The sequence below is a fragment of the Macrotis lagotis genome, chromosome X (genome assembly GCF_037893015.1).
Source record: "Macrotis lagotis isolate mMagLag1 chromosome X, bilby.v1.9.chrom.fasta, whole genome shotgun sequence".
NCBI classification, from domain to species: domain Eukaryota; kingdom Metazoa; phylum Chordata; class Mammalia; order Peramelemorphia; family Peramelidae; genus Macrotis; species Macrotis lagotis.
The window spans coordinates 693,050,845-693,336,960 of record NC_133666.1 but is presented as its reverse complement, the minus strand read 5'-3'; the positions used below and the strand labels follow the sequence as shown (position 1 = coordinate 693,336,960).

Below are 286,116 nucleotides of genomic sequence, written 5' to 3'. Positions count from 1 at the left end.
GTTGTCTTCTCTTTGGACTGTAAGCTACCTGGGAGTAGGGAACACATGTGTCGCCTTTCTTTTTTGTCCCCAGTGCTTGGGGACAAATTAAATGTTTATTGACTGGCTAAACTGGAACTCTTATTTGGTCCAAATGCTCTGTTTACATAATTGGGAATTAAGTTAAAAAGTCACTCGAGGAGCGGCTAGGTGGCGTTGGGGTGTAGTGAATAAAGCACCGGCCTTGGAGTCAGGAGTACCTGGGTTCAAATCCGGTCTCAGACACTTAATAATTCCCTAGCTGTGTGGCCTTGGGCAAGCCACTTAACCCCACTGCCTTGCAAAAAACTAAAAAATAAAAGTATGGAATATTACAATAACATAAGAAACAAAAGAAAGGAGGAATCCATAGAAATACACCAAGACTTCTAAGAATTGATGCATTCTCAAGTCAATAAAACTTCAATAAAGCAAATGGAACCAAAAGTTGAGTCATTACAATGACCAATTATGGCTCCAGGAGAAGAAATAAGAAAGCATTACCAAAATTTCAGTTGAGGGCACTACAGTACAAAGAGTACTGGGCTTGGGCTCAGGAAGACCAGAATTCAAATCCAGTCTCAGTCACTTATGAGTTGTGTGACTCTGGATAAGTCACTTCACCTCTGCCTCAGTTTCCCATTTGTAAAATGGGGAAAATAACAGTCCCTAAGCCCCCCCCCCGGGTTTCTATGTGAAGAAATATGGGTAATAATTTGAGTATGTTTGTAATTATAATATTTGTAATCATCTTTCAAATGAATCTTTGTAATTATGTGTGCAAAGCATTTTGTAAACCTTAAAGTACTATGTGAATGGTAGCTATCATTGTTATTAGTATTAGAGAAGTGAGGAATGGTGGGTGTGGCGCACGTCATACACTGGCAGACCAGATTACAGGGTTGGCTGATTTTGTTTCACGCTTTCTCTGTGACATGGAAGAGTTCATTTGGGGTGAAGACTAGTGGCGTTTCCAGAAATGGTAGTGATGTAAAGACAAAAGGTCTCCATGAAATGCATTAATGCAATTGTTTAAAAAAAGAAATCAGAAAAGTCTCCCAGAAGATAGTCCAGGAAATGGGATGCGGCCCCTGGGCGGGATTTGGGGTTTCCCCCAGGAGGAATCTCCACTCCTTCTTCCTTAAATGTGCGTCAGGGCTGTTCTTCAATCCTGGGAGAGTCTTGGGCTGGGTCCAGGGCTGAGCTCACCTGTCTAGATCACGTGATCAGGGCTTTGCTTCTCTGGTTCTAGGCGATCCTTCCATCCCTCTCCTGTAGCCACCATCAAAGAAGCTCTGCACTGACTTCAGGCTTTGTCCCCCCTCAGTCATGGCAAAAATTCATGTCTTTTTTTTTTTTTTGATATACTGAAAACAGCTTTTATTTTTTTTTATGTTTTTTCAATTTATGAAATAAAACCTTTCCATGACACAATACAATAAAGACGATTGCACACAAAACTGCAAATCTACTATTCACTTGATATTCCTTTCAAATATATAACAAAATTAACATGTAATTTTCTTTTTTCTTTATTTCTACTTCCCTTCTCCTACCCTAAAGATTTCTACAAATAGATAGATAGATAGATAGATATGTACTTATATTTAGATATAAAAATGTTTATTCTATACATTGATTTATCCAGTTCTTTCTCTGGATGCAGATTCTGTCTTCCTTCATGTCCTTTACAGTTAATTTCGGCATTTGTAATAGTCAAAATAAGTTATTCACTCAAAATCATTTTTAAGGGTTTTTTTTTTTTAGATTTTTTTGCAAGGCAGTGGGGCTAAGTGGCTTGCCCAAGGTCACACAGCTAGGTCATTATTAAGTGTTTGAGGCTGGATTTGAACTCAGGTCCTCCTGACTCCAGGGCCAGTGCTCTAACCATTGTGCTACCTTAGCACAAGCTTGCAGATTAAGAGTTGAAGGGCCTTCAGCTGCCTTGCAGGGCAACAGTCTCCTCTTATAGAAGAGGAAACTGAAGCCTACGGGGGTCATGGGATCATAGGTGTAGAAATGGAAGGGACCTTGGAGACTCTCTACCCACCCCCTCCTCATTTCACAAGAGGGAGAAACTGAGGCCCAGAAATTAGAAGTACCTTACACAAAGTCACACAGGTAGTAGTGGCAGGGTCAGAATTTGAACCCAGAACCAGCCCTCCTTCCATTGCCCCATGCTGCCTCTCAAGCCCTTTCTTGAGAGCAGATTTGAGGAGAATGGGAAGGAAAAGGGAAAGGATCTGAAGGGCTGTCCAAGGTGGAGGGAGGACCTTCTGCTTGACCCCTGAGAGCAGAACTAGGAGCAGTGAAGAGGAAATGAGAGAAGCCAGCTTGGATTTATTATAAGAAGAAAAATAAATATTTACCCCTCTGCCCCCCCAAGGGTTAATTCAAAGAGAAATGGGCTTCCTATGGAAAGAGTGAGTTCCCTATCTCTAGTCAGGGACCAGGGGATAGCAAGGGCAGGGGCTATGGAGGGGATTCTTTTTTGGATCTGAACGAGTGGACCATCTAGGGAAGCTGAATCATGGGACTGTCATCCCAAAATGTCAGTGTGGGAAAGAAACTCAGTCACCCACCCATCTCAGTAAGGGGCCTGGGGCTCTCATGTCGTGCTTCTGGGAAGTGAGGAGGGGGCTTCCACCGGAGGAGGCTCTCTTTAGAGGTCTGGACCGGGACATCTTCTGTGTGCTTGCATCTCCACCCACCCCAGGGTGTTTAAAGATGGGTGAGGAGGAAGACTTCAAACTCGCTCCCTAACCTGGAAGTGTGGAAAGGGGGGGAACTCACCCTGCTGCTCTGCCCCTTGGGCTTTGCACCCCTTTTCCATTTCTATCAGTATTCCTAGAGTCCTCTCTCCTCTCCAAAACAGTTCTGGGTTGAACTGTGAGTTCACAAAAAAAACAGTCCTACATAGAATCTAGGGGTTCCCTGAGTGCTGGGGCCAGATGAATGGTTCATTTATTGGTGGTATCTTACTAGCCTAAGGAGAGAATTCAGACGCCATCTCATATACCCCCTTCATTTTACAAATGGGGAAACAGAGGTCCAGAAAAATACAGGAATTGCCCAAGATCACAAAGGCAGCGCCATGGGTGGGATTCCCATCCACATCCTCGTCTCTGGGTAGCTAAGAACAGGTCCAGAGTCAACAATGGGTGAGTCAGACTCTTCCCCCCACCACCACCCCATTTGGTGTAACACTTTCCTTCTCAGCCCAGTCAACTACTGGACTCAGAGCATCTATCTAGGCTGCTGGCTGGCTGCTCCCGGAGCCTTCCGGGGAGCCCTCCCCAGAGCCCCTGGGAATCCTGGAGGGAACTGTACCAGAAAGCCGGGGCCCCTGGATAAAGAGGAAGCCAGGAAGCCGACCTCCTGCTGCTGCTGCAGCTGCCGCCACTGCTGCCACTCCGCGCCCAGTCTCCCCAGCTGCTCCCCATAATCCCAGATCGCCCAGAGATCTAAGGGAGACCCAACTGGGAAGGCAGAGCCAAGGGCCTGCCTGCAGCATTCCCTGCTTCCACACAGATGAGAGGAGCGTCTCCTGACCCCTCTCTGTCTCTTGGAACAAAGCCATCTGAGCATCTCTACATGTATGACACGTCAGGACAGTTACATGGGTGAGAGCTTGGTCACCTTTGCAGGACCAAGTGGGAGAGAGTGTCTAGAACTTGTGGTTGTAGGTCTTGTGTGGTGTTGGTTTGTGTAACTGTGTTGAATTGCAATTGTGTTGTTTTGTGTAATTGTATGGTCTTGTGCGATTGTGTTATTTTATATGATTTGTTGTCTTGTGTGATCTTGTGTGATTGTATTGTTTTGTGTAATTGTGTTGTTTTGTGTAATTATGTTGATTGTGCTTGTGTTGTTTTGTATAATTGTGTGGTTTGTGCAATTGTGTTGTTTTTATATATTTGTTGCCTTGTGTGATCTTGTGTGATTGTGTTGTTTTGTATAATTGTGTGGTCTTGTTCGATTGTGTTGTTTTATATGATTTGTTGTCTGGTGAGATCTTGTGTGATTGTGTTGCATTGTGGGTCTTGTGTAGTTGTTTTTGTGATTATGTGTCTTGTATGTTTGCTTGGTATTGTGTATCTTGTGTGATGTGCATGTATATTGAGCATCTTGTGACATAGGTAAGTTTAGAGTCTACACCCCAAGTGTTCACACAGACTACCTGTGTCTGACCTGGGTGGTGTATTCCAAGCTCCAATCGAACACGCTGTCATTTGTCTCAAACAGAGTGGTGTCATTTTGGTCTTCTTTGATAATGAAGGACAAGAACCAATCTTGTGTGATTGTGTTGTCTTATGTAATAGTGGAATTTTGTCTTTTGTGATTGAGTCTTGTGATATTGTATGGTTGTGCCATTTTGTGTGCTTGTGTGTCTTGTATAATTGTATGATCTTGTGTGATTGGGTGTGTTGTGCTGTGTGTCTAGTGTGAATGTGTGGTCCTTTGTGACTGTGTGATTGTGTTGTTTTATATGATTTATCTTGTATGAGTGTGTAATTTGGTCTTATGTGATTGTGATATTTTGTGTAATTGTGTTGTATTGTGTGCCTTGTTTTGTTTCTGGCATCATGTGTGATGGTTTTGCATTGTGCCTCTTGCGTAATTGTGTGTTCTTGTGTGATTGTGTTGTCTCACAAGAGCATCACAGGCGACAGAGTCCTAGACACAACTAGAAGTGTCCCCAGTGGGCATCTAAGCAACTCCTTTGTTTTACAATGGGGGAAACGCAGGTCCAGGGAGAATAAGAAAGTTGACCCAGGCCCCAGAGGTGGTCAGTAGCAGAGCCAAGATTTGAGCCAGCAGACCTTCCAGGTCCTCTGGGTGTTTGTGGGTGGTTGGGTGGGAGACAGAACCCCTGTGTTCTGCCCTGCTAGAATGTAAGGCCTACACATATGTGCTGGCACTCTGCATGGACATATGTAAGACTATTTGCTACATGTGTTCATTTTACACGTGGTACTGGCTCCCTGTGGGTGGGAGGGATGGGTGTGCCCACATGCAGGCACGTTTGGCATATGAATTCAATAAGATTTATGCTGGCATCTGGCCTTTGGTACTCACTAGCCAGGGGACTCTGGGCAAGTCATTTCACGTCCTTCCAGCTCACTTTCCTACTCCACATAAGGAGGGGGCTGGGCTCCGTGGCCTCTAAGCTCCCTGCCAATTCTCAGCCCTGGATCCGACTTTCCCAATATGACTTTTGCTCCCTCCTCACTGCCTTTCCCACCTTCCCATCACTACCCACAATAAGGCGAGTGATAAGGAGGGTCAGGAGGAAGGATGGTGTCTAATAGAGCCCTTTATCTCCCCTGCCCGACGGCCCTTGGTCCTGCAGAGGAAGTTGGTAGTTACTCATAAACTTCCTGGCTTAGGAGAAGTCCACTGGCCAAGGCTTCCTTGATGCCACACAGGAGAATCCACACCGACTCAGGAAGGAAGGACCCTCAGGCACCCACCCTAACTATGCTGCCAGCTCACTGGGTGGGTGTCATGGGGGAGCCTCATGGTAAAAAGATCTGATGGAGTCAGAGACCGAGAACTGGGGAGAGCTTGAAAGAGAACCCCCAAATGAAGGGCCCCTTCTGGCACTAATGCTATGATCCCAATTTTACAAAGGAATAGTTACTCTTCTAGGTCTGCCATTCCGAAATTTGGCCTCACCAGGTAGGGAGGTGGGGAATGACTTGTATTAACAGGGCCCTGGGAGCTAGTCAGTACAGTTGACAAGGGGGCAGGTGAATTGGAAATGGGAATGAGGAAAGAAAAGGAAGGAAGGAAGGAAGGAAGGAAGGAAGGAAGGAAGGAAGGAAGGAAGGAAGGAAGGAAGGAAGGAAGGAAGGAAGGAAGGAAGGAAGGAAGGAAAAAGAGTTGGGAAGATAAGGGAGTGGTAGATCCAAGTGAGATCTGAGTGGGAGAGTTGTTAACTAATGGGAAAGTCTCAGGAAGTCACAGGACCATAGATTCAGAGCTAGAAGGAATCCTAGAGACCATCAAGTCCAACCCCCATTTCACAGGTGAGGAAATTGAGGTTCAGTCAGATGAAATCACTTGCCCAGAAATATATAGATAGTAAATTGGAGAATCAGGATTTGAATCCAGGTCCTTGGACACCAGAATCAGTGCTCCTTGCACTGCATCACACATCTCCCCTCCCAGTGATCATCAAGAACATTTGCAGCTGTTGACCTCATGACAGAGGGTGATTTCCCATTCCAGCTTTTTCTATGCCTAAATCCAAAATTGCAAACATTCCAAATTCCATGTCACATGGAAATCAGTTTAAAGAACTGAGGAGGGTTAACCTGGAGAAGGAAAAAAGTCTCAGCATTAACATTTTAGGTGCCTCTTTCAAGTGCATGAAGGCCAGTCTAATAAAAGAGAGAATAGCCTGGCCAGGCTTGTGAAAGAGATTAGACTTGGGGCGGCTAGGTGGCACAGTGGATAAAGCACAGGCCTTGGAGTCAGGAGGACCAGAGTTCAAAAACGACCTCAGACACTTAGTCATTACCTGTGTGACCTTGGGCAAGTCACTTAACCCCACTGCCTTGGCAAAAAAAAAGAACATCAGTCAAAACATTTCTGCATCTGAGTCAAGCTGAAAAATGAATTGATGCTGTAGTTACAGGGGTGGGGTGGGGAATGAGGGATGTGACGGCTGCAGCAACTGAGAGTCCTGTGCCCAGTCTACAATTTCAGGTTGTTCTTAAGAGTCAAATAAAGTCAGCTAGATGGCACAGTGGAAAGAGCACTGGCCTTGGAGTCAGGAGGATGGGATTTCAAATCCAGTCTCAGAAACTTGATACTCGCTGTGGGACCTTGGGCAAGTCACTTAACCCTGATTACCTCACATTCAAGGCTATCTCCAGTTGTCCTGATTCCTATATGGGCACTGGACCCAGATGATTGTGGAGGAGAAAGTGAGGCCAGGGACCTAGCCCAACCCCTCCTCACTCAAATCCAAGTCATGTGCTTGTCAATGGCATCACCACCCTGATGTCATGGTCTTCTTCAAGGACAAAGGACAAACATCATCATCAAGAGTCAGATGGTCCTCCAGTATCTTTGACAAGAAAACTCCAAATAGGTCCACGAGGAATAGGATGTGACTGAAATGACTGAACTAATAAGTGTCTGAGGCTGGATTTGAACACAAGTCTTCCTGACTCGAAGCCCACTGCTCTATCCACTGAGCCACCTTTATTTAATCTTAGACACATGGGATTAGAATCATAGATATACTCTTCTATGATTTCCACAACTGTAGTGTTCTATGATTTTTATCGTTTTATGTTTCTGTGACTATTTGACCCTAGAAGGCCAAAGAGAAAGAGAGTCAACTCAGTAGATGCAGAGAACGATTATTCAGAACTCCCATCTTCCCTGAGGGGCAGCTAAATGGTGGGGCATAGTGGATAGTACTGAGCTTGGAATCTTAATAGCAGTGTAACCCCGGGCAAGGCCCTCAATCTTATTTGCCTCAGTTTCCTCATCTGTAAAATGAACTGGAGAAGGCGATGGCAAACACTTCTTTTTGCCAAGAAAACCCCACATGGAGTCACAAAGGGTGGGACATGACTAAATAACTACCTTTCTGATCTGAGATTACCTTCTGTATGTAGCTAATTCTTTATGTGCTGTCTCCTCCATTAGACTACCAGCTCCTTGAGGGCAGGGATTGTCTTTTGTCTTTCTTTATAAGCCCGTCGCTTCACACAGTGCCTGGTTCATAGTAGGTATTTAAGAACTATTTATTGACTTGGCTTGACCAAACAGGAGATGAAGACTTTGGACCCTGCTGTTAGGAACACTAACAAGAGCTGAGGAAAGCTGAGGAGAGAGAGGTGTCAGAGGCAAAGCCAAGGTAAGCGAAAGGAGGAGACATGGAGAAATTGATGGTTAGCTCTTTGGCAGCCCCAAATATAGGCCACCGCAGATCCTGGAATTATGGAGGGCACCCACCAGGTAGCAAATGGAGCCTGTGTGGTTCTTGAGAATTCTGAAGGGTGAATGAGAGTCTTTTACCTAGACAATAACAAAGCATGCAGCTTTAAAGATGGAAGAAGCAGGAAAAAAAAATCTCATTTCCTGAGGGAAAGGGCCTTATTGTAACACCCTAAGAGATGGTCTCACAATTACCCTTGAGCTATTGGGAACCAAAAAACAAAAACAAAATGAGTGCCCCATCCTGGGGTCAAGCTAGAATAACAGATTCTCTTAAGAAACTTGAGGCTTCCTTTGACTCTACTAACCAAAATAACTTTGGATCCCAGACAGACTCAAGAGTTGACAAGGGGAATGGGAGATCTAGGCTGCCTTGCTCAAATTACTAAGTAGTGACCAGTTACTCAGTGGCAGGAAATACCAACAAGGTTCATTCTCAACTGGGGTTGGGAGGTAAGAGATGGAAATTTGAAATGTTAAAAATGGTTTGTTGAGTAGGTCAATAGGAAAGAGATGTTGAGTCTAATGCTTCCATAGGATGGCCTTATCGAAATAGGAACATAGCTATCATCCCCTATCCCCCAGCATTTCTTTTCCACAGGTTAAACCTCTCTAGCTACATCCAAGATTCTTCCCCATGTGAGTCACCCTCCTCTGGATTACCTGTTGGATTACCAATGGCCTTCTTAAAATATGGCACCCAGAATGGCACCCAGTGCCCCAGTTGCAATCTTATAAAGCATTCCTGAAAGCTTGGCCTCTTGTCAGGGAGCCCAAAGTCCCCAGAGTTTTGGTGGGGCTACTTCCAAGTTAGAGACTGACGGATTCCAATAAGAGAAAGAATTTCTTATTCATTGGAGATGTTCTACAATGAAGTGGTCAGTCCTGTTCTCTGCTGGGGAATGTGGTGAGATACAAAGAAAGGCAAAAGTCTCTGCTTCCAAGGAATGCAGAATATACGGCATGGAGAGTGCACTGGCCTTGGAGTTAGAAGATCAGGAGTTCCAATTTAACTTCACCCACTTGATGCTTACTAGCTACGTGACCTTGGGCAAGTCACTTAACCCTGATTGCCTTGCATCCAGGGCCATCTCCAATCCTCCTGATCTGTGTCTAACCTCTGGACCCAGATGGCTCTGGAGGAGAAAGTGAGGCTGGTGACTTAGCACTGCCCCCCTCATTCAAATCCAATTCATGTGCTTGTCATGGCATCACCTCCCTGATGTCATGGTCTTCTTCAAGAAGGAAGGACAAACATCAGGATGCCAAGAAGTCTGCACATATGCAGTGGGTACATAAATATGAACATATAATGTAAAATACATATTATACAATGATATATCTATGTAAACATGCATGTGTGTAATATGTTGTGCAAACAATTGTGTACAGACCCAATGTTATCTATACATGTAAATTTATTCACTTCCATCCTGCACCTATCTGGAATACACATAGATGTTAATACATAGAATATATTATGGCAAGAAACTGATGTCAGAGGGAAGGGGTGACCAATGGGAAACTGTCCTTCAGGATAGGTCTCCTGCAGAAGATGGGATTGCAGCTGAGGCTTGAAGGAAGCCTGAAGGTGGAGAGAAAGAAGAAGAGACTTTGAGACACAAGAGACAGAAAGTGAAATGGGAAAGTAGTCAGGGAGGGAATGCCTTGTGCCAGTAATAGCCCAGAGAGCAGCATCACCCACCCACCAGGGATACACAGGGGAATGAAGTGGGTGTAAGAAGGTTGGAGAGGTAGGGATGGGGCCAAGTGGTGAAGGCTTGGAAAAATCAAACAGAGGGAGTGATCCTGGGGTGACATGGAGTCATTGAAGTTTATTAAGGGGGGTGACCTGGTCAGATCTATGTTTTAGGATGATAGAAGATGCATTAGAGAAGTAATAAACTCCCTATTGCTAAAATGATCAAAGTTGAATGACTTTCCAGGGATCTGGCAAAGGGGAAGGAACTTGGTCTCCTTGACCTCTGCAGTTCCTTCCATTACTATCACTCTCTGATATTATGCTAATGTGGGTCTAAGATTATACTCTCCTATGATTTCCACAACAGAAGTGTTTATTATTTTATCATTTTATATTTCTGTGACTCTATTCTCTACAATTCTAATCCCATGCGTCTAAGAATTAAATAAAGGTTGCCCAGTGGATAGAGCACTGGACGTCGAGTCAGGAAGACTTGTGTTCAGATCCAGCCTCAGACACTTATTAGTTCAGTCATTTCAGTCACTTCCTGCTCCTCAGGGACCTATTTGGAGTTTTCTTGTTAAAGATACTGGAGAGGTTTGCCTTTTCCTTCTCCAGTTTATTTTGCAGATGAAGAAACTAAGGCAAACACAGTGACTTGCCCAGTTAAATGTCTGAGGGTCTGGCACTCTGTGAGCACCTAGCTCCCTTCACCTCAGTTTCCTCAACCGTAAAATGGGAATAAAACAGCCCCTCCCTGTGAGGATAAAATGAGAAAATCTTGGCCGAGTGCATCACAAATTCTAAAGTGCCTTTTAAATGTTCCTTATTGTGATGATGATGATTGTATTATTCTTTGATTTTAGAATTCCATGATTCTAAGATTAATTGTTCAAAGAACCTATCCAGGTGCTTGTATCTAGAGTGCCAGCCCAGGGCTCCGCATTGGGAGTCAGTCTCTAAATGTGAATCACTCAACTGATGGGGGGGGGGGGGGAGGAGAATGGAAGGGACTAGAACAGAGTTGGGGCACTTGAACACAATTGGGCCCCTATTCACCAGATGTTCTCCCACGAAGCCCTCCCAGGGGCTGAGAACTCTCTGACCTAGACAGGGGTGAGATACTTCCTAAAGGATGGGGTCAAGGAGATTAACCATTGGCCATGGGACTGGGCTGGTTCCAGGTGGAATTCAAAAATTAACCTGGACTCCCTTGTTTTTCCTATTTAATTTTTACCAGTTATAACTCTTTCCCAGCACTGCCTTCCTCTTTAGCCCTAGGTGAGATTTCCCACCAAGTCCATCCTCTGGCTCCCTCCCTCCTTCTCTTAATAAATTTTACCTTTTCTTCAAGGATTTGGACCAAGTCAAATAGCACTTCCTCTTACAGGTGGTCTTCCCAGCCCACAAGGAGCCTCCATTTTCTGATTTGCAGATGTCAGAGCTGCTGCGAGGCAGGGGGTAAGGGGGTGAAAGATGCTGCAGTCCAACCCCTCAGTTGACAGCTGACCATAGTGAGACCAGGAGTAAAACTGACTATCTACCTAGGGAGTGGTAGAGCTCTTATAGCCTAAATATACCTTCATCTAGAGAAAGACAGGGAGGGAGGGAGGGGGAGGAAGGAAAGGGAAGGGAAGGAAGGAAGGGAGGGAGGGAGGGAGGGAGGGAAGGAAGGAAGGAAGGAAGGAAGGAAGGAAGGAGGGAAGGAAGGAAGGAAGGAAGGAAGGAAGGAAGGAAGGAAGGAAGGAAGGAAGGAAGGAAGGAAGGAAGGGAGGGAGGGAGGGAGGGAGGGAGGGAGGGAGGAAGGGAGGAAGGAAGGGAGGGAGGAAGGAAGAAAGGAAGGAGGGAGGAGGTGTAAACTTCTTGAGAGCAGGGAATGCTTTGCTTATTAGTTTGCACCCCCCAAGCTTAGCTCCGTGATTGGAACAAATGAGTGATCTAGTCAATGCTGGCAATGGCTTAATTGATTGTTTCTGCAAACCTCTAAGATGCACTGTAATTCATCTTCTATGGGTTCCAACCCTAAGGCATCACGGACCAGCTCATTGGCACATCCCCAATAGACTGTGATCATTTGAGATTGGGTCCAGATCCAGTCCTTCTGGCTCCAGGTTCTCTCCAATCTCATCCCCTGAGGAGAGCAGAAGTCCAAGGGGAGAAGCTGGAGCCTCCCCCAAAGACCACAGGCAGTGAGAGAGGGCTCAGCAGCAGCAGCTTCTAGGAACTAGGTGTTCTAACCTAGATACGACCTTGTCCTTGGCTTCCCCATGGGGCGATTAGCTTTGAGCAGATGTAGATCTTGTTTGAGAGAGTAGCTTTGCCTTTGCAGTGGCTCATTGGAATGAGGCCCCCCCGAGAATTCTCTTCCTTCAAGATGTCTCCTGTCTGAAGCCTTTCCTGGTCCCTCCACTGTGAGGGTCCTGCCCCAAATCGCCTTGGGTTTAGTTTGCTCATATCTTGATTACGTCAGAGATGTACATTAAGAATAAGATTGTGAATTAATTTCTTTCTCGGGGGCAGGGATTGTTTCTATTTTTCTCTGTATTCCCAATGCCTACCAAAGCAGGGGTACTACTGTTGTCGCTGCTTGGCTTCTGTTCTCAAAGAAGACTGGGAGATGGGGGGTGATACCATGACATGCATGTGAATTGGATATGGGGGGGGCTGTGCTACTAAATCACCAGCCTCTTTCTTCTCCAGGGGGTCCACTGGTCAGATATGCATCAGGATGACCAGAGATGGCCCTGAATGTGAGGCAATCAGAGTCACGTGACTTACCCAAGGTCACACAACTAGTAAGAGTCTGAGGTCACATTTGAACTCAGGTCCTCCTGACTCCAGGGCCAGTGCTCTATCCACTGCACCATCTAATTGTTCCTTAATAAATGTTCATTGAATGAATAAATTCTGAGGACAGCTATCCATGAATTTGAGGCAAAGTCCCTGGAATATCATAGGTGCTAGTTAAGAGGCATCTAGGTAGATAGAGCCTTAGACTGGAGTCAGGAAGATCTGAGTTCAAATCCTACCTCAGACTCTTGCTAGCTGTGTAAACCTGGGCAAGTCATTTCATCTCTGTTTGTCTCAGTTTCCTCAATTATAAAAAGGGGTTGATAACACTTACCTCAAAAGTGCAGATCAAATGAGAGAACAGTGGGGAGGGGGGTTAAGTGCATACCTTATTCCCTTCCCCTTCCCCTTCCCCTTCCCATATTGATTCGCTGAGACTGTGAGAGGCCATGGGGTATATCCAAAAAGCCTTCAATTTGAGTATCAGATCCAGACCTAAGAAGTTTTTCTAAATCTGCTCTGCAGGTAGCCCAGGTGGAGTATTACATTCAGTTCTGGGCGGCACATTTTAGGAAGGCCAAGGAGAAACTTCGGGCTTTATAGAGGACAGAGGAATCAAGATGGCAAAGAGCCTTCAGTCAAAGGCCTAGGAGGAAATGAGTATTCCCCTTGGACTCTGAAAATCATGGCCTTAAGGCCCATTTCTGAAATGCATCAAACCAGAGAGTCCTGGGAAAGTCACTTTGCATCCCTGGGCCTCCTCTTCTGTAAGATGAGTGGGTGGGATAAGATGGCTAATGAGCCTATGACTTGGGGTGCTTATCCTGGAGAAAAGAGGACAAAATTCAAGCAGAATCCCAATAGCCAAACTCAAGAGGGCTCTCCTGTGGGAAAGGAACTAGGTTCTATTTGACCCCAGGAGGGAGAACCTCCTGGGAGTTGCCAAGAGGCAGATTTAGGCTTGAGGTTCTTCAGCAGTGGGATGGGCTGCCAGACAAGGCAATGAGTTTCCCATCAGTCTTCAAGCACAGTCTGGATGGCCACTGGTCAGGGCTGTTGCATTCCCTTTCAGGTGTGGGTCACTTTTTCATTGATCTATGGCCTTGGTCTTCATTCCTCTGGGTTGAGTTTCCTCATCTTTAAAATAGGAATGATATCTGTAATCAAGTCATTAGTCGAAAAGTGTCAGCCATGTATCTGTCACCATGCTGAGAGTCAGTCATACAAAGAAAGACACAAAGAGGGATTATAAATAAATACAGGAGACAACATAGAAAATAACCAGATGTATTTAAGATATATGTTGAGTAGATGGAAAGTAACGTCATTGGGAAGGCAACTGGGAAATGGCTATCTTGTTGACTATCTGCACAAGAGCTGGGCAGTCAACACTGCTGAAAGTCCTTTCCAGTCTTCCAGGAATTGTACTCTGCTGGCCAGAGCCTCAAAGAGCTCAGGTCACCTTGTCCAGGGGACAAGGAAGGAGTACAGATCAGAACTTTTACAGAGAACCATTTCTATGTCTGTGTGTATGACATGGAAGAGTTACAAAGCAGAAAGTATACTGGACTTTGGATTTGTTTCAGGAGAGACTTGGGTTCAACATTTTCTTTCTGTGTGACCCTGGGCAAGTCACTTCAGTGCTCTGAGCCTCAGTTTCCCCTTGTGTCAAATGGGGTTGGGGTTGGGGTTGAGAATACCTGTAATCGGGTTCTTGTGAGACTCCACTGGAATAATGATTGTAAGGTGTTTTGCAAACTTAAAAGTGCTATGGAAATGTCCAGGATGTATCATTATCATCAACATCATCATCATTAATATTATTTAATACCACGTTATTAATGTTTGCAAAGCACTTTTATCATGGCATCATAGAGTAATAGGTCCAAAAATTAGGAGGGATCTCAGAGTTCATTTAATCCAACTCCTTCATTTTACAAATGGAGGAACTGAGACTCAAGGAGGTGACTTGCCCAAAATCATACTTATAGACATTCTTCCATTTGAACTTCACAGAAATCTTAGTATATACAACAAGTATTGCTATCATCATCATCATCATCATCCCCATTTTACAAAGGAGGAAGGTAAAGACAATGGCTTGCTTAAGGCCACATAGCTTGTGTCTGAGGCTAAATTTGAACTGGGGTATCTCCTGACTGAAATCTCAATACTCTAACCACCACACCCTTGGATTATCTATATTCGTGTGCTGTGAAGGTATGTCTATCTGTTCACACAGAAGTATGCGCAGGCATAAGCAGATCTGCACCACTGGTTTGTCTGTGAACCCAAATGGAGTCTACTGTGTGCTCTCCCCAGCCTGTCCTCCAAGAAGCCCCAACCTGAGCTATCCCAGATGCCCAGAGATCTCGGACCTGGGGGATCCTTCATACAGGATTACTCCCTGGCAACTCTCCATTCTTCCAAGGGGGAGGTGGGGCGATGATTCCAGATAACAGGGCACAGAGAGTCCAGGGCCACTGAGACACTCTCTATTCACATGATTTTATGGTTATAGTATTAATGCTTGGCTCTGGGCCATCCTTGCTCTATAAACAGAGAAGAAAAAGGGAGGAGGGGGAGAGTAGAGGGTGGGCAAGGAGGATGGAATAAGGACCCACTTCCCCTGCAGCAAGCAAAGCTAGTTGGCGAAAAGATGTTTGGAACCAGGGGGTTAGGAAAAGGCTTAGCAAGCTCCTTGGAGTTAAGACACTGTCTCCAAAGGGTCATCTTGTAAAACATTAAGCCATCACACACCCACTAACCCATTAACATTGATTACTTTACCTGCCCATAGGGTGGTTTGAAGGGAGGGGTATGGGAGCTGTAGTATGGGGAGAGGAGGGGACCAATAAGAGGGGAAGTGGGGAGAAAGGCCAAAGGCCAATTTTTATAAATCTTACAATCTGGAAGAGGCTTGGAGATCATCTGGGCCAACCTCCATTACCATGTCACAAAGGAGGAAACTGAGGCCTAGTGGGGGGGGAAGATAAGTGACAAAGTCAAGACTAGAATACAGTTCTCTAGAGAACCCCCACTCCAACCCACTTTGGCTTCAGTTTTCCAACACTCATCATTCAATGACCTGGCTTCCTTCAAGTCCCAGCTAAAATCCTACTTTCTCTAGGAAACCTTTCTCAATTTCCCCTTAATTCTAGTGCCTTCTTATGTCAATTATCCCCAATTTAACCTGTTCATGAAGCTTGTTTGCATGTTGTTAAACTAACCCAAAGTCACACAGCTGTCTGAAGCTGGATTCAAACCACTGTCCTCCTGACTCCAAGGCCAGTGCTCTATTCACCATGCCCCCTAGCTGGCCTCACATCCAGGGCCATCTTTAGTCATCCTAATCCATATCTGGCCACTGGACCCAAATGGCTCCAGAGGAGGAAATGAGGCTTGGTGACTTAGTCCAGCCTCCCCTCACTCAAATCCAATTCATATGCTTGTCCCTGATGTCAGGTCTCCTTCAAGAATGAAAGATAAACATCAACATGCTGTTAGGCTGGAAGCTCTTTAAGAACAGTGACTGAATACAGCAGGCATTTAATAAATGTTGATTGACAGACTATTCAAGTAAGCCATGGTTAGATCTTATCTCCTACTAGCTGGTCAGCTCCATGAGGGCAGGGAGTGAGTCTTTTCTGCATTTTAAGTAGAAGTCTCTAGAAAACCTTGAGCTCTAAGCCAAGGAACACTTCATTCTAAGTCAAATGTTCTCACCTAAGAGCAGCCTTCCACCCACAGTGCTGGTGGGACCTTGGTAAGACACAAATGTCATTTGATCTGGCTCTCTCTGCCACACTACACCACACGCATTATCATTTAGTGTTGTTATCTGTATTGATTTAAACTCAGCAGTTCATCTAAACTTTGATTCCCCCCTCAGCACCAAGGACAGAGCTTAACCCTTAATCAGTATTAATGGCAAAGGGTGTGACTACTGAATCAGTAATTGCTATTATCATTATTTTTTGGACTACACCTCCAGTTTCTAAAATGTTTGGAATTTCTGGTGAAGAAAGTCCCTCTTCTAAGGCAAATCTGCTGCTCTTCAGCTACAGTTCTAGAGCTGTAGGCCGGTATGGATATGTCCGAGAGAGGACTGGAACCCAGAATGCTCCCCACTGGTCCCCCCACTCTGTTGTAGTTGTAAGCAACACTAATAATCCTACCAGACTGCTATGCAATTCTCTAAGGTTTGCAAAATGATTTCTATGATGGAGAACACAGAGGAAGGGGGTAGTGGAGCAGGACAGAGCAGCTCAGCACCACCCCAACTTCCCTCCAGCTCCAAGTTGGAAAAAGGGTTTCTCTATCTTCTGTGGTGTCATAGACCCCTCTGCAGTCTGGAGAAGCAGATGGATTCATCATGTCCCAAGTTGTTAAATGCAGAACATGAAATATGGAGGATTACAAAGAAAATCAGTTCGGTTAAAATAGAGCTATCAAAATATTTAAAAACAAGTCACATGTTAAGGACAGTTAGTGAAGCAGAAAAAGGATTGGACTTGGAGAGAGAAGTCCTGGCTCTGCTGCTTGCTGAGTTGTGTGACCATGGCAAGTTCTTTCCTTCTCTGGGCTTCATTTTCCTCCTCAATGAGCCCAGGTTCCCTTAATCCTCACCTCCAAGGACTTCTTCGCTTGGCAGAACCAGTCACTTCTCTCAAAGCCCCATAGATACCTGTTTACTAAGCATACCTATGCCTTCAGCCTCCCTTTGCTCTAGTGTTTAAAGAAAGATAACCCTGGGGTGGCTAGGTGGCACAATGGATGGAGCACCGGCCCTGGAGTTCAAATCCGGCCTCAGACACATAATAATTCCCTAGCTGTGTAGCCTTGGGCAAGCCACTTGACACCATTTGCCTTGCAAAAAAAAAACCTTAAGAAAAGATAACACCTCTGAGCCTCAGTTTCTCCTCTATAACCTAAGAGAGGAAGCCTAGATGGTTCCTTATGCCCCTCTTAGCTCTAAATCCTATAGGCTTTGATCTGATATGGAGAATACAGTAAGCACCCTACTATGTACTGTGCCAGAATGAAACAGTCCTTGCCTCAAAGAACTTATAATCTACTAAGAGACACATTCACACCATGGAAGAGCAGGTCAAACAATAGAAGGCTACATAGAGAACCCAAAATTAAATAGGTCTTGTCCTCAAAGGCTTACAGTCTAATGGGAGATAACATGAGTTCACCATCAGAGAGCAAGTCAAATAATGGACGGAATATCTGTGGGAAGCTACAACATCCATGGGACTATGGGGATCCAGAAGGGCCTCTAGAACTCTCATTTCACAGATAAGAAAACTGAGATCCAGAGAAGGGAAGAAGATTGCTCAGAGATGTACAGGTGATAATCAGCAATGGTGGGATCCTTGGACTTCCACGTCTGTGCTCCTTCCCCCACCTGGATCACACTTGATCTGCCTACCAGTCTTGCAGTCTACCCCACTGCTACCCCACTGCTCACTTCCCGAAGCATACCCATCGCCTACCGGAGGCAGTCTGCTGACCGTGCCTTACCAAGAATCTCCTCACTCCCAACTGGCCTGTGATCAGCCCCCAATTCCCAATCCCACACAGAACTGGAGGAGGTCAGTCTTCACCACTGAACCAGATCAGAAGGTCAGAGCGTCCCTCCCTGCTTTAGGAAGTCTACCTACCCTTGCCCACAAAGCACCAGGTTCCAGAGGATCCAAGACAAGCAGAGAAACAACTTGGGGGGTGGGGGAGAGGAAGAGAAGTAAAGAGAAGCTCAGCCTGATTGGCAAGGAAGGACAAGATCAAAAATGTCCAGATAATAGAACAATAGGAAATCTCTTAGTGATAAGAGGTTGAGGGTCAATTCACAACTGAAAGGCTGTGGAAACTAGGCAAAGAAAAGTGAGGTCCTGGCTAGGGACCTCAGAGCCCATCAACTTCAACCCTCCCATTCTCCAAAGGAGGAAACTGAGGGGACTAGCCCCAGGTACATAGGTAGTAGAGTTGAGGCTCCAACCTAAAACCAGCATGAATTTTCCTGAACCTCTGTCTCACCTCTAGGTGCTTCTCCAACTTTCTCCATGAGAAAAGAGGAACAAAGCAGAAGGTGAAGGTGAAATCATAGCAAGGTCTAGTATCTAAATGAAGATCTCAGAGACCTTTGGGATCATAGTTATGCTTAGAAAAGGAAAGTGATTCCCCCAGGGTCAAAGGACCATAAATATTAAGTGTGGGCAGCACCCAGTCTTTATCATTGTCATCATTGACATCCACAAGGACATTCTTTTGTTGTTGATGTCGTTAGAATGAATCACCAATCTCAGGGAGAATAGAGGTTCTTGGGTCCCAGGGTCTGATCCCAGAACTGATGGAAGCATGAAAGCTTTAACCACCTCCATTTCTCCCCACCTGATGAACCTCTACTCCCAGGGGTTCACCACTGGATTCAACCATGACTGGTTTAGCTTCCTGCAGTTCTGTGCTCCCATCTTAGGTCTGAGTCTCCCCAATACTACAAATTACAAGGGTGCACTCACTACCTTGACCAGCCAACCCTGCCATTTTACAGATGAGGAGACTGAACTCCAGAGAGAAAAGGCATTACTTGCCCAACATCCCACAGTCAGTGGCAAACTAAGGGTTTCCCCTTACAGACTGAATAATCTTTCCACGACATCATGAGGTCTATCCATGGCTTTATTTTCAAATGAGGAAAATAGAGCTTCATGATCTGCCTTCTTGCACAAGTTGTTCCCAAATCTAAAATGTTCTCTCTCCTCACCTCCATTTTAAAGACTTTCTAACTTCCTTCAATTCTCAGCTCAGCTGTTGTCTTCTACACATGACCCTTCCTTATTCCCTCCTTCCCTCCTCCCCCCATCCCCCCCACCCCAGGCCAGGGTTAAAAACCACCACCACCCCATCCCTCACAAAGTATTTTGTCTCTTATGTACACATATAAATTTATTCTATACTTATATTTGACATTGGACCTGGGATTTCAACAGTGTGAAGACCTCCCCTGAGGAACTTTCTCTACAAATGAGATTGTATCCTTCACCAGTCAATGAGCAATTAAGTATTTAATTAAGCATTCCAACACTGTGCTAAAAACTTAGGCTATGAGAAAAGAGTCTCTGCCCTCAAAGAACTCACAATCTAATGGGGTAAACATCATGACTGTGACAAATGTAAGAGATACATACAATACAAATGGAAGGTAAGCTCAGAGGAAAAGCTCTTGGTGTAAGGGCAGAAGGTAGGAGAGAAGCTGGGAAGCCAAGAGGGAAAGCATGCTAAACATTGGCAACAAACAAGAAAAAGGCATAGATTGGTGGGAATACAAGGAGGCCAGGGTCACTGAACCATAGTTTATGTCGATGGGAGCCAAACATAAAAAAATGCTGGAAAGGGGAAAAGGTGTCTGGCTAGGGAAAGAGTTAGAAATGGCAGATAGGATTTTATATTTGGACTTGGAGATAACTGGGAGCCACTGGAATTTATTAAATAGGAGTGAAATGGTCAGACCTGCATTTTGGAAAAACCACTTTTGTCTTCTGAAATGATTCAACTCAGGAATGGGATGATAAATAGATAGACAGAGAGGTGGACAGGTGTACAGATAGGTGGATAGACAGACAGATAGGTAGAAGGATAGAAAGAAAGATAGAAAGCAAAAAAGGAAAGAAGGAAGGAAGGAAGGAAGGAAGGAAGGAAGGGAGGAAGGAAGGAAGGAAGGAAGGAAGGAAGGAAGGAAGGAAGGAAGGAAGGAAGGAAGATGGATGGCTGAATGGTTGGATGGATGGATGGATGGATGGATGGATGGATGGATGGATGGACAGATGGCTGAAGAGAGACAGAGAGAGAGAGAGAGAGAGAGAGAGAGAGAGAGAGAGAGAGGAGAATGAGTGAGTCAAAATCATCCTGCTTCATTAGCCTCATACATTTCTCAAGTGAAAAAACATACTAATTGTTCACTAGGTGGGGACAAAGCCTGGGCACCCCAGAATATCTGTTTAGATTGGCTAAAGACAGTGGTGGCTTTTCTGCCCTAATGACTGTTTGAAGTATACAAAAAGATATATTGAAAGGTAGTTTATTATATCATGCGTTTAATACTCAAATAAGAACAAGTAAAGGGGTTCACAAAACTCGATTCTGTTATATTACTCACAGTAAACAAACTTATCCTTATGACCACAGTAGCCAATGTTGGACCATATGCAGAACCAAAACTCATTCTACCTATTCTAACTCTTTTTTCCTTCTACTTCCATGGCTTCTGAAATGGGCAACTGGATGAACCCTGAAATTTTTATTTCTATTGATTCATTGTGTCCCAGCTTCCTATTGGGTTTCACCATTCAAGAAATACCAGCACACTCATAATATCTTGGGGGAATTTTGAGTGTAACACAAAATGGAAACAAATGACAGCTTGTCACCCCCATTTGTTTGGCACTTTTTCTCTTTATGTATATATTTTTTTTACTGAAGTAACAAAAATGAGGGAATTAAAATGTAATATTTCATCAAAGGTATAATGAGTTTTAAGAAATGAATAAATATTACAAGTAGAGTTCCATCGATTTTTTTCACCTGTGGATGGAAAATGAACATTACTATGGGCACTTAGAAAATGCTGTTGTGCAGATGAACATTAAAAACTAGTAAGGAAGGGGCGGCTAGGTGGTGCAGTGGATAAAGCACCAGCCCTGGAGTCAGGAGGACCTGAGTTCAAATCTGGCCTCAGACACTTAATAATTACCTAGCTGTGTGGCCTTGAGCAAGCCACTTAACCCCATTTGCCTTGTAAAAAAATCTAAAAAAAAAAAAAAAGCTAGTAAGGAATAGTAAGGAATATAAATTTGTGATTTCCCCTTTGGGCAGCTGCCCAGGTACCCACCTTAGAGAGAACCCTGATTACTAGTGCCATTTTAATATTTGGTTCATCACACTCAACATAAAATTAGATATCGGTTCTGCTGAAATGGTGTAAATTGGGTGGAATCCCACCACTGGCTGAGGATTTGATTCACCTTTTAGTGACCATTTAGCCGGTAAAAAAATTTCTAATCAGACCCCTGAAAAGAAGCCCCTCCAATGAGAAGAGTGTCTTGGCCTTAGTCTCCACCTCTTCCCTTCCCCCTCCTCCTTGACCAGAGGAGCTTGGCATTCATGGTCTCTCCCTATTTGATCTTGTGAGCCTTAAGGTTTGGGATCTTCTGATAGGTCTCCTAGCACTGACAACAGGAGTTGAGGACAAACTGGACAAGATGAAAAAGAAATATCTAGAAAGCATCCAGAAGAAAAATGAGCCCCCACCTGGGCGAGCATCTTGAAGATTCTGACCAAAGGCTTCCAGGATTGGTGTCACCCCCCTTGCCACATGGGCTTTCTCAAGTTTGAGTCCACTTTTCCCTGGACTCTGCATGTACTGGTGGAAGGGTGTGTCACAGACTTTGGAGGGATGTTTGTATCAATTGCTGTTCAGATTTATCCTATCTTGGTACTCGCCCTTTTCTAAAAGCTTTCTGGCTGATTAATTGATATTACTTTTTTTATATTTAGTTTTTAGTTTTTTGCAAGGCAATGGGGTTAAGTGGCTTGCCCAAGGCCACACAGCTAGATAATTATGAAGTGTCTGAGGCCGCATTTGAACTCAGGTCCTCCTGACTCCAGGGCCGGTGCTCTATCCACTGCACCACCTAGCCGCCCCCAATAATTGATATTACTAATTGATTATCATGGCCATATACCCAAGCCTTCACTCCTAGAAGAGATGCTCTGAGAATTCCAGGGACCTGACTTGTCAATACATGTGGGAGCTGAGATAAAGACTCCAAGGTTTGCTAGATAGAGAGATAGGTATGCATAATGGTCTGCCAGTTAATGTTTAACGACCAGCTCTCCAGGAGGGAAAAATGTGTATGTGACACATTCTTGGATTTTAATCTGCATTATTAACACTTTCTCATCACTTTGTAAGTCAAGATGGTCAGGAAAAAAAATAATAAATCATGTCCAGATTTTTAGTGTTAGCTGATTTCTGAGATGTAACAGTTCACTCTGAATTTAACTATTAACTCTCATGGCAATACATCATGCTCAGAGAGAGGTATCAAAGTAACTTCAAGAGAGAGAGTAAACCAAGAGGGGACAATCCGGAAAAGTAGCCCACGCTTGATAGGAAAAAAGCGAGAGACCGTGTGCCAACTCTGCCATTCTAGGAACCTGGGATCACCATCCCCACTCCCAAAGCTTGCCCAGGTAGTTTCTAAATCACAGGTCTGACCATGTCACCAGTTCCAGTGATGGCTCAATGGATAGAGTGCTGGACCTGGAATCAGAAAGATCTGTGCTTGAATCCTATCTCACACTTTTAGAAGCTCTGTAACCTTGGAAAGTCACATTTCTGTTCACCTCAGTTTCCTCTTGTGTAAAATGAGTACAAAAATGATAATAATAATAATAATATCAATCTCGCAGGGTTGTTGTGAGGAGAGGCTTGGATCTAGGAGATGCCAGCTGTCTCCAAACTGGCCACTGCACTGACCTCTTCAGACCTCACATTTCCCTAGAACATCTGTGGCCTGAGCCATGGCCCATTTCCCATTGGCCACCTGGTGAGCACCTGAGTTGAATCAGTGAAGGACAGAGTCCAGTTGGAAGCTATCCCAATGGCCTTGGAGGCTGGCTAGAAGGAAGAAACAAGAAAAGTAAAAGACAATACGTGGGGCGGCTAGGTGGTGCAGTGGACAGAACACCGGCCCTGGAGTCAGGAGGACCTGAGATCAAATCCAGTCTCAGACACTTAATAATGACCTAGCTGTGTGACCCTGAGCAAGCCACTTAACCCCATTGCCTTGCCAAAAAAAAAAAAAAAGACAATATCTGCCCTCAAAGAGATGACATTCTAATGAGGGAAGACAACACACCCAAAAGGGAAGTGGAAAGGTGAGGTAAATGAGGCTAAGGCTAGCACAGAGGCAGATTTTAAAGCTACCTCCACATAAATTCAGGGAGCATCAGCCTTGACTCCCATCAGTCTCCCCAATACTTCCAGACAGGAGCTCCTCGTCCACTCACACAGCAGCTGTCTTGGGACAGAGAAAATAGAGATCCCAGTTGACTCTTCTTGGAGAACTAGCAGCAGCATCTTGAGGACAGAGTTCTCTTGATGGTGGTATTGTCTTAAGCGGGCCCGCCCCTCAAAGACGCAGTCACTTCTGCGCCATGAGTTGGGTCTGGCATAGTCTAGATACAAAGTGAATTTTTCCGCATCTAATACTGCCCCTCAACCTCCTTTGGGAAACTCCTCAACTTTTTAAAATGTGTATAGTAGAAATATGAGGAACCAATGATAACTGGGTGCTGGGTGATGTCACACAAAACAAAGGCCAGACACAGCTTTCTGGTAGTTTAACAAATGAAAAATCATTTGGGAAGAATTTACATGAGGGATACAAAGCAAAAAGCTGAGACAGCCCCCGCTCTCAAGGAGCTTACAGTCTAATTGGGGAGACAGAATATGGAGGAAGGTTCTGCATCAGGGTGGGTAGAAAGTCAACAAGTCTTTTGGGGTTTTTTTAAAGAGTTCTTAGTTCTTAATTTATTTTTTTTCTTTTTTGCAAGGCAATGGGGTTAAGTGACTTGCCCAAGGTCACACAGTTAAGTAATTATGAACTGACTGAAGCCAGATTTGAACTCAGGTACTAACTCCAGGGCCAGTGTCAACAAGTCTTTATCAACTAACTAATCATATAAAATCTGGAAATATAAATATAAACAGAAAGAAAGATAGTTCCTGCCCTCAAAGAATTTATGTTCTAATGGGGGAAGACAATTCTTGAAGGGAATGAGTTAGGAAGGAATAAAGGAAGGCTGGCCTGGGCATTTTCTCAAAATGGAGGAAGTCATCAATAGGAAGAAGAGGCCAAAGGGCCTAAAGGATCTTCCAGGAAAGGTCATTTTCTCCAATGAGGACTTGATCTCAGGCATTGTGAGAACTTGGGGGTCTGTGCACAGAGACATATTCCCCAAAAGGATCAAGGACTCATATGGACTCCTTGACTATTGTCTTCATCCCCTCATTTTACAAGAGAAGATGCTAAGACCCAGTGAAGGCCTTCAGAGAAGGAAAGGTCTTTCCAATGCCCTTGGATGATACCACCCAAGTCACTGAGTCCATCTAGCCAAGATGTTGAAGACAAGAAGACCAGGGTTCAAATCCAGCCTCAGACACTTAATAATGCCCTAGCTGTGTGGCCTTGGGCAAGCCACTTAACCCCATTGCCTTGAGGAAAAAAAACGTAAAAAAAAAGACCAGGGTTCAAATCCCATCTCAGACACTTCCTGGCTGTGTGAACCCTCTGCGTTTTGAGATGCTCATCTGTGAAATGAGGGAGTTCGTGTCAGTGACCTCTAAGGTCCCTTCCACAGGTGAAGGGACACAGAAGTTTACACGTAGCAGCCCCCGCTCTCCCCTGGACACACTAGCCCTCCAGCTTCGCCCAAGGGCCATGATGAGGTCTTGTTACAGCACATCACTAGGTGGCAGCAACAGTCAGGGAAATGCTGGCCAAGCGCACTCGCAATCGCCTGCTCTGCCCCCAGATTCTAACAGACCTGTAGACATCTGTCCAAGACTGGACAGCAGGGAGAGCGCAGGAGACCAGGGTTTGAGTCCTGCTCTGCCACTGCGTGGCCCTGGGCAAGGCCCTCCTCTCTGGGGCTCCGTTTCCCTCTGTGAAATGATGGGAGGGCCTGAGGTCGCCAGATCTAGCTCCTAGGAACACTTGTACCCTAATCCCTAGTCCCTCAGAAAGCACTTGTAGTTAAATAAACATTAATTAGACATCTGCTGTATGCTAGGAGTGCAACAGAGTGCTCTAGAAATGTGAAATGTCAGGGGCGGCTAGGTGGCGCAGGGGATAGAGCACTGGCCCTGGAGTCAGGAGGACCTGGGCTCAAATCCAACCTTACCTAGCCGTGTGGCCTTGGGCAAGCCGCTTAACCCCACTGCCTTGAAAAATCTAAAAAAAAAAAAGTGAAATGTCATCATTCCCTGGAAGGTGGATATTGGGGGTTGGGGACAAGGACTGCAGAATTGGTTCTGCCAGAAGAGAGTGTGGGGAGTGTTGGATTCAGGTCTAGGAGACACATTTTTCAGTTCTAGGTGACACATTTTTTTAGATTTCAGGTGACACATTTCAGGAAGGACACAAGCTGGAGAGTATCCAAGGAGGACAAGCCAGGATGGTAAAGAGCCATGTGAGGATCCATGAGGGGGGCTGGTGAAGGCGAGTCAGGAGGAGACTTAGGAGACTGATTGATAATGTTTGCCCTTTGTTCTCCAAGAAGACCTTTATATCAGGAAAGTGATCATCACGTGTACAAGAATTGGATTTGAGTGGGGGCTGGACTAAGTCCCCAGTCTCACTTTCTCCTCCGGAGCCATCTGGGTCCAATGGCCAGATAGGGGTCAGGACCCGGATGGAAGGTGGCTCTATTGAGCATTTGAAAGACTGTCACATTTGGGAGGGGGTTGCTGGGCAGAGAGCAGAATCAGAAACACCGATAGGGGGGATTGGGGGGAAACATTAGAAAGGAGCAAGTTCAGATCTGATGCCAGAGTCCTGACCAAGAGATTCCAAGTGCAATGGACTCCCAACAGGAATGACCTTCCTATGCCTAGAGCTCACCTTGTCAGATGGGTCAGTAACTCACGACCAGGCTGGAAGGAGATGGCTCTGGGAGGTCCTTTGGTTCAGTGATTAGGGGGCCACAGCTTCTCCTAGACAGGAGCCTTGGGGCTGCACAGACGAGAGGGAGATGAGGGCAGAACTCTCTTCCCAAGAGAGCGAATCCTGGTTCTACCACTTTCCTTTGGAACTTTGAGAATGACACAGAGAAAAGGATCTGGGTTTGGTGATCAGAGGACCTGGGTCCAAACAAGCCCTGTGACTTTGGGCAATTCATTTACTCTCCCCAGGCCTCAGTTTCCTCATGGCTTCTGAGGTCCTTTCCCATTCTAGAGCCAGAATCCTATGATCATTCTCTGAGGAATTCTCTGGACATATATGCCCAGGTCTAGATTCAAGTCCTGCCTCTGCCTGATAACAACTGACATTATTTTTTAACATTTCACAGAGCATCCTTTTACCTGAGACTCAGCCCACCTTGTGGGGCAAGTGCTATAGGGATCTTCATTTTACAGATGAAGAAACTGAGGCTCAGCAGAGGGAGCTTCAACACTGGATATTTCCTAGACCAGCTAACATCATAGGTCTGGACCCTCCAAGTCTCAGACTCGCTGAAGCTCTCCAGCCCCTTCCAGATTCATCTTCCTCCACCAGAGCAGAAAATACCTTCTGCTGGGGTTCTTCCCTCCTCCCAACTAGCTCTCTGAGGGATGAGAAGGCTGCAGGTGTGGTCTGGGAGGGGACCTCTGCCCCTCGGCCCTCCTGGGAAAGGAAAGGCTCAGAATGACTAGAAAGTCTCTACCCCCTACCTAGGAGACACCTTGAAATAGAGAACAGAGAATTTCAAAGCTGGGAGCATCTTAGAACAGGGGATGTCAGAACTGGGAGGGACCTCAGAACAGACAATGTCAGAGGTGGGTGAGAGGCCTTAGGACAAGGGATGTCAGCTGAAAGGGGGCTTTAAAAAGAGAATGTTAGAATTAGGAGTGGACCAGGGCAGTAGGTGGCACAGTGGGTAGAGTACCGGCCCTGGAGTCAGGAGGACCTGAGTTCAGATCTAAACTGTGTGACCTTGGGCAAGTCACTTTACCCTATTGCCTTAAATAAAAAATTCAAAAACAAAAAGAAATTTTAAAACATAAGAATTAGGAGAGAACCTGGAACTGAGAGAGCTGAGAGAGGCCTTAGAACAGGGACTGTCAAAGCTGGGAGGGATCCTAGAACGGAGAACACAAAATGCCAGAGCAAAAGGGAACCTTAGCAGCACATTGCGTTGGCACTGTGACTGTCCAGGTAAAATGTCCTCCTTTCTGCAGGTGAGACCCTCCTTTCCCTCCAGGGCTGGCACACTTGTGGAAGGTCACATGGAGCCTCCTGGGAGGCTCTGCAGGCTAGGCGAGCCAGGTGCCCGTATGAGGGAAGGTGAAGAGAGGCCCGGGGTCTCCAGCCCTCCCCCAGCCCTGGCACTGTCTGCTCTACCACTGGCTTTCCCTTGGTCTCTGGATTGTTTTCCTTCCTTAGCATTCTGTCTCCACTCCCACATCTGCTAAAGATTATGCATTTGTGTGGGTCCCAGCACCCTAAAGAAGTGCTTCCATGGAGCGTTGCCATGGTAATGATGTGATGTCACTGCCCTGAGAGGTATTGCCTTGACAACCAGTGATGTCACTTCATAGGAGCTGGTTGCCAGGGTAACCACCTCAGTGGATAGGGGGATGGCCAAGGAGGCGAAGAGGAATGGAGGTGGGGGTGGGAGAGACAGATGGGGGGGAAGAGAAAAGGAAAGCGTAGGGGGGCAAAACGAGACAAGGGGGGGCTGGGGAGAGGCTGAGGAAGAGACCGGCTGCCTCTGATTTATTGGGGTGGGTGTTTCCTCCACTGCCACCCCCTCTTTCCCTGGACTCCTGGGGCTTTTACCCCAACCTTCCTGACTAGGTTTCAAACCACCAGAACAAAACAAGGGAAATATTTGTTTCCTGCTGCAGTGGATTAATGATGGGAAAGAGAGTTTGAGGGGGGAAGGGCTAGAGTAGCCCCCCCAGGATGCAGGCATTCCTGCCTGACCTGGAAATGTACCTCCACACAAACCTGCCAAATGGCATCTTCCCTCCATTCAAGGGTGCCTCAAATTCCACCATTAGCAATCACCCATTTCAGAGTCCAAATTCAAAATGCAAACACCCTGGAAAAGATGATGCATGGAGTCCTCACTCCACTGGCATGCGCTGCTACCACTCTGCCCTGGAGACAACTCCTAGCCTGCCCACCTCTATTAACTGAAGGGGCAGCAGGCATAATGCCCAGAGGCATTCCACATTCTCTCCTGTCCTCTAGGCTCTCTGCTTCATCATCATGAGGTCCTTTCAGCCCTAACGCCGACGCCACCTCCTTTCTGACTTCTTGCTTTTGTTTCGGGGTCCCCTTCTCTCCCCCTCACACAGCCACCATCCTTTCCCCCATCACTTCTTCCCCATAGTGCTTCGACGAGTCCCCTGCCTCGTCTCTCCTCACTGCAATGCACCCCCCACTCAACAGCCCCAACTGATCCTATCTTCTCTCTATAACCTTCCATGCCTCCCTTATACCTCCAGATCTGAAAATCCTTTCTTTGGAATCCAAAGTCTGTCACCTCCTCTCTTACACTATAGTGATGCTGGCTTACCTGGCCGCTTGTCAAAGGCTGACTCTCTAGTCCTGGAGAATCTCCCACCTGGTCTCCCTCCCTCCCTGCAAGACTCTGCCCAGATCACTGCCCCTCCCCTCCTCTGACCCTGTACATGGCTGGCGGGGACAGCCAGGTGCTGTCCCCAAGAGAGTGGGGGCCCCTTGAGGGCAGGCAGGACTCCAGTGTGGCCATTTTTTTGGATCCCCAGGATTTAATACAGAGAAATAGTTTTTAAAGTTTGTCAAATAATTGACCATTCCCAGCCCTGACCTCCCCTGTTCTAAGACCCCTCCTGCTCTGACATCCCCTGTTCTAAGACCCCTCCTGCTCTGACATCCCCTGTTCTAAGACCCCTCCCAGCCCTGCCATCCCCTGTTCTAAGACCCCTCCCAGCCCTGACATCCCCTGTTCTAAGACCCCTCCTGCTCTGCCATCCCCTGTTCTAAGACCCCTCCCAGCTCTGACATCCCCTGTTCTAAGACCCCTCCCAGCCCTGACATCCCCTGTTCTAAGACCCCTCCTGCTCTGACATCCCCTGTTCTAAGACCCCTCCTGCTCTGACATCCCCTGTTCTAAGACCCCTCCCAGCCCTGACATCCCCTGTTCTAAGACCCCTCCTGCTCTGACAACATGTTCTAAGACCCTGCCTGACATCCCCTGTTCTAAGACCCCTCCTGCTCTGACATCCCCTGTTCTAAGACCCCTCCCAGCCCTGACATCCCCTCTAAGACCCCTCCTGCTCTGACATCCCCTGTTCTAAGACCCCTCCCAGCCCTGCTCCCCTGAAGACCCCTCCTGCTCTGACATCCCCTGTTCTAAGACCCCTCCCAGCCCTGACCTCCCCTGTTCTAAGACCCCTCCTGCTCTGACCTCCCCTGTTCTAAGACCCCTCCTGCTCTGACATCCCCTGTTCTAAGACCCCTCCCAGCCCTGACATCCCCTGTTCTAAGACCCCTCCCAGCCCTGACATCCCCTGTTCTAAGACCCCTCCCAGCCCTGACATCCCCTGTTCTAAGACCCCTCCTGCTCTGACCTCCCCTGTTCTAAGACCCCTCCTGCTCTGCCATCCCCTGTTCTAAGACCCCTCCCAGCCCTGACATCCCCTGTTCTAAGACCCCTCCCAGCCCTGACATCCCCTGTTCTAAGACCCCTCCCAGCCCTGACATCCCCTGTTCTAAGACCCCTCCCAGCCCTGCCATCCCCTGTTCTAAGACCCCTCCTGCTCTGACATCCCCTGTTCTAAGACCCCTCCCAGCCCTGACATCCCCTGTTCTAAGACCCCTCCCAGCCCTGACATCCCCTGTTCTAAGACCCCTCCCAGCCCTGACATCCCCTGTTCTAAGACCCCTCCCAGCCCTGCCATCCCCTGTTCTAAGACCCCTCCTGCTCTGACATCCCCTGTTCTAAGACCCCTCCTGCTCTGACCCCTTGTTCTCTCCCCTGTTCTAAGACCCCTCCTGCTCTGCCATCCCCTGTTCTAAGACCCCTCCCAGCCCTGACATCCCCTGTTCTAAGACCCCTCCCAGCCCTGACATCCCCTGTTCTAAGACCCCTCCTGCTCTGACCTCCCCTGTTCTAAGACCCCTCCTGCTCTGCCATCCCCTGTTCTAAGACCCCTCCCAGCCCTGACATCCCCTGTTCTAAGACCCCTCCCAGCCCTGACATCCCCTGTTCTAAGACCCCTCCCAGCCCTGACATCCCCTGTTCTAAGACCCCTCCCAGCCCTGACATCCCCTGTTCTAAGACCCCTCCCAGCCCTGACATCCCCTGTTCTAAGACCCCTCCCAGCCCTGACATCCCCTGTTCTAAGACCCCTCCTGCTCTGACATCCCCTGTTCTAAGACCCCTCCCAGCCCTGACATCCCCTGTTCTAAAAACTATCTTCTTGATATTTGCCTTTTTATAGATTCAAAGGAATTTGCCACAGAAAAAAACTAAGAAACTGTTTTGTGACCAAATGATCGAAATGTGAGGATGGACAAGGGACTCTGACAAGCTGACAAATTTAGCTCAGAAGTAGGCCATGCTGACACCCTCACCCCCACTCCAAAATTATTTCTGTATTTACTGGCAGCAAGGTCACCCACACATCGTGGCTACACCCTTTTATTAAAGTACAGGAAGAACGTGCTCTCTCTCCTTTCTTTCTCTCTGTTTCTCTCTCCCTCACTGGAAAAGGTGGTAAGACCCTCAGGATAGGAACTTCCCCTACTTGCTGTACCCATCAGGCCTCTGGTATTCCCTGCCCACTATTGAAGGCCATTCTATAATCTCATTTCTATATTTCAAATGAAGCTCTGTCCACCTGCTAAGAGAGAAGGGAAGCCAGGCAGGAGGGCAGGGGCTCCAGCATGGGGGCTGGCAGCTCGGCTGGCTAGCGGAGCCTGGGTCACTTTGATCTCCTAGATTCCTAGAGCTCAATGACCAGTCTGGTATTGTGAAGAAAGGGGAGCAACCGGTCCAAGGTCACCCAGGTAACCGATGGCAGATCCTGGACTTGTGATCCATTCATGTTCCTACCACTAAGCCGAGCAGCTAGGGTGCACAAGGGAGAGCCCTGGAGTCAGGAGGACCTGAGTTCAAATCTAACCTCAGACACTAGCTAAGTGACCCTGGGCAAGTCACTTCACCCTGACTGCCTCCCACCCAGGGCCATCTCCACTCATCCTGATTCATATCTGGCCCCCGGACCCAGATGGCTCTGGAGGAGAAAGTGAGGCTGGGGACTCTTCACTCCTCATTCAGATCCAATTCATGTGCTTGTCATGGCATCCCCTCCCTGATGTTTTCTTCAAAAAGGAAAGACAAACATCATCGTCGTTGTCTTGGAAACACAGACAATACAGATATGAAGACCAGAGGGAAGAGGGAATCATCTCATCTTTGGGTTGGGAGCCGAACCGTCAGGGTTTTTCTAAAGTGACTGCAAATTGACATTTTAAAATAAAGAAATGAAATCAGGAGTTCAGTACAGACTCTTCAAAGCCCCTTTCAGCTCATCCCCTAGCAAGTCCCTTCATGTCTGTGACTCAGTTTCCCTCTGTCATCTGAAGGGGGTAGATGATCCAATGAGATATTCTTTGTAAAAAGCACTTACCCTAGTGCTATAAATGCTCATTCCCTCTATCATTTCTGGTTATTCTATGTCTCAGATGGGGTCATGACACCAGTAGATCCAGTTCCAATAGCTATTGTGGTAACATAAATTCATAACATACAAGAAAATGGCATTATCTTCCAAGAATGACCTGGATCCCACTGGAGAGTCTCAGATGCTGGGAGAGAGATCTCTGACGATTGCATGTTGAGGCTTCCATGTCTTCCTCCAGGGCTCCCAAATGAGAAAGTGTTGGTCCAGTATTAGCCCAGAGCTTGATATAGGAACTTACTCCCTCCCCTTCCCAACTTCCAGGCAGCAACATGAAAAACTGGGGCTTAGATAGTTGGACTTGCTCAAGGTTACACTGGTTCTGCCAGAGGCTAGGTTCAAATTCCTCCAAAATTAAGGTTTTTGTGCTCCTTTCTCTCTCTCCTCTATGAACAAACAACAAGTCTAATCTTTTCCTTGGTTTTCAGTCCCTGGTCTAATATCATCCCGTCCAAAAAAGACAGGAAAAGGTAGAAGGAAAATTATATTCAAAATAACCACAGACTATATAAAATATTTGGGAGTCTATTTACCAAGATAAACACAAGAACTATATGAATGTGACTATAAAAGTCTTTCCAGAAATACCAACCTAAATGGAGAAATACTACTTAATTGTTCATGGACAGGTTCTGCCAATGAAATAAAAATAACAATACTACTCAAGTTAATTTAATTATTCAGTTTGCCATGCCAACATCTCACCTGGCTGTCCTATTTCTCAATTCTCCTTTGCCTCGCTTTCTACAGTTCTTCATCCTCTTCCTCATCCATTCTGCTCTACACCTGCTTCTCCTCTCTCTACATTTTCTCTCTTTGAAATCAGTAATCAAACAATTCCTGATAGCTCCCAGATTTCTGGGCTCCAGCTCTGTATCTCCAACCATACACAGGTCCTCTCCATCTGGATAATCTAGGGGCACCTGAAAGCCAACACATTCTAAATAGAAGCATTCTATTTGGACCTGTCCATGAACAACTAAGTAGGATTTCTCCATTTATTTAGGTTGATATTTCTGTAAAGACTTTTATAGTCACTTCTTTCTCCCTCTTCCTTTTGACTTCACTCTCCTTCGACAAACACATCTATAAGCAGGGAGGTTAGGGGTTCTCTAAGGTTCCCTCCACAAGATATCTATGATTTGGATTCCCTCTATCACCTAGACTTGAAACTTCAGTGTCTGACTTTCCTTTCCCCACTTTCTATCAGTTAGGAAGTCCTATTGACTCTACCCCAATAATCTCTCATATATGTTTCTTCAAAATAAATTATTCCAATCAATAATCAAAGTTTAGACATCACCATCATGTCACCATCATTTCCAAAAAAAATCTTTCCTCTTCCCCTACCTAATGAGGCATTCCAAGTGGCAGAGAATTAAAAAGGAGGAAACAGTTATGCAAAACTAATCAATCTATCAGTCCAGCTCCCAGTATATGGAGTTCCACACCCATGGTCCCCCACCTCTGCAAAGAAGGGAGGTGCCCTCCATTGGTTATCTCTGCTCCAGGGAAGGGTTTGGTCCTTATCACCCGAAGGCAGTCAGTAACTTCTGGGGCTTGTTGGCTTTGGGGTTACTTTTCTTTCCTTCCACTTGTATTGTTCTTGTCTATATTGTCTCCTGTGTCTTACTTTGTTTTGCAAGAGTTCATAGACTTTTGTCATGTTGTTCCGAATTCTTCATATTTGTTGTTTCTTAGAGAACAATAATATCCCATTTCTGCATCCCCCTTTCTGCTCCCGCTGCTGCTACCCTGCCACCAGCCCAAGGCCCTCCATGAATTATTGTCCTAACCTCTGAACCCGTCTCCCAACCTCTGCTCGCTCCCCTTCTAATCCACCCTAGATACAAACTGATGGCTAACTTTGCCCATGCCTAGATCTGATGGTCACCCCCTGGTCAAGTGGCCTACTGAGGAAAGGTCAAAAACTCTTTGGTCTGGCATTCAAGGTACTCCAAAATCTTAGCCAGTTATAAGCTAGACATTGTGCTAAGTCCTGAAAATATAAAAGCACAAATAATTTTTAAAAAAGGGCATGCCCTGCCCTCAAAGAGCTTCTGATCTAATGAGGGACATGAGAGAGAGGCAGAGAGAGATAGAGAGACAGAGACAGGCAGAAAGAAAGGGAGAGAGAGAGACAGAGAAAGAGGAGAGAGATAGCAAGACAGAGACAGAGAGATAGCAAGAGAGACACAGACAGACACACAAGACAGAGAGAGACAGAGAGACAGAGAGGAGAGACAGAAGCAGAGAGATAGCACACTATCTACAGGATAAAGGGGAAATATTTAAAATAGGGAAGGGTCAGAATTAAGGGGATGTTGGGGAACGCTTCTTAGAGAAGGTGGGATTTTAGTTGGGACTTAAAGGAAGCCAGGGAGGTTAGGAGGTGGAGTTAGGCAGGTATAGAGGACAGCCCTGGAGGACGCAGGGAGCTCCAGACCTGCATCTCCAATGGCATAGGAGACAAAAGGGAAGAAGAGACTAGGAAGATTGTTGCAGGGGTGGAAGGACCAAGGGAGGGTTTTTTTAGGATGAGACATGGACATGTTTGTAGGTAGTAAAGAATGAGCCAGGGAGAGGGAGAGGCTGAAAATAAGTGAGAGTGGGGATGACAGGGAAAGGCAATGTGTTTGAGAGGGTGGCATGGGGTGACTTGAACAGGTAGCGGGGTTCACCTTGATAAAGGAGTAAACCATCATGTGAGGCGGGGGAAGGATGAGAGAGGGGTGGAAGGAATGTGTGTTGTAAATGAGGAAGACAGAAGAGGAAGCTCATGACAAATGACCTCCATTTTTCCTGTAAAATATGAGGTTCTCAGTTTAAAAGAATTGGGAGAGAAATCTGGCAACACCTTACCTTTTCACTAGCACTGAAAATAGTAATATATAATCATAGCTAATAATTAAATGGCAGTACCAATGTTAAACATTTTATAAATATCTCATTTGTTCCTCACCACAATCCTGGGAGATAGGTGCTGCCCCCATTTTTCAGATGAAGAAATGGAAGCAGAGTTTAAGTGGTTTGTCCCCCTCCCATCACACAAGACAGAATTTGAACTCGGGTCTTTCTATCTTCAGGCTCAGTACTTTATCCACTGCCTCACTATATGTAATTTATGTTCCTCTCTGGTCCCTTTTATGCTCCCCCATCTCCACTTCCCCTTCCATTGCTTTTTCTCAGCTTGGGAAACTCCCCTCTCTTCCCATTTAATTCACACCCATCCTTTGAAGGTCACCTCCTCCATGGAGCCTTCTCTGATTTTTTCTCGTTGGACCTTAGATTAGAGCTGGAAAGGGCCTTTGAGGTTATTAAGTCCACCTTTTCTCCATAGATGAGGAAACTGGGGCCAATGACTCTCCAGGGCAGCAAAGAGAGGAAGTCTAAGGCAGGATTTGAACTCAGATCTTCCTGCCTTCAAACACATGTAGTATCAGTTGTGTATATACCAAACATGTACAACTTTAAACTAGAGGCTCCTAAACAGATTTTCCTGAAAACTTGGACTTCTCTGGGTAGCCAGACAAGCAATGGATAGAGCACCAAGCCTGGGGACAGGAAGACTCCCCTTCCTGAGTTCAAATCCAGCCTCAGCCACTTCCTAGCTGTGTAACCTGGACAAGTCACTTCAGTTTCCTAATCTAAAAAAAAAAAATGATCTTTAGAATGGCCAGGGGTGGCTAGGTGGTGCAGTGAATAGAGCACTGGCCCTGGAGTCAGGAGTCCTGAGTTCAAATCCAGCCTCAGACACTTAGTAGTTACCTAGCTGTGTGGCCTTGGGCAAGTCACTTAACCCCATTGCCTTGCAAAAAAAACTAAAAAAAAACCTAAAAAAAAAATTTTTTTTTTAAGGAAATGGCCACTCTAGTACCACTCTAATATCTTTTCCAAGAAGACCACGGTCATAAGTCAGACATGGTTGAAATCACTGAACAAAATGGACTTCTCTAGGACAAAGTCTGGGGCCCTGGACATGGGCAGAGCTGGAAGCAAGGTTAATTCTACCAGACTTGGGATTTAATAAGCGTGGGGACCTTCTGAGGGAGCCGCCTTTCCCAGGAGGATGAGATGCTGTTTGGCACCTCATCTGAGTCAGAATTTCATCACCTGTCCTCCTGCCTCCAAAGCCTGACTTAACCACTCTACTCCCAACATCTTAATCACCTAATTAAATTAAAATATAAGGTCACATGTTGTAGCAGAATTGTCTAGACCAGGCATCTGGGTTTAAGTTTAGTCTCTAATAACTGAGTTGTGTGACCCTGGGCAAGTTGGCACCTCTTATTTCCCAGTCTGTAGGTTGAATTTCGAAGGGGCCAATTTTGAAGGGGTCCTTAATCACAAAACCCCATGCTAACGAGGCCACAAGTACAGACCTTATCTTTATGGAATAGATTGTCCATTATCAAAAAGATACCCATTTGGGGCATAAATTCATGCTTTTTTCTTTTTTCTCCCCTAATCTGAAAGGTCTCCTTGGAATTCCTATCCATTAGTTGAAGTTCTCTGAAGGCACACGAAACAAATTAACTTTTTCTTGAAAAGTATTAAAGCCTATCAACCTATCCTCTCTCTGTTCTTCTCTTTAAAAAATGTGCTTTTCTCTGGTCTGCACTTTTCCCTGCTTCTTCAACCCATTCCTAGCTTATCTTCCAAACCCCTCACCATCCTGGATCCCTTAGTCTGAAGAAGACTCTGGCTTCTCCAATTCCAATCTAAAATGTGCCCAAGACTGGACAGGGTGCTCCAGATGGGATGACTCAACAATCCACTTGACTGCTGCTGGCTGAACCAAATACACACTAGCTTATATAAGGGAAGCTATATTTGAAACGACCAACTCATGTACCTCTTGGGTTGAATTTGGGGTGGGGGTGGGTTCGAAGTGTTTTTAAATAAAGAGACAGCATAGGGAAGTGGAAAACACTGAAATTCTGGCTCTGCCACTTACTAGCTGCTACCTTGGCAAGGCACTGCACCTCAGCTTCAGTTTCCCCAACTGTAAAATGTACCAAACAACTGACTTCTATGGTTCCCTTTTTTTCTTTAGTTTTTGCAAGGCAATGGTGTTAAGTGACTTGCCCAAGGGCACACAGCTAGGTCATTATTAAGTGTCTGAGGCTGCATTTGAACTCAGGTACTCCTGACTCCAGGGCCGATACTCTATCCACTGTGCCACCTAGTCGCCCCTATGGTTCCCTTTTGATCTAAACATTTGATTCAAAAAGATTATATACATATGAAATGCTCTGCAAGCCTTAAAGAACTCTATGTAAGCCCTTATTATCTCATGACTTGATTATTAATCCCTTTCTATATCTTCTCCCAAGAAAATGAACATGAAACCTAGAACTTTAGTGCAAAAAACAAACAAAAACCTAATCACACAAATGATGGATACAAGTATTATCATGTATTTCCTATGTTGGGAAGGTTTCTTTTCAATCATGTCTTATTTGGCCTCCCTGCCCCAACCCCACTGCTCCTAGTTTTGTCCTTGGGGGCCAAGCAGACCAAGGCTCATTCCTCTTTGCATAACTTATTATAATAATTACATCCCTTTCCCTCTCAGAGCTCCAATCTCCTCTTCAGGCAATAGATCTTCAATTCCTTCAATTGAGTCTCATTCCAGATGCCCCTTCACATTTATTTAACCCTTCTTAGGCGTTCTCCAAAGTGCATTACCAGAACTGGTCACAAAACTCCATGTGTGCTCCGATGGAGGAGAGTATCAGAGGACCACTGCCCTCTTGGTTCTGGCCACTAGGCCTCTCTCTATGTGTTTGTGTTAGCTTTCTTGGCCAAATGGAGGTTCCTTGTTTGACCTGTGTTGATCCCAAAGTTCACTGTAATTTTTTGTCGATACACTACTAGCCAGCCATGCCTCTGTCACCTTGTATTTGTTGGGGTTTTTTGCTTTTTTTAGGTTTTTTCAAGGCAAATGGGGTTAAGTTGGCTTGCCCAAGGCCACACAGCTAGGTAATTATTGTCTGAGACCGGATTTGAACCCAGGTACTCCTGACTCCAGGGCCAGCGCTCTATCCACTACACCACCTAGCTGCCCCCACCTTGTATTTGTGAAGTTGATTTTAAGCCCAAGAGTAACTTTACATCTATTCCTATGCAATCTCATCTTAACTCAGTGTCAAGATCTTGAATTGTTATTCACGGAGTTTGCCTGTCCTTGCCAGGCTGAGTCACTGGCAGATTTGTCAACCATGCCAACTAGAACTTTATCCAAGTCATTGAATTAAAGAGTAAGCCAGAGAAACCAAGCACACCCCACCTGGAACCTTCTGTCGTTTGTCTAGCCGAATAATTCAAATGGCCATACCAAACCATATTTAATTCTAGGCACTATGTAATGTTGCAGTTATCCAAGAGCTGAACTGAGTAGAGACAAAAGGTTGGTGAAAGGCTGAGATCTATATCATGAGAACATCTGAAATAATCTAAGTATTATTTTAGACGGGTGGTACAGTGGAGAGTGATGGCTCTGGAATCAGGAAGACCTAAGTTCAAATTCCCTCTCCATACATTTTTGCTTAATTTTTAACTATTTAAGGCAATGGGACCAAGGTCACACAAGAGTCTGAGGTCACATTTGAACTCAGGTCCTCCTGTCTCCAGGGCCAGCACTCTACCCACTGTGCTACCTAGCTGCCCCCAAGTTCAAATTCAACCTCAGATAGACACTAGCTGTGTGACCCTAGACAAGTCACTTTACCCTGTTTACCTGTTTCTTCCTCTGTAACATGAACTCGAGGTTTTTAAATTTTTTTTAAATCAATGAAAATCCAGTGTCTTGCCAAGAAAACCCAAAATGAGGTCATGACTTAACAGCCACATTTTAGAGGGACATAAAGGAGTTCATACAAGTGATCAGGATAGTGAAGGGTCTCAAGATGGGAGCTTATCAGGGACATAACAGTCTCCAAGTATTTTAGTTGGTCCCATATGAAAGGAAATTTTAGACTGTTTCTGCCTGGCCAAAAGGATTGTACTAAGTATAATGGAAGAAGTAGCTAAGGAGATAGACAGGGTCAACACCTGGGAAAACTTGTTAATAATCAGTTGCCCAAAAGGACATCACTGGAGGTCTTTGAACAAAGCCTAGATGGATAAACAAACACTTGCTGTGTTGCAGAGGTGACATGCTGTGACCTGGGAGAGGTTGGGCCTAGAAAGGCACTCTACCTAGAACCTTCTAAGGTGATTCAGTCATGAGACTTTTTTGCAAAGAATCCACAGGCATCTATACCAAACTAGATTCAGTTCTAAGTTGAAGAGATGGGGAGCACAACCATTGTGCTTCATTAGTCAGCCATTCCTTAAAAATTTATCTAACTTCTAAACTGATGGGTACCACTCTACAAAACAGATTTTAAGTACAAATTTTCTCCAGTCTTAATGAATTTATTGAGAATCCAAAGTATAAAGACTACAGGCAGAATCTATTATCAAAGAGATATGAGGAGGTAGAGTGGATAATCATGGACTCTACTGAAATAATCATGAAAAACCAGGGCAGAAATGTGCAACTATAATTCCAAGGGACTGCAATGAAACAGGCTAATCTGCCCAAGGGATGATGGACTCATTGAGACAGACAGTGAAGATTGAGGCCCTGGGAAGAGAATGAGGCAAGGATAGTCAATGTAAGAATGTTTTGCTTGTCTACATTTGTAACAGGTATTTTTTTTTCTTTCTCAATGGAAGGAAGATGAATTTTCATGGATTTTTTTTTAAGTTAGTCAATTAGACCTCCCATGATGAATTTGTGGAAAAACCCAGGCAAGGGTAATGAGCATTCCTGAGGGGAATAACCACATTGACAAGATCTGAGGTCCTTTAGAAGGGGTAGAATTGTGGTAACTCATTTCATTTTGCCTTCAAGGAACCATTGCCATGGGAATTTTCTCCAATACAGTTTACAACTTTTGATTTGGGGGTGCAATGGAGTTAAAGGGCTTGGGAGTCAGAAGAGACCTGGGCTTGTTTAGGAGTCCAAAAGCCCTCTCAGCCTGCTTCTCCATCTGCAAATTGGGTACACACCAACACACACCTTTGGATTGTTATGAGGCTCAATAAGATATAAAATGTTGTGCAAACCTTAACTATCTCAATTGCTATAATTATGATCCATGGTGATTTATATTAAAGACATATAATTATAGTCTTTGAGAGCTATTGTGGGCAAAGAATTGTGTGGTGATGTAGCAACCCGATTTAAGAAAGTTGATTTCATTGAGGACCCCTTCAAATTTCTAATTAGCATCAATCAATTTGATATGATTCTATGTATATTGGGTCCCAAGGCTGTGAACTGCAGATGGTAAGATAACTCGAGCAAATTATAGGGAGCTAGTTAGAGACCCTCCACCCCTGTTTTTCTTTGTCTTGGTGACCAAGTCCCATGTGGTAGAGGTGACCCAACTACATGGAAAGTCCCAACTTATTTTTTATAACTCCGGACCAAGCAATTGAGCATCTTATGTTCACCTAATCTGGATGTGCCACCTCTTGCCTAACCTAAAGAGTGGCAGATTCATTTTATGACTATCTTTGACCACATAGTCAAAATGTCCCATGTTTCACTCTAGCTATGAGCCCCTGCTAATGTTATTTTTGGTCCTCAAGAGCAAGGTCTGTCAACCAATGATATTCTGTATTTCACCATACCTCTTTTGCATATTTGGAGATCAAACCCTATTAAAATAAGGTCCCACAAGATGGAACATCTTAGATCATGAGGAATATCTGGGGTCCATGGACCCTTTAATAAAGTACCACTGGTTCACAGCTCTACCTTAGTCTCTTTTATTGTAGGTGGGATAATTTTAATCCCCAGAGACTAAATCACAAAACATAATACGTGGGAATACAGGGTGTTCTAAAAGTCTTAGTGCAGTTCTAAGCTTATTAAATTTTTAATAAGCTTAATAATTCAACAGGCTTATTAAAGCTTAAAGTTGTACAAGACTTTTGGGGACTCTCACCATAAATCTCTCCTACCAGGGAATAAAAAAAATAGCATTAATCCTAATGAAAAGAAAGCTCACTCCTGGATCTGGGATAAGATGTCAAAAGGGTTGGCAGGGTAACAGTACTTTTAGAACTTAAACATGAATTTCTGCCTTTTATCAAGATGAAGGCATAATCTGTCTAACCTTAGAGAGACCCCAAAAGTCAATTCAAATCCAAAACAGAGGGTGTGTATGTTGTTTGAATGTGATTAAATCAGCTTCAGACTTGTACTGGCTGTCAGATGGGAATGTTGATCCATAATGAGAAAGGACAACAGAGAAGTTTGTGGCCACAGGGGGCAGAGGCCAGAAAAGAGAGGAGGAACAAGGGCTGAAGGGTAGTGAAGCACATCTCACTGGGAGCAGCAGTTTTGCATCTTCTCCATGGGTGACTTGGGTTGTCCCTTTCCAAAGACTGGCCTCGGTTTCCTCAAAAGGAGGCCGGGTTTACTCCCTAAAGATCCTGACCATTTAAATCCCTTTATCTTGTATTTATCCATTCATTCACCCACCCCTGGCAGTTCAATCCCAGGAAAACTTCCAAGAGCAAATGTAAAGTGAATACACCTCAATCCAGGGGCTGCCTTACTACTGGACACTCGGGGGACAAGAATAGCTGACCTTCGCCCGGTGTGCTGAGGCTGGCAAGCACTGCCCCTCCTAGATAAACAAGGACCTGCCCAGGGTCCCAGTACTAATGAGGGTCCGAGGCAGGAGCCAACCCCAAGTCCTACCCTATGGTCTTCTCCCATGGGGTGGGGGCAGGAAAGAAGGAATCGAGACTCACAGGGAGTGCTAATATCCCCAAAGCAGCATTTATTTTATCCACTGAATTCCAAAACATTTATTTTAGAAGTCTGGTGTTTCACAATCATCCACCTTGATTGACATGGGCTAACACATGGCACTCGCTGTCAGAATACACAAGGACAACGGCCAAAGAGTTACCAAAAAAAAAAATATATAATAATAATAATAATAATAATAATAAATCCATGATTCTTGAACAATCGCAACCAAAAAAAAGTTACAAGTATCAAAACTTTTAGAGGCATTGCATTGAAAACAAGGTTTGTGCACATAATTTAAAGAGGCAAAAACAAGGCATTACTGAAACCTCACATTGGCGACAGTTGGCGTCAGCTGATGGAGAGGGTCGGCTTGTCTCTTCGGGCATCAGCTTCCGGTACCTGTTTCCCGTTGGCGGAGAGACAGTGGCAGGGGGTGGAGGGATGGGGGGGTGAACGTATTCCGCATGCAGGTAACGTACTGCTCAACAAAACACTATTAGCTCAGCTGAAATGGGAAAACTGTTAAAATCCATGTAGACCAAGTCTCCTTCTGATCTCTTCCTTCCTTCCTTCCTTCCTTCCTTCCTTTTTTCCTTCCTTCACTGGGATTCATAGCTCAACGGGCACACATCTGGTCGAGCAAGAGCCTCAGGGTGCACAAGCTGAGAAGCAAGGGCACTCCAGGGGGCTCTAACCATCCATTCATCCAGCAATGCTCATGAAGCCTTGACCGGGGCTGCTTCCTGATTCAAGGGAGGGAGGGCGGCTTTGAGTAGCCGTGCGGACAATACAGATATGTTTAGCACTAGATATCGAGGGACCGTGTCGAGGGACGTGTCGAGGACGACGACGGGGACGGTTCAGGGCTGGGGGAGGGCGTGGGCCGGGGGGCCGGGGCTGCTCTCAGTTGTTGCCTTCTCCTGCCTCCTCGTCCTGTTGGTCGCTCGTCCAGAGGGTCAGGTTGTCTCGCAGCAGCTGCATGATCAGCGTGGAGTCCTTATAGGAATCCTCGTTTAGCGTGTCCAGCTCGGCGATGGCGTCATCAAAGGCCTGCTTGGCCAGGAGGCAGGCCTGCTCAGGGGCATTCTGGATCTCGTAATAGAAGACGGAGAAATTAAGGGCCAGCCCCAGCCGGATCGGGTGGGTGGGCTGCATGTGCTCCTTGCTGATCTCAAAGGCCTCCTTGTAGGCAGCTTCAGAGGACTCCACAACGCTGCTCTTCTTCTCCCCCGCAGCCACCTCTGCCAAGTAGCGGTAGTAGTCGCCCTTCATCTTCAGGTAGAAGACCTTGCTCTCATACTGGAAGTCGTTGCAGTTCTTGATGAGGAACTTGTCAAGCAGCGCCAGCACATCGTTGCAGACGGTCTCCAGCTCCTTCTCAATCTTCTCACGGTAGGCCTTCACCTTCTCCAGCTTCTTCTCATTCCCGTCAGCCATGGTCTTCTGCTCAATGCTGCTGATGACCCGCCAGGAAGACCGCCTAGCACCGACCACATTCTTGTAGGCCACAGAGAGGAGGTTTCGGTCTTCGTTGGAGAGGGGCTCATTGAGCTCAGTTACCTGCAAAAACCCACAAAGATTCACATTAGTTAAGTCCATCGTGAGTAAGTTTAGTTGGGTCTTGAAAGTGGCCCCTCCTTTCAAGCCTGGGTACAGGGAGGAAAAAGGAAAGAAGGATCAGCCACCAGTGCACCACAACCCAAGGATGGGATGAGAGAACCCAAGAGTCTGGCAAGCATCTAAATCCAACTCCACTTTACAAAGGGGGAAACTGAGGCTAGGGGAGATTTAAATGTAGCAGCTGGGTCTTCTCCCTGCTACTTCCTAATATCCAAATTGCTTTCAGCAAATAAAAAAAAATTCAGTCATGCTTGGACATGTTTTGCCAGAATCTGGTTCTCATATATTGCTTTGGGATTTAACAGAATCATCCTTCAGATACAATCTAAAAGATATAAAATAATGCCTAATAATTTAATATTAAACACAAGTACTTTTCCCCTTTAAATGAAATAGAAGCTTCCTGACAGAAATCCCAGCTCTCTTTGGGCTAGCCAGGCTGGATGAATAAGCAGGACCATTGAGGTCTGCTCCACTTCTGTCACAAGAAAGACCCCCATTCTCAGCAGCTGCAGCAGCATGGCACTACAGCGGAGCCCATCCACCCTCTGGAATCACACAGAAGGATGCAGGTGACTCCAAGAGGCCTTCCCACAGAGCCAGCTGCCGCCAACCCGAGGCCAGCAGCTGTCCCTACAGAGAGGTCCGAGCAGAGAAGAAAAGCAGGTTCAATTCAGCAGGCCAAACCAGGCCAAGTGGAAAAGAACTAAAATAAGAAGAGTTTAAGACAACTGAAATGTGGTTGACCCTTAGCTTTCCAAGTGCCCCAAACAGATCTGAAGTACCTTTTTAAGTTAAGGACAAAAAACAAACTCATGTTCCTACAGGGCAGTTCAGAGAAAAAGCTCTGGGAGCTGTAGTAGACTGCAAACTCAATGAATCAAGAGTGTGACCTAGGAGAGGTACAGTGCCCAAGAGCAGCTAGACAGCCCACTGGACAGAGTCAGGAGGACCGGAGTTCAACTCCGGCCTCAGATACTTACTAGCTATGTGACCCTGGGCAAGTCACTTAACCCTGTTTATCTCAGTTCCCTCATCTGTCAAAGGAGCTAGAGAAGTCAAATGTCAATCCACTTCGGTATCTTTACCAAGGAAACCCCAAATGGGGTCACAAAGAATGGGGACAAGGCTGAAACGACTCAAAGCAGGGGGATGGTCTCCCTCCTCCTTAGATCCCTGCCCCTAGGACTGTGTATTCTGTTCCAGAAACCTTATTTTTGGAAGGGCTAATATGAAAGATTGACAAATGAAGCCAGAGTCAAAAGATATGAGCAAACAATTTATGAAGTAAGAAATGAATACAAACTTAGTTTTGAAGAATAGGCTAAAACTCACTAAAAGAGAACTACAAATCAATTTATTCATTCAATCTTACTTTAATTAAGATCTTAATTGCTGGGTGGACTGAACAAAAGACAACCTAGAAATTCCACCTTACAGCTGTAGGGTTTAAAAATCTAAAATAAACCCCTCCTTCAAACAATCCAATTAATCTGGGCAGGAAGGCAGAGCTGCAGATCAGTACTAACATCGGGGGAGGCTTCAGATGCACAAAAACATCTGCAGCCCTATCACTTCTTCAGCAATGGCCACATCCAACAAGTGGACACAGGGCACATAAAACGACATCAAGGTGAAGTGGAAAGAAATCAGCTGAGCCCAAACTCTATACACACTGCGTAAAGCTAACACTCGGAGGAAAAGAAAGAAAACCAGGTCCCAGGTAGAATTCCACAGGCTGGAATGGGGTCACTGAACATCATCTTCCACCTGATTTGTACCTTTTTGCTTGTTAATTTGCTTTGGTTCTACCTTGTTAAAGGCTAACATATATGTGGCAGAGCCTGCCCTCAAACCTCGGCCTCTGCTAGAGCTTTAGGATCTGTAACAAACCCCTTCCCAAAATTCCAAGAGAGAAAGATGCTTCCCTAATGTCCTCTTTTTCAAAATTCTTCATGTACTTCTTGGAAACCAAGACTCATTTCACTAGACCACTCATTCATCTGCAAGGAGTCAATTACCTAAGGCTCAACACGTCAAAAACTGGATCTCTGGCCTGCCTCCAAAACCATCCTCATCCCCACCTCCCAAGACCATTACCTGCACCTGCGCTTAACTGATGACAAAGGTTCCTCTTCTTCCCTCTACTCACTCCACTTCTCTGCCTCACAACCCACAGCCACCACACCCAGAGTCCATTGCCTGGTCTCCTCTCCTTGCTACCCCAGCCTCCTCCCTGATTCACCTGGGTTCTCCTGACAGCATCTGTAGGATTCTTCCATTTGGATCACCTTCCAACCATGAGGAGGTCCTGACTCCCCAAGATAACCTATTTCATTTTTGGAAAGCTCTAATTGTTACCTAAGAGTAATGATTATCTAACAATAACTTCCTCTAAACTGAAATCTGCCTTTTGTAACTTTTCATCCAATCCCTTTTCCACAGCAGCTGTCCTAAAGACACCACTTTTATCAAGTCACTCCTGCTAAGACAGTATCTACAGTATTCTTCAGCATAAAAGTTCAAGGCTCTTCACCTACTCACCTGAAGGCCCTCCCTTGTTCAATATATGAACAACTCACCACCTCTGTGATTTTACATTTCCTCATTATTGCCCTTTTATAAAGGCTTCTCATGAACAGGGAAGTTATTGCTGCAAAGAAGCTGCAACCTTTGCCCTTATCAGAAGTATCCCTTTCTTTCACCTCAGTTTTCTCCATCTACAAAAATGAAGGGGCTAGACTAGAAGGTTGGTCCTTACCTCCCCCCTTCCAGGTCTAAATCTCTGCTCCCACTCCTTCCCAGTTGGTTCCCCAACCTCCATCACATCAGGTGAAAAGAAGTTCTGGAGTTGAGTCTTAAGCCAGAGACAGGAAAAGACAAGGATGGGAGAGGGAATGGCCTAGAGAAAGAAGGTGGAATGTATAAAGTTTGGGCAATGATAAGCCTGGAGAGATTGGGGTGAGACAGACCAGGGACAAGTGAACAGCTTCAAGGCCAAACACACCTCTAATCCTGAAGGCACGGGGGTGGGCAGTAGTTTCTCATGTAAGGGAATACAATACATGCACATGGATTTAAAGAACAGTGACTGGGCCACTGTGTGGATGATGGCCTAGCAAGGGGAGAAGTTGAAGACCAACCAGGAGGTTATGGAAAATGATTCAAGAAGTCCTTCCTTATGTTGAGCCCGAGTCTCCTTGTCTGCCCTTTGCAGCCTCGAGGAATAAATCAAATCAACTCCCCTTTAGGATTTTAGAACACTTTTATTGACACCCTTCTTTTTCCATCTCCTTTATTTCCCAAAGAATCCCACCCAACCAGCAAGGTATCTTTGGTAACCAAAAAAATCAGCAAGTCTGATGATGTATTCCACATCTCCAGCCCCTAACTTTCCAATGAAAACTCGGGGGCTCTTTCCTTGTCTCTTCTGCACCAGCTCTGGGGCCTGCATCTCAAGTTGGGGGGGGGGGGGAAATCCAGTGACTGCTTACTCTATACTACAGTAATTCCCATCAGCCTTCCCAACCTCATGTTCAACATGTAGTGTGATATTCCATTAGAACAATCACATAGAATTTATGTGGCATCTACTTGGCTCCCCATTCTCTGGCCCCCAAAATGGGGCCGCTCTGAAAACTCTGGTGACTGGGGCGGGGGGGGGGGTCTTTCTGCCTCTGACCTCCATGGGAACTCTGTGCCACCAAGGCAAGGACCTCTTAACCACCTTCTTAGAATAATTCCAAACTCTTTTCTAGACTGCCTAGAGGGCTGCTCTAGAGCTCCTCAGCCAGGTGGAGGAGGGTGTTTCTTCTGTGATCTGAGGAAGTTTCTTAGCTAAAATCCCTGACTTAGTTTACTTTCATTAGTGCAGTCAGTTGGCCATTTTCAGATCCTGACCATGGACCCTATTCCCTAAACCCATTCTTTTTGTTTTTCCTTAGGTTTTTTTGGCAAGACAATGTAGTTAAGTGGCTTGCCCAAGGCCACACAGCCAGGCAATTATTAAGTGTCTTGAGTGTGGATTTGAACTCAGGGACTCCTGACTCCAGGTCCAGTGTTCTATCCACTGCGCCACCTAGCCACCCCTCTAAACCCATTCTTTCCTCTGTATTAACAATCCCATCTCTTTCCACTTGACCTCACCTCAGTTCTGATCCCCTTTCAGTCTACCAATGCCTTTCCAAAATGGAGCCCCCCAGAACTCACCACAACGGCCCAGGTGTGATCTGGCCTGGTTATGTGCTGCTGCCTTTTAAACAACTGTCTTATGGGTCTTTTTTTTTTACTGAAATTTCATATTACCAGAAGATGAGACTTCAGTCCTCCCTAGAAACACTGCTCCCTGCTTTGTTAATTCCATCAATTCCCATTTCTACAAATCTGATTTTTAAAAAGCCAGGAATCCAAGGATCTTTCTTCAGGTCATCTATTAACAGAGGAAAGAACAATGGAAATGGCAATTCCCAGGAACCACTTGTTTCCCCTGTCAAGTATGGTGCACCCTCAATTCTGGTCACTCACCCTCTCCTCCACAAGTTGTGGTGACACTGCTCTCTTCATTCTCCTTCCACCCAGATGATCTTCCCTTCCCGAGATGTTCTATTGTCTCTCAGGGGTCTGGGGGGGATAGCACCTGGCCATGTCATCAGTTGCCATAGTCAACGGTTGATCATAGCTGATGATTCTCAGATCTATCTTTCCCCCAACCTGCCATCTGCCTCCTGGTCATCCAAGTGGACATCTTGTAGACATCATTAAATAGAGGCCTGTCTTCAACAGGGGCCTCCACACCCGCTCCTCACTCTCTTCTGGGCTCTCCCCAAGGCACCAATGGCCTTTCCCCAGTCTTCCTCCTGCACCACTGCAGAGCTGTGACCCTCAGATTTACTTGGGCAGCCCTAACTTCTCTTCTGATACAGCTTCCTGCCTTGAATCTCTTAACTGTCTCCTGGAATTGTGGAATGCTCATCCTTCATTCTCGAAGCAAACCATCAGGGAGGTGATGCCATGAGAAGCACATGAATGGAGGGGGGTGCTAAGTCACCAGTCTCCCTTTCTCCTCTGGGTCCAATGGCCTGATATGAATCAGGATGACTGTAGATGGCCCTAGATGCAGGGTTAAGTGACTTGCCCAAGGTCACACAGATAGCAACAATCAAGTGACTGACGTCACATTTGAATTCAGGTCCTCCTGACTCCAAGGTCAGTGCTCTATCCACTGCACCACCTAGCATTGTGTTCCCTTGTTAAATTCCCTGACACTGGGGAGGGCCCCACCACCAACCAGGTTACCCAGCCTCAATTCTGAACTGGCTTCAAACCTCGCTTCAGGTGCACATCTCTCCTCCTCACCCCACCACCTGCACTGCTGCCTTAGCAGCAGAGGGTCTGCCTGCCTCCATTCCCCACTCAGTCACCAGTGATCCTCCTAAGGCTCCCTATTGCCTCACTCCCTACTGCCTCCTCCCTGCTTCTAACCACACTATCTTCCTGGCATATCGCATCTCCCAACCTCTCTGCCTTTTTATCCTCCAAGACTCTTTTCACATCCCACCTTCTGCAGCCATCCCTGAAGGAGAATCCCCCTACCTAGCAAGCAGTCCTCCAACCTTTGCTTAAGAGACCCTCCAAGGAAAGGGAAAATGACCTGGAAAGATGGAATCAGGTCTAATGGTTGGAAAATGAACTTAGACTGGACTGAACTCGGCTTCCCTGAGACCAAGTGGAGGGAGCCCAACCCCTCCACCATAACAGCCCCTCAAGTGCTTACAGACTAAGGCCATAGCCTGTCCTTCTCCCCAAGGCTTCTTCTCATCCCCAGTTCCTTCAGTCATATAAACAATAAAAGTGGACATCAAGGATTCCATTTAAAATGTCCAGTGGAAGGAAAGTCAGAGAGGCGGTCCAGAGGATCTTTCCGCTGATTCTCCAGGCATGGATGGTGTCTCCACTGGGCCTCAGTTTCCTCATCCATAAAATAAGAACACTAATGTTCTAGTAACTTCAAGTCCCTCCTTGTTCCCTTCCCACACCAACATTCCAGGAGTCCAATCATTCATTGGCTCTATTTGTTTTGAATTGATATGAGATTTGTTAAGGGAGGAGACAGAAGGCCACTGGCTAATAAGAAATGTGGGCTTTATCTGGATCCATTTCAACAAACATTGATTCATCATCCACCATGGGAAGGGAGCGTCCTGTACTGGGGGTGAACAAGGGGAGAGACACCAGGGGAGACACCACAGGTCCTATGGGCCTCCTGACTCAATCCAGTAGGGAGATATATGGCACATCCATCCACCTAGGGGGAACTTCCTGAGCTTTACAGGCCCTTCCTTATCAGCCTGCCCATCCCTGCTCCCAAGGCCAAGGGCTAACTGGGCGATGTCTACAACAGTGACCTCTTCAAAAGAAAAGTCAAGTTACCTGAGGAGTACTGGTGGTTACAGAATAATCAACTGGGAGTTTGCCAGTCACACAATCCTGCTCCCATCAGCTGTTAACAAAGCTGGAGGTTGGGCCAGGAAGTAGCAACTGAATGCCCTCACACACACCCCCAGGGAAATGTGGCCTCTGGATTAAGGTTCTGGACCAGTTTCAGATGTTTTGTTACTCTGTCTAAACTGGACATTAAAGACTGTGGGACCTAAGACCCAACCTTAGGCAATGCACCAGGGCCATCTGGAAACTGCAGCCCTCGGTCCTGGGGACCCTCCAGGCTTGGACACCATGGGCCAGGAAGAGCCCAATTTCTGACATTCTAAGAAGGGTGGGTCCTGGGGGCAGCTCAGTGGATAGAGTACAGGCCCTGGAGTCAGGAGGATCCGAGTTCAAATCTGACCTCAGTCACTTGACTGTTACTAGCTGTGTAACCTTGGGCAAGTCACTTAACTCCAGTACCTTGCCAAAAAAAAAAAAAAAAGGGTGGGTGCCCTTGTGCCCCAGCAGCAGCCTCTCCATAATTCAGGTCTGACTTAAATGAGAGCACTGGGCTCTCATGGAGCCAGAACTAGGCCAGATATAAGAAAAACAGCATTTAATCACCCTACTCTGCCCAAAAGAACTGGGGCAATTTCAGCCTAACCCTCAGCACCCAAGCTTCCTTCCTCCTCCAGAACAGATGATGGCCCAGAGGGTCCAAGAGTCCTGAGAAGGCCAACGAGGTAGCGGAGGTCCAGGAAGTGCTCTTGGTCAGTCAGTAACATGAATTTCTCAATCACTGACTATAGCACAGCACTGAGGGGTGTCCATTGGGGAGGTCACAACTTGCTAGCTATATGAACCTGAGCCAGTCATATCCCCTTTTGGCAGAATAGTAGGAATGATAATCCTCTTGAAGATCAGAGAATAGAAAACTGACCACCCCATAGAAACAAGGCAGCTTTCATGCAGGCATTTAGCAGGGCAGCCTGTGGGTTCTCAGTGGCTGGAGCCAAGTCATTCTGACCATATTTCTATGAGCAACTTCTGGCCTACCAAGAAGTGTGGTCACTTGGGGCAACTGATATTTCCCCCATAAAACTCAGGGCTGCCTACCAGGTGGACAACCAGAACCACCCCACCCCACCCCAATAGAGATTTCGGGATCCTCCCTGTAGACCATCTGCATGGTGAGAGGCAACAGCTCTCCAACTTTCTGGTCTCAACATCAACCCTTCACAATTAAGGTCCACAAAGAGCTTTTATATCAAAATTTACTGACTTAGAAGCTCAAATGTCTTTCTATTTGACATATTCAGACCTCACAGACTCCCTGAAAGGGTCTTAGGGACCCCAGAGCACACTTTTGAGAATGCCAGTGGAATGGAAAGGAAGAGGGAGAGAGAGAGGCATCTGGGTTTGGCAGACCTGGTCTGAATCCTGTCCCTGCTACTCGGGACCTGGGTGGACCTTGGTTGACAATCCTAGAACACTCTTAACTTTTGTCCTCACCAACAGATTGGTAAAGAGGCCTTCCATGAGCCCAACACAGGCCACAGACTGAGGAAGACACAAGCTCTCCCTGGATGTGTGAGGGGGTCTCTATGTGGAAAGAGGAAGGGGCTCTGGGCATCTTGAGCTCAGTGTACTGGCAAGTCAGCCAAGTTTCTCCCTGCTGAAGCTGGGTACCACCTCCCCCCAAGAAGGGAAGGGCAAGTCCCACAGGATCCCTCTCTCTGGGGATGTGACCCATTTTGTACAACTCTATACTTCAGTCTCTTTGTGGCCTCTCCCATTAGATAGAAAACTCCTGGAGAGCTAGAGGCATTTCTTTTTTATTTATTTAAGGCAATGGTGCTAAGTGACTTGCCCAAGGCCACACAACTAGGCAATTATTAAGTGTCCGAGGCTGCATTTGAACTCAGGTCCTCCTGACTCCAGGACACGTGGGCTCCACTGGGCCACCCAGCTATCCCCTGAGCTAGGGATATTTCTTTCTGAGTATCTGAATCTGCTGAAGCCAGCTGGGAGCAGGTACAGGATGCTGGCTGACTGATGGATGTCTGGGGCTACCATCTCTGCCAGAGCTAGTCTGACAGACCCCTGCCCCATCCCTCTCATTTCAAAGATGAGAAAACTGAGGCCCAAAGGAAAGACTCGACCGAGATCACTACAAGGAGTTAGGATTTATCAATTCTTGCCTAGATATGAATACAATCTATTAAGGCCTCACTTGCCAGGGTCCCCACTTTTATAATCCAGTCTTCTCTAGCATTCATTGCCCTTCAGGCCAGACTCATTGCACATGACTCCCATCCCCACATTCCAGAGTGGCTGCTCTTCAACTCCCCCTTCTCCAGGCCCCTGCCATGCCCTCCACCTTGGGGGCCTTTCCTGAACTCTCAGCCCTCTCTCCTTTCAAACCAACCTCAGAAATGGCTAGGCACTCACTATTGCTCCTCCCACCCAACAGAAGGAAAGCATGCTGTTGGCAGGAAACTGTTCATTGTTGTCTCTGCAGGATTCCAAGACCAGGGGCATTCTGCCTCTGGAGAGTTACTCTGCCCTCCAGAGCTTTCCCGTGGAATAAGACTCTTCTAAAGGTTAGTGGCATCCCCAGTCGCCCACTACCCCTGATTCTCCTGGCAGTCTCAGAAACAATGTCAGGTTCTAGGCATGGATGAGTGCCAGCACCCATTCTGCTGCAGGGAGTGAAAGCAGGCAAAGCCCCCAATGGGAGTTGAGTTAAGCAAGGATGGTACCTGACTGTACTGGAACAAAGTCGTGCTCCAAGAAAAGTGGACTTTGAAGAGAGAAGTATGGGAAGACTTCTCTCCACTGATGCAAAGTGAAAAAAGTGAACCAGTGAACCAGTGAACCAGGAAACAAGAGAAACAGCTTCACCAATGAAACCCCCCCCACCCCTCCCTACAGACTTGATCCAGAGACCCCTAAACTGGCTGACACAGAAGTCTAGGAGTGGTAGAAGAAAGGATAATGTAGGCGCTGAAAAAACAGGGGATACCAATAAAAAATTTTTAAAATACATTTTAAAGAATTAAAAAAAGTTTTTAAGGACTAAAGAGGCAGATCCAATCTAGTCCTGTCAGGTCAGAAATGTCCAATAGAACAACCTCTGATCACCTCCATAGACAGTCACCTAGCTTTTGCCAACAGCAAGCTAGAGGTGATCCAAAGTGCTACTGTGCCATGTTTACACATCTATGTCAAAGACAATCAGGTTATAAAACAGTGTATACTACAATATCTAACTTGAATCTGGCCTCACAATTCTTAACAAGGAGCATGGAATAGGATGGTTACCTAACCACTGATGAGCTCTCACCAAAGGCTGACTATTGTCCTAGCGAGTGGATTAAGCAGTGTCTTTACTTTGAGCATAGATCCAAGCCTACCCAAGGCTGGAGTCAAGAAGACCTGGGTTCAAATCCTGCCTCAGATGGTGACTATAGGCAAGCCATTCAACCTGTCTCAGTTTCCTCATCTGTAAAAATGTGAATAGCAGACCTTCTTCCCCAGGGATGTCACAAGAATCAAATGAGATGACATTGCAAAGCAAATCTAAACACAGCTTACAATTATTCTAAATCAGGAGTCAAAAGGGCAAAGGCAGTTTTGAGTACTCTTAAGTATAGGTAATTTCCTCAAGGTGGGGAGGAAGGAAGGAATTTCTACAACAGAGGGAAGAGCAGAAAGCAGAGATAAAGCCAGAGCCTGTGGCCCCAGCACCCCTTCCCATTTCAACTTGGGCAGCTCAGGAGAAAGGAAAAAAGAGCCAGCTCAGATCTCCTCCTGAGATACCCTGATGAAGACGCAATCCCGACTCTCCTTCAGGGCCGGCCGGCAGGAAGCTAGGCGCCCTGGCAGCTTTTCATGCAGAACGTCGCGGGGACATGGCTCCAGCCTGGCTCCGGCCTGTCAGGAGTCAAGATCGTGGCTTCAGTTGGCCCAGACAATGCTCCCTCTCCCCATGTCCACCGCTTGCTTCATCGGCCACTCCCATGATCTGTCTCCAGCTGCTGGGCCAAGAGACAAGGGGTCTCTTCCTCTCTGGCTGCTTCTTCCTCAAGTTGCTTCCCATTTCTTGGTCAGAAGACCTCAACAGCTTCATCAGCACATGTGGAACCTACTGGACCCAATGGTACTAACAGACAGCTTGAAACATTGCCTCCATGAAATTCTGTCTGGGTTTTATCATTTCCACAGATGGATACCTATTTCTCAATTCTAATTTAAAATGATCAATCTTGGACAATGGGACCCCTCTTGGTTAATTAGCCTTAACTTGATTATAGAGACCTGCTCCCTCTTGCACTTTTAATCTTTAACTTCTCCCCTAACAGTCCAGTTTTCTAGAATACAACCACCTTGGATTTCCCAGAGCACTTTTCAGAAGGGCAGCCCTACTGTATCCTCAGGACTCGGGGGAGGCCAGTAGGAAAAACTATCTACATTTTCACAGTTCCAAGAGGCTTAAATTGCCAATCCAAAGTCACACCCTAGTATGAGTGAGTTGATACTGGAAGCCAGGACATCAGCCTCCCAAGTCCAAGGCTCTCACCTCTTCTGATTCCCAGTCAGAGGGTCAACCACAACACACCCCACCTCATCCCCACAGTCCAAGGTTGGAGAAAGCACATACTATCAGACTTAAAATCTCTTCATTTCACAGATGAATAAAATGGGGCACAGTGGCTTTCCTGAGGGCCTGCCACTCCATCTGGCACTCTTTCATTGAACTGAACCACCCTGTGTCTGGTGAACATAAAATAAGCCTAGACCTAAGTTAAGATTAGAGAAAAGGGCTCAAGGCTGTCCCTTCTCCAAACCCAAAGGAACATTTTTTGCTACCTGATACCATGGGTGAAAGGAAACGTCTGGACCCCGACACCTCAAAATGTACCCTCATTTAAATAAAGCATCCCTCAGGACCAACCTCATCTCTCTGGTCATATTGACTCCCAACTGAGAAACAAAACAAAGAAATCAAGTCAGAAGCCACAAATCTGAGGATGTCCTCCACACCAGCTGCATGTGTTGGTTGTGGCTGGTGTTCAGTCCTGTCTGACTCTGCACCAGGTTTGGGGTTTTCTTGGCAAATGCACTGTGGGAGTTTGCCATATCCTTCTCCAGCTCATTCGACAGAGAAGAAAACTGAGGTAAACCCAGCAAAGTGACTTGTCCAGGATCACACAGCTAGTGTCTGCGGTCGGAATTGAACTCAGGCCCAAAACTCTACACACTACTCCACCTCACTTCCCTTATTGCATGTAGTGTTTTGGATAAAGGAGCAAGGTCTTTTATAAATAGCGCAATAATTTTATTTTGTTTTTTTCAAGGCAATGGGGTTAAGTGACTCGCCCAAGACCACACAGCTAGATAAGTGTTGAGTGTCTGAGGTTGGATTTGAAGGCAGGCTCTCCTGACTCCAGGGCCGTGCTCTATCCACTGTGCCACTGTGCCACCGTGCCACCGAGCACTGCCCCCCCATAATTTGACCAAGAAAAAAACTGAAATAACTTAGGCTATAGAAATGGAAGAATATTAAATCAACTGAAGGAAGAGAATCACCCGGAGCAGTTCCAGTTTGAATACCTAGAATAACTAGTTCCCTCCCCCTCCCCCAAGATCAATCACTAGGGAAGACTATTCCCAGGGCAGTGACAGGCCCAGTGATTAGTCTGCAAGAAGCTAAATTAAGGCCTCCTCACCAAACTGCTGAGACCTCATCTTCCTCTAAGTGGGCCCCTCCCAAACAGCAGCCTCAACGGTCCAGAGCCCCGAATCAGGAGCCCCCCAATGTCTGCCATGTGCTCAGGAGAACCAAACAAGCTGCGGCCCCTTTCACAAAGGCAGGGTGGGGCTGCTTGGGGGTTCCGATGCTGCCTCTGGGTGACCTTGGCCTGTGTGAACCAAGGGTGTCGGTTTGGCGATCTTTCAGGCCCCCGTCACCCCTTCTCTGGGGATCCTTCCGTTCGCGGCCTTCCGAGCTCGCGGGGTCCTCGCCCCTCTGCCCCCCACCTCAATGCACCCCACGGCTTTGCGCCGGGGCTGGGGGAGCCAGGGACCTCCCCGAAGGCCCCCCTGGACGCCCCAGGGTCTGTGAGGTCCCAGGCCAGGGCTAACCAGTGACCCCAGGGGGGCCCTCACCAGCCCCCAAAGCCCACCTGGCCTGGCCCCGCCCCGGGCCCCGAAAGGGGGGCCCACGTGAAGGTGGCCCCGAGCTGGGCCGGGGGCTGGGGGGCTCCGGGCCACAAAGACAAAAGCTGGGGAGCTCCTGCCCCTCCCCCGCACGGGCAGGGCCGGCTACTGAGGGTCCCCGCCAAGATGGGGGCAGGGGGCTCCTTAACAAAGGGGGGCCCCAAAGGGGCTCCCGGAAGGTGGGGGGCCTGCGGGCCGGAAGGGAGGGGGCGCCGCTCCTGTCGCACCTACTCGGGGGAGAAGAAATGATGAAGAAACGGGGGGGGGGGGGCCCGGGCCCGGGGCCCAGGAGCCGGTCAGCCGGGGGTCCGGCCGCAGGGGGGCATCAAGGGCGCTGCCAAGGTCACCCATGGGGGGCCGGGGAGGGCCCCGAGCCCGGCCAGGGCGTGGCCCCGGGCCGCTGACACATCACTTTTCCCCGTTTCCCGGGAGGATGCCCGGGGGGGGGGCTCCCGGGGACCCCTCCCCACAGCCCCCAGGCCAGGGCCGCCGGGCGGGGCTGCGGCGCTCGGGCGCCCCCGGGGCGCGGGTCTGGGGGCGGGGCGGGCCGGGGTCGGGGGCCCGGGCCAGGCGGCGGCGCGCTCCCGCGCTCCCGCGCTCCGCGGCCGCGCACGCGCACTCACCGCCTTCATGGCGGAGGCCATGTCGTCGTAGCGCTCCGCCTGCTCGGCCAGCCGCGCGCGCTGCAGCAGCTGCTCCCGGTCCCCCATGCCGCCGCCTGCTCGGGCCGCTGCTCCGCCGCCGGGCTCCTCGTCAGCCCGGGCCGGGCTGCGCTGGGTCTGGCTGGGCCACGTGCGCCCGCGCTCGGGCCGCGCCGCTGCTCCGCTGCCGCCGCCGCCGAAGCCCAGGCTGAGGCTGAGGCTGAGGCTGAGGCGCCGGGAGGGCGGGGGAGGGGCGGGGAGGGGGCGGAGGGGGCGGCTCCCGGGGGGCGCGGGCGGGAGGCGGCGGGAGCGCCCTGCGCCTGCGCGGCGCGGGCCACGCCCCCGGGCCCGCCCCGCGGGGCTCTTTGCCGGTGACGTCACCCGCTAAAAATAGCGCCTCCGCGCTCTCCCTTTTCCCCGCCCGGCCGGAGCCGGGCCCGGCGCATGCGCCCTGGCCGTGGTGCAGTTCGGTGCCGCAAAGGTGGAGGTGGGAGCCCGGAGCAGGGGCGGGGCCTGCGGGGCGGGGGGGGCGGGGAGGGGGCGGGGCGGGAGCCGCCCGGCCCTGCGGCGCCACACGGGGCTCTCTGGGGCGCGCCCGCGCGTGGGGGTGGGGAAGAGCCCGGGGGGGGGGGGGGGGGGGGGGGGGCCCAGGACCGGGAGCCGCCCCAGAGACCCCCGCTGCCAGCCCTGTTCTGTGCCCCCCACACTGCCAGCCCTGCTCTGTACCTCCCGCGCTGCCAGCCCTGTTCTGTGCCCCCCACACTGCCAGCCCCTGTTCTGTGTCCCCCACGCTGCCACCCCAGTCTGTGCCCCCCACGCTGCCAGCCCCAGTCTGTGCCCCCCATGCTGCCACCCCAGTCTATGCCCCCACGCTGCCACCCCAGTCTGTGCCCCCCACGCTGCCTGCCCCAGTCTGTGCCCCCCACACTGCCAGCCCCTGTTCTGTGTCCCCCACGCTGCCATCCCAGTCTGTGCCCCCCACGCTGCCAGCCCCAGTCTGTGCCCCCCGCGCTGCCAGCCCCAGTCTGTGCCCCCCACACTGCCAGCCCCAGTCTGTGCCCCCCACACTGCCAGCCCTGTTCTGTGCCCCCATGCTGCCAGCCCTGTTCTGTGCCCCCCACGCTGCCAGTCCCAGTCTGTGCCCCCCACGCTGCCAGCCCCAGTCTGTGCCCCCCACGCTGCCTGCCCCAGTCTGTGCCCCCTACACTGCCAGCCCTGTTCTGTGCCCCCATGCTGCCACCCCAGTCTATGCCCCCATGCTGCCACCCCAGTCTGTGCCCCCCACGCTGCCACCCCAGTCTGTGCCCCCCACACTGCCAGCCCTGTTCTGTGCCCCCATGCTGCCACCCCAGTCTGTGCCCCCCGCGCTGCCACCCCAGTCTGTGCCCCCCGCGCTGCCAGCCCCAGTCTGTGCCCCCACGCTGCCAGCCCTGCTCAGTACCTCCCGCGCTGCCAGCCCTGTTCTGTGCCCCCCACACTGCCAGCCCCTGTTCTGTGTCCCCCATGCTGCCACCCCAGTCTGTGCCCCCCACGCTGCCACCCCAGTCTGTGCCCCCCACACTGCCAGCCCTGTTCTGTGCCCCCATGCTGCCACCCCAGTCTATGCCCCCACGCTGCCACCCCAGTCTGTGCCCCCCACGCTGCCAGCCCCTGTTCTGTGCCCCCCACGCTGCCATCCCAGTCTGTGCCCCCCACGCTGCCAGCCCCAGTCTGTGCCCCCCACGCTGCCAGCCCCAGTCTGTGCCCCCCGCGCTGCCACCCCAGTCTGTGCCCCCCACGCTGCCAGCCCCAGTCTGTGCCCCCCGCGCTGCCAGCCCCAGTCTGTGCCCCCCACACTGCCAGCCCTGTTCTGTGCCCCCATGCTGCCAGCCCTGTTCTGTGCCCCCACACTGCCAGCCCCAGTCTGTGCCCCCCCACGCTGCCTGCCCCAGTCTGTGCCCCCTACACTGCCAGCCCCAGTCTGTGCCCCCCACGCTGTCAGCCCAGTCTGTGCCCCCCACGCTGCCAGCCCTAGTCTGTGCCCCCCATGCTGCCTGCCCCAGTCTGTGCCCCCCACGCTGCCAGCCCCTGTTCTGTGCCCCCCACGCTGCCAGCCCCAGTCTGTGCCCCCACGCTGCCAGCCCCTGTTCTGTGGCCCCCACACTGCCAGCCCCAGTCTGTGCCCCCACGCTGCCAGCCCCTGTTCTGTGGCCCCACACTGCCAGCCCCATTCTGTGCCCCCCATGCTGCCAGCCCCAGTCTGTGCCCCCCACGCTGCCAGCCCCTGTTCTGTGGCCCCACGCTGCCAGCCCCAGTCTGTGCCCCCCATGCTGCCAGCCCCTGTTCTGTGCCCCCCACGCTGCCAGCCCCAGTCTGTGCCCCCCATGCTGCCAGCCCCAGTCTGTGCCCCCCACGCTGCCAGCCCCAGTCTGTGCCCCACGCTGCCTGCCCCAGTCTGTGCCCCCATGCTGCCACCCCAGTCTTTGCCCCCCATGCTGCCTGCCCCTGTTCTGTGCCCCCACGCTGCCACCCCAGTCTGTGCCCCCCACGCTGCCTGCCCCAGTCTGTGGCCCCCATGCTGCCAGCCCCAGTCTGTGCCCCCACACTGCCTGCCCCAGTCTGTGCCCCCATGCTGCCAGCCCCTCTTCTGTGCCCCCACACTGCCACCCCAGTCTGTGCCCCCATGCTGCCAGCCCCAGTCTGTGCCCCCATGCTGCCAGCCCCAGTCTGTGCCCCCCACACTGCCTGCCCCTGTTCTGTGCCCCCACGCTGCCACCCCAGCCTGTGCCCCCACACTGCCTGCCCCAGTCTGTGCCCCCATGCTGCCAGCCCCAGTATGTGCCCCCATACTGCCAGCCCCAGTCTGTGCCCCCCCATGCTGCCAGCCCCTGTTCTGTGCCCCCCACGCTGCCTGCCCCTGTTCTGTGCCCCCCCCACACTGCCCCCCCAGTCTGTGCCCCCCCCACGCTGCCAGCCCCTGTTCCACAGCCCCCCCCCAGCTCAGGCAGTCCCCTGTGAGGGCTCTCTACCTGCAGACTCAGGATGCCTGAGGTTCCCCTTTTCTCCACAGAGCACCTTCTGAGGGAGCATTCCCCAGGATGACTCCCTAGAGAAGCCCCAGGTGCCTGCCCTGGGTGGGGGGGGCAGGCTTCTCAGGACCCAGATCACCAATCTGGGTAATAAAAGAATGGCCAACGCCAAGGGCCCAAGGACTGGACTTCTCCAGAGGGGCAGGGCAGACCCAGGGGCTCTTGGGCTCACCTCCTCCAAAGACTGGTGAATCAATGAGGAAACTAAGAAACAAGGGGGCTCCCCAGAGATCCTCCCGCGTGGGGGATGGTGCTGTGGACAGAGCATTGGGAGGTGGCTAGACTTGGGGTCAGGTCCTGCTTCACTCGCTCACTCCCAGCCCCCCCCCCATCTCTGCAGCTAGGGCAGTAACCCAGGGGGAAGGAGAAGAGGGCCAGGGCCTGGGCGAGGTCAGCATCGAGAAGAGAAGGGGTGAGGTTGAGGATCCCAGAGACTACAGTCATCAAAAGCACCTCCAGAACCACACCGGCAGCTCCATTCCTAAACGACTCTCATCACAACTGTCCTGGGGAAGAAGCGTGGGAAGCAGCAGGTTCTTTGGGTTCAAATCCCAGCTCTGCCTCTTGGGTGGCCTCTGTGAGCCTCAGTTTCCTCAGCTGTCTCTGGGACCCCTCCCAGCTCCCTCCATCAGCTAGCCCAAGAAGCTGAGCTAGAATAGTGGTCCTCTAGGCCCCACTTTACAGATGTGTTGAGGAGGGAACAGCCTGGTTCAATAACCTCTACTCTGTTTCCTTTTCTGGGTCTCACCTAGGGTGGGGAGGTCAAGGCTCCCCAGTAGCTCTCCTCTTGGGACTGAGTCCCCGTTTGATTCTATCCTCCAAGGTCTCACTTCCCCAGCACAGTGGACAGAATTGATCTCAGAGCCACCCCCCAACACACACACACACACTCCATCCCCCTTGCCATGGCTCACTGGCTCTTTGAGCATGCTCCCTCCTCACCTCTCAGGGCTTCAGTTTCCTCCAGAATCCAAGCAAGCCTATGTTCATCAATACAGAACATGTAGTAATCAGCCAGAGTAAGCATTTATGAAGGGTCTAGAAGACAGGGACAAAAAGGAAAGTCTCTGCCTCAAAGAAGAATCCATATTCTGTGGAAGGAATAAGGGGGGGAGGCTCTCTGTACCCAAAACAGAAATACCAGAAGCTTGAAGCAGTGAGGGTGGGATTCATGTAGAAGATGGAGCTTGAGCTGAAGTTTAGCCTCATGGATGAAAGAGAACCAAGAAACCATCCAGTCCAAGGTCCTCATTTTACAGATGAGGAAACTGAGGCACAGAGGTCGCATTACTAAGAAAGATTTGCACTCAGTTATGCACCCTTCCTCTTGAAGGCCCCTTGGAAAACATTCTAAGAAGAGAGGAAAGGGAACAGTCATATATGAGGTGCCCATTTGATTGTGTGAGGAGTTAGATGCTATAAAACTGAACAGGTAAGTGAAGGCTAAATGGTGAGCTGCTCTCAGTGACAAAAAGAGAAGTTTACATTTGCTTCTAGAGACAATTAGGCAATAAACTGGAGTTATTGATTAGCCATATAAAGGGTCCATGGAGACACTGGAGGGCCCAGTTCTCCCACTCAAAAAAAAACCCCTTCTTTTTCCTGTGCCTCAGTTTCCCCATTGTCAGAATGACCTACCTCCATCCAGCCTTACCTATGTTGGAGGCTTCATCTAGACAAATGTGCTGTGATAGCTTTGGGCGCCATTAAACCTGATTAACAGTGGGAGGTAAGCCCCCTGAGGGCAGGACTGGTTTTTACTTTGTATCTCCTTCCTGGCCTTATTGTCTCCCCCATCCAAACCCAGTCCACATAGGGGCTTGCCCAGAACAGAGGCCTAATCTAGCTTTGTTGGGTTGGATGCCAGGATCTTGGGACCCTTGCCATTGCCTATAAAGGGCGAATATGCCAATGCTTGCAGCACCAATGTCACAGCGCTGCTGGGAGGAGACGGCTGGCTATGGGAATGAAAGTTATTCTTAAGCCACTGATGTCATGGGCCTCGGCAGCTGGGACTGATGGCCTCCCACCAGGGCGGGCCTGGGGGTAAGGGAGGCATCTCAGCTGCTCCCTGACCCCACTCTATCCCTCTCAAACTCTCCCTCATTGCACCTTCTCAACCATTCATTCATTAATTTTCACCCTGCCCCAGCTGTCCCCTACAGGCTGTCCCCTTCAACTGGAGTCTGATGGGGGGGGGGGGGGGGGAAGAGGTGTTCAGGAGAAGGAGGCCTGACCCAGGCAAAAGGACCCCTGGCTTCTAATCCTAGCTCTGTCCCTGATCAGCTGTGGGGCCTTGAACAAATGTCTTTCTTCTCTGGACCTGTTTCTCTCCATAATAAGGAGACCCTGTACCCCCATCCCTGCCAGTTCAGATCATCTGTGGTTCTAGGAATGAGAGGACATATGGAACATACTTCCCAAACTTCAATGTGCTATTAGGAATAGTAGCTGGTATTAGCTATTAAGGGATTGCCAGAAATAGACATCCTCGATCCAACATGGATGAGCTTGAGCCTTGCTGCTCAATCCTCCCCAGTCATCCCTTCCGGAGGCCCCTGGACCCTCAGCGAGAGTCATCACTGTCTCCCCGTCTCCCTCCCCCAGGTTAAGTCTCTTTGTTCTACTCCACCAAGGGAGGTGATAGCGGAGCCACCTAATGATTAGAGAGCTCTGGATCCTGAGTCAGGAAAACCTGAGTTGAATTCTGCCTCTCAACCCCTCTCTAGCTGTAGGAATTGACCTCAGTTTCCCTCATTTGTAAAATAGCTTGAATCCAGTAAAATATGTCAAATGTTTGGCAAATCTTAAAGCATCATAAAGAGAGATTATTATCAGAGAGGTAGGGTGGAATGGTAGAAAGAACGTTGGTTCTGGAAATCAGAAGACCCAGTCTTCTCCTCCTCCTCCTCATCCTCCTCCTCCTCCTCCTCATCTCACATTTAGTGCTTTGAAATGAACAAGACTCTACTTCCCTCATCTTCTTAGCTGTCCATGAGCCCTGTGGGACCTTGGCCACGTCCTTTCCCCTTGCTGGACCACTGAGGTCCTTCCTTTCCAATTCTCAAATAGAAGCTCACCATACTAGTTTCACTTATATTTTTTTTCCTTCTGGCTTTTCTTTTTCCGATTCTCCTTTCACAATATGATTAATGTGGAATTATGTTTCACATGATTGCATGTGAATCACTTCTATCAGGCTGCTTGGAGATGGAGGGAAGGAGAAAAATTTGGAACTCAAAATCTTATAATGAATGTTGATGGAACCAATGTAAACACTAACAGCCTGCCTTCTGTGGGGGTGGAGGAGGGAAGCAAGAATGGGGGAAAATTGTAAAACTCATGATAAATCAAATCTTTCTTATAAAAAAAAGAATGTTGAAAATTATCTTTACATATAAGTGGAAAAAACAAAATACTATTTATTATTATTAATAATTATTATGAATAGCTATTATCTTTACCTATAATTGGGAAAGCAAAATACTATTAATAATAATTATTAATAGCTATTATCTTTCCATTTAATTGAAAAAAACAAAATACTATTAATAATTTTTATTAATAACTTAATTATCCTTACATATAATTGGAAAAAACCAAAAAATCTATTAAGAAGGAGAAAAACAAACCACATAATAGGAAATTCTTTAAAAATAAATGCAGTGATAGATTTTGCTGGGAAATAAAATAAAATATATGCTCTCATTGATTGTTCTCGGTGCTTCCTATGAAGTGGATAGGAATGGACAAGGCCATCCCAATTTCATAGCTGGGAAACTGAATCTCAGAGTGGTTGGGTATCTGGCCTCAGATTGCCCAGTAAACAAGAGAGATTTGAACTCAGTACCTCCTTCCCCATTCCTTGGCTCTAGCTGATGCCCATGGATTCCATGACCCCCCAACTTTACAAATTTCCCCCCAAGTTAAGAAATAGCCTCAGAAACCAACAAAAAAAAATGAAGACTCTGGTGGTCACCTCTAAGAGCTTGCTTCCTCACTCTTTGAACTTCTTAATAGAGTAGAAATATCAAAGCCCAATAAATCCACAATTCTGGTGGGTCCTTGAACCCAAATAATGGGGACTCACAGCTCACTGAGCAGGGCCACTGATTGAGAGCTGGAAGGGACCTCAGAGACGCTCTGGTTCAATCAACCTCCTCATTTTGTAGGTGACAAAATGGTAAGTTATGGCTCACCCAAAATTCACAAGTAATAAAAGACAGACAAAATTCAAGGGGTGGGATTCCAAGCTCTGCCTCGGAAAGCTCATCCATCAAGACTGTGCTTTCCTCATCTGCTTAGCTGTCCATGAAACCAAGATCAGAGCCATCAAATGGGGCATGATTTTCATGCTGCTCTTAGTCCAGGGTCCTGCTGCCAACCTGCCACCATAGGCCTCCTTCCAACAAGCCAGCACAACAGCCCAGACCCTCAGCTTATGGCTCTGAGTAGGGATTGCCCCCCCCCAAAAGCCAGGCTGCCAAGCCCAACATGAAAAAGAATCTCTCGATTATTCTCCTGGCCCAAGACTTCTGGTTGGCATGGTTACGGCTCTGGAGAAGGACATTCCAGTCTCTCTGCCCGCCCACCTCGTGGTGATTGGTGAGTAGAATTGGATTTTTTTCTTCTAGGGCAGGAGGGCCTTTGGTGATGGAGGATCTCCCACCACCATCCTGCCTCTTACCTGGGGCTGGGGAGCAGGATGGTGTCTGCTGTCTTTCAGAACCAGCAAGGCATTTAGGGGGTTTCATAACCAGCTCCCGCTCCTGATCCCTATCTCCAGCTCCCAGGCCTGGCCACATCCAGCCTTCCTCTGACCCTTCTCTCCCCTCTGGTTTCCACAGAGCCCCTGATGCTGGGGAGGGTCTGAGGACCAGACCACTCTGACCACTGACTGTGGCTTTATAGCTAGCTAAGTGACTCCATGGGTTCCAAAGATCCAAGTGTGAACTGTACCTCAGACCCTTCCTAGCTGTGTAACCCTATTTATTCTCCATCTAACTCAATTTTCTCCTCTGTAGAATGATGAGCCGACCTCCCAGCAAAATGAGGACAAAATGAGATAAGATTTGTCAAGCAATTCATCTTCCTTCAAGGATATACAGATGGTAGCTGGTGACATTATAGGGTCACCGGAAGGAGCAGCTGGAAGGGACCTCAGAGGCTATGGAAGCCAACCCCCTGTTTGGCAGAGGATGAGACAGGTCCAGAGCAGGGCAGGGACTGGCCCAAGGTCACACAGCCCTATCCTAGAAGAGCCTCCCCTCCCCACTTTCTATCTAGCCCAGGCTCCACTCGGGGCTATCATCACACAGAGCCCTTGGGGCCAGCTTAGAGTCAGGTGGGCCCCACTTGGAAGCCTTCATTCCCCCTGCCCAACCCTCAGGTTCAGGCTTTGTAGTCTGCCCTTAGAACTTTCTCTGGCTTCTCTAGAACAAAATACCCAAATAGGGAAGGCCTCCTGCTCACCTGCTCTTAATGCCTTAATGAGTCCTAAGGGGCTGTGTGATTGGGAGCTGGGGAGATGCTGCCAGCTGCTACTCTCTTAGCTCTAAGATCATCCCTAAGGCCCTTCCAGCACTGACATTTTGTGTTCCCAGACCCCTCCCAGGCCTGCCATCCCCTGTTCCAAGGCCCTGCCCAACTCTGACCTCCCCTGTTCTGAGACCCCTCCTGCCTCTGACAGTCTGGTTCTTCTTCCATTCCCACGAGGCTCTGCAACCACGTGCTTCCCCAGGCCACCAAGGGGGCCCTGACCCCACCAGGCTCTACCCCAGCTGCCCAAATCTCTGCCACCTCCCAAAGTGCCAGGCACAGGATATTTCCACACATTTTCATGCTCAAAGCTGCCAGTCTTGAGGGAGCTGTTCAGATGGCAGAGCTTGGCGAGAGGCACAGAGGGAGGCCGTGGACTGGCAGGACTGGCGTCTGGGGGAGCATCCTGGCCCAGGGTACATGAGGAGGCTGCGTCTGCACAAGAGACACTCTTGCCAAAGACGGGAGGTGAGAGCTTCTCTGTCTGGGGGAGGGAAAAGGAACAAGGAGGGACATTGAGAAGAGCCAGACTCTCCAGGGTGACATACTAGACTGGCCTAGAGTTCTACCCTTTGGCTGAAGACTGAGGCAGAAAGACCCAGGACACCAGGTCTGACAGATCCCAGGATGTCTAGACTTGAACCCAGAGCCCTAGAGTCTGTGCCACAGGCTGACAAAGATGGGCAGATTCCTCACACAATCAATCCATATTTATTAAGCACCTGCTGGGTACCAGACACTGTGCTAAGCCTAGGGACACAAACAGAGACAAAAGCCAGTCCCTGCCCTCGAGCAGCTTCCAATCTAATGGGGGAGACCACAAAAATCCCATCTCCCACCTCCGAGCCTTTGCATCAGCCTTCAGCCCCTCCTACCGGATGCCTTTCCTGATAGCACCCCCTCTCCCCTCACTTTCCCAGAGAAGCAGCAAGGCAGTATGGAAAGCTGGCTGGGTTTGAGATGGGGAAAGAAGTCCAGCCTTGGAGTTAGAAAGCTACTGTTGTTCAGACCCTTCCTCTTCAACCCTCTGGACCCTATTTGGGGTTTTCTTGCCAGAGATCCTGCAGTGGTTTGCCATGTCCTTCTCCAGCTCATTTTACAGATGGGGAAACTGAGGCAAGCAGGGTGACGTGACTTGCCCAGAGTCACCCAGCTAGGAAGTGTCTGAGATCAGATTTTTTTTAGGTTTTTGCAAGGCAAATGGGGTTAAGTGACTTGCCCAAGGCCACACAGCTAAGCTAGGTAATTAGTAAGTATCTGAGGCCGGATTTGAACTTAGGTCCTCCTGACTCCAGGGCTGGTGCTCTATCCACTGTGCCACCTTGTTGCCCCTCACTGGTTCCTTTTTGATTGTATATCTCTATCATAGCCATAGTGTCTGACACACAGTAGGTGTGTCAGTAGGTGCTTAATAACTGTCTGATTGATGATTGATTGACTGTCAGAGCTGAAACAACTTTAATTAGTCAATCATTCAATTATTTTTATTAAATGCCTACCTTGTCTGAGACAGTCTGCTTAGTTCTGGAGATAGAAAGAGGACAGCCAGAGCACCAGTCCTGAAGTCCTCACTAGCCGGGTGACCTTGGGCAAGTCACTTCACCCAGATGGCCTCACATCCTGTCATCCTGATTGATATCTGGCCCCTGGACCCAGATGATTCTGGAGGAGAAAGTGAGGCTGGGGACTTAGCACAGCCCCTCTCACTCCGGTCCAATTCATGTGATGTCATGGCATCACCTCCCTGATGTCACAGTCTTCTTTGAGAATGAAGGACAAACATCACCATCAGAGATAGAAAGCTAAAATCTTTTCCTACCAATAAAGATCTCAGTCTATGGAAATGTCAGAGCTGAGAGGGGCCTTAGAACAAGGGAGGTCAGAGCTGGGAGGGGCCATAGAGCAGGGGGTGTCAGGGCTGGAAATTCTCACTGGTCATCTAGTACCATCCTCTCATTTTGCTGGAAAGGAAATTGAGATCCAGAGGTCAGTGGAGAGAAGACTCACTATGGGTCAGGAGACCTGAATTCAAGCCCCCACCCCAATAATTAATTTCATGGATGACTTTGAGCAAATCCTCTTCTCTCTCTTTGCCTCAGTTTACTCTTCTGTCAAGTGGGCACAATGTCCCTGTCCCTGATGCCCTCTCTGGGAATTAATCTGACTGTGTACTTGAGAAACCATGTGGCCCTGCCCAGATGCCGGGGCAATGATGCCCAGCTGGTGTGTGGGGTCCATAGAGACTAGATAGAAATCTAGGGAAGAAGGATTTGATTTCCTGCTGGGTCACAGATGAGAAGCCCTCTGCAGCCCCTTCCCCCTGGGCACAGCAGGCCTCCCCTGGCTGCCTCTGGGCAGGCTCCCCTGAGCCTCCCAGTGAAGAGCAGGAGGGATGTGGGCCCCACCAAGCACTCAGCCCGGTGTGGATGGGCACTGCTGGCATCAGATCAGATCATTTTGACAGCAAGTTAATGACCTTGCAAAGTGACCCCCAGCTTTCCCCAGGCAGACTGCCCTGGGCTGGACCATTAATATTTAATATTAGCTTCCTTCTGGGAAGAGTCTTTGAAGGGAGAATGTCAGAGCTGTCCGGCCCAGCCCTCTCATTTTTTTTAAAAAAAATTATTTATTTATTTTGAATTTTACAATTTTTCCCCTAATCTTGCTTCCCTCCCCCCCACCCCACCCCCATAAAGCAGTCTGCTAGTCTTTCCATTGTTTCCATGGTATACATTGATCTAAGTTGAATGTGATGAGAGAGAAATCATATCCTTAAGGTAGAAAAATGAAATATAAGAGATAGAAAAATTACATAATTAGATAAGAGTTTTTCCCCCTAAATTGAAGGTAATAGTCCTTGGTCTTTGTTCAAACTCCATGATTCTTTCTCTGGATACAGATGGGATTCTCCATTGCAGACAGACCCAAATTGTCCCTGATTGTTGCACTGATGGAATAAGCAAATCCATCAAGGTTGCTCATCACCCCCATGTTGCTGTTGGGGTGTACAATGTTGTTCTGGTTCTGCTCATCTCACTCAGCATCAGTCCATGCAAATCCCTCCAGGCTTCCCTGAATTCCCCTCCCTCCTGGTTTCTAATAGAACAATAGTGTTCCATGACATGCATATATGACAGTTTGCTAAGCCATTCCCCAACTGAAGGACATTCACTTAATTTCCAATTCTTTGCCACCACAAACAGGGCTGCTATGAATATTTTTGTACAGGTGATGATTTTCCAGCCCTCTCATTTTATAGAGGAGGAAACTGAGGTCTGAACAGCAGTGACTTACCCAAGGTCATCCAGCAGTTTAGTAGAGAACAAGGACTATAAAACTCAGGTCAAAGAATAATGACAGAGCTGTTAAGGGATGCCATAGTGGATAGAACTGGAGTCAGAAAGACCTGAGTTCAAATCCTGCCCCAGCCACTTATTAACTGGGTGACCTGGACAAGTCATTTCAACCTGTTGTCCTCAGTTTCCTCATCTGTCAAATGAGCTAGGGAAGGAAGTGGCCCACCACTGCAGTATCTTTGCAAAGAAAACCCCAAGTGGGGTCCCAAAGAGTCAGAAATGACTGAAATGACTGAAGAACAAAGAAATCTCTCAAAGGTCCTAAAGCCCAATGGCCTCATTTGAGAGATGAGGAGACTGAGGTCCAGAGAGTGTATGGATTAAAGTTTAATGTGGAAATGGGAATCCTGAGTTCAGATCCCAGCCCTGTTAATTATATATGTACCTTGAGAAGCCACTTAATCTCTAAATGTCTCAGTTTCCTCATCTGGAAAATAAATATACTTTAAATAAATGATCTTCTCTGAGGTAGTTAGGTGACACAGAGAATAAAGCCCTAGGCCAGAAGTCAGGAAGACCTGGTTCAAATCTAGTCTCAGATACTAGCTGGGAAACTCTGGGCAACCACTTCACTTTTGCTCGCCTCACTTTCCCCAAGTGTAAAACAGGGATGATAATAGTAGCCCCGAGCTCCCAGATTGCTGTGAGATTCACATGATTGGGTAGGGCCTGGTGCCTAGTGGGCTACCTTTCATCATCCTCCTCATCACCAACCTTCTCCTCATCATTATTATTCTAGGGTTTCTTTTGGTTCTGAAATGCCATTCCAATTCACTGACTGGAAGTGGAAAGAATTGGCAGGAAGCAGAGCCGTGATCCAGACGGGCACAGCCTGGCAACCAAAGGCAGAGAGTTTGGAGTTGGAGCCAAGTTGGATGGAGAGTCAAGCAAGGATGTTCAAGGGAGGAAGGGAAAAGGGGAGGAACAGCGAGGGACAAACAGAAGGAAAGTGATTTCAGCAGAGGCATTGAATTGGGATGGACTGGAGGGAAAAGGAAGGGCCAAGCTCCTTCCATCCCTTCATCTCCTGCTTTTCTCTACCCACATTTGCTGCTTCAGTCACACGAACACGGTCTTGGCCTTCTCCAGGTCTTGGTTCATGCTCTTCTCTCTCATACTAGAACTCAATAAATACTTAGGTTGGGGGTTTGGGGAAAGGAGGGAGTTTGGAGGTAATTAGAGTTAAGTGACTTGCCCAGAGTCACACAGCTAGTAGCTGAGGTTGAATTTAGTTAGGATTTTTTTTTTTTAGTTTTTGCAAGGCAAATGGGGTTAAGTGACTTGCCCAAGGCCACACAGCTAGGTCATTATTAAGTGTCTGAGGCCGGATTTGAACCCAGGTACTCGTGACTCCAGGGCCGGTGCTCTATCCAACTGCTCCACCTAGCCGCCCCTTGAGGTTGAATTTGAACTCAGGTCCTCCTGACTCCAGGGTTGGTACTTTATCCTCTTGACCCTCTAGCTGCCCCTCAATAATTGTTGACTTGACTTTGCTCCCTGCCATGCCCTCTTCTCTTTGCCCCATTCACCTCTGATGGTTGCTTGCCAAAAAAGACTTTTATAAAAGGAGAACTCACACAGGGCAAGAGCTCCCAGAAGAAGCAACATAGGGACACCCTGAAGGTCTCCCTTAAGAACTTTGGAATTGATAATGCAGCATGAGAGACACTGGCACAGGACTGCCCAGCATGGTGTGCCCTCATCAGAAAGGAGGAAAAGAAAGAAGGAAAGAAAAAGAAAGAGGAAGGAAGGAAGGAAGGAAGGAAGGAAGGAAGGAAGGAAGGAAGGAAGGGAGGGAGGGAGGGAGGGAGGGAGGGAGGGAGGGAGGGAGGGGGAGGGAGGAAGGAAGGAAGGAAGGAAGGAAGGAAGGAAGGAAGGAAGGAAGGAAGGAAGGGAGGAAGGGAGGGAGGGAGGAAGGGAGGGAGGGAGGGAGGGAGGGAGGGGGAGGAAGGAAGGAAGGAAGGAAGGAAGGAAGGAAGGAAGGAAGGAAGGAAGGAAGGAAGGAAGGAAGGAAGGAAGGGAGGGAGGGAGGGAGGGGGAGGGAGGAAGGAAGGAGGGAGAGAGGAAGGGAGGGAGGAAAGGAGGAAGGGAGGGAGGAAGGAAGGGAGCAGGGAGGGAGGAAGGAGGGAGGGAAGGAGGGAAGGAATGAAGGAAGAAAATAGCTCAAAGAAAACATGAGATACCTAAGTTTAGAGTAGCCACCCCAGGTGTTCACATGGACAATTTGTTCCTGAGCTCGTTTTGGTGTGACCAGCCACAGTTGGATTCACTGTCATTTGTCTCAAACATAGTGATGTCATTTTGGTCCTTTTTGATGATGAAGAACAAGAACCACCCAACCAATTACCCCCAATCCAAAATCTATGCCTTCCTCTGCATCTCCCCTCCAAAAATACATGTTTTTTTCAAGGATGGGGACTGGTTTGACTTTGTCTTTCTAACCCTGGCTTATTGTCTATAACAAAAAGGCCCTTTCTAGGTCCATCTCACATCCAGGAAATCTTTGAGACTTTGATCCCTGTCCTTGCCCTCCTTGTCTTGACACAGTCAGAATTAGAGAATCACTGATGGGAAGAATCACAGAGTCCAGATTCATTTATATTCTTAGAATGATATGATCACAGACACTTGAAATCTCAGGTGTGGGACCTTTGAAGTATAGAATCATTTGCTTAGCATCAGAGGACTAAGAACGTACACTCTTAGAAACTCATGACTCTGAGTCTCCAAGACTCCATAGTTGTAGAATGATGAACCCTTAAGCAATTGAGGAAACTGAATACAGTGGCTCAGTGCAGCAAACATTTCTGAGTATGTGTGCAGAGGACAGTGCTAGGTTAAGGGAGAAAAAAGGGCTGGAAAGAGTAGAGATGCTGTTTGAGGACAAGTGGGAGGCTCTGGGGAAGTTTAGACTGGAGAAAAGACTGAAGGGAACCCCAAAGAGAGACTTCAAGGGGGTGAAGGGCTGTCTGAGAGAAGAGGGATTGAGCTGCTCCAGGAGCCTGTCCAGGAGTACTGAGTGATGGTTGCAGAGGGGGGACAGCAGAGAACACCCCCCCCACTACTATGAGGGATGTCCCACAGTGCCTGGGCTCCCTCTGGAGGGGGGTGGACTCCCCTTCTTGGAGGGTATCAAGCAGAGGCTTGTAGGGGGGCTGTACTACAGACTCCCTTTCAGATGTGATTTGGCCTAGCTGACCGGTGAAGACCCTTCCAAATCCAAGGTGCTGGGATGATCTCCTTGGAGCCTCAGCTGTTTGGTAAAATAATATGCGGATAATGTCAGTCTTCCCATTCCACAGATGCTAAGTCTCGGAGACATTCAGGGGACTTGTCACAGATGTAAGCATCAATGAGATACAATAGAAAGAAGCCTTTTGCTTCTGAGACTCAAATTTCACCTCTTGGCCCTGTTTGGTAACCCATAGAAAGTCCCTTGACTCGATTTCTTCATGGAATGGTCAGACCAGTCAGACTCTAATGGGACCCCTAGCTCTATGGTTCAGTAAATCTGGATCTTGCAGCCTTCGCCCCATTCTACCACATTGCCTCTCAGAAGTTTCTGTGTTCTGGAACAATCAGTGGCTGACAGCTGCCTACCTAGTAGGTAGATGGGTAGTTGCATAGATGATAAATTGGTTAGGTATGTAGATAGGTAGGTGGGTAGAGAGGTAGATAGATAGATAGATGATTGATAGATAGATAGATAGATAGATAGATAGATAGATAGATAGATAGATAGGTAGATAGACAGACTTCTTGGTCTGACACTCCAGGTTCTCTGCCATCTGACCAAGCCTTCCTTGCCAGGCCTAGGTGTCTTCTTGCCTTCCTCTCAAGCTTATTCTCAGCTCTCCACTAAGTCATCTTCAGTTGGAAGCCCCCTCTTTGCCTAGAATACACTCCCACCCATTTCATCTCTCTTTAAGCGCTTTCCTCCTTCAGAGCCACCTCTGATTACACACCTTCTGTGATTCAGCTTCTTATTCATAGAATCCCAACTCCAGTGATGAAAGGACCCTCCCATTCCTTCTCATCCAAATCCCTTTTTTTCAGATTAAAAAAACTAAGGGCAAATGACTTGTCCAAGATCACATCACTAAGTGGCAGAGTCAGAATTCAAATTCTACATCTAGACCCTGCCCCTGCTGCTTCTTTCTGCAATGACCCACAGAGCCTATTCAATAGTCTCAGGTCAGTTAGGAAATGGGCCACTGGTTGAATGTCCCAGAAAACCCCACTGTTCTCTGTTCTTCTGTTTGAGCTTCTCTGTGCGCCCTATCATTTTCCAACTTGGAGTGATCACTCAAGAAGTATTGATTAAGCCCCTCCCCCAGGCCAAGCTCCAGGGTTAGATAAAGAAAGGCAAAGATTGTCCTTGCTCTTGTGGAGCCTAGAATTTAATGGGGAAGATGACCAAGCAATCCATCAGCAAGGATTTATGAAATGTCTATTGTAGCCAGCCATTGCTCTAAGATCTGGTCATTACCAAAGATTGGTCATTACCAATCCCTTCCTTCAGGGAGCTTACATTCTAATGGGAGGGGAGAGCCAGACTGGATGTCAAGGGGGTAGAGTCCATTCCAGACCTGAACAAGAATCCCCCCCCACCATAACCCAGAAGGGGGTGTCCAGGCCCTGCTCCAAAACCTCCTAGGGGAGAGAGCCTACTGTCTCCCAAGGCATCCAGCTGTACTTGGGTAAACTCTCCCTGTCCATTTTTCCTGATGTTAGGCAATTACGTCCTCCTTGGCAATTGCCCCATCACTCCAAGTTCTATCCTCTGGGGCCACTGTCCTCTCTTCCTCAGGACAGCCCCTCACATGCCTGAAGGCAGTTTGGGTATCCTGCCCCAGAATCTAATCTTCTCTAGGTTAAAGGTCCTTAGGTCCTGGCACAGATGGGTCTCAGCTCCCCAGCTCCCCTCCAGCCCCTCATTCTACCATGACCTCCTCCTGGGTCTCCTCCTGGCTGGGCTTTGACCCACCTTGATTCCCCTCCTGGCTGGGCTTTGACATCAGCCTCTGTATTGGGAATTTTCCATTCCTCTTCTTATTCTTATTCCTCCTGAAAAATTTGGTTAATTAAGATAAGAAGCCTAGTCAGGACTGTTTGGGTTTTCTCTAAAGCCTGAATCAACTCTTGAGAATAATAAAACCAGGGTTTTTGCTCTATCATTTCTACCTTCTGGTAAACATTGATTTGGCAGCAGCTCCTTTCCATGTGAAGCCAGGGAGGAGATATTTCTCCCTAACAACCCAGCAGGTGCAGGTCCCTTCCCTCACCATGGGGTTTGCCTCTTTTTATTTTTAATTAATTAACTAAATGCTTATCTATTTTATTAGTATTTTCATAAAACCAGCTCTTAGTTTTATTTATTAGTTGAATGGTTTTCTTGCTTTCACTTTTATTAATTTCTCCTTTGATTTTCAGAATTTCTAATTTGGTATTTAATTGGGGATTTTAAATTTGCTCTTTTTCTAGTTAAGGAGGTTATTTTCTCTATGAGAATGAATGGAGCTTAGTTTCCCTTGGCAGGGCTGAGAACTAGACCTGAAGTATAGAAGTGATGATGTTTGTCCCTTGTTCCGGAAGAAGACCACAACATCAGGGAGGTGATGCCATGACATCACATGAATTGTATTTCAGTGAGAGGGAGCTGTGCTAAGTCACCAGCCTCATTTTCTCCTCTAGAACCATCTGGGTCCAATGGCCAGATATGAATCAGGTCATGAAGTATAGTGGGCACTTAATAAATGTTTGTTGCCTTCCCTTGGAAATAAAAATGGGGTCCCCAGAACCACTGAAAGACCCAAACTCTCACCCTCCTGAAGTATTAATTTGCTATTTTTCTATCTCCAAACCCCTTAGGATCTCCCTCAACCCTTAGCATAGGGCCCATAGTAGGCATCTAATAAATACTTAGTGATTTATGATTGTTTTCTCCTCATTACATACTCCCTTCAATAGCTCCATGGTCTCCTTGGTGTGAATATTCTTTCCTCCTTGGTCTGATCACAACTCACCTAGGCCACCTCTTCCTATGAGGTTCTTGCCCATGTCTTCCAATTCATCCAATGAGCTGGAGATCTCCCCAAGCTCCTTTAAATATTTCACAGAAACTAGTATGAGACTTGGATTGTCCTTTCACTCACCACTGGTGGCCAACTTTCAAGCCTCCTTGATGGTAGCTTGGACTGGTAGCTACAATATGCAGCAGCCTCCACTAGCCCTCCTTGCCTCTCTCCATAGTCCTTTGGGTCCTGTACCAGCCATCAGGGGGTGCAGTGGATAGAACATTGGACTTTGAGTCAGGAAGACCTGAGTTCTAATTCTGATTCTGACCTAGCTGTGTGAGCCTGGCAACTGATTTCACCATCTCATTCTCCTTCACTGAAATGGAAGCTTCTTATGCATGAGATTGTTTCATTTGTTGTATTTTTAACATCAACATCTAGCCCAGGCCTCAGGACACAGTAAACATTTCATGAAAGTAAAATGGAAGTAAGTGTGGTATCTGCCCACAGAACTGTGAGGTTAAATGAGGCAGTATTTGTAAGGCTCGTCGTTACTACTATTTGTGTGAACCTAGTCAAGTCATTTCACCTCTATCCACCTCCGTTCTTCAACTGTAAAATAGTGATAATAATGACACCTGCCTCCCAGGGTTGTTGTGAAGTCCAATAAGACAAGATATTATAAATCTTAAAGAATACAAATAGTGGATGGTACTGATATCCATTATAATCATAGCTCTTCTGAGATCATAGTTTTCATGGATCTATCGTGTACACAGAAAGCGTCTAATACATGTTTGTTTAATGGAATTGACTTGCACAACTGGATCCCAAATCAATTCCCATGGTCTTTCCCTTCTCTCTCATTCTCTCTTGGGTGCCCTTCTTTCCACCCTCATGACCATCATCCTAATAATCTTATTGTTCTGTTATCTCGGTCATGTCTAACCCTTTATGAGCCCATTTGGGGTTTTCTAGGCAAAGATACTACAATGGTTTTGTCATTTCCTTCTCCAACTCATTGAACAGATAAAGAAACGGAGGCAAAGAGAGTGAAGTGACTTGCCCAGCGTCACACCTTTAGTAAGAATCTGAAGTTAGATTTGCATTCCATTTTCCTGACTCCAGGTCACACTCTCTATTCATGTAAATGCGAGATAGGCAGAATCAATTAATCAATATTTATTAAATCCTTACTGTCTGAAGAGCCAGTCCCTGCCTTCAAGGAGCTTATAGTCAAATAGGGGAGGCAACATGCAAGCAAATCTATATGACTAAGTCATGTGAACAGGATAAATAGGAAATAACAAACAGAAGGAAGGTCCTGGAAGTAAGAGAGACTAAGACTTCCCGTAGAAGCTGGGATGTTGGTTTGGGCTTAAAGGAAGCCAGGGGGCTCACTCATCCAGGGGAGGCCTGGAGGGTTGACAGTGAGGTGGCCCAGAGGGGAGAGAGGGAGGGTCTTGGCTTGCAGAACACAGTGAATTGACAGAGGGCACTAACCATTGGACATCAGTAGAAGCCTCTTGTCAGAGGTAGAATGTGACTGAACTTTGAAGAACTCTGAAGTTCCAGGCGACCAAGGTGAATGAGGGCACACCTGGCATGGGGCACAGCCTAGGCAAGAACAGAGAGGGAGGAGAGCGAATGCTGGGCTTGAAGGTGAATCTGGGTGGTTGTTCTGGACAGACAGACTGGAGCAGGTTGGGGAGGGCTTTAATATCAACAGAGGGCTTAGATACTAACCTAAAGGTACCAGGCTGCCCAGAAGCTTCCTGAGCACAGGAATGATGCAGTCAGCCTTGATTGATGTGCCTTATCAATAGTATCCTCAGAGGAGGATGGACCAGGGGGAAAAGAGACTGGGAGCTGTGGGAGACCTCAATGGTCTGATAGGAGGTGATGAAGGCCTGGACTGGGGTGTGTGATCTGAGAGAGAGATCTTTGGAACAGAGGTCAGCACTGGGAGGGGGCTTAGAACAGGGGCCTGTTTCAGCCCCATCCTGCTGGAACAGGCTAAAGGTCCGTGTTGGTCAGATTGAGAGGCAAGTCGGAGGGTCTGGACCGCATGGCTAGTGCTAATGAGGGGGACCCTGTCCATCCCTTGACATTGCAGAAGAACATGATAATTGTCCATTTAATGGATGAGGGCCAGAGACCCACAGGGCGACCTTACCCCGAGTCATTGTGGGTAAGGGGCAAGCCATTTCATCTCCTGCTTCCCCACTCTTGCAGTGGTGGGGCCCCCTGCCTGACACATTCCCCTCAATAGACCCCGTGCTCCTCCCTGATCGGGTCTGTTCCAGAGGAGAGCAGAAACTTGTCCGGGGGACCCTCAAGTGCACGGGTGTCTGAGATGGCACTAGAAGCTGGGGTGGTCCTCTCAGCCTCCTGTCATCACTCAGGATGACTGGGGAGGGAGGGATGGCACAACCCCCTTGGTCTCTGGCATTCACCTCTTTGACTTTCTGGGGGCAAGGGTCGACCCTCCTTAGGCAGGGAAACTTCCTAGGGAGGGGGCTGGATTTTTTTTCTCATTCTTCTGCCTCTCCCAAAGCAAGTTCTGAGTCCATCCTAATGCTGCCAAGTGGAGCTGGTCCTCAGTTTCCCTAGTATAAAATGGGGGGGGGGGGGTAACTGCATGGTCTTTGAGGTCCCTCCCAGTTCTAGATCTGGGATCCTAATGGTTTTGGGCAAGTCCCTTCCTACTCTCCCCGAACCTCAGCTTCTTCATTTATGAAACAAGTGGGTTGGCCTGCATAGCCTCCGCAGCCCCTCCCAGTTCTAGGTCTGGGGTTCCAGAACACCAGACAGTCCTCATAGACGTCTCCAAGGGCCCCCGCTGCTCTTGAGCCTGGGCTGAGCAGGATACGTGGGTTTGGGTCTCCCTGCAAGCTGGCGCTGGGGCTGGGGCTGGTGCCTCCGCAGTCGTTGCCATTGGAGATGACTCTGGCCTTGCTCTGTTGCTAAGGCCCACTGGCCAATCAGCAGCCAGGCAGCCCCCTGTTGCCATGGCCCCCCAGGCACAGCAGCCAATGGGAAGGCAGGAGCCAAGCTCCAGCTGGAGCCTCCGAGCTCTCCCCATCCTGCCCACTCCTCGGCGGGGGGCTGGCTGTTCTCTTTGTTGGAAAGGGCACCAGGGCCCCATGAAGGTTCAAGAGACGGGCAGAGGTGGCGGAAACTGGACTGTGCTCAGAGCTAGATCAGTCCAGCTGTGTCCCTCCTCCACATCTCAGGCCAGCCTCACCCCCTTCTTCCTCCTTGAACCCCTCCCCCAGTTCCCCCAGTTCCCCCAGTCCCCCCAGTCCCCCCAGTCCCACCAAACAGCAACAGCTGATGCCTCCCAGGAGGGCAGGTCGATGGATCATCTTACAGATGAGAACACCGAGGCTCGAGTGGGCCAGAAGACAGAAAACCAGGGTCCAAATCTGGATTCATCAATCTTCCCCAGGGGAAGGAGCCTAAAGCTAACGTTAGAACCCCTGGATCCCAATCCCAGCTGGACCCTAGACAAGACAAGACAAGACCACTACCAGCAGGACCCTAGACACGTCCTTTCTTGGCCTGCGTGCTCTCCTCCTCCCAATGAGGCTGCAGGACATTAGATGATGGCTGGAATCCCCTCCACCTCTGAAGCCAGGATCCTTTGGTGGGTGGACTGGACAGGTGACCCCAAGGCCCCTCCCAATACCCTGATCCTGTGATTCTGCAACCTGGGCGGGGGGGGCTCAGACTGGATGGCCTTTCAGGCCTCCTGCCCCTAAATCTATGAGCCCATCTGTGAAGGGAAGAGGAAATAAGGACCACATCGGGCTCTTCCCCAATTTGTGTTGGGACGCCATGGGCATCTGATGAAACTCAGAGACCCTTCTCAGAACTATGCTTTTAGAAACAGAAGGATGTAGGATTACCAAGGAATCCATCCCATTAAACTGCATTTGCCCAAAACGCTGGCTACCCCGCCCCCAGTTATGGGCCCTGGTGGAGGCCACCCCTGAGCCAGCCCCCCAGAACTGTTCACACACCATGATGTTGGGGATTGAGGGGGTCTTGCTTGGGGTTCCCACAACTGGGGAGGGGCAGGGCTGGGCTTCCAAGCCCAGTCTCCAAATCCTGGCTTGTGCCCCCCATCCTACCGGGGGGCAGAACATCCCTTGCCCACTGAACCCAGCATGCCATGTCAGAAAGAGCCAGAGTGAGAGTGCAGGCCTAGGTGACCTTGGGCAAATTTTTGTCTTTCTCGAGTCCTCCACACCCCCCCTTTTTAAAACCAGGGTGTCACGCTATGAGGCCAGATCAAAGGCACCTCTGGATAGGTGGGAAGGGGCCCTAGAGTCCCAAGGTCTGAGTCCAAGTTCCCATCAGTTCTATGTTTTTGGAGAAATTCCATCACTCTCCAGTCTCCTCTGCAAGTAGCATTAACTTTTTAGGGTAATGGAAGAAGAGACTAACCCCCCCCCCAAGACAGTCTATGCGAAAACAGGGTGGAATGCTGACACCCCCTCCCATCTCAGCCAGGGACAAATGAGGAAACCAAGGCTCTGAGAGACGGACTTGTGATTATAGGATCACAGATTCTGAGCCGGAAGGTCATTGAGTGCAGCCCCCCTTTCTACAGGGTGGGAAACCAGGGCCCATTTTCCCAAGGCAATTCAGCTACTAGTGTCCTAGATAGGATTCAAACCCGGTTCTCCTGATGCCCAAGGTCAGAAACCTTTCCTTTCTCTGCATAAGAGGACTGTGGGTGCCAAGAACCACGTAGTCTCAGGGGACGTCTCCACCACTCTGGCTAGGAGACCCCCCTCCCCTGGCACTGTCAATCACCAGCCACCAGTGTGTGCTTTCAATAACCTTTATTTGGCAAACTGTTACTTCATCAAAAATGGAAGCCAACATCCTTCCCTCCTCCCTTGTTCCCCAAACCAGAGTGTGGCCAAACAAGACCCCACCTGATCCTGGGCTGGCAGCTGAGTGGCACCAACAGCTAGGCTGGCACTGGCACTCTCCCTGAGAAGGATGACAATGGTCAGCCTTGGGGGGCTTGGCATCCATTGGCTGCTGGGGGTTTGGAGCGGGCGGGAACCTTCCATCTCAACCCAGGCAAGGGAAGACCTAGCCAGGATGAGTGTGGACCAAACTCATCTCTTGCAAAAGTCTACCCTGGGCTCTGGGGGACACTTGTGGAACCTCATGTTGGCTTTGACCAATGGAAGGACAGCCCCCCCAGAGGGTCTACCTGGGCACAGTGTCATTGTAACAACAAGCTAACAAACTGGTAAAGTCAAACTCTGCCCTCCCTGGAGATGGGCTGTAAGAACCAAGCCGGGGGAGCCCCCACCAATACTCACAACAAGACCCAAACACTGACCCCATGGAACCCCCAAAAGTAGATGCCCACGAAGGCGGGCTTAGCATTCTTCTCCAACATGGAGGAAAACTGCACCAGGCGCTGGAACCTTGACCTATGAATCCGTGTAGCCACCTGCTGCATCTGCCAGGGCGCCTCAGATCCGGTTGCCCCCCGAGAATTCGAAGAGCAGGAGAGCGGCCCAGAAAGTATCACTGAAGTCCTGCTCATTCAGAGAGTCCCCTGGAACCTAGAAGAGCAGACAGAGTCACAGCTCTTAGTGGCAGTGCCATCGATGGTCCGCCATCTCTCTAACACTCGCTCGCTTCATCTGTCCAATGATACAGGCCATGCCCTCCAGCCTGAACATCCCACAATCTGGCCGACACTCGATGGCTGTGGGAATGTCATCTGGCCTTTGTTTCTCCCCTTGTAAAATGGGGCCTTCCCCCCAAAGAGAGGATGGAAGCGTCTTGGGGGTCCAGTCTTGAGGGCTTGTCCTCAAGACCCCTCCCAGCCCCCAGTTCTCCAGGCCCAAGGACTAGACGGCCAACAATACTGATGCTTCTATTTTAGATTCTGTACATTCACCTCCAAACTGCAGCATGCACCCCAATAACTGCTAGGGAAAGCAACACTCTGATAGAACCGGTCACAGTCGACTATTAGGGTGGCTTCCTGGGGCATTAACACTGACTGAGACCCTTACCATCTGCCCAAGCCTTCGACTGAGTTACAGATGCCGGAACTGCCCTTGCCCACGGCTGCCTGCGTGACCTTGGGTAAATCACTTGATGTCTCTGAGACTCACCCTGCCTACCCCTGAATGCCTCTGCAGAATCCCTCCTTAGGAGCCCAAACCAGTCCTCCAGAGACAGGGAGCTCACTACCAGGATCCCCAGGCCCATCTGCTCTTGGACAAGCCCAGTGAATGAATTCTCACTGGGTTCCTTCTTCCACAGATCCAGGGTTCGAGCTTGCCCAGGAAAGAAGGCAGCCTCACCAGCCTAGCCCAGAAGGGACTCTTACAGAACTAAAGAACCCAGTGAGACCCTAAGTGACCTTGGCCAGGTACTGGTCAAATGAGAAATTTGAACCCAGGTCTTCCAGGCTTCTCAGGACTAGGAGACTCGGCTTAGATTCATTCACTCAATACTTATTAAGCCCTTGTTGTGTGGTTGTAGGTCCAAAGGCTACTGTATAGTGTTCTACCCTGACCTTCACTTTGGGCCAGGCGCCTTCCCCTCTGCAGACTCAGTTTCTCCATCTGTAAAATGAAGATCCTGCCCCTCCCAGGGCCAGTGTTGGCGGCCCCCATCACCCTCCGTCCCATCGAACCCCCTCTCCCTGCTCCCCTCACTCTCCTCCACCCTCTTCACGTCCGGCTCAGGAAAGAGGCATCCCTCCAAGCCACAGAGGGAAGACGAGGTGCCGGAGGAAGCAAGGGGAGGCCTTTCCAAAGGAGATAGTGGCCAGGCAGTTAGGGCCTGTCCCACCGAGAGGCGAAGGGCCCGGCCGAGATAAGCCAGTCCTCCAGAGACTCCCAGAGAAGAATGGGCCTCCAAGCCACACCACTGGAGCAAGAAACTGGGGTTCTGAGAGGCGTGACCCCTCGATTTGGAGAAGAGGAAATGGTTCAGAGGGCAATGACTTTCAGGGTCACCCAGCCGGTGGCAGAGGCCAGTGTAGAAATCAGGCCCTCCTGCCTCCCGCCAGAACCCCTCATCAGTGGTCTTCCAGTCCCCTCCTCTCAGGCCTATCCCGGTCTGAAGCCGGGGCCCCTGAAGCACACCATCTCCTCTGTGGGGCCCGGAGAGAGAAGGACACGAAGACCCAAGCCCTCGTGGGAAGTCCGGCAGCCAAGGCCGGGAGGGAGGAAGGAAGGGTCCTGCCAGTTCTCAGCCCCCTGCAGCCCTGACTTCCCCAGTTCTGAGGCCCCTCTTGGCTCTTCCAGCCTATCCCTATACGTTTGGTTCCCCCCCACATCCTTGGCCCCAGAGTGAGGATCCCATCCCCCACCCCTTCTTCTGAAGAAGTCTGATGTCGAAGACGTGTTTAGTCCGGGGCCAGGGGAGACCTGGATTTTACGTGTATGGGGTCCCTTCAGGGCTCTGGGTCTCAGTTTCCCTACCTGTAAACCCAGTTTAATTACACCAGGAGCCTGGCCCTGGCCTTCCCTGCATCAGACATGGCTCTGACAGCATGGAAACCTGGGGAGAGCTCGGTGAGCCTCACTGGGCCCTATCTGAGTTGGCTTGGGGAGGTCCTCCCCCCCAAATCTTCCCCTCACTTTGTCAGCAAGGAAGATGGGGTGTGGCCTGGATGGGGAAGTCAGGAGGATCTGGGTTCACAAGCTGCCTGAGGTCCTCACCATCTGGATGACCCTGGGCAGATCCCCAACTCTCTAGGTCTCAGGACTCTTTCTGTGGAGTCAATTGGGCTTGCCTTTGACCTGGCCCCTTCTCCAGGGGTCACACGCCTGGGGGCCGACCAGGAGGCAGGTGGAGGAGACTCAGGAGCTGAGCCCTGGAGAGGCTGCCCCGGGCCTAGCCCCAGACCTAGGGGTCCCATTCACAGCACATGAGCACCCCTTCCAGACAGGAGTCCCCAAGGAAGTCTCCTCTTCTAGTTTCCCTATCCAGGGCCTTGATAGCTCAGGGAGAAAGTGCAGGGCTTCCTGGACTGAGGGAGACCCCAGAGAAGTTGGAATGTCTCTCTGAGCCTCAGTTTACCTCATCTGTAAAATAGGGGTTAGGTCTCTGAGCCTAAACCATGATCCCCTAACTTCTTGTCCTGTCTGAAGTCAGCGCCGACCATCACCCGAGGATTCCTCCCCAGAACCCCCGGGGGGGTCTCCAAGGTGGGGGGGTCTCAGGGGTATGGCCAAGGATGGGGGAGGCAGGAAGGAATGAGGCTGAGGCCCAGACTCCCTGGTGCAAGCTGCAGCGCCACCACCCTCGGTGACCGCCCCTGGCCCAGCCGCCCCTGGATGCCGCTCTGTACAATGAGGAAGAACTAGCAGGAGGCCAACTTGCTACCTTGGGTCTCCTCTGGTCTAAAAAAACCTAAGTTCTCAGCAGCCCTATGGAAAGGGCTCTGGAGTCAATGGGGGGAACTGGGTTCGAATCCCAACTTGCAGACCAACGCCCCTCTCAGGGCCTCAACTTCCTCATCTGGAAAGTGGGAACCATTGAAGCTGGGACCACCTGCTTCTGGGGATGTCTCTCCAGAGCTCTGCAGAGTGCTGAGCATTCAGTAGGCACTTAAGAAATGCTTATGGCACAGCATGTGCCCCAGGAGAATGTGAGCTCTTGGGGGACACGACAGCTTCATTTCTGAAAAGCATTTTGGTTGCCTTCCTCCCCCAGCACTCAGCATAGGACTGGGTACACAGTCAGTGCCTAATGATTGCTCGTTGTCTGATTGGGCTCTCCAAGGGGCACCAGAGGTTGAGACCAGAGACAGAGCAAGCCTGGGGGAGGGGACCCTGAGAGGCCAGACTTTCCTCTTCTACCCAGGAAGGAGTGGTCCCCGCGGTCCCCTCGTGAAGGAAGCCAGTCCAGCCCTGCTCTCGGGGGCAAAAGGGAAGGGAAACCAGCAGGCCCTGGGGTGCCCCCTCCTCTCTGAACGCAGCTATACTCATCCATACAGAAGCGGTCGCCACCTCCTCAGTCACATCCGGGCCACCCAGGGCAGCTCCAGGGTCTCCTGCGCGGGCCAGGGGGCTCTGCAGGGCAGAAATAAGGGGGCGTCACGGCCCCTGTCCACAGGGAGTTGCGGAGAAGGCCTCCCACGAGTCGCCAAAGGAGGGAGGGGGTGTTGGGGAGTAAGGACAGTGACAACATTTGATTTCACCACATTTCTTTACTGAGCACCTGCTATATACCAAGGCTACAAAAACAAAACTGGGTAGGCACTTCCCCTGGAGAAGTTGCAGAGCTTCCTAGTAAGGAGGGCGGACCCAGAGTGGAAAGGGCTGGTGGGGAGGTGGCGAGCCGCCCAGTCCGGGGGGGCACGCATGCAGGAGCTGGGGTCCTGGTCCAGGCCAGAGGGGCCAGGCTGTGGCTGCTGGGTCCCTTCCATCTCTGAGAGGCAGCCCCTCCATGAAGAGGGGCCCAAAGGGAAATGTGGAAGGGGTTGGGCAGGATCGGCCTGGACTCCTGCCTGTCCAGGAGGGTCTCTCCTGGTGGTCAGTGATAATGACAACAATAAGTGGGGAGGGGCGGCTAGGTGGCGCAGTGGATAAAGCACCGGCCCTGGAGTCAGGAGGACCTGGGTTCAAATCTGGCCTCAGACACTTAATAATGACCTCGCTGTGTGGCCTTGGGCAAGTCACTGAACCCCGTTGGCCTTGCAAAAACCAAAAATAATAATAATAATAATAATAGTAAGTGGGGAGGGCAGAGCTCGTAGGGAGGAGGCCCGGGGACGCGAGGGGAGCCGTCATTACCTGGCCATACTCCAATGCCTGAGGCTCACCCAGGCAGGGCACCTGGCAGGAACTTGAGGGCTTCTCCAGCACCATCTCCTCGGAACTGGAAAACAACAGCCAGTCATGACACGCTAGCCATGCCTCGGTAGTGCACTGCTGGCGCAGGCTCTCTCGAAGGCTCTGCTGAGGGGCAGCCGGGAAGCCCTGGCAGGGAGCACCAGGGACACCAAAGGACCAGCCCGGCTCTGTCTGGTGGGAAGGGACTGGATCTTTCTGCCGCCAATAACTGGCCAAGGCCACATCGCCCTCAGTGGGAGGGCTCCAATCTGCTGAGAAAAGGATGGCTCAGCCCCCTTCTGGGGCATCCCAGTCAGCCAAGGTCTTTCTACATAGCCACCAGGGTCAGGACCACTGTCCCCTCAAGGTGGCCCCGAGGAAGCTTTCTGGGAGGCCTCAAGGCTGGCAAAGTCCTTCACAAGCGCCAACCCTGAGAGGGGGCTGGCTGCACGGGTGAGCTCTGTGCACCCCAGTGTCCTCAACTACCCAAAGGGATGGACACAGTGACCCAGATTAGGGTTATTGTGAGGAAATGGACACAGCTGGGGGGATTCCCACAGTTCACTGCTGGGGCCCCTCTGGTGGGGGGGAAGCGAGGACAAGAGAACCCCGGGGGGGGGGGGCCACAAGCTCCTGGAGGGATGATATGGATCTGGGACTTGTTCTGGTCTCCCCGGACAGGAGAGGGGCACAGATAAAGAAACTGAGGCCCAGAGTGAGCATGATGGTGCACAACAGAGAAGACCTGGGCCCAGGGGCTGCTCAGAGCTGACCAGCTATGACCCCAGTCACTGCTTCCTGGGCCAGACTCAGGGTCTGAGCCTGGACATCAAACTAGAGTCCCCCATACACACACCTTAGCAGCACCCCCTCCCCAAGATACCTTCCCCACCCAGTGAGGCCCAAGGAGAAGAGCAAAGATCCCCCTATAGGGGAGCAGATGGGAACCAAGGGACCCAGTACTCCAAGAGAGGGTCCCACAGGAACTGTCAGAGCTGGGGGGTGGCCCTTAGAACAGGGGATGTCAGGGCTGGGAGGGGCCTTGGAACAGGGGATGTCAGGACTGGGAGGGGTCTTAGAACAGAGGATGTCAGGGCTGGGAGGGGTCTTAGAACAGAGGATGTCAGGGCTGGGAGGGGTCTTAGAACAGGGGATGGCAGAGCTGGGAGGGGTCTTAGAACAAGGGATGTCAGAACTGGGAGGGGTCTTAGAACAGGGGATGGCAGGGCTGGGAGGGGATCTTAGAACAGGGGGTGTCAGATCTGGGAGGGGTCTTAGAACAGGGGATGTCAGAGCTGGGGGGGCCCTTAGAACAGGGGATGTCAGGGCTGGGAGGGGTCTTAGAACAGGGGATGGCAGAACTGGGAAGGGTCTTAGAACAGGGGATGTCAGAGCTGGGGGGGCCCTTAGAACAGGGGATGTCAGGGCTGGGAGGGGTCTTAGAACAGGGGATGGCAGGGCTGGCAGGGCCTTAGTCTAGGAAATGTGGACTTGGGGGAGGTATCAGAACATGGATAGGCAGGGTGGGGGGTCTTAGAGATCATTTAACTTACTCTATGTGTAGCTGAGGAAGCTGAAGCCTGGGGAAGTTTCTCCTACCAGGTTCCAGGCCCAGGAAGGCCCAGGCTTCCCTGATATGGAGTCAGAAGTCTTGGGTTCAAATCCTTAGTGTGCCACTTATTGCCTCTGTGACCTTGCCCAGGGTCTCAGTTTCCCCCTCTATGGTGCTGGGGGTGGGAGCAGAGGGCTGACCTCTGGGGGAGGAGGCCACCTGGACCAGCAGCCTCCTTTCTCTCTCTGGGCATACTCTGCCTCGTTGGCTGTGCCCTTGCCCATCAAAGGTTGTGGGCACTGGAGGAGCCTGCAAACAGGCTTCTTCATGTTGAACAAAGGACAAGTTAGGCCCTTTCACAGGGTGCCAGACCCCCTAGACCCCCCAGACCCCCACTTCGGTTACTCTACCTTTGTGGAAGGGTACACTCTAGGGGTCCCAGTGGCTCTTCTCTAAGCTTGAAGCTGCCCATGTCAGGACGAGGCCCCATGGCTGCCCTGGGGGGGCTCCTGTCCAGTGGAGCGTGGTAATCTGGGGTGGAGAAACCAGAATGAAGACCCTCCCCTGTGCAGAGGGGCCAGTGGCTCCAGGATCGTCCAGGCCAGAAGGGCCCCTCCAAAGAATTCCCTCCTAACTCAGAGATTCTGGGGTCCTGCCACCCCCACCAGACCAAGACTCCCAGCTGCTGCCTCCCTTAATGGAACCTGAGGCTCAGGGAGGTGAGGGAGCGGCCCAGAAATCACAGGCAGTGAGTGAAAGAGCCAGGATTCAAACCTGGGGCATCCATTACACCAACATTGTAAGCTCCCTCCCAATGCTGACCTCCTCTGTTCTAAGACCCCTTCCAGCCCTGACACCTCCAGCTCTGACATGCCCTGTTCTATGCCCTTCTAAAAATCAATGTTAGCATGTACCAGGCGCCACTGACCAGGCATGATTCTACACCCTGTGCTGACCATCTTGGCTCAGTGGATGGAGGACCGGTCTCAGAACCACAGTCTTGGGTCTAAGTCCTGTCTCTTCCACTTCCTACTCATGTGAGCCTGGGCAGGTCACACAGACAGTAAAACTGCCCTGGATAGAAGGGTTCCCTCCCCACAAAAGCCCCTGTGGTCAAGTGCTAGGGGTGGTTCCCTGATCACACTCTACCACTGGACCCTGATTTTCAATGAAACTGTGCATCAGAGTCTTGGGACCTTGAGATTTCTCAGGCAGGAAGTGGCCAGGGATAATTAGAGACTGACCGCCAGGGGGCCATGGGGCCCTGGAGTCAGGGAGATGCATCAAATTCGCCCTCAGACACTTCCTAGCTGGATGACCCTGGGCAAGTCCCCTCACCCTGTCTGCCTCAGTTTCCGCATATGTAAAATGAACTGGAGAAGACAATCCATTCTAGTATTTTTGTCAAGAAAACCCAGATGGGGTCATGGAGAGTTGGCCATGGCTGAAATGACTGAAAGGCTGGCTTATGGTCAGTCTGGGCTGGATCTCAGCAGGCCTGCTCTCTCACCTGGTTTGGGAGTCTATTCACTTCCTAAGCCTCAGCTTCCCCATCTGAAAAAATGAGGGTGCCTGAAGAAGCCGATCGTTGTCTTTAGAAATAACTGTTTTTTTAGAAAAAAATCCTCTGTAAGTGAAGTGATGCAGTTAACTCTCCAACCCAAACAGGGGTCCAGGACTCAAAGAAAGTAAAGAGCTCCTGGCCCAGAGAGCTGCCCAAGGCCGAAGGAAGAAACCAGAAATGGACACCATGACCTTTCCCTGGGCCTCAGTTTCCTGTTCTGTAATGAGACGGCCTCTGGGGACTTCATCAGCCCCAAGACCCTCCCCCTCCAATTCTGAAGCACATCGCCCAACCAATGCACAAGAAAACCTCAACTAAGAGAAGAAGGGGGGTGGCCGAGGCTGACCTGAGAGCTGGGGATCCCAGAAGTCAGAGAAGGGCTCCAGAGGGACCGGCTCCTGGGAAGTTCCTGGCACCGGCTGCAGCTCTGAGCCATAGGCGGCATCTGGGACCTGGCCCGGCAGCGACTCGCAGGGGTCCAGGAAGAAATTCTCAGGCCAGGGGCCCAGGGCAGACAGCATGGGCTCTGGTCTGCTGGTGGAGGCAGGAGGATAGATGGAAGTGCCAGGACCCTCCATAGGGAAATTGGGTCCTGCTGTCAGCAGGAGGTTCTGGGGGTCCGGGCCCAGCTTCTCCCCCTGCATCTCGCTGCTTCCCATAAACCTGGGGGCAGAACCAACCAGAGGAATAGGCAGTGAAGGCGGCAGCCCAGGACACAGGCCCCAAATTCTGAATAAGCTCTGCCTCAGACCTGATGGTCCTGAGTAACTCAAGAATCACAGACCTTTAGAATACACAGGGACAGATGAGAGATCGGTGCAGGCCGTGACAGGCAGGGAAGAAGAGGGGCCCTTGGAGGACAAGAGCAGCCAAACAGAAAGAGTCCATGAGACAGCAAGAAATATTAGAACCCAACCAAAAGATTGAACAAAATAGATGAAAATGGAACCTGAATATTCTTTAAAAAAATAAACTGAAATGAAAACAGATCAAGGAGAGATCATTTAAGAATCATCAAACTCTGAAAACAAGAATCAAGGAAAAATATCAGTAGGAACCTGAGAGCAGAGGGAAGAGAGGATCCACAGGTCATCTCCCGACAGAACCCCACAGTGACAACCCCAGGAACCCCAGAGTCACAAGACAGAAAAAAATGATGCCAGTCACCAAAAAGAAGAGGTTCAAGTCCCAACCAGCCAGACTCATAGGAGACCCAGCAGCTTCTCCCCAAAAGCAGAGAGAGGGGATAACTGAACCCACTAGAATGGGAAGGGGGTGGGATCCTGCTCCTAAGGATGTTTAAGGTGCCCCCTGACCCTGTCCCCTTTCATGACCACTGCCTTCCAGCCAGACTGTCCTCACCTCCTGACTTGGCTCCTCCCAGTCCTGATGCCTGGGGAGGGGATCCCTTCTCATCCCCATCTTTCCGGGCCCCAGGCAGGAGCCTCCTCCTCCAGGAAGCCCCCATAAGGGAGGATTACTCCTCCACTTTGTGTGACTGATTTCCCATTTGGTGGGGAGCTCCTTGAGAGTTAAGCCTATCTGGATGGTGTCCCCCATACAGCTACTGCAGTGCCTAGCCAGGTCTGGCATTCATGGGGAGTAGGGAGAGGCTTAACAAAGGGCTGCCCCGAGATCCTGCTGACCTTACCTGCCATCCAATGGCTTGGTCAGCCCCTCCTCCTGAGGGCACTTCAGATCCAGGATGGGGGGCTCCCATGCCAGCTCACAAGGTCCCAGGGGAGCCTTGGGGGCCCCAAGATGTACATTTCCCTGAAATCCAGCTGAAAACCAAGAAGGAAACACACAAGGGTGATGAGTTCGGGGGATCAAACTGTCCTATCTCCCTCACTTCATTTCCAGAGGGATTCTTAGCCCCTCATCCCTGAGGAGGTAGTGGAAAGAGCTACCTGATAGCAGGGGGACCTGAGCAAATCAGACCAAGCTCACAGAGCCTCAGTTTCCCTTTCTGTAAAAAAGGGAATAATAGTAGGAGTCCCAAGCTCATAGGGCCAACCAGAGGATGATAATAGATAATAAAACAGAGCTGTACAGATGACAAAACTGAAATGGAGAGAGATAAACAGTCACAGAGCTTGTTTTTAAATGTCTGGAGCAGGATTTGAACTTAAGTCTTCCTGACTTCAGGTGCAGCACTGTGCCACCTAATTGGCTCTGGGCCTCAGTTTTCTTGTTTATAGAATGGGGAGGTTGGACCATGAGGCTATGCAACCCCTGAAGGCTGAGGGGCAAAGTCCATGAACACCCCCATCCAGCTGGTAGCCAAGGGGAGGGGTCTCTCCGACCCCTCACCACCAGGACAGGATCAGGAATGGAGAGACCAGAGATTTTGCTGCATTTCCCAGCTGACGGTTTTCTTGTATCTCCCCAATTCTGGAAATAAGGGAAGACTCACCTTCGGGCTGGAGGTTGCAAGGTCCGGGGTCCAGTGAAGGTTGGGTTTCTGGCACAGGTTCCCCTCCTTCGTGCTGTCCTTGTCTCTGGAGGGACAATCTCTGCCGTCGGCGATAATTGGCAAACCAGTTGTAGATCTGGTGGACCTGTAGGCCCATCTCAAAGGCCAGCCTCTCCTGCATCCCCGGGGGAGAGAAAGGGGGAACCCCAGAAATGAAGACCACGAGGGGCCACCTGAAGTGCCGTGGACACCGAGGCTCCTTCTGCCAGCTTGGAGAGGCCAACCCTAGCACTGTAAGTGGGCTACCCCCTGGGACCAAGGGGTATGTGAGGGCATTTAAGGCTTCAAGAGTACAGGGACATAGAAACAGACCCCTGACCTGTGTTCCTTTAACCCCCCTGAAGTGCTCAGTGGGAAGCAGGGTTCAACCTGCAAGCTTATCCCCCCCATTCCCTTTTAGGGGATCCAGACTGACCAGTACAGCTAGCCCTAGTCTGGTAGGGGAGTCGGGCCTGGCTGGCACATCTACCCCCTATTTTAGGGGGCTGGGCCTGGCCATGACACACACTCCCTATTTTGTTAGGGGGGCCAGACCTGGTCAGTATATCTAGCGCCTATTCTGTTAGGGGGGCTGGGTCTGGCCTGCACATGTACTCTCCTATTCCCTTTTAGGGGAGCCAAGCCAGCCAGCATATATACCCCCATTCTCATTTAGGGGAGCCCCAACTCCTGGCCCACCTGGCGAGCATACATACCCCCTATTCTATGTTAGGAGAACCAGGCTGACCAACACACATACTCCCTACTCTATTGGGGGGCTGGACCTGGTCAGCACACTTACCCGCTGCTCCCTGTTAGGGTTCATGGTCACCCCCACAGCAAAGCTCAGCAGCTTCTGGCGCACATCCTTGGAGAAGTTGCGGTTCTTCAGGCCCTCAGGGCAGAGGGAGACTGGAGGAGGGTTCCTTTGTGGTGGGGAGAGAAGCAGGGCCCGCGAAGGGAGCAGAGTGTGAGTACCGCGCTGGCCTTGCCCCACTGGAGGGGATCCCAGGCCCACCACCCCAGAACGGAGGTCAGTTCTGGCTCCACTGCTACCTTTTCCTGCAGCGGAACTTCTGAATGGGGGTCAGGGAGTCCACGTGGTATTTCTCCATAATCTTGTGGTAGTGAATCTCGTTCCAGAGCTGGATCAGCTGCTCCCTGTCCTCAGTCTCCCTGCAATGCTATGGGAGAACAGGGAGGTGCTCTTGAGTCCCCCTAGAACTTGGGTTCAAATCCAACTTCTGTTTTTTTTTTTTTTGTTTGTTTTTTTTTAAGGCTTTTTGTTGCAAGGCAAATGGGGTTAAGTGGCTTGCCCAAGGCCACACGGCTAGGTAATTATTAAGTGTCTGAGGCTGCATTTGAACTCAGGTCCTCCTGACTCCAAGGCCAGTGCTTTATCCACTGCGCCACCTAGCCGCCCCTGGTTTACATTTGACAGATGAAGAAACTGAGGTCCAGAGATGCCCACTGATTTGCCAGGTCAGTGTAGTAGAGAGGATGGAGAGCTGGTCTTGGTGCTAAGAAGGCCTCCACCTGCAGCCCCTAGACAGCTGTCTAAGGCACAGCCTCCCCAGGGGTTGGTTCAGGGAGGGGTCTGAAGGCTGGAAGAGCTCAAATCCTGCCTCAGACACTCCCTGGGCAAGTGCCAGAAGAGCTTCCCTGCCCTCCAGGAGCTTCTAGTCCAAGCAGAGAGGCTTGAGTCTCCAAAGCAAGGGCTAGCCAAGGCAAGTGGGAGACCAGATAGAAGTGAAGGGGGCAGGCCTCCGCCGGGAGGGGTGAGTGGGCAGAGCGGCCAGTCCTCCCATCCCCCCCAGCAGCTCTTACCTCCAAAAGCCTGCAGGCTTCCTGATGCTGGCCCTGGCAGGCCAGAACGAGGGTGCACACGCGGATCACGCCCAGGTTGGACAGGAAGTACTGCCAGTGGGGGCTGTCCAGCACCCCTTTCACCAGGGGCGCCAGCACCAGAACCGGGCTGTTCTGCAGTTCCTGGCACAGACTTCCTGCCAAATGGACCAGCTCTGGTGGGGGGGCCGGGGAGGCCCTGTGGTCCTCCAGCAAGGCCAGGAAGTGCCGCATCCTGGGATCTAGATGCAGAGGAGAGTTGAGGGGGCCTTAGAACAGGGGGTGTCACAGCTGGGGGGATCTCAGAACAGGGGGTGTCAGAGCTGGGGGATCTTAGAACAGGGGGTGTCACAGCTGGGGGATCTTAGAACAGGGGGTGTCAGAGCTGGGGGATCTTAGAACAGGGGGTGTCAGAGCTGGGGGGATCTTAGAACAGAGGGTGTCACAGCTGGGGGGATCTTAGAACAGGGGGTGTCAGAGCTGGGGGATCTTAGAACAGGGGGTGTCACAGCTGGGGGATCTTAGAACAGAGGGTGTCACAGCTGGGGGATCTTAGAACAGGGGGTGCCACATCTGGGGGGATCTTAGAACAGGGGGTGTCACAGCTGGGGCAATCTTAGAACAGGGGGTGTCACAGCTGGGGGATCTTAGAACAGGGGGTGTCACAGCTGGGGGGATCTTAGAACAGGGGGTGTCAGAGCTGGGGGATCTTAGAACAGGGGGTGTCACAGCTGGGGGAATCTTAGAATAGGGGGTGTCAGAGCTGGGGGATCTTAGAACAGGGGGTGTCACAGCTGGGGGATCTTAGAACAGAGGGTGTCACATCTGGGGGGATCTTAGAATAGGGGGTGTCACATCTGTGGGGTCTTAGAAAAGGGGGTGTCACATCTGGGGGATCTTAGAACAGGGGGTGTCACATCTGGGGGGATCGTAGAACAGGGGTGTCACAGCTGGGGGGATCTTAGAACAGGGGGTGTCAGAGCTGGGGGGATCTTAGAACAGGGGGTGTCAGAGCTGGGGGGATCTTAGAACAGGGGGTGTCACAGCTGGGGGATCTTAGAACAGAGGGTGTCACAGCTGGGGGGATTTTAGAACAGGGGTATCAGAGCTGGGGGGGTTAGAACAGGGGGTGTCACAGCTGGGGATCTTAGAACAGGGGGTGTCACATCTGGGGGATCTTAGAACAGGGGGTGTCAGAGCTGGGGGGATCTTAGAACAGAGGGTGTCACAGCTGGGGGGATTTTAGAACAGGGGTGTCAGAGCTGGGGGGATTTTAGAACAGGGGGTGTCACATCTGGGGGATCTTAGAACAGGGGGTGTCACATGTGGGGGGATCTTAGAACAGGGGTGTCAGAGCTGGGGGATCTTAGAACAGGGGGTGTCACAGCTGGGGGGGCCCTTAGAACAGGGAGGTCAGAATTCTGAGAGGAATAAGACTAGGGGATGGCAGAGCTGGGAGGCACCTCAGACACGCTCTAGGGTCAAGCCCCTTGGTCAGCTGCCCAGCCAACTGGGGGTGTTCACAGTGGTGCCCAGTGGCCAGTCTGACCCTGAAATGCCATCTGTCTCTTGCTTCTGGGGCCCCGGCCCCCTGAGCAGTGGAGGGTTGGGGAAGGGCCCCCGGCCCCCCACAAGGGTCTCCCGGCCAACGTTAGGGCCTCCTCCCCCCTGTGCCTGACTCACCCGGCACCGGACAGGGCCCTGCCCCGGAGCCCTTGGGGTTCTCCATGGAAGAGTCTGTGGAAGGGGGAGCAGAGTCAGAGCGGAGGGGGGACGTCTCAGAGTCCAGAGACCCTCGGGGACAGAAGCCCCCAGGGGAGAAGGGGTGCCCCCCACGGCTACCTTGGCCATAAACTAGCCAGGCTGCTGAAATGGCAGGGCAGGAGGGGGCCTAGAAGAGGGGTGGCGGGGCGGGGGGACCTAGAACGGGGGTGCCCGGGGGGCCTAGAACGGGGGTGGCGGGGCTGGGGGACCTAGAACGGGGGGGCAGGCGGGGGACCTAGAACGGGGCGTGGCCTGGCGGGGGGACCTAGAACGGGGGTACCCAGGGGGACCTAGAACGGGGCGTGGCCTGGCGGGGGGACCTAGAACGGGGGTACCCAGGGGGACCTAGAACGGGGCGTGGCCTGGCGGGGGGACCTAGAATGGGGCGTGGCCTGGCGGGGGGGGGGGCCTAGAACGGGGGTGCCCGGGTGGGGGGGACCAAGAATGGGGCGTGGCCTGGAGGGGGGCCTAGAACGGGGGTGCCCGGGTGGGGGGGACCAAGAACGGGGGGCCCGGGCGGGGGGACCTAGAACGGGGCGTGGTCGGGCGGGGGGCCTAGAACGGGGGGACCTAGAACGGGGGGCCCGGGCGGGGGGACCTAGAACGGGGGCCCGGGCGGGGGGACCTAGAACGGGGGTGCCCGGGGGGGACCTAGAACGGGGGTGCCCGGGGGGGACCTAGAACGGGGGTGCCCAGGGGGGGACCTAGAACGGGGGCCCGGGCGGGGCCCGGGCCTAGACCGCTGGGGCTCTAGAACGGGGTGCAAGTCCCGAGCGGGCCCCGCCCCGCCCCGCCCCTCCCCCCGGGTACACTGAGGCGGGCCGGGAGCCCGGGCCCCGCGGGGGGCGCCTGACCTTGGCCTGGCGGCTGGCTCGGAGGGGCGCGGGCCGGGGTCGGGGAGCCCCTGCTCCGCCCGGTCCGGACTGGCGCGGGGCGCGGGGGGCGGGGGGCACTGCCGCCGCCAGGGACGGCCGCCCCTCCCCCCGGGGTCAGCGCCAGGTCGGCGCCGCGGGGGGGCACCGGCGGGAGGGGGCGGGGCGGCTCCGCCTCCGACCGGGAGACCCCGCGCGGGTCACTTCTCCGACCCCGGGAGCCCCCCAGGGCCCCTCTGCTCCGGGGCGCTGCCCCCCTCCGACCTGCCACGTGCCCGGGGTTCCCGGGCTCGAAGACCCGCTGGCCGAGGTTCTAGCGGAGCCCCGCCCCCAACCTGTCACTCCCGAGGCCCCGCCCCCAACCCTATCATTCCCGAGGCCCCGCCCCCAACCTGTCACTCCCGAGGCCCCGCCCCCAACCCTATCATTCCCGAGGCCCCGCCCCCAACCTGTCACTCCCGAGGCCCCGCCTCCAACCCTATCACTCCCGAGGCCCCGCCCCAACCTGTCACTCCCGAGGCCCCGCCCCCAACCTGTCACTCCCGAGGCCCCGCCCCCAACCCTATCATTCCCGAGGCCCTGCCCCCAACCTGTCACTCCCGAGGCCCCGCCTCCAACCCTATCACTCCCGAGGCCCCGCCCCAACCTGTCACTCCCGAGGCCCCGCCCCCATACCTATCATTCCCGAGGCCCCGCCCCCAACCTGTCACTCCCGAGGCCCCGCCCCCAACCTGTCACTCCCGAAGCCCCGCCCCCAACCTGTCACTCCCGAGGCCCCGCCCCCAACCCTATCATTCCCGAGGCCCCGCCCCCAACCTGTCACTCCCGAGGCCCCGCCTCCAACCCTATCACTCCCGAGGCCCCGCCCCCAACCTGTTACTCCCGAGGTCCCGCCCCCAACCTGTCACTCCCGAGGCCCCGCCTCCAACCCTATCATTCCCGAGGCCCCGCCCCCAACCTGTCACTCCCGAGGCCCCGCCTCCAACCCTATCATTCCCGAGGCCCCGCCCCCAACCCTATCACTCCCGAGGCCCCGCCTCCAACCTGTCACTCCCGAGGCCCCGCCTCCAACCCTATCATTCCCGAGGCTCCGCCCCACCACCTGTCACTCCTGAGGCCCCGCCCCAATCTACCCCACCCCCCACGCAGTGCTGAGTCCCTGCCCCAAAGGTGCCCTTTCTGAGGCCCGTCCCCCAACTGTGTCCCCCCTTCTCAGACCCCCTCCCAGTCACCCTGGAAGGGTCCCTGGTGATGGCAGGCGCTCCACAGCTGCCTTCCTGCTGGACTGGAGGAGGCTGGGCTACAGCTGCTGTGTCAGACTTTTATTTCTCATCTCTATTTACATGTATGTACACGCATGTTGACATATGATACATTATCTCACAGAATTATCTTACACCTTCACCCTCGACGAGGGGGCCACAGCCAGCTTTTGCTCCAAGCCTTCTCGTGGCACACTGAGGCAGCCCCTGCCCACCCAGCCCCCTTGATGGTGCCCCCGATGCCAGGACGCTGCCCGTGGTGCCCAGTCTCCCGCTCCAGACTCCTCAGGGCGCGCTGGCGTGCATCTTCTCCACACAGCTGGCCCAGAATGCCACCAGGCGGTTGTCGCGGTTGACGCAGAAGTCGGTGAAGTCCTTCAGCAACCTGTCGGCGAACTTCTCGTCCCCGGTGGCGCTGGAGCGCCAGGTCTTGGTCAGCATGGTGTTGTAGGCCCAGTTGTAGCCCACGCGCTCCTCACAGAACATGTTCTGGCTGGTGGAGCTGGTCGAGTTGCGCCTGCGCCGCTGCTGTCCGGAGAATTTGCGCTTGGAGTAGGGCAACTGCAGGAAGACGGTCCCTGGAGAGAGGCGGGAGGAAAGTGGTGAGGCGGAGAGCATCGGGGCGGCCCACGGGCAGGGGACGAGGTCCACGGGCAGGGACGCCGGAGGACAAAGACCCGGGATGGCACGGTCCTGGAGCCTGGCTCACGGGATGCACTAGGAGTCCTGGGCCCAGGTCCAGGCCATGACCAGCCAGAGCGTGTGCAGGGCAGAGGGACGGGGAGGGGAAGAGCCCTGCCAGAGAGGGATGGGTGGAACAGAAGCAGGAGGGAGGTGCTGGGTGGCCTCCCTCAGAGCCAGGCGGGAGGACCCAGAGGCGCCGGGCACAGGAGGCCCCTTCCCTAGGAGCTGTGGGAGGCCTGGGGTCACACCTGCATCTCCTGCCCCCAGGGAGGGCCACACGGCTCGTCCACACAGCCGGACCACCGCCTCCATCTAGACCAGCTCAGAAGGGCCAAAGCCAGGCCCAGAACTGGGGCCCTCTGGTGGGGGGGGCAGGAGACATGCCCAGGCTCCCAGAGAAGCCTCTTAAGACATTGGGCAGCACAGAGTATGAAGAGGGAATGCGGCCGCCTGGCCACACCGGGCCTTGCCTCGGGGGACCCCAGCATGAGACCCGGGCCTCCTCTCGGGAGCAAAGACACCCCCAGCTCAGAGGCTTTCTGAATCTGCGAACACAGAGCTTGGCTCTGGACTGCTCAGAGGGCCTCACACCCCCCATGATGCCCACATCTCTACAACAGGCACCACGTACATAATAGAGACCACGCACACACACCCCTGCCCCCAGGACCGGGCAGTGAGGCTGCTGCCCCCCCATGGTCCTAGGGCCACCGGGGAGGGGGAAGGAGCCATCTTTAGTGGACAATTGACCCAGGTCACAGATGGCGTAACCGAGGTTTGGACAGAGACTCAACCGAGTCCAGCATTGGGGGGGAGCTCAATGGGGCACCCCTTCAGGCCTGGTCTCCCCCTCCCTCTGGGTTGGATCCAGGGAGGACACGCTGGGGGTCCCCAAGCCCCCACCCCTCTGCCCTCGATCCTGGGACATGCCTCGGCCCCTCAGCCCAAGAAGGCCGGAGGTGCTCTGGCCTGGTGGCTGGCCCCCGGGTCAGGGGGCTGCCCCTCCCCAGAACCTCAGCGCCCACTCACCGGTGACATGGATATACTGGGGCTTGTTCTCCGAAGGAAAGTTGAAGGCAGACGCAGAATATTTGTCCTGTACAAATCCAAACCTGAGAGAAAGGGGGAGCCGTGAGGGGCCCGGGGGCTCCGGCTCCGAGGGAGGAGGCCCCTCTTCCAGCCTGGCCCCAAAAGGGCTTCCACCACCTCCCTTCCTCTTTCCCACCACTAGAACTTGCTCCCTTGAGGCTTCTGTGGATCCCAAAAGGCTGAGGCCAAGGCAGCAGGACCGTAGAGCATGCTGGGAAGTTATCAAGGCCAGACCCTGGGAGGGTCCTAAGGGGCTCAGCCCCCAGTGACCAACCTAGGAGGTATCATCGTAGTCACAGTCTAAGGTTGGGGGAGCCCAGACCCCACAGGCCCCAAGCCCCCAGGCACGGAGAGGAAGAGGGCCCTGCTGGACAACGGGTGGGGGGGGTGCTGTGTGACAACAGCCCGTAGCACCTCACGTACCTGTGAGCCACGGCTTCCTGGAAAAGGTGCATGCGGTCCCAGTAGGTCTCGGGTTCAAAGCCTAGGGGAGGAGGAGTGGTCAGCATGCATGAGTCCAGAAGCCGGGGTCTCCGAGCTCCATCCTCTGAAAGGCCGCCTCAATGGGGAGCAGGCCACACCAGGTCTTGGTGGAGCCCAGGAGGAGCCGCCCCTCCAGGCCCAGGCTGGACACCGAGACCCCAAGGAGCAATTCGGGGCACAGCTCCCCTTCCTGGCCTTGGGGTTCTGCCTCCATACACTCAGGGCTGTGGCTGGAGCAGCCTCCCATGCCAGGAGCACCCCCGCCTCCTCCCCTTCTCCCTCTACCTCCATCCAGCCCTTTCAGCCTCCGGCCCTTGTCTACCAAGCAGGGCCCATGGCATGGCTGCTTCTCTCTGGGAAGACCACGAAGCCCAAAGGCACTAGGGACAGAATCCAGTGAAATCAGCAACCACTGGCCATGCTCAGCTCAACAGGGGACAGAGGAGGGCCATCTCCCTCCCTCCCTTCCTTTCCTTCCTCCCTCCCTTCCTTGTAGAGGTGGTGCAGCAATGGCAGCTCCTTCCCAAGGGCCGGTTGGGTTCAATGAATTGGTTTGTTGTTTGGTTTTTGTTCTCTGGAACAGGGAATGGTTTTCTGGGAGCGGGAGTGAGGACAGGTAGACTGGGAAATGTAGGTGATGTGAAAACAAGAGAAACCAATAAACTGTATCGGACCCCAAAGAGTCACCAATGGTGTCAGCATCTGCCTCGCCAGCCACGGGCTTTGGGGGCTGGTGGTCACAGGGCAGGGATGCAAGCAGAGCCTTTGGCGCTTTGGTTGGGTCCCTGCATATGTGTGATTTTCTATCCAGGGTAAACTGGAGGTTGCCAGAGCAACCAGAGAGATTTCAGAAAAAAAAAAAAAAGATCTAGTTTTCACATTAAAAAAAAATCCAGACTGGAGAGCACAATTACACATTGCAGAAGGCAGCAAAGGGCAGAAGCAGAAGAGGCCTCCAGCTGATGGTCCTTAATCACCTAAAGCAGGGCCGCTTTCCCTGACTGTAACCATAGCAACACAGAGACGATGCTCCCGGGAGAGTCTGATGGGGCTGCAGAAGCCCAGCTACTTAGCAATGTCTCCACCACCTAGAGGAAGCAGCCAGTGGCCGAGGAAACAAACCCAACGCCAAACTGGTCCCCCCTCCCCGGTTACCCAGAAATGAGTACCCCTCTGGTAGAGGTGGGGGTTAGAGAGGAAGACACACCCTGGAGCAGGCAGGAGGAAAACTGGGTTTGATACCTCCTTCCATCTCCCACAACCTGGGGGATCAGGAATCATCTGGTTCATAAAGTGGGTGTTTCCCTAAATTTGCTCCAGCTCAGAGGACGGGACACCCAGATCTCCCTTTGCCCACAAAAGGATGGTGATGTTCCATTCCAATGGCTTTCTTTCCATAGATCTGTGGGGTTAGTGTTAGCTTTGCCCCCAGTTACCCAACAAGGAAACGATAGGCCAATCTTGCACAAGCCCTACACAGCTAGGAATGGGTGGCCCTCTGGGCTCTGGATGTGCCCACTGGCACTGTTCCCAATGCCAGATTTCATTTCTGCTAGCCCCTCTCCCCAGTGCCCTACCAACTTTTCCAATATAATGCCCTCCTTGGTTTTTCTGGCAGGGGGGTACACAGAAATGTGCCCAGTTCTATAGGGCACAAGGGAAGGGGCATAGTACTTTGTGAAAATGGCATTAGTCGGGAGGGGTTGGGGGCACCATTTTGGCTGGCAAATTTCACTAAGTTAATGTTAGAATTGGAAGTTCCATCATTGTCTAGGATTGAATCCCTGAAACCAGAGGCAGGAGCTGAGAAGGCAAGGGTGACCTCACCCAAAAGAGGCCCAGGGAGAACAATGGGGGCCTTTTGAGGTCTCCTGGAAGGACATGTGGGGTGAAAGCTCTGGTCCCCAGTTGCCCTGAGACTTCCCTGGACACATCCTGAGATTCTCAGGGACAGGGCTAGAGAAGGATACTCGTTCCCATCACCCCTCGGGCAGTCCAAGGCCCAAAGAAGAGCGACTTACTGTCAAACAGATGTTCGCTGCCCTCTTTCACCAGGCAGCTGATGTTGAGTGGGATAAACAGCTGGGCTCGTAGCGGGTCCCCGTACAGGTAACTGGGCAGGGCAAAGGGGCCTTCAAGAACTGGAACTAGCAAGAAGCCACAGGAAGTAGCCTTCCGGTGCCAACCTTGAACCTGGGAGAAACACATTGTGCCTGCTTAGAAATGTGTGGACAAGGGGCGGCTAGGTGGCACAGTGGATAAAGCACCAGCCCTGGAGTCAGGAGTACCTGGGTTCAAATCCGGTCTCAGACACTTAATAACTACCTAGCTGTGTGGCCTTGGGCAAGCCACTTAACCCCATTGCCTTGCAAAAACCTAAAAAAAAAAAATGTACGGACAGTACCACCACAGAGGCTTCAGGTCTGCTGCTGCCCACCAGTTTGGAGAACCACCCCCCACAATGAATGGAACCAGAGATGGGCGGTTGGCCAGAGGGAGGGCGTGAGGCCCTCTCTCCCTGGGTGACATTGGCCTGGTCCTGGCCGGCAGGGCAACTGGGTGGGGAGACCCCATGGGAAACAAGGAAAAGGAGACTTCATAAGAATTAGGAATGGTGAAGATCAGGGCATCAACTGGTACCTCCCTCATGAGGGTGCCAGATTCCAGAGGACTTTTAATCCTCACTTTGAGGAGAAGGGTCTCAAGGAAAAATGACCTTCTCACTCATTGCTGTTTGGAAGGTTGAGAAAGGCCACAGGACACTAATGCACTGCTGGTGGAGTTATGAACTGACCCAACCTTTCTGGAGAGCATTTTGGAACTCTGTCCAAAGGGCCATCAAACTGTGCCTACTCTTTGACCCAGCCAGACCACCGCTAGGTCTGTGTCCCAGAGAGAACAACCCACGTCTTCAGAAATATATCTACCACAGTTCTTTTTTGGTGGCAAAGAATGAGGAGATGCCCATCCCCTGGGGAGTGGCTGAACAAGCTGTGGCACCTGAATGGGATGGAACATTGTGTGGTGAGAAGTGATGTGCAGGCAGATCTCAGAAAAGCCTGAAAAGATGTCTATGAACTGATGCTGAGTGAAGGGAGCAGAACCGGGTGAACCCTGGACCCAGTGGCGGCCACCTTAGGCGGCCCTCAACCAGGACTGACTTGGCTCTTCTCAAGGATCCAGTGATCCAAGACAATTCTAAGATCCGTGATGAGAGTGTTGTCCACAGCCTGAAGCACACTAGCTTCATCTTTCTGAATTTGTGTTTTCCTTCAAGGCTTGTCCTTTTTGTTCTGATTCTTCTTCTACAGTATGAGACTGACATGAAAATCGCTTTGAGGTGAGTCTATATGTAGCCTATGAGAGATCATTTGCTATCTATTTTTATATCTAACTGACAAAATAAATCAACAAATTAAAAAAAAAAAAAGAGGTCCCAGGGTCCTGTTTTGGCCGCCTAACATCCTGTGTGATCTGTGTAGGGAGTGGCCAAATGAGACCCAGGTCTTTGTCTGACCCTAATGGAGATTCTCCGACTAGGAATGGCAAAAAAAACTGGATATTCCCAGCAGTCAGGGTGGGATCTTGGACAAGTTATTTTACTTCCCCAGCCTCGATTATTTTTCTTTTATTTTGCAAGGCAATGGGGTTGAATGACTTGCCGCCAAATTTGAACTCAGGTCCTCCATACTCCAGGGACGGTGCTCTATCCACTGCGCCACCTAGCTGCCCTTTCACCTGTGTGATGGGGACACGCCAGCCTCCCATGACTGCTATAAAAGTCCTGGGTCATCCTACAAGCACTTTATGACCACTGGCCCCTCCAGAGCTGAGGCTATTTCTTAGAGGTAGCCAGCAATGTATGGGGACTGGAGCACTGGTGGGCCAAAACCCCTAGGCCTTGTTACATAGACACGCCACATCCTGGACGCTGAAAATCCAAAGAGGGTGGTCAGCCAGGGTGGCACCTCGTCCATAGGGTTGGCAATAAAGCCCAAGGAGGTCCAGGTCTGGGGGTCAGCCTGACCTATTGGTGCTTTCCAATCAGAAGATGAAGTAGTGGCCCCTGGGACCCCTCCAGTGCTGAAGTCCAGGATCCTCCTGGGGGAGGGAGGAACCTCTTAATCACCAGGCACACCAGGCTCTGGTGACCCACCACCCCTCCTCCATTCACCTGCACCAAGGTCGGCCCTGCTCCCCACCAAGGCCACTCACCATTTCAAAGAGCACTGCGGCTGTCACTGCCATCCAATGCAGTTTGATCTCGAAGGCGGCATTCAGAGAGAAGTTGCCATGGTAATAACAGCTGCACCACTCCAGCCTGTCTGTACGGTTGTTCACATCCACGTCCAGGGTCACCGTCCTCTGCTCGGGCACAGTGGCCGCTGTGCAGGGACAGGAAGAGTCAGCAGGGACAGTGTGAGCCCCTTCCCAAGCCCCTCTTATTACACAAGAGGAAACTGAGGCTCACAGTGGGCAAGGTCTTGGCCCACACCTGCCTGTCTGTTCCATACATCAAGCCTCTTTCCTCCTCCCTGTGAAATTTTGACAAGAGAGACCCTAAACTTTCCAAAGGGGCAGGTGATTACAAAGGATGTGGGCAAGGCCGTTGGCACAGATGGCAGACAGCGGGCAAGGCAGAAGGGACAGAAAGAGGGAGGCAGAGATGCTAGGGCGGGAGATTCTGGACTGGGCTCTCCAGGAGGCAGAGGGGAACAAAGTCCACGGAGGGAAGCCCCAAAGGAGTTGAAATGCCCACCAGGGTCTGATCTGGGGGCTTTGTGAGCAGGAAGGTAATCACTGCTGCAGCTGCCTGTCCAAGAGAAGAGGGGCATCTGTGACGGCTCTCCAGGTGGGAGAGCAGGAAGACCAGAGGCCCAGATGACTCAGGGATGGCTCCTAGACCAGCACCCAGATCGGCTGTGGCCCCTGCTGACATGGCCAACACCCCTACCCCCACTCCCACCCCAAAGGGCTTTGTGGATCATCCTGCTTTGGCAAGATGGACCTGGCTCAGAGAGAAGCCCCAGAGAGCCAAGGTGGACACTGACCTGGAGGTGGAAGTCACCCCCACAATTCTAAATCGAGTCAACCCCAGCCTGGGGCCAGAAGGGCTTGCCTGGACTCAGAGAGGAGAGCCCAGCTATAAACAGTTTTGGTCAGAAGCCAGCTCCGGATTTATAGATAAGAAAGCTCTGCATTCAACCCCTTCCTCCCTGAGCCTTGCTCGCTACCCAGCTGCTGGGCACCTAGGGGAGCGCCAGCTCCAACCTGGCAGCTCTGGCCCTTATCTGGAAGAGAGCAATGACTCTCTCCCACTCTAACTGGAAGAGACTCCCCCCCGCTTTCCACCCTGTCTGGATGGCTCCCATCTCTGACCCAGGCCCTTTATCACCCCAAGGTTCAGCATACTGCTTGGGGTGGCCACCACTCATGTGACCACCTCTACCTCTCGCCATCCTTATCTCAAACCATACCTAGGAGCGCAGCAGCCTGGCTCCTCCCACCAAAGCTGCGGCTGAAGGAGCTGTGCCGGCTGGCGTAGGATGCAGGGCGACTGGGCAACCAAGGCAGCAGGAAGGCAGGGATCTCTGAGTGCAGGAGCTCCTCAGCCACGAAGGCCACTTCAAACCACTTCCGCTGGAAAGCCGCGAAGTCATCCATGGCCGCCGTGTGCCATGTACCAGGCTGCTGCAGGCCCACTGGGGAGACACCAAGGGGGAGAGACAGTGGGCTCAGGTGTGGCAGGGTGGCAATGGAGGACCACCCCACGGACATGCCCTTAGAGTTGCCATTCTCTAGAAAGGAAAATAAGGAAGAACCCCCTTTTCCTCCCATACCTCAAGGCTGACACGACCCCCTCCTCACAATCACAGTTGAGCCCACACATCCGAGCCACTCACAGGCCTCCGGAGGAGGGAGATGGCAGTGAGATTATCTCACTGTTAGGTGCCAGCAGATAGCACCAACTTATGAAGTCCCCCTGGGGGCTAGCACCACAGAGCTGCAGGATCACAGACCAGTGGCCATCAAGTCTGAACCTCCATTTTAAAAATGAGGGAACTGAGCCTTAGAGAGGCAAAGGGACTTGCCCAGATGCCCCATGCCAGGATGCCAGGTGCCCTGCCCCATTCCCCCACCCCTCAAGAGACAGGCCCAGAGGTCCAAAGAGGAGCCTCCCAGAGGATGACCACCTCCTGAGCTGCCCCAGCCTTGCTCAGACAGTTGGGGCTGCCACTACCAGATGCAGGTCGATGGACTGATGTAGACATACATCCTTGGACCCAAGAGCTTCCCCCCATGTGATGTAGAGATTAAGGAAACCATAAAGCCAGAGGGAAAGGACTCCCCAAAGGTCCCAGAATAGAGGACTGCAAATCCCCACCTTGCCCTTTGAGAGGTCACCACAGGGCAGCAGGAGGAGGTTGAGACCTGGCCACACAACTAGGCCGGCAGTGGACCTGGAGAACTGGTTATGGGGGGGCGGGGTAGAGGGAGAAGGACTCCGAGAACCACCTCAATCCCCCTTCTCTCTGACCTCGATCAGGTTCCCTGTCGGCCATGATCTTATAGAAGTAGAAGCCATAGATGAAGGTGCGCAAGGCTTCCCCTGAGGCATGAGTGATGAGCTGCTCCTCCAACATTTTCTAGAAGAAATGGGGATGGGGTCAGGCCAGGAAAGGGGAAGGGGAGCTGGGGCCCAGAGGCCTCACAGGAACTGAGAGGGGGAAAGCTGAGGGGGCCTCCAAATAATCCCAGGCTTTCAGAGCTTGAAGGAGGCCATTCAACCATCTTCCTCGTGTTATAAGTAAACTGAGGCAAGTGAGGAAGAGGAGCCACTGGCATCCTGAGAAGGTCAAGGCCATCCAGACCAACACTAGATTCACCCTAACCAGCAAGCGGCCATCTGGCCCCTGCTTGAAGACTCTGGGGAACAGCACTTCAATGTCTCCCAAACCAGGCCACCGCACACTGGGACAGCCCTCTGAAAAAAATGATCTTTTGGGCATTCTTTCCGATGTCTCTGGTTCAGCCCTAAGGGCTCTCAATCACATGGAGGAAGGAGGAGATGGCTCTTCTCTGGTCCTGGAGAGAACCAGAAGCAAAGAAAAATGCCAAGAAGCAGCTCCTGAGACCAGGTATCAGGAAGAGCTGTCTAATAGGTAGTGAGCTCCCCATCTCTGGAGGTCTTCAAGCAGAGGCTAAATAATCACTTGTCATTGGCCAAAATGTGGGCCAAAATGGGACCCATTCTCAAAGCAGGCCCAGCTTGGCTTGCATACCCAGAGACTGTGCCCTCAGAAAAAACCAGCCCTGATCCTTTCCCAACTGGACCCGTCCTGCCCTCCTGGCTCTTCCCCTATGCCAGTCAGTCACCAAGCCCAGTGGGCAGGGCCAGGCCAGACCCCTGGCTCAGGACTCACCTGCATGATGTCACTGGCCATGGCTTGGGTCTGTACACCATCCACATTGCTCACCAGCCAGTGTACAACCTCCGCACTGATGAAGCAGGATGTGGAGAGACCCTTCTGCTCCGAGAGCAGCTGGATGCCGGTCCTGGAGTCCACCCAGGGAAGGGGAGGGAGAGGGACAGATGCAGTTAGTAACCAAGGTGAGTTGGGGGGGGGGGGCTTAAAGGAAAGAGGGGCAGCAGGAGGATTTAAAGGACTGTTGGGACCTCAGGGACTAGCTGGACCCATCTCCTCCTTTCAAAGATGAGGAAACTGAGGGCCTGGGAGAGAAAGAGACTTGGCCAACGTCATACAGCAAGTGTTGGTTGCACAGCAGGGACCCACGGCTACCTCACCCTCTGCTCCCCCACTAACCTCCAGGAGACACTGAGCAAAGGAAGCAAAAACAGACACAGAGACAGAGAAACAAAGAGATAGAGAGAAACCAAGGGAGACAAAGGAAGAGAAAAACAGACAAAGAAAAAGTGACAGAGACAGAGAAAAAGATGGAGAGAGACAGAAAGAGAGACAAGGACAGGCAGAGACAGAAAAACAGGAAGAGAGCTCCAAAAGGGTTGCTGAGCAAAGGGAAGCTGGGAGATCCCTCATTTCCAAGAGGACCCCAAGATGGCAGACTTCTGGGTGATCCACCATCACTCTACCACCATAGCTACCACCCAGAAGGCCTGGGTGGGCCTGAGGAAGGAACAGCCCAGAGACTGGCCCGTATGTGTGTTGGCATGCCCAAGACAGCCACACAGCTGTGTCCCAGAGCTGACCCAAGGATTTAGGGGAAGACAAAGACCACACAAGAGGAGAGGGAAGGAGAGCCTAGGTAAAGCCATGAGCTCAGCCCAGTATTCTCCAAGGCTCCTGGGTCCTGGCCCAACACTCCCCACTCTGCTCTAAATCCCAGCCACTGAGTGTTGGCCTCACTGCCCTGGGCGGGGAGGGGGGTCCGGGTCAGCCCCCTAACGTGGAGTCCTCCCGCTCCAGGCATCACTTCCCACCACTTACGAAGGGTGCTTCATGGCCTCCAGGATCTCCAGCAGGGTGGAGGAGGTTGTCAACGAACTGGTTGGGAATTGCTGAGAGCTGGAACACAGTAAAGTGGCAGATTCAGACCCTGGGCGGGTGAGTTTGGTGCCCCTTGGAAGAGCTATCTCCAGTCCTGGTGGGGGGGGGGTCTCCTTTCTGGGCCCCTGGGATGAGTGACCAAGCGTGGGTGGGATCCCACTTCTCCCAGTCCTTCTTCCCTGAGGGCACTTGTCTTTTCCCTTAGGTCAGATGCCAGCACCTCCAGGACGCCTTCATATGGGCATCATGTGGGCATGAATAAACTCTCTTCCCCATGAAAACCTGAATCCTTCAACAGAGGACAGAAGAGGGGTGCAAGGCTCAGCTGGAAGAGGTCGGCCAAGTTGGCCAAGCTCTGCAATCAATGTTGGACCCCTCTTACCACCAAATACAGGAGATGCCATGGTTTCACCTGCTATCACTGAGATTGGCAGGGGGGTACCCCTGTTCTCCAGTCGTCTGCACACTGCCTCTGTCAGCAGGCTGACCCATGCTGACCCCCAGGCTGGCACCATCTGAGACTGGGGCGGCACTCTGATCCACTGAGGCCTGCAAGGGCACAGACAAAAAGGGGCCTTAGAGAGACCTTTTCAGGCCCCCATTTCCCATTTCTTCTCCAAAGCAGCACAAATGGCCAGATCTGGCACCCTGATCCTCTGGGGGTTACAACTATGGACAGGGAGACCTATTAGGTAAGTCACTTCACCTGCTGGGACTGAGGCTTGCCCCCTAAAAATCAAGAGGCTAGTCTACACGACCCATGCTCTGGAGTCACAGGATCCGTACAGAGACTGCAGGGCCATCAACCCTTTTCAAAAGGGGCAAGAACTAAGCCAATGCCATGACATACACCTTGCCAGCAGGCCCAGTTCTTGGCAAAGTCAGGCTGGCACTCAGCAATCACCACTTCCCTAAGTGTCCACCAGCCGGCCCTCTGATGACCCGTCTAGACTCGGTCCAAGTCTCGCCTCTCCTGCCCCCAGGGGCACCTTCTCTCTTATGGGTCAGGGCCATTTTTCCAGCTCCGTGCCGGCTAGGCAGGGCCCCTTCCAGGCCCATCTCTGGTGCCCCTGCAGAGGAGGGAACCCAAGAGTCCCACCCTGGAATGAATGAGGCAGGAGCAGACAAAGCACAGAAGCAAAGACTCGCCGATTCCAAGCAGAGCCCCCCAGGAAGGACCCTGCTGTCCTGGCCTGGCCTGGATCCCTTCTTCTCAGAGACTCCACGTGACTCTATGTCTGTACCCCGCCCCAGCCATCCTAGAAGGCTTCGGGGGCTAGCTCTCAGATTCTGTTAACTTTTTATGGCTCCGTGTCTGTCTTGACTCCTCAACTACGACCTTATTATAGCATCTTATGCCCACTTTCCTCAAGGCAGGAGGACAAGTATTATTCTGCCCCTTTTACAGATGTCTTGCTAAGGCCAGACGGTTCTTAAGGGTCAGGGGCAAGGCCCCTGGCACCTCCCAGCCGTGTGACCTGGGTGGGGAGCGTTATTTTGCCTTTTCCAGTTTCCTCTGTTACAAGAGTGCTTAGCAAACCTTAAATGTGTGAATCTGGGGCAGGCATGAGGCAGCAGGGGAACACCTAAGACCCTCTCCTCAGGTGGGCTGCATGTCTGCTGGGCACCTCCTGGCGATAACTGACGGCAGACTTCTGGGTCATCCATCATCACTCTACCACCATAGCTACCACCCAGAAGGCCTGGGTGGGCCTGAGGTGGGGACAGTCCAGAGACTGGTCCGTATGTGTATTGGCATGCCCAGGACGGCCACACAGCTGTGTCCCAGAGCTGACCCAAGGATTTAGGGGAAGACAAGGACCACACAAGAGGCCATTTGCAGCCTCCTCTGCCAGAGACAGTGTGAAATGACCACCAACCCCATGCCCTTTGGAACAAGCAGGGCTGCCCAGAACCAGAAGAGGGGACAGGCCTATGCCCCTGCCCCAATCTCCAGCACCAATGACGCCCTTCATTGTTCGCCAACCAAAGCTGCCTCCAACCCAGATGAGGAGACATCTAGATTAGGCCTGAGGGGAGTTGGGTTCCAGTCTCAGATCTGTCCCTGAGGCCTCGGACTCCTCATCGATTAAAACCATGGCTAAATCCTACACATTCCATGATGTTGCCCACCTGCTCCTCACCGATCCCCTTCCCAAATCAGATACTTGTGACACTGACTTTGGGCATGGCTACCCATTCTGGGCCACCCCCATGGCTGACTCCCAATGCCCAGAGCCTGCCAGCGTCTCAGGGTAAGGACCCCCTGACATGCGGCCAAGAGTGGATGTGGATGAGTTCTGACCCTTCTCTACTTTGGCCCCTTCCCTGAGCCCAACTTGGGAGAGGAGGCTGCCCATCTACTTGGCTAAGATGGGAGTCACTGAGCCATCCCTTCCAACAAGGTGGAGGACCAGGACGCCACCCCAGCAGACACAGAAGCAGAGGATGGGTGGCCCCTTGCCAAGGATACTGTAGGGGAGCATCACTATCTTTCTGGATGATTCTGGGCTACTTTTCAATTGTCAGAGTTCACAATCATAGGATGCCAAGCTGGAGGAGCCTCCAGAGATCACCTGGTTGTCCCACTGCCTCATTTTACCTGAGACTGCATTAGCTGAATAGAGCTGTACAGCTCAGAGCTCAGGGTCTTCTCCCCCAAGGCCAAGGCTCTTTCCACCAGGTCCTGCAGCCTCCCCACCCAAGGCTGCCGGCGGGACCCGGCCCATTTCCAGGTCTTCCCTAGAAAAGGAGGCTTGTTTGGTTTGGTTTGGTTCCCAGTCTTGGTTCTGTCTGCAGAGCTGCCCCCAAGACTGAAAAACAAGACCCCTCCCACTGCTGCCTTGGCCTAACTTGCTTAGCTCGCGTCGTGTCAAATCCCAACAGGCGCCCTTTGCATTTCCAAGAGGGGCAGAGAGAGGATGAGGACGAGAGTCCGGAGGGGTTCTCGGCTTGGCTCTGCCACATGACTTAGGGCAAGTCCCTGCCCCAGTGCCTTGGCCTCTGCTACTCCTACCTGTGACCATGGACAACAAAGATGACAGGTAATAGTAACAACAGCAGCTAGCACTTAGGTGGCATGTTCAGCTTTGCAAAGCATTTTGTGACTACTATCTCACAATCTTCACAACCCTAGAAGGTGGGTGCTATTAATTATCACCATTTTACCGATGAGGAAACTGAGGCAGGCAGCAATGAAGTGATGTGCCCAAGGTGGATAAGGGTGAAGTGCCACCTGAAGTCCACTGGGGACCTTGCCCCAGGAAGGTCCCTTTTTGGTCTTTCCATCTTGCTCCCTTTGGGTCTCACTGAATCCTCCTGTAATATGCTCCTGGGGCGGGGGGGGGGGGGGAGGCCAGCATATTGAAACTTTGGGCTTTCCCCTCACACACAGTACAGGGCTCTGGATACAACTGGTCCTGTCTCAATTCCCCAGGCCTTGGGGACTGAATCCTTGGCAGCTGGCTGCCAGTTCTGCGGACCCCCCCTTCTTTCTCAGGTTATCCCATTCTCCTGCAACCTCTGGCCAGTACTGTCCCCCAGGGCTCCCCAGACAGACAGAGAGGGGGAAGACACTGGTCTACAGGGTGGCCTGTGCTCAGCTGTGGTGGGTGGGTGCTGGAGGTCCTAGGCTTTGTGTTTCAGGCCATCTGCCAGGTCCAGGAGCCTCCAGATGCCAGGCAGCCTGGGTCTTAACAGGAGCCCACATTCCTAGGGTGGCTCACAAAGAAGTCCCTTCCTGAGTGCCTGGGGAGACCCACCAGACATAAGAGGAGATCTCTGTCCTCAGGCAGATGGGCACCACTGGCTTCTGCCAGTAACAAGAGGAGCAGAGAGCACCAACTGTGTGCCAGTCACTCTGCCAGGCACTCTGCAGACATGACCTCGCTGTATCCTCATGACAACACCTGAAGTTAGGTGGTGTTATGATCCTCATTTTAAGGTGACTTGCCCAGGGCCACCTAGCTAAGAAGTATTTGAGGATGGATTTGAACTCAGGTCTTCCTGACTCCAGACCCAGCCCTCTAGCCACTTGGACCATGAGCTGCTTGAACCCCACAAAGGGCACATGAGGGTCCAGTTCATGCAGATTCTGCCCCATTTGCCTGGGCAGAACTGTCCTGGGAAGGGCAAATGTGCTACAATCAACAAAGGGCTCAGCACCAGACCTGCATGCAGTGGTGGCTGAGTAAGGGTTCCTGTTCTCCCTTCCTGCTCCATCCCAATCACTGGGGGAGGCTCAAGAGCAGGCCCCCAGAGCAAAGCTGCTCTCCTAAGCCAGGTCCCAGCAGAGAGGGAATGAATGAAATGAATGTGGGCACCACATTCTGAGAGGCCAAGATGAGAGAGTGAGCCCCCCCCCAACACGAGCCCACTCAGGACTTCTACCCAGAGGTTGCCCTGGAGGCCACAGGGTAGTGGGAAGGCCCCAAGGCCTGACGGTCCTGCCCAGTTGGAAGTGGTCCCTTGCCATGGTGTCACTTAAACCCACATCATACGAACCCCCATATGCATATAAACAATCATGCCACCATTCACATAACCACACTCACTCCCATAAGCACATACAGGACTTTTCTAATCCTCAAACCCTGTAATCTGATGGATTCAGGTAAGAGTCCCAAGCTAAGTGATCCTTCCATGGGAAGACGCCGTTGTTGGGTATCACCCTGGCAAAAGCCATGGCCCAATCGGCCCAAAGGAGGCCAAGAGGCAGTCCTCAGGAGAAGGAGGCACTGTTGAGTCAGCTAGCTGATGGCCTCAGCTCCTTTCAGAGGACCCCCAGCCTGGGGGGTCAGATTCAGGCACCATGTGGAATCCACAGTCAACTTTTGCCTGGTCTGGGTGGCTAGAGGAGGTGGCAGGGGGGTTGACTGACCTGGGGATGGAAGGTGGATGGTGCTGGACGTGGGCTGCGGACAGACTCTGTAAAGAAGGCCCCTTCCTGAAGGCAGCAGAGGAAGAGGCGGCCGCCGGTTCAAGAAGGTAGAGGAACAGAAACGGGCACCAGCAGGCAATCACAGGGGGCAGTGGGCAAGGCAGAAGAGAAAAAAAAATGGGGAGGGAGAACAACAGGATAGAAAATGAAAAAACCAAAGACCTCTGCAAACTGAAGGAGGGGTGGAGAGGGAAGAAGTAGGAGAAGGGAGGGAGGAGAGTGCCAATGGTGAGGAAGCAGAGGGCACCTGTGGGCCCAGGGAATGACCCCCCAGGCCCTCAGGGTCTTCCCAGCAGGCTCAGAGGGGTGACCATTCTCCAGCTCTCTAGAAGCGAGGGTGCCAGAGTCTGCTGGACACAGAGCGAGTAGAGCACCAAGCTCAAGCTGGGCACGCCTTCTAATTTTGTCACAACAAGCTGCCAGCATTGATGGAGCCAAGCACTATAGGAAGAGGTCCCAGGGTGGATTCAAACCCATGTCTTCTGAGTCCACAGCCAGAACTCTCTGTCCCTTCTGTCTTCCTCCATGCAGTGACTCATGACTGCCCAGGTCATCCTTCTTCAGGGAGCCTGCCCCTTCCCTTTCTGGGAACCACATGCAGCGGAGGTGGGAAGGCCAGAAGGGTCTCCTTGGAGGGTCCATCGTCTTCTCTTGATCTCAAGACACCAGAGATGCTACCAAAGGGCCAGGGCCTGAGATACAGCTCTGCCCTCTAAGAGCTGGGTGACCTTGGGTAAGTCACTGAACATCTCCTGTCTCTATCTCCTCCTCATAAAATGAGGGGGCTGTGGAAATGACCTCTCTTGGACCCTTCTGCCTCTGTCCATCCCTGGCTTCTCTCCTGGGCTCCAGGCCCATATCCCCAAGGACATACCCCCATGGGCAGCTGTACCTCGACATGCCCAAAAGAGCTCACTTCTCTTCAGAAGGTCCTGATTTCTACCAAAGGCACCAGTCCCCCTTCTGGAGCTTCTTAGGCACTAAGGCTTTGGGGATACCCTGCTTCTACTTACTGATTCTCCCAGTAAACTATCAGACTTTTTAAGAATAGGGAGGGGAGGGGCAGCTAGATGGTACAGTGATAGAGAACCGGCCCTGGAATCAGGAGGACCTGAGTTCAAATCTTGCCTCAAACACATAATATTTACCTAGCTGTGTGACCCTGAGCAAGTCACTTAACACCATTGCCTTGTTAAAAAAAAAAAGAAGAAGAAGAAGAAGAAGAAGAAGAATGGGGAGGGTAGCTCATTGGCACAATGAGAGCAGTGGATCAAGAGGCATCCCTGGAGACAGGAAGACCTGGGTTCAAATCTGATCTCAGACACTTAATAGCTGGGTGACCCTGGGCAAGTCACTAAACTCTGCCTCAGTTTCCTCATCTGGAAAATGAGCTGGAAAAGGAGATGCCAAACCTCTCCAGTGCCTTTGACAAGTAAACTACAAAAAGTGTCATGAAGAGTCGAACATGACTGAAATGACAAGTTACCTGGCCTACAGTTTGTAGATGGTGCTCTCCTCCTTTTTTGGGGAAAAAAATCAGGCCTGGTGACCTCCAGTCCTCCAAAACCTCACCCATTTTAGGATCTGTCAAGCAACACTGATGGTGGCTCAGCCATCACATTCACCAGTTTTTCTTAATATCTGAGGTCGTAGTTTTATTCCTCTGGGGCAGGTGACTCAAATTTATCCAGGGTAACTGGTTTCCTGCTTCCTAGCTCCTTGAGGAGCTCCCTATCAGCCTCTAACCAGTCTGATGACGGCATGCTTCCCAGTCCCTGGCTGATCTCTATACCCTCCTCTGCATCAACCCTCCTTTGCTAGCTACATCACTGAGGGCCCCAGAGCATGCGGCAGAGGGACCCAGTCGGCCATCAATGCAGCCTGAGGCTGTGAGTGCTTGTTGGAGGCCAGGACTGTCTCTGCTGCCCCAGACAGAATCAAGGAATCCACTGACTCTGTGAAAGAGAGTCCATGGACTCTCCTGGCTCCTCTTTCCCCTATGAGCTGGTGCCTTGCCACTTCCTCCCTGCACTTCCTTATTCCGATTCATCCATCTCAAGTCTCATTGACCGGATCAGGCCCATTGTTCTGGAGCGCCTGCCCTATTCTTCAGCATAGGAGCCATACCCAGCTGTGCCCAGCCCCAGTTGGAGAAGAGAACCAGGCTTTGGATCAGCTTGGACCAGATGCCCTCAAGTCTCCTCTTAGCTGATAGGGTGAAGAAGTAAGTCAGTGGCAGGCCCGGGCCCCCAGGTCAGGGAGTGTCCTGGCCCTCAGGTCAGGCAGCAGTCACTGAATCTTGAGTCTGACCCCAGTGGCAGCCATGCCAGGCCTGCCGCAAACAGCAGATCCAATTCTTGGAGCAAGAAGGAGAAGCAAAAACCTCCGAGGCTCAGGCTGCAGAGTCTGGCATGAGAGGAAATGTGGCTCCCCCCACCTCCTGAGAACAGACAGGCTCTCACTCCTTCCGATTCCTCTCCCTCCACCTTCCAGCTGCCTCTTCTAATGCACAGGGAGCTGGTCCCTAGGTGAGCTGAAGTCTGGCTGAAGGTGGGGTTAGTTTTGGGCTCCTTTAAGGATACTCCTTGGGTCTCTTGCTGAAGAAGCTAATGAAGCCCGAGCCCTGGAGAAGCCCAGACAAGGCACAATGGTGCTGCCAGGTAATGCAGGACTCACGGCCCCCTACCTGTGGCCACCCACCATTGGCACACACAGACACCCGTGACTCAGACGGGGCTTGTCACCACATGAATGAGAAATATTCTTTGGAAAGCTAACAGTTCACCCTACTGACCCCACCAGCTTCTTACCCCAGCTGCCTGCAGGCCAACCTCAGGCACAGTCAGACCCAAAGACACTCAGACGTGGTCTGTGAGAGAATACTGGGATTATATTTGAATGTGCCATGGATAAGGTCATGGGAGATAGGCTGTCAAGATCTCAATTTTAATCTGCAGAGCTAGAGGCAACTTCCACACCCATGAGACCTCAGATCTGGTGAGGAACCTTGAGAGCAGGTGACCAGGGTTGTCTCTGATTCCAGAAACTAATACTTTTGCCCACAAAATACTAAAGCTTCAACTCTCCAAATTCTCCTCCCCACCACTAAATTCTCCCCTCCTCAGCTGAGAAAAGATTGACTAGCCTCTTTGCCTAGAACATAGACCCAACGGCCAAAAGCGGCCCAACATTTACCAATAGAGGCCTTCATAGAGGGCATGCCTGGGTACATGGCAATGTCTCCAAAACCATTTGGGATTTCACCTCTCATTTTCAAGTTATTCTTTTTTAAAAATAGTGTTTGGATGTTCATTTTTAAAAATGAAGTTATCTAAGTACGTGTTTCTTTCAAGACGAATAATATAATGTCCTCTAGGACTGAAGGGTCAATAAAGCTCCTATTTGAAAAGTGAACTAAACAAACTTGTGCAGGTGCACACACACCCTGATGAGGCAAAGCTAGGCCCATGGATGGATTTGTGGAAGTCACACACGTTTGTGATAATATCTCTGCTCTCAAAGAGTACTGATGCTCTCTCTGGATCTGCTCCTCTTACAGCTGTGGCCAAGAAGGAGACTGATTCAGGAACTTGCCATTTTCCAATTCCTTCCCCAAAAGCCTCAGACCAGATGGTCCTGACAACAGTGAACAGCCAAGGCTTGACGAGCCCATCTACCTCATCTGACCAAGTTGGAGCTAGAACCAAGGGAAAGCCAGAGGGCCCCTCCAACACCAGTCAGGGCTGCTGAAATGACAGTGGGGGCCAGCCAGCGACTGCCCAGAGCAGGGGATTCATCTGGTTAGTGGAAGAGTAATTAGTGAAGCAGCATTCAGGAAGGAAAGAATTAATTAGTTCATTCCCAAGGCCCCAGAAGACAGAGGAGACATTAGATTTGCCGGCAAGGGCAGTGCCAGCCAGAGTCTCCAGGGGCCATCCTTGCTCACCTTTCGAGGACTATCCAGGTAGGTTGGTGTGAGAGCCACACTACTGTTCTCGGCTGGATGAGCAGGACCCTTGCCAGCATGCAGACTGACTTGTTGTTCTCCCAAGCACCTAAAAGGAGAAGAAAAACATTGATATCTCCATGACAACTTAATAAGCTGCTACTAAAGCAAATACCATAGACTCAATGATCTATTCCAAGTTTGTACTGGCTCCTGCTTTCATTCAGGAACCAATTTATCTTCTGATGCTAACTGAACACTCCTGACATTAGCTGGTCACTCCTAACACTGGCTGGCCACTCCTGGCATTGCTGGACACTCCTGACATTAGCTGGTCACTCCTGGCATTAGCTGGCTTGTGAGGCCAAGAACAAGACTTGAGTCCTCTGAACCTCCATTTCTTCATTTATGAAACAGTATTGAGCTCCCAGGCTTACTCTAAGGAACAAAGCAATAAGAGATTGTTTTTGCAAGTCTTAGGTCTCTCTAGATGTCATCTGTCACCTCTTGCTCAACCTTTATACTCTCCTCAACCACATTATCAGCTGCTTCAGGGGGCAATGTCTTTGTATATGCAACATATCCAGTAGGAGCCTAATAAATATTTGTGAAACAATTTCTAGCATGGAAAGGCCTTTCCTAAAATGAAAAACCTTGCTTAGATCACTTCCCACCTCTGGACCTCAGTTTCTTTATCAGAAATGAGGCCATTGAACATGGGAGTGATGTTCAACCTTGAAGGACTTGCTCATTCCATCAGTGCAACAATCGGGAACAATTTTGGGCTGTCTGCAAAGGAGAGTGCCAGCTGTATCCAGATAAGGAGCTATGGGGTTTGAACAAAGTGCAAAGACTATTCCCTTTAATTTAGAAAAAAACAGATATCTTATTGTCTGATCTTGTTACCTCTTAGACTTCTCTTCTTTAAGGATATGATTTCTCTCTCATCACACCCAATTTGGATCAAGGTACAACATGGAAACAAAGTAAAGACTGACAGAGTGCTTTCTGTGGGGGGGGGGGAAGCAAGATTGGGGGGAAAATTGTAAAACTCAAATAATATTTTTAATAAAAATAAATTTTAAGAAAAAATGAGGCCATTGGACAAGGCAATCTCCATGGTACCTTCCTTTACTACCCCAATGGAGGAGGTCCTCCAGAAATCTGGCTAGCTAACAACTTAACTCAGGAGACTCAAGCTGCTCTGCTTTGGGAGTCCAGGACAACCATGCCACAGAAGGATGGAGACTGTCCAAATTCCTGTTGCCCACCATGGGAGGGAGTTCAAGACTATATCACAAGCATTACCACTGAGTTGCCAAACTGAGAAAAGGGCTCCATGGGGATAGAAGTAGGAATCTGGGGCATGACAGCGATTTCCAGCTCTTTCTCTCCTCCCTCCCTGCCTCCAGTCCTTCTGCTAAGGGGTCTGGCAAACAACCCAACATTTCAGATTGGAGAAGACCTTCTCCCAGACCACTTGAGAAGTCACAATGGCATCTGGTAAGGCTGTTTCTCTGCAAAGCAATTGGAGGGGATCCCAGGAACACCCCAGGACCCTTGGCAGTCATCTGGCTCAACTAAAAGTCTGCAGTGACTCTTTCAGCATCACCCTGCGGCCAAGGACCCAAGTGAGTCAGCCGATAGAAGAACATGGCAGCCAAAAGGACAGTTTGGAATCAATGGGATGCCATCAGAGATAATATGTGATATGTCCAGAAAGGGGCTGTTTGTCCATGATTGTTTGCATGTTGCCTCCCCCATTAGAGTAGGAACCCCAAGAGCTGGGTCTGTGTTTCTGCTTTTCTCTGTCTCCTCAGCACGTCATTCACAGCAGGGGGGTGGGGCACCCAGGAGGATAAAGCTCTTTCCAACAATGCCCTAGGAGGCAGGTGGCCTAAGTGTTCCTTAGTGGAGATACTGAAGGATGGTGACGAGCACTGTCCAACCTAGCCTTCAAGGGCCCGAGTTGGCAGTGGAAACCCAGGCTCCCCAATTCCTCCATGAGGCCAACCTAATGCTAAAGGCTGCCTCCACATTCTCCAGGTCCCACCTCAGGAGCAAAAAGATAAGACTCCAGAACTTTTTGAAAACAATTACAAAACACTTCTCACAGAAATTAAAACAGATTTAAATAACTGGACAAACACCAACTGCTCACAGATAGGCTGAGCTAATATAATAACAATGACAATTCTACTAAAACCAAACTACTTGTTTAGCACCCTACCAATCAAAATTCCAAAAAATTACTTTAATGAGTTAGAAAAAATGGTAAGTAAATTTATATAGAGAATTAAAAAGTCAAGAATTTCCAGGGATTCAATGAAAAAAAGTACAAAAGAAGGTGGCTTAGCCCTACCAGATCTAAAATTATATTATAAAGCATCAGTCATCAAAACTGTCTGGTATTGGCTAAGAAACAGTGGTGGACCAGTGGAATAGACTAGGAGAAACATCAGGAAACGATTATAGTAATCTGCTGTTTAATAAACCCAAAGAGTCCAGCTATTGGGATAAAAACTCTCTTTGATAAAAACTGCTGGGAAAAGTGGAAGTTAGTATGGAAGAAACTTAGATTAGACCAACACCTCATACCCTATACCAAGATAAGATCCAAATGGATACAGGATTTAGACATTAAAAAAACAGCACTATAAGCAAACTAGAAGATCAAGGAGTAGTTTCCCTGTCAGATCTATGTAAAGGGGAGCAGTTTATGACTAAGGAAGAGATGGAGAACATCACCAAAAACCAATTAGATAATTTCGATTACATTAAATTAAAAAGCTTTTGCACAGACAAAACCACTGTAACCAAGATCAAAAGAAATGTAGTAAATTGGGAAACAATCTTTACAACTGATGATTCTGACAAAGGACTCATTTCTAAAATGTACAGAGAACTGAGTCAATTTTAAAAAAAAGCCATTCCCCAAATGACAAATGGTCAAATGATATGCAAAGGCAATTTATAGATGAGATCAAAGCAATCCATAGTCATATGAAAAATTGCTCTAAATCATCACTTATTAGAGAAATGCAATTTAAAGCTTCTCTGAGGTATCACCTCACACCTCTCAGACTGGCCAATATAACCAGAAAGGACAATGATCAATGTTGGATGAGATGAGGGAAATCTGTGATATTATTTGGAACTACGCCCAAAGAGCAACAAAAATGTGCATACTCTTTGACCCAGCAATATCCACTACTGGGTCTATACTCTGAAGAGATGATAAAAAAAAAAGGGTAAAAACATCACTTGTACAAAAATATTCATAGCAGCCCTGTTTGTGGTGGCAAAGAATTGGAAATCAAGCAAATGTCCTTCAGTTGGGGAATGGCTTGGCAAACTGTGGTATATGTATGTCATAGAACACTATTGTTCTATTAGAAACCAGGAGGGATGGGAATTCAGGGAAGCCTGGAGGGATTTGCATGAACTGATGCTGAGTGAGATGAGCAGAACCAGAAGAACACTGTCCACCCTAACAGCAACATGGGGGTGATGATCAACCTGGATGGACTTGCTCATTCCATCAGGGCAACAATCAGGGACAACTTAGGGCTGTCAGCGATGGAGAATACCATCTGTATCCAGAGAAAGAGCTGTGGAGTTTGAACAAAGACCAAGGACTATTATCTTTAATTTAGAAAAAAAAAATTGGTATCTTATTGTCTGATCTTGCTATCTCTTATACTTTATGTTTCTTCTTTAAGGATATGATTTCTCTCTCATTACACTCAATTGGGATCAATGTATACCATGGAAACAATGGAAAGACTAACAGACTACCTTCTGTCGGGGGGCGGCAGAGCAAGATTGGGGGAAGTTGTAAAACTCAAAATAAATAAAATCTTAAAGTACAAAAAAAAAAAATGAGACTTCCCCCAGCTTCATCATTTCTATGGGCCAGCTAACAATTTCACATTTTCCAACTAAGAAACACCTTCTTCTTCACTGCCTCTTCCAGATTGATCAGGCAGAGGCTTCTTGGAATAGCCTAGGGTCTGACTCATTATAAAATAAAAATAAACTTCTTCCCCACACCCCTTCTACCTCCATATGTTTCCTGTTCTGTTTTTCCAGTGGAACAAGGGCCACATTCAGTGACACAAGGATTCTGCCCAGCCCACCCCCCAAGCAAAGAGCCAGCTGGAGTCTTTCCTTGGCCCAAGGAACATCCTTGATTAATGGCAGCCAGGAAGGTCAATGGACAGAACGCTAGGCCTGTTCAAATCCACCTTAAGATATTTCTGAGTGCTGTGATCTTTGTCTACCTCAGTTTCCTCACTTGTAAACTGAAGAGAATGAAAGCACCTACCTCCCAGAGTTGCTGTGAAGACCAGATCAGCTAATATTTCTGAAGTATGGTGTGTGTGATCTAAATGCTTGCAGTTATTTATTATTATCATCATTGTTACTGACCCCTCTTCCTTTAGATCTTCTTCCTCTCAATTCAGATTTCAACAATTACTGCCTGGGAAGAGTCTTATTTGTTTGACTTCGAGGGGCAGAAAGAACTCAGAGGAATGAATGGGAGACAGTTGTGGCAACAGAAGGTTCCCTGCCAGTCAGAGCTGTAGGTCTGTGGGCTGTGGGCTCCATGCCAAGGCTGGATGGTCACTCACTGGAGATCCTCATCAAGCAGGGGAAGAGAACTCCTGGAGCCCTTTCCAAGTCTTTCATTCTGGGCTAGAATCTTCCTGGGTCACAAGTCCTGTTGCTGTAGCCCAGACCTTGCCCATCTCTTCAGGGCCACTGGAGCCTCCCAAGTGGCATTGCCTGCAGGCTCTCCTTCACATCTAGGCCATGCTCACTTTCCTAAAGGCCAACCTTGACCTTGACTGTGACCAACAACATATAATGGTTTGCTCCAAGACAAGGTTTCCCAGAACTGGGGCTTGGAAGACCATCAGAGTTCAAAGAATCTGACCCTTTACTTTTACAGTAGAGGTGATCATAGAATGGGAGCTGAGAGGAGTCTTGGGACTTCCATCGGGACAAGTGCACAATGAGAAGACCCAGAGGCTGAGGTCAAGGACTATTGCCAAGATGGAGTCCAAGATTGTTCACTCCCAGTTCAATGACCTTCTCACAGTAACCATGAGACCAACCCCCAGTGTTGTCATAATCTGGTCCCACCCTCCCTGTCCACTCTGAGCCTTCAGTGAGCCTCTAAACTTGGAAGAGACTGCAATCTCACCCAGGTCAGTCTGTCATTACCTGGACTCCTGCTCCGGACTAGGGCTACCTCACATTGCCTCCTCTAATTAGACTAGTTCCAAGTCATGTTTCCCTTTACTTCCTGGCCATGTCTTGGGACCAGTTCATCCTCCAGCCCCCTCCCATACCCCCAACTTTGCAACTCTGGATTCATAATCCAATCCGACTCTTCTCCATCACATATATCGATCACTTCCTGCAGACCTTCTTGAATAATCCATCATTTCTATTACACTTCTTCCTCATTTTTACCACGACCTTTCAGAAGATGGGATTATCATGAATTCTCATTGTAGGGTTCTTGGCTTCACTGGAGGTGGACCCTCCAGACTAGAAGCCATCTGTGCTTCCCCATTCTGGAGGACTCTTGTCCTTAGGATCCCTCACAGGAAGGTCACCTGTTCTAGTCTCTGCTCTAGTCCCACCATCAAGGGTTCTCAAAGGGTGGCCCTCAGGAAGTCCTGAAGGGCCAGATGATTTCCAACCCAATATTGTGATGTTGTGTATCTATCCAAATACTCCTCCCATTGCCAACTGCACATGTGTGCGAGGCCAGACTTTCTTCAAACACTTCAACCAAAACAACATTATCACAACAGACTGAAAGCAAAAGCCGTGGGAGAATCCAGCTGTCTTCTGAGAAGGCAGACATTAAAGAAATTGGCAAAAACCACGTAAAATAAGGCCACTTCTTATGACATTTTTCAAGTTGGAAAATAGCTGTTTTTCATAGAAAATGTTATGTTAACATGTACAGGATTTATTATTATTTCAAAATGATTTAAAACCTATTTTAAAAATTTATCAGTGTGCTTCCAAGGAAGGCTGCTCTGACCTTGTGCTCATCCTCCTGTGTCCAGTCTCTCTCTGCCATTATTCCCTAGAACAATGTTCTTGGTCATCCCTTCTCTGTCACCCTCTGTCATCCCTCTCCAATCCCCTGAGAGTGATCCACCACTTTTATTCTTCAGCAACAGTGGTATACCTTGATCTCTTGTCAAGGAGCAGCACTAGAACATGAGGGCCAAAGGACTGGGCTGAAGCTATCAGCTCCCAAATGACACCCACCCTTCTTCCTCCTCCTCTTCATTTCTGGGTCCAGTTGACCAGGTTCATCCCTAGGGTCTCTGTAAGATGCTTATAATAATGGAGAAATCTTTTAAACTGGCCCTCCCATGCAGACCAGCATCTGGCCAAGCAACTTCATTCATACCTTTGGTTTTACTTCTGTGGAAAAAGAGGTCAAGCTCTCTTGAGTAATCTCACGTAGAAGGCTCTGTCTAGGATGTCTACAATCAGCACAAAGTCGCCTGCAGGTTGTGGTATCTGAAGATACCCCATTATTTCTGGGGAAGTCTCTTCCATGTGGGATCTGGGGTAGACAATCTCCAAATGTCTTTGAGGAGTAGGGGCCTCCCAGTTTTAGGGCTCATGTGAGATCTCAAATCCAAGGGTCATCAAGCAAGGGTCTCAGCCATTAACAACCTTCAGATTACCATGTGAGATTATAAAATTTTTAAAGACACCAAGTCAGAGATGAGCTTCACATGCAGCAGTATGCTCTCCTAGGTGACCCAAGAGTGGTTTCTCAGCACCAACAAGTAGGAAGAATAAAGGAATCATGCATCCTCTGTGTCTTCAGTCAATTATGAGGCTCTAAAAACACAGGGTGTTGCAAAATGGGGTCTGCAAAAGGCTGCCCAGCACCTTCTGTCGGTAGTGAGTGGGCCTGTGGTAGGAGTCTTTCTCACAGAGTGAAGGATTCATACATGTGCTGCTACTGGGTAGTTTTTCAATCGTCTTTGGGGGGAATAGCAATAACAATAATAATGAAAATAATAGTAATGATAGTAAAGGCCATTATTTTTTCCCAGAATTTCACAAATCCCCCCTTTTAAATATCTTGAAAATTGACCCCTCCTTTCTCAAAATTCCATCCCCTGTGGTACTGCCCTCCTCTGCATGTCTAGCTATTGCCATCTGGTTTTGTGATGGAATTGACAGAAAAAAAAAGGTTCAGAAATCCCGACAGATCTTTTCCTTTTTTTCTCAATCATTGTCTTCCTCCCAGACACATCTTAAATGATCTATGAATGACATGGCGTAACTAGGTGTTGTGCCAAGGATTCTGTGAGCTTGATTCCTCTTTCCTGTTTTTCTCTCTTCTGTGCAGCAACTCTGTTCATCAGTTTCTGTCATTCACCATTAAATGTTTATGGACAAGCTGCCATTTTGAGCTGGTGCTGTCCTGAGCTGCTCAATCTTTGGAATTGGCCAAAAATATCACGTTGATCAGATGAGGTGGTTTCTAGGTTCTTTGGGGCACTTCACTGTGGCAATGGACTGACGAGGGTGAAACTTCCTGAGGGAACTGGGATTCTCTGGGTGGGTGTCTATGACTTTATTGATTATCCATTTTTCAGGGTCAAGAATTGGTTCAAAGAGATCTTGCCTCAATTGTACCTGATGACATCTGTCTTTATTTTTTCATTTCATTTAGTACAGGTTGTGATTGATGGCAATCTGGAAAACTTCCAGACTAATCATTTCCTGACCACTATTAATAGAAACAATTCCAATTTTTGTGTCATTATATAAAACTGATGATAATAACAACAATAACAATGTGCCGGTTTGCTAAGTGTTTTCTATTATTATTTCACTTGATCCTCACAACTGATAGGTAGGTAAAATTATTATCCCCAGTATACAGATGAGGAAACTGAAACAGAGATGGATTCACCCAGGGTCCCACAGTTAGTAAGTCTAAAGCCACAATGAACTTGAGTCTTGCTGGCTCCAGGCCAGACACCAACCAATGTTCTTCCAGAAGGTAATCATGAGGTTGGATGGTGACTTAACAAATTCTCTACCATCGCTCCATCTGGCTTTAATCTCTGCTGCAGAGGCCCAACCCCGAGTCTGCACCTCTTCCCTACCAGCCCTGCAGATTCAAACAGCCTTGGTAGAAGTTCCCCAGACAGCACAGAGGACACCTGAGTGTGCTGAGTTCAGCATTAGGGACCCTTCAGCAGGGTCTGAGTGGGACTGCCTGCCTTGGAGGATCCTGCCACCTCCTCAAAAGCAGGATCATTTGACAAGAGGCATCAACATCCCAAGGCCTGGGGATACACAACAGAACCAACCTTGTGGTGCAGCTATCCCAGTACAACCTGTGACTGCTCTCTCACCTCAAACCCATCTTTGCTGTTGTCACGAGAGCAAATATCCTGGAAGGCCACCCTCTTCCCCTCGTTTTACAGAGGATTTAGAAATTGAGACCCAGAAGGGAGGGATTTTCCTGAGGTCATACAGATCTAAATGGCAGCATCAGGATTGTAATCCAGCTCCTCTGGCTCCACTGGCTGGCAAATCTACATCATACTTCTCAGAAAAGGCCCTGCAGTAGGCATGGCGAGCCAGAGAAGAGTGGCCTGAGCAAGGGTATGATCGCTATCACTGGAGCAGGGAGGAAAAATGACCCAGAGAGGAAGGGGCGCAAAGGGGCCGACTCTGGCTCGACATCAGGAAGTCATCCTCTGGACGTGAGCAGTCAAAACACAGCTACGTCACAAGGTGGTAGGTCTGCCTGCATGCGGTCTACAAGCACCTGGATTATATTCTCATGGTTTCCATTATGGGTGTGTTGAAAAGATGGCTGCCCATGGCCTCATGACATAAAGTACCCTCTTCTATGGGAATGTCCACAGAGGTTCTACAAGAGGTGAGACTCTAGCCTCCTTGGCTTCCTGTTCTGTAGCTTTTGTAGGATGCCCCCATGACTGAGGTCATTTTGTATTATTTCTCAGACTGTTGAGGCCATCAACCTTGTGCCCACAGAGCACTGAACCTCTTCAGTCTTAGCTAAGCTGGCCCTGAGGAAGCCTGTGGCCCGGCCTGTGCCTGAAGTTTTCCCAACACAAAGGAACCCACTGGAGCTGGCGCTGCTGGCAAGAGCCCTTCAAGAACCCCAAGTAGCTCCCAAGCCACCAGACCCCCCCCACCATGGGGTTAAGGCAAGACCTTCCTCAAAGGCAGACTGCACCATCCACTACCTCCAACTTCTTTTCCCTCACAGCTTCTATCCAACTTTCTCTCAACTCTGTCCCTCCTTCACAGCCTCGTTCAAGCCTGGCCCAGTTCATCAAATCTCCCTGACGACTCTGCCTAATTATTCCCCCACTCCAAGGACAGCAGCCTCCTATTTATAGAACACCCTCACAATACAGCCTCCAAGGCAGCCGGGGAGCAGCATCAGCATCACCATTTGACAGGTAAAGTCGAGGATCAGAAACAAGAAGGAATCTGGCTTCCACATCTCAGAGACAGCAGATCCCAACCAACCACCACAAGTGTTCTGGGCACTCTTCGGGCCATCCTTCAGGGAGGTCACACCGGTAGGAAGTGGCCACACACTCCTGATACTTATGATACAACCAGCCTATACTGACTGCTGCCTTTCTGATGGCTCAGACCCCATTTCCCACCTTGAGCCAAGTTCCTCCATGAGAAGGGCTGGGTCAGACTACTGTTATCCAACCCCCAAAGGAGAGAAACTATTCAATAAAGGCCTGGCCAATGGAGTCCTGGGGAGGGGCAAAGGTCTGAAACAGTCCACCATGGGACCCAAGATCTTGTAGGAGTCCATCCAAGTTCAGAGTTTAAAGGGGAAGGATCACAGGAAACTTACAGGGGGCTGAGGCATGAGTCCTGGATTATGATCTCAGATAGCTGCTTATGGCCAAGGGCCAGTCACCTAATCACGTGCAGGCAATTTCTATATCTGTAAAATGGGAATCTGCCCCAGGTCCTCTGGTGTGAAGAAAGGGGTCACCATCTAAGCAGGAGTGATTATTCTAAAGGGCTAAATCCCCTCTGGTACATGGACATTTCTGGGGGCTGAAAGAGCAGAAAAGGCAACTGGAGACATTTCTGATGCCCTGAGACAGGACTACTCCAGTGAAATGACCTGGGAGAGTGCATAACTGCAACTAGAAGACATGGTTCAAGTCATCTGCTCAACATCCCTCCCAGAAGGAGAGGGAAAGCCTTCCCCACTCCAAATCTCCAGCTCCTCAGGAGCCCCACACTCACTTCTGACTGGCTTCCATCTCTAGCAAAGCTGAAAGGGCCGATGTCCCCTTCTTTCCAACCGGGGGGCCCGCAGGCTCCAGGGAGTGGGCAGGAAGTGGGCCGGACATCTGTAAACCTTTCATGGCAGCCCCTTTCTGGGAAAGAGGAGAGGGAAAGAATGTTAGTAGAGAGGCACTTCTTGGAGTCTGTCATCCCCAGACACTCTAAAGGGAGCCTTGTGAGTATGGTTGAAAGACCAATCATCCCCCCCTGGGTTGAGGAAAGCCCTGCCCTGCTGAAAGACCGGTGTCTCTGTCTATTGCAGTCTATTCTTGTCTTTCTCCTTTCCTCTCTTCCCCTACTCCCATGCCCCCCATCTTCGTCTTTCTACTTAACAAACTTGAGCCATCTATCTCTATCTTCTTAACATTGGTGACACCCCAATTGTAAGATCTGAACAAGAGAAGGAAAGGCCCCTGAGAGATCCCTTTGTGGCAGGTGGTCACAGAATCAGTGCTGAAGTCCTCCAGAGGACACATTTCAGCTTCTTGGACCAGATCTTGGGCAGCTTGCGGGGGTACCCAGTCAGTCATTTAAGAACCTAGTGGAAGAAACCGTGCCAGACCCTGGGTGAGGCTTCTCCCACATGGAAGGTCCAACTCACACGTATCATGCGATCTGAGCGATGGCGCCGTCGGATGCGGTTCAAGCCCTCCATGAAGCGGATGAAGCCATCAAGGAGCTGCCACTCCTCCTCATCTGAACGCGGCTTCTCCCCATAGATGTCACAGTGTGCCTCGCCTTCTGTGATGCGCTTGGTGGCCGTGACACATGCTGGGAGCAGCAGGAAGCGCGTTCTCCAGAATTTCAGTGACTCAATTAAACTACAGAGGATCAAGAGTCAGGGAAAAGAACCAGCATCATCCTCATGGCCACACAAGCAAGAACCTACCCTTATGTAGACACAGGTGCTAGAAGTCCTAGGGCCAAAGGGGATATCACCCATCTAGTTCAACTGGCCTTAGTTTACAAGAGAACAAACAGAGGAACAGATAAGGGAGATGGCAAGGAAAAGATAATCAAGCACCAGAGAGGTTGAGCAGAAAATGGGGCAAGCAAACTTAAGAGAGTCCAGGGTGCACCAAACAATAAATGTGAGTGAGCAATCCCAAGGAATAACAAGGTTCAGCTGTTTATGATCTCACATGGAGAGATAGCCTATGGAGGTCTCAGAATCTGATCCACACCAGGATTCTTGCAGGGGACCATAACTAGACAGAGAGCCTGGGGGAATGATCTCAAAGGAAGAATGGAAGAACAAGAAAGAGAGGTGCACCAGAAGAAGGTGGAAGGAGAGGAAGGAGGGAGATGATCTCATTCTCATAAATGGAGTGTGGAAAGAGGAGCTTCTAAAATAAAGAGGGAGTACTGGCTAAAAGGTGCACACATGCGTGCACGTGCGCGCGCGCACACACACACACACACACACACACACAAAACCACCACCAAGCCTCCCTTTCCCCAGCTGTAGCAGAGGCTGGCAACTCCAGAGGAAAGCCCCCTCCAGCTGTGGCCCCAGGCTACTGCTCACCTGAAGTCTTCAGAACCTGCTGAGCAGATGTACTGATCCAGGTAATTCCACTTGTATTCCTCCAGGCGTTCATGGGAGAACTCCACCCAGCAAGAGACAAATTCTGAGTCCGAGTGGGAGGGGCACAAGCTGTAGGTGTAGTTGATCTGGGCAGACTCATAGGGATACCTGAAAACCAAAGCATCCCTTAAGCACAGAGAGCCACCCAAGTCCACAATCACCCCCAGCCCTGGCCCACAATCAGGAGCACATCATCAATTCCCCTAGTGAGGGGGACACCTAGATATGGGACCCCAAACGACTCACTTGGGCAAGTATCGGGTGACGGTGATGATTTTGTCTTTCAGTGTCACTTTGTGGAAAGTGCGCCCCATGCTCAGCCAGTACTGGTCTTCCTCCTCAGGGCGGTTTCGGGACACAAGGCCTAAAAGGAGAATAGAAAGCCAAAGAGTTTCCTCTAACTCTAGATGGGGAAACAGACCTAATCCCAGCACTGAAAGGAGTGGGAAATGAATATGTTACCAAATTCAGAGAAAACGAGGAAGACTTGGACAGTGCAGAGACACAAGCAGAATCAGGAGAATGATTCTTATAACAACCACAGGACAATAATGACAAAGAACTTGGAAAGGCTTCAGAACTCCGATTAATGCAATGATCACCCATCACTCCAGAGGACCACTGAAGAAACATGCTCCTACCCCCTCCTGATACAGAGGGGATGAGCTCAGGATACAGCAGGAGATAAGACGTTTGTGGATATGGCAGATATATGGGCATTATTTCATTTCATTCTATGTATTTGTTAGAAGAATTGTGTTTTTTGGTTTTTTATTGGATGTGGCTACAAAAATGGAGAGAAGAATCAGTCCAAAAAAAATGCAAAAGAGGGTTATTGAAGCATTTTCAAAACTGGAAAGAAAAGGTAGAAGTTCAGAGGGAGACACAGACCAGCAGGACAGCTTTGAAAGTAACACGATGAATTTGTTACAGAATTTTTTTTTTTTAGTTCCTGCAAGGCAATGGGGTTAAGTAGCTTGCCCAAGGCCACACAGCTAGGTCATTATTAAGTGTCTGAGGCCAGATTTGACTCAGGTCCTCTTGACTCCAGGGCCAGTGCTCTATCCACTGCACCACCTAGCTGCCCCTAGACTTTTTTTTAAGGCAAGCTATACTAACAGATTTAATTCCATGTATAATCTTTTTCCTGTCTTATTCTGTATGTGGAAATGTTTGCTTCTTTTAAGGGAAGTTATTTATTAAATCCAAAATTTCAAAAAAATCATACCTGAAAGTTATTTCCTGTGAAACTTGAATGACTATTTCTAAGGCAAGAAGCGAAATCTTAGACCCTTAGACTAAAAATAATATTAACCAACATGATAACAGATCATGAAAGAGATGAAAGAACTTCAGCAAGTGGCAGCTATCTTTTCCCCTGGCATGGTCCTTCCCACCATCTCCAGTTTGGGGAATGCCCAACCCACTCTGGCCCAACAATAATCATGGTTCCTTTCTGGCTTGGCTCTGACCTGCTAGATTTTCCATCATGGGGACCTTCTCTGCTCCTCTCATGTCCATCCTTCCCCTTTTCAGGCTATGACTTTCCCCACAGGAATGGAAGTACCTTGAGGTCAAAGACTGTTTTTCTTCTTGCTTATGTTTATGTTTTTGAAGTGCTTGGTACAGTCTAGTTAAGTTAGGATTAACAAATCCTCATGGACTTGCCCTTGATTGGATGGTTCTTGTCCTTCATTATCAAAGATCAAAATCGGGGCAGCTAGGTAGCACAGTGGATAGAACACTGGCCTTGGAGTCAGGAGGACCTGAGTTCAAATCTGGCCTCAGACACTTAATAATGGCCTAGCTGTGTGGCCTTGGGCAAGTCACTTAACTACATTGCCTTGCAAAAAAAAACTAAAAAAAAAAGATCAAAATGACATCACTGTTTGAGACAAATCTCAGTGTGTCGGATGGGAGTTGGGTACAGACTTGTTCAGAGAGACTGCTTAGCCCAACCCCACCCCTCCCTTGCTGTTTGTCTGTTGTTCAGTTGTGTCAGACTTTTCCTGATCCCATTTGGGATTTTTTGCCATCTCCTTCTCCAGCTCAGTTTACAGATGAGGAGACTGAGGTTTGCTTCCCAGCACTCTCCCCCACTATGCCACTTTGTTGCCCCTCTACAAAATTTTGTTCAGCCTCTATCTTAGCTCCAATGACAAAACAAGGGACATATTTGGCCCCCAGAGATCTTTCAGAAAATGGTCCCTTTATACAATTTATTCCAGCCAAAGGGCCTAGCTCCATCTCCCAGTTTCTCAAGATTGTTCCCAACAGTTGAGAGTCCGGCCTACCTCTTCTGGATCCTGGATTCCCTCCTTCCCTTCAGGAGCAGCACAAGCCCTTAACAGATCCTCAGCCCAGAAGGCACTTCCTCCCCTCGTCCTACATTTTCTGGGTCTATACTTGTATTAACACATCCTGCCCTTGCTTCATTCCTAGTAGAATGGAAGCTCTGGGAGGGCAGGGACCATTGCCCTCAGATCTTTGCATCCTCAACATCAAGCATGAGGGGACTAAAGAATGGATTGTCTGAAAAAAACAAATGGAAGGCCCAAAGTTGTGTCAGCCATCATCTAGGCAGTCAAGAGGGTCTATCAGAAGTCCAAGTCTCCCTTTATTAAGAGAGGGGAAGTGTCAAGGCCCAGGCAGGTGGCAAGCCCACGGTCTGACAGGACAGTCAGGAGGGTCCATCAGAAGTCTGAGGCTCCCTTAATTAGCATCAAGGCCTAGGGAGAACCTCACAGACCACAGCTGAAGGATGGGCAGGGATAAGCCAGTGGTGTCTAGGAGAGGCAGCCGAGATAGGGAAGAGTCATGGAGTCAGGGCCCAAATGGATGAGCAGCAGAACTGGAAATGTTCTGCTAAAAGAAGGTAAGATTTTGGGGGAGACATGAGAGCTGTCATCAAGTCTCTGAACTTGGGGCAGTCACAGGGAGAGGCTGCTGGGCCCAGGGCAGCCTCTCTCATGGAAGGAGAAGCTGTCCATATCCCAAGGTGGAGGGGGTGATTAGGCTACAGTGGGATTGCCCCCGCCACACACACACACACAAGAAGGTTTCAAACATGGGCTGAGGCTCACTGGTCTAGGAGACTGTGGAGGGGACTCTGGTTCTGGAACGGAGGAATGAAAAGGGCCATCAGTCATCAAGCATTAAAAGACAAAAGTGAGACAGGCCCGGCTTTCAGGAAGCTTATGTTTGTGGGGGGGTCAGGGGAATTCTCCTTACTCTCCATCTTGCGCTATCCACTATGCCACGTCTCATTGGAAGAAGAAGACACAACACAGATGACCAACAGACAAGGCACCAGGTGATGAGGATAAGAGGATGCAGGAGGGAGATAGAGATTCCCAAGGGCAAGATGGAGGGATGTGAGGAGCTCAAGACCACGTAAGAGACCCCCAAGCCAGGGAGAATGACCGCATACTAAGAGCAGTCAGCACGGGGTGAATTTTCATCTGAAGAGCGTTGTCCAGCCACGCATATCAAATGGTCTCCTCCTGACCCTGTCATGCTGGGTGTTGTTAAGAGGCCCTAAGTCGGGGCGGCTAGGTGGCACAGTGGATAAAGCACCAACCCTGGAGTCAGGAGTATCTGGGTTCAAATCCGGTCTCAGACACTTAATAATGACCTAGCTGTGTGGCCTTGGGCAAGTCACTTAACCCCATTTGCCTTGCAAAAACCTAAAAAAAAAAAAAAGGCCCTAAGCCCAGATGGCTAGTTCACTTGCTAGAAGATGGTCAGGACCTCCAAGATCTAAAAGGTGAAGAAGTTGTCAGTGCCCAGGAAGGATTTGCCAACAGACTGACCAGGAGGGAACCTGCAGTCTGGGGACTGGGGGGATGGGGCGGGCCATCATGGCCTCTTATTTCAGGTCAAACAAACCTTTCATAGTCTTGCCCCTGTGGCCTTTCAGTCTCCAATCCCACTCCCTAGTACCAGGTGACATGGCTGGACCCCAGCAGTTAGCCTTCATTCATTCAAACCCTGGTGTCTTCCAAGCACAGAATCCTCTGCTTGGCTCTGGGGGACCCCTCCAGTCCACAGGTCCTGCTCTCAGAGGGTTTATGATCCAAGGGATGGCTAAGAGACACACAGAGAACCAGTTTACCTCACTGCTACCTGCAAGGGGGAGCAAGGAACCCCAAACTGGTAAGCAAGTGTGAGCTCTGACTGCCAGCAACTTGCTATGGGACTACAGGTAAATGTCATCTCCTGTCTAGGCCTCAGTTTCCTTGACTGTAAAAGAGACCAATAACCTTCCACGACAGCCTCCCAGGCCTGTGGGTAAGGGTGGGCCAAGACTGCTCAGATCAGATGGGACAAGGAAGCTGACAGCAGGGCTCACTCCCCTCTGACCAGCTCTGACCTATGGGCAGGAATCAAAGGCAGGGGACTCTCTAGCTTTGGGGCAAGGGTCAGAGAGTGCCCTGCCCCCACCACCTATCACCACCAGCAAGACTTGGGAGGGGGGTGCGGTAGGTGGCAGAGGGGCTTCTTCAGAAAGAGAGGCCCTGGGCCCCCAGGCACAAAGGGAGCTTAGAGATACTCAAGTGCCCATAATGAAGAGGGTACTGAGAACTGAAAACATAACCAAGAGAGATACAGATAGCCAGACAGACAGACAGACAGACAGGGGGAGGGGCCAAGACCAGGTACTACTCACCACGGCTATAGAGGGGGCTGCTGCTCAGGGGAGGGGCCACCGCTGGGTTGGCTTTCTGTGGCTTCGGCTGCACTATGATCTGGTAGCCCTGCATGAGACGTTGGCAGATGAACTCCTCGAACACCTGCTGGGCAGTCATCTGCATGCCCTCCTCATCCCTCCTGTAAAGACACAGTCATCCTGTCAGGGCAGCAGCGGCTCCCTGGTCAGGCCTCGGCGGGGGGCAACGTCCTGTAGCTTCTGAGGAACAGTCCTGAGCTCTTTGGACATCAGGGCCACCGCCCTTTCCCAGAGTCTGACCTGGACCAGGGGCTCTGGGCACAGGTTCCCCTTCTGACCTGGGTGACCCCAGGCAGCTATTCTTCATTTCAGCAACCAACTGACACACAGACTATGCTGAGAGTGGAAAAGGAGGACCAGATGAATGCTATAATAGGAATAATAATAATGCTTGTCCTTCATTCTCAAAAAAGACATGACATCAGGGAGGTAAGGCCATAACAAGCATGTGAAGTAGATTTGAGTGGGGGGGCTGTGCTAAGTCACCAGCCTCACTTTCTCCTCTAGAGCATCTGTGGCCAGTGGCCAGATATGGATCAGGACGACTGGAGATGGTCCTGGATGTGAGGCAATCACAGTGAAGTGACTTGCCCAAGGTCACACAGCTATTAAGTGGCAAGTGCCTGAGGCTGGATTCGAACTCCCACCTTCCTGACTTCAAGGCCAGTGCTCTAGCCACTGTAATATCTAGGAAAGACTTAGCTGAATGCTAGGAAGTTAGTAAAAGGTGGAAACTAAAATTAATTATGTATATAGATGGTAAACATAGTTAATTTAATTAAATTTAGATGGTGATCCAGACTCTGTTTGTTGGAAAACTCCATTTTTCATTTATTTTAAAAAAAAGAAAACCCACTGAATACATGTATCAACTTCCCAAATGGTGACTTGAGGACACCCTAGCCATGGCTACACCAGCCAACCCAACAGAGTACCTGGAGGTCAGCAAAGTGCTTTATAAAAATCATTTCACTGGATCCTCACAACCACCCTGAGAGGCGGGTGCTGTCCAGATTCCCACTGTACAGTTGAAAAAACTGAGGCAGACTGCAGTCAAGGATTTGCCCAAGGTCACCCAGCTAGTAAGTGTCTGAAGTTGGAAGGGAACCCAGGTCTCCCTGATTCCAAATCCTTCGTTCTATCGGGCCACCAGCAGCCTCTAGACAGGAGAAAAGAAGCAGATCTAAAAGGAACTGAGGGGCAGATAGGTTGCCCAGTGGATACAGCACCAGCTCTGGAGTCAGGAGCACCTGAATTCAAATCCGGCCTCAGACACTTAATAATGACCTAGCTGTATGGCCTTGGGCAAGCCACTCTGCCTTGCAAAAACCTAAAAACATAAATAAAAGGGACTGAACTGGGGATTCTGTTGCGCTTCCAGGGAAGCCTCAAATCCAATTTCTGTGAATTAATAGTAAAGGTTTTGCATTCTTCCTTAGCTTTTCTGAACAATGCCCGCAAAGGTCCTTGCTGGTAGAGACACATCGGGGCACAGCTGAGGCCTTCCTAGAACCAGAGACCGAGCTGTCAGAAAGACGGACTCTGCCCTCAGGGAGCTCCCATTCTAACAGAGAACCAAGGCAGAAGCAGGACCAGGAGATGAGTGAGCCTGGCTGGCCTGCGAGGCCAGGCCATTTCTGCGCTCCTCTGGTGCCATTCTTCAAGGGGCACCATTGGTACCCAGAGACTTCTTGCAGACCTCGAGGCCTGTCTCCAAGGCATTATCCCCAAAGGGGCTGCCCCACTGGAGCCCATCGTGGCATGGCTGTATGGCCAGGGCTCAGCAACCCAGCTTCCGTGAGGGCAGACCTGGCCACAGTGGCCTTTGGGTCACTGAGACACGTGCCCTTCTTATTACTCGGGATCCTTGACCATAATCAGTCACAAGCAATGAGCAAGGTCCTGGGATACCCAGAAGGAGTGGCAGCCAAAGGAGTGACATGTCAGGAAGGCCCGGCAGCCCCTGCCACAGCTGAACTGTGATGCCCTCAGTCTGTGAGGGAGATGCAGGCATCGCTCACAACATGGGCTTCATTTGGGTTCTTCAGATTCACGTCATTGGCAACATAGTGGGGCAGGGTGATGTGGGAGGGAGAACAGGGGGCACCCCCCATGGACCCTGCTGGCTTCCTATTCTGGATGGCTCTCTCTCTCTCTGTACAGGGGGGTGAGTAAGGTTAAAGGAGGTGGACAATCCAGGTGCTCACTCTCTAAGCCTCGCAGATGGACTGTTGAGGATCAAGATCTACAAGGAAATAAAGGAAAGCCCTGCAGGAAGGTATCTGCTCCGTAAACTGACCAGTGACTACTGGTGACACCCCTGGGAGCACTGGGGAAGGAAAGCCTGCCTCCCTCCTTGGCTGGAGGTGGGGGACTCCCAGAGCAGAGTGGGGCATACTAGCCAGGAACCAGGGCCAACCGGTGAGGGTGTGGCACAAGGACAGTGCCTCCAAGGGTCATGGGAGGGGAAGGGTATTAGTAAAAAATGAAAATTTTTCCTTTAAAACAATCATTTTCTTTTTTTTAAGGAATGACAATCCAAAGTTGAAGAAACTCCACATCTCCGGCCACCCACCTGTCCATGTCGGCCTCTGGGAGGAGATCATAGCAGCCTTCGGTGTAGTCATTCTGGAGGCCCTGGCGGTCCGGGAAGTAGTCGGTGGTGAGGGGGAGGCACGCCGGAGTAGTGAGAGACTTCCAGTCCACTCCGACTGTGCAACAGAAGCCTGGCACTACAGGGGGAGCAGACAGCGTCAGAACTGCTGCGGGGCCCAAGGTCGCGGGGGTTCCCCCACAAGGAACGTTTGGGGCATGGGGAGAGGAGGGAGACAAGGAACGGAGCAAGAGAGGGTCGAGTCGCCAAGAGGGGGAGGAAAAAGGAGGGAGAGAGAGAGAGAGAGAGAGAGAGACAGAGTTTGTTAACCAGGGCAGTGCACATGCGTATCCGATCCCATCATGCAATGGGATGCACAGCTAATCTTCAATGTCATCGGTCAATCACAAGCTGGAGAGCCGCGAGACTGGCGGGTTACACGGCAGGGTGGGCGCCGCTGTCCCCAAAGCCAAAGAAGAGCGGAGGAACGGGCAGGCGGGCCACGGCCAGGGCCGCAGGAGAGCTCAGCCAGATTCTGGATGAAGCGGCGGACAGAGCATAAACAGGAGTGATCGCAGAGGCAGCCACCCAAGCGACAGACCCGAAAGGAAAGGGGATGGGAGATGAGGGGGAGGGCCAGACAGTCCCGGCACAAGGGCTCAGCCAAGTGGACTCGCACAGAGCCCCCAGTTTTCAGACACAAGGATGCCTTGCTAGCAGCTCAAGATGAGGATGAGCCCTGTATCCAGAAGATGGGAACAAAAATGAGCAATGTCTATGCTCAGGGCTCCAGAAAAGGCCCACGCTTCAGACAGGCACGGGTGGCCATCGGGAAGCGCCAGCCTGAATGGCTCCATGAGCACTGGGAGAAGCACCCTCTGTGAATGCCCCTCCCCAGCAAACTGCTACAACAAAGTCCATGGGGTCCTGAGGGCCTTCAGGTACCACCACCCCCAACACTTCAAATCTAGACTGACTCTGGGGAAGACACTACCTCCTTGAGGGCTGTCCTCTGGAAGCTCAAATGAACAAGTGGACCCTTGACAACACACAAGAGGCCGGCATTGCTATTCCTCCCCAAGGAGCTTGCTAAGCCCATAGGGTGTCACTCTGTAATCCTCTCAACAGCTCCCAAAGCAGGCTAGGGCTCAGAGGGAGAACCTGGGCTGGGGCATCAAAGGCCTGGCTTGAAATCCCGCCAATAGCTGTGGGACACTTCTCTGGTTCCTTCCCTCCCGAGACCTTGGGGAGCCCTATGATGTCCCTTCCAGAGCAGGTCCTAGGACAGGCCTCAAAGGAGGGTAAGGAGGCTGGAGGAGGACCAGTCCCCACCCCATCAGGGGGAAGGCAGACAGAGCTGGGTCGTCCTAGGCCCCAGGGCCTGGAAGCCAAGGTCTTCTCAATGGATGGGACTGGGGGGGGGGGTCTTTTTTTGTCCCTCTTAACTCCACTTAAGGAGACCATATGCTCCCTGAGGGGAGAGACCTCACCTCCACCTGGCTCTGGACCCCTCCATCATCCAGCCCAGGGTGGTCACTGACCACATTTGGAACCTTCACCAATGTCTTCTGCTAGGAAGACATCAGGGCGTGAAGGCAAGGGGCGTCAGCTACAGTCTCCCCATAAGAGGAAAGCAAAGATCTTGGGTCTGATGCCAAGCTGTCCTTGGGCCTAATCCAGACCCATAACAAGGACAAGAAGAAAGGCCTCTGGGGGTAGCTAGGTGGAGCAGAGATAGAGCACCGAATCGAGTTGCAATCTGGCCTCAGACATTTAATAATGACCTAGCTGGGTGACCTTGGGCAAGTCACTTAACCCCACTGCCTTGCAAATAAAGCAAAACCAAAACCAAAACCAAAACCAAAAAAAAGAAAGGCCTCATCAACACAGAAATTCTAAGCATCTCAACATTTCCAACAAGCCCATTTCTAACTCCCTCTGATGGGGGCCACAGCCACATCAGTCCCTTTCCTCCAGACTCAGCTCTGTGGCAGTCTGCACCTCTCCCAAATGCCTCTGCTTCATCCCCTCCTTAGATGAGGACGGGGGTCTTCTCTTTCCTCCTCCTCCTCCTCCCAACAGAACAGAAGCGGCCTCTCCCTCTCAGCCCTCAAGCTGAGCTGGCTCCCCCTCCCCAGAGAGCCCTGGCCACTTTCTTGGACAAGCTGTCCCCCCTTACTTGGGTCTGAAGAGGCAGATATGTTGTCTTCTATAGATTCCCTGTTCTGGGTCCTGGGTCCTACAGAAAGATGGAGAAACACTTGAGAGACGTGAGCCATGTCCGGCCCCCACCTTCACCCTACCCCCAACCCGGAGGCCCAAATTTCATGGTCTTAAAAACTAAATCCTGTCTCCCCTCCCTCATTAGAACATAAGCCCCCTGAGGACACAGGTTGTCTTTCTTGGTCCTTCTGCCGCTCAGCATGAGCATGACCCAGGTACTTTCTGCTCTACCTTGCCCAAGAAAGGAAATGAATCAGTTGAACAAATAAACAGTCAGGAAGACCTGGGTTCAAATCTGGCCTCTGACACATTCTGGCTGCATGACCCTGGGCAAGTCACTTAACCTTGCTGAACCTCGTTACCTGTAGACTTACCTACTAAGTGATGGGAGAGCTGAGATGGATGCTGGGGGAGGGAATTCCTTTGCCAGGAATCCCCCAATCCTTCAAGTAAGATCCCTCAGAGAAGCCAAATACAACACCCTAGGCTCATGGTGGAGCCCACGCCCATGAACAACAGGGACATCGGGAAGGGGGAGGAAGCAGGCAGGGAGGGTGACATCTACTCGTGTTTTGAAGCACCCCCCTTTGCCCAGATGGAAACGCAATCTTTCACATTTGGCCCCTGGTTGTCTTGGCTAAATGACCCATGACACCCAGACCACAAAGTAACAGGTCAGGGGTTCTCTCAGCCAACTCGCCTCCCCACAGCACCTCCAGCCAAGGTTTGAAGGCCAGGGCTTCATCCAGGACCCCCGAAGAGAGAAGATACAAAGCTCTCAAGCCTTGACTTGAGCTGTCCCTGGGTCATGTCACCACTGGTCGAACCCTGGCCCCTGCAGTGAAGGAAGGCCTCCACTTGGTCCAACACACAAATCCACGCCTCTCTTTCTTAGGATAATGTGATGTGCTCGAGGCACTGGGGGAACCTGAGGTCTACCCAGAGGCCAGAGACCACCCCCTCTTCTACAGAGGTCCAGCGGGGTCTCACATCAGGGCAGATTCAGACCTAGTGCTCCCATGCCAAATCTGCGCTGACTGCACCTTCTCTCCTGGGTCTCCTTCCAAGATGCTACCAAGCTAGGATCTTCCTCACACAGAAGGACAGAATGTGAGCATGAAAGGCCTTTGACTCTGGCCCAGAAATACCCCCACAGTGCCCTCCTGGCGCACCTGCTGTGTGGTCGCCTACCCCACCCAAAGCCCCATCCCAAGCAGGCCAACAAGCCTAGAGGCACCTCAGCACAACGTCCCCCATGGCACCCAGGAGCACACCACGTCCATCCTTCCACAGCACAGGTTCCCCTCCAGGCGGAACCTTCCGAGAGCCTGCAACAACTTTTCCACCGTCCACCAGCATCCCGGCCGCTGGCCAGGCTCTCAATAAACTGTGGCCACCAGAACTCCACCAGTCCTCCATCCCTGGGGCTGCCCTATCTACTTGGTCCTGGACACAGGCTGACCCAGGAGCCTCGCTGCCTGTCCCATGACACAAGTGTGCCGCACACACATCCACTAAACCCACATTATTTCCTCAGACAAATGTCTCAACCCTGTCTGGGTGAGGCTGGTTTTCCAACCCACATGCCTACAAACGCTCTCTAACTGGGGTCTTCCCTCTGTCAGCGGCTGGGAGATGGAGCAGGTATCGACAAACAGTCCCATCATCCTGACCCTTGGTGTTCCTAAAGGCCATGCCCTGGGCCTGGCACTACACAAGACCATCTCGCGTGGTCCTCACGCAGTCCTGAAGGCAGGTGCTACGGTTATTCTGAGCTGAGTAAACTGAGATGGACAGGGATAAATGAGCTGCCCCAGCTAGTTGGAGTCAAAGGCTGAATTTGAACTCAGATCTTCCTGACCCCACGGCATAGCCCAGCTATACGGAGCACTGGAGGCAAGAAGACCTGAGTTCAGATGCAGCTTCCCTGTGACTCTTGGCAGTTTGTTTAACCTCTGTCAGCCCCATTTCCTCATCTGGAAAAATGGGGTCACCCTCTACCTCCAGACTGTTGAGAGGACAAATGAAACAATAACATGCAAAGTACTTTGCAAACCTCAAAGAGCTGTAGAAATGCTGGATAGTATTATCTATGAACCTTTATCTAAATAACTTCTTTAAAAAATTTAAAAAGCCGAAGCCACAGCCAAGCAGAGCCCCAGGGTCCTCCCCTGGAGACCCCCAGCCACAGTGACACTAGGGCAGAAGTCCTCCAGGTCGGGACAGTCAGCCAGCTCCAAATTCTGCCAGCTGCCTTCGTTTACTGCCGGTTTGGCCCCTACCCCAGGAGAAGTGTAAGGGGGGGGGGGGCTGACTCAACCTCAGGGGTAGAGCTGGGATGAGAAGAGGGAGCGGAGGCAAGGGGGAGTCACTTCGATTCGCTATCCTGAAGTGACAAAGTACTAAAGAGAAGAGCCTGGGCTCCCCCTTCACAAGAGTTCATCTCTATGGCTGAGTGACCTCAAGGTCCTTGGTGGGCCAAATCTGTAGACTGGACGTCAGGGGGATGTCAAAAGTATCCTCCCAATAGTGTGGCTGGACACCAGAGCTCCACAAGTCCTCTATCCCTGGGGCCACCCTATCTACCTAGTCTGGGACACAGGGCTGACCCAGGAGCCTTGCTACCTGCCACGGCACACTTGGGTGACCTTTGGGGCCTTCGTCCTCACTCTCTAAAGGGAATATGAAATTTCTCCCTGGCTCCCAAGTGAGCCCAGCCTCCGGACCCCAGCAAACAGAACTGGGTGCTAATGGAGAAAAGAAACAGCCTTTCTTTTGCCCATCTACCCCTTTTTTTGTCTCCAACCAAAAATTCTCCCTCAGTGGTCATTTAAAGATGGAGATGCTGCCTGTCTCTGCTGCCACCTGGTGTCCACTGGGAATCCTGGCCAACTGCACCCTGTTTGGTGACTTCAGGTGGGAAGGTGGGGTCAGTGGCCCCAGAAAGGGTGCAAGGGATGCCCCTGAACAGAAGGGGAACAAGGAGCCCCGGATGAGGCATTCCACGATGGGGGACAGGACTGAGTACCCCCGGATGGTGGGGGCTGGCCTGTTTGTTAAAGAGGAAGCTATTACTGGCGTATAGATCAGGAGACCTCACAGTATTTACAGGACCACAGGGTGGTCCGCTGTGCCACTTGGTCTCCATTAGGCCCTAAAATCTGGCTCCAAAGTGGGCTGAACAGCCAGACCAAAAGGAAATCTCTAGTTCTTAATCTGGGGGCTGGGGGAGGTGGGGGGGTGTGAGGAGGAGGTGAACTTTGGAGGGAAAAATTTTCTTTTCTTGACCCTCCAGGTGAAACTGGGATCAGCTTCTTGCCTCATAGTGGACTTTCGGGCCCAGGAAACCAAGGGCTTATATGGGTCTGGAGCCAAGGCCCCATCCAGCACACAACCATCATAGCCAATGCTGCTCCCCAGGATCCGGTCGTCATCCATCCCAAGGTCTCCCTCCCTGACCACTACTTCTACTCTGACCCTTCCCTAATCTCTACTTAGAGATGGTACCACAGGTGTCTCCATTCTATGTTCTCTCATTTCGGGCAGTGACCTTCCCACAATGGAGTAGATCTGCCCATCTGAGGCCTCCACCCCATTAAATCTACTCCCATGGCTCCCTCTCTGGGGATCAAACTTTAAGTCCCCCCACACCTCCCCATTCTAATCCTCTGACATGAGACACTCCACCACCACCACCAGTTTTTCTTCAGTCTGGCACCACCAGCTTCCTGGCATTTCCTCGTCTCCAGACTCCGGATGTTTACACTAGCTGTCCCTGACCCCTGGTGCTCTCTCCCTCTTCCAGGGGCCTTTTCTGGTCCCTATAATTCTAGGGCTTCCCTATCTTGAGCCCCCTGGAGCTTGTTTGTCCCCAGATGTTTCTATGCCGTCTTCCCCATCAGACTAGGAGCTCGCTGAAGGCAGGGCTGTCCTTGGCTTCTTTGCAGCCCCAGGGTTTGACCACATACCCGTCAGCAGGAGGTGATCAATAAGTGGGCGCTGACTCGTCTCCCATCTTGCCTCTCTCGGCTCTCAGGCCGCGGCCTCCTCTTGCCCTCTACCCAGTGTGGGGGGTGCAGGAGGCCTGCCGTGTCAAGTAGACTGGATCCTGCCAACCCCCTGCCAGGTCTCACCAGGACCCAAGCTCCCACTCAGAGAACACACCTCATGGCCCACTTACAAGCCCCATTAATCCTAGAGGGCCACAGCTAACTGGGTCAGCCCTCAGCTGGCGCCAGAGTCTAAAGATAGTCACAGATGGCACCAAAGCCTAGTTCCGTCATCTCCTGGGCCAATTACCTGCACCACTGCTGCTGACCAGGCGGCCAGGAAACTCGTTTGTGCCACTGAAATTCAGGAAGGACGTGCCGTCCCCAGGCTGGCGGGAAGGGAGGTGCCTGCAGAGAGCAGAGGGCTAGCTGTCAGGCTGGGCACAGGGGCCACGGAAAGCACTGCTTTCTTTCCTCAGCTTGCCATTCACACAGTGATGGAACAAAAAGCAGCCCGGGGGGCTCCCACAAGAGCCAACCCCTCCCACCCTGCAGGGTTTGGGGACCACCAAGGAGGCCCAGAGCCTGGCCCGCCTTTCAGAGAGCAGCATCCCTGAGGGAAGTTCTCTGAGGGTTGACCAGTCCTACCAACATCCCTGTCACTAACAGAGGCTGGCGGCCTTCCCAACTCTCTGGGGACAACCCCCACCAATCATGCCTCTTCAGACATTGACAGGGTTCATGCTCATCCACCCAGAGACACATCCCTCCCCTAGACAGTCCCTGAAGGTGGAGAGAGGTGGAGGAGAGCCAAGAGGGTTCACCGACCCCAGGGAAATCCCAAAGGGTCCTTGAGGACCACAGTCTCTCCCTGAAGTATCACAGCACGCATTGGAGACAGCACCGACCTAGAAAGAACTAAGGGCAAGGCCCCAGACAAAGGGGTCCTCCAAGAAATGAGAAGGTGGACTGGTTATAAAGGGAGGACCCCACAGACCACGGTGGGGGGCTACAGGCTGGGGGCAGGCAGTGCAATAAGCACCAGTGAAGGGAGCATCCACCTCAAGGAGAACACACTTCACCCTGCTTGCCTCAGTTTCCTCCTTTGTAAATGAGTTAGAAAAGATCAGGGCAAACCCCTCCAAGATCTTGGTTGAGAAGACCCTAAATGGGGTCCCAGAGAGTCAGACACAACTGAACAACAAGAGGGATTGGAGAGAGGCTTCCAGAAGCTGGGGTAGGCCTGCCCTGGGTCCCCGGGCCCCTTGGCCTCCAAAAGCTCAGCTGCTTCTGGGGCCACAGGAGTCACTTCAGCCCAAGCCCGATGCTCAGACAAGGGGCCGGCGCCCCCTCCGGACCCTCACCTTCCTGCTGCCTCATGGTAGGCCAGTTCCAGCAGTTCTGCAGATGAGTGAGTCGGATCCCGCTGCCCCCTACCCTGGAGCTCTACCATGTTCTGGCGGGTCTGGTGATGGATCTGGATGGCTTCTCCAGACGGCCCTGGGGGACAGACAGTCCGTGGATCCTGGGCAGGCCACAGAGCCTTTAGGCCCCTTCTCCTCGTCCCCCTCCTCCTAGATCACTCCCTTTCCATGTAAAGTCATCTCTGGCCCCAAACTCTACCAAAGTTGCCCTGAGTTCCTGTCTCCTCCCCAGCAGCCCGGGGTCTTTCTTACCCACTGCCCCCCTGGAGTTCTGTCAGCAATGACCCCTGCCCCCACCAGGACTCTCTCTTACCTGAGTCAATAAAATTATTAAGTTTCACCTTCCTAAACATTCCTAGGCCTGCTCTGTTGGTTCACCAACCACTCCCCCATCTCATGGGCAGAGATTCCCCAGGTCTCTGTCCTTGGCCCCAGGAAGGTGCCCCTGGGGCTCTTGTCCTCTGGCCATGGGCAGATGCTCCCTAGGGCTCTGCCTTCAGCCCCATTCTCCTGGTGATGTATCTACTCAAATGCCAAGGGCTTAAATCTCTTCTCTCCACAGCAAGTCCAAGTTCTGACCAGTTCTGTGTCCATCTCTTTGCTACTCTTCCGGCCCCCACTGCTCTCTCTGCTATTTATCTCCCCTGGCCTGCCTCACTCAGCTTCTCCCTTGGGTCACCTGTCCTCCCAGCACCCCCATCTCTCTTGAGGACACTGCCATTCCCTGATCCCTCAGGTCACCTCTGACCCCATCCCTGTCTAATCAGCTATGAAGGTTCATCACTTTTCCTTCCTCTCTCTCCCTGGCTCCCCAATCCTCATCCCCACAGACACTGCTCCCAGGCTGGACTGGGCCTGGGGCACTATCATCCAGTCATCTGACCATGCCAGCCTCCTAATTGACCTCCAGCCTCTCTCAACTCTGACCAATCCTCCAGATGTGACTGTGGCACACTGCTCTTCACCCCCATCTCCCACCCCCACCCCCACAAAAAAAATACTTTCCAATGAGTGCAAATTGTCCCAGGATAAACCAAGGGCCTTCCTGTGAGAGGAAGAAGCAGAAGACAAAAACCAAACTGGGCAAGGTCAAACTGGAAAGGATTCCAGGAGTCAAGGGCAAGGTGGCCCTGAAGAAAGATAACTGGAAAGGGGCCTGCCAGGGTGAAGGAGCTGAGGGCCCCATGAGAATGGTAGGTGAAGAGACAATGGGAGGGCAGAGGCCTGGCACAAGAACTAGTGGCCAGAGGAAGGGAAAGTACCAACAGCATCAGGGGAAGGTGCATCAGGGAATGGCCCAGCAGCACCCACCTTCAGGTGCAATAGAAAGTAAAGGGGTAGAAGTGAGACCCACACAATGAGGGCCCAAAGCGGGAGTAGTGCCTGGAGATGACCCCAACAGGCAGAACTCAGACTGGAGAGGGGGGGTGAGGATTGGAGGGAACAGTCCACCCACAAAACAATGCCTGCAGCAAGATTCAGAAGGAAGAACAAACTGGCCCAGAGGCCTTGGGGCCCTCAGCTGTGTCACCTCCACCCCCAGTTTTTTGAGCCTGGGTCACAGGCAGAACCTGAGGACAGGGAAGGGGTGAGAAACCATTCAAGCTTCAGGATCAGTGATAAAGGGGATGACCACCCCTATGGTCTCCACTTGCCTTTGGGAGCTTATGCCCCTTTCCTAAGGACCTGCGTGGTAAGGGGGAAAGAGGGGCTGTGGCCTGACCTGAGACACATGACCAACCACATGAGGTGGGGCTCCTCTCTGCCAGAGCTCTGCCTTACGCCTGTCCAACCAGCATACCCCTCCTCTGCCCCCTAAGCTGCCCTCAAGAAGCTTATACTCTAGTGAATTATCAGCATGCTCTTGGTCCGGATCTCCACGTGTGTGTGTGTGTGTGTCTCAAGGTCCTGATGGCACATTAACCACCCCATCTCCAGAGTCCCTCACTGCCAACTGGGGAGAAGGTTCGAAAGAGCCGCTTTGTTTTTAGTTTTTTTTTTTCTTTTGCAAGGCAATGGGGTTAAGTAACTTGCCCAAGGCCACACAGCTAGATAATGATTAAGTGTCTGAGGCTGGATTTGAACTCGGGTCCTTCTGCCTCCAGGGTCGGTGCTCTATCCACTGAGCCACCTAGCTACCCCAAAAGAGCTTCTTCTTAAAGTCAGCCCAGGGGTCTAAGGACCACAAGGAGGCAGAGTTACAGGACAAGAAAGGGGCCTGGGGGCTGGGCGGGCAGAGGCCAGCTGTCATCCTTGTCCTCAGACTTACCCACAGGGAAAGTGTGCATCCACCTCCTCCGGTTGGATGTCAGCTTCATGGGCATGCGAGATGGCGCAAAGGGGTTAATCAGAGCTCGCTGGGGCGTGTAGCCGCCGGGACGTATATGCAACATGGACTCAGCGCTGCCCACGTGGAACCTCCCTGGCGCACTTGAGTCCCGCTGCTGGGTCTCCATCATGTTCTCCAGGACATCTGTGGGTTGCCATGGACAAGGTGGGGATGAGTGACCCTGTGGACCCCTGGGACAACTGACCAACTCCCATCAACAGAGTGAGAGCCAAGATGTGGAAATCAAGACCAAGACCCTAGAAGAGCAAGGTACATTCCCAGACAAAAATCGAGTCTTCCCAACATAGAAGTGCCAGAAAGATAATAGGGAATACAACGAGCCAGGAATAAAGGCCAGAGAAACTGTAATGGTCTCAATGGTGAGAGGGGCAGAGTTGACCATGGAGTCAGGGAGACCTAAATTCAAATCCTGCCTGAGCCACAGGGCAGGAAGGCACCAGGTACTTCTCATCACCTATCCCCCAGGAGCCCAGGAGGCTCCCTCTGACACTATCTCACAGTGATGCCCATCCGCAGGGCAGAGGGGACTCCACCAGAGCTCTTGGCCAATGAAATCCCAGGAAGTGATATAAGGTCCGACATGAAGGTGCCCAAGAGGCATGCCCCCACCCCACTGAGCCCAGCGGCGCTACCTGGGCCAGTCATGGCAGTGCCCCAGACTGACCTCGCGTGCTGGTGTAGCCAAGGGAGCTGCTGACGTCATACTGGTGCAGGTGCGTGTGGGGAATCATCAGGATGTGGGAGCCCTTGCCCAGAGAGCTGTCATCTGAGGCCTGGCTCCTCACCTCCTCCGGCGGCAGGGTGCGGCTCTGCACCGAGGGGCTTGAGGACACGTCAAAGGAGCTGGAGCTCTTCCGGGTGTGGCTCTCTCGCTCCCTCACAGACCTGACCAAGGACCAGACATGAGTTCAAGCCCCTGAAAACCATTGCCAGGCCAGTCTGGTCGTTAAGAGGGAATGGCCTTCATAGGTAAAGAGGAGAAGAAACTCAGCCCTGCTCTAGGGGAGCCACAGGAGGGCCTGGCGCTGAGTCTTGTCACTGGGAGGCCTCTCTGCCTACCAAGCCATGGCGCTCTCCTCTCCCCAGGGTCTCTCCCCTGGATCCCATCACACACATGCTCACAGCATTTCTGACCTGGAGGGGGGAAAGGCTGCCTGTGAGACCATGGAGCACCCCTATTCTGCATAGGCTGACAGAGGCTGCCTAGGCGACCCAGCGACCAACATCACAATCTGAATGATGCCACCAAAGGCCTCCCCTCCCTTCATGATCTCCCATCCGACCATGCGCCTCTAGATCACTCTGGGCAGATCGGCTCACAGGCTGTCCCCCCCCATTAGCCTGGAAGCTCCATGAGGGTAGGGACAGTCTGTGGCCTCTTTCTGTAGCCCCAGGCTTAGTGCAGGCCAGATACACAGCAGGTGCTTCATAAATGTTGATGGGATTGAAACAAAACCCAGCTAAGTCACCAGCGGCCAAGGGGAGGGGGAGGAGAAGAGAGATCCTCACCCCCAGCAATCAGAAGCCGGCACCTGCCCACTGAAGGTGCCTGACACACGGTTTGGGGACACAGGGCAAAGCAGATCACTTGTCTTCTTTATCATTCCTGTTTTTCAGGCTGTATTTTCTTTTGCAACAAGACAAATGTGGAAAGGCTGTGTGTGACCACACTGGCATAATCTGGATCAAACTGTTCACCTTCTCAGGGAGAGGGGAAGGAAAGGAGTGGAGAGAACTTAGAACTCAAAATTTAAAAAAAAAAAAGTTAAAAATGTTTGTTTCTGTGTAATTGAGAGAAAAAAAATGGTTTTTGCAATTCCAAAGAAAGAACTGAACCAACCCACTCTTAAAGATGGGTGCTGGGGCGGCTAGGTGGCACAGTAGACAGAGCACTGGCCCTGGAGTCAGGAGGACCTGGGTTCAAATCCAGCCTCAGACACTTAATAATGACCTAGCCATGTGGCCTTGGACAAGCCACTTAATCCCATTGCCTTACAAAAACTAAAAAAAAAAAAAAAAAAAAAAAAAAGATGGGTGCTGCAAGTATCAGTAGTCTCCTTTTCTATGGAAAAATTGAAGCCTCCAGAGTTAAAATAACTTGCCAACAGGGGCACACTGGGATTCAAGTCCAAAGCCAATCTCTGGTTTCTGTCTCTTGCCCCAGGTCTTCAGGACCCAGAGGGCCCAGCAGCCACAGGTGCCCAGAGAACTTGGCCTTCCTTCCTCTGGGTCAGAAGGATTAAAAGGGAACCTCATTAATAGGGATCTATGTTTAGCATGTTATACATGTGGAGCCCATATTAGACTCCTTTGTGTTAGGGGTCAGGAGAAAATGTGAAACTCAAAATTTGTGCAAAAAAAGGGGTTGTTGGAAACTACGGTGGCATGCATATGTTGGAAAAAGAAATAAATAAAATATTTAAATTCTTTTAAAAAACTGAATCTGAAAGTGCTCTGAGATTCTAAATGAGGAAGAAGGCCCTTTTCCCCTACCCTAAACTGAGTCTCCAACACAAGATGGGCAAATACCCAGGACAACGGCTCAACACTTGGAAAGGGTCACATCATGGAGAGACAGAGAAAGATTTTATAAAGTAAAATCTCTTGAAAACACTGATTAGAATAAAAAATCTACAGATGTGGATACGGACCTGAAGGTGGTGAGGCGCTGAGCACGGGCCGGACCAGGAAGCCTGAACACCTGGGCATCGTAGGCATCGTAGTCCACCTGGATGGGCAGGGCATTCTCTGATTCCTTTGGGGTCCCGATGGCTGAAATCCACAAAAAAGGAGATGAGGAACCACAGCAGATGAGGATCTTAGTCTTCCTGGTGCCCAAGGACAGAACAGGAGAGAGAGGGGCAGGTGGGCAGCAAATAACCAGGGGTTTGGGGTCAATAAAGCATGGCTTCCCTCCCCAGTCAGTGAAACAGCCTGATTGGGGGACACTGGACCCTCATCTGAGAGGCCCCATGACCACTGAGAGGTTCAGAGAACAGGAGGTGACCTCAAGGCTCCATGACAAGGTGCAGAGCTGAGGTTTCTGGCACCTAATCAATACTCAATGGCTCTTTTTATGGTCTTCCTGAAAAACTGCCATTCTTAAAAACAACAACAAAAAATGTAATTGGAAAATATTTTAAAAGGGGGCAGTGAGGTGACGCAGTGGATAGAGCACTGGCCCTGGAGTCAGGAAGACCTGAGTTCAAATCCAGACTCAAACACTTAATAATAATTACTTAGCTGAGTGACCTTGGGCAAGTCACTTAACCCCATTGCCTTGTAAAAAAACAAAAACAAACCAAAAAAACTGCCATTCTTGACCAGCTCTAACCAGAAAGTACAAGGCATCTGGAAACAAGCCCAGGATGCTTCAGCAGACAGTGTGGAGGCTGATGAAGGAGGGCAAATTGCTTTATAAAATTAAATGAAAGGATAAAAGGCAAAGATGAAAAGATGAAAGGGGTTGTCAAAGTGCCCAGAGAGCTGGGTCTAGAGTCAGAAAAACTCATCTGAGTTCAGCTCCAGCCTCACACCATTCCTAACTGTGACCCTGGGCCAGTCACGTCACCCTACTTGCCTCAGTTTCCTCATCTGTAAAATGAGCTGGAGAAGGAGATGGCCAACCCTCCAGTATCTCTGTCAAGAAGACCCCAAATGGGGTCAGGGAAAGTTGGGCCCCACTGAACAACTCCAAGGCAGTAAATCAGCCTAGGAGGCATCACTTCCCAATCCTACCCACCCTCACCCCCCAAGTCCAAGGCCTGTTCCTCAGGAGCCCAGGGACCCAGCCTTTCCTTCCCTCCCCTACACAGTCTCCCTGCCCTCCCTACACTCCTGCTCTGTGAACACATACCTGGCTGCCTCCCCCACCATGGGACACTCTCCCCCCACCCCCTCCAACTTCCTTTCAGCAGCCACACAGACCCTGCCTCTCCTGATCCCTGGTCCCTGAGGCTTCTTTGGCTCCATCAGAGACCCCCACCCATGCTCCGGCCTCTCCTCAGGCCTCAGCACATGGCTCAGGGCCTGGCCCATTGTGAGGAGATGCTTTAAAATGCTTGTGACCCGGCTGTCTGAGGTCTCACAATGGGATGGAACAGCTCCAGCCTCAAACACCAGGGCAACAAAACAGCCTCTGGGGGTCCAAGCCCAAGTAAGAGAAGCTTTGAGGAAGGTCTGGGCAGAGACAGGCAAAAATACGGCAAAGGACTGCAGGACCAATGGCTTCTCATCCCCAAGCCACACCTGTGATGGGCAGAATTTCCATCCAGTGTATCCCATCAGCTGGCCCACAAACTCCCCAGTGGTCCCAGACCAGATTAAGTAGAACTGGGAGAGTTAAAGAAATCAAAACACCATAGAACAGGTAGCTTTCCGAGTGTGAGATCCTCCCGTCCAGATCAGACACCCTGTCTCTATCTGAGTGGGGATACCCAAGAGGAGTCGCAATCTGGGACAGAGCTGGGGCAACATGTACCCTCCCCCTTCCCCCCAGGTCCAGACCAATGAGGAGCTCCCTTCTCAAAGTCAGACTACCTATGTCTCCTTTCTTTAACGTAGCCCCCCAAAACAGTTAGTCAACACCGTGTCCTTCCCCGAGGAGGGAGAGCCAAGTCTAGAGAAAAAGAGTGGTCTCTGAGGCTGGGCAGGAGCTTCCAAGCCTTCCTCTAGCCCTGGGGTGGCTGCCTTTCTCAACTGATGCTTCCCCTCAGTGACATCGTCTGCACCAGGTGTAAGGGAAGGCGCCCCAAGGCCAGGTTCAGCAGGCCTCCCTCTTCAAGTTCCATCTGTAAAATGGGGCTATAGCCATCTTCACTTCGCTAACTTCCCAGGCACTCTCAAATACTGTATCGAGGTCATTTCTTCTCTGACTTGCCCAAGCCCTTGGCACTGTCTGGGGGCACTCTGGGAGACCCTCTGCTGCCCCTGGGCTGGGGACTGTTCAAAGCAATAGGAGAATCAGGTCCAAGAAACTTACAGGTATCCCGGCCATTTTTAGCCTTTTCAGTCACGGGCTGGGAAAAAAACAAACGACAACATGAGGAGGAAGAAGAGCAAAGAGAAGAAAGCAAGGCGCTGCATTTTACAACTTTCTATCTTTTCAGGAAACACTCCCGGGCTCCCCAGGTTAGCCAGTCCTCAGTCTTTCTACTAAAAACAGTCCTGTTTCAAGGAGGTCCTCTAAGATGAAGGTCCCCTAGAGCCTCTAGAACTTCAAACAGAGGACAACAATGTGTAGGCAAGGCCTCAGACATTAGAAGGGCCTGGGTCCAAAGGATCCTTTGTCCATAAATCTACACATGCCTGGGACATGACAAGGAGTATGGTCAGTGTTCAACTTCCATCCATCCTGAGGTCCCTTCCAATTATGACAAGAATTAGAATGAAAGGGGCAGCTAGGTGGCACAGTGGATAGAGCACCGGCCCTGAAGCCAGGAGGACCTGACTTCAAATCTGGCCTCACATACTTCTAACCTAGCTGTGTGACCTTGGACAAGTCACTTTTAATCCCATTGCCTTAAATAAATAAAGAAAATTTTAAAGAAAAGAATACAAATGAAGTCCCTGCCAAGACACCTAGTGTGGTTTCCAAGTGCTGGAAATGATCATTCTTAAAAACCAATTCCAACTCAAAACTCCTGTTGTGGGCTTTAGATGGGGGGGGGGGGGGGGCAGGTTTCATCAAGCTAGGGCAGTTTTGGTCTCAGGTCCTCCAAATGGTCTTTATAACAGGTCTACCTATAAACATTTGCCATATCAGAAATTAAAGCTGATCAAATTTGAAAATATAATTCATTTAATAAACTAAACTATTAACATTTATGCTAATATAATCGATTTACATTAACATCGCACATTAACTATATATAACATTTTTTTTTATTTTTGCAAGGCAATGGGGTTAAGCGGCTTGCCCAAGGCCACACAGCTAGGTCATTATGAAGTGTCTGACACCGGATCTGGACTCAGGTACTCCTGACTCTCTAGGTAGGGAAGAGAGGACAGGGCTGCAGGGGAGAGGCCAGGATGGCTGGTGAAACTTACCTTCCTTCCAGCCAGCTTGATTCGAGGGGTGAAGCTGTTACAGAGATGCTGACTCTTGGAGGTATAGAAGCTGCAAAGAGAGAGAGGCCATGAAGGTGAACTCATCCCTCTTTAGAACATGGGATGTGAGGACAGAGCCAGCAGGGGCAGCCAGAGCCTCCCCACAGCTGGGGGCTCATCCCTAACTACCTGAGACTGTGCCGACCCCTCCCTCCATCGACGATGGCCCTGGGGTCCCACAGAGCTCAGAACAACCAAGGGAGCCTCGTGTTCCCAGGCCAACGAGAGCTTCTCAGCAGCATCAGCCCCTGGCCCTGAGCTCAGGCTGGGCCCTCAGCAGTTGCCTAATAAATGCAGCTTAATCTGCTGAGTTAATTGAAGATCATGGAGGCCATGGGGCCAAGCTCTCCCCTAAACCAAAGGTGAAGCATTGCTGCTGATTCAGGGATCCCCAGGCAAGGAAAGACCCTTCCCCAAGCAGGCCAGAACCTGCTTGGACCTTGGGGTCTTTGAGAGCTGCGGAGAGCACAAAGGCTCAAAGACCCAGTCAGAGAATGCCGACTTTCCTGGCTCCCCCCCAGGATGGTTGCTGGGGCTGCTCAGTTGGCGAACCACAACCTGGGATCCAAGGGAAGAGACCCTCAAGATCTGCAGCTCCCCTCCAGAGGCAGGCACAGAGCTCCTCCTGTTGAGACCTCTCTATCCTTTCAGTTCTCATGGCCTGGGGATTTTAAGAGGTGGGCTAGCAGGAGGAGGTGGGACAGGGATGCAAGAGCTGAGATCTTCTCCAAACCAGACTCCCTGGGTGACTCGGGGAGCTCACACTGCTCCTTCTAGGCCTATTTTTCTTCAAAGAAAAAGAGAAGATGGATGATCTCTAACATCCCCTGTTCTTGGGCCCCTGCCAGCCCTACTATTCCATGATAAATTTACTGCATAATCTATGTGCATGGCCACTTGATTTAGACAAAGTATGAAGAAAAAAGACTGGATTTTAGGAACAATTCCTGGGACCACTCATCAGACTGTGCCCTTACAGGCCTCTTATCTTTCTATCACAAATACGTAAACAGGAGGTGATCCCACTGACAATCAGCTGAAGAAGAGTTTGGGGAACCCCGGGGAGAAGTGGGGACATTCACACCCCTTTCTCCATAGGAACCTCCAGAAAGGAGCTGCTCATCATCGAAGGCAGTTGAAGTGTTTTTTGGTTTTTGGTTTTTTTGGTTTTTTTAGATTTTTCAAGGCAATGGGGTTAAGTGGCTTGCCCAAGGCCACCCAGCTAGGTCATTATTAAGTGTCTGAGACCAGATTTGAACCCAAGGACTCCTGACTCCAGGGCTGGTGCTTTTATCCACTGCGCCACCTAGCCGCCCCTCGAAGTGTTAACAGCACCATCATACAGGTTTAAAAATTAAGTCACACAACAGCTAGGAACTGGTGGTTATGGACTGGGACCCTCAACCCCCAAGCCCTGGCCCTCTGCCCATGGCCTCTCCTAATTTTCTCACTCCCACCTTCACCCTGCCACAGTCTATGGGCTCTGAGGAGCTCATTTCCAAGACGATCCCTGCCTCCGAAAGGGCAGAGACGCCCAGGCTGGGCACTTGCAACCAGAATCAGCATCCTTGCTGCCCAGAAGACTTCCTGCCCCTTTACTGGGTTAGTTGGGGGCAGGCCTGGAAGTGGGGGCCCCTCCAGAGGCCTCCAGGCAGCTACTGGTCAGCCCGTACTCCATCCAGGTCTCCCAGGCCATTACCTGTGGTTTATCCAGTGAGGGATGTTGTAGTCATCTCCGAGGCGAGAATCTCGAGGGCCGCTTCGATTATGCAGCTGCAGGGAAAAAGAATTAATTAGTTAGAGAAGGAATTACCAGATGGAGCAACATCCCACTGCTCCCCCCCAACCCCAGCCACAGCACAGAATCCTTTAGAGGATGCTTGGGGTCTAAATAAAGTCTGGTATTCAGGGGCCCCCAACTTGTCCAGGCTCTTCTCATGCTGCTCCTCCTCAAGGACCACCCCAGAGACCTTCCTCAAAGATGTACCCAGTTCTCCCACCTCCAGACCTGCATCCTTCAGGATGAGAATACTGGCCACCCCCTCTCACAGCCCTGCCTGTCCCCAACCCTCGTAGCTGTCAGTCTAGTCATCCAAGCGCACGCCTCGCCCTCAAGATGCAGGGCCTGGTGGACAGAGCTGATCGCCACCCCAACCCTTAAAAGTCATCTGACCACAATGCCACCAAATCCTCCTGTCCCCCTTTAGTTTGTCCATCCTCTTAGAATCTATCCAGGATTTGTCAGAAAGGGAGACCAAGGATATGGGTTTGAATTCAAGTCTCAACATGAGAGACATGTACTGGGGGGTTTCTCCTCTGGGCAACCGCTTCCTCCAGTTCCTGGCCTCTGAAGAGAAGGGTCCTCTCACTGTCATTCCCTGTTACTCCCCCTGATGCAGGAACCCTCTTTAGTCATTCCCATTTATCCTGCACAGAGCATCTAGCATGCAGCAGGTGCTTAATCCATGCATGCTGATTTGACCTGACTCCCAGATAAAAGGCAGCTCTCTGCCCTCTGGCCTCCTCACCTTGAACAGCGGCACAGCATGCAACGGCTGCTCCCCCATACACACCAAATCCACACCAATCCCTAGGAGAGAGAACAGACCCCAAACATTCTATCCGTGGCCCCAGCCCAGTCAGAGGTCCCAGTCCAAACAGAGGCCCCAGCCTAGTCAGAGGCCCAGCCCGGACAGACATCCCGGCCCAGTCAGAGTTCCCAGCCTGGTCAGAGACCCTGGCCCAGGCAGGAGCAGATCTCTTCCTTCTCTCCCTCTCCGGCCCAACCTAGTACAGGACAATCTGGCCTCCCCCACTTCTTAGGGGGTGGTGGGCCAGGCCAGGTTCTGCACACTGGGCTCTGTGCAGAAAGCACAAGGTCCCAGAAGATGCGACAGACCCCAACCTGACCCTGCAGCCTGACTCCCTCCAACAGGAACTTTAATTACTAATCTAGTGTGTAGGGTGGCCCCAATGGAAAACACAGTGGGTAGTTAATTAGAGCTCAGCCGAGGGCCAGCCCAGGGAAGGACTCATGGTCCAGGCACAAAGGATGGCCAAGAGGCCGAGCCCGGCGCCTTTACCATTATCAATCATGCGCTGCTTTGTCAGGATCATGAGGAGCCGGTCCACTTCAAACACACCAACCCCAGGCGTGATCACCACCGACATCTGTCCCGTCCGGTCAAAATTGCGGTTGATATAGTGCTTGTCAAACACTAGAAAACACCCAGCACCACACAAGCCCTGAGCTTTAGTGCAGCATCCCCCTGGACCCTGCAAACAAGTGGCCAGCAAGGAGCCCGTCCCCAGGGCTGGGGACCCCACCTGCCCATCTCTGGAATGACCCTCTCAGCCAAGACCAGCACAACAGCTCCAAGGGACCCTGGGCTCTCAAAGGTCAAGTCCACAAGGACGAGCCTCTGGGCCTGTGGGCTACAGAGCATCAGAAGGCAGAACCTGGGATTCAAATCCTCTCTCCAAAGCCCGCACCACCTCTGGGACCTGGGCCAAGTCGCCCCCCCCCCCCCTGAGCCTCAGTTTTCCTCCTCTAAAAAACAAAGGGGGCCAGACCAGAGGGGCTTAGAGGGCTATGCTAGCTCCAGAGCCAGGATCTTAAGACCCTTCTGATTGGGAGGGTGGCAGGAGGCCCCACAGGCAAGATCAAAGGTCCAGGATTGGAAGGAAAAGATAGCGTTTTTGTGGGGGAGGGGGCCTGCAGAGGATGTGAGGAATGGGATCCCATGGGCAGAGGGCCTGGCCCTCACAGGACAGACAACTGCTGCAAGCTCTGTACATTCACAGCCAATTCCCAAATCAGCCGGCTATGTTTTAGAGAAGCAGCAAATCCAGGGGCCAGAGGCTTCTTCATGACCCCAGTGTCCTGCCCGTGCTCTGGGGACAAACAATGTGCATGTGCCTACACGCTCTCACACACATGAATGTTTCCCTGCTCAAAGCTGTGGCCTCCTCTACTACTGACCAGAGATGGGGGAGGTTCGGTAAAGACTCTTGACCCCGCTCTCCTCGCACCCCCAGGGGAGGGAGCCCCGGGATGCTGTCCCACTAGAAGGCTGACCCACTAGGAGGCTGCCAACCCGGGGGCAGGGGGTGGGGAGGATGGGGGTAGGGGCTGGGAGGGTTCCCTGCATGCCGGAGAGGTCTCTTTGAAGCAGCCCAGGTTGTGGGCCGGAAGCAGGTCCCAGAGGGATGGTCACTCAACCAAGTATCCCCCTTATGGCCCAGAGCTCCCACTAAGGCCACATGCACTGCACAAGCAGGAGGCCCCTGCAGCACAGCCCAGGGTGTCTAGAAAGCACCCTAACTCCATACTCACCATTGAATGACAGATTAATGGCCTCCAAGTAATTCCCTTGGGCTGAGGTAGAATTGTCACCTTGAGGAAAGCCCTCTGTGCAGAGAGATGAAAGACAGTAAGAGCCCCCACACGATTCCAGTCCACCAGGGACACCCCTCAAGGAAGGGGGCATTCTCCTCTTCCTCCTCCCCTCCCCTCTACAACAACATGCCTCCTGAGGCAGCCAGCCCACCCCTCACTTGAACTTGAACTGCATTAAGCCAAGGAGGGGAGATCTGCCCTGGACTTGTCCTAGGGCCAAGTAGATAAAAGCACCCTCCTTGTCCCTGGGACAGCCCTCCAAGCTCTAGCCCTCGAGGAAGTCCCTATGGGGGAAGGGAGCACAGGAGGACCCATGGCTTCCACAGTTTCCATGTCCATCTTGCAGAAGAGGAGATTTGTCAGCTGAGGCCCTCCCCTCTTCTACCCTGGACAATGACCCACGTGCAGAGGCCAGATCAATCAATCCCCACACAGCTGATGTGGTGATGGGCCTGGCTCATCTCAGATGAAAGGGCTTTGTCCCTAGGCCTAAGGTGAAGCCCCCCAGGGATGCAGCTGTCAGAACTTTTGGGGGCCAGGGAGGCTCTACAAAGGGTCTCATCACTCACAAAGCTCCCCTATAACCATATTGCTGGGGGCGGCAGACACCATGAAGGTGTCAGGCCCAGGGAAGGGTCCACATGGGACTCACAGGAAAGAGCTGACCCACCTCAAACCTAGCCTCAGCCAAAGGCAGAAGCACAGGCACTGACAAGGACATTGGCATAAGCTACCAGGGGTGACAGACAGTACCTGCCCGCTCCAGACGCACCAGCACCGGATACTGGACAAAGAGCTTCTTAATGGTCACTAAGAGCGACGTCCACTCTTCTCTTCTCTCATTCTGAACCACCACCCTGCATGCACACAAAGTGGGCACAAGGTGAGCACCAGCTCCTGCAGGTATGGCTAAGACCCTGTGACAACAATCTTTCCCCTCCAGAGGCTCACAGCCCCCAGCTGCAGTCAGAGCCTTCCCTGATATGAAGCCTGGAGCCAGGGGTTCAGGAACATCTGAAGGGGTGTCACTGAGGTCTTGCAGGACCGAGGCCAAGGAGCAGAAAGACAGACACTCATGCCAAGCAAGTTGCCTGAGAAGGAGCCCTGAGAGAGGCTGGAGGTCTGAAGGAAGTGAGCTCTACGAACATGGGGTGGGATCCAAGCACAGCCTGGCAGCTGCGTCCAGAGCCCTGGCAAGAGAAATCCCCAGCATTTCTGCAAGCCTAAGTCTGACCCTTCAGAAGTAGGAGGAAGGCTCTCAGGAAAACCATTTTTTTTTTAAGCTTTTTTGCAAGGCAATGGGTTAAGTGGCTTGCCCAAGGCCACACAGCTAGGTCACTATTAAGTGTCTGAGGCCAGATATGAACTGAAGTCCTCCTGACTCCAGGGCCAGTGCTCTATCCACTGCGCCACCTAGCCACCCCAAATTAGAAAGTTTTTGCACAAACAAAACCACTGCAACCAAAATTAAAAGAAATGTAGTAAATTGGGGAAAAAATTTTATAACTAGTGTTTTGGACAAAGGATTCATTTCTAAAATAGAGAAACTGAGTCAAATTTATAAAAAAATAAGTTGATTCCCCAACTGACAAATGGTCAAAGGATTTGGAAATTCAATTCTCAGACAAAGAGATCAAAGCTAACTATAGTCAAATAAAAACTTGTTCTAAATCATTACTGAATAGAAAAATGCAAATTAAAACATCTCTGAGGTTCCACCTCACAGTTTTCTGATTAACCAATGAGACCAGAAAGGACAATGATCAATGTTGGAAGGATTGTGGGAAATCTGGAACTGTAACACATTGTTGGTGGAGCTGTGAACTCATCTAACTTTTCTGGAGAGCAATTTGGAATTACACCCAAAGGGCAATAAAAATGTGCATACCCTTTGATCCAGCAATATCACCACTAGGTCTATACTCTGGAAAGATGATGAAAAAGGGTAAAAAATATTCAAAGCAAGAATCCACAGAAGGACCCAGTGAAGCAGTTCTCCTAATTCAAGGTAACCTGGAAAAGAGCAGAAAGGCTCTGCTTCCCAGGGTTGGAGGGGCGGCCCGTCAGAGGGGTGGCCCACCAGAGCATACCTATGCCCCAGGGAGCACCAGACACAACTTGGGGGAACAGCGGAGGACCTCTGCCAGAGTGAGCACCTGAAGCCCAGCCCTCAGGGCACACAGCGAGCAGTGTGGCCACCATAACCCAGATCCAGGAAACAGAAGCAGAAGCAGGAGCCCCCAGGGCATGAGCTGAGCCAAGGTAGGGGAGTGAAGAGACTGCTGAGCTCTGTCCTCTGTCCCTGGAACAGGACTCTGGGGTTCTGACCACATTCAGATCCTGATCGCAGTCCAGGCCCCCCGACAGAAAAGCAGGGCCCCCCCCACCTCAGCCCTGTGGCAGAGGGGGGGTGCTTATGGTCATTCACAGACCAGGAGGGAGGACAGAGCCTCATACACTAAGATCCTTGTGGGGGTGTCCCAAAAGCTCAGGAAGCACCCCAAAACCAGGCTCAGGCTGGGAAAATGAGTAAGCAGAGAAAAAACAGGAACACCATTGAGAAATATTTTGCCTGTGAGCCCAAGAAGAATCAAAACACTTAGTCTGAAGATGAGGAAGCACAAGCTCCTGCATCTAAACACTCCAAGAAAAACAGAAACTGGGCTCAGGCTATGACAGAGCTCAAAAAAGACTTTAAAAATCAAATGAGGGAGATAGAAGAAAAACTGGGAAAAGAAATGAGAGAGATGCAGGAAAAACATGAAAATGAAGTCAGCAGCTTAGTCAAGGAACACCAAAAAATGCTGAAGAAAATAACATGCTAAAAACCATCTTGGATCAAATGGATAAAACAGTTCAAAAAGTTATTGAGGAGAAGAATGCTTTAAAAAGCAGAACTGGCCAGATGGAAAGAGATAAGAAAGCTCTCTGAGTAAAACAAATCCTTCAGACAAAGAATAGAACTCAGGGAGATTGCTGAATTTACAAGAAATCAGGACTCAATACTTCAAAACCAAAAGAATGAAAAATTAGAAGAAAATGTGAAACATCTCACTGAAAAAACAACTAATATGGAAAACAGATTTAGGAAAGATAATCTAAAAATTATTGGAATATCTGAAAGTCATGATCAGGAAAAGAGCCTTGACATCATTTTTAAAGAATTATTACAGGAAAATTGCCCTGATATCCTAGAAGCAGAGGGCAAAATAGAAATGGAGAGAATCCACCAATCTCCCCGAGAAAGAGATCCAAAAAAAAAAACAAAAAACCCAGGAATATTATAGCCATGTTCCAGAACTCGCAATGCAAGAGAAAATATTACAAGCAGCCAGAAGGACACAATTCAAATATCATAGAGCTGCAGTCAGGATCTCACAGGACTTAGCAGCAACTACACTGGAAGCTTGTAGGGCTTGGAATATAATATACCGGAAGGCAAAAGAGTTTAGAATACAGCCAAGAATCAACTACCCAGCAAAACTGAATGTCCTCTCTTCCAGGGAAAAAGATGGACTTTCAATGAACCAGGGGAATTTCAAATGTTCCTGTTGGAATGGCCAGAGCTGAACAGAAGGTCTGATCTTCAAATATAGGACTCAGGTGAAGCATAGAGACTGGAGAAGGGGAAAATATGACGGACTTAATGATGATGAACTACATGTATTCCTGTATAGAAAAATGACACTGATAATACTCATATGAACCTTCTCAATTAACAGAGCAGGTAGAAGGAGCTTTTATAGATGAAGCACAGGAGAAAGCTGAATTTGAAGATAAAATATGGTGTAAAAATGGAGTCAACAGAAAAAAGGGAAATGTAATGGGAGAAAGAAAAAGGAGAGGGGGAATAGGCCAAGATATTTCATATAACAAGATTTTTCTTTATCACAATGAGCTATTGCAATGATATGGAAGGGGGGAAGGCAAGGGGGAATGAGGGAATCTCTGTTCTCATCAGAGGTGGCTAGGAGAGGAAACAGCATATATACTCAATGGGGTATAGACATCTGGAGTAAGAAGGAGGTGGGAGGACAGGGGGAAGGGGTGGGGATGTGAATGATGGATGAGAGGATGGACCATGGGGGGAGAGTGATCAGATATAACATTTTCTTTTTTACTTCTTGCAAGGGGCTGGGATTGAATGGCCTGTCCGGGACCATAGGGCCAGGTGGATGCTGGGCCTAAGGGGTGGTATGTAGGCTCGGGGCCTTTTGGCCCCAGGACCAGGGATCTGTCTGCTGCACCACTCAGCTACCCTACAGCAGAGTCAGAGTGAAAGGAGAGAGAAAATATAGTATGTGGAAGTGGAGAAATACGAAAGTAGGGAGTTGCAATCAGCAATAGCAATGGTGGAAAAATATAGAAGTAACTTTTGTGATGGACTTATCATAAAGAAGGTGATCCACTCACGACAGAGTAGGTGGTGTTGGAACACAGACTGAAGCACATTTTTATTATTATTATTTGGGGGGGGGGGTTGCAGGGCAAATGGGGCTGGGTGGCCTACCTGGGGCCACATAGCAGGGTGATTGTTGGGTGTCTGAGGCCGGATTTGACCCGGGTGATCCTGGCTCAAGGGCCAGTGTTCTGTCCACCACCCAGCCGCCCCTACTATTATTACTATTTCATTTTATTTTGGGTCTTTTTTTTTCTTTTTTTGGTTTTTGCAGGGCAGTGGGGTTGGGGTGGCTTGCATGTCACACAGCTGGGTGATTGTTGGGTGTACGGAGCCAGATATGGGCTTGGGCGCTCCTGGCTCCAGGGCTGGTGCTCCGTCCACTGCACCACCTGGCCATACCTACAATTATTACTATTATTTTCTTTTTAATTTTAATTTTTTTCTCTCCCCCTTACTTTATTGCTCAAGCGAGTCTATAATTTTTTGGGGGGGAGGGGGGTATTATGTTTACTCTTAAACAAGAATATTTTATTAATGTACAAAAAATTATACAAAATGAGAATAAATAAATATTAAATTAAAAAAAAATATTCAAAGCAGCCCCGTTTGTGGTGGCAAAGAACTGGAAATGAAGTGAATGTCCATCAATTGGGGAATGGCTGAACAAGTTGTGGTTTGTCAATGTGATGGCAGCACAATAATCAAAGACAATTTTAAGGGACTTGTGATGGAAAACAGCATCCACATCCAGAAAGGGAACTGTCGAATTTAAATGCAGACCAAAGCTTTAAAAGTTGTCTTCTGTATTGTCATTTTTTTTTCTCTCAAATGTTTTCTTTCTTCCCCACCAGGATCTGATTCCTCTCTCACAACACATTCAATTTTGATCTATGTTTTGCATGGTTACAAATGTAGAGCCTATATCAGAATGGGGGCAGAGGGGGCTGATAAGGGAGGGAAGGAGAAAAACTGTAAAACTCAAAGCCTTGTCAAAAAAAAATGATTGGCAAGAACTTATAAAATACTTATTAAAAGGAAGAATAAAGAAATACCAGGAACAAAGCTCAATGTGGGTTCATTCTCTAATATCATTTCTACCAACATCTTTTTAAAAAGAAAATCTATGGGGGGACAGAAGCTGACAATTTAATTTCACCACCAACTGAATAAAACAACTATGCAAAGTGGGCTTGGTAGATAAAACCAGTCAGAGTTGAACCCACAGGTCATTGTTAACATGAATTAAATAGAGGTAGTCCAATGGATAGCACGCTGGACCTCAGGAAGATCTGAGCTCAAATCTAGCCTCAGTTCCTTCTGAGCCATGTGACCCTGGCAAGTCACCTTGCTGCCATCTGTCTCAATTTCCTCCTGGGTGAGGGGGTACTTTGATTCCTGGAGGTCTGCTCTGTAAGTGAGTATCCCAGGGCAGTAGGGTCACAAAAGGCCAGCCCCTAGACATGTTCTTCACACCCCCAAAGGACAAGAACAAAGCACATTCTGAGGTGACAGGGGCAAAGTACCCCCTTCTGAGGATCCCATCCTGTGTGGCACTCAGGGACAGTGAAGGGGATAAATCAAAGCCCCTACCCCAGCTCCTTAGGGCTGACATGAGGGTCAAATGAAAGCACATTTATTAAGTGTATTACAAAGTTAGAGCACTCTGTCAATTATTTAGGTCGTCCCAGATACCAGGAAACCGGCTGGTCAACAGCCCCAGCGAAGCTGAAGGACAGGCCTCTTCAGGGGCTCAGCTGCAAATACAAATATGACATAAACCCTCTTGGGTATGGCGCTGACACTGACAGGGTGTCTAGAGAGGGCTACCCCAAAGCATCATTCTGCAATTGGAAAGGGGAGGTCCCAAATCATTCTTCGTCACCCACCACTTCAAGAGTGGGCATCCCAGGCCCTGCTTGTGCACAGCACTGTCCAGCTTGGCCTGAGCCTCTAGCATCCAGAAGAGAGGGGGCCATGAAGGCTGGAGAGGCTCATGGGCTTCTTTCAGGCTACAATATGGGATCAGGTTCTCTCAGACCTAGGGAGCACAACCACTAGAAGAAGGGGTCACCCCAAATCCCAGCACTTACTCTCTAGAGACCCTTCACTGCCCCAAAGGGTCACGCAGGATGGGAGGCTGAGAAGAGTGTACTTGCCCCCATGCCCTCAGAGAGGGCTTTGCAGTGTGTCCTTCAGGAGTGTGAAGAGCATGTCTGGGGGATGGCCTTTGGTGACCCTACTGCCCTGGGACACACGACTACAGAGCAGACCTCCAGGATTCAAACCACCCCCTCACCCAGCCACAAAGCCAGCCTGTCCTTCACCCCCTCTTTGTGACCACTGGGGACACCATCATACACAGAGCGCTGGACCTGAGTTCAGATGCAGCCCCAGAGCCTCCCTAGCTGGGTGACCTGGGAGAATCACCTTGGCTCTCTTGTCTCAGTCTCCTCATTTATAAAACTGGAGCCACAAAAGAAGCTATGCCCCAGAGTTATTGAGAAACAATTGAGAGCAAACCCTTTGTAAAGCAACCAGCCCCAAAACCTATTTCTTTTTTTTTTAATTTTTTAAAATTTATTTAAGACAATGGGGTTAAGTGGCTTGCCCAAGGCCACACAGCTAGGTAATTATTAAGTGTCTGAGGCTGCATTTGAACTCAGGTACCCCTGACTCCAGGGCTGGCACTCTATCCATTGTGCCACCTAGCTGCCTCTTTTAAAAATTGTTTTTGAATTTTTTTCCCCACAACCTATTTCTTCCTTTCCCCCCTCTCTACTTTCTTTCCTTCATTTTTCCCCTCCTCCTTCCTCTTTCCTCTCTCTTTCCCTCCTTCCTTCCTCCTCGATACCAGGAGCCCCATAAGGACAGAAAAAGGTCTGCACTATGCCTTGTTTCTCTGGGCATTCCACTCCCCTGTCCCAGCCCAGAGTACCATCCCAGAGACACAAAGAGGTTTTCAGTGTCCTTCTGTGCCCTTCTCTGAGGACGACACAGCTCCTCGGCCGTTCCCAGAATCCTGGTGACAACTGGTCTTCCAGTTGTTCTAAAGGCCTCTGGTAATGCAGGCAGACCCCAAAACCTCATGAGTATCACAGAAAATGGTGCCCCAATCCCCCCACCCACCCAGCAGGCCAGAACCTACTTGTAAAAATCTTCATAAAATCTGCCCTCATGATCCTGTCGAATCGAGGCTCGGTGGGTCTCAGGAAACTCATCTGAGGGCAGAGGAGGATTTGTCATTAGGAAGGGCAGTTGCGCGTCTGAGGACTCTTGGAAAGACAAACCATCTGTGGGCTTCTGTCCACTCTCCCTGAGCTCCCCTTTCTGGTCTGGCTCTCACAGCTGGGGGTCTTGAGTGACTCACAGCGGGGGCCCCACCTCTCCTCCCAGTGGCCTCAGCCAGGAAAGACCCTGGGCCTCTCTCCCCACCAGCTACACACACCCTCATCTTCTCCCCCACCCCAGACTGCGAGCTTCCAGGAAGATAGAGCTGGGGTCACGGCCTCCATTCTCAGCCCTCGTCACACCTCCTGCAGCTTTCACTCCCGTGTCCACCCTCCTCACTCGTCCCTCTGGGGACGAGAAAACACTATCCACTCGAACCTGTGTGTTCTTGCCCCAAGAGCAGCCAGTGAGTCCAAAGCTGATTAGCAGACACAGGCCCTGCCCCCAGGGGTAGATGGAGACCCCAGCAATCTAGCCAGAGGTTAAGAAACATCTGCAGCTGGCAGAAGGGGTCAAAGACCAGAGACGGAGGTGGGAGGACTCACCTATAGATTTTGCATCATAGAAAGTCCTAGAAAACAGAACCACGGTCACTTCATGGCTACAATTCTTTTCCTGCATGGAAAGAAAATGAGGAGAGATGATTCTGAAGCTTCTCAGACACAGTCTCAATGAATGGAGCCTCCCGGGAGCCCCAGGGAAGCCCCTTCCAGGGAGAAGATGGGTCTACCCCTCCTGCCCACACCTCTGCGTCTTGCTGCAAAGGCAGCCTGACGATGCCACAGATGTGGGGGCCAAGGCCATCAGCGAATGATGCTTAAGCCAGGGACAGAAGGGCACAAGGCTATTGAGGATGGTGGCCTCATAGTGGCACTACAAGACTTGGGGTCATTCTCCTAATCTCCAGTTAGAGCTGTCAGATCCAGGCTGCAGAAACTGGGGGACACCTGGTGATGAGGCATGACTGCCAACAGAGCTCCCACCTCACCTACCAAAGGGGGCTCGAGGCATTTGGAACCTCCTGGCCAGCTGGACTGCCCAGAAGGGAAAGAACATCAAGGGAGGACCGGGCAGACAAATAAAACCCTCAAGAAACATGGCAAGTCCCCAGGGCAGCTTCCAGGAAACTCCGGCCTCATCTACCAATGGGAGATTTGGACCAACATTTCTTTCCATTACAGCACATCCCCATCCTGAGGGTCTTCAGCAGTATAAATGTGGGTCATCCCCAAGCCTTACCTCCCTCTCCCTCTTCCATTTGGTCCACCCCAACAGGCCTCCTGCTCTATCTCCTGCACCCCCCCCCACAAGTCCTCACTGACCTCTCCCTCCCACAGGTTTCCACACCATCTAGACAACAACCTCACCTCAGAGCCGGTCAGTAAACAACAGTCTGAGCCAGAATTCAGTCCCATAAACCATCACAATAATGAGAGTTAACACTGATCTATGTGTACTATCAGCTTTACAGTCATTTTCTTCACACAACCCTGGGAGGGAGGCGCTATTATTCCTAATTTACAGATGAAAAAACTGAGGAAAACAGAGATAAAGTGACCTGCCCAGAGTCATCCAGGTAGTTAAGTCTGAGGCTAGATTTGAACTCAAGTCTTCCTGACGCTATTCATTTCAGTACTGGGATGTTGCTCCCATTGAAGGAAATATGTATTTTCTACTACTCATATATTTTTCAACTAAAGGCATATCTACTTGGCTTTTAATCTACAAGAACTCTGTTCAGCTGGTAAGATAAACACAAATACCCAGGGTCTATGCTCTCACAAGCTCCTTGCCTTGGAATATCCCTCCTTGCAGGCTACTGCAGTCAGACTGAGGTGGATTAAGTCACAGAGTCACACCTGGTATTCAGTGTCGGAGGTGAGATTTGAACCCAGGCCTTTCCAACTTCAAGCTCTGTCTCCACCTGCCACATTCAAGGGTGCAGTGCATGTGCACAAAGAAAGCCTCACCCACCACCCAGGATTTCAACCAGGAAATCTAAGCGTACCTTCCACTTGGTAAAGAGGTCAGCAAGGAAACCATTCACAGCTTTTTCAAAATACAAATCTCCTGCAAAGGAAGGAGCAGAGCAAAGAGTTTAAGAGAGGCAGATGCTTTTCCCTCTGATCCCCAGAGATGGCAGCAAAGCCAATCTGAGAAGAAGCTGGGCTCCCATCAGACCGGGGGAGAAAGGCCGAACAGACAGATGGGGTTCACCTTCCCAGAGAACGTTTGCCTTGTTTCCTGAAACCCAACCTGGCCCTTGGCACCAACAATAAAAAGGAAGATGGCAGTCTTGTCCTGAGGAACGAGAACAGTGGAACCCATTCCTAGAGCCAGGGACAGTGGGTCCCCACACACCATCTTCATCCCACGTGCTGGATGGAAGAAAAGCATGCCGGCCTGTACCACCAAAGCCCATCTTTTTGACCCCATATCGCCCTTGGGATGTAAAGTGGCTGAAGATCTGGGAATCGCAATTTCGGATGACAAGAGGGCAAAGGAAGGATGCCCAGGAGGCCAAAGTTGGTGGCAACAGTTACAATGAAGTGCTCTCAGGAGCCTCATGACCATTGTGAGAAGGAAGAGACAGCTCTGGGAGCAAGGGATGAATTAACAGTGAGAGCACGGGGTCCACTGACCTCATCATACAGGGACTGGGGAGACAAGATGAGTCAAGACTGGAATCCAAGTTTGGAAATAGGACAGGAAGGAGGGGGTAAAGACGAGCAGCATTACACATTAAGAAGAGATACTCCAAGGGGTGGCTAGGTGGCATAGTGGATAAAGCACCGGCCTTGGAGTCAGGAGTACCTGGGTTCAAATCTGGTCTCAGACACTTAATAATTACCTAGCTGTGTGGCCTTGGGCAAGCTACTTAAACCCATTTGCCTTGCAAAAATCTTTAAAAAAAAAAAAGAGAGAGAGAGAGAGAGAGAGAGAGAGAGAGAGAGATACTCCAGTCAAGGACAACCCTGGGAAACCTGTTATGAAAAATGCCATCCATATCCAGAAAGGCAAAAAAACACCATGTAATTTGAATGCAAATATGCTTACCTTTTAAAATTTTTTCTTACGTTTTTCATTCCTATCTCATGGTTTTCTTTCTTTCCCCTTATTCTTAATTTCTCTTACACAAAATGACTAAGCTCTAAATATGTTAAACAAAAATGTATAAAAAACACTTTTGCCAGACTGCTCACCACCAAGGGAAGAGTGGTAGAAAACTGTGGAATTTATAAATTTTCAAATGGACGAATGCAGAAAAATTACCAGAACATGTACTTGGAAAAATAAAATATCAATTAAAAATAAAGAAAGAAATATTCCAGTTAGGAAATCTAAGAAATGGCAAGAGTAGTTTAAGAGAATGTAGAGGGGCAGCTAGGTGGTACAGTGGATAGAGCACCAGGCCTGGAGTCAGGAGGACCTGAGTTCAAATCTGGCCTCAGATGCTTCATAATTACCTAGCTGTGTGACATTGGGCAAGCACTTAACCCCACTGCCTTGCAAAAAAAATAATAAGAGGATGTTAAGTCCATCAGGGTCAGACTCAATAGAAGTGAATATTGGGGCAGCTAGGTGGCATGGCACAGTGGATTGAGTGCCAGCCCTGGAGTCAGGAGGACCGGAGATCAGGTTTGGCCTCAGATCCTTGGTAATTGCCTGGATTTGTGACCTTAGACAAGTCATTTGGCCCCAATGCCTTGCAAAAACAAAAACAAAAAGAAGTGATCATCAGTTTACTCCACAACACCTGGACAGAAAGAGGAAATGACAAACAGTTCACTAAAGGATGACATTGTAGTGAAGGAGACTGGTGAGTCAGACATCCAGCTTAGTATTGTTTCTGCCAAAAGCAGAACAGTTCATAATATTCTGACTTACTTCAATGATAGGCTCAACCAACAGAAAGTAAGAAAACCAACAAGAGAGAATTTTCTTCTAATTTAATTCTCATTGGAGAGGCTCTAACTTATGGGACGGAAACAAGGGGAACTTTGGTAAGGAATGACCACACATGCACCATATATCAGGAAGTGGAAGAAAGCTGGCAAAGTCTGACCCATGAGAATGATAGCTAAGCCTGCTTGGCATGGGAGAGGTGACTTCAAAGGGCTTAGAAGAAAGATAGGTAGACAGGTTAAATGTCTAAGGGAGAGATCAATCAAAAACAGTGGGATGGATGCTCAAGACTGGAATTAGGCAAATGCAAAGGGAAGTAATCCCAGTGAGGAGGACCCATCTGAAGAGACTACTGTGGACATATGGGAACATCTAATTTTAACAGAGTATGTAAAGGAACAGGAAACAAGGAGAGGGACCAGAGGACAAACATGAAGCATTAGCAAGGGTCTCTAAGAACAGTGGCAGGGGATGCTGAATATGCGAAGGAGCTGAGGCTGTGGAAGATCACCAAGGACAATAAGAGGAAAGCTAGGTATATGGAAAAGAAAAGGGTGATTGAAGAAGGGTGAGGATCTCCATTGACCCAATGAGCCTAATTGAAGCAGCAAAGACCAAGAGAAGAAACAAGAGGAAGCGTATGCCAAGAGGGTCAAACCCACTACTTCTGCCCTTCAATGTCCCAGTGGATAAAGCCAACTCTTCAATCAAGAGTTCCAAGAAAAACATCACACACATACACCCCACCCCAAATACACTTCTGGCAAATGGCAATGCTTCCAGCTTGGCTCCATAAACCATCATTCAGAGCTTAAGTACCAAATAAGAGGGGGCCTAGCACCAATACCAACTACCACCCAGAAGTAAGTAAGAACAAGAATGCAAGGGTGGCTAGGTGGCACAGTAGATAGAGCACCAGCCCTGGAGTCAGGAGGACCTGAGTTTAAATCCAGCCTCAGACACTTAATAATGACCTAGCTGTGTGGCTTTGGGCAAGCCACTTAATCCTATTGCCTTGCAAAAAACTAAAAAAAAAAAAAAAATCAAGAATGCCAGGAAAAGCAGTGTCTCAAAACACCAGACCATGTCTCCCGCTGCCATATTTGAGGAAGTGGCCCTTAGGACCCAGCACCAACCTCTGCAAAGACAGCAGCTCCTGTCTCCTCAGCAGCCCAGAAAGGAATTCCCACCAAAGACTATAGCACTGCCAAATGATTCCACATCCAAAACAATGTGATTGGACTAATGGGGATAGCACTTAAGAAGGTGCATTACCATCTCCATTGCCACTGCATCCTATGGACCACGGGGCCCTTTCATCCAACTTTTCATCCAGCTGAAACCTCCTAAGATGTTATCTGCTCTTATCAGATCATGGGAACAGGGCTGTTGATTTTTCTGCCTAAGTCCACAGGACTTTACACACAGTGAGAGGTAAATAAATATTTCATCCATTCATCCAGTGATTCATCCATCTATCCACCCATCCATTCACTCATGGGACAATGATAACAGAAAGAAGATAGAGCTACTTTGGTTTCCTCTTTTCACAGTCAAAGAGAATCACCTTAGGTCTGCAAGTCAAACATGATGAAGCTGGAGCTGATAACCAAAAGGACAGTAGGGCCAGTAAGCCTTTGGCAGTTCAAAGAACCTTGATCCAAATGATCTATGCCATAAAGTACTGAAATAATATGCCAGTGTGGTGAATGAACCATATCTCAGCAAGACTGAGGAGAATGAAGTGCAAGAAAAGGTCATGTGCTGTCCCAATTTGTGAAAAAGGAAAGAGAATCAAGTTTGCAAATGCTAGACCAGTGAGCTTGACATCAATTCCTGGCAACATTCTAGAATGTGTTCTAGAACACTTAGAACAGCCACCCTAAAGGGGTCTCATTCTAGACCCCTTTAGCCAATGGGACCCCATTACTAGATGTAGTAACAAAATGGAACTACATCAACTGTGAAATGGGTGAACAAATTGTAGTATATGAATATAACAGAACAATGCCACAAGACATGACCATGCAGGAATCCAGAGAAATGCTGTGAGACTTGTACAAACTGATAAAAGAATGAGACAAGAATCAACACCAATGCCACTGAAGTAGACAAAAGATGGCAGAAAAAGCAGAAGAGCTCTGTCCTGACCCCTGTAATACTGATGAATGTCCCAAATTGAAAATAAAACATGCTCCCTGCCTCATCCCCATCAGTAGACCCAGGGGAAGGCTAGATTTGGAAGGCAGCATTCATTGTCAAATCGTCAAATTTGTTGGCTTTGGTTAAATGTTTCTTTATAAGAAGAATTCTTTATAAGAAGGGTTCAACTAAAAAAGGGGAAGGAAAGAGACTTAAAGGGCAATGACTTTGTGACAAAAGACAGTTTTTAAAAAAATATAGTTAGTTTATGCCACACTAACTTTGATAAATCAATTGTTATATGCATTGTTTAAATTAAAACATTTGATCCATTCTCTCAATTATTTTTAAAGATAAAGAGAGAGATGCAAGCTATACAGTAGTATAATTAATTTGATTCAGAACTGGTTGAATGGTCAGACTAAAAGACTAGTCTCTTATGGCTTAAAGTTGATTTGAAAGTCGAGTGCCTCAGAGATCTCACTTGGGCCCCATGCAATTGAACATTTTTATCACTGACTCAGGGAGAGATGTTTATCAAATCTGCAGATGGCAAAAAGCTCAGAAGGAGGACTAGGGCTGAAATCTGACTTCAAAAAAAAGTCAAAGCATTGGGCTAATTCAGATAAAATCAAATGGAATAAGGATAAATGTCGAATATTACATATGAGTTCAGCAAGGTTGGCTTCCCATGTACAATTGGTGAAGGCAAGTATGGGGAGAGGACAATGTTTGTCCAGGAGAGTCCTGGGAACTCTCATGAACTGCAAGCTTGATATGAACTGACATGTTGACATGACAGCAATGGAGACTAATACAATCTCAGGGAGAGTACGGAGGGTGGCAATGGCACCCAGGAATAAGAAGATGACAGTGCCTCTGTTTTTTGAAGTTATCAAACAATATCTGGAGAAGTGTGTTCAGTTCTTTCCACTGCTTTCTAGAAAGGACACTGATAAACTGGAACATAGCCAGACAAGGGCAAAGGAACATTGATGTGCCTCAAGCTAGGGCCACGATCCAGAGAGATTGGCTAAAAAAACTAGAGATGTTTAGCTTGGAGAGGAAAAGACTTAGGGGAAAGGGGGAGGAAGTAGAGAATGAGATGGCTATACTCAAATCTCAGAAGATATGTCTCCTGGGAGAGGGATACAATTCTTCTATTTAGCCCTGAAAAATAGTCCTTGGGTCCTAATAGGCTGGAAGGTGCAAAAAGTTCAATCAAAAGCTGATGTCCAAAAGAACCATGCTCATCGTGAGAATTATAGCTGTTCCACTGTAGAATATCCTTAGACAGGGTGGGTTCTCCCTAAATAGATATCTTCAAGCAGAACATATAGAATAGAGAGAATTCCTGTTTTGGTTTGAGTTGGAGTAGATGGTCTGAGAATCCTTCTAACTCAGGTAAGTTCTAGAATTCTGAGAGCTCAAGTGATAGAGGAAACAATGGGCACAGGACAGAAAGCAACCAAAGAATGAGGGCTAAAGGATTACAGAGCTAAAGCTGAAAAGGCCCTTGAGGTCATCTCCTTCTACAGATGAGGAAACTGAGGCCATCTTAACAAATGACTTGCCCAACATGCCACAATATCCAACTCTCACTCTGGTCTTCCCCAATATAGCACAGTGGAGAGATCACTGAGCCTGAGGTCGGGAAGATATGAATTTGAATCCAGCTTCAGACACTTTCTAGCTATGTGACCCTGGGCAAGTCACTTCACTTCCCTCTGCCTCTGTGTTGTAATCTGTAAAATGGGGTAATATTAATAATACCACCTATCTCCCAGGGTCAAAGTGAGGATCCAATGAGATAATATTTGTAAAGCATTATATAAAGGTTATTATCATTGAGTGAATCCTCTTTGTAGAACTGGGAGGTGGATATTGGGGGGAAGGGAAGGGAATAAGCATTTACATAGCAGGTCAACCACTTTACAATTAGTATCTAATATGACCAGAGTTACAGAGGATTAGACAGTAGGGCTGGGCTTTCATCTACCCTTACAGAGAGGAAGGGCCCACTCAGAGTCAGGAACACTGATGCTGATGGGCAGTGAAATCTCAGTGCCCCAATTCTGAACAACCACATTGAAAAGAAAGATTACCATAAATATCGAAATCCCACATTTCACAGCTCATCTGAATAAATATATAAACCATAGCTGATGTCGAACGGAATACCACCTGAAAAAAAGCAAAGACACAGTCACATTTTTCCAAGGACTAAGGTCAAGGGCAGCTAGGTGGCGAAGTGGATAGAGTACTAGTCCTAGAGGCTGGAGAACCTGAGTTCAAATCCAGCTTTAGGCACTTAATAATTACCTAGCTGTGTGACCTTACACAAGTCACTTAACCCCATTGCCTTGCAAGCCCCCCCCAAAAAAGAACCAAGGACTAGGGTCAAAAATTGTTCCTATATCACAATATTGGCTTTATGAATAGTGCTTCCCTCTTCCCACTTCAGCTTAGTTGGTCCTGTCCCACCCCACTGGTTTCACATGGATGCAGATACTGATATCCATTAGAGGAGGAGCCAAGGATGAGAAGCACCTCTCATGTCATCATGCCCAGATATGAGACATTACCTTCATGGCCGTGTAGACCCATGCACAGAGGCCAAGATCCCTGACAGAGGAGAGGGGAAGGACCCATGGAGGTGAGCAAAGAGATTTTTCCTTCATTTTAATTTACAAACTATAAAAGGGAATTGATTTAAACTCTTCTCAAGTGAACCCTTGGCTATTACAAAACCCCCTGATATAGGTGGGCATCATTGTACAAGGGACTATACACTTTTAAGCTTCAATAAGGTGATGTCATGACCAGGATCTCTCCTTTCCTTGGGGACTGATCATCCCCATGAACGTTAACTGGCCTCCCTAGGCTGGAATTCAATGACACCCTCCCCCAGGTCAATGTGGTTTAGACAATTCATAGGTTTTCAGAGTTGGGAGGGAGTTTTCTGGACTAAGGCTGTCTCCCTTCACAAAATAACCTCCATGGTACTTTCCACCAATCCAAATTCTGCCCATCTCCTCATGGAAGCCTTTCCTTACTCCAGGCTCCAGGATGGGAAGGGAAGGAAAGTAAGACATCTGGGAGGAGTGAGATGTCCTAGTTCAAGGCCCTGGTTGTCCTATGGGAATCTGGGCAAAACATTTCCCTGATCTCTGGCTAGGTTTCCTTCTCGGTAAAACAAGCATGAAACGTGCACCAGTCATCCTAGAGGGTTGTTGAGAACAAGAACCTGGTAACCCAAAGAGCAGTAGTGGTGGTCCCTTTCCCAAAAGCTGCCAAAGGGCCCCTTGGCTCCTTGTATTACTGTCATTGGGATGCTGCACAAAATGAATGAGCAGCAATTAATCCTCACAACAACAGGTTACCCAAATCTCATGCTGCTTCTAACTTCACCACTTGATAATCTGCCTCTCCAAATGGCAGGGAGGATCCTTCAGGACCTACATGGACCATACCCTCGACAACTTGGAAGCCCCCATCCCATCTCCATCCCTTGCTCCACTGTCATTGCACTGAGGCCCAAGGAGCCAGGGGGTTGTTACCAAATCGATCTTCTCAGAGTCTATCTTCCCTTACCCAAAGAAAACCAACCTCAAAAGGAAATGATCAGCACCACCAGGCTGAAGACAGGCAGATGCACAGACATCAGCACAGTCGCGTGGTTTGTCTACCTGGCACAGGAGCCCCACTTTTTTGGGAGGGATCCACTCAGGATGAGTGCAGAGTGGATGGGAGCCACAGGAGAATGTTGCAGGGGATTCTGGAAGGGCTCTTACCCGTGTATCTTCACTGATGTACCCACACATGACTTTCTCACTCTTCACCCACAGCTCACCAGCCTGGGCCCTGTAAGCAAGAGACCACAAACGGTATTTCAAAGGAATCTTACCTGCAAGGGGCAGAGTGGGTAGAAGGAAAACAGAGCAAGATCTAGGTTTAATATTGGACCCCAAATCCCCCAAATGAGAGCTGTCCAGAAGGGCAGTGGGAGGGAAACGTTGGCAGGAGGCAGGCAGGGTCTGGCAAAACCAGATGGGTATTGAGCTTTAAGATGGGTCAAATACTCTAAATCATGGGATTATTTATCACAACTCAACTCAGGGGCTATTTATCACCACTCTAGGAAGTAAATGTGATCATCAGCACCATATTACAGAGGAGGAAATAGGCCATCAAGGTGAAATGACTCACCCACTGCCCATGGTCCAAGCCATTTACATGGCAGAGGTGAAAATCGAACCCAGGCCCTCAGACACCACATCCATCATTCTTTTCATGGCAGGTGCTACTTCTCTAATGTCCAGACATCTGACATTCAGTGCTACTGTTGCTGCTGTGTTTTTTTTTTTTACCACAACTGCTTCCCCTCAAGGGAAATAAAATCTGACATTTCATAGGAAGCCCTGTTGCTAATGCTCTCCACAGTTAGTCACAAACAGGCACAGAGAGGGCAAGACTCACCGGATCCCTGCCAGTTCTACCTTCTGAGTGATGTAGGCACAGGTGCTGACCTGGATGGGGCAGGAGAGGAGAGAAGACAGGGAGACTCAGAAGACTGAGGCTGCAGAAGGAGCAAGGCCTCTGGACTGGCCAGCAGTCTAGTGGACAGGCCAGTCTAAGTCAGGATGCCAGGAAAGGGAGAGTCAGGGGAGAGAAGTGACTGCAGAGCCACACACACACACACACACACAAACACACACACACATGTATCTGTGTTACAAAGTGATGATCATGAAAACAATCTGGACCTGGCTAAGAAACAAAGTGATGGATAGTGGAATACATTAGATATATAATAAGACAGTAGGAAATGATCATAGTAATCTAGTGTTTGACAAATGCAGAGATTTGGGAGTAAAAAAGATTTGGGTCTAAGAACTCAGAATTCAACAAAAATTGCTGGGAAAACTGGGAAAAATTTGGCAGAAAAAGGCACAGAACAGTTCTTCACACCACATACCAAGATAAACTCAAAATAGGTATTCTTATAGCTACTACTATATTTCCAATACAATACTGAATAATACTAGTGACAGCGGGCATGATTCTTCCACACCTGATCTTACTGGAAAAGTCTCAAGTTTATCCCCATTACGAATAATTCTTGCTGATGGTTTTAGATAAATTTTTTTTATCAATTTATACCACTTATACCAATACTTTCAAGTATTTTTGATAGAAATGAGTGGTATTTTTTCTTCTATATTAAAGTAATCTATTATATTAATAGTTTTTATTTATGTTAAACCATTTTTGCGTTCCCGGTAGGAATTCCAGTTGATCAGAATATGTAATGTTTTACCCAACCATAGAGAGCTACTTTAGTGTTAAAGATCTGGATTCAAATCCAGAGGAAGACAGTAAGGTTAAAAAGAGTTAACATCAAATGAATGAGAGACGAGTCCAAAAAGAAAGATGAGAAGAACTTGAAAAGGAATTCCAAAGTCAGAGAGAACAGGGAAAATTAGAAAATAAACTAAAAGTAATCCAAGAAATTTGTGAAAAGAAAGATAACTGATTAGAAAGAGATACATAACCGTAAAGAAGAAAATAAATTGTTGAAAACTGGAATTGTGAATGTGGAATTGAATGACATTATAAGACACCAAGATATGATAAAACTAGGAAAAAAAATAGCAGGGCTCTGTTGCTTTGTCCATCCCTCAGAGCTGGGGTGCAGTCCAGAGTGGCAACCCCAAAGGGAGGACAAGCACTAGCATGGCAGAGCTTGTGACAAGGAAACACACACACACATTTTGTCGATCTGGTGCTTTAGGGATACTATTGAGGCAGTGGAGAAGAAGATGCTTTGGGGAAGGGAGAGACTAGAGGCAAGGAGGCTAATTAGAAGGTTGCTTCTATTTTTTGGCAAATTGTTATAAGAGGTAACAACAAATTAATAGAGAGAATACATGGGGATGGCTTGGTGGTACAATGGATAGAACACAAGGAATCAGGAGTGAGGAGGATCTGAGTTCAAATGTGGCCTCAGGCACTTAATACTAACACAGCTGTGTGATCTTAGGCAAATTACTTAACCCCATTGCCTTGCAAAAAACAAAAAATAACAATAAAATTACTAACATGATAATGTAAAAAAAGCCTGTGGTTCTTCAGAGAATATATGGTGTTACTTCCTCTGAGATGAGGAGAGAAGGCATATGTTGGGAAATTAAAATAGAAACAAAAGATATCAAAATCTTTAAGTACTTTCCTTTTCTGATTTATAACCAACCAACCAAACAACATGCATTTTTTTTAATCCACACAGTGATACGATATTACAGATGCACAGGCAAAAATGAAACAGTTTCTGCCCTCAAAGAGCTTTCGATTCTGGTACTTTGTGAGGGGTTCAAGAAGTAACATACGTGAAAACAATTCTGAATATAAAATCCTGGACATGTGTAGAATAAGATAATTTAGGGAGTCGTAAGAGACAATTCAATTTAGACTTTTATAGATCTGAAATGGACTTTCCCCAGTGTCCCTAAAAACAAGCAACTAAGTCCTCGATGCCAACAGGGAGACCCCAAGGCAGCCACAGAAGCCACTTCATTGACAGTAGATTCCTTCATTTCCAAGTGAAAAGGAGAGCAGAACGTTATCAGCTTGGAAAGGTGGGGTGAAGGTAGATGGAAGGGCTCTGAGAGACAAAGGGGTTCTTATTTGGTATCTTGGAGGTCAGGACATGCTCACACTTGTGCTGGAGAACCTGTGTGAAGGGAAGAGTGACCAAGCAGAGGGCGACCCATCCTAGCCCTCCTCCATAACTGCTGCCAAAGCTAGATCCAGAGGGCCAACAGAAACTCATTTAAAAGGGGCAAAACCACCAATCACCTCCTGAAAGATTCCAAAATGAAAACTTTTTTTTAATTCTTTTTTTTTTTTAGGTTTTGCAAGGTAAATGGGGTTAAGTGGCTTGCCCAAGGCCACACAGCTAGATAATTATTAAGTGTCTGAGGCCAGATTTGAACCCAAGTACTCCTGACACCAAGGCAGGTGCTCTATCTACTGCACCACCTAGCCGCCCCTGCAAAATGAAAACTTGAAGAAATGTTATAGGTAAATTCCAGAACTATCAGGTTAAGGAGAAAATATTGCAAGTGGCCAGAAAGAAGCAATTCAAGTATTGTGAAGAAAACAATCAAGATAACACAAGATTTAGCAGCTTCTACATTAGATAGGACTTGGAATATGATGTTCCAGAGGGCAAAGGAGCCAGGATTACAACCAAGAATTACCTACCCAGAAAAACTGAGTATAATCTTCAGGAGAAAAAAAATGGTCATCTAATGAAATAGAGGACTTTCAAAGATTCCTGATGAAAAAACCAGCGCTCATGGGAAGATAATACTTGTCATTAATAAGAGTTTCCTCATTATTAGGGCAGATAGAAGAAATATATATGGACAGACGGTACAAGTTTGAATTGAATATGATGAGACAATAAAATAAAGGGGGTGAAAAACAAAAGAAAGGGGAGAAAGGGAAAAGGAGAAGAATGAGGTAAATTATCTCATATAAAAGAAGCAAGAGTTATTTCAGTAAAGGGAAGATGGTAGAGGGGTCGGGGAGTGTTTGAACTTTACTCTCATTGGAATTGGTTCAAATAGGGAACAATATACATATTCAACTGAGTATAGAAATCTGTCTTAGGAGAAGAAAGGGATATGAGAAGGGGGCTGCAGGGGAGGTACTCATAGAAAAGAGGGTTGATTGGAGGATGGGGTAGTCAGAAGCAAAACATTTTTGAGGATGGGGTGAAAGAAGAGAGAGAGAGACAAAAGAATAAATGGGGGGGAGTAGGATAGATGTAATTACAGTAAAGCAATCTAACTGTGAAAAAAATTTTGAAGCGAATTTCTCTGATAAAGGTCTCTTTCAAATATATAAAGAAATGGATCAAATTTATAAAAATAAAAGTCATTCCTTAATTGATAAATCATGAAAAATGATCAGCTGATGGAAAATGAATAGTCAGTTTTCAGAAGTAATTAAAGCTACCTAAAGCCACAATAAAAATGTTCTAAATTACTGATTGGAGAAATGCAAATTAAAACAATATTGAGGCACTACCTCACACCTATTAGGCTGGCTAATGAGACAGAAAAGGAGAATGATAAATGTTGGAGGGGAGGTGCAAAAACTGAGACAATGATTCAACCATTATGTAGAGCAATTTGAAACAATGCCCAAACATTCAGAGGTGCTCTTTTCTGGGGGGCAAGAATTGGAAGAGGAAATGCCATCAATAAGAGAATGACTAATCAATTGTGATATATGATTGTGAGGAACACTATTGTGATATAAGAAATGATGGTCTAAATATTCTCAGAAAAACCTGGAGAGACTTCCATGAACTAATGCAAAGTGAAATGAGAAGAACCAGGAGAACAGTGGACACAGTTACAGCAATATTGTATAATGATCAAATGTGAATGATTTAGCTAGTCCAACCAATGATTCAAGACAACTCTGAAGGACTTATCATGAAACATGCTATCCATTTCCCAAGAAAGAATTGATGGAATCTGAATATAGATTGAAGTATATTTTTTTAATTTTTTTGAGTTTTTATTTTGGTCCATGCTTTCTTTTACAAAATGACTAATAGAAAAATACATTTTGGATGATTACACATGTATGGCCAATATCAAATTGCTTGCCTTCTCAATGAAGAGGGTGAGGAGGGAAGGAGAGAGCTTGAAACTCAATTTTAAAAATGAATGTTGGGGCGGCTAGGTGGCGTAGTGGATAAAGCACCAGCCTTGGAGTCAGGAGTACCTGGGTTCAAATCCAGTCTCAGAAACTTAATAATTACCTAGCTGTGTGGCCTTAGGCAAGCCACTTAACCCCATTTGCCTTGCAAAAAAACCTAAAAAAAAAAAAAAAAAGAATGCTAAGGGGCAGCTAGGTAGTACAGTAGATAGAGTACCAACCCCAGTCAGGAGGGCCTGAATTCAAATCAGGGCTCAGACATTTAAAAATTACCTAGCGATGTGACCTTGGGTAGGTCATTTAAACTTGTTGCCTTGCAAAAACAAAACAAAAAAAAAACAACAACAAAAATGAATGTTGAAAAATGTTTTCATATGTAATTAGGGAAAAGTAAAATATTAGATTTTTAAAAGTTATGTAACAATTGATTTGCATTTTGCACAATTAAATAAAAATATTAAAAAATGAAACAAGTGATGTACACATAGTTAAAATGGAGGATGGGAGTAAAATTTGTTATGCTTCAGCTGATACAAAGTTTATTATGCTTCAGCAATTATTATCTCAGACAAAGTTATAACTAAAACAGATTTTATTAAAAGAGATAAAAAGGGTAAACTATATCTTGATAAAAGGTAACACAGACAATGAAGCAGCAGTATCATTCATTACTGAACTGACATGAACCAAATACTGTAGCATCTAAAATTTTAAGAAGGGGTAGCTAGATGGCACTGTGGATAGAGGACCAGCCCTGACCTGAGTTCAAATTTGACCTCAGACACTTAATAATTACCTAGCTGCCTTGGGCAAATCACTTAATTCCTCCTACATTACCTTGAAAAAAAAATAAAAAATAAACAAATAAATAACAGTAAAATGAATTACAGGTGGAGATAGAAAGCAGTCCTATAATAGTAGATTTTAATTTTCCCCTCTCAGAACTAAGTAAATCTAACCAAAAAATAAAAAAAAAAAAGAATTTAAGGAAGTGAACAGAATTTTAAATAAACTAGATATGATAGATATCTGGAAAGAACTGAATGGAAATAGAAAGAAATATACTCAGCAGTTCATGGTGATGATGTTTGTCCTTCATTCTCAAAGAAGACCTAGGCATCAAGGAAGTGATGTCATGACAAGCATGTGGATTTAAGTGAGAGGGTGCTGTGCCAAGTCATTAACCTCACTTTCTACTCTTCAGTCATCTGGGCCCAGGGGCTAGATAGGAATTAGGACAACTGGAGATGGCCCTGGATATGAGACAATCAGGGTTAAGTGACTTGCCCAAGGTCACGCAACTAGTAAATGTCAAGTGTCTGAGGTCAGATTCGAAACTGGATCTTCCTGACTCCAAGGCCAGCTCTCTATCCACTGTACAACCTAGCTGCACCTAGCATCTAGGTTCATGGTACCTTTACAAAGATGGAGCATATATTACCAATTTTATAGTTAAAAGCAGAAAAACAGAACTATTAAAAGTATCCTTTTCAGATCATATTGTAATAAAAATTTTATTTAATAAGGGACCAAGGAAACAGGTTAAAAACTCTTTGGCATTTAAACAACCTAACCTTAAAGAATGAGTGGATTAAAGAACAAATCACAATAGACTCAGCTCTTCTCAGCAGAACAATAATTAAAGACAATTTAGAATTGACTTGATAGAAACTAGCATCCAAACCTAGAGAAAAGAACTTATGGAATCTGAATGCATACTAAAGCAGACTATTGTTACTTTAAAATTTGTTTTATTTTTTTTGCCTTTTTTTTCTTTTATTCCAATTTTTCTTTCACAACATGACTAATAAGAAAATATGTTTAATATAGTTATACATCTATAAACTATATCAGATTACTCACTGTCAAGAGAAGGGTGGAAGGAAAGGGAGGTAGAGAGAAAAATGTGGAATTCAAGAATCTTACAAAAAATTGAATGCTGAAAACTATCTTTACATGCATGAAAAAATAAAAAATAAGAAATAGAAAATAATTTCATTAAAGATAATGACAATGAGTTAACATGAAAATCTAGACATGATTAGAGGAAAATTTATATCACTAAATGCTTAAATCAATAAAATAGAGAAGAGCTCATGAATTGAGGATACAATTTAAAATTTAGGAAAAAAAACAAATGAAAAATCCATGGTTAAAAACTAAATTAAAAAACTCTAAAAATTAAAGATGAGATTAATAAAGTTGAGAGCAAAGTAATCATTGAATTGATAAATAAAACTACGAGTTGGTTTTATAAAAAAAAGAAATAAAGTAAACAATTTGTAAATTTGATTTAAAAAGAGGGAAGAAAACCAAATCACTAGTATTAAAAATGAAAAGGGAGAAAAATACTACCAAAGAAGATGAATTTAAAGAAATTATAAGGATTTATTTTGCCCAATTAAATGCTAATATAAATGCTAATTAAATGCTAATAAATTGAACGATTTAAGTGAAATGGAGAATATTCACAAAAATATAAATCTATATATAAAATATATAATCTAGACAATTAGCAGAAGAGAAAATAGAATATCTAAATAGACCTAGTTTAGAAAAAGAAGTTGAACAAGCCAAAACTGAACTTCCTAAAAGAAAAGCACCAGGACCAGATGGCTTTACAGTTGAATTTTAACAAGCATTTAAAAATCAACCAAGTGCAGTATTAAATAATTTGGAATAAGTAAAGAAGGAATTCTACCAAACTCCTTTTATGAAACAATTATAATACTGATACCTAAACTAGGAAGAGTAGAAACAGAAAAAGAAAATTATGCACCAATTTCAGTAGTGAATCTGTATGACTTTACATAAATAAGTGATAACATATTACTGATTTTCTCAGTAAGGAGGAAGGACTAGAGGGAAGGAGAAAATTTGGAACTCAAAAAGTTTTTAAAAAGTTAATGTTAGGGGGCAGCTAGGTGACACAGTGGATAGAGCACCGGCCCTGGAGTCAGGAGTACCTGAGTTCAAATCAGGCCTTAGACACTTAATTACCTAGCTGTATGGCCTTGGGCAAGCCACTTAACCCCATTGTCTTGCAAAAAAAAAAAAATGTGCATCCCCTTTGAACCAGAAATACCACTACTGGGCCTATATGATAAAAAAAAAGGGTAACAATATCCCTTGGACAAAAATATCCATAGCAGCCCTGTTTGTGGTGGCAAAGAATTGGAAATCAAGTAAATGTCCTTCAGTTGGGGAATGGCTTAGAAAACTGTGGTATATGTATGTCATGGAGCACTACTGTTCTATTAGAAACCAGGAGGGACAGGAATTCAGGGAAGCCTGGAGGGATTTTCATGAACTGATGCTGAGTGAGATGAGCAGAACCAGAAAAACACTGTGCACCCTAACAGCAACATGGGGGCAATGATCAACCTTGATGGACTTGCTCTTTCCATCAGTGCAACAACCAGTGACAATTTGGGCCTCTCTGCAATGGAGGATATCATCTGTATCCAGAGAAACAACTATGAGTTTGTATAAAGACCAAGGACTATTACCTTTAATTTAGGAAAAAAAAAAAAAAACTGCTATCTTATTCTCGGATCTTGCTATCTCTTACACTTTATGTTTCTTCCTTAAGGATATGATTTCTCTCTCATTACACTCAATTTGGATCAATGTATACCATGGAAACAATGTAAAGATTAACACACTGACTTCTGTGGGGAGTGGGGGAAGGGAATTAAGATTAGGGGAAAAATTGTAAAACTCAAAATAAATAAAATCTTTAAAAAATAAAAACAAAAGAATTTGTTGTTAAACAGGAAACACTTTTCAAAAAGTTGAATTCTAGTAATGCCATTAAAAAAAGTTTGCAAAAACAGTAGAATAAATTTGCCCATTGAATCTTCAGAGAATTGGACAAAGATCAATAACTATGCATACACATTTTCCCCCCAGCAATAACTATGGTGTTGAAGCCTTAACGTGAATGGTTTTCTTCTCCTAAACCAAGAAAAGTCATGTAAAGACATGGAGAGGACTGGAACGGGAGAGTAATCCCAAAAACAAACTGGAGAAGCAGAGCAAGTATCTGGCATTGCCATGAATGGGGACATAAAGTTCTGACCCTAATGGCAACAGAAGTTTGCTAAGGAGGAGAGGCAAAGGATCAGACCTGGGCTAGGGGAAATCAAAGGGGAAGACAGCTTGGAGGCCAAGGGGACAGGAGACAGGCTATTGTTAGGCTAGTGTCTTATGAGCAGAAAAATGGATGTGGGAAAGGTTAAACTGATACAAAACGCAAGTTCCACAGTTACAATAATGTAAAAGAAAACAAGACAAAATAAAAACACCTAAACTCACAATTGATTACAGTGATCAATCTTGGCCCAAAAAAAAATGTTGAAAAGGGGTTCTTCTCTGAAGAGGGATAGAGGGCTACGAGATCTGAATGTTGCATATGTGGTGGGATATTTTGGTACTGATGAGGTGAGGGAGATGTTGGGAAACTCTCATGTTACAAAAAACACTAAGAAAACATTCTAAGACCAAGTGTGTTGAGTTGGCGCCACCCCATCTTACCAAGCTTTTTTTCAGCCTCCACATATCTCCCCGCCCGATGTACTGGTCTTTAAAAGTGAGCTCCACTAGGTCAAGAGTCACCTCCTGAAAAAAAAAAGAGAGATGCTTCAGTCTTACTCCCATTCTGATTCTCAGCCCCCCAACTCTGGACTCACAAAATATGTTTTCCCCAATCCAAAGAACTTCTCCATTCATTCACTCATTCATTCAAACTTTTATGAAACACATTCCACATGCAAAGCGCCACACTTAATGGTTGACTACTGAGGTCAAACAGTCCCTGGCCTCCAGGGCCCTCCCATCTCCTACAGGCTTTGAGAAACCACAGAAGGAACAGGGGACAAAGGGTGGCTCAGACCAGGTTCCTGTGGAGTTGCTAAAAGGAGAGAAATATTCAAGTCCAAGGGAATTAAGGCAACCAAGAGCAAAGTAGTCCAGAATCCTCCCAAGAAGTCACTCTCCTTGCCACCTTTCATTTCAGTGCTGCCTTGGGTGAAAGGTCAACTGCACAACAAGAGGGAAAAGGAAGGGGTGAACCCAAAGGTACATGTGGGAATGGAGTCAAGGCCACCATTCTAGAAAGAATGGAAATATGATGAAACCGGAAGACAGAGACAGCAACGGAGAAGATAGCAAGCTGGAGAGAGGCTGGCATGGATGGCCAAGAACAGAGGATGCTCTCCCATAGTGCTCTTCCTCAGACTGGACAGAGGCTGGCACAGATTGCTCAGGGTAACCACAAAGGGTTGGTAGTTGATGCTGGGCACAAAAGGAGAAAAAGGGGAATGGAGAAGTGTAGCATGGGGCAAGGTCAAATGCTGCTGATTCTCCTCACTGAGGGAAGGTCAAACCACACAATGCATACATGGCATCTGGCTCACTCTGCCAAAGAGAATAATCTTGAAAATGAAGAGAACAGAAGAAAAATGACAAATAGGATGGGAGAAAACACAAAAGAGACACAAGGAGGGACACAAACAGAGAGAGTAGTTTAAATAACCACCTTGCTAAATTCAATAGGTATTGTTAAAAACACCAGTGCACACAGGAACAGAAGCTGGGTCCTGAAGGGGCTAAGACGCCTCCCCCTGAAGCGGTCATGGCATTATTGGAATTCCCACAGTGTGTTTCCGTTGGGCTGCAGCCATTTTACAAGATTGCTTTACATAATTATAACTTCAAACAGTGAGAATTCAAATAGAGCAGCCACGTGGGGGAGGGAGGGCTGGTCAATCTTGGTAATAATGGAATCCACTTGTGCTTTCTGCTTCTTTGCATACTGAAATAACTGCATTTGTTGCTACTTCCTAAGTTCAAAATGAAAAATAAAATTTACCAAACAAATCAGAAGAAAAATGACCACTGTGCTGCTGAAATCCAAGACAAGTTGGGAAATCAGAACAAAAGTCATGCTCCGAGATCTTGGCGAGCCCAGAGAGAAGCCAAGGATGGGGGGAAGCTGCCCCAGCTGTAGGTCCTGACATCAAACTATGGCCCAGGCTTAGGAGCTCTTCCTTAAGAAGTGGTAGGCAGGGGCAGCTAGGTGGCACAATGAATAGAGCACTGGCCCTAGAGTCAGAAGAACCTGAGTTCAAATCCAGCCTCAGACACAATAATTACCTAGCTGTGTGACCTTGGACAAGTCACTTAACCCCACTGTCTTACAATAAATTAAAAAAAAGTGGGGGGGGGTTGTAGGTGACACCAGAAAAACAAGAGGCCATTTCTTTGCATGAGAACAGGTCACCACAACCAGCTTGTCTGACCACATCAGAAACCAGGGACAAAGCTTTGGACAAAGTAGCTGAAGGGGAGTCATGTGGAGACCATGCACTGGACTGGATTTTGCACTGGCTGAAAAGCTTGACCCAAAAGCTAGTCTTAGCACAACCTGTAAACTGGGCAGGAAGCCTCCAGTCACAGAGGGCTAGAGCTCCAGGGAGCTGTCCTTGATCTGGCTAGTTAACTTTTCTATCAATGACTTAGATAAGGGGGTCAATGGCAACCTTATCAAATGTGCAGATGACACAAGGGTATGAAATACAGCAAATACACTGGAGGTGAGTCAGGATACAACAAATGAGAACTTTAGGCCAAACTTAATAGATGAAACCAATGACAATAACTTTCAAGTCTTACACTTGTATTTAAAAAGCAAACCACAAAAAACAGAGAGAAGGGAAGAAGAAGGTGTGGTCAGACAGTAGTTTGTCTGGGAAAAAATTCAGGTTTTAGAGAATCACAAGCTCAAGAAGAAGCAGACAGTTGATTAGCTATTGTTCAGTCATTTCAGTCATGTTCAACTCTCCATGACCCCATTTGGGATTTTCTTGGCAAAATGGTTTGCCATTTCCCTCTCCAGTTCATCTCATAAATGAGGAAACTGAAGCAAACAAGAATAAGTGCCTTGCCCAGGGTCAATATCTATTGAGTGTCTGAGGCAGGATTTGAACTCAGATCTTCCTGACCTCAACCCCAGGGCTCTTGCGGACTACAGCACGTGAGGCACGATTTTGGGGAGAAAAGAACCAAGAGTTTCAGTCTCTGCCCATGACTGGCCTGTACTTGCACACTGTTCAGTCCTGACATCATGTTTAGCACAGACATGGTTACACCAGAGAGGGAAGAGAAGAGCAGGAAGGATGAAGAGGGCCTTGAAGCCACACCCCATGAGGCAACCGAGAAACAAGTAGAGAGAGGGGAGGTAGGGAAAGAAGACAGGAGCCTTCAAGTGTCTGAAGGGCTGTCGTGGGAGAGAAAAATCAAGGGAGGCCTGGGACTGTTTAGCCCCAGAGGGCAGAGCCCAGTCAGGAGAGGAGTCTGCGGAGGCAGGTCTTGGCTTGACATGAGAACAACCTCCTCATAAAGCTGTCCAAAGATGAAACGGGTCCCTGCAAGGCAGTGTGTGCCCCTTCCTTGGGCATCCTCCCAAATAGCTGACCGACTGAGATATAGAAGAAAGGACCCTGAGGGCAAAGGCCTCTGCTCTAAAAAGTTGGGCTCCAGAGGCCAGTGCATCACTGCAATCTGGGGTCAGCACCGAGGCTCTGCTCCAGCCCACAGTTAGGCAATTCTGGATTCCCAGCTCTATTTATGCATTTAAAGCAGAATGGGGCATAGTAGGAAAATGTTCAGAAAAGAATGAGACTGTATGTGATGCACATGAAGTGGTAGGAGATGCTGAACCTCAAGGGTGGGGAGTCCCAGCCTGTCCTGGCACTGACACCTTCTCTGCTGCCTCCTCCATAATCCAAACCCTTGTAGGGCCTACTTCACCAAGCCTTCTTGGAAAGAAGCTTGCTGGGCCTCCAACCCCTGCCTGGGGCACAGCCACACCTGCTCAGCCTCCTTTAGCCCTTCTCAGGGCTGGGATATTAATGTTGGTTCTCAGGGAAGTAAGACAGGCCCAAAACTCCCACAAACAGTTCAAATCCAAACCAATACGTACCTTCGGGTCCACAACATTCACATAGACATCCTGATAAGGTCTCAGTCGGAACACTTGAGTCACTGTCTGATCCACACTGATCGTTTCTGAAAGAAGGAAGCCAAGTCAGAGACCATAATAATTGGGAATGATCTGCTGGGCTCTCAAATGTTTCATGGCTCTCACAGCCAAATTTATAAATATCAAAAACAAATTTCAAAAGTTTTTGTAAATAAGGAACAACAGGGGAAGGTAGAAGGGGAATTTTTGTGGTTAGTTTAGAAATCTTCCAAAAATGGAAATAAGGGGGTTGTCTGAGTGTGAGAGAATATTCTTGGAGAGAAATTATAAATAGGAGGAATTCAGATAAACACGGAAAGATATTTGTGAACAACACGGAACCCACACAGCTGAGCCAGGAGATAAATATGACTAGGATGATGCTGAGCACTGAGCAGATCAGGGAAGACTTCACCTACACCCACTCACCGAGCAACTCTTATGTGCCTACTATATGCCAGAGATAACAAAGACAAAAACAAGATTCTCCCTACCTTCAACAAACTAACAATGTATAATTTTCTTGCATCTCATCTCTCTTCCCCATTTTTCTTCTACCTCTCTGACTTGGTTTTTAAAGTCCCTTTTGAGAGAAGCCAAGGATGGGGGAAGGCTGCCCTAGCTGTAGGTCCTGACATCAAACTATGGCCCGGTCCCAATTTTTTCCGGGAGGCTTTGGATAGAGGAGCTTTTACTTTGTTATCTTCTTCTGAGGCACATAATAAACGCTTCTTTCCTTACTTCCCCCTTAGATCATCACCTCCTTGAGGATATAAACTGTATCATTTTCCTGGTATGTCAGTGTCTAATATCTAAGGGTATCTAGGACCATCTTCAGGTAGGCCTGATCCAAATCTGGTCACTGGACCCAAATGACTCTGGAGAGCATGAGGCTAATAGTCCTCCCTCCCTGAAATCTTGACTTGAAAGTCAAGACTTTACCATTCTGATATCACTGGTGCTCTTCAAAAATGAAGGACAAACAACAACATGGCTTTCTCATCCATTTATAACCTGGCTGCTTTCTAACTTTCCAGTCTACTGTATTTAATCACCCCCAAAAAGAGTACAATCTAGCCATTCTGACCTTTCATTCATGGTATTCCATCTTCCATTGCCAAACCTCTGCCCTGGCTGTCCCCCCATGAGCAAGGTAGAATCCGAAGCACAACAAAGGAAACATGAATTGCATAAGTTTTATGTAACTACCTCAAGCGTTCACACAAACTATTTGTGTCCAACCTGTGGTAGAGTATTTTTAACTTGTATTAGTCAAAGCAGTCACAGCTGAACACTGTAACTTGTCTCTAATATAGAGATGTCATTTAGGCTTCTTCCATAACAAAGGACAAGAACCACAATCAACCAACCCCCATGCCTGGAATGCTCTCCTTCCTCATCTCAGTCTCCTGATTTCTCTGATCACCTTCAAGTCTGAGTTTAAATTCCATGTTATACAGGAGGTCTCTCCTGGACCCCACAATGAGCACCTTCCTCTCTAAGATATATTTTAAGTTGCAGTATGTATGTAATTGTTCACATGTTAGAGACAACAGAAAAAAAAAAAGATGAAAGAAGGTGGCCCAGCAGTTCCAGATTTCAAACTATAAAGTGAAGAATGTAAAAACAATCCAGTGCAGGCTAAGAAAGAGAATACAGGATCAATGGAATATATTAGATATTCAATACCCAGTAGTAAATGACCATAGTAATCTAGAACTGAATAAAGCCAAAGACCTAAGTTTTTAGAGACAAGAATTTGCTATCTATGAAAACTAGAAGATAGTCTAGCAGTAACTGGGTAAAGACCAACATATTACACCATATACCATGATAAGGTCAAAATGGATATATAATTTTAGATATAAAGAATGTTATCATATGAAAATAAGAGAAGCATAGAAAAAAATGTACCTGTCAAATCTATGGATGAGGGAAGAGTTTATAACCAAACCAGAGATACAGGGGACTATAGAAGGAAAATAGATCACTTTTACTATATGAAATTAAAAAGATTTTGCACAAACAAAACTAATGCAACCAAAGTTAAAAGAAAAATAGGGAAAAAAGGGAGAAAGGGAGAAAAAATTTACTGCAAGCTTCTATGATACAGGCCTCATTTCTCTTTTTTTAATTTCTCAAATATTTAGGGAACTGAGCCAAACTTATAAAATAAAAGCCATTACCCAGTTGATAAATGGTTAAAAAGATTTGCAAAGGCCAGTTTGCAGAAGAAATCAAAGCTATTAATCGTAAAATAAAAAAAAAAGGACATCTCCAGCTAAAGGAGTCATTTGAATTTCAAAGTCAATATATTCAAAAAAAGTTCATATTTCTTCCTAAGCTCATCTTTTCTCTAAAATTCCTCATTTCAATTGCTGAAGACCATCCTTCCTTTCCCTTGACTACCATATTTACTTCAGTTTTACAGAGCTGAGCAGCCTGTCTCCAAAACATCCCTCACAACCAACTCCACTTTGACATTTCTACCCCCTCCTTCAGGACTATATCAACTCACACCTTTATTCCTGCAGCCTTCTCCTAATGGATTCCCTTCCCACCTCCCCAAAACCCACTCCCAATTCCAGGTCTCTTCTTCCCTCCAATCAATTCTCCAGACTCATAATAGTTAGATTTGGAAAAGACTACACTGTTCAGCAAATCAAAGCCCTACCTGAAAAGGAATTCCCAAGAAAGTCTTCCTAACTAGTAACTATCTTAGACATGACTGGGGGGGCCTCCAATGAGGGAGCACCCCCCACTTCCCAAGGCAGTCCATTATGCTCATTATGAAGAAGTTTGTCCTGCCATGAAGGCGGAATTCACTTCTTTGCAAGATCTACTCACTGCTCCTAGTTCTAGCCTCTGTGACCCAACAGAGATAATATTGCCACAAAGCTTTCTGTCCTCTAAGCTAAATATATCCTGGTCAGGGAGGGGCAGCTAGGTGGCGCAGTGGATAAAGCATTGGCCCTGGAGTCAGGAGGATCTGAGTTCAAATATGACCTCAGACACTTAATGATTTCCTAGCTATGTGTGACTTTGGGTAAGTCACTCTTAACCCCATTGCCTTAAATAAAATAAAATTTTAAAAAAAATTTTAAAAATGTGTCCTAGTCATTCAATCAAGTAATATTTATTAATTTACAGTATCCAATGGAAACAATGTAAACACTAACAGATGCCTTCTGATGGGGAGAGGGAAGTGAGAATGGGCAAAAATTATAAAATTCAAAATAAAATCTTTCTAAAAAAAGAATTTACACTCGTGCAAGGCATAGAAATTGAAATAAAAAGTCTAATGTGCCTACCCTCAAAGAGTTCCATTTGATTGAGGGGGAAAAAGTATACATAAAGAAAAAAGTTATTTCCAAGATGCATCTAGAGTGGATAGAATGTAACCCCAGGGGAAAACACAAGCAGCCTGGGGGACCTGGAAAGACCTTGTGAGATGAGCCTCAAAAAGAAGACAAAGGCACCTTCCTTCACAGATGCTCTCATTCATGACACCAGGGCTCTCCAAAATCCTCTTTCTCAACCTCCAGATGCTCTCCTGCTTATCAAGGTGGTTCCCAGAACTCAGCCCAATCCTCCAAATGGGAGTCTCATAAAACCAGAGAACAACAGGACCATCACCTCCTAACTCCTAGAGGGAGTGCCCCTATCATGCAGTCTGAGAGGAAATCAACTCCCATGATGGCCACATCACACCACTAAAATATTAGGCCTGCAGTTCCCTAAAAATCCTAAAAAGTTTGTGCTGAATCTTATAGGAGGCCAGGGATTCTAAAAGACAAAAAAGTATGCTGAGCAAGAGGGACAGCCAGGACAAACGCACAGGAATACAAGATGGATGAATGAATGAATGATCACTTATTAAACTCTTACTCTGCGATAAGCACTGAGAATACAAAGAGGTAAGTCGGACAGTCCTTGCTCTCAAAAGAGCTCCCCTTCCCAGGGAGCAGACAGCCCCCTGCTAGAAGTTTCAGCTCCACATGGGAGCTTAGGGGAGCAGTAAAGCAGTTGGCAATACCTATTCTTTCACAGACAAAGTCCTTTCAATTTCTGATGCTGAACATCTTCCAGGACAGGGACTTGGGGGGGGGGGTGACAACTGCCTCTTCTGGGTCTGTGGGAGCTGTGTTGGCACAAGAGGTTGAAGTTGTAGTCCTGGAAGAAGCAGGAGCAAGGCCCTATTTTCATTCAGACTGCTTCCTAATGAAAGAAGGGCTGGTGCTCTTGGGGAGCACACTATCCTGGGGGCTCCCAGTAGCAGCTGGTCAGTGACTGAGGCTGGTAGTGGAAAGGATTCTGGTCCCTTTGCCACAAGGGTTGTTCTTCTCAATGTTATGTGAGTGGTCAAGGCTGGAAGCAAGTTGTTCCTGTACCCAAGAGTCCTTTGTGGTCAACATGGGGAGCTTTGGGGAAAGAGTGGTAAAGGTGGTTGTGACCTGCCATCCTCCCATCTGTCTGTCTCTCCCAGGGCTTTGCAGTTTCAGCTAAGCTGGCTCATCTGCACCACAGATGGCCAGGGGTGGCGGTGGGTGACTGGCCCTTCCTCTAAGGGACCACTTCCCTAAAGTCTTTGTGAAGCCAGTGCGACTCAATTTCAGAGACGATATAAGGGATTAATATATGAGAATGGAAAGATAATGGTGGGCCAAATTATAAAAAGCTTTATGTGGCAAGAGGAATAGTCCACATTGGCACCTACAGTCAAAAGGAGCCACTGGAATTTACTGAGTCGTGAGTGATCTGCTCAGACCTGTACTTTGGCAGTGGCATGGATGATGGAAAGGAGTTGGGAGGGACCTGATGTAATAGGGCCAAGGATGATTACCACAGTCCAGGGGAACAGGTCACAAGGATCGGTACACATGTGGCTGTTGTGGGAGTGTAGAGGAAGCAAATTTGGCAATTGTTTGTGCATGGGAAGGGTGAGAGTGAGGGATTGGGGATGATGTTCAGACTGCAAACCTGGGAGAGGATAAAGGTCACAGGATGACAATCTGAACAAGGCTACATAGTCTGATCCCCTAGTTTAAAAAAATGAAGTTAAAGAAGAGAAGGTAGGTGACTTGGCAGGGTCCCTGAGAGAGCTGTGCCTGAAATGAGATCTGAACCCACATCTTCAGAATTCCCCCCACTCCACCCCACACAGAGACTGGCACAGTGTAAATATGTAACAAGTGCTTCTTGTTTCATTAATTGACTGGAAACGGGGTTGTTTTGTGGGGGACAAAATAAATTGTTCTGGACACAATGTATATAAGATGCCAGCAGGCCATCTGGTGGTAATGTCCAGTCAGTAATGTTCAGGGGAGAGACTAGGGTTAGATGTGGATATTATCTTCATAAAGATGCAAATGAATCCAGGTGAATGGTTAAGAACACCAAGGGGAAAGAGGGATCAGATATACCCAAAGATGAAGAAAACAAACTGAGGAGGTCAAATGGCGAAGGTAGTACCACCAGACCTAGAGAGAAAAGGATGGTGGATGCTGCAGGGACATCAGAGACTGAGACAACTACTACTATTGTGCCATTAAGAAATGAAGAAAGAGACTGCTTCAGTAAGACCTGGGAAGATTTGTCTGAACTGATACAGACTGAAGTGAGCAGTGAGGTGCTATGGTGGCCTGAGCCCTGGACCAAGGTCAAAGTTGGCTTCAAGACACTTCCTAATGGTGCGCCCTGGGAAGGTTACTTAATGTCTACCTGCCTCCATTTCTTTACCTGGTAAAATGAGGACAATCACAGTCCCTACCTCCCATGGTGGTTATGAGAACTAAAAGAGAAAATATTTGTAAAGAGCTTTGCAAATCTTAAAGCATTATATAAATGCTTATGATGATTATTATTAAAAACAACTTCATATTATACCAAAATTGCAAAAACTATCAATTCTGCAAGACCACGAAGATGAATGAAAATTTTTTATATCAAACCATGAGAACTGGCAAAGCTCAAGAGTGAAGGGACTGTGGGAAAACAGGTATTCATAACCTGTGAGAGGAGCCATGAATGTGTCCAACCATTCTGCAGAGCATTTGGAATTATGCAAGACAAATGATGGAACTGTCCATATTCTTTGACTCAGCAGATTCCACAAGATCAATGGCAGAGATGAAGGTTCACAGCACAATGAAGTATTTAGAGGAGCACTTCGGTGGCAATTGGTTTTTGTCCTTTGTTCTGGAAGAAGACCAAAATGACCTCACTCTGTCAGGATCAAGGGACAGTGTGTCTTACTGCAGCTGATCAGACCAATACAAGCTTGGGAGGTCCTAGCCACATCAGGCACAAATAGTCCATAGAAACGTTTGGAGTGGAGATTTCTCCAAATTTGCACATCTCTAGTTTCTTTTGAACTACCGCAATTCTGCTTCACTCATAGAATACAGCACCTTCTTCTAATAAGAACACACATGCTGGGTGGTCCTCTGCCGGTGTCTCTCATGTCACACAATTAATTCCAATTGGCATCCCCCAGGGTCTGGCACATAGTGGGCATTTAAGACGTGTTGATCACATCTTGTATGATTTTAAGAATGGGAAATGTCTTCTTTCTCCATGCAGAGAGCATGGACAGGCTGCCAGCTAACAGTGGAATCTCGTATTCTCTACAGCATCCAGGCAGGCATATTTCCACTCTGGGAAATAAAGGAGACTGCTCTCCACCAGAGCCACATACACGGCCGTCACCAGCACAATCTGACTGGGTGATGGCTCCACTCAACCACCTCTGCCGCTCCCTATGGCCACTGGGATCAAATTTAAACTCCTCTGCTTGGTTTTTCAAGGCCTTTGCTCCCTGGCCCTGATTCCTCCTCCCTTCCCTCCATGATTGAGTTCACCTGGACAGTTCTCTGTTCCATACACAGAACACTCCAATTCTCATCTCCAGGCCTGTGCAATGAAATGCTGCCATATATGCCTTGAGTCTTTCCTCTCATCCTTAAAGACAAGGCTTCTGCATGAAGCCTTTCCCTCCCAAAGTCTGCATTTAATGGGGGGTGTGGTAACTGGGTGTGTGTGTGTGTGTGTGTGTGTGTGTGTGTGTGTGTGTAGTTTGTTTTGTTTAATTCCCAGTTAAATTGGACAAAAAACTAAAATCCAGGTCCCTCCATCCCCTTCTGAAAGATGAAAGATCAAACCCTTGCTCTGGGCCTGAAGGCAACACCAGCAAACCCACCACAATATATCTTACCTTTCTGTAGGTCTTCCTTAAGTGACTTAACCTGCAAGAGCAGAGGGCTAGAAAGGAAAGGGACAGAAGAGTTGAGACACTCTAGGCCAGAGCCCTTGGCCCTCCCAGTTTGAAGACCCACCGAAAGAGACCCTTCCAGCTCCCCACTGGGAGTGGGAAGCTCTCAGAATCAATGAGGCAAAGACTTGTAGGGCACCAAGATCATACCATGGATTACTGTTAATGGGGGAGTTGATCAATAATAGCTGAGTTCAGGGCAGCTAGGTGGCACATGGCATAGAGCACCAGCCCTAGTCAGGAGGACTGAATTCAAATAATAATTACCTAGCTATGTGATGTTAGGCAAGTCACTTAACCCTCTTGCCTTGCCAAAAAAAAAAAAAAAGATCTGAGTTCAAATGTAGCTTCTGCTCTCCACTGTCTGAAAGGTCCTGAGCCAGTCACTTCACTCCTGGGGTGTGGTAGATGGAGTACCCTCAGGCTCACTGACTCATTCTGGCTATCTTCATGCTCCCATCTTCCCCATAGCTCTCCATATCCCCAGGCCTCCCATCCACCCCAGCAACAGGAACCATATCAGTACAACCATTCCTGGAAAGGAGGCATCAGTCTCCAATCCTGTGGTTCCAGCCACCACACTGGTAATTTCCCTTCCTTAGCAACCACTCCCCTAGATGTTCTATCTTTCCTTATTAGAAAGTAATTCTCTGTGGGCAGGAACTATCTCATTTTTGTGTCTGTGTCCTCATACCCTATGAATTACTCTTCAAAGGTTCACTCCTTCCTTCCTTCCTCACAAGAACCTTGGTTAGCAGTTAATGTGTTACTGCTTTCATTTTACAAATGAGGAAACTGAACTCGGCACCCCACAACCAGCAAGTGTCTGAGGGTGACTTCCCACCCAGGCCTCCTGAGCCACAACCCTTTCCCTGGAATTAGAGAGCCAGCAATTTCCCAGTGCCCCAACATTCACTGCTCTGCCAGGCCAGGCAGGAGAGCTGCCAGAATATTCCCAGTCTATCTCTGCACGTGAACAATCCTTTTCCTCAAGAAATCTCAGAGCTCATAACATCCCCACCCCAATGTGGGGCTCACCCATCTCCGAGCCTGTCCTGGGATCACTACCATGTGAAAACCACATGGCCTCCCTGATGCCTGGCCCCAGGGAAAGAAAGAGCCCTTACCTATACTCGTCATTGGGGTGTGCAATCTCCACAATGTCCCCCAGCTTGATCTGGGGGAACACTTTTGGATTCACCATGAGCTCATCATCTGCAAAGAAAAAATAGCCCAAGCAGCAAGTGAAATCCCAAATCCCAACCCAAACTCATTCCCATAAGAAGCTTCTCAAAGGGATTCCCCCCCCCCAGTCATGGGAAGGGATCTCCTTTTATAAGCAAAGAAATTGAGATTTGAAGATGCCAGGCCTTTAAGCAAGGCCCCAGAACAAGTAAATACAAGCATCAGGCTACAAGTTCTGTCCTTCTGATTCCAACAACCTCCCACAGGACCCCAAAAATGCACCAGTCAATTTCAAATGGCAATTTTTAGGGCCTACAGGGGCTTTGGAGTCAGCCTCCTTTTTCTATATTTGAGGAAAGTGATACCAACAGATGTTAAAGGCTTTGTCCCAGGGGATCCCATGGGGTCTTTCACTCAAAAACTCCACTTGAGGAGAAAAGTAGGGGGTTCAGTCAACACCAGGGGCTGACCCAAAAAGCCTGGGTCATTTGTGATGGTGAGTCATATTTGTAAGGCTTATGGTCTCCCTGCTTGTTTCCTCATAGGGATCCCCCCAAAAAAGGAGAAAGCCAATAGAGCTGGAACAAATTGAGATACAGAGGACAAAAGGAGATCTATTAGTGTGGCATACCATCACCCTGACAGGTCCTCAGACAAAACTAGCTGTAAGACTGGGCAAGCCATGACTCCTCTGAACCTCAGTCTGCTCACCTGTAAAATGGAGACAATCACCCCCTGCACAACCTCCTTCCCATGGCCAGCAGTTGTGTGATAGAACAAATATGCTAAGTGCAGGGTGACTTAGAGAAGGGATTCATACCTGCAGCCAGCAGGGAGGTGGGCAAGGCCTAGCACACAGTCAATCAAATGTTCCTTTCTATCTTGGCATCCATGGTGTCTAGCATTGCTTCCTGGCTGAAGGAGGGCTGAAGATTTAGTCTGCCTATTTCTCCTATCTCCAATCAGCTTGGTGTGTCTGGGAGTGGTAGAAGCTTCAAGCCCCTGGGCTGTTCCTTCACCTCCATGAAGAGGCCATGGGGGGGGGGGGGGGGGCAGTAGTTAGGTGGTGCAGTGGATAGAGCACTGGCCCTGGAGTCAGGAGTACCTGAGTTCAAATCCAGCCTCAGACACTTAATAATTACCTAGCTGTGTGGCCTTGGGCAAGTCACTTAACCCCATTGCCTTGGGAAAAAAACCTAAAAATAAAATAAAAATAAAAAATAAAAGAAGCCATTGGACTATAACCACTAAGACCCCAACAGCACTAACTTTCTCTAAAAACTTCTAGTTCTCCTCTATTGGCCTTACATTCAAATGACTATATGAGAAACTTGGTCAATATCTAAATTTTGACTGTGTTGAATATTATGCTGATACCCTACGCCTCCCCAAAATAGACTTCTCAGACTCTTATCATCACTGAATATATCCTTATGTGTTCATTCCTCACCAGCAGAATCAAACAAACATGTCGGGGGGGAGGAGGTGAAACTGAGGCAGGAAGGTGGCGCCATCACAGGCAGGCATCTGACATCCTCTTTTTGAGTTCAAATCTAACCTCAGACACCTAAGAGCTGGGCAAGTCACTTCACTCAGTTTGCCTCAATTTCCTCATAGACAAAATGAAGTGGAGAAGGAAATTGCAAACCATTCCAGTATCTTTGCCAAGAAAATCCCTAATGGGGATAAGACTCGGACATGACCAAAGGACTACTGAACCACAACAAAAGGATAAAATTTAGAGGTAGAACTGAGGATCACAGCCCAGCTCCTTCTTTTCAAACCTCAGAGAGGTTCAGTCAGTTGTCCCAAGTCACACAGCTATCAGGTGGCTGAATCTGGATTGCAGCCACATCCTGGGACTGATGCCAGAACTCAAGCTCTTTCCAACACTCCATGATGTCCCATCTCTTCCCCAAACATCAAAAACAAGCTACAAAGGCCTTGATTGTCCTGTAACCTCAGAGTCATCAAGCTCAAGAAAAGCGGAGCCTCGGGGCAGCTAGGTGGCTCAGTGGATAAAGCACCAACCCTGGAGTCAGGAGGACCTGAGTTCAAGTCCAATCTCAGACACTTAATAATGACCTAGCTGTGTGGTCTTGGGCAAGCCACTTAACCCCATTTGCCTTGCAAAAAAAGAAAAAAAAAGCGGAGCCTCTCTTTGGATGGCAGGAAACCAAAGGTCAGGTAAGTGGAGGAACAGGTCAAGATCACACAGAAAGAGCCTGGTAGAGTCAGGCCAAGGGGCTGGGCTCTTCTCTTGGCTTCATCCCTTGGCTTCCTCTTGCCTCCAAACTAGCCAGATTTGAGCCAATTCAGCAACTCTTTATTAAACAGTTACTGTGGACAAGACACCATGCCAGGCTCGAGGACTACAGAAGAAGGTCAAAGGACACCCTTGACTGACCTTCAGGAGCTCCCAGTCTGATGAGGGGAAAAAGAAGAGAAGGAAACAACTCTGGACAAACAGAATCTAGACAGGATGAATTAGGGCTGTCTTAGAGGGAAGGACTGGCAAAGCCTTCCTGCAGCAGGGGAAGGTGAAGTCAGGAGGCAGAATGAAGAACAAAGAGCACCCCAGATCTGGGGATGATCAAAGAAAATGAGAAGAGGCCAGGAGGCAGTGTCACTGAACCCTAGAGTACTCTGAGTGACCAGGGGTGGCAGTAGGGGGAGATGGCTGGACAAGTCCAGAATGTAATAGGCAAACAACCACTGGAAGTAATGAAAGAGGGGGAGGGACAAGATCAGGCCTGAGCTCTGCCAGCAGAGAGTGGAGAATCTGGAGGGGGGGGGAAGAGTCCAACCAGGAGGCTTTGCAGTATTACTGTCATTAAAAAAACCAAAGAGTTCCTCCCCCTTCCCCACCCCCCCTACCCCCAGCTACAAAACTGAGCAAATCCAAGGAAACTTGGTAGGAGAGAGAACACTGCTGGTGGGGAGGGAAGGGGGAGTCAGGGCAAGCTGCAGCTGGGAGACCCCTGGGTGAGCCACTCGTCCATGCAGAGGGAAGCCCAAAGTCTCCTTTACAATCAGATAAATAGCTTCTCCTGTATACTTGCTCTCACAATCCCTGCCAAGTCTTGAAGCCAGAAAGCCCCACAGCACTGAGGAGCTGTTTAATCCAAATCAAAGGACTTAAGGGTCCCGGATTCCTCATCTGTGAAATGGGAATCCTAAAAGCAGTTATTTCACAGGAGTGATAGCAAGTCCAAATAAGATGATGGATAGAAGGCTCCTATGATTCATAAGCTCAAATTAGATGAAAGTTATTATTCTATTTTCAAGTTGGGCCTTTCAATGCAATCAGGAAGACTACAACACTTTAGAGCTGTCTGATCACTAACCATGGGGAACGTTGGCCAATTCACAAAATGATCTCATCCAAGAAGGTTTCCCCTCCTGGGATTCAGATCATTGCTTTGGCAATGTTCTGAACTATCCACAGGTGCTAGCCTCAGAGAGTGGACCCCCTCTTCCCAGCAGTTCCCCTTCCCCAAGCCCCCAGTCACAAGGCAATACTCACCACTGCCCCCAAAGCCCTTCTTGTGTATGACCAGCTTGTAGACTTTGTTGGTTCTCATCTTGGCCTAGTGCTTTCTTCAACTGTTCCGAGCTGGGTACAGAGAAATCATCATGCCGCCCTACCATCAAATAATAAACAAAGAGATATTTTCAGACTCTCGAGCTCTTTACTAACAACAAAGCTGCTGGTCGAAAGGAAATGAGCTCAGGGACAGGGCCAGTCTTCGACTCAACCCACCCCGATGGAGCAGAGATACTTCAGAGATGCTTAATCCAGCAAACTCATCTCTGGCAACTGGCTGTTTTATCCATTTACCCAGAGGTGGTATGTAAGGGAGGAGTACCGAAAGGCTGAGGATGACAACAAGAAAGGAGAGTTTTATATTGGAGAAAGCCCACATCAACATAAGTGACAACAGTCCATTTTGTGGTAGCAAAAAACTGGGAAAGAAGCCCATGCCCATTACCGAGGGAACTGCTAAACAAATTGGAGTACATGACTGAAATGTAATATTCCTTTGCTCTATGCAAAGTCCCATGTGATAAATATAAAGCCTAGAAAGAGCTCCATGAACTGATGCAGAGTGAAGTCTGCAGGGCCAAGGAAACAACAGTGTAAATGGAAAGAATGACAACTCGTGGAAACATCTGAAGTCAATGAAACAAAACTGTAAGTGTTGGGCATGAGGGAAATGAGAGGAGCAGACAGCCCTAACTCAGCCCCTTGTAGAGGTGAAAGATCCAAAGGTATTGCACACTGTGGAGCTTTACTGATGAGTTATACTGATTTTATAGCTTCTTTTTCATGTATTAAAAAAATCATTATTATATAGGATGGCCCTCTGGGGGTAAAAGGGAGGAGACTAGGGATAATTACAATCATATAAAAAATATCAATTTTAATTAAAAAAAAAAGAAGGCTTTCAGTTGGGGTAAGGAGACATGGAGTTCCAGCTCTGACACACTGGAGTTATGACCTGTATCAAGTCATTTCACTACCTGCATACTAAGTCTCCCCCCTCCTTGTAAAATGAACATGATAATAACTATGCAACTTCACTTGCTGAGCTATTATGAGGAAGAAATGAGATATTAGTAAAGTATCTGGCAAACCACAGTGTCACATCAAGAGAATTTATATTTAGTATATGAATGAGAGAACACAGTGCATCTGTACTCTGTGACCCTGGGAAAGCCCAGGGTTCCTATCTGGTTCTACAATTGCTGTGTGCTAATGGGTCAGTCACCTGACCTCTTTGGTGGTCAGAAACTGCTTTCAGATGCTGAGTCCCAGAGCTGCAAACTTGCGGGGGGGGGGGGGGGGGGGGGGTCCTACTGTTACAAAATTAAAGATTCAGAAAAAAAAGCATTAAATTAAAAAAAATCAGGAAATCTTAATTGTCTGGGAAAGAGGGTGGGCAGGTTTACACAACCAAAGTCTCCTGGAGTCCTCTTAACCATGATGGATCTCCAGAAATATACATCCATATTGTCTGGTGTCTATATTATCCTTGTCACATAGGAAGGCCTGCAGCCCAAAGGGGAAAAACTGGGAAAAATCCACAGAAAGAGAAAGCAAAGGTGGGTTAACATCAGAACTAGGGAAGGAACTGCTCCCCCTAATAAACTAACAAATCCTGAAGGGACCAGGGAAGGGACCTTAAAGCTTGAAAGTATTGCTCCACCCAGGAAGTCACATGCCCAAGCAACATTTGAACTCAGAGCCTAGCTCCAAGTCTATGTTTCTGAATGTTTCCTCTGATGCCAAGAGGCAAGCACTAACCATTGACATTATAGCCAGTCAGAGTTGGACCAAACCATAGACATCATCAGGTTGGGGGGGGGCTCTTAGCCCAGAGTGCATGAATTTTTTTATTCAATGTTTTCATAACTGCATCTCAACAAAATTGGTTTCCTTGGTAATGCTACAGATCTGACTACCTTAAAAACAGCAAGTCAAGTTGGGGCAGCTAGGTGTGCAGTGGACAGAGCATGGGCCCTGGAGTCAGAAGGACCTGAGCTTAAATCTAACCTCAGACACCTAATAATGACCTAGCTGTGTGGCCTTGGGCAAGTCATATAACCCCATAGCCTGGCAAAAACCAAAACAAACAAATAAAAAAAGAAACCAGGGCCTCCTCAGACTGCCCAGAAGATCCATAGCATTGACCAAGTTAAGAAGCCCTGCCCAGGATAGGGCAGCAGGAAGGCTCACTTTCCTCTGGCCTCTGACATGTACTAGATGTGTGACCCTGGGCAAGTCACTGAACCCTGTCTGCCTCAGTTTCTTCTTCTGTAAAATGAACTGGAGTAGAACCACTCCAGTATCTTTGCCAAGAAAATCCCCACGGGGTCACAAAGAGTTGGACAGGACTGAAAAGACTGCACAAGGGCAAAAGCCAAGAAAGAAGTGACACCCAAGATTCCACAGGCAGAGAACGGAGGGGCTCTTCTGAACGGGACCCCCAGCTCTCCTCTGCACCAATCAAATCTGGAAGTCCGACTGACCGGAGGCCTTCCCATAGGGTGCCAGAACAGGAGGGGGGAAGCAGGCACCCAGGGCCGGCCCAGCTCCCGCCTCTACTCGCCCGTTACTATGTAACACAGACCCCCAGGTCTGCGCCACAGGGGCGCGGGGCAGCCGGCCAGGGAGCGGGGCGCAGTCCTCTGGGGTGCCGGCCAGGGAGCGGGGCGCAGTCCTCTGGGGTGCCGGGCAGGGAGTGGCCCCGCAGTCCTCTGGGGTGCCGGCCAGGGCCAGGGAGCGGGGTGCAGCCGGCCAGGGAGCGGGGCCCGCAGTCCTCTGGGGTGCCGGGCAGGGAGCGGCCCCGCAGTCCTCTGGGGTGCCGGGCAGGGAGCGGCCCCGCGGTCCTCTGGGGTGCCGGCCAGGGAGCGGGGTGCAGCCGGCCAGGGAGCGGGGCGCAGTCCTCTGGGGTGCCGGCCAGGGCCAGGGAGCAGGGCGCAGCCGGTCAGGGCCAGGGAGCGGGGCCCCGCAGTCCTCTGGGGTGCCGGCCAGGGCCAGGGAGCGGGGCGCAGCCGGCCAGGGAGCCGGGCCCGCAGTCCTCTGGGGTGCCGGCCAGGGAGCGGCCCCGCGGTCCTCTGGGGTGCCGGCCAGGGAGCGGGGTGCAGCCGGCCAGGGAGCGGGGCCCCGCGGTCCTCTGGGGTGCCGGCCAGGGCCAGGGAGCGGGGCGCAGCCGGCCAGGGAGCGGGGCCCGCAGTCCTCTGGGGTGCCGGCCAGGTCACCGCCGTCTCGGCCGTGGGGCCCAAGGGTAGCCGTGGCCCAGCGCGGGGTCTGACAGCCAGTGGGCAGCTCCCCCGAGGCTGGCCCCCACTTCTGCCGGACCTCTCCTGGGACCCCCCGGACCGGAAGCCCCCCGAGGGCCGGGCGGCCTCGGCACGCAGTGGGCACCCCCCCCCCCAGGCTGCCCCCTCACCGCCTCCCAGCCTGCGGACCCTCCCCCCGCTGCCGGGCCTTCCCGGCACCCGGGGCTCCAGCCCGGACCGCGGCGCGGACCCCCGAGCACCCCCCGCCTCGGGCCCCTCCCCCTCCAGCCCGGCGGCCACGGGCTGAGCCTGCTCCTCGGCCCCTGCGGGGCCCGGGTGCTGGGTTCAAGTCCCGTCTCGGCGGCTCGGGAGGTGGCGCGGCGCCCCCGGGCCCCCCCCCCCCGCAGAGTCGGGGCCTCCAGGGGCCCTCGGGGCCCGCCCTGCCCGCGCAGGACCGCGGGAAACTGAGGCGGCGGGGGAAGGCGGCGAATCGGGGCCGGGCCTCAGTTTCCCCGGGGCCGGGCGCCGGCGGGGGCCCGAGGGGGCGGCGGCCCGCACTCACCCGCTCCCGCCGCTCCCGGCCTGGTCGCGCTCGCCGGACCCGGACCCGGGCTCCCGGAGCCGGCGCTGGGGGCAGGGGCCGCGCTCGCGCCCGCGCCCGCGCTCGCGCCCGCGCCAGGGCCCCGCCCCCTCGGCGCGGCCCCGCCCCCGCCCGGGCCGCCGGGACCCCGCGGCCGCCTCACTTCCTCATCCGGGGCTCCCCGGGAGGGCGAGGGGGGCGGGGCCGAGCGCCGGGACGCGGCCCCGCGACGCGGCCCCGCCTCTGCTTCCCGCCAAGCCGGCCATTGGCCGGGCCTGAGCGTGCGCAGTGGCGCCGCCTCTCCCGCCAGCCCTGGCCGAGCCCCTCCCTCCTCCTCCTCCCTCCCCCGCAGCCCTTCCCGCGGCTCCTTTGGAGGGAGGGAGGGGGAGGGGAGGAAGGGAGGGAGGAGGGGGAAGGGAGGGAGGGAGGGAAGGAGGGAGGAGGGGGAAGGGAGGAAGGGAGGGAGGAAGGAAAGGAGGAAGGGAGGGAGGAGGGGGAAGGGAGGGAGGAAGGGAAGGAGGGAGGGAGGAGGGAGAGAGGGAAGGAGGGAGGGAGGAGGGAGAGAGGGAAGGAGGGAGGGAGGGAGGAGGGGGAAGGGAGGGAGGAAGGGAAGGAGGGAGGGAGGAGGGAGAGAGGGAAGGAGGGAGGGAGGGAGGAGGGGGAAGGGAGGGAGGAAGGGAAGGAGGGAGGGAGGGAGGAGGGGGAAGGGAGGGAGGAGGAAGGGAAGGAGGGAGGGAGGAAGGAAAGGAGGAAGGGAGGGAGGGAGGAGGGGGAAGGGAGGGAGGAAGGGAAGGAGGGAGGGAGGGAGGGAGGAGGGGGAAGGGAGGGAGGAAGGGAAGGAGGGAGGAGGGAGGGAGGGAGGGAAGGAGGGAGGGAGGGAGGAGGGGGAAGGGAGGGAGGAAGGGAAGGAGGGAGGGAGGGAAGGAGGGAGGGAGGAAGGAAAGGAGGAAGGGAGGGAGGAGGGAGGGAAGGAGGGAGGGAGGGAGGAGGGAGGGAGGGAAGGAGGGAGGGAGGGAGGAGGGGGAAGGGAGGGAGGAAGGGAAGGAGGGAGGGAGGGAAGGAGGGAGGGAGGAAGGAAAGGAGGAAGGGAGGGAGGAGGGAGGGAAGGAGGGAGGGAGGGAGGAGGGAGGGAGGGAAGGAGGGAGGGAGGGAGGAGGGGGAAGGGAGGGAGGAAGGGAAGGAGGGAGGGAGGGAAGGAGGGAGGGAGGAAGGAAAGGAGGAAGGGAGGGAGGAGGGGGAAGGGAGGGAGGAAGGGAAGGAGGGAGGGAGGAGGGAGAGAGGGAAGGAGGGAGGGAGGGAGGAGGGGGAAGGGAGGGAGGAAGGGAAGGAGGGAGGAGGGAGGGAGGGAGGGAAGGAGGGAGGGAGGGAGGAGGGGGAAGGGAGGGAGGAAGGGAAGGAGGGAGGGAGGAGGAAAGAGAGAAGAAGGCAGGAAGGCGAGGGCTGTGTGGCCCCAACAAGCCAGACCCTGGTGGCCCAGAAAGAGACCAGCACCAGCCCTTCACGAAGCAGCCAGGGTCTAGGCCCAGATCCCCGCAGGGTCCAGGCCAGAGGCAAGCTGCAGTAGTGGCCTATTGGGAGGGAATGGAGAAGTGCCCAGAGAAAAGCAAAGATGAGAAGAATGAATAAGAGAGGGACCCAAAGCGGCCCCTGAATGTTAAGATGTGCCTGTGGGGGGAGGAGGAGAATTGTAGAGGAAAATGGTATCAGAGCATCTGGGCAAGGACTGAGGCCTGCAGTCCCTGGGCCAGGAACAAGTGGTTTTATCATCAGCTACGCCAGAGACCGCCAGGCAGCAAGAAAGGAGAGGAAAAGTTTACAGTTGACAAGTTTGCAACAGTGATGGAGGACTTCAATTTTATCCACATCAGTGCTCTTCAAATCTGTCTCCTCTGGCTCTCTGTATCTCTGCCTCTCTGTTTCTGTATCTCTCTTATCTCTCACTCTATCTGTATATCTCTGTCTCTTTCCATATCTTTATCCCTCTCTGTCTCTCTCTTACTCTCTCTATTTTTTTGTCTTTGTCTCCCCCCCACACTCTTTCTTTGCCAAAAGCAGAAGTGTTTCCATGGTAATTCTTGCTTCAAAAGGTGGAAGAACCAGCAAGAGCTAGGTCTCTTTCAAATCTGATTAAACAATAGAGGAGTTGGTTGTTGGGGTAGAATTGATGGCCAGATTGGAGATGAGGGATTACTCCTTACTAGAACCTGCATAAAAGGAGAGGAAATAGGACCTCCTTAGATTTTAGAAGAGCACATGTCAAAAGGTTCAGAGGAACCATAGGTAGGATCCTTTGAATGAAATTTCTCTTGGGGAAATTATTTATGGGAAAGAACAGATAAATGAAGTGTTTATTAAGTGCCTACTATGTGCAAAGCACTGGCAATAGAAATGAACTCATCAAAGACCAGGTTCAAATCCAGACTAGGACACTTACCAACTGGATAAATGGATTAACCTCTATTTGTCTATTTTCTTATCTATAAAAGAAGGCTAACAATAGCAGCTCCCTCTTGAGAAGCTGTGAAGATCAAATGAGATAATGATTTAAAAAGCTTAGCGTAGTACCTGATAAGCACTATATAAATATTATTATGATTAACATGCCAAGGACTTTGTTAACAGGTTGTTTTTTGTTTAGGGTCTTCTGTAACTGTGATTGCAACCCCACAGGGACAGGACCAGGATGCATTTCCCCATAGATTGCTTCCCAGGATAGCAGCTGAAGGGTCTGGGCTGGAAGCATGGCTATTTCCAAAGGTGCTTGGGCTCAGGTTGCTGGGTCTGCCTCTATCAGGGTGTGAGGGGAGAGAGTGATCAAGATGGGGGTTTCAACTAGATTGGCTTGGCTGCTTCACAGGGAAATGCTTCACCAAAGGATGAAAGATATAATGGGATATTATGGAAGAAATTAAACCATCAAATTCTGAAGACACAAAAGGAAACAGTTCCAAAGAGGAGGAAAAGTAGAATTTTTCTTTGTTTTGTTTTTTAGTTTTTGTAAGGCCATGGGGTTAAGTGACTTGCCCAAGGCCACACAGCTAGGTCATTATTAAGTGTCTGAGGCTGCATAATTGCATATATGTATATAGCAATACAGATATAGCATATATGTATACAGAACACAAACATGCCTAATACTTACACACACATATGATGGAAATAAGGACTGGTAACAGGATAAGGGCAACTATGTGGTATCATAGTTTATAGGATGCCAGGCCTGAAGTCCACAAGACTCATCTTCCTGAATTCAAAACAGATACTCCCTAACTGTTTGACCATGGCCAAAATTCACCCTGCTGGCCTCAGTTCCTTCACCTGTCATTATCTTTGCCAATAAAACCTAGGAAGGATTATAAAGAGTCAGATACTACTGAAAAATGAATAAACAATTTTTTTAAAAGAGGATAAATGGGGGCAGCTAGGTGGCACAGTGGATAGAGCACCAGCCCTGGAGTCAGGAGGACCTGAGTTCAAATCCAGTCTCAGACACTTAATAATGACCTAGCTGTGTGGCTTTGGGCAAGCCACTTAACCCCATTGCCTTGCCAAAAAAAAAAAAAAAGAAAAACCTACAAAAAATAAAAATAAAAGGATAAATGAAAGAACCATAGGTCAAGAAGAAAAATGTCTATACAGTTTTGAGTATGTAAAATTATAAAGGTTTTACACAAATTTTGAATTAAAATTAGAAGGGAAACAGGTAATTAGGAAGGAGGAAAGTTCTTGTGGTAAGTTTCTCTTGAAAAAAGTTTCATTTCTAAAATATATAAGGAACTGATTCAAATTTATGTGAGTAAGAGGAACCATGCCCCAGTAGAGAAACAGTGCCAAGGCATGAACAGGCACTTTGAAAAGTAAAAAATGCAAGCTACCAATAACCATTTTAGAAAAATGGTTCAAATCAGTATTAATTAGAGAACTGGAAATTCCAGCAACTCCGAGGTTTCCTCTCACCCTTATGGGTGGGTAAAGGAGGCCAGAACAGAAGTTAGAACTTTAGGCAAGCAGTCAAACTGACGCTTTGTTGGTAGAATTATGGACATGGCCAATGATTCTGGAAGGCAATTAGAAACGATTCTCCCAATGTTACTGAGTTGTGGCATACCATTTGACCCAACTCTTGGCCCTATCACCCCAAGAATTCAAAGAAAAAGGAAAAGGATTATAGCAGCTCTTTTCACTAGAAACAAAGGGAGTTTGCACCTATTAGAAAATGGTGATGTTTTCCTGGTTCAGCTGCTTCACTCAATATGTAAATCTTTCCAGGTGTTTTCAAATCTGCCTACTCATCATTTCTTATAGAGCAATAATATTCCATTATTCATATACCACAACTTGTTCATTCCCCAATGGATGGGCATCCCCTCAATTTCCAAATCTTTGCCATCACAAAAAGAGCTGCTATGAATAATCTTGTACATGTGGATCTTTTTCCCTTTTTTGTTATCTCTGCGATACAGAACTAGTAGTGGTGTTGCTGGATCAAAGGGTATGGCTAGTTTTATTTCCCTTTGGGCATAGTTCCAAATGACTCTCCAGAATGGCTAGATCAGGGGCGGCTAGGTGGTGCAGTGAATAGAGCCCCTGCCCTGGAGTCAGGAGTACCTGAGTTCAAATCCGGCCTCAGACACTTAATAATTACCTTGCTTTGTGGCCTTGAGCAGGCCAGGTAACCCCATTGCCTTGCAAAAACCTAAAAAAAAAATAAAATAAAATAAACAGAATGGTTGGATCAGTTCTGGACTCCATCAATGGTGCATTAGTGTCCCAGTTATTCTATATTCTCTGTGACATTGATAATTTTCCTTTTCTGTCATATTAATCCGTTGAATAGGTGTAAACATTGCATAAATTAACAATACTGAGCAAAGATCAACTATGACAGACTTAGCCCTTCTCAGCAATACAATTCTAAAAGACCTGTGATGGAAAATGCAATCCGCATCCAGAAAAGGAACTATGGAATCTGAATGCATATCAAAGCATATTGTTTTCACCTATTAAAATTTGGTTTTTTTGCTTTTTCCTCATGATTTTTCCATTTTTCTTCAGATTCTGCTTTAACAGCATGACTAATATGGAAATGTGTGTTACAAGATTGTATGTGTATAGCCTATATCAGATTACTTGCTATCATAGGGTGGGAGGGAGAAAAGTTTACAAAAATGAATGTTGGAAACTATATTTACATATAATTGGAAAACAAATAAAAAAAAAGAAAATGGCAAAGCAAATGATGGAATAGGAATGTACTAGAATATGATTATCCTAAAGAAATGAGGAAATTGGAGCCCCTCCAAGATCTGAGGGAGAATAAAGTGAACAGAATTAGGAGAATAGTTTATACAAGGACAAAAACATTAAAGAAGAAAACAACTTGGAAAGACTTTAGAACTCTGACTAATCCTAGGATAAACCCCAAGTCAGGAGGTCTAAACATGAATCATGCCGCCTACCTCCTGCCAAAAAGATAATGGACTTAAAATCTAGAATTACATATGCATATTTGAACATGGTCAATAGGAATTTGTTTTGCTGGACTACTTATAGTTGTCGGGGTTTTGATTTTTAAGTTTTCAATGACTGTGGGACAGTGGGAAGGAGAAATTTTAAAAAAATTTAAGGTGCTGATGATCCTATTTATCCTTCATTCTCAAAGATCATGGCATCAGGGAGGTGATGCCATGACAAGAAAATGGATTTGAGAGAGGGGGTACTGTGCTTAAGTCACCAGCCTCACTTTCTCCTCTGGAGCCATCTGGGTGCAGCGGCCAGATATGAATCAGGAGAACTAGAGATGGCCCCTGATGTGAAGCAATCAAGTCAAGTGACTTGCACAAAGTCACACAGCTAGGAAATGTCAAGTGTCTGAGACCAGATTTCAACTCAGTTCCTCCTGCCTCCAGGGCCAGCACTCTACCCACTGTACCACCTACCTGCCCCAGCAGCTATAAGGCACTATACAAACTTAGGGACACCTAGGTGGTGCAGTGGATAGAGCACCGGGCCTGCCGTCAGAAAGACTCATCTTCCAGAGTTCCAACCTGGCCTCAGACATTTACTAGTGAGCCTGGTAAGTCACTTAATCCTTTTTCTCTCAGTTTCCTCATCTGTAAAATGAGCTAGAGAAGGAAATGGCCAACTATTCCAGTATCTTTGCTAAGAAAACCCCAAATGGGGTCACAGAGAGTTGAACACAACTGAAAATGACTGAACACGCCAATGTAAGGTATTTAAAAGGTCACATAAGATAAAATATGTTGAGTCCTTTTTAAAAAGTAAATGGAAATGAAGGGATAAATAATAAAACAAAAACATGATTCTATAGATAGAAACTTGAATCCACTGTTTGGTGTGACTGATGGAAGAAGGGGATGGGGGAAGAATAACACAAAGAAGCCAGACCTGCTCATTTTGTATTTTGCTATGATTTTCTCTACCAAACAGAATAAACAGAAATGGTTCTCAGGTTACTGATACCCAAGTGAGTAACAATAACAGAGTTCTCCTTGATGAATTCAAGTCATTCAGTGCAGATAATCTACACCCTCATATACTGAAAAAAATGGGTGTGATTGGGAATTATATGCTTCAAGTCCCTCAACCATAGATAACCTTTAAACCAGCATATGCCCCAAAGAAATGAAAGAAAGAGGGGAAAGACTCTTGTATACAAAATAACATAGAATCACTTTGAGTTGAAGCAAAGAATCCATTTGGGAAAGGCTGAAGAAATTATGATATATGAATTAATGATATGCTATAGTGTTTTAAGAATTTATGAAAGGTATGGATTCTGAGAAACCTGGGAAGATTTGAATTAACTAAGGCAGGGTAAAGTGAGCAGAACCAAGAAAACTATTTATACAGTGACCACAGCTCTGTAAATTAGATCAACTGGGAAGGCAATTCTAATCCATGCAATGACCAATCATTACTCTAAAGAATACACTACTTCTACACTCTCACAGAAGGGTGATGGGCTAGAGCTATACAATGAGATATGGCTGCTCTGTGGACGTGTTTTGTTTCCAAATACTTAATGGTTATGAAAAGGTTTTAAATTTTTTTGGTTGGAGAAAATTGGATGAGAAGAAGGGATGAGTGAAACTGATGCTTTAAAAAGGGGTGGGGAATAAAAGAATATTAAGAGATTTACATTACAAAGGTTTTGATGAATTCAAGTCACTCAGTCCAGATGCTGAAAAGATGAGTGTGATTTGGAACTATATGCTTAAAATCACTAGACCATATAGTTTAAAAGGTTACATGAAGGGGTGGCTAGGCCCTAGAGTCAGGAGTACCTGAGTTGGAATCTGGCTACACTTAATTCCTATCTGTGTGGCCTTGGGCAAGTCACTTAATCCCATTTGCCTTGCAAAAGCCTAAAACAAACAAAAAAAAAGGTTACATGAAACAGCAGATAGTTCAGCAGGATATAAGCCAGGAAGATAGCTTTGAAATTGTTTTAAAATCAGTATATAACCAGGTTATAACTAGGGTTTCTGATTTTATAAGAAGTCTTTTTTTCCCCCATTCATCATTGTATACGTTTATGCTGTTGAGCAAGTTCAGACAGTCAAAAAAATTTTTCCAAAAAACTTGATGTGATTACTGAGTCAGTGACAGGGATGTTTGAAAGACCATGGAAAATGGAACAGGCAATATGGGATTGAGTGAATGCCAGCTTTTCTGGGGCTATTTTTCATCCTATGTAGAATGATGAGGTTGGACTAGATGACAGCATCACAGAATTAGAGCTGAAGTGGCTGTTTGCAGATCGGGAAACAAAGAGACATTGAGTCAAGGATCCTACAGCTGAGGGCAGTTCTAATCTGATCCCCTTGTTTTCAGAAGGAGAAATTTCAAGAGCAAAAAGGTGAAGAGTCTTCCTCAAAAATCACACAGGGGGTACCATAAGTGAACAGAGTCCTGGAAGACTCATTCCTGAGTTCAAATCTGGCCTTAGTCACTTAGGAACTATGTAACCCTGGGCAAGTCATTTCACCCAGTTTGCCTTAGTTTTCCCATCTGTAACAAGATTAAAAGAAGGAAATGGCAAATACTCCAATGTGAGAAATGTAGGGTGTTGGTCTTCACTGGATGTGGAGGGGAGCCCATAGGGAATCCATTACAAAGGGGGAATGGCCCAGCCAATCACAAGACTGGAAGAGTCTTCCTAATCTCATTCCAGGGATACCAGACCCCAAAGGTCAAGAGTGACCTAGAGAGCTTGACCTAATGCTACTGAGTCTGAGCAATTAGGTAATTGAATATTAACCCACACACCCCCTGTGAGGACTGGGGTTCTTTAGCATATCATGCTTTGGATGATGTGGGGGGGGGGGGATCATATTAGGGCCATATCATGGAATGGGCGGACCTTTTACATTGTAGCTCAAACTCTGAGAGCCTATGAACATCCAAGAGGGAGGGGAAAGAGTTTCTGAGGACAATAAATTACCTGACTCCTGAAACTAAAATATGGCTCACCCCTAGGAGTGAGGTACCTGTATCTTGCAAGGTGTATCTTGTAAGGTTCCTGAATAAAATGTACAATTTTCTCTCACTCTAGCAGCCTTTTTCTTTTCATTCATTTGTAACACAATGTCTTTGCCAAGAAGACCCCAAGTAGGGTCACAGAGAATCAGACAGAACTGAACAACAATCATTGACCCCACATTCTAAATTCCTTTCTGCCTCTAGAATTCTAAGGTCTGGGTGTCTTCTGGATCCCATAATAGTGACTTGAGAAGCAACTGAGAGAATGGAAGGAGAACTTACTCCTAGTTCTGGGCATCAGAGCAGATGGCCCCTGAGCTTTTTCTGAAAGAGAATGAAGCATTGATAGCAGCAGAAGAGACTGTAGAAAAACCCCGAGACAGAAGGGGGCAGAATGAGATGCAGAACAGACCAAGCTACCAATGTGGCTGGCACCCAGAGTTTGGTGGAGGAGGACCTCCCTTTAAGGAAACCTGAAATATGAAGTGCAAGATTTTGACAACAGCAGTGGGGGACAGATGAAAAGGCTCTTAGAAGGGAGAAATGGATGGTTTCATTAGGTTGGGGCCTCCCTCTTCTGATGTGGCTCATGCCCCTTTCACTCTGGAAATGATTTCTGTGGGCACAAGAATTTATTATCCATGGTAGCTGGCTCTCTGATATCTCCCCTATGATGATATTTAAGGGGAGCACCATGAGGAGACTTGAGCATACATAGCCATGCTTTACCTGGTCTTGGTCTGTTGCCCATAGGGTAAGGAGGAACCTTTGGGATGGCCTGGGTATCTGGAACTGAGACATTAGGGGACAGAAACTGGGATATTTTCCCTTTTCAATGGTTCACTCTTATTTTGGTTCCTTTGAAAATATTACCCAATGAGGCATGGCTAGGTGGTGCAGTGGATAAAGCACCTGCCCTGGAGTCAGGAGTACCTGGGTTCAAATCTGACAGACATTTAATAATGACCTAGCTGTGTGGCCTTGGGCAAGTCACTTAACCCCATTTGCCTTACAAAAAAACCCTAAAAAAAATATTAGCTAATGAGCCGTTTTCCCCACAAAGGTTGGCAGGTCTGGCTCTTTTCTGATTTCTGATTTTGTTCTGGAGTTGTAGGTGAAAAAGGTAGAAGGGGAAGGGGGTGGGTAGGGGGGCTTTGACCAAAAGAGCAAGACATTCAAATCCAGGAGTTGGGATCTACACCAGCTTTTCTAGCCAGCTTAGCAAGTATGCCCCAAGGAGCAAGGGATGACCTTGGGGATGCATCCTCCAGGCAGCTGAGATGGTGACTCCGGTGGGACCAAGGCTAGGTAGAAACTGCTGGAAGAATAAACCCACTCTCCTTCGGGAAGACTGAGATCTGGGCCCTTGACTCCTTAGGGGCACATGTTTGCATTTTCTTCCCCTTCTATTTTCACCACTTACATTTTTTTTTGCAAGTCAATGGGGTTAAGCGGCTTGCCGAAGACCACACAGTTAGCTCATTATTAAGGGTCAGAGACCGGATTTGAACTCAGGTCCTCCTGACTGCAGGCCCGGTGCTCTGTCCACTGCACCACCCGGCCGCCCCTCCTGTTCTATTTTCAAAGCAAAAAATCCCTTTCTAGAGATTAATTGATGTTAAGTCGTGAATTAGAACTGGGCAGCCAAGTCACTGGCACATGGAGGAAGAACGGAGCTGGTGGGGGCAGCGGCAGGCAGGCGGGGGCATCCCGACTGTGGAGGGCGCCCCTGGGGCGAGCCCGCGGGCCCTGAGCCGGGGGTGCACTCCGGAGACGGACCAGGCCGGCAGCAATCATTGAGCGCCTTCTGTTTGCCGGCGCCCGAGCGCCAGTCCGGGAGGGAAAGAGCGGGCCGAGGCGGGGGCAGCGCGGAGCTCAAATGGGGGTGTCCTCCGGGGAGGGGTCCCGGGGTTCCCTGATCTCGCCCAGGGGGAGGGCAGGGAGGGGCTTTGGGCCCCAAGGTCAAGGTGAGTGTCATCACCCCGCCCGCGCCCTGGGGGCTGCGGGGGCGGGGCGGCCCCAGATGTGGGCGGGGCCCGGGCCCGGGCGGGAGCGGGGCGGCGCGGCGGGGGGAGGGCCCGAGCGGCAGGAACAGCCGGGGGCGGGGCCGCGGCGGGCCCGGGGGGCGGGGCGGAGGGGCGCGGAAGAGCCCGCGTGGCTGGCGCGGGCCAGGCCGAGCGCGCGTGCGCGGCCGGGCAGCCCGCCGCGGGTCCCGGATGGGGAAGTGCGGGTGACCCGGGAGAAGCGGCGGCGGCGGCGGCTCCGGGGCGGCGGCCAGGGCGGCCCGGCTCTCCCGCGCTCCGTCCCTCGCGAGGCTCAGGTAGAGGCGGCGGCGGCGGCCCCGGGCGGGGGCTGGGCCCGGGGCCCCGGGCGGGGAGCGGCCTCCCGCGCGCCGGCCCTTCCCGCCCCTCCCCTCCCCCCCGCGCCCCAGAGAACCCCCACATCTGCAGCCCCCCGGGTCCTCGAGCCCCTTCCCAGGCCCCGCCACGGGCTGCCCTGGGCGCAGATCCGCCGCGCGGAGAGCGGCCTCCCCGCCCCTCGCAGCCCCGGGCGGGCCCAGAGACCCCAAGGCCCGCAGGGGAAGGGCCGCGTCCCGCCCCCCCGGGGTGCGGGCCCCAGCCCCCTCCGCCTCGCCGATGTCCCCGACAGCCCCCCCCCCCCCGTAGAGGGAAGGAGCCGGGTCCCAGCCCTGCCCTCTGGTCCCCCGGATGTGGGGGCCGGGGAGCCCCATTTTCTTCACGAATGCTGGGGGGGGAGCGTCTGCCACCAGGACTGCTTTTTCTCCTCCCGAGAGGAGGCACCCCGTTCTGAGGGGGGTCTCTGCCACCTCCTCTTTGAGGAGCTTTGTCCAGCCACCTCGGCCTTTCCTGTCCTCCCTCCCAGGCCACGAGAAAGAAGCTGGTTCCCTTCTGTCCTTGAGGAAAGTGAGGAGACTTCTCTCTTCCCCCTCCTAAGGGGAGAGAGGGCCCATTCCCCAGTGTCCTTTGTCTTTTCACGGTGGAAGGGGGGCGACCTTGGCCACATCGCGCCTTTGGTCTCAGTTGCCTCTTCTGTGAAGCCAGGAGGTTGGCCTCGATAAGTCTTTAAGGTCCTTCTAGCTCAAACTCGGGATCCCTGGGATCTTTTGGGTTGAAAAGGCCCGGCAAGAAAAAGCGAGCTCCCCCTTCCCCCTCCCCTAGAGGGAGGCGGAAACAATCCCGCCTCCCACCGGTTCCCCGCAGCATCCCACCACCACCACCCTCTCATCGCTGCATTTTCATTCTTTTAGCCCCCTTTCTTCCCAGGGTGCACCAAGAGCGAGATGGCCCCTCTTTGGTTGGAGATTTCTAGAATGTTTCTTGTGGAGAGGTTGTCCCCAGCTCCTCTGGGTTGAAGTTTTCCTTCCCAAAGCCCAGGAAAGGCCCTTGTCCCAGTTCTGCCTCTGAAGACCTGGGTCTCTCCTCCCAGTTGCCTCATCCAAAGCTTTGGGAAATAGTCCCTTTCTTGGAGGGGAGATCAAGTGAGAATATCTCCAGCGCCACACGTCCTCTGTGAGCCTGTTTGTCCTGCTGAGCTTGACAGCTGCTGTTCATTGTGGAGAACTTCGGTTTTTTGGCAAGGCAGTGGGGTTAAGTGACTTGCCCAAGGCCACACAGCTAGGTCATCATTCCGAGTCTGAGGCTTGATTTGAACTCCTGACTCCAAGGCCAGTGTTCTATCCACTGCGCCACCTAGCCACCCCTCCTACTTAAAGATTTGCAGTAAAAGTGGATGTTTTGCACACTTTTAATAGGCACCATCAAACAGGCTGCTTGTGTTGAAGTAGTCATTGACTCTTTTTTTTACTTCTTCCTCCTACAAACTTATTATTTTGATACCCAGAGGGAAAGAACCTTCCATTCTTGACCCAGCTGAGTGAAGTGGATTCTTAGTTTACTTAGTGTGCAAACCTGGAGGTTATTACTTCTAGCCTTGTTCTGTCCTTCTCCAGTATACTCCCAAAAGGAAAGACCTGCACTTAGAATGTCAGGATTTTGGAGGCCTGAGAGTCAAGCTCGAGGGAGAGGAGGCCAGAGTGGCAGGAGGAAGGCAATATTCATTTTGAGGGGGGGGGACACCTCAGAGCTCCTGATTCACTCCAAGGCCTGTGCTCTTGACCCATTCTAAAAAATCCTTCCCATACAGACTCTCCTTTTCACCTATAAAAGGTGGCAAAGAATCTTAGGGATCCTGGCAGTCATTGTGAGGAAACCACCTTGGAAATCTTAACCCTAGAAGACTCTGAATTTAAAAAACACATTCAAAGAGTTCATTGTCCTTTAACTGTAAGGCAAAGAAAGTAGGAGAGAATTTTGTATTTCAAAATCAAATTAGAATATCCCCCTTGTAATTATTTGCATTTAAAATATATTTACATAGATAGGATTAAATTATAGAAAATTTATAAAAATTACCTCAATTGCTGTACCTGGTCCATCTAAGCTTTACTACAAAATTCTGTAAACAGAATCTCTCCTTTCAGGGAGGATCCTGATGTAGAAACTTCCTTTGGGTTTGCAGGTCAGCACCCTTTTACTGTTTTAGAGAGTGGCTTGAGGCACTGCTCTGAAAGTCTGTGATTGGCTTAGAATTCCCTTTAGTTGAATGGCATGTCCCAGAGACCCGATTTGAGTTCACACTTCCATGCCTCTGGTAGCCTTAAAATGCTCTTAGCTTTTTGGGAAGGAATCCATCAGTAGCTAAGGGTTTGGACTGGGGGGAGAAGAGGAGAGAGAGGACAGAATAATGACAAGAGGAGATTTATGAATTTTCTCCTAGATCTGGATTCATAACTGGGGTCTTTGAACTTGGCATTTTAAAAAAATATTTTAGTGTAATTGATAACTTCATAATCCTTTTATGCGTTTCAAAACTTTATGAGGAGTCTGGAACAAAGTTTCTGACCTTCTGCTCCAGATGTTTTCAGACAAGAAGTTAATTTACCCCAACTGATAATCTATTTGCCAGGTTTGCCTCATTTCATACTTTGGACCAGAGAACCAAACTCAGGTAGTTGGTCAGTCAGTCCACATTACTAGCTCTGACCCTTACTGTTCTCCAGGCACTGGGTTCCCCAGACTACCCGTGGGGTACTGCCCTCAAGGAGCTTCCATTCTAATTGAACAGTTTCTTATGGAAAGACCTATTTTATCAAGGTGTGAAGACTAGCTTGGCCTAAACCCCCCCCCCCCCAAGTCAAATGGAAGGAGAGTTAATACAGTTGTTGATTGTTTTTCACTGTTGTCTTTTACCTTGTTCACTGTTACAGTAGCTCCAGGAGTATAGGGATTCTTGCCAGAATTTTAGGGCCATTTCTGATCATGGCCTCTCCTTCGAGGGTTTGTGAAATGGGGTGACAGTTCCTTTGCAGCCTACAGCATAAAGTTGGGACCATTTTGACAGCTCTTGAGCAAGGCCCAGCAGACTCCATCTGCTGCCTGTTTTTGTCCCTGGGCTCCTGTGGACCACCCTCTGATCCTGGAGCACTTTGGTTATTGAGCTCTCCTCCCCCAAAGTCCAGGGAGAGAATTCTGGGGCCTCAACAGCTTGGGCAGCTCTGAGCCTCCTGGGCATCACCAGAACCTCCACTTCTAGGAGGTGATTCTAAGTAACCCCTGTTAGGATCAAGTGGAAGTGGAGAGAGCCGCAGAACAGCCTCCCAAGGGTCAGAGTTTAGAGAAGACGGGATCGGTCCTCCCTTCAAGGGGTTTACAACCTAATAGGCAGCACAGATAATCCCTAGAGACTGTAAAAGCCCTTGACCCGATACAGTGGGAGCTTGGTAAATGCCTAGTCTTTTCCCATAATTTCAAATCATGGAAGATGAGACCCTCAGGGAGGGATAGTTAGCCTGAAGGGAAAAGGGTTGCTATTGAGAGCATCCTTCCAATTGTCTGATGGACTGAATCTTGGAACCTCTCAGCAGCAACTCTGAGGCCTGCAGGGGATTCTCCCATTATACAGAGGAGACACCTGAGGCTTCTGACCCTTCTCTTGCATCAGTGGCTTGGTTAGAAGAGAAGCCCAGTCCTCAACAGAGATTGTCTCTGGCAACAAGAGCCCCTCGGGAGCTGCAGTTCATTTAGCCATACAGTGAATGTTTATGAAATGCCTGTGTGGGGCCCATGACTCTCATTTTGAGGTGCTAAGAGATCCAGAGAGTAGGGCATGTCCCTGCTCTCCCAGAGCAGAATCACAAGTCATCAAGCATAGATGGCTTTAGACACAACATTTATTGTGTGATCAGTGAGAGTCAGAGGCAGAATGACGTATGAGATCATTTCTGCTGGGAGCAGGAATGGCTTACAGGAAAAATAGGCCTTCACATTGAACTTTATTAAGAAACAAATGGAAATTAAATAGGAAGAGAGAGGGCCAATAGATTGGAAGTGACTTTCATCTCTCATTTATCTCATAGCACTTTGTACTCCTCTTTAGGGTACCAGTTTGCAAATAATGTATTTTATTTATGAGCTTGTCTGATCACTCCTATAATCTAATAATCTCTTTAAGGGGAAAGCATGTCTTAATTATCTCATTCATATAGGCAATTTTTTTTCCTGCTGTTCCATCATTTCAATAATTTACTCAGCATCATCCTATTTGGGTTTTTTGGTAGAGATGTTGGAGAAATTTGCCATTGTCCCTCTCAAGCTCTTTTTACATATGGGGAAACTGAGGCATGCTGAGTGAGGTGACTTACCCAAGGTCACACAGCTAATAGGTGTCTCAGGCTGGATTTGAACTCAGAAAAGTGAGAATTCCTAACTCCAAGCCAGATACTCTATCCACTGAGCCAACTGGCTGCTTACAACATATATGTTCACAGATATAATAGGGAGGATAAGAGGCACTGTCTATTGAGGGGAAGGTTTCCTAAAGGAGAAAAAAGCTTGATTGTCATTAACCTTTGAAAGAAAATAGTAATTTCTGGAGGCAGAGGGGAGGAGAGATCAGTGTCAGCCAATGCCCAGGTCGAGGCAGGAGATAGAAGGGTAGGAATTAGGAGTAGTGAAAAGAATGGAATCTTAGCTGATACCATGATGTCCCATGAGCTGGGACTTGAACCTAGCTTCTCAGGTCTGACTCCAATGCTAGGTCTTTGAGAGAAGAAGCTGGTGCACAGTAAGGGCCCTAAGTTCTCCTTGAAGGGCATTTCATTGAATTGTAGACATAATAGACTAATAAAAGGGGAACATACGAATAGGGTATAGAATGTGGTTACTCTTCTGTGACTTTTGATCTAGAAACTTGGTGTTCCTAGCCCCCAGCTAAGCAGTTGGCTCTGTCTTCTGGTACTCTTTCTTCCTCATTAAACCTGCCTTCAGCAGTCATTAAAACATCTAACCCTGAAGTCAATGATTAACCTTAAGATGGTTCATAGTCATGACTTGGTGTTTAGGTAATTATGACCATAGTGAGCAAAGCAGAGCTTTTGGCACTAGATCTCAGAGAACTCTGCCCACTGCACTGAGCTGCCCCCCAGATGTTCCTGGCTACATTCCAGGTGGTTGGGGTTGCTGGAGGCCCCACCTGGATATAGTGTCTGACCATGTAAGGAAGAAAGCTTAGAGGCAGGAAGGAATGATCAGATGAGGCCACTTTGTAGTAAAGGAGCAAGAAGAGGAAAGAGCAAATTGAAGGCTCCCTGATGTAGAGCAGTAGGACCCTTAGTGACACCCTCAATTTACTGAGAGAGAAGCAAAGGCCCAGAAAGAGGAGAGGATTGACCCAGGATGAGACAGATAGAAAGGAAGTGAGACTGGGGACCAGAGCCACACTGTAGGCCCTGGACTCCAGATCCAACATCTGGGGCCTTGCAGAATAAGGGGTGAAACCCTAAGTGGAGACCTGGGACTCCTGGCACCACTGAGGGCACTCCCAGAGGAGAGTGGGGATGGCCCTGAACAAAACTGCTGGGGCATCCAAGAGAAAGATTAACAGATTCTGCTTTTTAACAGTTTCAAGTTTCTCCAAGAGAATTTGCTTTTCAACTTGTGTGATCCAGAGTAATTGACCTTATAGATTCTGTCCCTTAGCTTTATTATATGTATATATAATAAGAATCTGACTTATTTTAATAGCCAGAAAAGATGACTTATAAACAGCCTTTCCAATTTCAAGTTTCTCAGACTTAATAACAATGATAACTTTGAGGTTTGAGGTTGTGTTGCTTTCATCTGGAAATGCCTTTGGGCAGGGTTTGAGTGAATGATGTTGCATGATTAAATAATCAAATGCTTTGCCTCGATTTTGATGTGACATTCACAAATTTTGATGGACAATTACAAAATTTCCAAGTTATAATTGTTTTCACTTGCATAATGTCCAATGCTTACGAAGTATATTGTCATTTCATCTTTAGAATGTTTTTGATCCTCACAACAACCTTGTGTGTAGATAGATGGCCTTATTCTCCTCTTATAGATGAGGGAACTGAGGTACAGAGAGGTTGCCCCAGGATCATGCAGCTTGTATGAGTCTAAGGCAAGACTCAATGCTTTATCCTATAAACCATGACTTGCCTACTCTGCCATGGGTTATGGGTAGTTCATGTTTTATTGAACTAAGTCATTGGGTATGTGATCTCATTAGAGTGGTTCCCAACATTGGGAACTTCTTTGGCTGCCTTTCCACAAGCTTTCCATAGAGACCTGCTCCTTTGGTCTTGGTGCCTTCCTGTTGAACTTTAAACTTTTCATGCGGGGGGGGGGGGGGCTTACATCACTGAGGCTGGGCCAACTTGCCTCATGACCAGCCTTTAGTGTTGGAAAACATTTCGTCTACATCTGCTTTTTTGACACTTGTCACAGTGGTAATATGCTGTAGTGCTGTAGCTTGCTTCTGCCTAGTGGCTCTTGTTGCCCTTGGGTGTTAGCCCCATTCTGCTGGTAAGGAAACTGAAGCTGAGTTTGGGTGGGGGATGAAGTCCTGGGGAAGGGGTGGTTTGCCAGGCTTGCGTAATCCAGGAAAAAGAGTATGGGCTTTGGACTCTTGAGTTCTAGGATCAAATATAGGCTCAGCTACCAACAGCCTGTGCTCTGACATGGTTATTCCGTGAGCTTCAGTTTCCTGACCTATAAAAGCAAGGTGATGGATGAGACCATCCCTATATTCCTTTTTTGGCCTTAAATTCTATGAACCTGGGCTCCACCTTCTTCATGAGGCTTTTAGACAAGTTGCCCTTCTCTTTCAGTTCAGAATTCTCTGATTTTAAAATGGCAGGGTCAGAATTTGAATCCAGGCATCCTGACTCCAGTGGGAGTACAGATGCAAAAGAAGAAAGGCCAGCTTGTCTATAGGGTTTGTCTGTTTGGGAGGCTGGGGAGTTAGCAGCAGTGGTAGTAAGGAGTCTGTCCAGGCAGACCCTTTAGGGGAAAGAGGCTTAGATAGCACTTAGTGGGCATTTTCTAGAAGTAACAATGGCCCTCTGAAAACCCTTTTACAGTCTTCTCATATGTGGAGGTTTGCCTGGTCTGGGGAAAGGACAGCAGTTGGACATACATATCCTACTGAGATGGGAGGCCTCTTCTTCAGCAGCAGATCCTCTGTAGGTCTGAGGGGCTGGGATCTGTAGTTCTCCTTCCCCTCTTGTGCCCCCCCCCCCCCATGATTTTCCTGGATTTACTGAATCTTCACAAGTTCCCCCTGGCCAACTGAGACCACTTACCTCCAATGGATCTGAACTGCTAGAAGCAGCTTGGGAGAGTGCCCGTTCTCTCTGCATTGTTCTTTTTTTTTTTAGGTGTTTTTTTTGGGGGGTGGGGTTTCTTTGCAAGGCAAATGGGGTTAAGTGTCTTACCCAAGGCCACACAGCTAGGTCATTATTAAGTGTCTGAGACCGGATTTGAACCCAGGTCCTCCTGACTCCAGGGCCAGTGCTTTATCCACTGCACCACCTAACCACCCCCTTCATTGTTCTTCTTGAAGAAGCCGTAAACCCCCTCAGCAGCCAATGTTGGGGCCTGAGCCTGGGCTGTTTGCTGGCCTGAGGATTTGGCACGGCAAAGCCTGCAGTAGATGCCGCTCTGGAGTTAGGCTAAAAGACCATGCAAAGGAAGCCAGCTTGAGCTGGGCAGAGCCGGACCAGAGCCGAAGCAAGTCAGGGACTCCAGAAGAAGCCCCTTCCTTCCCCAGCAGGCTCTGCTTGGAGCCCTCCAGGGAGGGCAGGTGCCCACTGCTTTGCAAGGCAGCCACCTCACCAGACTCCATGAGGACATTTTTCTTGCAGCACTTCTCTGTTACTAACTCCATGGCTCCAAGTTCTGCCTTCTGGGGCCAAGTAGAAGCCAGTGAAGTAGGGTTAGGCTTCAGGGACACAGACAACTATCCCAGGGCGATTCTAGGCCAAATCAGTCTCCAGGTACCCCCTCCCACACCCAGACAGGGTTGCCTACCTCCCAATTTGCTTCAGCTTACACCTTCTTCAAATGGGTCCCTTGCTGGCCAAGGGACTTTGTTTTTCTTTTCATTTTTTAACTTATTTTTCAGTTCTTTATTTTCACAGTCACCCAGCATTTATCTCAGTAGAAGTGCTAGCTCAAAGGACTCTCTTAATTTGACCTCAGGTCCTTTTGTACAGTTTGGTCACAGGTCAGTGTTACCTATTGACTCTTGTCTCTCTGAAAAACCCTCTGAGTCTCTAAATAGCATCCCTTCTGTTCTCTCCCCCCCCCCCCCCCATTTCCTGGGATAACTCACAAAAGGAGCCAGAAGTAGAAAAGACAAGACTGTCTCCTCCCCACCCCTGATGAAGGGATAGCTGTTTTCTATCCTGTCCTGCCTAGGGAGAGAGGAGGGAGTGTTTGATTTCTAGCCTGCATACAAAGTGATAGGTATTTCCTGCTAATCCCCCTTTCCCTCATTCCCTCATCCCTTAGGTTAGCCATCCTCTTGGATCTCCCCTTTGTCCTTTGGGCTCCCTGACTGCTGCCCTCTCTCAGGGTAGGATCCTCAAGGGGCTCACTGAAATTAAGAGAAGGCAGAGAATGAAGTTGAGTACCTCTCAGAAAAGATGGTATTGCAGGATCATAGATTTAAACCCTGAGCCAGAGGTTCTCAGCAGCCCCCTCGGTTTATAATAAAATGTCCTAGGCTTTTGGGGCAGCTTCTTGCCCAAGATCATGTGGGAAGATTGGAAAGGAAGAAGAGTTTGGACAGGAAGCTGAGTGTAACCTGGGAGAGAAAGGAGAGGGATCCCTCTCTACAGAAGTTGCTGAAGCCAAACCCCCTTGTGTATTGGGGAACAGGGCCTGGATTTTACTGGAGGGATTGAGATAGACCTGCTGGGAAAGAAGGGAACCCACTTTTGGGGTGGAGGAGGAGCCACTGAGCCTGGATCACTGAAAGGGCCACCTTTGGGGCTAATGAGTGGCCATTCCATTGCCAGCTGCTTGGACTATTTCACAAGATGTAGGGAAGGAGACAAGAAATCTCCTTTGTGTCCCCTACATGAGGTTAGGGTGTTAAATAGTTCAACTGGAATGCTATCCCTCAACTAGTCTGATTGTTAACTGTGCTTCCTAAGGCCCACTTGCCTTCCTTCTCCAGGATGTCTGGCTCTAGAACAGAAACTATCATCAGTTGTTCCACGTTTGGTTTAGTTCTTTTTCTTTTTTTTTGCCAGGCAAATGGGGTTAAGCGGCTTGCCCAAGGCTACACGGCTAGGTCATTCTGAGGTATCTAGGTATCTGAGGCTGGATTTGAACTCAGGTAGTCCTGACTCCATTGCCAGTGATCTATCCACTGTACCACCTAGCCACCATATATATATATGATAAGCTTCAAGCCGGCTTTTACACCCACCTCTTTCATCCTCATCAAGAGACTTCTTAATTCCTTTCCAGTTTTGGATTTATCCAGCCTGGCATTTCTCATGCTGTTCTCTGCATATAAGAGAAATAAATAAGATGACAGCAGACAGCCTCATACTTCTTTTCCAATCTTCAACCAATCAGTTGTTCCATGTTTGCTTTAGTTCTTGACCCACATACTGGTCCTCAGGAGGCAGGCAAGATGATCTGGTGCTTCCATCTCTTTGAGGCCTTGCCACATTTTCTTGTGATCCACACAGTCAAAGGCTTTAGTGAAGCAAATGTTTTTTCCAGAACTCCCTCATTTTCTCCATAATCCATTCAGTGTTGGCAGTTTTGTTTCTGGTTCCTCTGCTTCAAAAACCTGCCTGCTCTTCTGGTAATTCTCAGTTTACATGTTGCTGAAACCTAGCTTGCAGAATCTGAAGCCTAACTTTGCAGGCATGTGAAATCAAGGCAATTGCTCAGTACTTTGAACAGTCTTGGCTGTTGCCCTTCTTTAGCATTAGAATATAAACTGGTCTTTTCCAAATCATGCTCACTGTTTTCCAGATTTGTTGGCAATTTGAGTGTGGCACTTTAACCACCTCACTTTTAGGGTGTTAAATAGTTCAGCTGGAATTCTATCCCTCAACTAGTCTGATTGTTAACTGTGCTTCCTAAGGCCTACTTGACTTCTTTCTCCAAGATGTCTAGCTCTAGAACAGAAACTATCACCAGTGATTATAAAGAGATTTTTTAAGATGTTTCTTTGTATTGTTCTTTGAAGCCAGAAACGAAACAGAATACAACATTTGTAGAGCAGATCAAGGCCTTTAATACTATCAGTCATGAGGGTTTATGGAAAATTATGTCAAAATGTGGTTGTGGGAGAAGTTCATCAGTGTTAGTCTCATGACAGCGTGCTTGCCTGGGTTCTGGATAGTGGATGATGCTCTTGAGATTTCCTGGTCACCAATGGAGTAAAACAAGGCTGTGCCATTGGTCCCATTCTTTTTAACATGATCTTTTCAGCCATGTTATCAAATGCCTTCAATGAGGATGAACATGACCTCAAGATCAGCTACCAACATTGATAGCAAATTCTTTATCTTGGAAAGCTAAAAGCCAAGACCAAAGTAGAGATGGTGTTGGTTGGTGCAGATGATTATGCCTCAGTGCAGCCTCTGAAGCTGAGATGCAGCAAGGTGTGGTGCAATTCTTTGCTGCCTGTGCTCATTTTGGTCTAACATTGAACACCAAGAAAACCCAAGTGCTCCATTAGCCAGCACCACACCATCCATTTCTGGAGCCATTGATTATAGCAAATGGAGAAGTTTTGAAGACTGTGGACAAGTTTACTTCCCTTGGCAATGTCCCATGGAGGTTCACATTGACATTGAAGTGGACACTCACATTGCCAGAGCTAGCTCAGTATTTGGGAGGCTCTGAAAGAAAGACTGGGACAGAAGGTTTACAGAGCCCTTGTGCTGACCTCATTGCTGTGTGACATCTGGACAGTCTACCAGTTGCTTCCATTTAAATTGTCTTAGGAAGATTCTATAGCTCACCTGGCAGGAGAAGATCCCAGACACTGGGATCCTTTCTCGAGCTAAATTACCAGGCATTCCACAATTACTACAGAGAGTTTGCAAAAAAGCTATTTTATTGAGAACTCTCACAGGGGAAGCGCTCCCAAGGGGGTCAGAAGAAGCAATACCGAGACTCCCAGAAGGTCTCATTGAAGCACTTTAGAATGGACTGTCCAGCCTGGGAGACCCTGGCACAGGACAGCCCAGCATGGTGTGCCTGCATCAGTGAGGGGGCTGCGCTCTATGAGGAAGGCAGAATGGAAGCAACTTAAAGGAAACCTGACATCCCTAAGTTTAGAGGACTCAGCCCAGGTGTTCACATGAACTACTTGTGTCCAACTTGTTAATATTTATCTGAGCAGTCACAGTCTGAGACAATGGCGTTTGTTTCAAACCTAGTGATAGCATTTTGATCTTTTTTGATAACAAAGGACAAGAACCTGGCAAGCAAGCATTCAGTTGATCCTATCTTTTCCCTATCTCTTTGATCTTTGCTCTTTGCAAAATCTCATCTGACAGCCATTTTGAACTCTTGCTTTTTTCCTTTGGAATGTTTTTTGTTGCTGCACAATATGGCAAAGTTTTTCGGGCACTCCCCTCACCTGGGGCACCACAGATAGTCTAGAATTTAGTGCCAGGGAGAACAAGTAGCATCTGTTTTCCACAGGACGACTCGATATAATCAGAGGTGGTTTTCATAGAATCACAGGAAATAAGGAATTGAAAAGGACTCACTGGGGCCATCCAACCCTCAGAAGTAACTGGCATTCTCAAATGTAGCCAGAGGAAGTATGGTAGAGTGGTCATGAGGACCTAGTCCAGCACTGTCCCTGGACAGGTCACTTTTCCTGGAAAAGGCAATTAGCTCAGCCAGTAAGGAAATCAATTAAAAGTTGCTCACATGTCAATTAAACTGTGAGGTAGTGTCTCCAAATAGTGTTGTCTGTGCTTTGCTGCTGAAGCACTAAGGCTCATAGCCAGTTGGGTGGTTCTTGTCCATCCTTATCTAAGAAGTCAGCTTGTCTGACTGTGGCTGATCAGACCATGAATACCTGGGGTATTTAAACTCACTGATAAGGGCACACCATGCTGGGCTCTGATCCTGACCACTCCTGCATCAGACTTTGGTCTCCACCATGACCAGTAAGGGAACGGCCTTTGTTGGGGGGAGGAAGCACCCTCTGCTCCTTTGGAGGTCCTCCTCTGCTGGGCAGATGTTTCCTGACTTCCAGCTAGAAACGGGCTCTTGGCTGCTTGTACCATTGCCCCTCTGGAGCCAGGCAGAGCAGGACAGATCTCTCTCCCAAGTCTTTTCTTCTCCAGCCTAAACGTCCCTCATGGCTTCAGCCTGTCTCATTCGGCATGATCTCAGAGCCCTTTCCACCCTGGTTACCATTCTGTGGACATATGCCACCTTCTCAGTCGCCTTCCCAGGAGGCAGAACAGTGGGTTGCTTGATTAGAGGTTTGGGTTTTGATTACTGGGAAGAGATCCAGCCTCCTTATTAGCTTACTAGCTTAGTGGCCCTGGGCAAGTAACTTTTCCTTTCTGAACCCCGGTTTGCTCATCTCTGAAATGGGGATAATAAAGTAGCTGCTTTAAGAGGTTGTTGGGAGCATCAGACATCTGCAAAGTGCCTTGTGAATCTTAAAGTGCTAGATATAAAGATGAATTCGTACTCCTGAAAGGTATCTCCACAGTAGAACATGACTTGAAACCCCAGCTTCAGGTGGCTTGTGCCTGCCATGGTCGTAGAGACTGGGTCTGTCTCAGAAACAAGGAGTTCTGGGGTGAGTGTTTAGTCATTTTGCGTCACCTTGGTCACATGCCTTAAGCTCTCTGGATCTCAGTTGCTTCATCTCAAAGATGGCATCTCTGGGCAAGTTGATTTCAGAGGTTCCTTTTGCTTCTAAATTCCATGACGATAATACTCTGTTCTGTGTTTGTTGGCCTTCATATTTGAATGGAGGGCAAGAGGTCTTTTGGATTGAGATCCCACAGCTGCCTTCCTTCATCCTGTAGCTTACGTGGCGTTTCCCTCTCTCAAATACTTAGGATGGCTATCCATGCTGGGGATAACTAATGATACTGTGGGGATTTCTTCTCTTTCATTGTTTAACTTTTGGGTCTTTCTTCACTGTGTTTTCCCCCTTTTTTGGTCTGTACTAGGGTGAACCATCTGAATAGATAAACTGGACCCCAGCAACCATCACAGTCCTCATGCTGTCCTCTGGCGTAGAGACGCAGCCAGTCCATCTTGACGCCCCCATGGCTGCAGGGGCCCAGGAGCTGTGCACCAAACTTCCACTAAGTGTCTCCCCGGAACTTCCTGAGGAGTTGGAGCCAAGAGTTATTCCAGGTGCAAAACTTGAAACTTCGAGCTCCCTGGGACGGACTTTGCCTCTAGAACCACAGAGAACTCATGTGGAAAATTGCCCTCAAGACACTGACCCCATGGGTGATAGGGAAGAGCCAGAGTGTTGTGAGCTAGTGGCAGACTGTGCAGCCAGAGATCCTCTGTCTTCAGGAGTCCTTAAGAAAGAGAAGGCAGAAGAGAGAGGAGAGCAGGAAGTGGAGGAAGCAACAAGAACTGGGAGAGCTCCCCAGGAGGAAGTGGGGCTAGGCCAGGAGCAGGCTTCCCCAGCTGCTGCGGGAGGAGCGCGGGGCTCAAGCCAGGTAAGAGACTGACCAACCGGAGGCATTTCTGAATTCTGAACTGTGGGAGCGAGTAAATAGGTGAATGAAAGAATGAGAAGCAATTGTGAAACTCGGACTCTTTGCCAAGAAAACAAAAGCCATTTTGACCCAACTGTGCAAGAGCTCCTACTCTTCCTGGGGAACACTCCTAGGGAAGGCAGGCTTTACTGCAGGGCCAGAAGCCCCTGCTCCCAGGGGCTTGTTTGATTCTTGAAAATGTTTTCAGGTGCGTTATTGGAGATTTGTCAGAAGTCTTTGTAAAAGGTGGGGGGAGGGATCCCTTGGTCCATAGCTAGAGCACTCTTCAGGTTAGGATGTGAAAGGATTTTCTCACTCAGCGGTAGGAGCCCTCAGAAATGCCAGACTTGAGGGCGTAGCATTGTTTCCCATAACACTATTTTGGTTTTTTTTAATTCTTGGTTATAAGGAATGGCTCTCTGAAAGGGAGAGGATATGGTATTCAGTTATTTTTCAATCATGTTCAACTCTCCATGACCCCATTGGGGGGTTTTCTTGGCAGAGACACTGGAAGTGTTTGTCAGTTCCTTCTCCAGCTCCTTTTACAAAGAATGGAACTGAGGCAGACAGGGTGAAGGGACTTGACCAGGGTCACCCAGCATGGAAGTGTCTGAGGCTGAATTTGAACTCGGAAAGGTGAGCCTGGAATTCTGTTATACCACCTTGATGCCCAGAAATGCTGTAGATGATACAAAACCAAATGCTATCAATACAAAAGTATTTTTTAAAAAAATCCCTTTCCATCCTGTCAGTTCTGGGAAGACGGTGTAGTTAGAACAGAGCCTGAATCCAAGGGCAGAACCTTCTGACATTAAGCCTCAGTTTCTCCAACTATAAAATGGGATTGGTGATAATACTCAGGGACCTTCTGGCTAGAATGAGAACAGAACTCAACTGTTTCCTCTTTAACCCAATGACCATTAAGATGGGGGAGACAAGAAAGGTGGGATTGGAAAGAAGACTTGAAAACAAAATGGGGTCAAGAAGAAGCCATTTATCGTGCCTCAGAGCTATTTTCCAGGATTTAGAAGCCCCTATCAGAGAACCCCTCTGAAGGCAGAGGGTCAAAGGTGGATTTTAGCCCTCTGAGACATAGTATCAGAAAGCTGCTCCAATCACAGCCACTTAATGTCTAGAGGCCCTGTGACCAGATGTGGTCACAGCCACTCCTTACCACCAAGGCCCCTTCTGCACACTTTTGTGCATCCTGAATTGGTTTCCTGACCTGACTTGGGGTCACTGACCTAGCAGCTTGGGCAGTGGGGATTGGAGGAGCACGTGTTAAGGGGACCAAGCAGGTGGCCTCCCCTCTGCTGGGAGCCTCTCCCGTGCACCAGGAGGAGAGCACAGGGACCAGCTCTGGCAACCAGCACTGGTGGCAGGGCCCTCCTGAACAAAGAAGGGCAGGCAGTTGAAGAGGGTGTTCAGACTGCTCTTCAGATGATCTCATGCCTTGTGCATGATGTAGGTTAAATTGGAAAAGGAACCAGAAAGTCACAAATAAGGTCTTCCTTTGACAGAGAGGCTTCACAGAATTTTGTTTTTCATAAATTTTGCCTTCACTGCCTTTAAAAGTAAAAAACAAAAAATGACCTTTTGTAGTTTAATACTTAGAATTATTTTCTCAGAGCAATAGGTAAGAGCATTTTGTGTGGATAATTTTTCTTGTTATTTCAAGTGTGTGGTTACAAGGCTTTCTTCTGCCAGGTCTGAAGATGCTAATGTATGGGGAAGGTCACCAGCCAGTGTCCCCCACATTTTTTCTTCCAAGAGGGAGGCCTTTGCTGAAGGTTTCCTTACAGCCTCACCCTGACTTCTCTGGACCTATCTCTTCTCTTATCCTCAGTTTCCTCAAATGTAAAATGGAGTCAGGAGCACCACCTACCTCCCTTCTGAGATTATCTTTGTGAGAATCAAGAGAAGCCTTTGACACAAGCTTGTACCTAAGAGGTGCTTAAGAAATGTTCTTCCCCTCACCCCCTCCTCTAGTTCCATCAGTGCCTGGTGGAAAGGAGCTGTTTGGAAGTGCTGTATGTATTCATTCATGCAGTGATAATATATTAGGGGCATGGACTAATGCATACACAGCTTAGGGCCCTGGAAGATGACAGGGGGAGGGCTTGTTGTTGGTTTTAGATTCAGGACTTCAAGTCATATGCAGAGATGGTGTCATGGAGGGATGACAGGAGGTCAAAGAACAAATGCAGAAATTCAAACAAGCAAGAGCCCTATGGAACAGGTGTTCCATATCATTAAAAAGGAGATTTTTGAACTATTAATAAAACAACTAAGGGTTTTTTTCAACTCAAGTTGGCAAAGGTGCTAGAAGACTGAAAACATCAGAGAAACATGATTAGATTAACATGAACTAATGCAGTGCAAAGAAAGTAGAACCAGAATAATGTAATTTAGGATGATTATTCTGTAAATGGAAACTACACACCCAGCCGTCAGAAATCAATCTCAGGTATGAGGAGCAGAGACCAACAGCCCATCTTCGCTTGGTAGAGCTGGTGCATTGCGGCCATTGTGTTGCTGCTGGGGCTCGTTCTTTCGGCTTTTCTTGTCTTTGTCATCAGGCCAGGTTATAGAAGGTTGGTGTTGAGGATCAGGGTTAACTGGAAAATACCTGGCATGTAAAACTCAGCAGAGCAACAGCTCTCTCTAAAAGGGCACTGGACTCACATAAGAACGCACAGGGCTTCAAGCTGCAGAAGCCTTGATTTCACCTTTTGTAAGAGGAGCATAAGCATCTGCACACTGTCCAGGATGGGCTGTGAAGCACTCTATAACATTATTAACTATAGTTAATAATTGTGCATGTATATGCAAACATAAATCTGGGAAGTCAGTTGAAAGGGAGGTCCTTTATTGTGTTTGATAGACCTTTGAGGACCCCAAAAAGCATGTTAAGCCCATTTATAACTGGATTTTTCTGGAACAGAGCTCTGGCCTAGGGTTTTATTTTTCCAGAAGTTTCATGCAGTTTCCAACTGGGGCTGTCTAGACCTCTATGCATTCCTGACTAGGAATCTTTCCTGCTCTTTCCACAGCCTCCCTAGACTGCCTCTTTGGTCATCTTTGACACATTGATAGGTGGGAGTTTCTTCCCATCTGTTTTAATTGGCCTCTAGTGAGGTGCTCTCCCCCCTCCTTCCCCAGCAATTTTTTCTTCTTAGAAAAGTTTTAATTGTTGGAAAGTGTTTTCTAATAGCAAACCTCAATATTCCTCTTTGCAGATGCTCACTATGATTCCTGGTTCTGTCCTTAGGAACCAAACAGAACAAATTGAATCCCTTTGCCAGTCAAGATAGCAATCATACTCATTGGGAAAACATTCGCTGTTTGGAAGTTACTTTTTATTGATTTTTCAATCTTTGAACTTCCAACTTGTTGCTAGTCCTTAACATGAAAAGCCATAGGTATGAATTTTACCATCTCTAGTAAATTCACTAAAGTAGATTTCCTTTTTTTTTTTTTAAAGGTTTTTTTGTAAGACAATGGGGTTAAGTGGCTTGCCCAAGGCCACACAGCTAGGTCATTATTAAGTGTCTGAGGCTGGATTTAAACTTAGGTCCTCCTGACTCCAGGGCTGGTGCTCTATCCACTGTGCCACCTATCCGCCCTTAAAGGATGTTTTAATTTCCTAAAATCCATCCAGCCTGCTTTCATCCAGGATAATTCTAAATCCAACTCTTAGTCCAATTACCACATGTCTTTTATATATATGAAGAGAGAGAGCAAGAGAGGTTCCTCACATCTTATGTATTTTTGTCACAATTATGTGTGACAGTTTGCTCAACGATTCCCCAATTGAAAAGCATCCCCTTCGTTTACAACCCTTGCAATATTTTTATACATACAAGTTCTTTTCTTTTACTTTGATCTCTTTGAGGTATAGACCTAGTAATATTGCTGGATCAAAAGAAATGCAGTTTTATAGCCCTTTGGTTATAGTTCCAAATTGTTTTCCAGAATGGTAAAATCAGTTTACAGCTCCATTAACAATGCATTAGTGTCTGTTTTTCCACATCCTCCATTTGTCATTTTCCATTTTCTGTCATGTTAGCCAATCTGATAGGTCTAAAGTGGTGTCTCAGAATTGTCTTAATTTGCATTTCTCTAATCAATAATGATTTAGAATATTTTTTTATTTAGAACATTTTTATGTGATTATTGATAACTTTGATTTCTTCTAATAGCAAACCGTTTCTTCTAAAAACTGCCCTTTCACTATTTATCAATTGAGGAATGCTCTTTTTTTTTTAAAGAAATTTGACTCAAGTCCCTATATATTTGAGAAATGAGACCTTTATGAGACAAATTGGCTGTAAGTTTTTTTTCTTCCAGTGTCCTGCTTTCTTTCTAATTTAACTGCATTGGTTTTGTTTCTGCAAAAGTTTTAATTTCATGTAATCAAAATTAACCATTTTACTTACAATGATATTCTATCTCATGTTTGGTCATAAATTCTTCTCTATTCTTAGATCTATCTGATAATTTTTTCTAAGTCTCCCTAATTTGCTGATGATACTAATTTTTATGTTTAAGTCATGAACTCATTTTGAGTTTCTCTTGTTATATGATATGTATATGGTGTGAGATGTTGGTCTTTTGTTAGTTTCTGCTTGACCTGTTTTCCAGTTTTCCCAGCAGTTTTGGTCAAATAGTTAGTTTTTGCTTAAGTAATTTGAATATATGGGTTTACAAAACTCTTTAAGTTACTGTGATTATTCCTTCTGCATATTGTGTGCCTTATCTATTCCATTGATCCACCCACCACTCTTATTTCTTATCCAGCACTAGATTGTTGTGATGATGATTATTACTGTTTTATATATTAGTTTAAAATCTTAGCATTATTTACATGACTTTTTGTTTTCATTTTTTTCCTTTGTATTCTTGACCTTTTTTCCTCTGGAAAAATTTTGCCAAAATTTTGCCATTTTTTTCTCTAGCTCTTTAAAATAATTCTTTGGTAGTTTGACATGATACTGAATAAGTAAATAATTTAGATAGCATTGTCATTTTTATTTTTGGTTAAGCCTATCCATGAGCAATTAATATTTCTCCAATTGGTTAGATCTTTATTTGGTTTTTTTTAGGTTTTTGCAAGGCAAATGGGGTTAAGTGGCTTGCCCAGGGCCACACAGCTAGGTCATTATTAAGTGTCTGAGACCGGATTTGAACCCAGGTACTCCTGACTCCAAGGCCGGTGCTTTATCCACTATGTCACCTAGCTGCCCCTTTAACATTCTTTTAAAAAATTTTCAATTCTGAATTTTCTCCATCTCTCCCCCACTCATTGAAAAGACTAGAAATGTGATATCAATTATATCTAGAAATCATGCAGAATATAATCTCTTACTGAATTTTGTTGATGATTTATGTGAGTTTATTTTATATTCTCAAGCTCCTTCAATTTCTTTTTCCTGTCTTATTGTTATAATTCACCTGTTCTAGTACGATATTGAGAATAATATTGCTGAATTTTACTGAACCAGTCTCTACGCTGAGCGGAACAGAGCCTTCCATATCTCAGTAGTTATGCAGTTCCCTTCTCCTTAACAGAATGTAAACTCCTTGAAGGGAAGGATTGTTTGGTTTCTGTATTTGTTGCTGTAGACCTAAGAAATGTTTGTTGAATTGGCTCGTAGTGGCATAGAATACCAGGGGGAATCTAGGAAGGAGAGAGCATGCCATCAGGGCATAGGGGTAAACATCTGGAAGAGTGTAGAACTTGGGGCTCCAGAGAGCTTTTTGGTCTAGCAAGCTTGAAAGGATGACTGTGAAAACAGGAACAAGGTTCCTAAAATGAGCAGATCCATTCGGTAAGTATCCATGAAGTTCCAACAAGAGGGCAGGACTTTGTACTGAGACCCACAGATACAAAGACGGAAAAGGACAACTACTGACCTTCACCTTCAGTGTGTGAGACATAGATACCAGATCATTAGGGACCTTGAAGGCCAGAAGTCCAGGGGGAGGACCTGGAGGGCATAGCTCCAAGGGAGATGTGGTTGGAGAGAACCTCAAAGAGGGGAAGGGACAAAGGCAAGAGGCCAGCTAGAAGTTGCAGGAGGGATGATGTGAAGGTGAGTGGGGTGAGGTGCCCTTGGGGAGGACCAGAGGAAAGCACATGCCAGTAGACAAGAGGAACTTCTTTGTAAAACTTGAAGGAATTTTAGTTTTAAAATGAGGACCATGAACTAGATGCCTTCCTGGTCTAGAGCAAGGGAGGAGTGGTCAGTACTTGTGCTGGTCCATATCTATGGGGCAACACATCAAAAATGTTTCTTGACAGCCTGACACATGGGGATTCAGAAGTATGATGGTGGAAATGTATTAGTCATTGAAGTGAATTCAGATGTCTTATCATCATCATGAAACCTTCACTGTCAGGGGTCTAGGTATCTCAGGTGAGGGAATCACTTGGGGGGAACTGATGGAATACTGTTTCTCTCCTTTCCTTGCAGGTAGAACAGGTCAGGACAAAGGCAAAGAGACCAAGATAGATTGGCATTTCTCTGTTCTCTCCAAGGAGGAATGGTCCAGGACACCAGTATGTTAGGAAATGCTGCTTTCCCTTAGTCCCCTGCAAGAGGGAGACCCCCATGGGATGAAGTGGTGCCTCTCTTTTCCCCCTGCAGTTAGAATATAACCAGCCTGGAAGTCTGATATAGGATGCAGTGATGCTGCTGCCGCCGCCCCCCCCCCCCCCCCTTGCATTCAGGGAATAGCTAATCTAATCTCATTATTTTCTCAGTGGCACAACAGGTCTAGACTAGGCAACGTGTCCAAGATGATGTAGAGTCAAGACAAGTATAAATAGAAGATCTCCAGTTGAATTGGGGAAGGACGGTCACTGGGTTTTTTAGGAAGAACAGCACTTTTATTCATCTTTTTCTTTTTTGTGTGGGTGAGGGAGGGAGGTGAAGCTGAGAACTTTTTTCCTACTCGGAGCCAGGATTTCTTTAAGGATTCTTAGAGCCCTTATATTCCCTGAACATATAGGTAATGGGATAGTAATGGCAATGGTAAGTGGATTTTAGGCCAATAGTAAGGTTTAAATTGAAACAGATTTTTTGAGAAATATGTACATAAGAAAATCTAATTCAAAAGATGAACAAAAAGAAACACACTGTCCAAGCAAATATCTGGTCTGTTTGTTCACTAAGATTCCTCACAATCTACCTGGTGGCCTCCTCCTGCCCCTGAATCTCTTCTTTCCTTCCATTCCTGTTTCCCCATGCATTACCAGAATTCACAGTTGTCAGTTGTGTATGACACCCTCTCCTTTTCCAGCCCCATCATCTTCATTCCTCATTAGTGATGATGATAATAGCTGGCTTTGACATCATTGGAGCTTCAACTCCGGAGCAGTAAAGCATACAGCATCCCCATTTATGTATAAGAAAAGTAAAGCTCTTATTGAAGGGATCCTGTGGCCTTTGAGGGATGGGGATTTGACCCCTTGCTTCTGGTTCTATGTTCAGTTCTCTGATTCCTCTGCCAGGATATCTCTCAACTGTCTAGGCCCTGAGAGAGCTGATGATGAAGGAAGGACCATGAGAGAATGGAGTCCTCTAGCACACTGAGGTTTCTGAGATGAACAAGTAGTAAAAGTCTCATTCCCAGATGAGGTTTCTCTGATCGCTTCCATTCTTTGATGACTTGATTTCTATAGTTTTCAAAGCTGGGGTCATGTGACCTCCACAAGGATAGGTTTGTTCTCCATTCAAGGTTTCTGATTTGAATGCCACTTCTCTTTTTCATTATGCTCTACTGACTACATAAGTGGGCATACATGTATACCTGTCTTAAATAATCAAACCACAGTGGAGTATAAACCAATCTTCCTCTAGCTCCAAAGGCATTCATGGGCGATTGTCTTTCCCCTATATTGTTTTTGGAAAGTAAAGTGAATTGTCTGTCATCTGGTGCTTGGTGTTGTCACTTCAGGATAAGAATCACCTTCCTCAGTGATTGAGGGTGGAACTGAGTAGATTGAGACCTGAAGGGTCTGAGGGAAGGCTTCTGGACACAGCTGACTCATACTCTCTTTCTTTAGGTAGTCCTTGGGAAACGACTGAAGCAAGACCTGAGCCTGAGCCCCTCTGAGGATGAGCCGCATCACACAGGTAGGGATGGGTTTTTCGGGGCTTTCTCCCCTCTCTAGTTCTCTCTCCCTCATGGCTAGTCTTGTTTTCCCTATTGTGATGGGGAGGGAGGTTTATGGAGCTTTAATCTAAAAGAAAATTAAACAGCCTTTCTATTTCATCCTTAGACTTAACCTTTTAAAGAAAATCAGCTTTATTTTCACTTCTAAATTCTCCCCCTTTTTTTATCCACTCATTGGAAATTGAAGAAAATGCAAATCCATTACAAATGTTTAGAGTGAAAAACATTTATGCATTAGGTAGATCTCTTCTACCCTGCCCCCACCCCACCCTCCCAAATTCGAGGGAAAAGAAATAAATTGAAGAAAATCTGCTTCCATCTTCACTCTTGAGGCCATTGCTTCACTGACTGGAGGTAAGTAGCATGTTTCATCATGAATCTTTTGGAATTGTGGTGGGTCATTGTGTTGAGGAGAGTTGAGATGTCTTTTTAACAGGATTGCATTTACTATATAAATGAATCTTCATCCTGCATCAGTTCATCTGAGTTTTCCCAGGATTCTCTGTAACTTCCCCCTTCATCCTTTCTTTATAATAGAGTAGTATTTCATCCATTCATAAACCATCATTTGTTCTGCCATTCCTCGAAGTGTGCGCTGCCCTTGAGTTTCCACTTCTCCCTGCCTGTTTTGTCTCCTGTCATGTGACAGTGATGCACTCACTCAGTGGTTCTGTTGTTGGGGGGAATGATTTGTCACCCACAGGATGCTTTCAGTCTATGGGGGTGCTCCCTCCACTGGGCTGGACCTCCCGTGACTTCCTGTCATCAGGCCCCAGTTTGGGAGCAGAGTTGACAGCCGGGGCTCACCAGCCTCCCACGGGAGATGGATGGAAGGGAAGAGTAGTGTGGGCTCTAAAACAACCCCTCAACTGCTGGAAACCCTGTGTCTTGTATCCCCAGGACCTGCTCCCATGCCTGGTGTATGGTGGGCCCTTGATAAAGGAATGTTGGGTGTCACCAAATAAGAGTTCATTCTGGATCTTTCCTGTTCAGCGGCAATCTTTTGCTGGGATCCTTTGGTTCCTCGGCTTCCTGAAGGTGATCTGTTCAGGTCCCTGATGGAAGTCTCCCTTCTGGGCAAGGCTATGATCATTGTGTGAACCCACTTTGAGGAGGGACCTTGTTTAGCCAGCTTGTGTGGTTAAGGGCCAGTAGACAAGAGGAACTTCTTTGTAAAACTTGAAGGAATTTTAGTTTTAAAATGAGGACCATGAACTAGATGCCTTCCTGGTCTAGACATTTGGTCCACCAATGCTCTCACTGTGCCCACTTTGTTCAGTTTGTGCACACAAAGACCAAGAAGGCCAGACCCTTATCTTCAAGGAGCTTACACTCTAGTGTGATGTGATCATGGCAGACCTTCCTGTCCTTGTAGTCAGCTAGCCACTGGCCTAGCTTTTCTCTTGGAGAGGAGCCTTAGTCTGGGAGGGTGGGGGGAGGACAGGGAGACACCCTCCCAGGAGGCCTGTCTCAGCTTTGGTCTCTCTCCCCCTACCTTCCCTCGTCCACTGTCTCCTTTCCCCAAACTTTCATTCATGTGATGGAGCCAAGGCTACTTTTCTGCAACAGTTTTCTGGGGCTCTCTTGAAAATATTGTTCGATGGAAGCTTTTCTCAGAAGTGTTAGTTGAGGAGGGAAGCCTTCCCCAAGAGTTGGTGAAGGCAAGGGGAAGGAAATGGGTCCAGAAGGGATCCTCATGTGAGCGCTGGGTCAGAACTGGGATTCAGAACTTGTCCCTCTGTGTGTGGCTCTTTGACCCTGGCAGGTCCCAGACTGTCCATTTGGGCCTGTTCTTTCTAAGCATTTGACCTAATGACTGGCTGGTGCTTCTTTCTTGCTGGTCTCTGTTACATGTCCAAGTGAGGTCAAGGTGGCCCACACCTGAGGTGGAGACTCAGAGGGGATTCTCAGTGGGATGTGGGAGGGGGGTAAAGGGAGTGTGCCTTAGGAGCCCTTCCAGCTTCCTCCCTGCAGGTCCTGGCCCTTCTCCCCCCTGCTCCCCTCCCTGCCACTCTCTGCAGCTCTGCTTGGCTCTAACCTCCCAACTGTCCAGAGATCTAAAATGCCTTCTGATGTTCTCTTATCTGAGGTCTCCAGAGGTCGGTCTTGCCCATACTCTACACACTGACCCTTAGGAAGTATGATAGAGCCAGGTTTGACTCCAGGGTCTCTCTTTTCTCCCCTTCCACCCCTGGATGGCCTGCATTTGGGCCAGCACATGCAGGTCCAGCAAAAACAGCAACTCTTGAAGGAGGGTAACCCAAGGCCATCACTAACTGGTAGACCAGCTGGAGACCAGACCTCTCCTGCCCTACTTGGCTTGTCCCATCCTCTTTACCAGTGGTTTGTTTCCCAAATTCCCCAAAGCTGCCTTTATGGCTTTTCTTTCCAAGGTGGACAGGAGTGTTGGGCCTATGATTGCATCAGTGTCCAGAATCCACTGTCTGGCACTTCTGGGCAGTAATGGGAACTGAGGCCAAGCAGCAGCTTGCCCAAGGCTTGAACCCAGGACTTCCTTAAGCCAGGCTGTAGTCACTGCTCCATGTTGCTTCTCACCTTTCCAATGTTTTAGTAAATCTGTTCTCTTATTACAATTTATCATTTCTTAGAATATTTTTTAATGAAACCTGGATTCCAGGTCTTAGGATCTTAGGATTTTAAATTCATCTAGTCCAACACTTTTTCCAGGGGAGGAAACTGAGCCCCAGAGAAGCCATGTAAATTAAGGTCTCACAGATATTAAGTGGTAGAGCTGAGATTTGAACTAAGGGTGTCTGACACCAAGACTTCCCCATTTCTCCAGATTTAAATATCCATTCACAAGAGTTCAATGATATGGTGGTTTGGGGGATGAATGAAGCCCAGTGTAACTGGGACTTGGGGGTGGGTGGGAGAGACAGCAGCATTGGAGACTAGTGAGGCACTAAATGAAGAGGACTTGGGACAAAAGGCAGCTCGAAGGGGAGACACTTGCTGGTGTACTGCTGTGGGAAAAACACCAAGTGATTATGTATAGATGCTATTGCATTTCTTTTTTTTTAAACTTGCATTGGTTTAGCTCATTCAGAGCAGTGTTTTGATGCTGAATAAAGCCATGGTGCCTTACCTACTCCTGAGGCTTGGTTTTGTTTTTTTCTGTTTTCCTTTAGACTTGTATTGTCCCAACCCCACAACAAACCAGCCTTAGCCTGCAGGATTCTGTTTGGGTTTATATGTGGTCTTTATGTCGGGGGGGGGGGTTTCTAAATTCATGTCTTTTAAAATAATTCAAAATGTAAATTCTTTTGGATGAAAGTTAGAAAACTGACCAATATAACTTATTCAGAGTTTTTCCTGTTTCAAGTGCTTAATCACCATTGGAATCACTAACATTTGTGTTCATATGCCTTGGGGGTGGACAGGGAAGGATTCTCAAAAGGTCCCTTATCCCTGCCTGGGTAGACCTCCAAACCCAAAAGCACTGGGCTTCCCTGAGAACAGGGCTTTCCACTGGTTTAAAAAGCAGGAGTCTTATTAATTGGGGAGCAAAGGAGGAGTTGGAATTAATAGATGGGTGGGTGTGGGTGTAAGATGTGTGTGACAAAGACAGGGGAAGGGAAAGAGTCTTCTGTTCTTCTCACTGAATGACCTCATGAGAGGTCTTACAATACCTCTTCACCTGATGCAGTCTTGTCCTCAATGGAACCTGCCCCTCAGTCCCTTTGAGACTGACCCAGGGAGTATCTGCTGCTCAGTGGCTCCTTTCATTCCCCCCTTATGACCATACTTGTGATGATTCCTTTATGCCATTTACCTTGCACAATTCATCAACACTGATGGTAAGAACTTCTTTTCTTCTGTCTACTTTCAGTGCTCTTTTCCCATTGCTAACACATGCCACTGATTCATGCCCCTCCTGCCTTAGGAGCCCTCTTTTACAGCAGATAGAGTCAAGCAAAGTAATTTAGCTCTTTAACTCTATCTGGTAGAAGGTGCCTCATTCTGCCCCTTGAGGCCATTGCTCTGCTGCCAGTGGGGAGCATTGTCCCAGACCCAGGCCAGGCTCCTCCAGGAACACCAGACCTTGGACCGACCACTAATTAGCTCCCCTCTTCTGTGCTGTCTTCCTTCTTCTTTGTCCACTTGGTACACTTAGTACATAGATATGACCACATGGCTCAGAGAACTTTTGAGGCACAAAAATGAGGGGAAGGGAAAAGCAAACAAAAGAGGAGTAACACTTTGGAGTCTTCCTGAGGAGGTTGATCAAGACAGAAGTCAAAGGCTGAGATGCTTCCTTTTTAAGACCTAGGGGGCAAGAAACTGTGTCCCCATGTTGCAAGCTTAGTGGACTGAGGCTCAGAAAGCTGGGGGGGGGTTATTGGTGGCTCCTAGCCAACTAGCCTGAGTCAGGATCCCAGAACAGGCCTCTGGCTTCTAGAAAGAACATACTTCTTCCTCCCCTCATGTCTTTGGGTGTGTGCACTAGGTAGGTACCACCTCCAGGGCTTGAGTTCTTCTGGGTAGAAAAGCATTTCACAAAATAGCAGCAAAACCTTTGGAAAATTCCCATTAATTCTGCAAGTATTTACAAAAACACATGAGCCTTGGGTCCCATCGTGCTACCTTGGCTTTGGGAGTGATGCATCCAGCCTGGCTTCAAAGCAGCCACAGTGATAACAGTATCATTAGTCAAGAGACTGTGGTGTGCCTGGGACTATGCTAAATAAGCTCTGGATAGATGTCATCTATTTGATCCTCATTTTACAGATAGGGAAACCGAGGCAGACACACGTGAAGTGACTCAGAGCCACCCAGTTCCTGAATCTATGAAACAGTATTTGAACCCTGGTCCTCCTAACTCCAGGCCTGTCATTCTGTGTACTTAGGCAATGCAGGACTTTAGGAGACCTGGGAAAGGGGGATGCTTCTTGTCCGGAGGAGGGCAGGTCAGGTTGGAAGTGCTGGCAGCCATAAGGGGGACAACACCCACCAATTCACCTGGAGTTAATGAGGTCACTGACTTCTCTGCCCCCAATAAAGTTGGTGGCCAGAAAAAAAACACATCTGTGAATCAGAATAGCCACCAGACTGGGGGGGGGGGGTTACTGGGCTGATCTCAGAATGAGTTTGAGGTCCTGCTCCAGCATTGAAGGGAAGCCGGGACAGGAGCTTCCTCATGATCCATTTACAATGACTTTTTTTACAAATTAGACCTGAAGATATTGTCCTTTTTTGTTTGTTTTATTTGCTTTCTAGAAATATTAGGAGAGTGCATGGTAAGACATCACTCTATTTTGTACTGTGTGACTTACAGAGCCTTTGAGAGGTCTTTCCCCTCTTAAGCACCTCCATACAAATCTTTGTATGCATGCAGCATTGACATCAGAGTCTCTCATCATGACAACATCCACATAATGATTCTAATCAGATGAAATTCAGTGTGCATAGATCATTGCCAAAAAGAAAGGCTTCGAAGGCATGAAGATATTTGTACTAACCTACTTTGAAATAACAAAGATGAGGAAACACAGTGTGGGGATTGATGAACAAATTGTGGTACATGAATGTAAGGGGACATTGTTGTGTTAGAAGAAACGACCACTTTTTAAAAATGAGTATCATAAAATTTATTAAGGAAGACTTCATCTTTTGACAAGATATGCAATACAGCGATTTAAATACCTAACAATCTTATGTTATTCACCTTTCCACAGGTTTAATAAGTGATACTTAGTGGTCTTTTCAATTTTCCTTCTTGTATAAGATTTTCTCTCTTGTCCCTATCTGTTTTTTAGGTTTTTGCAAGGCAAATGGGGTTAAGTGGTTTGCCTAAGGCCACACAGCTAGGTAATTATTAAGTGTCTGAGACGGATTTGAACCCAGGTATTCCTGACTCCAAGGCTGGTACTTTATCCACTACGCCACCTAGCCGCCCCCCCTATCTGTTTTAAAACCATAAATGCCAGAAGAAGAGGGGGCCAATTCCAAACACAGCACCTAAGAATGAGGTCTTGGGAGTGGGTCTGACATTGGGGTAGATATTTGCAGGATGATCCCCTTGGTGTGAGGGTTGTCGTATTGCAGAAGGCCAGCCGTTCATTCTGCTCCTGCCAGACCTCAGGCGATGTATCCTATTGGACCGGTCAGGGGAAAGGTGGCCAGCCAAGGCAGCACATACTTAGACATTTTGAAAGTGCAGCTAAGCCAGAAATGACCAATTTGATGAAGACTTGAAAATTGAAAAGCCTGGGAAGACTCAGATGAACTGATAGAAAGGAAAGCCAACAATGGAAATGACAAGAATGGAAAAAATAAACCAGTGCTCTGTGATCATAATGACCCATTTTGACCCCAGAAAAGATGAGGGAATGCATGTGTTGCTCTTTGCAGAAGCAGGAAAACTATGGATGTGGAAGACTACATGTGGTGTCAGGGGACACGGTAGATCTTTTTTCTTGTTTAAAAATTTTATTAGAGGAAAAGATTTGGGTTGTTCATGAGGAGATGTGTTTAGAAATAAAGGTGATGTTTAAACAAAAGATGAGTCACTTGAAAAAAAGTCACAAAAAATTTAAAAGCGTAATCCAAAAAAAGATTGGGTAAACGTGAACTGAGCACAGACATGGCCTATCTAGAATTGATCAAGAGATAAAGCTGAAAGGCATTCTGAACACAATACAGACCAAAATGAGAGCATGTTTGTCTGTCATGGGTTGGATTTAATGACCAGGGTGCCACAGGAGAGATACATGAAACATTCAAAGCTTTGTGCTTCTTCCAGGTTCTGAGCCCCAGTAACAAGCCCCAGGCTCAATGATTGAAACCCCAAAAAGTAAATACCACTAGAAATACAAGCAGTGGCATTTTCAATTCAGTAGCATCTGTTAAGCTTCTACTGTGCCAACTGCTGGAGACAATGGCAAAAGCAGCTTCTGCCCTCAAGGAGCTCCTAGTCATAATGTATAAACCAAGATGCTCATAGGGTCAGTTTCTTCTGATCCAGACGGTGTGTGTGGATAGATGTGCAGAAGTTACAACATGGGAAAGGGTCAAACGGGGGTGAGCTGGTCTGACAAAGGGCAGGCAAAGGGATGATGTCCTTCAGGAACAGGAGACATTGAACTTAGGTTGGTTTTTGCTAGGATTGTCTGCTGAGATTTAGGAATTCCTGAAGGGACCTCTGGGAAGGGAGCCATCTGCCATGTGACTGAGACTGAGTTAAGCAACCAGCTTTGGGCCTGGAAATCATCCCTACATTGACATGTTAGATGCTTTTGTTTTGGTTTTTATTGTTTTTAACCTGCTTATTTCCAGAAACACAGCTAAGAAAGGTTTCACTCTTAAAATCTGAATATCACCTTTCTTCCTCAATCTTAACTTCCTTAACTTGCACATTTCCTGGTTGAGAGTCATTTTGGTGTTAGTTTTTAATTTGCCCTTTTATATAAAAACATCCCTCAACTTTTGCCCATCATTTCTTTCAGAGCAGCTAGTGAACTCAGGGGATAAAAAGCTGGGAGTAGAATCAGGAAGACTCTGGGCAAGTCACTCAAATCTGTTTGCTTCAGTTTCCTCATCCCAGAGTTGTTCTGAGGATCCAATGAGTGGCAGTGGTGAAGCACACTGCCTGGCCCACAGGAAGCATTGTATAAATGTTAACAATTATAACGATTGTTATAATCACCACCAACATCACTTTAGCTGCCCTTCTGGAGCTTCTCTGTGTCTGTGCCCGTATTGGACAGAGCTTCCTTGTGGCAGCCTATTGAGCCGACTCTGGGAGTCATTCTCTCCCTTGTAACTGATCCTATGGTTCTTTTTTCCCCCCTTATATTGAACCAAATCAGGTTGGGGGGGTGGTGTTGATGCTTGACAGTTTTCCATGTACAGAAATGCCTGTTTATTCTTTTGTTTCCCAGGCCTAAGTTGTTTTCCTATCCATGACACACAGTTTTGTCCCATGGTGGGTTAATTTGGTGGAGGGGAGGAAAGGGGGGATCATCTTTGTTATATAACCTATTCAGGTTTTATGAAAGTCTGAATGATGTCAGCTGACTCCTCCTTAGCCATTATTTGTTTTATTCAGCAGTGAATTCTAGTTTTAGTAAACAAAGATGATTTCCACTTAAAGAACCTTGCCTCCTTTCTTTATCGAAGTTATTCCCACTTATGTGTTCAGCAATCCTACCCTTTATTATAATTACAAACAACTAGCCAGATAGATATCAAATTCTCTGTTGGGTAGTTCCCAGGTGCTACTCTAGCACCATTCTTCCAGATGGGAGGCCCAAATGAAATTCATCCTCTGATAGGATATTTCCATAAAACATTTTCCTCAAAACCTTTAAGGGGTGTGATATTCAGGTCTGGGTAAGAATCTTGAGTGGAGGCTGACCAGGATGTTGGAGGCTTCAGGTTGATGTCCTGAGGATCAGCTGAAGAATCAGTATTTTAAGTTTTTTTTAAGTATTTGGAGAGTAGAACTAGGGGCAATGGAAAAAAGTAGGAAAGTGGAAGATTTAGGCTTCATTTTAGGAAAAATGTCCTGCCCACAGCAGGTTAGCTCCAGGGGGTGAGAGGTTTTTAAGCAGAGCCTAAAGGGTCATTTACCAAGTATGGCTCACCAAGTTTGGATTTTTTGTTTTGTTTCGTTTTTTTGAGTTAGACTAGATGGCCACAGAGATCCCTTCCAATTGTCACCTTCTATGATGTGGAATCCAACAAGTTTTCTTCCCCAAAGCTTGGTAAAAAAAGGTATAATCAAATGACATTGTCCCCATTTTATAGAAGACACAAAGACTTTAAAGATGAAGGAACCAAAGACTCCAAAAAGTGAAGGGACTTGTCCAAGAGCCTGTGAATAAGTGTTAGGATTCAAGTTCAAGGTTGACTGTTGTTGCACCACACCATACCACTTAAGAAACTTGTAACACTCTTCCTGTCAAATCTTGACTTCCTTCAACCTCTATGAGGCCATCTGGTGATTGATTCTCATCTTAAACTTCATCATCCTCTCCAAGTGTAACTTTTTGCTCTTGTGGCTCTCCTCTGCCATTGAGACCAATAAGAGCATTTACCTTGCCTGCTTTCCTACTGGAGAAGGAAATGGGAAGCCACTCCTGAATCTTTGCCAAGAAAACCCCAATCAGTGGTCATGAAGAGTTGGACCACTCAACAGCAGCAGCTTGTCCCTATAGGAATCAGGCTTCCTTTTTATTAGGGGATTGAAGGGTTTTGTTAATAGTTCCATTTCCCCCACCCTTTGCCTGGTCCAGATCCAGGACAGATGGCAGGTAGCTTAGGTGAAGTTGGAAGAAGTCTCCAAATTTTCTTCAGATTGTTTACTTCAAATTTACTTTTTATCTCCATATATATTTGCAATTCATTTTATTTCCTGCCTTTTACAAAAGTATTATTGATATGTTTTTTACAGCCCTGTCCTGTTGCAGTCACACTGCCTGTAGAAGTATAAGTTCTAAAAGTTGGTCAGTTAGCAAGTATTGGTAGAAGTTTATTCTGCTAGGCACTAGGTTAAATGTTTTGTAGACTTTGACAGAAACTGCCCTCAGGGAGTTCAAATGGTCTAAGTATGTATGTCAGTAATGATATATCTATATCATTATATCTATATTATATATAACATACGTGCGTGTGTGTGTGTGTGTGTGTGTGTGTGTGTGTGTGTGTGTGATTGTGTGAGAGAGAGACAGAGAGACAAAGAGAACACAATAGTCTGAGACATGGACTATGCCCTTAATCTTCCTCGATCTGAGTCAGAGGAGGGAACAATTGTGCCAGTCATGTGATTCCTGCTTTGACAGGAAGCCTGATAACATTTTGAAAGTGTTTTTCTTTACATTCTCTTGGTCAGTTTGACTTTTTTTTTCCTTTTGCCTGTTTTTTTTTTCCAGTTTTTCTGAATTCAATATATTCATTGTTTTTTTCTGGCATGATGTGCATTTATCTCAGTTTACTGTGATTCCTCAGCTAGTGGCTACCCCTATTGTTGCTAGTTTTTTTACTCCCAAGATAAGTGCTATTAAAAATGTTTTGGCAAAAATAGAGCCTTTCCTTCTGACTAAGGCATCTTTGGGTTTTTGCCTTAGTGACATGATCATTATTGTCAGTCTTATTTCTCTTCTCTAAAACTGAGCGCACGAATGATGTTGGCTTTCCCTCTCCCTGGAATTTTTTCCAGGTTTAAAGATTTTTTTTAAAAATACATTTTAGTTGCTGTTTCTTAATCTGTTTCTCATCTGTCTCTCTCCTGGAAAACCATCTCTTATGACAAAGAAAGAAAAAAAATTTGTGAACAGACCCACACTTTATTCCACAACCATGGGTCTATTTCTTCTTCCCTGCATCCAAGAAGAGGAGGAGATGCCAACTTCTCCCCAGGACATTGATTTTCATTGTGTTGTAGTCCTCTGAAGGAGACTTCTTTAGGGCTCAGAAGCAAATCCAGAACAATTCCACATCTGACCTACACAAAGCCAGGTCAGGAGGTTGGCAGGTATATTTGAGTGGGAACTCCCTAAGGGCAAGAATAATTTGATTTTGGTCTTTTTACCTTTGACAGAGTACCATGAACGGATTTAATCAAAGTGAACTGGGGAGTCAGCATGGTTGAGCAGCCTCTGAACCTGTTTCTTCGTGTTAAAAGCCAGAGGCTTTAGCCAGATACTCTCTAGTCTGTTTCTGTCTCTGTGTCTCTCTCTCTCTCTCTCTCTCTCTCTCTCTCTCTCCCTCCCTCCCTCCCTCCCTCCCTCCCTCCCTCTGGCTCTGGGATATACTTCTTAAGCCCCTCACTATTGCCATGTGACCACACTTTCCCACTTCCTCTGTGACCTTTCTGAGGAGGCCAACTCTCACAACTGTCACATGGCTGTTTCTACCACAGGTTCCAGAGCTCAGCATAGCATTTCTGTCATAATGCCTTCAGTTGATAATATTGCTATTGGGTTCTCCTAGAATCTCCTATAGAACATCCCTAGCCCTATCTCTGACCAGCTTTAGGTGCTAATAGGGGATCAAGTGAGATCTATAAAGTACAGCAGTCATTATCATAATCCATGTCCCACCAAATCTCTAATGTCTATTAAATCCAGATCATTTGGATCTTTGTTTTTTAGGTTTTTGCAAGGCAGTGGGGTTAAGTGACTTGCCCAAGGTCACACAGCTAGATCATTAAGTTTCTGAGACTGGATTTGAACTCAGGTACTCCTCCAGGGCCAGTGCTCTATCCACTGCGCCACCTAGCCGCCCCCATTTGGATCTTTATATGCTAGCCCATGCATTTTTTTTTAAATAATCTGTGCATGGATGAGTTCACAGCATCTGTTGGGTCAAAGCAATGTATTTGTATGAACCTTGGCTCATCTACCTGTTCCCACACCTTTAAATTGTTTTGATAGGTCTTCAGGTGTCTCAATTTAAACCTTCATCCCTGTAACTCCCAGGGAGTTCTTGTTTCATACCTATGGTAAATCCTTTCCCCATTGTAGATTCTACTCTCCTTGTCTTGGTAGATGGTCATCTCCAGTTGATGCAGTCAAAGATATTCAACTCTCATTGAGCAACCTTTTGATGATGCACATCTCCAGACTTAATATGGAATTGTCTTCCATATTAAGCAGAGCCTAAAGGGTCATTTACCAAATATGGCTCACCAAGTTTGGATTTTTTGTTTTGTTTTGTTTTTTTGAGTTAGACTAGATGGCCACAGAATATTCCCATCCGCATATGCTGTATTGGGTAAAGTGCAGAATTTGGAGTTAGAACCTGGTTTGGACATAAATTTAGTAGTTAATGACACGTAGCATCTCTGGGCCTCAGTTTCCTCATCTGACAAATGAAGTAGTAGGACTGGATGTCTCCAGCTCCAATTCTATGTTACATTGAGATAACAGAAGAAGACCTCTTTATCATACCTCTGGATATGCTTCAGGGTTTTAAAGATCTCTGATTTTATTTGTGTAGAAGCCCCTTCAGTAGATTTCAACCCCTTCTATAGCCTAGTAGCCACTTTCTTTGAGTTACTGTGACCCAAAGATTCATCAACATATGACCATACTTATGATGACCTCACAGGACAGAAATAAGAGTCAGAGACTCTGTCCACACTGGAAGCTTCACTGGAATTCACTCTTCCTCCCCATTTATATAATTGACAAGCTTGAAAGAATATTTAGACAGTGAATTGACACTTGAATATTATACATGGCCTTATAGGTCTTGTTATTGCCGCAAATACTACTATAGTATTTCTCCTCACTTAGAGGCTTTATTTATCAAAACCAGGAAATGCTTGGGTTTGTATAGAGCAGAAAATCGATCCGTGAACATTTATTCATTGTGTACCTTGTGTCAGACCCTATGCCAATAATCCCTGCCCTTGGGAAGCTTGTATCCCAATAGGAGAGAGCTACATAGTTGAAATAAAAATCTAATTGAGATAGAAAGGGTGGAGGACTTGATGAGGTTTTTTTAAATCAAACCTTAATTAATCTTTTGAATGAGATAATTTTGAAAACTAGTAGAGAGTCAAGGGCCCAGGTCCAGTCAATTGTGGAGCTCCAAAGACCTATAAATAAATTGTATCAAGTCACTTCTCATCTCTTAACCAATCTTCTCATGGCTTGGTTGCCCTGTTCTCAATGGATGGAATGTAGTTTGGCAGCATAGTCCCTCAAATATGGTGCCCAGAACTGAACCCAGTATTCCAGGGGTGATCTGATTCTGGAAATGTTTTGTTAGGCCTGTGACCTACTTTTGAAACTCCTGTGATTTAATCTGTTGAAAGGTAACTTGAGTTGTGGGGAAAGTCTGTGGGCCCCCCTTCCTCAGGTCTTTTATTTATGTATTTCTTTTTCAGGGAGGCTGAATTGGCCCAGCTCTATAATGATGAGGAATCTGTGCAACAGTCAGTGTGTTATGGATAGTGGATGAATGACTTAGTAATACTATTTGCAGGAAGACCTTCACCCAAATCACTTGTTTCTGGTGGTCCCTCCTTTGTCTCTAGGGCTTTGCAGATTATAGTGGCAGCCGTCAGCTTCACGTAACAAATCCTTCTTTAGAGCACAGGTTTGTCACTGGAAAGGCCTTATAAGGTTCTCCAGTCCAACTCTGTCACTTTACAGAGGAGGAAATGCAGGCCCAGGGAGGTGGGGAGATTTGTCCAATTTGCTTCAGTAACCAATATTTACGAGGTACCTTTTATGGACCAGGTACTGTGGATACAAAAATCGAAATGAAACCGTCTTTGCCCTCAAGGAACATACATTCAACTGGGTGGATGCAACATGAGCACAGATCTATTCAAATCCATTTCAAAGTGAATGTGTTCATAATTTGCAAATGATACAGGCTTCATGTAGGAGGATGTATGTCCTTAGTCTTTAAAGAACCCAGGGATTATTCTGAAGGTGAAGGAGAATTACATTATAGATATGAGAGACTACTTATTCCAAGGCACAGAGGCTAGAGATGGAACAACAAACACAGGGACCTGCTAGCAGGCTAGTGGAAAGGTCACACAGGTATCAAGTGGCAGAGTTGGGATTTGAACCCAGATCTCCTGACTCTGGATCCAGCACTTTTCTCCTGCCCCACACTAATGTTTGTTAATAAAATGAAAGCAAAAGGATTGGGGCATTTTTATTAAATGGCATGTCATACTGATTTGGGTTCATTTCTCTTGTACAGAAGAAAACCAAGGAAACGTACAGGTTACAACAGAAACTCTGCCAAAACCTACTGAAGAAGGCCAAGGTATGAAGGTCAATGGGACTAAGATGATTAGTAATGCAGAACACAGGAATAACAAAGTGAGTAAAAGTCTCCTACCTGGGTGCATCAACTGCCCAGATGTAGACAAAATCATGTCCAGTGGTGAGGTTTCAGAAACCAGCACTCTAGTGTCCTTAGAACCTTTAAGCTCTGTGGAACCTGGATTGACAAAAGCGCCTTCAACAGAAAAAGAATGTGAAACATCTAATATTCGTCCACTTTGGTTGTCATCACCAGAAGACAATTCCAGCCTCCCACTGCATAGTAGAGAAGTATTCTCCAGATTGAGCCTTGACCATGAAGCCAATGACAATCACCAACATAACTGTGGCTATGACATTGAAAGTCCTTCCAAGACCAGCATTCCTCAGGTGAAGAGCAAGGAAGGTGATGTTCTTCCTTTGGAAGCAGATCCCCAAGGGTTATGTTTCTCATTGAGCTTATCATCTGTGGGATCTGGAAGTATCTCCCTTGATGAATGTGGCTCTAGAGATGACCTACAGAAGATGGAAAAACTCTTTCGGCCTGGAGAGGTACAGATTGGAGAAGGCTCAGCTTCTGGACTGGACAAGGATGAACGAGTTCAGAGGGTCAAAAGTAAAGAAGTTGATAACATGCCAAGAGGGGAAGAGAGCATCCCACTTCCTTTGAAATATGCCAGTGATCAAAGAGAATGTGCCCTTGATAGCTGCCACATACACAGCTCCAGTCCAGCAACTCAAGGAAGTCTCCAGCAAGAGAACTCTCCTTCAGAAATCCAAGAAAATTTCAAAACACACAAAGGCAAGAGGGTAACTTGTCTATGTAATAAACATGATGAAGACTCCATGGAGGAAAGTTACTCCTTGACAGTGCAGACTGAAGAATCAGAAAGGACAATCTCTGAGGACCTAAGTGTATTAGGCAAGAATATTGACATTCAGAATCCTGGTTCTTTGGTCAGCAACCAGAGAGGTCTAGGAAGTGATATCGAGAAAAGAGACCCCACTTGTTCTGTGCCAGATGAACTGCTCAAGACTGTAAATAAAGTCTCAGAGATCAATAGTGTTCTTCCTCAACTGCAGACAGACAAAAAATGTGACCTTACTTACCAACCTGAGGCAAAAGAAACCATAAGAATTTTAAGTGGGGATGTTGCTACATTTGTAGATGAACAGAGAATTACTTTTAATGAGCAGAACAAATTTGCTTCATATTCTGCTGAGTCCAGTGAAGACAAAGGAAAGCTTTTAAGTTTCTTATCTGGGAAGATTTCCTTTGGTGCTTGTGACCATAAGGAAGCAACAGCTCCCCAAGAGTTGTCATTAGATGGTAATGCAGAAGATCTCTGTGAGGGAACAAGTGGTGTTTCTCAGCAACAGGCTAGCTCTGAATGGGAGGATGAAGACAAGGTCATTGCCAACCATCAGCCTCTTCTGGCCCAAAAGAGAAATGTGAAGGATATCTTCCACCCAGGTACCACCACCTGCCATACCTTTTCCAAGAATCATGATATCAATGCTAAAGCAGTAAGTTTCAACAGAGTGCCAAGCAATATAGTCATAGGAGAATCAGCAGTGATGTCAGGCCTTGATAAAGAAGTAGCAGAATTAACTGAAGAGGCTTCTGATTTAGGACATGAAAATGTTCAGTCGCAGAGATGTCGTAGTTGCCACCATAGAGTTGACAACACCCCAAAAGGTGACTTGTGCTCAGAGGGTATTACAAATAAATCCACTGCAACCTCCCCAGAAGCTGAGATTCAGTCTGTATTGATCTGTGAAGACATATTGGTGCCCAGGGAACCTCACTGTGCAGGAACAAAAAATGGTCTGGTAGAAAGCATACTCAGTGTGCGACATCCCTCAGGGGAAAATGAACATTTTAGAGAAGTAATTCAAGGTCGTTTTCAAGAAGGAAAGATCAGAAATGAAGTGACTTCACGTTCAATACTCAGCAGAGCCTTAAACAACAGCACACTTGCCTTGAGCCATGTTAAGCCTGGAAATTTCAAAGCAAGATCAGCCGGAAAGGTAGGCTTAGAAGAAAATAAATTGAGAACACATAGTAAGGAAACTGCATTACCTTGTGAATCCCATGCCTCTGAACATGATATTTTTGAAAGTGATCTATCCTCAAACATCCCGAGACCTAAAGAGGCGAAAGACCTGTGTCTTAACAAAGAGCATTCAGGTATTAGGATTATAAAAGAAGCAGATGGGACAAATCAAGGCCTTAATTGCCAGTGTGACCTTAATAATTCAGTTGAATGTTGGAGTGAAAGTATATCTTCCATGAGCAAACATCTCGGTACTGGAATCTTGGAAGTCCAACACACAGATAATCATAAGAGCAAAAATGTTGCAAAACCTAACAAAGGGTTGAGCCCCAGTCACAAAGAACTGCTAGTAAAAGACTCAAGCAACATCCAACAATCTTGCAGTTTTCCAAAGAAAAATATTTTTGAAACCTCTCTTGGTAATGAAGAATCTGTGTGCAGAGCAGATGTTGCTCATCTTAGTAATAAACTTGGAGAAGAGGACTTGGAAATGAAAAAATCCAATGCAGCCGGTAGTCACAGAAAGCAAGATGAGTCCTCCTTGCTTCAGCGAGATAGGCCTTTGAGGAGTGACCAGCCTCAGGAAGAAGTCCACATTCCATTTGAAGGACTGAATGACCTGGATTCTATTTCACCATGTGCTTCTGACTCCATTAATATAAGATCTCTGAAAACCATACCATCTGGTAAAGGGACATTATCAGGTGAACAGAGAGATCATGGCCTTCACAGTGCAGTGAGCTGGGAGAATAAGAAGCTATGTCAAGACAGGGAGACAAATAGGCCTGTGGGCTCCTCGTCCCATGGAATAAGATCTGTTACCAGTTATGAAACAAATACAAAGTTATCAGATACTGTGAATGTGTTGTTAGAGAGTATTCATTGTGGGACAACTGGCGGATTAGAGCCACAAACCAATTCTGCATTTGATAATGAAGATTCCTTAGAAGAAGTTTATTCCAAAGACCATATGTTAGACTCTGCCACAACAACGCCTTTGCTTATCTCTTTCCAAGAAAATCCATCCTCTGGTTCAGATGATCCCCTGGGTGAAAAAGCTGAAACAAAACTTCTTCCTGAATCAGATGTCAGAGTACTCCCTGTAATTTTAAGGAACAGCACATTGAAGACCAAGGTGAAGAAAAATCCACCTGAAGGAACACCTAACATTGATACAGGAGACAAAAGAGGTACACCAGGAACATTCCAGCCAAATCCAGTCTCCAGTGGATCTCCATCTTTTGAACTGAATCCAGAAAATAAAATGAACAGAAGAGAAACTGAAGAGCATCCAGGAACACCAAATGATTTAAAAATCAGAGAAGAATTTGAAGGAAAAACTTTGAAAGGAGATGGTGGTGATAAGAGTTCAGATGCTCATAGACCACATTTTAAACGAAAGAGGATATGTGGAGAGACTGAAGCACAGACAGCCCAAACTGTCCAGGGCTGCAAATGTCCTAAAGGAGGACAAGAGGGCATGCAGCCAAAGAAAAGAGGAATTTCTTCCCAGCAGAAAGCACCACTGAATGCCAAGCCTTTTATCCGGCCAACAGTGGGCCCATCTTCACAAGACTTGACAAGACAAAGCCGCCTTAAGGGATATGCACACAAGCAGAGCACTTTGAAAGATATCACAGGAGGAGCAGTGTTGACCAAGGATGAGCCTTTTCCTCGGTTTCTAAAGATGGATGATTCAGAGGCAGGAAGACAAACTTTTCCTTTACTTCCCAACACTGACCCATCTTTAGGTTTGCATTTCCCCATCTCCACCATGACACCCCAAGATATCAGTGGTACTGGATGTGATAAAATACAGGATACGTTTGCAATTACCCCATATCAAAGAAAATCTCTTCCACCATCTAAGAAAGGATTAAGCATCAGTTATGAGCCCATCAAGACAGGAAGAAAAATGAATGATGTCCAAAAGTGGATTCTTCTAAAGAATGCTTTGGAAACCATTTCAGTCAAAGAACATAAAGTCCTCAGCTGGTCCTCTACTGCCCCTCCGCCCTCCTCTTCTGTGGCCAGTCACATGCCCAAGCCGAAAGCCATGAGACGCCTTCTGCTGAACAGTACAAGACTTCAGAAACCTACCAAAGAGTCGGCCTTGCTAAACAAGTTGTCTGTTCTGGCCCGGAAGCTGCTGGCCACATCCACAGCAACCTGTGAGTTAGGATCTCAGCTATGCTCTGCCGAACTTCTTCCAGTGGCTGGGAACTACAAACGGCTCAGGTTTAAAAAGCTCCAGGATGAATCTCCATACAATATGATGCAGCTAAACCTCCATGTAGGTGATGATGGGTGCAACAAGACACTTGACAGTCAGACTTTGGCACTTTATCCCCTCGAAGCCCTCAAAGTGGGCTTCTTAGACTTGATGAACAAAATGCCATCATTGCAATTCAATGCCCAAATCTTCCCACTATCCTTTCACATTAATGTGGACTCAGAGCTCACAACTGATTCCATGAGGATTTTTTCTGAGCACTGTTCCCCTCCTGAGAGTAGCCCAGGAGGGGATCCCATACACCCACCTCAGCCTCCAAAGTGGACCTTTTCCTTCCATATGTCCCAGGCTTCTTCAGGGACAGCCACATTCAGGGAAGACACTGAGCTCGGTTGTGAGTTGCTCTCCCATCCTGCTCTGCAGACCCTCTCCCCCGGGCAAGCCCCTGGAAGCAATGCTATCATGAAGGTCAGAGCTGATTGCTCTGTCCTTGGCCTTCATACAGTTTTAGCACTTTCCTCCCCTGGATGTTATAGGATCTGGACAAGAAGAAGGAGCTTATCCAGTCATTTGCCTACCATCCAGAGGCTCTTCCTGACTCAGTTTACACAGGGCTTCAAAGGGTTAAGGCTTCCAGCATCTCTGTCCAACAGTCTCTTCCCTCCTCTGCCCTACTCAGTGGGCAGGGTACTGTCCATATGGAGCCAGCATGGTCCTTCTGCCTGCCCCTTCGAAATCACTACTCTCCATTCCAAACACAGCAAGTGGCCACCAACTCTGGGCATCAGGAACAGGTAATGTCCAAGTCGGCTTTTTTTTTGCAAATGTTCACTGTATAATCCCTGCCGTTGGGGAAAGGAGATGGGGACTGAATTTGAGTGGGAAGCATGGAACTCTTTCAGAACTTTTCCTTCTGCCTTCCTCTTCTGATAATCTGGCCAACTCTGCAGAGAAAGGCCAATGAGAAGTCTTGTCTAAACCCCTTTTTTGTCTTGAAAGGGCTCTTCTCTTTCTGATTTCATTTCCTGGATTCTCTTCACTCTTGAAACTCCCATTTCTTTTTTTTTTTCCATCTTTTTTCCTCTTCCTGCCCAAACTCAACATGAATCGATACCCCTGATAATCTATCAATGAGAGGTGATGATAATAATAGTAAATAAATAATAATGTGACATCCTTTGACCATTTTCATCAGAACTTCATCAGAAAAGATGAAATGATGCTGTGATGCAGTAATAGTAACAGTAAAGCAAAGTACTTTTGTTGTTGCCCTATGCTTCACATATGTGATCTCTACAGTATCACCTTTCTACAGAGATCACAGAACTTCATTACCCAAGCATGATGGAATTTAATTCATGAACCTTTTTAAGCTGGAAAAGAGATTTGAAGGATTCCCTGTATAATATCTGAACTGGGACAGACCTAGAAAGGAGTTGCTCTGCTCTCCCTTTAGAGGACAGCACTTTGTTCCTCTTGGTTGGCAGTAGTCTCATCTATTATGATTTGTTCCTGAAAACTAAGAGAAAGAAAATTTGAATGGTAACTTCTGCTCTCACTGATAATTGGCCTGGCTTTCCACCTTCTAATTCATAAAGAAACGTTGACTGTGGAAGACCAAAAATCCCCTCCTCCATGTCTGCCATTTCCTGGGGACCAGACATTCTAGTAAGCTTTTCTTTTTTAGGTTTTTTTGCAAGGCAAATGGGGTTAGGTGGCTTGCCCAAGGCCACACAGCTAGGTAATTATTAAGTGTCTGAGGCCGGATTTGAACTCAGGTACTCCTGACTCCAGGGCCGGTGCTTTATCACTGCGCCACCTAGCTGCCCCTGAATGTAAGCTTTTCAAGGGCAGAGACTGGTCATTTGTTGTTTTTCTATTGCCAGGGTCTTGCACATGGTAGGCACTTAATTTAACATTTGTTAAAGTTAATTGAAGTTAATTGAATTCTAAGTGAGCTGAGCAGACATTTTCTCAATTAGGACACATTATTATAGATGAATTTTTTTTTTTTAGTTTTTTTCCAAAGCAGTGGGGTTAAGTGACTTGCCCAAGGTCACACAGTTTATTATGGGTCAATTTTAAAACCCCACTACCACCTTCCTAATCCTCTAAAAGTGCTAAGGATCCAAGACTAAATAAATGTCCTTTGTGTTGTAGAGAAAACTCATTCAGGTTTTTGTCTTCTGCTTCTAGAATGTTTTTCTGGGCCTGACAGTTTTGGGGGCTTACCAGGAAAATGGAATTTTAAAAATGAAAATAAAAGCCCAGAAGAAATTTCCAAGATCCTCAGGATTCATTCCTTAAAGATTTTGAGAATGAGGCAATTGGTGATTTAAGAAATTCCAGCTAAGATCCTTGGGTCAAGCCCCTGTGGATTGTGCCCCTTGGATTGGCCCATTTACTGACTCATCCCTCTAGAACAAATCTAGTTGCAGAATGACAGAAGCCCTGCTCTCGATGGGCCTCTGACTTTTCTCATAGCTGCTCTCTTTACACACAAATCATTCAGTTTGTTAGATTCTTGACTAAACCATTGACCAGACTTCTTTTTCTTCCATATAATTTTCTGTCCCAGACAGGCACACTCCACATTTGTCATCTCCGTCTCTCCTTCATCTCTCTCTTGTTTCTCGATTTCTCTGCCTCTTTGAGTCTTAGAATTATGATGTACAAATATTTGGGGGGGGCTGGCAGGGAGGGACAAAGGAAGAAAGAGACTGTTCTGCCACAATGACACCTGTGATGACAAGGAGAGTTTCTTCTTAATTTTTAGATTCTTACAATCATTAAAAGTTCCCATCCTGCCATGTGCTTTTCAAGAAGGTCCCTCAAAGTTCTTTGCCTTCCATTTCTCAACCTCATGTTTTTACAGACTTTAGAAAGACTTTAACTAATTAATAGACACCCACTAGGGGATTTGATGCCTTCCCTAAGGAGGGCTTGTGAATACACATAGTCTCAATCTTTTAACCCAATTGGTATGGGTAGCTTTGGGCAACCAAGACTTCTGTTAATCATAATATACATGTGTCTCATGTTGTTACATTTTCAAAACCTCCTTTGAGCCTTGACATCCCCTTGTGAGATGGGATGAGCAGATAGAATCACATTTGAAAGATGTGATCAGGGTTAAAAAAAAAAAGGAACATAGAAGAAAAGTTGCCTTACCCATGATACCACAGTTTACTTCTGCAAATGATAGACTGTCCACATTAGTGATGGACCTGACATCAAATGGCCTTAAAATTTTGTGTGGACAAAGACTTTTCATGCCTTTTTTTGTCAATGCCTGGTATTTTTCCCACATTTAGATGAGAGAAATTATTTAGAGCAGCCAGACTCAAGAGATGTACCCAACCTAAAGCCACCCAGGGAAGAGAAGCAAAGGCAGAACTGGGACTAGAAGGCCAAGGCCAAGCACCTTCACATAGCACTACCTGAATTGCCAGCAGGGATAATTCCAGCTTACCATGAGGGACTTTAGTTTACAGAGAACTTTCCTCATAACACTTATGAGGGTACCTCAATAATCAAAGCAGTATTCTGGAGGTCATCAAAATTGGAATTTTGTCCAGGAACAATAATGGACTCAGTCTCCTGGGATAGCTTCAAGGCCTTCCCAGCTTCAAGAGCGGAGTTGGTGTGGGGGTCAAAAGAGCCACCTATCAGAAAGGTACTAGGCCTGTTGGCAGTTGCTGTCCCACTCCTGTTCCACAGATTCCTGCTTCAGAGACTGTCCTCTGCCATCCACAAGGCAGATGAGAAAATCCCATGTACAAGAGCAGCTTGGACTGCCCGTGGAGTGTTCCCTATGTCCGCACTTCATCTTTGCACAGATTTTCTTTGAGTCACAGTTTAATAAGATGTTCTCTGTTAGAAACAATGAATGGTTGAAGTCTACCTCCCCACCCCTCACACTCACACTCGTCTCACCACTCCCTTCCCTTTTCTGGCATCCTAAGGTCTTCTTTCTTCTTAAGATCTAAGGAAGGGTCATGACCAACCTCCCCAAGTTCCTGAGAATACCCAGCAGATGGATGCATTCTTGACTGGGAGGTTATGGTGGGTTTGCTGGGTTTCTTCTCCTTTTTTGTTGTTGCTTTTTTAAGATGCCTCAGACTTTTTTCTTCTTAGGAATTCTAAATTAGGATGGGTTTCTAAAACCACCCTAGGGATTACCTTTTTTTCCTGCTTGTCCATAACCTACTTGCTTTTACGCTTTTTCTCCCTTACCCCAGCCATGCCATCATACCACACGTGCCTCTGTTGGACCAGGAAGCCGCCACTGCTAGGACCAGAGGCAGTCCAGTTAGGTAAGCCTTGTACCATCTGTCCTATATCACCTACTAAGGTGCGGATTGGGAGGGGGAACCCAGTGTGCACTACATGGCCCAGAGGGAAAGAGGCAAATTGAGGATGAATTTGGATGTGAAAAAGCCCCCCTAGGCACTAGGTGGCCCTTTTCACAATACCCATTGATGTGAATGAAGGCTTAGCCCACCCTTCTCAGAGCAGTAATTCTCGTCAGCATAGTTTCTGTCCTTATTACAAAAGATATTTGCAATTCTGCCTCTTCTTTCTCCACCTCCTCTAAAAGGTGCCATGGACATGGACATCATGAAGTTTCTAGGCAGAGGGTGGTCATGGAGAGGGCTCTAGAATTGAGGACAGAGACTTGACTGTGTTCTCTTGGCTCCATCCCTTCCTTACCAAGGACTGAGGACTTTTCCTCCCCACGCCTTACATTTCCTCCTAAAATGGAACTGATCAGACTTGGGCTTCCTGCCTCGCTAACATGAAGAGGAAAGCATTTTGGGGTCCTCTGGAGTTAGTGATAATCTCTGCCTATTTACTTATATACAACTCATAGAAGATTCCTCAGAGATCCAAAATGCCTCCAGGTGTTATCCCTGGAAGTTACTGGGTTAGAACTACAGCACCATTTCATCTTGCCTTCAGTCATGCTTTGAATATCTGGCAGGTTAGACTAGGAGCTGGCAAATTACTTCTTAGCTTAAGGGGCCCTATAAAGAATTTGCTTGTCCCTCGGCTAATGGGACAAAGAAATGATCATCTCTTAACGCTGTCTTCTTTCCTTTCATTCTCTCAGGCCAGGACCTCTATTCTCTCCTTTGGCACCAAAGTCCTGCTTAGCCTTTGAACCAGTGGTCAGTGTGCTCCGGCTTTCAACCTCTGACTTCCAGATTCCTGCTTTTAAAGAGCTTCGGAGGGTCCCCTCTGTGGGTTCCAGTCAGCACAGTAGTGCTACTCAGAAAGAGGTAAATGGGGATGATGCTTTGTTCCTGGTGTTTGAAAAGCACTCCCATGGTGAATTGGTTAGTCTTGTTCAGCCTGACCCCAAGGGTAGAACTAGGAACAATAGGGGAATGTATCAGAGAGAATGTCAGTAAGTGGTCTGCTTCAGCAATTAGCTTTCTAAGTCTTCAGATCAACTCTGGCTCACTTTTTCCTGGGAGTGATGCAGAGGAATATCTTTCCAGAGGTCCCTTTGAGCACCAGAATTCCATAATCTGTGATAACAGCCTTTGCACCCCAAGACTCTCTCTTTACTTTATGTCCCTTGAGCTTCTTCTGGATGTTGCCACTAGTGCTGCCAGTCTGGGGCTTCTTCCGACCAACTCATGAGGATGCCATCTGTCTTGGCATTCCTAGCGACCTCTTGTCTGAGCCTACCATTTGGCAATAGGCCACCCAAATTGTAAAGGTGAATATGCATGTGAGTTCCCTACATCCAGAGCTGCCATCATGGTTTGCTTTCCTGGCCTCCTCCACTTCACAGCATTGCTGTCCCATGACCTCGCCTTTCTCATTCTGACCTCAACCTGACCCTTGTGCTCTTGGACATTCCCAGAATAAGCTGGGATCCCAGGTGGGCAAGAGAGCACAAAACAATGGGAAGTCCATGAAAAATTTTCACATGCCAAGTTTCACAATTGAATCGTGAGATTGTGTTCCAGTCACATAAATGAGGTTTTTGACAGGGCTGATGACAGCCTCTTGAGGAACAAATTGACTTGTCCTAGTAATTCAGAAACCCAGTGAAATAATATCTCAGAATTCCTACAAAGCTGCTTTATTTGTTTCATTGTTGTTTCTTATTTTTTCTTTACTCTGTCCTCTCTGTCCTAATCCTTAAAAATAGATTGAGCCAGAGAAGCGACCAAAAAAAGTCTCACAGATTCGAATCCGGAAAACCATTCCTAAGCCAGACCCTAACCTCACCCCGATGGGACTGCCTCGACCCAAAAGGTGAGTTTTTTCTCTGGAATGAAGAAGTCCCACAACTTGAGAGCAACTAAGATTTTGATTCTTTTTTTTTTAAGAAATATTTTATTCATTTTGAGTTTTACATTTTTTCCCCCTATTCTTGCTTCCCTCCCCTCATCATCCACAGAAGGCAGTCTTTACATTGATCTAAGTTGAATGTGATGAGAGTGAAATCATATCCTTAAGGAAGAAAAGTAAAGTAGAAGAGAGAGCAAAATTACATAATAAGATAATGTTTGTTTGTTTTTTTTTCTAATTTGAAGGTGGTAGTCTTTGTTCAAACTCCACGGCTCTTTCTCTGGATACAGATGGTATTCTCCATTGCAGACAGCCCCAAATTGTCCCTGACTATTGCACTGATGGAATGAGCATGTCCATCAAGGTTAATCATTGCCCCCATGTTGCTGTGAGGGTGGGCAGTGTTCTTTTTGTTCTGCTCACAAGACTTTGATTCTTGACTATAATCAAGAAATTATAGAATTTTAGTTGCCTTTGTGCTACTCTTACTGTGAGTGTAGTTTGGCAAACATTGCCCTTGTGTTTTGACCCATTAGAGGCCCTTCTTCCCTCTTCATTCAAGTCTTTCAGATGGGCCTGCCTTTATATTTTGTTAATAAAGAGAACATAGCTGATCATCTCAAATTGACTGCCCAGGTGTAAACACCTATGTAAACTTATGTAAACCTATGAGCCACAGGTTTGAGAAGAGAACCCTAACCAAGCTGGCCAGCACCTACATTGGACAGTACTGTGACCTTGTCTGCCAGTTGCTCCTGTTTTCCACCTGCCTCTTCCTGTAAGAAGGATCCACTCAAAGTGGCCACTCCTTTAGTCTTCCCATGGAACTCTTGAGTCACCTTCATAATGTTCTAGAGACATACAACTTCACCCCTACTCTGGACTCCTTTGGTGGGGACATGCTCCTTCATTGCCCTATTCAGGGGAACATATATATATATATATATATATATATATATATATATATATATATATATATATATATTTAGGTTGGTGTTTTTTTGTTTTTTTTTTTGCAAGGCAAATGGGGTTAAGTGGCTTGCCCGAGGCCACACAGCTAGGTCATTATTAAGTGTCTGAGACCGGATTTGAACCCAGGTACTCCTGACTCCAGGGCCGGTGCTTTATCCACTGAGCCACCTAGCCTCCCTGGAAATATATTTTCTTTTGAGGGATTGAGTATTCATGAGAGGTTTCCTCATTTACAGGCAGAGAATACTTGATTAAGAGAAGCAATCCTTGGGTTCTAGTCCCAGTTCTGCCTCTTAGACTCCCCGAGCCTCACTGGGCTTCTCTATACTCCTTTGGAAAATGGGAATAACATCACCTGCTCACCTCACCGAATGGTTCAGAGGATTAGATAAACTCCTGCTAATGCAAGAGCTTTGGGAATGGTTCCATCCATGAGTAAACAGAGGAGGAGTGTTCAGGGTGAACACATGTTCTCTTTTTTCAGACTGAAGAAGAAGGAATTCAGTTTGGAAGAAATATACACCAATAAGAATTACAAGTCCCCTCCTGCATCCAGGTATGTCCCACAGGATTAGGGCAATAGCAAGTCAGGCTCTGCCTTCTCTCTACAAGGTCACAGTTTAAGAGCAGAGTAGACTCTGGCTGAATGGGGTCATGGGAAATGCAGAAGCATGGTCCAGAGACCTTGTTCCAATGGGTGCTTCCTAAGGGGTTGGAGCACTTCCAATGAAGGTCAGGGCCAAAGCTCAATGACTCTTCCTAGGACCAAGCTGCTAAGAAATGAAGTCAGTGTAGGTCTTCTCTCTGCAATGTCCCAGATAAAGGGAATAATGATAGTAATAAGTAATAATGATAGCAATAATACTTATGGCAGTTATTAAAAAAAAATATTGACCCCAGTGGGAGTCAGATACTTCAAATTTGTACACATTGGAAAGGCAGATCCCTGCCAGAGGTGGACAACCAAGGTGACCAGATTTGTGCCCAGGTTGTGAAACTAGGAATGAGGGTGGCAGTTGCAAAGAGGCAGGTCTAGGTTTAGTGCCATGCTGGAGGAGCTTTCTGGAAGGAGGATGAGCTACTTGGGGAGGTGGTGAGTTCCTCATTCAGGGTCTTCCCAGGGAGGCTGGAGGACCCCTTGTCAGGGACAATTTAGGGGGATTTCCTGCCTGGGGACAAATCTAAGTAGCCTCCCTTGGCCCCTGCAGATCTTTCTCAGTCACAGTTTCTGGAGGTATAAAAGAGGGGAGCCTCTAATGCAGATCTAATGGCACCATTTGGATCTCTTGGTCCCAGGTGTTTAGAGACCATCTTTGAAGAGCCCAAAGAGAGAAATGGGGCACTCATTTCAGTCAGCCAGCAGAAGAGAAAGCGGGTCCTGGAGTTCCAGGATTTTACTGTCCCCCGGAAGAGGAGGAATCGTGGTAAGATCAAGGCGACAGGCAGCTTTACCAGGGCCAAAAAGGCTGCCCTGCAAAGCCAAGAGCTTGATGCCCTTTTGATTCAGAAGCTAATGGATCTGGAGGCCTTCCTTGCCAAGGAGGGAGAAGAAGAGCCAACATCCAGCTGCTGAGAAGTCATGGCCGTGGAGGAGTTGGGGGACCTTGTGTTAGTCATTCTCTGGAACCTTCTTAGCAAGGGCCTCTTGACTTTTCCTGGTCATTGAAACCACTCAAACCACATGAGTGATCCTTGGTTAACAAGCTCTGTCTAGGTGCAGACATCTTATGTCTGGTCGAGAGGCACTCTCGGCTTTGCTGCTGAGGAAGACCCGCCCACCCTCTCCATCCCCAGGGCTCTGAATGGCCCTCCTTCTGTGATAACACTAGGATTCCCAGGACCACCCACCTCATTTTGCACGTCCCTGTGGACTTTCTCCATTGTTTACAGCGGTGCTAGTCGCAAAAGCGAAATCACCTTGTTCTTGGGATCCCCCAACTCACTGGAGGAGTTGGGGAATGGTTTGTACTGATTATGTTCTTAAATCCTGGGAATGAGTCTGCTTAGAACTGGGTTCTTTGTGTGTGGCCTGCCCTGCCCCCAGCCCTCACCTGGCCTTACCCCACTGGCTTGTGACCTCAGTCACAGGCACCAGAGGAGCCCACAAGGCCCCATTCCAAGTCAGTTGCACTTTTCAATGTTGTGGTGTTCCCTCTTTTTATTATTATCGTTGTTGTCGTTGTCATGTTATTATTATTATTATTATTATTATTATTATTGCTGCATGTTGGGAGCCTTTAAATGTGATTTGGTTTGTATTTTTATTTTGGGACATGTGGAGGAGAAAGGCTATTATCTGTTTTTAGCAAAGACTGTCGCTTTGTGATGTGTCTCTGACACAGCCTCTCCGGGGGCAGCAGGAAGCTATGTCCCCCTCCCTTCCTTTGAGCCGTTCCTTCCCTACGTACTCGGCTGTGCCGCCCACAAAGGAGGGTACCTGCTATGTCGGCGGGGCCGTCTGGCTCTCACCCTCCATGTGAACGGACTGAAGGTCAGAGAGCAGGTTCTTCTCCAGGTAGTTTTTACTATACTAGAATCAGGTGGGATTTTACTGGTTTTTTATGGCCAAAACAATAATGGTGGACAATGATGGACTTAAATCCTGGGGCAGGCTGGGTTCCAAGCCTTACTCTCTAAGCTTCCAAATATGTGAAAAACCATCTGCTCCCATGGAGAGGAGGGGACACTCTCCACTCCTTGCTAGGGAAGCCTCAGGGAAGCCAGCTCTCACCAGCCCCAGGCAAGGTTACCCAGCACTCTGGGTCACTGTGTTTGTGAAAGGTACTTGAAGCCTTGTGGAGGTGGAGAGCGAGTGCTAGTTCATCCTTAGTACTGACGGGACTTTTTGGTCAGAAGGATGCTGTCTTCATTTAGGTGCCCTTCTCATAATCCACTCAGTCTTCTTCCTTCCCTCTCCCCTCTGCATTTGTCGTTCTCATAAGCAGGTCTTCCTATGAAACAGGTGGAGAGAGCTGAGGTTCTTAGTCAGTGGGGTGCTCCCTTTATCCTTCAAACTCATAGCAATTCTTTCCATCTCTGTGGGGTACCTCAAGACCTGTATCCAACAAGCCTCCAGGGGGCCACACGTGAGATTCATATGCCCACTTGGGAGTAACTTGTTAGAATGGGGAAGAGAGGAAGTTGGTCTCTGCAGGTTGACTGTCTACACCAATTTGGGAGAGTGTAAGCTTTTTCCCTTGGAAGCTCCCAGGCTGGATATATAAATCAAAGGCACCCCTACAATCCAATGGGACCAGATCTCCCCCCCCCCCCCCCAGATTGGACCAGTTCAGTTCTGCATACCCCAGGCCTTGGTCTTTCCCTTGTGGACCAGCCAAATTCTAGAGGCTTGTATCATCAGGAGCTGCATGTCATCTTGATACCTCTGCCTAAGATGAGGGTCTCTAGGAGCTGTGCACCACCCTTGAGGAGTTTGGTGTGCCCATTTAAGCCTTATTTCAGATAGCCCCCTACCCAGCTGTCTTGTTCCAGTGGGACCATTCAGTCAGGTAGTTGGTGGTCCAGAAGGCAGCCACTGAAGCAGTGTCTGTGATGATGTGATTGGAGATGTCATTTCAGCTAGAGCTGGAGCATAGCCAGAAGTGGGACTTGTGAGGACCAGATGAAGAGGGATTGGAGTTGGGGTAGCTCTGGCAACACTGGAGAGAGAAGGGATCCAGGGGCCCTCTGCATATTTCTCAGTCATCTGATTGCCCCTATCTTCCAGGTTCCCTCTGCCCAGCCTCCCCCCCCCCCCCACACACACACACACTCTAATTGTTGAAAGGGGCTAGAAAGGCATCTACCTGGAGACCTTTCCCATCCCCTCTGAGGATGTAGTCAGGCTTGGAATCACCCACAAGAAGTCAGTGGATCTTGGGTGCAGGCAGCACCCTAGTCACCCCTGTCTTCATGTCTCCAGGCTTTGAAGTGGCACCTCTGGCCCCTAGGATCCCCTGTTTGGGCTGGGGGAGAAAACTCAGGTCTGAGCAGGCTTTTCATGGCTGGCTTTCCCCTCCTTTCCTTCTCCACGCTGTCTTCCCCCCCTCTTTTCAATCTCCTTTCTCTGTTGGTGTGAAAGTACCTCATTCAAGCCGATCATGTCTGTGTTGTCTTACTGGGGGGGGGGGTGCAGTGAAGAGACATGTAGCATTTGCCTTATTCAGAGCCCAATGAGCTCAGAAACTCATGCTGTGAATCCCAAAACATGATCCCCCCCACACACCTCCCCAGCTGTGAAGATCATGACACTTGGTCATCCCTTTGCCTGAAGGGTGTGCCCGAGCTGGAGCCGACTGAGAGAACGGGCACATCTGTTCTTTGGGTCGCCTGCCTGCTCCACCCACCAGGTGTTCAGCTGCAGCCAGTCCTAGGTTGGACATGGGTTCTGGAGCCTCCCTCTCAATTTCCAGGCAAAGCTTTGATCTTCTTTCATTAAAAACTCTAAATATTAAGATCAACCTTTAGGCAATGATGCTTTTCTCTGGACACTTCAAGACAGAGGAAAGATAGTTGTTTTATTTTTTTTTCCTTTAATGCCTGTGGGAAAATATTTTAAGTTTTCTTCTGGTGTCTGTGAAAGGACCTAGGATGTACCACGTTGTAGGTGGCTTTATCCAAAGCATTACAAAAACTTGGCAGAAGTGTCCTTTCCTGTGTACCTTCTAGGATGGGACCTACCCTGCCAAGAGAATTGAACTCCTTCTGTCCAATCACTGGACCACTTGGAGGAGGCTTCAGCTGACGGAAATCAGAGTTTAATGTTCCATTGAGCCACAAACCCAGCCCCCAAAAGTTTTCTGGATTTCCTGGTGGGTGGGGTGGGGTGGGGTGGGGGCAGGGTGAGGGTGGGCACAGGGTGGGGGAGAGATGGTGTCTCATGGGCCCAGCACAGGCTGATGGTCCAAAGCATTTTCATAAGCCACCTTCTGGTGCTGACTTCTGGGTGACATGTTTCAGCATCTCTGGTGCTGGACAAGGCCAGTACCTGCCTGAATAAAGTGTTTCTATCTTATGAGAAATAGTTCAGTGAAATTTGTACATTTTTGGTAATATTGGCATCAGTCATACCCCTTGCAGTTTCATTTCTGTTGGGTAGTTTGTGACTCTGAAATTCCCACTGTTACATGTATTAATTTATGAAAATAAAAAAAAAATTTTTTTGAAAAAATTTCAAAAATAATCTCAGTCCATGTGATTCTTTCCTGTGGCCACAGCAGTAAAGGGAGTAAAATATGACTGGGGGAAGGAAAGAAATTTTTTAACCATAAGACTTTCAATCTGCACATTGCAGTGAACACTGCCTGGTGGGTTTTTCAACTGTTGGGCACTCACTGTGTTGCTTTGGATGGTCATTGATTGAATTTTGTGAAACCTCCCTCTGGGCCTGGGGTGGGAGGCCCTTTCTTTCTCAGTGGTGACATTGCTTCAACTTTGCTTCTTCACATATTGCTCAGTTATTCAGAACAAATCTGATGAGTAGGTTGGGTGAATGAGCCAGACAACAGTCTGTGCCCTGTCTACCAGCTTTCTTAATAAGTTGTACCTCAATTGCCTTATCTTAATGATGCTTAGATTCTATTGTTCCATATATGTGCAGTGTGGCTTCCCACAATCCAAGGTGAGGTCTTGAGATCAGGGATTATGTATTTTTGTATCAGCAATATGCTTGATACTTAGAAAGTTTAATGAATACATGTTCCTGGGGCAGCTAGGTGGTGCAGTGGATAGAGAAATGGCCCTGGAGTCAGGAGAACCTGAGTTCAAATGTGGCCTCAGATACTTAATAATTGCCTGGCTGTGTGGCCTTGGGCAAGCCACTTAACTCCATTGCCTTAAATAAAGTTTTTTTAAAAAATAAATACATGTACCTTCTTTTCCTTCTTACCTTCCTTCCTCCCCTCCTTCCTTCCCTCCTTCCTTCCCTCCTTCCTTCCCTCCTTCCTTCCCTTCTAGCCCAGTGCTTGGTACACTATTGACAGTTAATGAATGCTTCTTAATTTGATTAGTAACTGATCTGGAAGGGACCCCAGAAGCCCATCTAGGCCATGGCTACTTATAAGAGGAGAAGAGGTAAGCACAAAATAAACAATTTACTAATCACTTAATGATGTGTTACACATTATGTGAAGTATTAGAGATTCAAAAGAACAGAAAAAATATGGTTCCTGCGCTCCAGGAACTTCAATTCTGTTGGGGAAGTATGCCACTGCATCCTTCCAATGAAGACTTTGACCAGAAGTCATCTCAGAGGAAGGGCCCTGTCAATGTGGGGCACTGAGAACGGCCTTTTTCACAAGAGATCTAAACTGAGTCTTGAAGGAAGCTAGGAAATTGAGGCAAGGAAAGATGGGGCCCTGACTTAGAGGGAGGGTGTTGTATGAGGAATGTCAAGAAGGCCAGTAATCAGTAGACAGCTGTTAGGTACAAGTAAACGAAAGGTGAGAAGGGGTCAGGATGCCAAGGACCAACAGGATTTTATTTTGATTCAGAAAGAATGTGATGTTTCTAGAATTATTGAATGGAAGGTGAGGGTACTAACTGGAGAATGGATTGGAACAGGAACAGATGAGGAAGATCCAGCCAGGGGTGGGGGGTGAGGGGCCTGTTCTGGAGTGATAGATGCAATCAGTGGAGAGAAATGAGGAATGTTATTCTATCTAAAGCTTCTATTACTGCCTTCTTGTTCTTATTTAGCCTTTTTGGACCCATTTTCCAGTGATGCCTTTAGAGAGGGTCACCAAGTATCCCCAGACTTGGGCTACTCCCATTTGATTCTCTCATACCCCCCAACAAGAATCATCTCAACTTGGGGCAGCTAGGTGGCATAGTGGATAGAGCATCTGGCTCTATCAGGAGGACCTGAATTCAAATTAGACCTGAGACACTTGATTCTTTTTTTTTTAAGATTATATCTATTTTGAGTTTTATAATTTTCCCCCAATCTTGTTTTCCTCAATGCCCCCCCCAAGAAGGCAGTCTGTTAGTCTTGACATTGTTTCCATGCTGTACAGCTGATCTAAGCTGAATGTGATGAGAGAGAAATCAGATCCTTAAGGAAGAAAAATAAAGTATAAGAGCAAATTAGGTAATAATTTTTTTTTCTAGATTAAAGGTAATAGTTTTTGGTCTTTGTTTAAACTCCACAATTCTTTCTCTGGATACAGATGGTATTCTCAGACACTTGATTCTCACTAGCTGTGTGACCTTAGGCAAGTCAACCCCATTGTCTCACAAAAAGGGAAAAACCATCTCTGGACTAAATCTCAGACTCTACAGTCTGTCTCTTTTGCAGAGCTTGCCCAGGACTGGGAGGAAATCCAGAGAACTTAACCATCTCCAGTAAAGACAGGGTGATGTTTAGTCTGAAGAGTGGAGAAAGATAACCAGAAAAGATGGTGCTCCAGAGGGTCAGGAGCACTACCCAGGAGGAGGCCAGAGGTTGGGGGCGGGAGGAAACTAGAGACAGCTTCTCATGCTTGCCTACGATAGGCAACAAAATGTCCCGGCCTTGATCTTTAGAAGCTGAATCTCCAGACCTATTCTTTGTCACCACAAAAAGAGCTGCTATGAATATTTTGGAACATGTGGGACTTTTACCATTTTTAATGATTTCTTCTGGATATAGATCTAGTATTGGAATTGCTGGTTCAAAGGGAATGAAGTTTTATTGCTCTTTGGGCAGAGTTCCACATTGCTCTCCAGAATGGTTGGATCAGTTGAATTTGTTTCATAACTATGTCAGAATACTAGAGTGTCAATGAAATCACTAGTCAGAGATCTTAGATCACAACTTGGGAGAAATAAGAAGAATAATGCACTTTTAAAGTTTGCAACATGTTTTGTATTCAAGTAATCAACCATGCCTGCTCTCAAGGACCTGCCATTCTATCAGGGGAAACAACTTATACATATGGAAGTACATATAAATAAGATTCACTATCTCCTGTGGCCCTTAGAGCTACCCTGCAAGGGAGATGCTACTGCTTGTCCTTCCTTCTTGAAGAAGACCATGACCAGGGAGGTGACACTTAGTAATGACCTAGCTGTGTGGCCTTGGGCAAGCCACTTAACCCCACTGCCTTGCAAAAAACCTAACCAAAAAAAAAGATTAATAGCATAAATTTTGTGATTTCCTCTGTTCTAGGGAGCATGCATTGGAGCAATGGGAGGGAACTCTGAGCTTGGGCTTTGGTAAAGAAGGATTGGTAATAGGGCAAGGGATTTAGAGCACAAGATAAGGGGCGGCTAGGTGGCACAGTGGATAGAGCACCAGCCCTGGAGTCAGGAGTACCTGGGTTCAAGTCTGGCCTCAGACACCTAATAATGACCTAGCCGGGTGGCCTTGGGCAAGCCACTTAACCCCACTGCCTTGCAAAAACCAGAAAAGGACAAAAAGGCATCACCTAGAGAACAAGATAGTTAAATTGATTCACAGAAAAGATCAAGATAAGGAAGTAGGAGGATGTAGCCAGTAGAAAGGTGGGAAATGGTCTGGGAAAGAATTAAGGGCAACTCCCCTGAATGTTTTAGTTTCCTCATCTGGGGTTGGACTTAAGGACCCTCAAGATCCCTTTCAGCTCTAGATCTGTAATCCTATTTTAAACACACTTGAGTCACCCAACAAGTTTTTAGAATTTTATTTTAGAAATTAAAGTGAACAGGAAAATGTCTGAATAGTGTTTGAAACCTTGAATCAATTAAGCCCTGAATTAAAGACTGGCAGAAGAAGGTTTTTTTGGTATTCTTTAAATTGTATTAATTTTTTTTCAAAGTGTAGAAAGCATTTTTTTCAGTTCCAAATTCTCTCCCTCATCCATTAAGAAGATAAGAAAAACAAACCCATTCTAGATAGTAATGGCAAACAAAATTTCACATTCTAAAGTTTCAATCTATTCTCTTGAAGCAACCAATTCTCCTAAGTCCTTGGGAATTATGGAACATCTTTGAAGCACAAGATATTTTTGGACATCACAGGAAAAGGCATTTCCAAAGGGCACATTCCATCAAGGTCTCTGAAGATTTCAGATTTACCCGTACCCAAGTGTATGGTCTCTATGATAGTTGCCTGGGAAGAATGAGACCCACTAGGGCATGGAAGAAGAGGAAGGTTCAAGGGATCCCTTTTCCAGTGTTGGGCAGATTTCTCCTCATGCAGTGTTGGGGTTCCAGCAGAGCAAATTTGAAGTCATTGTCTCAAGTTAGGGAGGGGCCCCTAACCAGAGAGGACTTTGGACTATCTATTGTCCTTAAACATAAGACTGGACCAAAATTCAGTGACTTTCTGGTAGATACATAAGGTCTCTGGAGTGAAAGGACTTGAATTCAAATCCAGAATCCAATACTTATGTGTAGCCTGTAGGAACTACAGAAGGATTGGTAATAGGGTGAGGGATTTAGAGAACAAGATAGTTAAATTGGTTCCCCAAAAAGATCAAGACAAGGAAGAAGGAAGGTAGGAGAAGGTAGCCAGTAGAAAGGTGTGAAATGGTCTGGGAAAGAATTGTTCTTATGAGTATTAGCAATAGTGTGCTTAATATTATATGATAATGTAGATGGTGTTCTTAGAGATAAATAGGATGAATTATATATTGGTATATTGTTTTGGATTGTTTATTAATATTGCTGAATCTATCCCTATGTGGCTAGAAAATTGTCTAACCCAAAAGCTTACTGTAGCAGAGGTTTAGATGACCTCAGTGGCACTCCAGGGAAGTCTGATGGTTTTAAGGAATGCTTAGATCTCCCCCAGTTGCTTGTTTGGGGTCTGATCAAGTCTTGTTTTGGATTCCACCTAAAGCTTGTGTTTTGGGTTCTCCAAGTAGATGCTGAGAAACAGAGACAGGCAAAGAGCGAGAAAGGAAATAGGAGAATTCTCTGTCTCTCCTCTCTCTCTGTCTCCCTCCCTTTAGAGAATACCTTTCTGAAGCCGATCAGACAAGTGTCCTTACCCCTTTGAACTCTCTACACTGTGATCCCCCAAAGCCTGGAGGCCCTTCTTTCTGGTTCTCCCCTACCAAACAACTTAATCGTTTCTAAAACAATTCCAGATGTTGGGGCTGCTTCTCATGACCCTTTCAGTAAATCAACTGTGCTCTTGGAGTATTAGTTTCCTTCTCTCTCTCTCTCTCTCTCTCTCTCTCTCTCTCTCTCTCTCTCTCTCTCTGTCTCAGGGACCTTTCCAACTCTACAGCAACAATAAAATAATGAAAATGGCTACTATAACCATCTTGTCTTAATGTTCTCATTTGGTCCCTACAATAACCCTAGGAAATGGTATTATTATCACCACCATTTTACACCTGATAAAATTGGTTGGAGAGGGGAGAAGTGAGTTACCCAAAGCCACCTGGCTAAGGAGAGTCAGAATCAGACTTAAGAATCTGGTATCCTGTCTTCAATGAAGTTAAAGTTCTCTCATTGTTACATTTTGCTTACTTAACCAAGTCCTTGGACCATGGGATTTAGAACTGGAAGGGACCTTAGAGATCCAAATTCCATATTTTACAGAGGGAGAAACTGAGGCTGAAGTTAAGCAAATTAATTGCCCATGGATATAGCTAGGAAGTTACAGCAGAATCTGAATGGAGGCCTTTAGAAGTGTTTTTTATCACTTTATCACCTGGCCTTTTCAGAGCCTGGAATTTGAAATAGCTTGAGAGTAGGAGCCCATGAGTGAGGAACACTGGGTGTATAAAGTTGCACATTTTCAGAGTGTTGATTAGTTTGGCTGGATTGGTTTTTCCCCAATTACATGTAAGAATGATTTTTAACATTTTTTTAAAAAATTTGATTTCCTAATTCTATCCTTTCCCTCCCCCTGCCTTTTCCCCGAGAAAGTAAACAATCTGATATAGGTTATATTTGTTTCCATTATTAGATCATAGAAAAAACTTAAAGTATATTTAATTTTAAAATGCAGTTTTATCTTTTATCTTTGTTTTTGTATCACCATATTTTCTACTGCATCCTCCCCTCCTCGCCATCCTAGAGTCATACTTCATAGCAGGGTTAATTACCTGAGGTTATTTTTTTAAAAATATTTGATAACTGTATTTCAGTATAATTGGCTTCCTTCTTATTTCTCTGTATTTTATGAATTAAAAACCATTATTTTGAGAAAGGAACTTATTGGTTTTGCCAGACATTTATGTACTAAAGGGATATCTGGCCTAAAAACAGTTAAGAATCTTTCTTTTAAAACAAAGAATTTTTTTTAAGAAGGGAGAAAACTTTGTAAAACCAGCCAACATAGTAAAAAATAGTTTAGAAATCTGATGCTATAATCAATGTTCCACCTCCATAGTTATTTTCTCATAGCTCTTCTTTGGGAACAAGCTTTTTCTTAATCATTTCAAAAGCATTCCATTCCATTGAGTTTATGTTATAGTTTCCACTTAGATTATTATGCTGCTTACCTGGCTCTACTTACTCCATTTTATATCACTTGGAAAAAAAGAAAATGAGTAAGAAATGGCAATGAAAGCAGTTGCTGCTAAGGAGGGACCTGGGTGGGGTTGCAACTGTGTGACTCTTTGGGGCTTGGTTTGGGGAACCATCTTCATTTCCACACCCCAGCTCAGTTGTCCTTGCTGTGGGATGCCCTGGCTCAAGTGGAAGGGGAAGCAGGGGCAGGGGCTCATTTGAAGGTGAGGCTGATGGGAGACTTAGAGGCAGCTCCAGGGAACCCCTAAGAACAAGGACATCTCCTTTAACTTAGTTTCTCCCCGATTGCCCAATACGACATATTGTCCTCTAGAAGCCATGTCATCTATATCTGAAGGAATGAAGGAACAAGACCTAGTCTTCATTTAGGTACATTTAGGTACATTCCAACATTTCCATTTCCATTTCCATTTCCTCTTTGGTACCACAAGTTTTAGTTCAAATTATTCTCTCAATTTCTTCTTCTTGTCTGTTTGTTATGAGTTGATTCTTATCCTGCATTATCAAAGAAGGCCAAAACAACATCACTCTGTTAAAGAAAAGTTTCAGGGGTGGCTAGGTTGCACAGTGGATAGAGCACTGGCCCTAGAGTCAGGAGTACCTGGGTTCAAATCCGACCTCAGACACTTAATAATAACCTAGCCATGTGGCCTTGGGCAAGCCACTTGACCCCATTGCCTTGCAAAAAACCTAAAAAAAAAAAAAGAATCTTCTGGTTGGTTATTGTGTTGATCGTGTTTCTAAGTCTTTGAAAGTTGTCTTTAAACTATAGCTGTTATGAATAAATTGTTCTGGTTCTGCACACTTCACTTGGCATCAGTTCATACAAGTCTTTCTAGGTTTCCCTGCCATCCCCTTCTTCATTTTACACAAAGTATTCTAATACATTAATATTACCTGAATTTGTTCAAATATTTCCCAAATGATAAACATCCCCTTAGTTTCTAACTCTGTCACCACAAAAGAAAAGCTGCTATAAATATTTTTGCAAATTTGAGACTTTTTTCCTTGGTCTCTTTGGGATTCAGACCTGGTAGTGGTGTAGTTGGATCAAAAGCTATTCACAGTTAGTAGCTTTATGGGCATAGTTCCAAATTGCTTCCTTGAATGGGTGGACTAATTCCCAGCTCCACTTACAGTGCATTAATGTACCTGTTTTTCCCACATCTCCAGCATTTATCATTTTCCTTTCATGTCAACTTTGCCACTCTCATGGAGATTAGGTGTCTATGAAGGAGTCACTTTTTTTTTTTAGGTTTTTTTTTTTTTTGCAAGGCAATGGGCTTAAGTGACTTGCCCAAGGCTAGGTTATTATAAAGTGTCTGAGGGCGGATTTGAATTCAGGTCCTCCTGACTCCAGGGCCGGTGCTCTATCCACTGCACCCCCTAGCTGCCCCTCCTGAACTCATTTTTTTTTTTAGGTTTTTGCAAGGCAAATGGGGTTAAGTGTCTTGCCCAAGACCACAAAGCTAGGTACTGAACTCATTTTTTAAAAATATTTTGAAAACTTTGGGGGTTTTTTTAGGTTTTTTTTTGCAAGGCAAACAGGGTTAAGTGGCTTGCCCAAGGCCACACGGCTAGGTAATTATTAAGCGTCTGAGACTGGATTGGAACCCAGGTACTCCTGACTCCAGGGCCAGTGCTTTATCCACTGCGCCACCTAGCCACCCTGAAAACTTTGTTTTAAGAATTATTGGTTTCCTTGACAAATCATCATCGATTTAGAAATATTCTCAGGAGTGATTCATATGCTTCACCAGACTGCCTACATGTGGAGGGGAGAAGGAAAAGGGGTGTTCATAATAGAAAATATTTTAAAACCCCTGTACTTCACCAAACTGTACCTTTGTTAGAATGAAGAACTTTCTCTTCATTGGAAAATATAAAAAAATTTACACATATATAAGAAGTTTATGAAAGAAAATAAAAACTCCTTAGGTGTTTGGTTGAAACTCCCACTCCTACCCCACCTCAGACTTAAGAATTTATGCAGGGGCGGCTAGGTGGCGCAGTGGATACAGCACTGGCCTTGGAGTCAGGAGTACCTGAGTTCCAATCCGGCCTCAGACGCTTAATAATTACCTAGCCGTGTGGCCTTGGGCAAGCCACTTAACCCCATTGCCTTGCAAAAACTTAATATATATATATATATATATATATATATATATATATATATATGTAGAAAAAACGTCTGTTGAAGAATATATGCAGCCTTACCTAGCTGGGTGGCCTTGGCAAGCCACTTAACCCCATTTGCCTTGCAAAAATACCTAAAACAAACCAAAAAGAGAATACATGCAGCCAAGAACCTGATGAACCCATTATTTGATATAATCTGTTGTGTTAACATCACTACATAGCTTGCCTGGCCTTGCCAATTATGCTCCTTGTCCCAGCCAAAACGATCCATAAATTAAGGTCTTAGTGCTTCTCTGAACTTCTTCCAGGAGTAGAAACATCTTATCTTTAGTTCAGATTTGAAAAACTTGTGCATGGATTTTTGAGCAGAACTCAGCTTCACCCCATGGTGGGAGGAGAGGAGCAGGGAAGGGAGGATTGGGGTGAGGCCAGAACAGCAGGGGAAGGAGGAGGAGAAAAGAGAGGGTTTCAGCTTTGACCCTCAAAGTTGGCACAGTCCTCCTTTATTGATGAGGAAATAGGTCCAGACACATTCAAGTTAACACTTGCTATCTAGAAACCATTAAAAGTCGGATTTGAATCTAGGTCCTCTGATGGAGGGGAGGGACACTCAGTCAGTCAATTAACATTTATTAAGAACCAGCCCTTGGGGCAGTTGGGTGGTGCAGTGGATTGAGCACAGGCAATCCTTGACTCAGGAGGACCTGAGTTCAAATCCGGTCTCAGACACTTAATAATGACCTAGCTGTGTGGCCTTGGGCAAGCCACTTAACCCCACTGCCTTGCAAAAAAAAAAAAAACCTAAAAAAGAAAAAAAAAGAACTAGTCCTTGTGCTAAGCTCAAGATACAAGAAAAGGCAAAAGACAGTCCCTGATCTCAAGGATCTTAAAATCAAATGGAAAAAAGAAGCAAGCAAACATGAACAAACAAGCTATAGACAGGAGAAATAGGAAATCATTAAGAAAGGATTAAGAGGGGCTAGGAAAGGTTTCCTGGAGAAGATAGGCTTTTCCTTGGGATTTAATGGTAACTAGAAGGTAAACCTGAAGAGATGTGGGACACCTGCCAGAGAAAGTGCCCTGAGCAGAGAGATGGAGTGTCTGTGGAACAGCCAAGATGCCAATGAAAGGGACCAGTGTAAGTCAGAGACTAATAAGACTGGAAAGGTAGGAGGGGACTAGAGTATGAAGGACTTTGAATACTAAGCAGAGGATTTTGTCTTTGATTCTGGAGGCAGGGAGCCCTGGGTATTTATTGAACTGGCAAATGAAGAGGGTATTTGACATGATCAGACTTGTATTTAAGAAAATTTTTAGTAGCTGAATGGGGGATGAACTGGAGGGGAGAGGCTTGAGGTGGACAGACTCACCAACAGCTATTACAATAATGCAGAGGTGAGGGGATTAGGGGTGGGGTCAAGGTCAGAGGAGAGGAGAGGGCAGATTGGAGAAATATTACAAAAGTGAAATTCATAGGCTCAAGAAAAAAGTTGGAAATGAGGGGATTGGGGGCATGAGAGAAAATGAGTCCAGGATGATTCATAGACTGGGAGACTAAGGTACTTAGAGGATGGTGTTGCCCTCTACAATAATAGGAAGGAGGAAGGGTTTGGGGGAAAGATGTTGAGTCTAAGATATCTACTGAACATCCAGTTTGAGATGTCTAAGAGGCAATTGGAGATGGGAGATTGGAAGTCAGCAGAGATGCTGGCAAGATAGGGAGAAAGGAGAATCAGAAGCACAGAGATGGTCCTTCAATCCATAAAACTAGAGGAAAAAGATCTGAGAATCCCAGATGACAGAACCATGAGCGACATCTAGAGCTAGAGGGCATTGTCCACCCCCCAACTTCCCTCTTCCTTTCAAATCTCAGCTAAATTCTCTGTCCTTGGCCTTCATATAGTTAGTTATAGGATTTTCTTGCCCTGGATTTTCCAATCAATTGATCAGCATTGATCTTGTTAATTGATACACCACTATGTATCAGGTAAAGACAAAAGTGAGAAAACCCCTTCCCCGGGCAATTTTGATATTCTGTGGGGGGGATTTGGACTAGACCAATCCACCAGGATTTATGAAGACCTTAGACAAGAAGGGAACTGGGTCTTGAAGGCTCCTTTCCCAGCCCGGTCACTCCAACAACTCCAGCATCTTTTCCAGACTTCTACAACTGCACCCTGGATGCCTTGCCCACTGGCTGGATGCCCCTCACCCTGCCACTTTCTAGCTTTACACTATTGCCTTGGGACCTGGGATAGCTACACCCTGAAGCTGAATCAGTGATTATTGAGTCCCAACCTGCAACCTCCATATTGTGAGGAGGCCTGGCTTCACACTCCCACTCTACCACCCGTGTATGCAGTCACACTGGCCCTGGGCAATAGCCTTCTTCAGCTAAATGATTAGCATACTGCCACTCGCATCATATCTTCCTCACCCCAAGGATTCGGAAGCCCTGACTGGGGTATAAACTCCACTCCCCATCCTTTACTGCCTGTTTTCTTATCCCCATCCTCATTCAAGAACAGCCCACCCTCTCTGAATTACCTGCTTAGTAGGTAACAAACTTGTTTTCATCTCAAATCTTTGTCTTTTCCAATCCCTCCCATCTTCTTGCAGTCCATGAGCCTTGTCCCCCTTCTGATTGACCAGCCCTTTCCAACCTGGCTACACCTTTGCTCATTTTCACTCACTTTCCATTCATTTTCTCTGATTCACCAATAGCTGGGAGAGTTCATTTTTTTTTAGGTTTTTTTTGCAAGGCAAACGGGGTTAAGTGGCTTGCCCAAGGCCACACAGCTAGGTAATTATTAAGTGTCTGAGACCAGATTTGAACCCAGCTATTCCTGGCTCCAGGGCTGGTGCTTTATCCACTATGCCACCTAGCTGCCCCGAGAGTTCATTTTCTCTGATTCACCAATAGCTGAGAGAGTTGGAATCCTCCTTGCTCCTCATCATCTCTTCCTCCACCTCCATCACTCCATCACCCCTCCTTCTTGGAGTTTCATTTCAATTCAGCTTTACCAGTCAATCAATCAAGATTCTGACAGTTGCTGCTTGGTTGGGGTAAACACTCCCATCATTGATGGTTTTGAGGCCCATTGGTTACCCCCCCCCCCCAACCTGGCCTAGCCCATCTATCAAGATGGTTTTACCAGGGTGTGGCTGCTGTACATGCTACCTACCCCGAAACTAGGGGACTTCATTGATATTTAAATACTCCAACCTCCCAGTTTCTCAAGTTATTCATTACCCAGGGCCTCCACTCCCCCAAACATTCAAACCTTTGATCTTGTCATCACCCTCGAAGGAACCACTTCTGTGTTCATGAACTATGACATTCCTTTATCTGATCACAAATATATTGTCATTGTACCTCTCCCTTTGCCTTTTTTTTTTTTTTGCATGGCAATGGGGTTTTGCAAGGCCACACAGCTAGGTAATTATTACGTGTCTGAGGTGCGAATTGAACTCAAGGACTCCTGACTCCAGGGCTGGTGCTCTATCCACTGCGCCACCTAGCCGCCCCTCCCTTTGCCTTTTTTTCAGGGCAAAGAACTCCCAAAGCCTCTGTTTAAAGAGTGCTCATAGGCCAGCCCCCATTGCATACCTGGCCTATTGGCATACCTATTGGCATCATTCTGGGAAACCTCTTCCCCCAGATACTCATCATCTTACAAGATGGCATCAGTTTTGGTGCATGTACCTTCTGTCTCTGCCACTTTGCTAGGAGGGTCCCCAAGTCAGGTGCCTTTCACACCCCACCCCCAGCTATTTAGTTCTCTTTGGTTTGTTGCCTTCCCCTATTAGTTTGTTAGAGCCAGGAATTGTCTTTCTTTTTCTTATCTGCATAGTATCGACTATTGGTTTATAATTTCATCTTCACCTTGACCTCCAGTTTCTAGACTTCTCAATTCTTTCCTAGGCTATCACCCAAGCATTGGCCCCACTCTCCTTTCTTCCCATCTTGAGCCCTTGGGGAAGCAGTTCAACTCTACACAGTGCTCTCGAGTCCCTTGTCTCTTTATCCTATCATTGCTCTTGCCCTGTCAACCTCCAGTCTTGGATTACTCTTATCATCTGTTGTCTTTGCTTCTATTTCCATAATGCTGAATGGGGTTTGTGGGAAAATTATTTATTGTTCTGTAGGGAAAAAATGACTTTACTGTTTAAATCCAACTTTGTGTGATTCAAGGTTCTTCACACCCCGACTATCACTTGGCCACAGAAACTTTCTAGGAATGCCAGAGAAGACTATAAGGTATTTCCAGTTTTCCTAGATCTAATCCTTCAGAGCAAGAGCTTACCACATTCAGGAATTCCTGAGGGCGTCTACCCCATGTTTTTGGTTTGGGTTACAATTAGATATGTCTACCTCAATCTACTTGCTTCTAGGCTACCCTCTCAGTAAAATTGCTTTACTGTGTACATGGGGTACATGGGGGTCTTGCCTGGAAACCCTTGTCAAAATGCTTTTTGATGGAGAGATCCACTCCCTTGCCGGCTAATGCTTCTCTACCAATTGACCTAGCAAATTTCTCTCCAGAACAACTTCAGATTTGGGCGGGGGGGGGGAGCTCTGTTTTCAAAAACAAGATGCTGGAGAAAAGCATGAACTATACTGATTGGGGCTACATAAATTTATTATCCACAACCTTTCCGGGCCTCTCGGTACGGTATTATACCATGCTAATCGATTCACTGGTCCACTCACCACATCATCCTTTCTAAACTTTTGCATTCTCAAACTTCCCATTACTTCTTCTCCTTCCTCCCTTTCATCTGAGAAATATGAGTCTCATTTTTCACTGAAAAAAATTGAGACCATTCCCTAACAGCTCCCTCTTCCCCTGACCTCCTCATCTCATCCTACTCAACTACCTTCCACCATGGTCTCCGCCATCTTTCTCACAATATAACATGGCCCTTTCCTTAGCCTTGCCAGGGCTGACCCTGATACAAATGACCTTCATTCCATCCAACAGATTGCCACCTCTATCATTTCAACTTTCTTACCTTCCATTTCTCTCTCCCTCTCTCTACTTACAGCTTTCTTGCTGCCCACAAACCATGCCTATGGCTTCTCTATCCCCCAAAAAACCTCATTCAGTCATCCTTCCACACTAGAAAGTGTTCTCTATTTCTCCTCCCTTTTGTGGCTAAACTTCTCAGGGCCTCTTCAACCAATACTTTGAGGTTCTTTCCTCTCTTCTTTAACTCTACAATGCAGCTTCCAACCTCATCATCCAACGGCTGCCTTTGTCCCTCCAAAATGATCCCTCAGTTGCCAAGTCCAACGGCCTCTTCTCCCTCCTTCTTCACCTTGACCTCTCTGCAGCCTGGGATCCTACAGGCCACTCTCTCCTCCCTTCTCCTCCTCCTCTCTGCTCTCTAGGGCTTCATCTTGCTTCTCCTCCTACTTTCTCAACCTGCTCTGCTGGATCTTTGCTCGGGTCATGTCTGCCTATGGTGGTTGCCTCCATTTGCAGGGTACCCCCCCCCCAATTAGAAATGTAAGTCTCTGCTTTTCTTTGACTCCTTAGTACTTAATTCAGTGTCTGGGTAACAGTAAGGGTTTGATAAATGTTTGTTGACTTGAAGGAAACTAGAAACTCTAAGAGATAACAGTGAAGATGGTGCACCTTCCTGACAAGAGGGCACAGCCACAGCAAAGACCTAGAGGTAAGAGATGAGTGCGATGTATAAGAAGTAGCAAAACAATCAGTTTGACTGAATTGTGGAAAGCAGGGAGTAAACTACAAGAAAGGGGTTATGTAGGAAAGGACCAGGTTGGGAAGGACTCTTATTTTCCAAACAGGAGATTTTTATTGATTAGAAAATAAAATTTAGGGGCAGCTAGGTGGTGCAGTGGATAGAGCACAAGCCCTGGAGTCAGGAGGACCTGAGTTTAAATGCGGCCTCAGACATTTAATAATGACCTAGCTGTGTGACCTTGGGCAAGTCACTTAACCCCATTGCCTTGCAAAAACTAAAAAAAATTAAAAAAATAAAATAAAATTTATAACAACATAGGGAGTTGATCAACCTTGATAGATGCAGCTCCTCTCAGTTCAGAGACCTAGGACAACTCATAGGAGGCTGGCTGTGGACAGTGCTATCCCCATCCAGAGGAAGGAAAAAACAAAACAAAACAAAACAAACATCTGAACAAATACTACATTCACTTTTTAAAACTTTCTCTTATGTTTTCTTTCTTTTCCCTTGGTTCCAATTCCTCATATGAAAATGATTAATCTGTAAATATGCTAAACACAAATGTAAAAGAATAATGTTCACCAGACTGTTCACTGCTCTGAGGGGAAGGGGGTGAGAAGGCAGGATGGAAAGAAATTATGTAACTCATAAATATGCATGTGGATGTGGATGAATGTTGAAAAACTTTTATAACATGTAATTGGAAAAATAAAATAAAATATCCATTGGAGAAAAAATAAAATAGAATTTAATTTCAAAATGTATGGGCTGGTGTCTTCTTACAACTCTTCTGTGGGGCTAAGCTTTACTTTTATCATTTCAAATCACTGTGTCAATGTTGTGGTTGTTCTTTCCCTTTACATCGTTACAGTCATGGTGCATATTGTTTCTTGTTTTAACCTGGAGGTAACAGGACAAGAAGAAGGAGCTTATTCTGCCATAAGAAGTTTGTCTTGATTAAGGTTACACAGGGCTTCAAAGGGTTAAGGCTTTCAGCATCCCTCTGTCCACTTCTCTTGCCTTTCTCTGCCCTACTCAGTGGGCAGGGTATGGGCCATATGGAGTCAGCATGGCCCTTCTGTCTGCCTCTATGAAATCACCTCTCTCCATTCCAAACTCAGCAAGCGACCAAAACTCTGGGCAGGAGAAAATCTGCCATTGGCATTTTCTAAATGTTTGGTTTATGTTTCATGCCACAGGAAAATAGGGCTCTTTGCTTCCTGTCCCTTCCATCTTCATTTTTTTCTAACCACAGAATCCTAGAATAAAGATGCTCTGGGGGGACCTTCCAGATTTTTATTCTAGGATTTACTCCTACCCCTTTCACTCCTTATTCTATGATTTACTCCTACCCTTTTTTTTTTTTTTTGGCAAGGCAATGGGGTTAAGTGGCTTCCCCAAGGCCACACAGCTAGGTAATTATTAAGTGTCTGAGGCCGGATTGGAACTCAGGTCCTCCTGACTCCAGGGCCGGTGCTCTATCCACTGTACCACCTAGCCGCCCCTCTCCTACCCCTTTTACCCCTTATTCTATGATTTACTCCTATCCCTTCATTTTACTGGTGAGGATAATGGAGACTCAGAGGAAATTACTTGCCCAAGGTCATATGACTAATGCAAGTGGTGAAGCCAGAGCTGGAGCTCAGATTTCCAATCCCTTTCCCAAAAAATCAGAGGAAAGATCAGTAAAAAGTATGATGATCAACTCTGATGGACTTGCTCTTCTTAGAAGTACAATAGTCAAAGATAATTCTAAAGAGCTCGTGATGGAAAATAGCATCCGTATCCAGAGAAGAAACTGTAGAGTCCGAATGCAGACCAAAACATACAATTTTCTATTTTTTTTTGTTTTTTGCAGGGTAATGTGGTTAAGTGACTTGCCTAAGGTCACCCAACTAGGTCATTATTAAGGGTCTGAGGCCGGTCCTTCTAACTCCAGGACCAGTGATCTATTCACTGTGCCCCCAGCTGCCCCTACTATTTTCAATTTTTTCAATTTGTTTTATGTTTCATGTTTTTCCCTCTCATTTTTCCTTTATTGTTCTGATTCCTTCACAATATGATTAATATCAAAATATATTTAATATATTTCAACAAGATAACCTATATTAGAATACTTTCTAGGGGACGAGGGAAGGAAGAGAAAGAGGGAGGGAAATGTAGAACTCAAAATCTTATTAAAAATGATTGTTGATGGGGCGACTAGGGGATGCGGTGGATAGAGCACCGGCCTTGGAGTCAGTAGTACCTGGGTTCAAATGCGGCCTCAGACACTTAATAATGACCTAGCTGTGTGGCCTTGGGCAAGCTACTTAACCCCATTGCCTTGCAAAAACCTAAAAACAAAAAAACGATTGTTGAAAACTAGCTTTACATATAGTTGGAAAAATAAATTAATTAATTTAAAAAAGAAATTCCTTATCAAATCCAGTTCTGTTTACATGAAAACTTTTCTGTTGCTATTTTTGTTCCTTTTATACTTCAAGGGTCTGTCACTTCTGATAATGCTTACTCCATCTTGACAAGGCTGGAAACAACTGTTCTGCGTCTTTGAAAGAAGTTAGTCAAAAAAATCATCAAATTTTTACTTGATAGTGGTTCTTTTAAAAATCAATTTTTAGGGGGCAGCTAGATGGTGCAGTGGATAGAGCACCGGCCCTGGAGTCAGGAGGACCTGAGTTCAAATCTGACCTCAGACACATAATACCTAGCTGTGTGGCCTTGGGCAAGCCACTTAACCCCATTGCCTTGCAAAAACATAAAAAAAAAATCAATTTTTACTAGGAAAAAGATTACAGCAATATTTCGCTTTGATGATGCTATTTATGGGCCAAAGACCTATGATGCATTTCAACTACTCATTGCTGATGGAGCCACATTGATTAATGAACAGGGACAAGATCCTAGAGAGATGAGTTGAACACTTCCCTAATGTTCTTTCTTTCTTTTTTTTTTTTGCAAGGCAATGGGGTTAAGTGATTTGCCCAAGGCCACACAGCTAGGTCATTATTAAGTGTCTGAGGCAGGATTTGAACTCAGGTCCTCCTGACTCCAGGGCCGGTGCTCTATCCACTGCACCACCTAGCCGCCCCACCACAGTATTCTTAACAGACCATCATCAATCAGTATAGAAACCATTGACTGTTTACCTGAAATTGAAGTCAACCTGTCCCTAACTGGAGTTCCAACTGAAGTAGAGGTTTTGTGCCCTTAGGCTCCTTTCAATGTCAAAGCACCTGATTCTATTCCAGTTGAGATCTATAGGGTGGGGGTCCATTGCTCATCCAAAAACTGACTGAAATTTTCCATGTTATATGACCTGAAGAGGCTATCCCCCAAGAATTCAAAAATGTCTCCATCATCCATCTCTATAAAGGTAAAGGGAGTAGATCGTCCTGTGACAATCACAGAGGTGTTTCTCTCCTAGTCATTGAAGAGAAGATTCTTGCTAAAGTCCTCCCTCAATAGGACTTCACCTGGAAGTTGGTCACCTCCCTGAGAGATAGTGTGGCTTCAGAAAGGATTGAGGAACAGTCAATATGGTGTTTGCAGCCTGACAACTCCAGGAGAGATGCCAGAACAGAATTGAGAAAAACATTTGTAGATAAAACGTTTGTATATCTGTAAGGTCTTTGACACCATAAGTTGAGAGAGTTTATGGGAAATTATGTCAACATTGGGTTTCCTGGAGACATCAATACGTGCATCATCTCCTGATGGCATGCTTACCTGATGTGTCCTTGCTCCCATTCTTTTTAACATGATGTTTTCAGCCATGTTATCAAATGCCCTCACAGAGGATGAACACGGTAAAGGAAAATGATCAGAAGAAGAAAGAAGACAAACAAAAAGGTACTTGGGTTCAACTAAAATGCCAGCCTGCTCCACCCAGAGAAGCACACTTTGTGAGAACCAATGGCAAGGAACCTGAGCTGTTGGAACCAATCCCCTATGAATTCATGGCATAAATTACTTAAAAAATAACCAATAAAAGATTTCTTGAATTTTGAAAAAAATAAATTGTCTGAAGATTACCTGGCAGGAGATGATCCCAGACACTGAGGTCCTTTCTCAAACTAAATTGCCAAGCATTCAAATGTTGCTGAGAATGCAACAATGAAGGGCTGGGCATTTTGTTAGAGTGCCAGACATACGCCTGCCAAAACCCCCCCCTATTTTATGGAAAACTCACCCAGAACAAGTGCTCACAAGGGGTTCAGAAGAAGTGATACTGAGACACCTTGAAGGTCTCTCTTAAGGACTAAGCAGGGGAGATGCTGGCACAGGACCATCCAGCATGGCATGCCCTCATCAGTGAGGGAGTTGCCCTCTATGAGGAAGGCAGAATTGAAGCAGATCAAAGGAAATATGACATTTGTAAGTTTATAGTATCCACCCCAGGTGTTCACATGGACTATTGGTGCCCGACCTGTGGTAGAGCATCGTGAGCTCATTTTGTTCTGAACAGCTACAGTTGGACACACTGTCATTTGTCTCAAATATAGTGATGTCATTTGGTCTTCTAGAACAAAGGACAAGAACCAGTCCCCAAAAAGTTAACACAAAAGGCTGGAATGTTGGATGCAATTCTGGATTTCACTCTTGCTCAGTTGAACTCATATAATCTTAACCTCCATAAAAACCCCAAACTCTCAACTTCCATGGAAACCCCAAAGACTCACAACCTCCATGAAGACCACAAACAACTCTCAAACCCCATAGAAACCACAATACCCTGCTTTCCTATAGTACTCACCCTATAAAAGGCATGCTCTGCCATCTACCTGGGGCTGGAGTCTGTTCTGACCCAACCCTCTGTTCCTTCCTTCAATAAACAGCTTTGCATTCACTTCCATTTGCATACTGAATTCTATTATCTTTGACTTTCACCATCTAGCTATCCTAACCAGTTGAAATGTGGTAAAATGGAATGGACTCGTAGGTGGTCTTTGAGCATGAAGCTGGAGGACCCTCTGACAGAGACATTGCCTTGAGAATTCCTTGTAGAGTACAGGTTGGCTTCAGTAGCTACCAGGGGCTGTTCCAGCTCTTAATTTGTGTACTTCAATGATTTAACTTTTAATTTTTTCCAGTCACCCTGGTCTTGTTTTTTGGCTTTTTCCTTGGGATTTGTAATAATTTTTCTTCTCTCTTGGCCCAGCCCATCGCCCAATCTTGACCCATCCTGATGATAGCACTGTTGGTACTAATGGAATTCCCTGTCTATCCTATTCCTTCCCCAAATGCTTTGTAAGTTACAAGTTGGGGTGCATCGATTTGGAGTCAAGAATTGACTTCAGCCAGGGTTAGTTCTGTCACACATAGTGGCAAAGAATATCAAATTTCCATGTGCTTCAGTCAAGTCAACCAAAAGCAGTTCTGCTTATGATTCAAGTTGTAGTTCTCAGAGACCTCCTGTTCTCCAGAGAGAAACCACATAAACACAAATAAATACAAGTATGTATTAAGAATACCAAGCAATTTGTAGAAGAGGGGCAGCTAGTGACACAGTGGGTAGACCGTTGGCTCTGGAGTCAGGAGCGTTTGGGCTCAAATTCGGCCTCAGACACTTAATTACCTAGCTGTGTGACCTTGGGCAAGCCACTTAACCCCAATGCCTAGCCAAGAAGAAGGAGGAGGAGGAGGAGCAGGAGCAAGAGGAGGAGAAAGAGAAGGAGAAGGGGAAGGAGAAGGAGAAGGAGGAGGAGGAGGAGGAAGGAGGGGAGGAGGAGGGGGAGGAAAAGAAGAAGGAAAAGAAGAAGGAGAAGGAGAAGAAGGAGAAGGGAAAGGAGAAGAAGGAAGAGGAACAGGAGGATGAGGAGAAGGAGAAGGAAAAGGAGAAGAAGGAGGAGGAGGAGAAGAAGAAGAAGAAGAAGAAGAAGAAGAAGAAGAAGAAGAAGAAGAAGAAGAAGAAGAAAATGGGGGATCGGGAAGTGGCCCTTGGGTTCTGCTTTAAAGTAAGCAAGGATTCCAAGCACCAGAGATAAGGAAAGAGGGCATTCCTTTATTATTCTTTATCATAAGTCCACCAGAGAAGTAATTTCCATAGTTGCTGTTGCTGCTTGTCTCTCCATCCATTTCTCCCTACTACCAATTATATTTTCTCTCTCCTTTCACTCTGTCCCTCATCAAAAGTTTGCTGTGAGTCAATCAAGTGGCACAGTGGACAGAGTACCAGCCCTGGGGTCAAGAGACCCCAAGACAACATCCCACTCCAGAGACCCAGCAACCACCCATCTCCGTGGTTCTGGACAGGCCATCCAAGCCCACCACGTTGCAAAAAGTAAAAAAAGAAAATGTATTATATCTGATTATTCTCTCCTCTATCTCCTACCTCCCCCCCTCCCTTCCTCCTGTCCCCTTTCTCCCATCCCCTTTCTCTCCTTTTTCTTCTAGATTTCTATGCTCTATTAAGTATATATGTTGTTTCCTTTCTGAGCCATTTCCAATGAGAATGAAGCCTCCCTCATTCCCCCTCACCTTCCTCCCTTCCATACCATTGCAAAAGCTATTTCTTGACTCTTTTACATGAAATATCTTAGTCTATTCTACCTCTCCTTTCCCTCTCTCTCAGTACATTTCCTTTTCACCCACTAACTTCATTTTTTTTAAATTAAAGATTTTATTTATTTTGAGTTTTACAATTTTTTTCCCTAATCGTACTTCCCTCCCCCCACCCCCCACAGAAGGCAATTTGTCAGTCTTTACATTGTTTCCATGGTGTACATTGATCCAAATTGGGTGTGATGAGAGATAAATCACATCCTTAAGGAAGAAACATAAAGTATAAAAGATAACAAGATCAGACAACAAGATAGCAGTTAGTTTTTCTAAATTAAAGGGAACAGTCCTTGGTCTTTGTTCAAACTCCACAGTTCTTTCTCTGGATACAGATGGTATTTTTCTTGCAGATAACCCCAAATTGTCCCTGATTGTTGCACTGATGGAACGAGCAAGTCCATCAAGGTTGAACATCACTCCCATGTTGCTGTTACGGTATACCATGTTCTTCTGGTTCTGCTCATCTCACTCAGCATCAGTTCATGCAAATCCCTCCAGGCTTCCCTGAATTCCCATCCCTCCTGGCTTCTAATAGAACAATAGTGTTCCATGACATACATATACCACAGTTTGCTAAGCCATTCCCCAATTGAAGAACATTT

At 47.9% G+C, this 286,116-nt stretch overlaps 4 protein-coding genes across 14 annotated transcripts; 1 reads left to right on the top strand and 3 right to left on the bottom strand.

Moving 5' to 3' along the window:
* Window positions 1-41,795: 41,795 nt before the first annotated feature.
* On the bottom strand, window positions 41,796-56,887 carry YWHAH (tyrosine 3-monooxygenase/tryptophan 5-monooxygenase activation protein eta). Its single transcript, XM_074206425.1, has 2 exons — window positions 56,682-56,887; window positions 41,796-43,353 (listed from the first exon to the last, which is right to left on the bottom strand). Exons 1-2 carry the CDS (start codon window positions 56,766-56,768, stop codon window positions 42,697-42,699), a joined length of 744 nt encoding a protein of 247 aa, XP_074062526.1. The 5' UTR covers window positions 56,769-56,887; the 3' UTR covers window positions 41,796-42,696.
* A 22,694-nt stretch (window positions 56,888-79,581) lies between these two features.
* On the bottom strand, window positions 79,582-92,164 carry ANHX (anomalous homeobox). The gene is made up of 14 exons (XM_074202264.1): window positions 91,913-92,164; window positions 91,142-91,269; window positions 90,888-91,011; window positions 90,047-90,221; window positions 89,282-89,414; window positions 87,977-88,293; window positions 86,477-86,597; window positions 84,476-84,560; window positions 83,527-83,752; window positions 82,478-82,583; window positions 81,522-81,825; window positions 80,846-81,032; window positions 80,342-80,469; window positions 79,582-80,275 (listed from the first exon to the last, which is right to left on the bottom strand). Exons 1-14 carry the CDS (start codon window positions 92,162-92,164, stop codon window positions 80,183-80,185), a joined length of 2,379 nt encoding a protein of 792 aa, XP_074058365.1. The 3' UTR covers window positions 79,582-80,182.
* A 3,709-nt stretch (window positions 92,165-95,873) lies between these two features.
* On the bottom strand, window positions 95,874-210,060 carry DEPDC5 (DEP domain containing 5, GATOR1 subcomplex subunit). 10 transcript variants are annotated; one of them, XM_074206415.1, is made up of 44 exons: window positions 210,040-210,060; window positions 206,172-206,222; window positions 197,687-197,804; window positions 194,103-194,190; window positions 192,919-192,965; window positions 185,667-185,752; window positions 182,219-182,302; window positions 173,423-173,472; window positions 172,738-172,807; window positions 171,049-171,127; window positions 164,904-164,965; window positions 163,441-163,510; window positions 162,813-162,885; window positions 156,019-156,122; window positions 155,203-155,277; window positions 153,950-154,084; window positions 153,395-153,456; window positions 152,566-152,639; window positions 150,807-150,876; window positions 149,740-149,776; window positions 147,410-147,530; window positions 145,423-145,643; window positions 144,678-144,881; window positions 142,349-142,484; window positions 141,295-141,392; window positions 136,952-137,011; window positions 134,755-134,941; window positions 132,120-132,280; window positions 127,697-127,814; window positions 127,391-127,558; window positions 126,464-126,683; window positions 125,821-125,954; window positions 115,498-115,606; window positions 111,492-111,557; window positions 107,025-107,161; window positions 106,553-106,630; window positions 105,509-105,641; window positions 104,623-104,731; window positions 103,562-103,786; window positions 102,300-102,469; window positions 100,106-100,277; window positions 98,025-98,085; window positions 97,542-97,624; window positions 95,874-96,406 (listed from the first exon to the last, which is right to left on the bottom strand). In XM_074206415.1, the coding sequence occupies exons 3-44, from the start codon at window positions 197,742-197,744 to the stop codon at window positions 96,114-96,116; spliced, it is 4,788 nt and encodes a 1,595-aa protein (XP_074062516.1). In that variant the 5' UTR covers window positions 197,745-197,804; window positions 206,172-206,222; window positions 210,040-210,060; the 3' UTR covers window positions 95,874-96,113. The 10 variants fall into 10 exon arrangements, with proteins under 10 accessions (XP_074062516.1, XP_074062515.1, XP_074062518.1 ...); XM_074206414.1 differs by lacking the exons at window positions 206,172-206,222; window positions 210,040-210,060 and adding an exon at window positions 201,509-201,598; XM_074206417.1 differs by lacking the exons at window positions 206,172-206,222; window positions 210,040-210,060 and adding an exon at window positions 201,509-201,598 and having other exon boundaries at window positions 134,755-134,911.
* A 2,205-nt stretch (window positions 210,061-212,265) lies between these two features.
* Window positions 212,266-264,473, top strand: PRR14L (proline rich 14 like). 2 transcript variants are annotated; one of them, XM_074206412.1, is made up of 9 exons: window positions 212,266-212,351; window positions 225,603-226,109; window positions 234,220-234,289; window positions 248,019-253,167; window positions 256,615-256,689; window positions 257,487-257,655; window positions 258,540-258,646; window positions 260,139-260,210; window positions 260,951-264,473. In XM_074206412.1, the coding sequence occupies exons 2-9, from the start codon at window positions 225,654-225,656 to the stop codon at window positions 261,225-261,227; spliced, it is 6,375 nt and encodes a 2,124-aa protein (XP_074062513.1). In that variant the 5' UTR covers window positions 212,266-212,351; window positions 225,603-225,653; the 3' UTR covers window positions 261,228-264,473. The 2 variants fall into 2 exon arrangements, with proteins under 2 accessions (XP_074062513.1, XP_074062514.1); XM_074206413.1 differs by lacking the exons at window positions 212,266-212,351; window positions 225,603-226,109 and adding an exon at window positions 226,116-226,784.
* Window positions 264,474-286,116: the final 21,643 nt, after the last annotated feature.

Coding starts and splice junctions, on each gene's coding strand:
- YWHAH (XM_074206425.1), bottom strand. CDS start 56,768: ATGGGGGACCGGGAGCAGCTGCTGCAGCGCGCGCGGCTGGCCGAGCAG. Junction 43,354..56,681: donor TGGCCTCCGCCATGAAGGCG/GTGAGTGCGCGT, acceptor GGGTTTTTGCAG/GTAACTGAGCTCAATGAGCC.
- ANHX (XM_074202264.1), bottom strand. CDS start 92,164: ATGCGGCACTTCCTGGCCTTGCTGGAGGACCACAGGGCCTCCCCGGCC. Junction 90,222..90,887: donor ACCCTAACAGGGAGCAGCGG/GTAAGTGTGCTG, acceptor CCGGGGATGCAG/GAGAGGCTGGCCTTTGAGAT. Junction 81,826..82,477: donor ACCCCTGGAGAAGGGGCCAG/GTCAAAGGCAAG, acceptor CGGGCCCCACAG/AGGAGATGGTGTGCTTCAGG.
- DEPDC5 (XM_074206415.1), bottom strand. CDS start 197,744: ATGAGAACCAACAAAGTCTACAAGCTGGTCATACACAAGAAGGGCTTT. Junction 192,966..194,102: donor CACCCCAATGACGAGTATAG/GTAAGGGCTCTT, acceptor TTTCCTTTCTAG/CCCTCTGCTCTTGCAGGTTA. Junction 96,407..97,541: donor CCAGTATATCCATGTCACCG/GTGAGTGGGCGC, acceptor GCCTCTCTCCAG/GGACCGTCTTCCTGCAGTTG.
- PRR14L (XM_074206412.1), top strand. CDS start 225,654: ATGCTGTCCTCTGGCGTAGAGACGCAGCCAGTCCATCTTGACGCCCCC. Junction 253,168..256,614: donor ACTCTGGGCATCAGGAACAG/GTAATGTCCAAG, acceptor CCCTTACCCCAG/CCATGCCATCATACCACACG. Junction 257,656..258,539: donor GTAGTGCTACTCAGAAAGAG/GTAAATGGGGAT, acceptor CCTTAAAAATAG/ATTGAGCCAGAGAAGCGACC.